Source organism: Apostichopus japonicus, chromosome 1 (assembly GCF_037975245.1).
Source record: "Apostichopus japonicus isolate 1M-3 chromosome 1, ASM3797524v1, whole genome shotgun sequence".
NCBI lineage: Eukaryota > Metazoa > Echinodermata > Holothuroidea > Aspidochirotida > Stichopodidae > Apostichopus > Apostichopus japonicus.
This window is the reverse complement of record NC_092561.1, coordinates 2,902,501-3,140,000: the sequence shown is the minus strand read 5'-3', so window position 1 is coordinate 3,140,000 and position 237,500 is coordinate 2,902,501. Positions and strand designations below refer to the sequence as shown.

At 36.7% G+C, this 237,500-nt stretch overlaps 9 protein-coding genes and 2 long non-coding RNA genes across 19 annotated transcripts; 7 read left to right on the top strand and 4 right to left on the bottom strand.

Moving 5' to 3' along the window:
* The first annotated feature begins 4,962 nt into the window (after positions 1–4,962).
* Positions 4,963–30,488, top strand: LOC139981965 (interferon-induced very large GTPase 1-like). 3 transcript variants are annotated; one of them, XM_071994462.1, is made up of 4 exons: positions 4,963–5,144; positions 20,480–20,589; positions 21,897–22,154; positions 23,178–30,488. In XM_071994462.1, the coding sequence occupies exons 2-4, from the start codon at positions 20,523–20,525 to the stop codon at positions 28,082–28,084; spliced, it is 5,232 nt and encodes a 1,743-aa protein (XP_071850563.1). In that variant the 5' UTR covers positions 4,963–5,144; positions 20,480–20,522; the 3' UTR covers positions 28,085–30,488. The 3 variants fall into 3 exon arrangements, with proteins under 3 accessions (XP_071850563.1, XP_071850630.1, XP_071850704.1); XM_071994529.1 differs by lacking the exon at positions 4,963–5,144 and adding an exon at positions 18,228–18,331; XM_071994603.1 differs by lacking the exon at positions 4,963–5,144 and adding an exon at positions 19,403–19,486.
* A 5,496-nt stretch (positions 30,489–35,984) lies between these two features.
* On the top strand, positions 35,985–43,161 carry LOC139982122 (interferon-induced very large GTPase 1-like). The gene is made up of 3 exons (XM_071994724.1): positions 35,985–36,100; positions 36,777–37,034; positions 38,060–43,161. The coding sequence occupies exons 1-3, from the start codon at positions 36,034–36,036 to the stop codon at positions 42,934–42,936; spliced, it is 5,202 nt and encodes a 1,733-aa protein (XP_071850825.1). The 5' UTR covers positions 35,985–36,033; the 3' UTR covers positions 42,937–43,161.
* Positions 43,162–47,475: 4,314 nt separating this feature from the next.
* On the top strand, positions 47,476–50,095 carry LOC139981429 (uncharacterized). Its single transcript, XR_011797844.1, has 3 exons — positions 47,476–47,859; positions 48,533–48,687; positions 48,959–50,095. It is a non-coding gene; the product is annotated as an uncharacterized lncRNA (long non-coding RNA).
* Positions 50,096–65,081: 14,986 nt separating this feature from the next.
* Positions 65,082–89,541, top strand: LOC139981308 (interferon-induced very large GTPase 1-like). 2 transcript variants are annotated; one of them, XM_071993660.1, is made up of 4 exons: positions 65,082–65,263; positions 79,681–79,790; positions 80,461–80,718; positions 81,735–89,541. In XM_071993660.1, exons 2-4 carry the CDS (start codon positions 79,724–79,726, stop codon positions 86,534–86,536), a joined length of 5,127 nt encoding a protein of 1,708 aa, XP_071849761.1. In that variant the 5' UTR covers positions 65,082–65,263; positions 79,681–79,723; the 3' UTR covers positions 86,537–89,541. The 2 variants fall into 2 exon arrangements, with proteins under 2 accessions (XP_071849761.1, XP_071849840.1); XM_071993739.1 differs by lacking the exon at positions 65,082–65,263 and adding an exon at positions 78,436–78,778.
* A 2,503-nt stretch (positions 89,542–92,044) lies between these two features.
* On the top strand, positions 92,045–98,848 carry LOC139981251 (carbohydrate sulfotransferase 11-like). Its single transcript, XM_071993525.1, has 3 exons — positions 92,045–92,240; positions 94,850–95,073; positions 95,937–98,848. The coding sequence occupies exons 1-3, from the start codon at positions 92,135–92,137 to the stop codon at positions 96,747–96,749; spliced, it is 1,143 nt and encodes a 380-aa protein (XP_071849626.1). The 5' UTR covers positions 92,045–92,134; the 3' UTR covers positions 96,750–98,848.
* A 1,983-nt stretch (positions 98,849–100,831) lies between these two features.
* Positions 100,832–126,817, bottom strand: LOC139980887 (C-Jun-amino-terminal kinase-interacting protein 1-like). 3 transcript variants are annotated; one of them, XM_071993012.1, is made up of 11 exons: positions 126,799–126,817; positions 124,895–124,998; positions 124,237–124,424; positions 123,936–124,029; positions 123,060–123,404; positions 121,827–122,081; positions 121,191–121,300; positions 120,047–120,163; positions 115,877–115,998; positions 115,332–115,436; positions 100,832–105,800 (listed from the first exon to the last, which is right to left on the bottom strand). In XM_071993012.1, exons 3-11 carry the CDS (start codon positions 124,366–124,368, stop codon positions 105,728–105,730), a joined length of 1,353 nt encoding a protein of 450 aa, XP_071849113.1. In that variant the 5' UTR covers positions 124,369–124,424; positions 124,895–124,998; positions 126,799–126,817; the 3' UTR covers positions 100,832–105,727. The 3 variants fall into 3 exon arrangements, with proteins under 3 accessions (XP_071849113.1, XP_071849038.1, XP_071849188.1); XM_071992937.1 differs by lacking the exon at positions 126,799–126,817 and adding an exon at positions 126,365–126,585; XM_071993087.1 differs by lacking the exons at positions 100,832–105,800; positions 115,332–115,436; positions 115,877–115,998; positions 126,799–126,817 and adding exons at positions 117,570–117,613; positions 126,365–126,585.
* A 4,993-nt stretch (positions 126,818–131,810) lies between these two features.
* On the bottom strand, positions 131,811–138,506 carry LOC139981197 (uncharacterized). The gene is made up of 2 exons (XR_011797816.1): positions 137,137–138,506; positions 131,811–132,723 (listed from the first exon to the last, which is right to left on the bottom strand). It is a non-coding gene; the product is annotated as an uncharacterized lncRNA (long non-coding RNA).
* LOC139981113 (ras-related protein R-Ras2-like) lies at positions 132,949–175,546 on the top strand. Its single transcript, XM_071993330.1, has 6 exons — positions 132,949–133,527; positions 138,529–138,616; positions 148,643–148,745; positions 152,179–152,287; positions 160,687–160,805; positions 163,786–175,546. Exons 1-6 carry the CDS (start codon positions 133,423–133,425, stop codon positions 163,865–163,867), a joined length of 606 nt encoding a protein of 201 aa, XP_071849431.1. The 5' UTR covers positions 132,949–133,422; the 3' UTR covers positions 163,868–175,546.
* LOC139980817 (coatomer subunit beta-like) lies at positions 172,918–190,469 on the bottom strand. Its single transcript, XM_071992805.1, has 26 exons — positions 190,301–190,469; positions 188,948–189,073; positions 188,428–188,546; positions 188,087–188,197; positions 187,418–187,587; positions 186,855–186,969; positions 186,342–186,434; positions 185,760–185,897; positions 185,497–185,616; positions 185,096–185,203; positions 184,480–184,557; positions 184,028–184,096; positions 183,681–183,826; positions 182,901–183,049; positions 182,209–182,314; positions 181,894–182,014; positions 181,617–181,688; positions 180,995–181,150; positions 180,602–180,694; positions 180,156–180,245; positions 179,024–179,168; positions 178,180–178,299; positions 177,481–177,626; positions 177,070–177,159; positions 176,251–176,406; positions 172,918–175,796 (listed from the first exon to the last, which is right to left on the bottom strand). The coding sequence occupies exons 2-26, from the start codon at positions 189,039–189,041 to the stop codon at positions 175,731–175,733; spliced, it is 2,871 nt and encodes a 956-aa protein (XP_071848906.1). The 5' UTR covers positions 189,042–189,073; positions 190,301–190,469; the 3' UTR covers positions 172,918–175,730.
* A 2,317-nt stretch (positions 190,470–192,786) lies between these two features.
* LOC139981046 (polyprenol dehydrogenase-like) lies at positions 192,787–199,219 on the bottom strand. The gene is made up of 8 exons (XM_071993211.1): positions 199,025–199,219; positions 198,530–198,615; positions 197,368–197,418; positions 196,963–197,128; positions 195,683–195,906; positions 194,757–194,901; positions 193,932–194,058; positions 192,787–192,995 (listed from the first exon to the last, which is right to left on the bottom strand). Exons 1-8 carry the CDS (start codon positions 199,098–199,100, stop codon positions 192,842–192,844), a joined length of 1,029 nt encoding a protein of 342 aa, XP_071849312.1. The 5' UTR covers positions 199,101–199,219; the 3' UTR covers positions 192,787–192,841.
* A 2,104-nt stretch (positions 199,220–201,323) lies between these two features.
* Positions 201,324–211,714, top strand: LOC139980628 (mitochondrial glutamate carrier 1-like). Of its 4 annotated transcripts, none has more exons than XM_071992691.1 (9): positions 201,324–201,421; positions 203,886–204,032; positions 204,724–204,855; positions 206,311–206,366; positions 206,706–206,796; positions 207,002–207,117; positions 207,857–208,077; positions 208,803–208,902; positions 210,016–211,714. In XM_071992691.1, the coding sequence occupies exons 2-9, from the start codon at positions 204,019–204,021 to the stop codon at positions 210,243–210,245; spliced, it is 960 nt and encodes a 319-aa protein (XP_071848792.1). In that variant the 5' UTR covers positions 201,324–201,421; positions 203,886–204,018; the 3' UTR covers positions 210,246–211,714. The 4 variants fall into 4 exon arrangements, with proteins under 4 accessions (XP_071848792.1, XP_071848632.1, XP_071848555.1 ...); XM_071992531.1 differs by having other exon boundaries at positions 201,327–201,471; XM_071992454.1 differs by having other exon boundaries at positions 201,337–201,570.
* Positions 211,715–237,500: the final 25,786 nt, after the last annotated feature.

Here is a 237,500-nt window from a genome sequence, read left to right as displayed (position 1 = left end):
TTTAATGAGAAAACCACCAATAAATTATCAGAAAGCAATTGATGTTTTCCTTTTTACATATATATTTTTCTTTTATTAGCCCAACCTTGCTGTTATACCTAATTATAGACATACTTGATAGTTTAATATGACTCAGAATGCACAATTCCCATCTAAATGTCTTTTTTCTGAAGGAGGACTCCAAGCAACGGTTTCACCAATCCCAGGCCCTCAAATTCACATTCCATGAAGGTTGAAACTTAAGGTCAGACTGGGAACATTTCAACTGCACCCCCCCCCCCTCATCTGGGTCCCTGTGATATCATGTACACCGCATTGGTTTAAACCTTCCTAATTTCGTTGAAGGAATTGAGCTGACTACAAACAATAGTCTTACCTTGATATGTTGGAGTTTTTATTAATAGCCTACGTCTTTCGATCTCGATGAAAGAAAACCCTTTTGGCGCAGAAATTTGTTTTTTTTTTCTATCAAATTTGTCCGTGTTATTTGATAATAGTCTACACATGCTGGGGTTGGTTTATGGACTATTTGATGTCCAAATCAACGATACTGGACAACACCTACTATAGCTCATAGGCCATTAGGTCTAAAGTCACCTTGAATCATCAGAGTATAATCAACACTACTGGACTATACCTATAGTATAGCTCACAGACCACTAAGTATTAGGCCACTCTTAAAACATCAGATGATATATCAACGATACTAGCCTATACCAAGTATACCAAGTATATCTCACAGACCATTAGGTCTAAAGCCACTCTTTAAAACATCAGATTATATCAACACTACTGAACAATACCTACTTTAACTCACAGACAATAAGGTCTGAAGCCACTCTTGAATCATCAGAGTAGTATCAACACTTACTGGACTATACCTAGAAGGCCTATAGCTCACAAACCATTAAGTCGAAAGCCACTAGTTAATAATCATATGGTAATAACGACACTGGACTATACCAAGTATATCTCACAGACCATTAGGTCTAAATCCACTCGTTAAAACATCAGATTGTACACTACTGAACAATACCCTCTATAGCTCACAGACAATTAGGTCTGAATCCACTCTTGAATCATCAGAGTATAATCAACAACACTGGACTATACCTAGAAGGCCTATAGCTCACACACCATTAAGTCGTAAGCCACTAATTAATAATCATATGGTAATAACGACACTGGACTATACCAAGTATATCTCACAGACCATTAGGTCTAAATCCACTCGTTAAAACATCAGATTGTACACCACTGAACAATACCCACTATAGCTCACAGACAATTAGGTCTAAAGCCACTCTTGAATCATTAGAGTATAATCAACAACACTGGACTATACCTAGAAGGCCTATAGCTCACAGACCATTAAGTCGTAAGCCACTATTTAATCATCAGATGGTAATCAATGACACTGGACTATACCAAGTACGCTCACCGACCATTAGGTCTATAGCCACTCTTTAACCATCAGAGGATAATCAACAACACTGGACTATACCACGCTCATATACCATTAGGTGTAAAGTCACTCTTTAATAAACAGAGGAGCTAATTAACACTGCTGGACTATACCAAGTATAGCTCACAGACCATAAGGTCTAAAGCCACTCTTAATCATCAGAGGATAATCAACACTACTGAACTATACCAACTATAGCTCACAGACCATTAGGTCTAAAGCCACTCTTTAACCATCAGAGGATATATCAACAATACTGGACAATACCTGGTTTAGCTCACACACCATCAAGTCTGATCTTCCGAAGCAAAAGAAAGATCAATATAGTTATATTTATGGACCCAAAATGAAGGTGTGCAATTATTCATTACAAGTGACCGATGGCCATGGTGGATGTCATGCAGGGGTACGTTATTGTTTGTATGCAGTTTTCAGTGCAGTGTAGGCCTATTTAGTAGAACAGTGATTACATAATTCCACTCCTACTTTGATTTAGAGTAGTTGTTTAGAAGCCTGAAGCTGGCAAACACTGAATAGGGTATGAAAGGTCATACAATTACACAGGTAATGCATATCACTGTAGTCACAGAGATTCGTTATTGGGTAAAAGGCTAAGCACAGCTTATCATGTGAAATATGCGGAAAACGTTAGCAGCGCAAACTTTACCATGTCAAGTGAGATGTTTCTGTTATCGAAGGGATAGTAGGAAAATAGCCATATCAGGTTTTATAAAAAAATTTTCTTCCGGAAGATGATTGGAAACATCCTAGGTTGAGCAACATATGTATGGGACATTATTCCGGCCTTCCTTTTAATACACTTTAGAATAATCAAATGATTCTAGATGTCGACAGGCAGGTGTTTTCCCGCAGCGTCCCCATCTTTTCAAAGCAAAAGTACTAAACTAAACTAGAACAACTGTATTTGTAAACAAACACTCGTCATTGTAGTGCGTCGTAGAGGTCAAATGGAGAGGTCTTTGTCACTGTAACCCTTTTGAAGTTATTTCGGTCACAAAGAAGGAAGTTCGGCGTTTGGGCCTTTAACGTAGACCAAAGCTAGGCTATATTGTGTAATGTTTATAAACAGTACTCTATCTAGCCTTTGCCTGCATTGTAAATGAAGAAATGATGACTAAAACGATCAGAACTAAGCTGTCAATCACGAATCGCGTCTGTTTCGGACGTGACAGAGAATACACAGAGTCCTGGACACTAATTGGTCAAATTGAACAACATCTAACTTTCATGGTATTTTCGCCTAGTTAGCGAAATTTGACGAACATACGGAATATCCGAACGCCTAAAGGACGATAATTTTAACGGTAGGTCAATAGTCTATCATTGCAAATGTAACACCCTTCGGTTTATTAAAAACTGCTTGGTCCATTTCCTGGCCCTGGTTTATCATCCAAAACTCGTAATATATGCCATACAAGGCCATAGTATATACTGCAATAACGATAATAACGTTTAAAGTACCTATGTTACAAGAGCTGAATTAGTACAGATAACGCCGAGTCGTTGCGGCTAAATAAGATTAACATTTGTTGCTTGCAGCTTTCTTGCAGGATTTTGTTAACTCAAATGCGTTCAAATGTTACCTGTCTTGTTCAATTCGAGAATAACGAACCAAATTAGAGAATTTTACGTGTTGTTTTGAAGAAGTATATGCTACGCAAGGCGATGTATTTTATTTACGTGTGCAGAATTAACTGTTCGCCGCCACAATTTTATGCAAATGTGAGGCTGGATTATTTTCTGCGTAGCCATCCTGTGAATTTGAGATTGCTATGAAGAGTGTATGTTCCAGCTGGCATTCACCAGCAAGCCATGTAGATGATGGAGGGGGCTAGTAATCCCAGTATTGTAGCGCGCATGCGCACTACAATAACAAGGGAAACGGGTTGGGGGGGGGGGGGGGGGGAATTAACTGCTAAATTAAAACCCCGTGAACAATCATCGAATGTTAGAGAGATTATGTGTTTGATTTAATTACACTTTGATAATCGAAGTGGGTCTAGGCTCAAGTGGCACTGAGGCGTTTCCACACAAGGACCACATCGAATTAATGCAAAAATACTACACTAGACAAGGAAAACTAGAATAAAAAGTGACAACCGCCAATTGCTTAATTTAGCATGTTTAACAATTGTGTGCCATAAAATACAAGTACACGAATTACACAAAGGTTAGAGATTATACTCTATCTTTATAGTTTCTTTATTTAATTATCGAAGTGGTTCTAGAGGCCAGCAAGCAGACGTTATCCACATCGAATCGTCGGATAATTTATATTTTCCCCTTGTTTAGTGTATTATATTTGCATTGATTGAATGAGGATTTTGCGGAAAAACGCCGGTCTGATAGATGGTAAAACCATCTCAACTACCACAAAACAGCTTATATTTATGAACCATTATACCAACTTGCAATTGATCATTGCATGATTCAGGCCGATCTCCACTTAAATTACTCGAGGGAATATTTAAGTTTGTTTACTTATTAGCACATTGTTCCGTCAAGAGCTACCCAAATGGACCTAAGTTATAACCTAAGTATCCCTCAGAGGTAAATTCTTAATGTTTTTTTTTTCTGGTGAAGGGGTGGACACATACGATTCAACTTAGTTGACCCCACGATACTACTTTTCCCAAGTTTACGACATCCTTCATTCGCCTCAGGCCCTTCCACACTCTTCAGCCGCTTACCTAAATCAGAAGGGAAATTTTGATCCCCCCACCAATGTTATATATGGTATTTTCAATCGTTTGCACAAGCAATGCGTTAGCTGTTAACGGGGAGGCTCTTGTAAGTCGCAATGTAATACACTCTGAATTTGCCTCACTCACTCACACAGTTTGTCATGTTAATGTCAAGGTGACACCCTTTATACCTAGTTTGCTTTTAGTATAAATTGGCTGCTACCACTGTCAAGTTGTTTGGATAACCCGATAATGATACTAAAGGTCAACTTCAACCCACCAAGATATGTTTTCCTTTATATTTGTAAGTCGCAATGTAATACACACTGAATTTGCCTCACTCACTCACACAGTTTGTCATGTTAATGTCAAGGTGACACCCTTTATACCTAGTTTGTTTTTAGTATAAATTGGCTGCGACCACTGTCAAGTTGTTTGGATAACCCGATAATAATACTGAAGGTCAACTTCAACCCACCAAAATATGCTGTGCGTTATATCTGAGTGAAGTATAACAGGATTGTAAGAAATATTTTACCCCATACATATAATGGTCTAAATTATTGTTCCCATCAAATATTTTGTAAACTTACTGTCAGTTTAACTCTAAAGCATTGTATTAGAGCGTTTGCTATTCTGGGCATGCATTAACTATAGGAAACCAGTTACAAAACATATCTCACGAGGAACATTAGCTGAATCTCAGCTCGTACCATTCCAAAGTAGGGAATGTTTCCGTTCTTGGCCATTTGATATCATGATGCTTTTTACACATGATCATGACTCACCTGATCTTCAACGCGGCAGTGAGTAATGTCACTGTCATTGTCGCCATTTTATAGAAGTTACATTTTCATAATTTAGTAACCAGATCAAGATGTTACTGGGAATGAAGTGGTTATATTTCGCATATCAGAATATCGCTGGAGATTAAATCAATGATAATTCATTGAGAAGGCAATAATCAGGATACGGTAAGTTCGAATGTTATGACGCAGTTAACAATAAAACAGACGCTGCAATATGGCTAACAATATGGCGCTATCAATACGTGTCTTTTACAGTGTGTTATGAGATTCATTTATTGTATTGTAAGTATAACAACCATCGACATATCCCTCAACCTGAGCTTCCATACATATATTAACGTGATCCTATAGTATGTCATGTCTAAGAATCTACGATTTTTGAGGGGAGGCAAATGCAATGCTCCTCAGGTTTTCATGAACACCTCCAGAACTCCTGCACTCACTCTGTACGCAATGCAGTTTAATAAAAGGCATATATTATAGGCCATGGTACATAGGGCATTTATGTGCTCTGTTTTCAATTTCCGTGCAACTGATCGAGGGAGGGGCTAAATTTATCACAGAATGATGAATTAGGAGTTGCTAATCACAAATTGCTTTATCCCCACGTATGGTTGTGGTTAAGCGAGAAGAAAATTCATGGAAAAGGGTGTTACATTACCATACTTAAAACCCATATATCAGTTCCACTAATACTGTTTTACTGAAGTGAGAAAGTACACTAACACTGCAAGCTTCATGGGAGTTCACTCATTTTTTTTATTTCAGACCTTGCATGAAATTATAAATGAATTATGACTGCTAAAATATGTTAGCTAATTAACCAATTGGTTAATTAGATTAATTAGTTAAAAACATTGTTAACTAGTTAATTATCTTAATGCATTAATTATTAAAAATCCTACTAATTTATTGGCCAGTTAATTAATTAAAGCCATTTTAATCAGTTGGAAGGATTGATTATATATGGTAGAGAACAAAAAGGAAGGAAATTTCAAATAATCTTCAAAACTTCATCCACATCTTTGTTTGTATATAGAGAAGTTGGACTGAGTAGGTTGTAACATGGACTTCCTTTAAATAAAGATTTTCTCAATCGCCTTGAAAGAATGCTATACCCTCCCAAACCAAATTTGACTACAACTCAAACTATGAGCACTTTATTCATTCAAAAGTGAAATACTTTACCAAGCCTGATGACTCAGAAGACAGATGCTTATCCACTCTATTCGAGGTGCAAGAAGATGAGAGATACTACCTCCCCTGAACGACACGATACCATTCCTAGTTTAAGTCCAAGCATTGCTAAAATAAGACTCCCTTTCATCAATTTTCCTGAAAGAATGCTTACATCCTTCCAAATACAATATTGACTATTAAATACAAAACAAAACAACAAAACTACCACACTTCCGGGTGGGGACTGATACAGCACTCCAAGTAAAATACTCAATTTTCCTGAAATATGGCCACATCATCCCAAATACAATTTTTTCTAGTAATTTACAACAACAACAAAATTCCAATCTCTGATCATGAGCATTTCGTTCATTCGGAAAAATTTAATCCTTACCCATTCTGATGACTGCCAAGGCTGATTGTTTACCAGACAAAGTGAAATAATACTCAACAGGAAATTTGCTTGTTCTCTCGTTTATTTCGTTGCTCATCTCTCTATCTCTCTCTTTTTCTCTTTCTCTTTTACTCAGTCTTTTACAAGTTGTGTTTTGTATTATACTCATTTCTCACTCAACCTTTCTCTCTGAAGAACAGTTTACAACTGACCACTGTCTCTAAAAACACACTATTCAGTAACTCAATACAATACATGCTAATTTTACATAAACAAAAACAGAATGGTTGGGCAAACAATAGATGGCAGTTTGAAAGCATTTGCCTATTTTCATAACATAGCAGGTGCAAAATTGTTAGACTACTTTACTCTCTAGAACATTCTCCCCTTCCATTAGGTACTCTACCTCAAGTATAAAAAACAAAACAAAATTAATACATTTTACTCATACATTAACTATCAAGAATCTTTCTTCATTAGTGCAAATCTGTGTGCAGTAAAATATTTTTGGAGTATTTATATCACATAATATTGAACTTATATATAACACTTTCTGTCTACATTCGACACAAACACATGGAAACACTTTTTTAAATTAAACATGTATGCTTATATGGTATGTTGTTATACAAAAATTCACTGATACAAATGCAATAGATCTTGGACTGTGTGCAGTCTGAAGGGAATTCATAACCGCTTCTAAGTAAAATTTACTTTACCACACAAAACTTAACTTAATCTAGGATTTCCACACGACAAATCTTTCTAATGTTTCTCAAATAAACAACTTTAAACTATATAGCCATGCTTATAGCTTTTACAGGAGCCACCTTCGCTTTTGAAGCTACTAGCTGCACTCTGATTCCATTTACCCCTATGGTTGTTAAATAAACCACAGCTGCATATGCATCACTCGAAGCATTACAAAACACATGCATTCTTTGGTCTGCGTTACCCTTTAGGCACAAGCATATTCCAATATCAATTTTGTCTAAATGAACTAAATTTTCCAACCACCTTCTGATTTCAGATTCTAGACCCCCTACATTAAGATCATCCCAATCAAGTCCTTTTTCCCCAATTATTTTGCATTCAAATATTAGCTACTACTATAATAGGCCCAATAATTCCAAGAGGGTTAAACACTGATGATAGCTTGCTTAAAACAATTTGCTTGGTTAAGGTTTCAACATTACTAACCATTACTGGCTTCTTAAGTTGAAATTTGTCTGACTCTGCATGCCAAGTCAATCCTAAGGTCTTTGTTGACTGCAACCTCAGTCTAGTTTTATCAACTGACTTAGCCCTATGTTCCTTTGGAATCCCTTCTAAAAGCGTCTTTGAGTTTGATATCCATTTCATGGGTTTCATGCCCGCTTGGCCCCGTAGAGTAACCAACTGGGTATACAATTCTTATATCCTTTCCACCATTAACAATCTCACACCTCATAAGTGTCACTACCAGTCTTTTCCCTGTGAACTTATAAGGTTTCATTTTGACGGAATGACAAATGAAGCATTCATTCGGAAACATGTGGCGTTCCCTCCACTCTCTTGGACCACTTGTATTGTCGGACCAGTTGGCGCGTTTCCTTGGCGGTTCGTTTTCATATGCGTCATCATTCAGCTTGTTTACATGCGTTTCTATATGAGTAAAATTTAAAAAAAAATAGCTGTTAAATAATGTTTTGCAACAAGAAAGGTAAGTTTTAAAATTTTGAGCAAGGATTATTTGCCTCCAGTTTTTGTTACTTAAGATTCAAAGCATTTCGCCCCCAACTTTCACTCCCTTATCATTAGGATCATTCAATAATCAAAAAGGAAAATAATATTTAGAGTTTAACTTTTATGTTTAAAAATTTGAAGGAAGAATGTATTGCAAATGTTCAGCAACATGCTCTAGCAAAATCTTTGAATTTCTTAAAGGCATTTAAAGTTACCTCGCAATCTGAACACAAGTTGACAGAAAAGGTTATATTTCCAAATTTAAAATGCATATACTCTTGTAAATACTGTTTTAATTTTGTTTACTGTATTTGCCGTACAAAAAAATTAATCTATATATGTCTTCTTCCTATTGAGGACCCATTCCCATAAGTCATAATGAACTAAGAAGTACATGCATACCATCAGTGTATCAGGACTACGTATATTGCTCATGTTTGAACGATGACAAGAAAATTACAACAACAAAATTAAATTTTGCTGATAAAATATGCTCTATGTAGGCTATATGCAGTAGGCTATATGCAGTGTTTTTGGTCAAACCTGTAATTTGCTTTGTCAGCCTGGTGTAACCCACAAGTTGAGACATTTGAAAGAAACATGCTGGTCAATGGTGTTGTTTACATCACATTCAAACTGTTTACTAATAGACCTTATATTGTGTGTGAGCATATCTTTTCTGTCCAGATTGAATTTGAAAAGCCAGATTTGAATTAGGGTAAAATTTACATAGGCCTGGTACTAGTAAATATTATGCCTTGCACCAGCGAGATATTTCTATCGCTATATTACCTTTGCATAGTGGTTATATTGTGAACGTTAAAATTTGCCAAGTTTAGTCAAATTGGCTGAGCTCTACGCCGAACATACATTTCTTTTCCAAGTGGGCAATTTGGAAAAACAGTGGTAGGGCCTAGCCGCCTAGGCCTAACTAAAATTAAGGGGCTGGTTGGAGGGGAAAAAATGGATTAATACAGAATCTTACACATTTTTGACAAAAATACTAGAACATACCTACAGCGCGTTTTTCAGCGAGTTTTGCCTGCCTTTTGACTTTAGTTATGTCGCAAAACCGTTTGTAACATTCAATGTGGTATCATCATATATGTCTCGATGTAGTAAAACTTCCCCAACACATTCTGAAATTGTTAACGTTAGGCCGATCGCCGTCGCGGAATTTCTGGCTATTTCTGCCTCCTTGCAATCAAATTGTGTCCACTCCAAGGCAAATGTCTTAAATCTCTCTTATGAATTACTTGTCAGTTCAATAAATTTTGATTTAGAGCAATCTTTAACGTGTATAATACAGTTTTCTCGAAGCGCCTTTCGTGTAACACCGCCACTACTGAACGCGGCCATTTTTGTTTTCGGAACACTTGTTCTGTCAATATTAACAAACGTTGTGATTGGTTGATTCGCCGAAATTTCGTGTATGCCGCAAGAATGTCTCACGTACGACATTTCTGATTGGTAGAAAATAGCCTCGTACAATAACGTAAAAGGACCCGATTTCTGTTAGGTTTTTACCAATTTTTAAGCATATATACTAGCATCGCAAGTGGGAACAACTGAATATCCATTCAGAATAATATTTTCATATTTATCATTCACATATTTTATCCCCTCCCTCTTTGAGTTGCACGGAATGAAACGAAATCAAGGGATGTACCACGGCCTATTAGTGTGCAACCGTGCGTAGGATATACACATACTGTACGTGACTGGATTGATTTTATCATAGTTGTATATGAATATTGTCTTAATAACAGTATTCTGTTGACAATCGTCTAGTGCTTGTATATGCTGTCTTGGCATCTAGTTACCTTGTCATGAATACTACTACAGTAAGCCTTCTTTAGTCTTTAGTTTAAGGATGAGACAAGGAAATGGCTTAAGCTGTGAAATTGATTTTCTCCAGACATCTTCAAAAAGTGTGTGAATTTCTTTCCACCACATTCCTTGTTACATCTTTTTGGCAGAAAGTTACTTCTTTAGATTATCGAGCTGTGTTACCCAACATCTTGTACCGAGTGATATTTCTATGCGTGACTTTATATTTAGCATTTTTTTCACTGCGCGGACGAGTTTCTCAAACAAGATATTATAGAAAAGCTATCAGCCTGCCAGTTGGCAGTACCTCTAGTTCTCGGAGGGGTCAAAGACAAAAATCCACAACTATTACTTTGGGCATGCCGAAGAATAGTTAAAAAATGGAAAGGTCAGGGAGATGCATTTGCTCTTGAACAACCAATTGTAGCATATCAAACCTACACTGTATCAGTATTGAGAATCGGTAATGTACTGATGTCAAACTCGAAATTACTAAACTATATGTTAGGTTATAGCCAAGGCTATGGGTTACATCCATTCTTTTTAAATAAAGATAATGACAAGTTAGAACCACGTTTTTCGCATGGATCGATCGAAAGTGCTTGGTTCCTTCCACTGGTAGGTACTTTTTTCAACCTACGTGGTGATTGTAGGGATTATCCTGTACAACGTAAATTTGCTTGCATGTCTGCCAATTTAACCATTGCAATAATTGCGACAGAAAAGCGTAGCGAATACGTCAATACAATAAGAGAATTGAAAAAGATTTCTTCTAAGACGCTATTTATTGCAGTCAAAGAGAAAAGAAATACCAATGGATCAGAAAGATCTTCCCCACCTACGAAAAAGGATAACTGGATTTTTGTCAAAACTATGCAGGTCGACACCATCAGCCGAATGGTTTGCGAAATCATAGCGGATTCGTGCAATAGAAATAGACAAATTGAAACTCTGTTGAGTATTGAGCAAATATCAGAGAAATGCAGAACGTACTTAGATGTCGACGATGACAAAAAAGAATGTAATAATGCTCAGACCTCTGTTAAGGACATCTTTGGAAGTGTTGAATACAAGGATGTCTTAGAATTTAAACAAAAGAGTTTTCCGTCGCAAGAATCTTGGCGGGAATGGGATGAGCTGGATAAAGCCCATTTTGAATCAGAAAACGATGATGATGAGTCTTTCGAACTGCAACGAGAAAAAATATTACAGGCCAAAACAAAGCAAAGGAAAATTCAGCTGGAAGCTCAGCTTTCAAACACTATGAAGCTGTATCACAGTACAATCGAGAGAGAAAAGAATAATCATGATTATTTGCAATATTTCCTTGGCTTCCTAAATGACAAAATATACCAAACAGTAAGTGATACGATATTAGATGGCATGAAAACTATTCTAAAACTTGAAGAAGAATTAAGCCAAAAAGAAAGCCTAAACGAAGAATGTTCAGCTGTGTCTGTTGATGATGTGGTTGACAAAGTAAGTGAAAAAGGTCGCTCCGATCGAACGTATGAAAATATGCGGCAAGAACGTAAGTTGCTGTTGAAAAAGTGTCGAGTTAACAACCTTGGATTTGAACACTTCATGAGATAAATTGGGCAATTATTCGAAGCATATGAAGAGCTTTCAGAGAAGAAACACCAATCAAAAAATATTGCTTTGTTCCCATCAATTTCCGCTAGTTTGGTATTGGAGATGCATTCGTTAGAACTAATGGACGGCGACACTGGCCGTGTGCCTCTTACATGGGTCACTGCTGTTTTAGATCAATTGAGTCTCAAACTAAATGATCCGAAGGTTTTGGTAATAAGTGTGGTTGGTGTTCAGAGCAGTGGTAAGTCTACACTCCTCAATAGTATGTTTGGTCTGCGTTTCCCAGTTCGGGCCGGACGATGCACGAGGGGTCTTTTCATAAGATTTCTCTCACTTGAAGAAAAATTAGCGGAAACGCTAGGGTTCAGTTACTTGATCGTTGTCGATACTGAGGGCATACGATCCATTGATCATGACGATCGAAGATAGTTCAACAGCGCGTAGCTGATTTGACCGCTGCAGACAGAAATAAAGTGAGTACCTTTAGAATCAAACAAACCCTCGACGCGGCTACGAAAATTGCTGCGGAAGCGGAAGGATTAGAGGGGAGGTATGAGAAATTCTCGGAAGTTGTAGAACTGAAGCTCGATGAGGACTTGCAGTATATACCCTGTCTTTGGAAGGGAGGAATGTCGCCACCAAATCACATGTATAGCGAAAAAGTGATCAAAATTAAGAACGGGCTCTTCCAGGATATCAAAAATAAGACCATAACACCTGAATTAACAATGGCGACATTCACGGAGCGCGTACGAGATGTTTGGAAAGCAGTTAAGGAAGAGGATTTCGTTTTCAACTTTTCAACTTTCTACCATTTTGAAAAAATGCTTAGAAAAGTACTTTAGAAAAAAGTTTAACGAAGTAGGGGTGTATGATGATTTTCAGTACAGCTGCTCTTCTTTTAAGACCGAAACTGGCTTATCGAATCTGTGTGATGAGGTGTGCCCTATGTGTGGGAGCCCATGCGAAAACATAATGGAGAGCCACTCGGTTCATTCTTCCTTCCTTCATCGCTCCAGGGGGATGAAAGGGGAAGCTTATTCAGAGACATCGAAACTTGTATTGGAGGATTGTAACTCTTCATTACTCTTACGAAATGCCACATTTACAGTCGGCAATGAAAAACTTCCTTGCGCAATGTACAAACGGCGTTTCCCAAATTGGGACATTCGCCCGACGAACGGTGACTTCGGTAAGCGCTTTTGGCAATGGCTATTTGCTACTCAAAACGACTGGATCGCGCTCACTTTTGACTGCAAACCTGCTGATATACCTCAAAGTTGGTTTCACATAAGCGAGCAAGAAGCGCTTGATAGCTTAGAGCAAGACAAAAATCTGAAGACAAAAGGACTGTCAACATTTCATGGAGGAGCTTCATTTAATTAACCATGTTGGGAGTTGAAGAACGCACGATCTTTACTATCATTATAATGTGGAGCTATTATTACGTAGAGTAACACATATTCTGGCGTGCGTTTTTCAATTTGTTTCATTATCAGCCACTCCTAAAGACCTTCAGTATTCGCCCGAAATGTTTACACGCTAAAAAATCGGTAGAATTTTTATAAAATAATTTTCTATAGAAGCTCTGATCCTCGAAATTATTCACACCCTCTGAGTAAAATAGACCGCTAAATATTTCAATGTGGTTAATTACTTTTAATGTGGTAGTAAAATGCTAGTTAAAATTTGAGTATGGGTGACACTTTCTATTGTATAATAAGATAGTATATCGGTACCAAACTGGATTAAAAGGATAAAAATTAAAAACTCGTAATTAATGGACCTTTGAGTAGGTGAAATTATGCTATGCAGTTACCTACAGATACGTTCATATAACCTTAGTTAAAAAGATAAATGTAAAGTTGAGGAAATACTGGCATACGACTTACAATGAAACTGGGGCACACATTGTTATATAATATGCCTACGTGGCCTTTTATAAACACGGTTCAAAATGTTTGGCAGAATTTAATAGGAAGTACTAATTTTTGTAAGTCTTTATCAGGTATGTCAAATAAGGAATATAAGGAATATTAAATGAAGTCCATCATTTGATATTTCGTTCTGTTTTCAGTAAAGAATATATTCATCTTCCAACTATGGTTTGTTTTTGTTCAAATGAACACCCTTTTAGTTTGTGATATAAATCGTACCACACTGGTGTTTTTATTTGAAAGTGATACTAGCTACTCTTCTTTCCCATGTTAATAGTTTCTGTAATGTATGTAATGACACGCATTCGTATCCTACCCGTATACTTGTAATTGTATATCGATTCCACGTTTTAGACTCACTTTTTTGCAACACAGTGTTCGTGTCCAAGCAGCTAAACTCTGGGACTCACTCCCCGATAATGTTATTAAATGTCTCTCAATTATTACTATTAAAGGGCCTTGAGACATAATCTTATTACCAACCAGCTGTGACTAACAGTTTCTTGGTTCTGTTTTAGCCTTTTCATCTTAAATAGTTGTGATCCCCTTTTTTCACCTTCTCTCTCTCTCGTTTTATTGTTTCATATTTTGACACATTTTTATTGGTTCCTTGCTAAAAGCAAAGGAACCTTTGTATTCAGGTATGTGTGTGCGTGTGTGTGTGTGTGTGTGTGTGTGACGCTTCAGCTTGTATGCACGATAACTCAATAAGGGACTTACCAATCACTACCATATTTGGTGGGTGGGTGGCCCATAGTGACTAGATGCACCCTATTGACTTTGGTGCCGGCAAAGGTCACAAAAGGTCAGTTAGATGCAACAAACCAATATATTAAAAACAGCAATAACTCCCATTGACAGGGTCCGACATGGTTGATATTTTGGGAGTAGTTGAGAATGGGGTATGAGATCGTTTCCAAACATAACGGTAATGTGATCGAAGGTCAACAAAGGTCAATTAATGATAAAAAACTAGTATTTTTGCGATAACTTGAGAACGAAATTTCCGTTAGGGTTGGGAGTTGCTTCAATGTAATCCAATTGTCGACCCCCATTTGGTGACCCTTGACCTCAATTTGACCTCTGGTGACCTTTACGTGTTTTGGGGATTTTTACAGTTTTGATGCTATTTTCAGATGTCCAAGGTACTTTCTGATCATAAATGTCAATAGGTTGGTCCCGTGTGACCTTTTTGTGCGAAGTTATATGGGGTCAAAGTTTTTCGGTCGGAGTTAGGATGGCTGTACAGACTTGTCGTTTTGTATTTTGAATCAGGAGATAAAACTACATCTGAAACCAAGGTCAAAGGTCACATTAGAAAAATGTGCTTATTTTGGGAGGAAACGGGCAAAAAAGAAAATGTTTGGTTTTGATGCTAGATTTGGATATCAAAGGTACCTTCCGATCAAAAATGTCAATGGGTTGACACCCGGGTGAGCTTTGTGTGTGAAGTTATACGAGGTCAAAGTTAATTTTCAGACATTTAATGCAATAATTCCCAGTTCCAAGGTGTGACACGCTTGATATTTTTGGACAAGTTGCAAATGGTATAGGGGAATATTTTCAAACTTAACGGTCATGTGATCCGAGGTCACCAAAGGTCAATTGATGATAAAAATTAGTATTTTTGGGGGAGAAAATGGGCAAAGAAAAAAATGTTTGAATTTGTATAGTTTGATGCTAGATTCACGTCTCACCGATCAAAAAATTTCAGTAAGTTGACCCAAGGTGACCTTTGTGTGTTAAGTTATATGAGGTCAAAATTAATCTTCAGACATTTAATGCAATAACTCCCAGTGCCAAAGTGTGACATGGTTGATATTTTGGGGCAAGTTGCGATTGGTATAGGGGAATATTTTCAAACTTAACGGTCATGTGATTCGAGGTCACCAATGATCAATTAATAATAAAAAAAACTAGTATTTTTGCGATAACTTGAGAACGAATTGTCCGTTAGGGTTGGGAGTTGCTTCAATGTAATCAAATTGTCGACCCGCGACTGGGTGACCCTTGACCTCAATTTGACCTCTGGTGACCTTTACGTGTTTTGGGGATTTTTACAGTTTCGATGCTATTTTCAGATGTTAAAGGTACCTTCTGATCATAAATGTCAATAGGTTGACCCCCGTGTGACCTTCGTGTGCGAAGTTATACGAGGTCAAAATTTAAAAATATTAATGAGGTCACGGGGTCAAACGTGAAAAACTCCAAATTGCTTGGCTACTATTAGTTGAAATTTCGTCAAACTTGGTATGATGATATTGGTAGATAGTCTTCACACACTGATGTGTGTTGCAATCGATATCATGCATATTTATGAGGGGTGGGCTTAGCAATATTTCGTTATGAAAAGTTTGTATGCACGATAAATCAACGAGGGAATGACCGATTATTACCATACTTAGTGGGTGGCCCATAGTGAGTAGATGAACCCTATTGATTTTGGTGCTCATATCATAAATATTAATGAGGTCACGGGGTCAAACGTGAAAAAAATCCAAATTGCAATAACTTGGCTACTATTAGTTGGAATTTCGTCAAACTTGGTATGATGATATTGGTAGATAGTCTTCTTACACTGATGTGTGTTGCAATTGATATCAGGGCCTAGCATTACTTTGGCAACAAAATTTTGTGTGCGTAAATTGCTGTTGTTGTATTAGGGCTTTGTTAGAAATTTCCCTATGAATGGAACTAATGAACAGCAGCAAGGAACCATGAAATGTATTCATTCTGGTTTTGTAAAGGGGTGTTCACGTTTATAAGCTTCTTCAAGCTTCTTGTGGGCACATTTCAGTCTCTTTCTCTTTAAAATTTCTATTTTCTATGCATTCCTTTGTTTTTTATTTCAATAGTGACAAAAATAAAGTTTTATGTAATGAAAATGAATAAACAGGTACTTGCTACATAAAATCAATGTTAAAGTTTGAAAAGTATGACTTTTGCTTGTTACCACCTGCAATGCCTTCTTAGCTCTCTAATGGAAAGCTGTTGCCTGAAAATCGATCATTGCGATACGAATTGCGAAATAATCTAATAAAGCCATAGTAAAGATTTTGAAATAATTACGGCCTCAACAAGCATTTTTGGGTTCCCAAGCGAGGCAACGAACTAAAAATTTCACAATTTTCTAACATTTCCAACATAAAGCATCACTCATGCTTGACCATTACAGTATATCCTTTTTAAGACTCATTGATAATGTTTCCATGATACAATTTTACCAAGGATAACAGTTATGAAGTAATATTTATTACATTTTCGAAAACAGCAAATGACCAGTGACGTCACAAGTTTTCATTAGTGCTGGTTAAGTACCGATAGGTTCTCAAAATTTTTAACATGCTGTTTATATTTTCAAAATGTATTTATATGATCTAAAAACTGATACCAGTAAATGTATTGCAATCATTTCAAGCTGCCTTCTCATAATACTGATGTTGCTTCTGTTCATGGACCAATACCAGTTTTATTTCATGGTGTGACCATTATACTTTAGCCTATCCAAATTTGATAGCATTAGGTTAGCTCTTCAAAACAAATTGTAAACGGAGATATGTCTTCGTGCTCTGAAAGCAACACTTTGCAGTAAGAAACCCGTAGTAACGAAGTAGCATCCAAATACAATCCCAAAGTGAGATTGCCGGTGCCGTCATCTAAATTACGAACACTTTACTTAAATCTGTGGATAATTCCTAAATTGTCTGACAACCTGCTACAATACACGAAATGAAGGAACTCGATAACTTTGATTAAAGAAACGGGAAGGTTTCTATCACAATGGGCCAACCAAGTAAATAAGTAATTTGATTGTAACGCCAACGAAGAACAGTTATAATTAACAATAGCAAAAATATCTAATAATAAACATATTTATTTGTTTTAAAAAAAACACAACAATAACATACATTAGAGTAAAGTAATCAAAGTCAAGAAAGGAAAGAAATATCAACCAATAAAATTATTTAAAATAATATAAACAAATTAAAGACCAAAAACTATATCAGTCATTAAATGACGTGATCAAAGATGAGTTTTAAGTTGTGACTTACAACAATCTGACGGTAGTAAAAGAAAAAAGTACCGGCAGGGCATTCCATAGACGTGGTGCACAAATATGAAATGCCCTATCATGATAAACCTCTGATGTATACACATGGTTAGTGCAGTAATGGTGCTTTCGAGCGAAGAATGTGCCCACCATAGCGTCAAGTCCAACAGTTCACCCAAGTGTGGGTCGGCGCATTGCCATGTAGAGTTTAAAAAGAACAAAGCATACCATTTTGAATAGGATTCGCTGTCTTTGATTGGCAGCCTAGTAAGAATGATAAGTGCTGCAGCTTTTGTTACGCAGGCAAAACAAATTCACTGTTTTGTAGAGATGGCCATAACGCATCAAGTACAATTTGGACGATAGTAGACCCATTTTTACAGATTTTTTTCATCCATTAAATTATTTAATAGCTGGTTCGTTGTTCGTTGCAATGTGACAAATAAGATTTGATGAACCGTGTATAACTGCACACACACATAAGTAGGTTACAGCATGGACTGTTCAATATCCCTTGCTATAAGGCGATTTCATGTCAGCATGCTTAATGACTATCAAACCAATGGTGGTATTATAAGGTGTTGCTTACCAAATCCGACGGAAGAAAAATCACTATCCATCGCAAAGGTCTAATAATATCGTGGTGAGTTTAGCAGGATTTTATTTTCTGAAAGTATCGTGTTTAGTTTCAATATCTTTCGATCGTTTAAAAGTGATCCGTTGATATTACTGTAAGGAAGACACGGCTTCTAATAAAACCGAGAAAAGATCCATTAAAATGTTTTCGTTAAATGTGAACTCAGGTTACGGATATATCGCAACATAGAAAACGGAAAATAGAAGCCTTTGAAAGACTTTAACTTGCGTTGTCGTAATTAAACTTCGTGACAAAGAGAAAGATTGCATTTTGATCCCACGTCATGAGACCTCAGATCGCCATTTCGTTTTTGTAATACTTTGAAACGAAGGACTACTTTGCGGGGTATGATGTTTAACTACCAAACATTGCGTACTATTAACGTCCCATTAAAAAAGGGAAGCAACTATTGGTATGTTGGTTTGTTCCTAATGTGAGCGCCTCTGAATAATGCGTCCTTTTTATTGTTCAGTTGTTTGAGCTGTACATCAACAGACTTACATCTGTGAACAAAAAAATGGGGGATTAATGGTTTGTAAATTTGCCAGATCGCCACAACGCCTTTATGTAAGATATGAATTAATATAAAATGTGGAGTCGATTAAAAGAAGAATGCGCCCACTATAACGCAAAGTTAACGGTTAACCAAGTGTGGACCGGTGCATTGCTAATGTAGAGTTTTAAAAACAAAGCATAAACAGTTTTAAATGTATCGCTGCCTCAGATTGGCAGCCAAGCAAGAATGTTCAGTGCTGCAGCTTTTATTATGCAGGCAATATTTTTCACCGTTTTGTAGAGCTTGCAATAATGCATCAAGTGCAATTTATAGTAGACTCATTGTTACAGACTTGTTCATCCATCAAATTATTTAATAACCGGTTCGTTCTAATGTGACAAATAAGATTTGATGAACCGTGTCGATTGTTTACTCTTGCGTTTTGAACTTGCGTTGTATACGTATAACAAATATGTTGAACTTGTATAACTGCACACACATATATGGGCTACACCGTGGACTGTTCGGTGTACCTTGCAATAAGGTGTTGTGTAACTCAGCATGCTTAATGGCTATTGAACCAATGGTGGTAATATAGGGTAGTGCTTACAAAAATCTGACGGAAGAAATATCACTATCCATCGAATATGTCTAAAAAAATCGTGGTGAGTTTAGCTGGATTTTCTTTTCTGGACGTTCCTACATATACGTTTGTTTAATTTTAATAACTTTGATCATTTGAATGATCAGTGCTGACAATTCTTTTCTTTTCTGGAAGTGCCGTGTTTAGTTTTAATATCTTTCGATCATATGAAACTGATCCGTTGATATTACTGTAAGGAAGATATGAATTGTAATCAAACCGAGAAAAGATCCATTAATATGTGGAAGTTTCCATAAACGTGGACGCAGGTTACGAATATTGAAATATCGAAACTTGGAAAGGAAATATTGAAATATTGGTAGTTAAATTTCGGGACAAAGAGAAAATTTCATGTTGGTATCACGTCATGAGACCTCCGATGCGCCATTTTGTTTTCGTAATACTGTGTAACGGATGATTGCTTTGCGGGGTATGATGTTTAGCTGCTATACAGTGCGTATTAGCAACGTCCAATTGAAAAGGAAAACATGTAGGCCTAATTGGATTTTGTTTTGTTCCGAATGTGAGCGTCACTGAATAGTGCGACCTCATTATTTTACGGTTGTTTTAGTTGTACATCACCGGACTTAATTATAGAGTCACATCTGTGGAAAAAAAAAAGTTGTGCAATGATTGTTTTGTCAATTTGCCAGCTCGTCATAACGTTTTTATGTAATACATAAGCTAATAGGAACTGTGGAGTCGACTTAAAGAAATATTGAACACGTAATATGGTTTACTCAAGAGCTATATAAATAGCTATTTGATAAATGAAATGGTGACCATATTCTCTTCCAACTCTTATTGTTCAATCTGTGACAGTTTGGTATAGTTTAATGCTCGTTCATGACTTTTACAAAATGTCAACCAATAAGTGCATAGTTTACAATTTTATTGACGTTAATGATTATTTTGGCACCCAATGCGTTCATGGGTACTAACATTATGTAGTGTTGATATTCGGGTTTGGCAGTGTAATAGCATGTCCTAACATGAAACAATCTTCCCTCTGCAGTTGACGATACACTGGAGTAATCTACACAATCCGTGAAGGGAAGATGGATGCAGAAGAACCGAGTGGAAGTCAACCTGCGAAGCGTCGAAAGACGTTTCACGAAGAGAACAGTATGTTATATAAACATATTTATAATCGGATGCATATTACATTGTGGCTTACCGCTAAGGTTTCAATCACTGTTGTGTTCATATTTCTTTGCTTTATTCCAAGGGCGGCGGAAGCACTTTTAATCTGGGGGGCACCGATATCAAAGGGCACTTTGCAAAAATTCGATTCGACTGATGAAGCCTTCTATTTAGTACCCTTTATAACTCTTATTGCATTATCTTATTTGCGTATACACATCACTCCATGAACGCCCCCCCCCCCCATCCTCAAGGAAAATATGCATACTAGCACTGCAATATCCAATGTGCAAATTGGGAAACAAGGAACAAGTCTTCTTTTGAGACAAAATGAGGTGAATCATGCTAGTTGCTAATGTAGGAATCTTCCTAATTAGAGTTTATTTCTTGTTAATATCTTAACAAAAATTTCCATTCGAAATAGCTTTGAGTTTGACCAACAGAAATTCATTAAAAGTCAGCCAGGATTTGCAAAGTTGTGCGCACGACTATCTGAGCGGAGCGCCACCATCGGTTGGCGCGGAGCGTACAAGAAAATTTTTGGTTTTACAAACCCCTCAGATGACCAGAAACGGCCCTTCCCGAGTGTTCATTCTGGTTCCCTAGAATCCCTGGCCTCTTGCTAACTTGAGACACCTCAATTTTTATGTAGAAAAAAGGGCACATTTTTAACCTGAGGAAAAGTGGGGGGCACGTGCCCCCTGTGCCCCCCCCCCGGTTCCGCCGCCCTTGCTTTATTCCTTTATTAGGGTCCCGTACCAACATATGTCATGAATCTCCTCACTTGTTTTCCACACTGCTTGTTGACGTCAGTTTGCTTTACTAACTACACTATAAAGTATTCGCTCTTGGCTTTTCTAACGTTATTGGATATTTTAGTACTAGAATGTTTCCTAAACTCTGTGATTATCTCTTTCTATGAAGATATGATGATACAATTGGTTTCTGCTAACATATTAATATAGCTTCATCCACTACCCATGATATATTTTTTTTAATAAACCAGGTAAAGTGACGATATTTCTTTTGAAGGTAACAGTCTCGAGTTATCAACCATGAAGAACATAATTTTAAGATCACGAATATTTTCCTGATAGTATAGACTTTACATATACGCAACCAGTCGCTTTTAGTTGCCGGACCTTGCCAAAATTGAGTAATTATCAACTCTGCGATCAACATACTATAACAAATTAATATCTATCGCAGATGAAAATTAAAAATTATTTCATATTTCATCCCTATTTTGAGCTATTTGGCGATTGATAGAACGTTTTTCTTATTAATAGGTTCTCGATATTTGAATATGCTAACTGAAGTTGGAGCTGAACTTAGCACAGAAGATCTGGAGAAATTAGTGGATATAGCAAAACATGAGGATAAGAATTTTAGGTTCGAAGACACGGGTGTACAACCAAAAGTTTTGGCAAACATTGGAAACAACGGGTTATTTACAGAGAATGATCTGTCATGGCTGGAAGCTGCTCTGATGAAGGTCCACAATCGTGATGCAGCTAACATTGTGTGCAATTTTGCATACGGGAAAGGTAACGAAAACATGTTCAGCACATTATCTTTTTGCCTCGAATTGCCCTGAATCACTAATTTCAAAAGTGACTAGAATAAGCTATTATCCTCATAGAAATTAACCGACTCTATTACCACTAAAATATCGCTTCGAATGACATAAAACCCCGCGTAATGGTTCAATATGGTATTGTAATGCGGGGTGAGGATTGGTAACTCGATACAATTTTAGAATCCCGAACGTTTCAATTATTGGATATCACTCTCCGCCGTAACACGAAACTAAAAACAGAATTTAAAGTAAATGCCTTCAGAAATAAACTTTGCATATTCTGACTATTTGAAGAGAACTATCAGTTTACGTGACATTTTAATTTTACGGATACTTAGCTGCAGGGGCGTAGCTATTCTTTGTGGTGTAAGGGGGAAAATCCAAAGTTAGTTCTCAATTTAAAAGTCAGGGAATTAAAGATTGTACTAATACAGCATGTCATAACATGACGACTGTTATGAATTGGGATAAGTGGAGTTGGTTTTCTGACGTCTGTTCTGTGGAGGTTTGTAACAGCAGGTCATCAAGAGGTCCTTAAGAGGGTGTACATGCGAAATGGTACTACCATCTTCGTAAGTTTACCAATATTCTTAATAAGACTTTGCGTGCGTGAGTTGTAAAATGTAAGAAATTTGGCAGAAGTTTGGAAGATGGGAGTAGGCACGTGTCCCAATGCTCTTAGAAGCTACGTCCTTTTACATATTAACGATAAAAACAATTACAACTACCTAATATTACGTGTGGGTATAGGTGTACGCAGCTATCTCATATCTGTCTGTCTTGTATTTATTAATAGCAACAGTCAAGTTGCAACACATTCACCCTCCTCTGACCACTCCCCATCTCTGGTTTCGCTTCTGCTAAAATTAACAGCTCTAAATCCGTAAAATTGAACTGAATTTGAGACTAGCCAATATCTATGTATACGTGCATGATTAAAATATAAATTATTGTTTCATAACTTTTTCGGTCTTTTCAATTGACTATATAGCTGACAGCGACCATGATTTTCCAAGTGAACCAGAATCTTCGAATGATGAAGAGGAAGACGACCTACCAAAAACATTCGAAGATTTACTAGAATGCATCGGTTTTGTTGGTAAACATTATAACAAACTTGCTCTGCAAGAGTTTCTTATTGTACGTGATTGTAGTACTAACACCAGTTTAATTCACACATTCTGGCAGAAAATCACTTCACTAGACCACAGGATTGTTTTATCTCAGAATCTTCTTCCAGAAAATATCAGTATGCGCGATTTCATTTTTAGTCTTCTACATTGTTCTGATGACTTTCTCAGACAAGACATTTTGGAGAAACTATCAGCCTGCCAGTTGGCAGTGCCTTTCCTCCTCCAAGGGGTAAGAGAAAAGAAACCTGAAATACTTGGTTGGGCTTGCCGTAGAATCGTCAAAAAATGGCAAGGACAAGATGATCCATTTTCCCGAGAAAAATCCATTATAACGCACCCAACATTTACTGTGGCCATTTTGCGTATTGGCGATGTGTATATCTCTAAGTCACAAATACTTAATCGCATGTTGTCTTTGTGTCAAGGTTATGATCTACACTATTTTTTCTTAAATCGCGAAAGTGACAAAGTGAAGCCAAAATATTCACTAGGAACTGTTGAGAGCATTTGGTTTCTTCCTCGGAAAGGCACAGAGAAAGAAACAATCAATAATGTAACAACATTTCTAAATTTAAGAGGAGATAGTAGAGCTTTCCCGATCCAAACAAAGTTTTGTTGCAAAACAGCAGACTTGACCATAACATTTGTTTCAGAAGTAAACAAGGTAGATTCAGAAGAGTACGTTAGAAATATTAAAAGCGCGTCAACCAAATCTCTGTTCATCGAAGTAACTGGAAAGGAGACGAATATCCCGGATATGAGACCCCTGTTAAATAGTCAAACAATACTTGTGGGGGAAACACAAATAAACTGCCTTGAACAAAAATTATGTGAATTTGTAAGTCAAAGCTACCAGCGAGGTCAAGCTTGCGGTACACTGGAAAATGTGACTAAAATTTCAGACAGCGATATAGGTTTTGATGACGAGAAAAATGAGAACCAAAATGCAAGGAAGCTCATCAAAGATATATTCCAGAGTATTCCGTTCAAAAGCTGTCTAGAATTCAAGAAGAAATGTTTCCCGTTACAAGAATCGTGGCAGCAGTGGGTCCAATTAGATAGAACTCGATTTGATTCAGATAACATTAGGGAAGATTGGTCTTTTGAAAAACACAGAGAAAAGACCAATATAGGAAAGAAAAACAAAAGACAAACACAACTCCAACATCACTTTTCACAGACGATGAAAATATTTTACAATGGTATAAAGGACACAGAAAACAACTTCGCTCGTTCTCAGTACATATTTTGTTTTCTTCATGACAAGATACAAGAATTAGTAAGTGAAGATACAACCAAAACTATGAGATTAATCTCTGCAGCAGAAAACAAAGACTCTGAGAGCGTAAGTAGGTCAGACCTACAAGAAGCAATTACAAACTGTGAGAATATAGATGCATCTCACTCGAAAGTCAGATGTGAAAATTTTGGAAGTGAACATTTTCTAAGAGAGATGGGTCAACTGTACGAGGCATACATGGATATTTATGACAAACATGCCCTATCAAAGGAAACGGCTGATATACCTTTGTTTCCGTCGATAGCTATGAGTTTAGCTTTACAGATGCATCCATTTGAATTGATGGATGGTGACACTGGGTTTGTACCAATAACGTGGATTACCGCGGTTCTTGACAAAATGACAGAACATTTACACGACCCAAGGGTTCTTGTAATTAGTGTTGTTGGTGTCCAAAGTAGTGGTAAATCTACCCTCCTTAACAGTATGTTTGGTTTACGGTTTCCCGTTCGGGCAGGACGTTGTACACGTGGTCTCTTCGCTCGATTTCTGAAAATTGAAGAAAAACTCGCAAAAGAGTTGGGTTTCAAGTATGTCATTATCGTTGACACTGAAGGAATAAAGTCTATTGACCACGATGACCATAGGTTTGATAATGAACTGGTCACGTTCGCACTGAGTATTGCTAACGTAACGATTTTCAATATAAGTGGCGAAAACATCGGTCCGGATGTGGCCGGTATTTTACAAATAGCTGCACATGCGGTGATGCGGATGAAGGAGGTTGATATAGAATGCAGATGTAAATTAATTCAACAACGAGTATCCGATCTAACAGCAGCAGACAGAAATAAATCCAATACGGACAAGATTAAAGAAACACTCGATGAGGCGACAAAGTTTGCTGCAGAAGAGGAAGGCTTGGAGGGTCGTTATAAGGAGTTTTCCGACGTTGTAGATTTAAAATTTGACGAAGATTTGCAGTACGTGCCAAGCCTATGGACCGGAGGAATGGCGCCCCCAAATCATATGTATGGAGAGAAAGTTGTCAAAATAAAACGAGGACTCTTACGAGATATCAGAAATAAAATAATCACTCCAGATTTAACCTTATCTACATTCACAGATCGCGTGAGAGATGTATGGAGCGCCGTTAAAGAGGAAAACTTTGTCTTTAATTTTAAGGACAGTGTCAGAGCTGTAGATTTCAATCAGTTTTGTCTCCATTATAATGAATGGATAGTGCAAATGAGACAAGCAATAATGGATAAATCTAATGGCTGCCTTGGCCGCGTCAAATCTGCAGTAGAAGAAAGTGACAGTGTTGAGTCATTGATCACACCTTTAGAAGATGAAGTGGAAAGGCAAAGCGAACTACTGAGAGATTTAGTAGAAGAGTACGTTTTAGACCATCCTCGCAAGAGCATGATTTCTAGACATAAACGAGGATTCTTGGAGGATGTTCATATTGCAGTAAAAGATGCAAGACAACAGGCACAACAAAGGATAACGGAAGAATACGAGATTAAGAAACTTGAACATAATTTGCCAAATCTGGGACCAAAATGGTTGGTGAGGATGATTACTGACGTCAAAAAAGCAGCAAGTACAAGGGCAGTTACTGAAAAATTGCCGCATGCAAATGCATTCGATGAACACCTACATAACAACCGTAGCGTGTATATGAATAGCAGATATGAACATGAACTGAATAATTTGTGGAAAAAATGGACGAAAGAAATCAAACAAGAGAGTGGTATCACACAAATCAAAATATCGCCGTCTGATATTAAAACGTTATGTGATAAGTTATTGTTAAGAATGACACGGGATATGGCTATAGGGAGCGACATACACAATTTATTATCAAAGGAAGGAGGAATAGAGAAACACATTGAGTTATCAGATTGTTCAAAGTACATCAACGATAAGCAGGTCAAGGCTTGGGTTAAAAATAAAGCTACTACTCGCAAAGAAGAGAAAGGCCCCAGTGAAAGAGAAAGCGAAACGCCGGAAAATGAAATAATTCAATATGAAAAACAGAAAGCTATCAATACCATGATACTATCTATTGAATCATCGATAGTTGAGCTCAAGGGTCAAAACAGAAAGCATTTTGATACAAATGTTTTTCAATTGCTAGTGCGAAAAACACTACAAAATCTTTCAAAAAAGACAGAAGGTGAAATAAAACTACCAAATAGTTTAATTGCAAAAGGACTTATGCACTTATGTGGTAGGGCAGTTAATGAGGTTTTTCAGTATACAGAGGTTAGTGATGATAATTACAGTATTTATTTCCACCGGGAATATGATATAGTGAGAAAAAACTTGCATAGTTTTATAACGCAAAGTAACGTAGAGTACAGCATATCAGAGGTCCTTTGTTACTACATAAAAGGAGAATTAGGGAAAGCATATGAACATTTGGTAAATAATTTTGATTACAATGAACTTACTGATCGATTGAGTTTACCCTGGGACGTCTTAGAATACGAATGGCGAGTGGGAATGGATCATGCATGGAGACGTGGTTTATTTTATGAACCTATGAGTGACATCATGGCATGGTCTGATGACTACTGCGAGAACTTAATACCAACAGAAAGTTGTTATACAGAAAAGAAAGAATTTGATGAATTTCGTGTAACTGTCCGCGACGATCTGACCAAAATGGAGAATAATTTGAATCAAACTGACTCATATCAAGACTGGATTGGTCGTCTGTTAGAGACATTTGATATCGACTCGTCAGTACAACGTACATACGACATCTATGATAATCCTCGTCCTCTGGAAGTCTCTCGTCATTTAAAAGAGCGTATAAATCAATGGGATCCATGGGAGGAATACAAAATGCCTAGATTAGACCACTCATCCTTGAAAATAGCAGCAGGACTATCGAATGTCTGTAAGGAAACCTGTCCAATGTGTGGTATGTTCTGTGATAATATTATGAATAGTCATACAATACATTCTTCTCATTTACATCGTCCTAGAGGCATGGCAAGAGAAACATACCCTGGTACTAATAGGCTGGTATTAGAGGATTGCTCTTCATCCATCCTACTTCCTGATGCAATGTGTACGATAACTGGTGAAGTATTCCATTGTAAAGATTACAAACAGTGTTACCCAGACTGGGATATTCTTCCTTCTACAAATGATCCTGGTAAACTATTTTGGCAATGGATATTTGTAGATTTTAGTAAGATGTACTCTGATGTCTGTGATATAGAGTTTCCTAACAGCTGGTTAAATATTACAAGAGAAGAAGCTTTACAAAGCTTAATCGATGATAAACAATTAAAGACGGAGATGAGAACCAGTCAAAACCAACACACTAAGGACGATAATGACGAACAGAAGCTTGTTGCAGATGAGGAGGATGATTCAGATTCTGAGGAGAGCAAAGAAGCAGATTCTGCGAGTTCTAATAGTCCCTCAGATGATGAATCTGAAAGCTCGTCAGATGATGAATCTGAGAGCTCGTCAGATGCTGAATCCGAAGTAGTTCAGTCATAAATTATACACAGTAGAAACGGAGTCATAGCTGTAAACTATAATATCAAAATATGGGATCGCGATTATACTTCCGCCATCAAGTGTACATAGTAAAAAAACAATCACAGCTGAAAATTACATATTTTACGGCTCACAAAATTTCAGTTTTGATTAACTTGTTGAGTTACAATATAAAGCAAACATCAGCGTAAATTCCGTTAATTTTCAGCACAACACAGTAACTTCATTGCTTACGAAAATTATTTTCAAAATACATGTTAATTTTATTGATGTTTTCTTGTTCGATTTCAATACAATTATCACCACAAGAACGAACCACAAAAGATATATCTAAACTTTGTTAACCCCAATATAAATATTTACCCTATGTCAACAGTGAGACGAAACACAATTACACTGCTTTAAGAAATGCGATCATAAATACATAAAATGTACTGAAATAATAAGGTATCTTAATTGTGAGTAAACATACTTATGCACTCGGATACTTCAAAAAACAATTAAAGTTTGCCATTTAATTTACAACACACAGGGAGGGGATGGTATAAGTTTATAACTACAAGTTATGAACCAATCGCTACAAAATTCTCAAAATCATTCATTCAATTTTCAGAGTAAAATTTTCATTTATAAGTCATAATCATAGAGAATATTCGTGTATAAATCACGTTTAGGGGCTTCCATTGCGCGGACGGGCCCGGGAACTTGACCCACCGGCCCTCTCTTTGAAGCCTTTATATTTCTTCAAGAATATTATGAAATGCGAATAAATTATTCTTTATCCCATAATTCCCTGGCTTCCTTATTGACCACGGGCCCGGCACTAACCCTCTGTTTCTATTTTCATTTTATGCACAAGAATACCAAGAAAGTTTCGATCGACGGTTGAATATTAACGCATTCTTAAAAAAATATGAATTATATCTATCCGTATGTTGTTCTGTCGATTGTCCGAAGCAGTTCTCTTATATGCTACTGAGTTTTAAGGTCTTCCGTAAATGTTCCTCAATTTGAATCAACGGAAAATTAGTTTCATTTTCTGTATATATTAATTACCGATAAATTCATATGTATGCTAATGCACTGTACTGGGATCATTCAAATAATTTTTTTATCAAATAAAACAACCAACAAATGTACATATTCAATTAAAATTATCCTTTTTATTTTATATTAAAAGTTACACGTTCCAAAACTGTAAGCATATTGTTTAAAACAGTTTTAAAGTTTCCGTAAATTTTTCTCAAATATTGCGTTTGTAATAAATGGAAACTAGTTCATTTTCTGTATATATTTACTACCGATAAATTGATTATTATGCTAATGGACTGTACTGAGATCATGTAAATACCCGACATATAAGTCATAACCATAAAGAATATTCATGTATAGATTACGTTTACGGGCCTCCAGGGCGCGGGAGAGCCCGAGAACGTAACCCGCCGGCCCTCTTTTGAAGCCTGCATATTTCCTCATGTATATAATGTAACGCAAATCATTATTCTTTATCCCGAACTTTCCTGGCCTACTTATTGACCACGTGCCCTTGCCCTCCTTTTTCTATTTTCATTTTATGTACAACAAGTCAAAGAAAGCTTAGATTGTCGGATGATGTTGAAGCATTCTTAACAAAATATCCATTATATCTATTTGACGGTCTGTTGTTCTGTTGTAATGTTAGCTGTTTGGATTCTCGATTGTCCAACAGCTCTCTTATGCTACTGTGTTTTAAGCTTCTCCGTCATTTTTTCTTTAATATTGCATTTGACTAAACGGCAATAACTTCCATTTTCTGTATTTATTTACTATTGATAATTAATTATTATGTTATTTATTGTACTGGGATCATGTAATCATATTTTCATCAAATGAAACTTCAAACAAATGTACATTTCTTAATTCAATTTTTATTAAAAGTTACAAGTTCCAAAACTTTTAACATAACGGTCAAAACAGCTAAGAAGTAATCCATATTTTAATTTTCGTATAATGATAATTTTGTTAAGAGGTACGTTGTGTAATACGTGACATGTTTTCGTGCACGTAACAGAACGACCACAACTGCCACGATACTTGGTAAGTGTTGTACATACGTTGCTTCGTAGAAAGCTAATATTAGGAGAAATATTATAAAAACATACAATCTTTTCCATGTATTAATTACTACGCTTTCATTACCTTGAATTGAGATAAGGTAAATTGACTTGTTTTAATATTCTTCGTGAATGAATTTGAGATCGAAGAAATGTCATCTGGGAATGATCATGAACCCAAACTGGTTGACATTTTGTCACAAAGGGGATGGGATTGTACAGGAGTTACAGGGGTGTGTTTCTACCATCCCCTTCACTCTTGTGACAAACTGAAAAGTCAAATTTTTACCTTTTGGTAAATTACATTTGCCTGTATTTAATCTCAAATGAATAAAATGAAAACTCAAAAACTTGAGTTATCTTGTGTTTATTTCTCTGTGTGCCCGTTTCATTGTGTAAAGCAAAGGAGGACCCAGGCCGACAATACCATGGTACCTATAATATTATCGTGGGAGATATGAAAACAATTTTCATATTGCTACTGGATATATTAATACAACATATTTGGTGCTCCCATGTTCCCCAACGTGTGTTTATTTCCATGCACTACCTTTATCCGCACTACCCAATCCCTCCATCTCCGCCCCTCAAAATTTTAAAGTACCTCAATAATGATAGATGAAGGTGTTCTTATTTAGGGTGAGTTCCTGAACACTCTGGCTGAAAGGGAAAGAAGCAAGTAGCGGGGGGGGGGGGGATGGGGGCGCGGGTCCAATGGTACAGGAATGAGTGAAAGCTCTTGTAAATATTAAATAGGTGTTGGATAGGATTTTCACAAAACCGGAAGAGGGGCACGTTCTGGCAACTTGACATTTATAATAAGCTAATTCTTGGAAGCGTGTTGCCATCAATGAACTGTATTAGCTAATCATTAGCATATAGACAGCAACATGACCCGGGAAAATAATCTTATGTTTTTTTAGGTGGTATCAGGGTGATACATCATTTCTTAAATGTCATTTCTTGTTCGCTCTTTTCTCTCCCTCTCTTCTCTGCCCTTCGCCATAAATACAAAATTGTGGTTTGACCTCACGATACAGAAATTACTAGCAATGTAGTGTGGTAATCGTTTTCAGCCGTGGTATATCCCTTTATTAAAGTTACCACTGTTTATGTCACCAACTATCAACTAGTTTTCCACGAACATAATAATAATAGATGAGTTCCCACTATAGGGCGCATTCCTTTACCCAGGGGCTGGAAACAGATAGAAAGGCACGATCGTAAATGGGCAATTGAAAGAGTGCGAAAGGGCTCTTGCGATTTGTGAAAAGGGCGTTATACGGGGTTTCCACAAAGTTTGAGTTTAATTTATTTCATCATAATATAAATAAAATTGTGAATACCTAAATTTAAAGGTGGTGGAGGAGGACTGAAGAAGCAGAGCTTTTACGAGCAGTCCCCATTTACGAAAACAATAAACGAAAGAATAAATAGGATAAGTAAGAGGAAGAAGAAAAGAGAAAAGAACCAAAAACAAAAACAAAAACAAAAACAAAGAGCAAAGATCAAAGAAAAAGCAAGAAAGCACCACTGCTTAATGACAATAATCGTTAAGTAAAAGCATTGAACACATTGGATGTTTTTATTGTGTTGTCTTATACTATTCCAGATTGTAACTCTAGAATTGATCAAAAAAAAGTGGATGAGTCCTCTCGGATGTGACAAATATCTCTCTTGGAAAGATCACAATATGTATATCTCCATTAACATTTCAAATTGTGTTGGAATTATAAATCGCCTTTTTTACCTGCTACCTAGGAATATTCTTATTGTCCTTTACAAAATTTTTATTCTACTTTGCCTATCGTATTTTAATATTATTTGGGGCAGTACATATGCTTCTAAAATCCAACCTATCTTTATCCTCCAAAAAGAGCCATTCGTTCTGTTTTAAGTAAAAAATATGTTCATCATTCAACTATGGTTTGTTTTTGTTTAAATGAACACCCTTTCAGTATGTGATATTAATCGTTACCACACTGGTGTTTTTATTTAAAACTGTTACAAGCTACTCTTTTTTCCATGTTAATAGTTTCTTTAATGTATGTAATGACAGACACGTATTCGTATCCTACCCGTATACATGTAATTTTATATCGATTCCACGTTTTAGACTCACTTCCTTGCAACACAGTGTTCGTGTCCAAGGACTTATATCTGGAATTCACTCCACGATAATGTTATTAAATGTCTCCCAAATATTACTTTCAAAAGTGCCCTTAGTACCAAAAAGCTGTGTTTAACAATTTCTTGGTTCTGTTTTATAACATTTTACCGCTTAAATAGCTGTGATCCTTTCCTTTGTGTTTTTTTTTCACTCGCTCTTGTTTTATTGTTTCATATTGAGACGTATTTTATTTTGTAAAGGGGTGTTCACGTTTATAAGCTTCTCCAAGCTTCTTGTGGGTACATGTCAGTCTCTTTCTCTTTAAAATCGCTATGTTCTATGCATTCTTATGTTGTTTATTTCAAAAGGGACAGAAATAAAGTTTTATGAATAAAGATGAATGAACAGGTACTTGCTACTAATTCATAAAATCTCCATATCATTGTTAAAGTTTGAAAAATATGAGTTTTGCTTGTCCCCGTCTTCAACGCCTTCTGAGTTCTCTACTGGAAAGCTGTTGCTGGAACATTCGATCTTTGCCATACTAATTGCGAAATAATCTTATAAAGCCATAGAAAAGATTTTGAACTAATTACGGCATCAACAAGCATTTGTTGGTTCACAAACGAGGCATCGAACTAAACATTTCACAATTTTCTAACATTTCCAACATAAAGCATCACTCATGCTTGATCATTAAAGTATATCCTTTTAAGACTCATTCATCATGTTTGCATGATACTCTTTTACCGAGATAAACGTTCGAAAACATCAAATGACCTGTGACGCCACACGTTATCATGAATGACATTCAAGACCGATTGGTTCTCAGAATTTGAATATCCTGTTTACTGTTACAATATCGATCTATATGATCTTAAAATTTATACCAGTAAATCTCATAATACTGTTGTCTCTTCTGTTCATGAACCAATACCAGTTATATTCATGTTGTGACCATTATACTTAAGTCTATCCAAATATGGTAACATGGTTTTAGCTCTCTATAACAAATTGTAAACAGAAATATCTCTTCATGTTGTTAAAAAAAACTTTACAGTAACAAACCCGTAGTGACAAAGTAGCATCCAAATACAATCCCAAAGTGAAAATTACCGGTGTCGTCATCTAAATTAGCCACACTTTATTTAAATCTGTGGATATTTCCTAATAAAAAACTACAAATATACGATGCATAAGATTAAAGTAGTCAAAGCAAAACAGGAAAAATAAGTCAATCAATCATATAAATTAAACTAATATAAACAAGTTAAAGACAAAAAACAAGATCAGTCATGATAAAAAATGAGTCTTTAGTTGGGACGTAAAAATATCAGAAGTTATTAAAATAAGTACCGGCAGCAGGGCGTTCCTATATAACGCCAAAACCGACAAATATGCCGAAACATTATGCAAACCTAAGTTATTATGTGAATCATTTTAATTTACAAATAGGCATGTTAGCCATGTATAAAGGAAGAGAATATATTATTATTATAACAGATTTAAATGTCACAAATTTCTACCTCAAAAGTAATAATTTTTGCCAAATTTTAACCAAATTTAAGACACAACATTGTCATGGTAGATATCTTTAGGTTTCATTTAGTATAGATGGATAGTGGCAACACAATAATAACATTAAATTTGACATGAGGATCACAGTAGCGTGACAAATGCCCTATGAATTATCATAAGTACAAAGTTATTTCCACTTAATGACCAAGAACAATTTAAGTCCTTATGTGGCACTATAATAGCTCCTCCACATACTGTCCAAGAACATTTTATTTATCATAACGACTAACGAACTGCGTAAGTCCTTATGTGGATACTCGCAAATTGCTACATAAGGACTAACGAACTGCGTTAGTCCTTAATGGGGATTTGCATATCGCCACATAAAGAATAACACAGTTCGTTAGTCCTTGTGTGGCGATAAACATAAGGAATTGTGAATATTGTCGGTATTGACGGTCATATGTGGCAGTGTAATGATCGCATGATAAATAAAATGTTCCTGGTCGCTATGTGGAGGAGCTATTAAGGTGCCACATAAGGACTTAAATTGTTCTTGGTCATTATGTGGCGATAACTTTGTATTCACATAGTGACTTAGGTTTACATATTTTTTTTTTCGGTTTTGGCGTTCCATATTGTACAGACGTGGTGCACAAATATGAAATGCCCCATCATGATAAACCTCTGATTTACACATGGCTAGTGCAGTGCTGGGGTTTTCGAGCGAAAAATGCGCCCACTTTAACGGCAAGTTAACAGTTCATCAAGTGTGGGTCGGCGCATTGCCATATAGAGTTTCAAAACAGAGCATAACATTTTTTAAATGATTCGCTGCCTCGGATTGGCAGCCAAGCAAGAATGATCAGTGCTGCAGCTTTTATTGTGCAGGCAAGATTTTCACTGTTTTGTGGAGATGGCAATAATGCATAGAGCACAATTTGGACGATAGTAGACACATTGTTACAGACTTTTTCATCCATTAAATTATTTAATAGCCGGTTCGTTACATTGTGACAAATAAGATTTGATGAACCGTGTCGATTGTTTACTCTTGCGTTTTGAACTTGTGTTGTATACGTATAACAAATATGTTGAACTTGTATAACTGCACACACATATATATATAGGCTACACCGTGGACTGTTCGGTGTACTTTGCAATAAGGTGTTGTTTAACTCAGCATGCTTAATGACTATTGAACCAATGGTGGTATTATAAGGTAGTGCTTACAAATCTGACGGAAGAAATATCACTATCCATCGAATATGTCTAAAAAATCGTGGTGAGTTTAGCTGGATTTTCTTTTCTGGGCGTTCCTACATAGCAACGATTGTTTAATTTGAATAACTCTGATCTTATGATAGTGATCCGTTGATATTACTGTAAGGAAGATATGGCTTGTAATCAAACCGAGAAACGATCCATTAATATGTAGAAGTTTCCATAAACGTGGACGCAGGTTGCGAATATTCCAACTTGGAAAAGAAATTTTGAAGCCTTTAAAATACGTTATGGTAGTTAAACTTCGGGACATAGATTTTTTTGTATCACGTCATGAGACCTCAGATCGCCATTTTGTTTTCGTAATACTGTGTCACGGATGATTGCTTTGCGGGGTATGTTGTTTAGCTGCTATACAGTGCGTATTAGTAACGTCCATTTGAAAAAGGGAAACATGTAATGGGATTTTGTTTCGTTGACAATTTGAGCGCCACTGAATAGTGCGACCTCATTATTTTTCGGTTGTTTTAGTTGTACATCACCGGACTAATGGAGTCACATTTGTAAACAAAGAATTGTTCAATGATTGTTTCGTCGATTTGCCAGTTCGTCATAACGTCTTCATGTAATACATAAGCTAACAGGAACTGCGGATTCGATTAACATAAATATTGAACATATAATCTGGTTTACTACAGAGCTATAGAGTCTAATTAATGAAATGGTGACCATATTCTCTTCCAACTCTTATTGTTCAATCTGTGACAGTTTGGTATAGTTTAATACTCGTTTATGACTTTTACAAAATGTCTACGAATAAATGCATAGTTTAAAAAAAATTAAACGCTAATGATTATTTTGGCACCGAATGCGTTCATGGGTACAAACACTATGTAGTTTTGATAGTCGGGTTTGGTACTGTAATAGCACGTCCTAACATGAAACAATCTTCCCTCTGCAGTTGACGCTACACTGGAGTAATCTACACAATCCGTGAAAGGAAGATGGATGCAGAAGAACCGAGTGGAAGTCAACCTGCGAAGCGTCGAAAGACGTTTCACGAAGAGAACAGTATGTTATATAAACATATTTATAATCGGGTGCATATTACATTGTGGTTTACCGCTAAGGTTTCAATCACTGTTGTGTTTATATTTCTTTTCTTTATTCCTTTATTAAGGTCCCGTACAAACAAATGTCATGAATCTCCTTTCACTTGTTGCTCTCACTGCTTGTTGACGTCAGTTTGCTTTACTTAATACACTATAAAGTATTCGATCTTGCCTTTTCTAACGTTATTGGATATTTTACTACTAGAATGTTTCTTAAACTCTGTGATTATCTCTTTCTATGAAGATATGATGTTGAGTAATTTACAATTGGTTTCTGCTCACAAATAAATATAGCTTAATCCACTACCCATTAAATATTTTTTTAAGTCAACCAGGTAAAGTGACGATATTTCTTTTGAAAGTAATAGTCTCGAGTTATCAACCATTAAGAACATAATTTTTTAGATCACGAATATTTCCCTGATAGTATAGACTTTACACATACGCAACCAGTCGCTTTTAGTTGCCGGACCTTGCCAAAATTGAGTAATTATCAACTCTTCGATCAACATACTATAAAAAATTAATATCTATCGCAGATGAAAATTGAAAATTATATAACGGGGTTGGTAAATCATATTTGATCCCTATTTTGAGCTATTTGGCGATTGATAGAACGTTTTTCTTATTTACAGGTTCTCGATATTTGAATATGCTAACTGAAGTTGAAGCTGAACTTGGCACAGAAGATCTAGAGAAATTAGTTGATATAGCAAAACATGAGGATGAGAATTTCAGGTTTGAAAACACGGGTGTACAAACAAAAGTTTTGGCAAACATTGGAAACAACGGGTTATTTACAGAGAATGATCTGTCATGGCTGGAAGCTGCTCTGATGAAGGTTCACAAACGTGATGCAGCTAACATTGTATGCAATTTTGCATACGAGAAAGGTAACGAAAACATTTTCAGCACATTATCCTTTTGTCGGACAATTTGCCTCGAATCACTAACTTCAAAAGTGACTAGAATAAGCAATTTTCCTCATAGAAATTAACCGCCTCAATTACCATTAACCAATCGCTTCGAAGGCCATAAAACCCCGTGTCATGGTTCAATATGGTATTGTAATGCTGGGGGAGAGGGTAGGGTCACTCGATACATTCATAGAATCACAAACGTTTCAATTATTGGATATCACTCTCCGCCGTTACACGAAACTAAAAACAGAATTTAAAGTAAATGCCGTCACATACTGATTATTTGAAGAGAACTATCAGTTTACAAGACATTTTAATTTTACGGTTACTTAGCTGCAGTGGCGTAGCTATTCTTTGTTGTGTAAGGGGGAAAAGCCAAACTTTGTTCTCAATTTAAAAGTCAGGGGAAAAAATTGTACTAATACGGCATGTCATGACATTACGACTGATACGAGTTGGGATAGGTGGAGGTTGTTTTCTGACGTATGTTCTGTGGAGGTTTGTGACGGGAGTTCATCAAGAGGTCCTTAAGAGGGCGTACATGCAAAATGGTACTATCATCTTCGTAAGTTAACGAATATTCTTAATAAGACTTTGCGTGCGTGTGTTGTAAAATGTAAGCAATTTGGCAGAAGTTGAGGAGATGGGAGTAGGCACGTGTGCCAATGCTCTTAGTAGCTACGTCTTTTTACATATTAACGATATAAAACAATTACAACTACTTAATATTACTTGTGGGTATAGGTGTACGCAGCTAACTCATATCTGAGTGGGCCAAAAGGAGATCTGTGGACTGTTTTATATTTATTAATAGCAACAGTCAAGTTGCAGCACCCCCCCTCTCCCCGTTCCCTCTCTGGTTTCGCTTTTCCTACATTAACAACTCTAAATCCGTAAAATTGAACTGAATTTAAGCCTAGCAAATATCTTTGTAAACTTGCATGATTTGTATAAATTGTTGTTTAATAACTTTTCGTTCTTTTCATTTGCCTATATAGATGACAGCGACCATGATTTTCCAAGTGAACCAGAATCTTCGAATGATGAAGAGGAAGACGACCTACCAAAAACGTTCGAAGATTTACTAGAATGCATCGGTTTAGTTGGTAAACATTATAACAAACTTACTCTGCAAGAGTTTCTTACTGTACGAGATTGTAGTACTAACACCAGTTTAATGCACACATTCTGGCAGAAAATCACTTCACTAGACCACAGGATTGTTTTATCTCAGAATCTTCTTCCAGAAAATATCAGTATGCGCGATTTCATATTTAGTCTTCTCCATTGTTCTGATGATTTTCTCAGACAAGATATTTTAGAGAAACTATCAGCCTGCCAGTTGGCAGTGCCTTTCCTCCTCCAAGGGGTAAGAGAAAAGAAACCTGAAATACTTCGTTGGGCTTGCCGTAGAATCGTCAAAAAATGGCAAGGACAAGATGATCCATTCTCCCTGGAAAAATCCATTATAACGCACCCAACATTTACTGTGGCCATTTTGCGAATTGGCGATGTGTATATCTCTAAGTCACAAATACTTAATCGCATGTTGTCTTTGTGTCAAGGATATGATCTACATCATTTTTTCTTAAATAGCGAAAGTGACAAAGTGAAGCCAAAATATTCACTAGGAACTGTTGAGAGCATTTGGTTTCTTCCTCGGAAGGGAACAGATAAAGAAACAATCAAGAATGTAACAACATTTCTTAATTTAAGAGGAGATTGTAGAGCTTTCCCGATCCAAACAGAGTTTTGTTGCAAAACAGCAGACTTGACCATAACATTTGTTTCAGAAGTAAACAAGGTAGATTATGTAGAGTACGTTAGAAATATTAAAAGCGCATCAACCAAATCTCTATTCATCGAAGTAACTGTAAAGGAGACGAATATCCCGGATATGAGACCCCTGTTAAATAGTCAATCGATACTTGTGGGGGAAACTCAAATAAACTGCCTTGAACAAAAATTATGTGAATTTGTAAGTCAATGCTACCAGCGATATAAAACTTGCGGTACACTGGAAAATGTGACAGACAGCGATATAGATTTTGATGACGAGAAAAATGAGAACCAAAATGCAAGGAAGCTCATCAAAGATATATTCCAGAGTTTTCCGTTCAAAAGCTGTCTAGAATTCAAGAAGAAATGTTTCCCGCTACAAGAATCATGGCAGGAGTGGGTTCAATTAGATAGAACTCGATTTGATTCAGATAATATTAGGGAAGATTGGTCTTTTGAAAAACACAGAGAAAAGACCAATATAGGAAAGAAAAACAAAAGAGAAACACAACTTCAAAATCACTTTTCACAGACGATGAAAATATTTTACAATGGTATAAAGGACACAGATAACAACTTCGCTCGTTCTCAATACATATTTTGTTTTCTTCATGACAAGATACAAGAAGTAGTAAGTGAAGATACAACCAAAACTTTGAGATTAATCTCTACTGCAGAAAACAAAGACTCTGAAGAAGTAAATAGGTCAGACCTACAAGAAGCAGTTACAAGTTGTGAGAATATAGATGCGTCTCATTCGACAACCCAGAATATTGACGTTAAAACTAACGATGTTGTATTGAAGAAAGTCAGATGTGAAAATTTAGGAAGTGAACATTTTCTAAGAGAGATGGGTCAACTGTATGAGGCATACATGGATATTTATGACAAACTTGCCCTATCGAAGGAAACGGCTGATATACCTTTGTTTCCGTCGATAGCTATGAGTTTAGCTTTACAGATGCATCCATTTGAATTGATGGATGGTGACACTGGGTTTGTACCAATAACGTGGATTACCGCGGTACTTGACAAAATGACCGAACATTTACACGACCCAAGGGTTCTTGTAATCAGTGTCGTTGGTGTCCAGAGTAGTGGTAAATCTACCCTCCTTAACAGTATGTTTGGTTTACGGTTTCCTGTTCGCGCAGGACGTTGTACACGTGGTCTCTTCGCTCGATTTCTGAAAATTGAAGAAAACCTAGCAAAAGAGTTGGGTTTCAAGTATTTCATTATCGTTGACACTGAAGGAATAAAGTCTATTGACCACGATGACCATAGGTTTGATAATGAACTGGTCACGTTCGCACTGAGTATTGCTAACGTAACGATTTTTAACATAAGTGGTGAAAATATCGGTCCGGATGTTGCCGGTATTTTACAAATAGCTGCGCATGCGCTGATGCGGATGAAGGAGGTTGATTTAGAATGCAGATGTAAAATAATTCAACAACGAGTATCCGATCTAACAGCAGCAGACAGAAATAAAGCCAATACGGACAAGATTAAAGAAACACTTGATGAGGCGACAAAGTTTGCTGCAGAAGAGGAAGGCTTGGAGGGTCGTTATAAGGAGTTTTCCGACGTTGTAGATTTAAAATTTGACGAAGATTTGCAGTACGTTCCAAGCCTATGGACCGGAGGAATGGCGCCCCCAAATCATATGTATGGAGAGAAAGTTGTCAAAATAAAACGAGGACTCTTACGAGATGTCAGAAATAAAATAATAACTCCAGATTTAACCTTATCTACATTCACAGGTCGCGTGAGAGATGTATGGAGCGCCGTTAAAGAGGAAAACTTTGTCTTTAATTTTAAGGACAGTGTCAGAGCTGTAGATTACAATCAGTTTTGCCTCTGTTATAATGAATGGATAGTGCAAATGAGACAAGCAATAATGGATAAATCTAATGGCTGCCTTGGCGGCGTCAAATCTGCAGTACAAAAAGGTGACCGTGTTGAGTCATTGATAACACCTTTAGAAGACGAAGTGGAATTGCAAAGCGGACGACTGAGAGAAGTAGTAGAAAAGTACGTTTTAGACCATCCTCGCAAGAGCATGATTTCTAGACATAAACGAGGATTCCTGGAGGATGTTCATATTGCAGTGAAAGATGCAAGACAACAGGCACAACAAAGGATAACGGAAGAATACGAGATTGAGAAACTTGAACATAATTTGCCAAATCTGGGACCAAAATGGTTGGTGAGGATGATTACTGACGTCAAAGAAGTAGCAAGTACAACGGCAGTTACTGAAGAATTACCGCATGCAAATATATTCGATGAAGACCAATTTGAACATGAACTGGATGATTTGTGGAAAAAATGGACGAAAGAAATCAGACAAGAGAGTGGTATTAAACAAATCAAAATATCGCCGTCTGATGTTAAAACGTTATGTGATAAGTTATTGTTAAGAATGACACGGGATATGGCTATAGGGAGCGACATTCATAATTTATTATCAAAGGAAGGAGGAATAGAAAAACACATCGAGTTATTAGATTGTTCAAAGTACATCAACGATAAGCAGGTTAAGGCTTGGATTAAAAATAGAGCTGCTACTCTCAAAGAAAAGAAAGGCCCTAGGGAAAGAGAAAGCGAAACGCCGGAAAATGAAATAATTCAAAATGAAAAACAGACAGCTATCAATATCATGACACTATCTATTGAATCATCGATAGATGAGCTCAAGGGTCAAAACAGAAAGCATTTTGATAGAAATTTTTTTCAATTGCTAGTGCGAAAAACACTAAAAAATCTTTCGAAAAAGACAGAAGGTGCCATAAAACTACCAAATAGTTTAATTGCAAAAGGACTTATACACTTATGTGGTAGGGCATTTAATGAGGTTTTTAAGTATACAGAGGTTAGTGATGATAACTACAGTAGTTATTTCCACCAGGAAAATGGTATAGTGAGAAAAACCTTTCGTAGTTTTATAGAGCAAAGAAACTTGGAATACAACCTATCAGAGGTCCTTTATTACTACATAGAAGGAGAGTTACGGAACAAATTTGAACATGTTTTAAAGAATTTTGATTACAGTGAACTTACTAAACGATTGAGTTTACCTTGGGACGTCTTTGAATACGAAAGTCGAGACGTGATTGAGCATGATTGGGTAGGTAGTTTATATCATCCATCTATGTGCGACATCATGGCATGGTCTCGAGACTACTGCGATTACTTACTTACAACAGATACAGAAAAAAGGGAAATTGATCAATTACGTTTAACTGTCTTCTACGATCTGACCAAATTGGAGAATAGTTTAGATCGCAATGACTCATATCAAGACTGGATCGGTGGTCTGTTAGAGACATTTGATATAGACTCGTCAGTGCGACGTACATACGACATCTATGATAATCCTCGTCCTCTGGAAGTCTCTCGTCTTTTAAAAGAGCGTATAAATGAATGGAATCCACGGGAGGAAGACGACTGTCCTGCATTAGACCACTCATCCTTGAAAATAGCAGCAGGACTATCGAATGTTTGTAAGAAAACCTGTCCAATGTGTGGTATGTTCTGTGATAATATTATGAAGAGTCATACAATACATTCTTCTCATTTACATCGTCCCAGAGGCATGGCATGTGAAACATACCCTGATACTAAAAGACTGGTATTAGAGGATTGCTCTTCATCCATCCTACTTCCTGATGCAATGTGTACGAGACGTGGAAAAGTATTCCATTGTAAAGATTACAAACATTATTACCCAGACTGGGATATTCTTCCTTCTACAAATGATCCTGGTAAACTATTCTGGCAATGGATATTTGTACATGATATGGAGGGATACTATGATGACTATGATTTAAAGTTCCCTGAGAGCTGGTTAAACATTACAGAAGAAGAAGCTGTACAAAGCTTAATCGATGATAAAATATTAAAGACGGAGATGAGAACGAATCAAAACCAACACAGTAAGGACGATAATGACGAACAGAAGCTTGTTGCAGATGAAGAGGATGATTCAGATTCTGAGGAGAGCACAGAAGCAGATTCTGCGAGTTCTAATAGTCCCTCGGATGATGAACCTGAAAGTTTGTCAGATGATGAATCCGAAGTAGTTCAGTCATAAATTACACATAGTAGAAACGAAGACATAGCTGTAAAATATAATATCAAAAGCTGGGAACGCGATTAATTTACTTCAGCCATAAAGTGTACATATTATAAATGAAATCACAGCTGGAAATTACATATTGTACGGCTCACACAATTTCAGCTTTGATAAACTTGTTGAGGTTTATGATATATGAAGCAAACATCATCATGAATTCCGTTAACTTCCAGCACAACAATTTTTTTACGATACATTTCGATTTCGATACATTTATCACGACAAGAAAAATCACTGAATGACAAAAGGTATTTCAAAACTTTGTTAACTACATTATAAATAGTTACCCGATGTCAACAGTGAGACGAATCACAAATACACTGCTTCAAGTAAAACGATAATTAATTCATACAATATACTCAAACAATAATTTATCTGGTTTGGGAGTGAAACATACAGGGAGGGGATGAAGTAAGTTTATAGCTAAAATTATGAATCTATCGCTACAAAACTTCATTTCATTCAATGTTCAGAGTTAATTTCAAATTTTCATTTATAAGTCATAATCATAGAAAATGTTCATGTGTAGATCACGTTTACGGGCTTCTAGAGCGCGGACGGGCTCGGGAACTTGACCTGCCGGCCTTTTTTTATGAAGTCTTCATATTTCCACATCTATATTCTGTAACGCAAATCGTTATTCTTTATCCCATATTTTCCTGGCCCCCTTATTGACCACGAACCGAGACCATTGCTGTCATTTTATGCACAAATCCAAGAAAATGTCAATCGGCTGATGACTATTAAAGCATTCTTGAAAAAATATGAACTATATCTATCTATCCGTCGGTTGTTCTGTCGATTGTCCGTCACAGTTCTCTTATGCTAATGAGTTTTAAGGTCTTCCGTAAATGTTCCTCAATTTGAATCAACGTAAATTTAGTTTCATTTTCTGTATATACTAATTACGGATAAATTCATTATTATGCTTATGCACTGTACTGGGATCATGTAAATAACCAAATTTTAACTCATGAAACAACTAACAAATTAACATATTTCTTTCAATTTTCCCTTTTTAGTTTATATTAAAAGTTACACGTTCCAAAACCAATAGCATATTGTTCAAAACAGTTTTAAGGTTTGTTGTAGATTTTTCTCAAATATTGCGTTTAAATAAACGGAAAATAGTTCATTTTCTGTATATATTTACTACCGATCAATTGATTATTATGCTAATAGACTGTACTGGGATCATGTAAAATACCCGACATATTATGTCGTAATCATAAAGAATATTCATGTATAGATCACGTGCTTCCAGGGCGCGGGAGAGCCCGAGAACGTAACCCGTAAGTCCTCTTTTTGAAGATTTCCTCATGTATATTATGTAACGCAAAACATTATTCTTAACCCCAAAACTTTCCTGGCCTCCTTATTAACCACGGCCTAAACCCCCTTTTCTATTTTCATTTTATGTACAAGAAGACAAAGAAAGTTTAAATCGGCGGATGATGTTAAAGCATCCTTAACAAACTATCCATTATATATATATATATATATATATATATATATATATATATATATATATATATATATATATATATATATATATCTGTCGGTCTGTTGTTCTGTTGTGATGTTAGCTGTTTGGATTCTCGATTGTCCGACAGCTCTCTTATGCTACTGAGTTTTAAGCTTTTCCGTCATTTTTTTCTCAAATATTGCATTTGACTAAACGGCAATAACTTTCATTTTCTATATATATTTACTATCGATAATTAATTATTATGTTATGTATTGTATTGGGATGATGTAATCATATTTTCATCAAATGAAACAACAAACAAATGTACATTTCTTAATTCAATTTATATTAAACGTTACAAGTTCCAAAACTTTTAACATAACGTTCAAAACAGCTAAGTGGTTATCCATTTTTTTAATTTTCGTATAATGATAATTATGTTAAGAAGTACGTTGTGTGTAATACGTGACATTTTTTCGTGCACGTAACAGAACGACCACAACCGCCACGATACTTGGTACGTGTTGTACATATGTTGCTTTGTAGAAAGCTAATATTAGGAGAAATATAATGAAGGCCTACAATCTTTTCCATGTATTACTTACTACGCTTTCATTACCTTGAATTGAGATAAGGTAAATTGACTTGTTTTAATGCTCTTTATCTAATGATTTTGAGATCGAAGAAATGTCATTTGCGATTGATCACAAACCCAAACTGTTTGACATTTGGTCACAAAGGGGCAGGGATTGTACCGGGGTTACAGGGGGATGTGTGTTCACCATTCCCTTCACTCTTGTGACAAACTGAAAAGTCATATTTTAACCTTTTGGTAAATTACATGTGCCAGTTTTTATATCGCAAATGAATACGTGTTATGCAGAGAGGGCCGTTTTTTGAAATTTTCAGATGGGGTTTGGGGATTTCGCAAATCAAATTTACAATTCTTCAAATTTGGTTGCCCTCCAGAAAATCTTCTTTCGCCGCTATTGAATGTCAGAGAAAGTCGACTGTGTTTGAGCAGTAGACTTGATAGCCCTCGTGTTGGCTTTTTCGTGTAGAATTTAACTATATAATCCTCAGCAAAGCATTACATTGTCTATTAGAAAAATATATTTAGAGAAGTTTTTCTTATGTATGTGTTCCTTTGATATTCATGTAGTAAGGATATATAGTTAAAGTGCACCTTTTAAAACAAATAACTTTAAGTTTCGTTCGACTTCAGATATAATTTTCGGTTAAACTGTGCATCACTACTGTTTATGATATTTCATTCATAATTCTGAAGTTAAACGGTAATTAGAGAGTGAATCGCAAAAACTTGAGTTATCTTGTGTTTATTTTTCTGTGTACCCGTTTCATTGTGTAAAGCAAAGGAGACCGAGGCCGACAATATCATAGTACCTATGATATATGGTAGAAGATATTTAAAAAAATGTTCATCTTGCTGCTGGACATGTTATAACAACAATGTGGTGCTCCCATGTTCCCAAACCTGTGCTCATGTCCATGCACTATTCAAATCAGCCTTACCGATCCATCCATCTCAGCCCCTGAAAATCTGTCAATTCTTCAATAATGATAGATGGGGGCGTCCTAATATAGGGTGAATTCCTGAACCCTCTGGCTGAAAGGGAAAAAAGCCAGTTGGGGTAGGGGGGGGGTGGTCCAATGGAAAAGGGATAAGTGAAAAGCTCTTGTGGTTATAAAATGGGTGTTGTATAGGATTGTCACAAAACCAGAAGAGAGGCATTGAAATTTATAATTAGCTATTTCTTGGAAGAGTGAATTACGTAACAACCTGTGTTACCATCAGGGGACTGCATGAACCACTCTTTAGCATATAGACAACGAAATAACCCGGGAAAACAATATTATGTTTTTTAGGTGTTCCAAATAAATATTTGTTCATCTTTTATTGTTTTTTCATTACAATATTACACTATGTACTTGATCTTTTACGAAGCACTGTTATGCGTGTTACAGTATAATAATGACTCAGATCGTATCTCGAAAAGTTGGTGGTTCGTGGACAAATCTGACATCCACAGGGGGTTCGTGGGGGGATAAAGTAAAAGAAACCTGATTTATAGGCTTCGTATAACCTGAGTGATGAAAGACTTCGTATCACCTGAGCGATGAGGCGATCATTTAAAGGCTTCGTATAACCTGAGTGATGAGGCGATAATTTAATGGCTTCGTATGACTTAAGTGATGAGGCGATACGTTAAAGGCTTCGTATAACCTGAGTGGTGAGGCGATAATTTCTAGGCATTTCATAACCCGAGGGATGAGGCGATATGTTCTATGGCTTTGTTTAACCAGAGTGATGAGGCGATAATTTAAAGGCTTCGTATAATCTGAGTGATGAGGCGATACTTTAAAGGCTTCGTATAACCTGAGTGATGAGGTGATAATTTCCAGGCTTCGTATAACCTGAATCATGACGCGATACTTTTTAGGCTTCGTATAACCTGAGTGATGAGGCGAAAATTTAAAGGCTTCGTAATTCACTTCAGTTATTTGTTTCTTCACAATTTAAATACAGAGGAGTTAAATAAGTGGCAAAATACATAAACAACAAGGAAAATTGTGAAAGGAAGCATTCCATATAAACCCAAGTAGGCCATCAGCTGAAGGTCGAAATTCGCTTGTTTCGTTCCAGCAACTGCGGGTCTAAAATTTCTCTACAGCATTGAATACATAAATTAACTAAGATTAATGATCCAAAAGTTCTCCATGTACTTGCCTGCAGTTTTTTTGCAATTCCGCTCGAAAGATGGAACTATATTTTTTATTGCGTATGTTAAGAAACCTGCCGTTTTACGTTCAAAAGTTGTGCGCCAGTGAGATATCTGTACCATGTGATATGAATTGTCCAATGAGCCATGAGTTCTGTGTGCAATCTTTGTAGAAAACAACAAACATGGCGGCTCCCACGGGCGCTAGTCAGTCTCCGACACACGGAAATCTACAGTGCTCAGTACACATTGAATCTGTAAAATTTGAAGCAGTCAATGCACTGACGAATAAACGATGGACTAAATTTACTTCCTGCGCTAAAGATTGGCTTAATCTCAGCGGCGGAGACAGTGATATCGCCGTACTACTGATTACTCCATGGCCTACTACGATCAAGCGTGTGTTCAACAGCATAGTATGATGGGGTTCCACGATAAGTGTTACAGGCGGTTCATTGATAGCAAGCACATTGCTGCAAGAAAACGGACAGTTCCAGAGGAGACCCCATATGATTTTAAACGAAGAATTGACGGAAAAGGTCGAGGAAACCAAGCAGAAGCTCTGGTGTATTGCCTGTTCAATTTATTATATGTGGGAAAAGAAACAATACATTACTCGGCGTTGCAAACGGGTGCAGGACAAGCTGCAGCAGGCAGAGACTTTCGATGGAGGTAAGCCTAAGCATACTACACGACTCTACTTGTACTTCTGTGGCATAGTTGAAGTGTTAAGAAAAGTTGCATAATGCAAGATCAGTAGCTCTTGAGGGATAGAATCCAAGTCAAAGGGCACAGTGTTGGACCTGAACATAATATAATTAGTGGCATGGTCATCTGATTTGTTTTGTTATAAGGTGGTAGGAACGGAAATTTGTTTCAAATTCTCCATCTGGGGCACTAGCCTAAGTGTTAAATACAGGCTTCATAGTTTTCTTACTGTGGCCCTTTATTTGAATGATAGAGATATTATATTAGTTAGAAAAATAAGTGTAACAAAGGTGCAATAAGGTTAGGTTTGCAAGGTCTTATGGTCAGCCTGTCTAGCTTTACCAAAATGAACAAGTATCTGTCTCCTTTATTATTAGTAACAGATATAATCTACCATTGTATAATTTAAACCATAACATTAAGAGATAATGTACTGTACTATCAAAAAAAGCCTGTTTTAATTCTTTTTTGCATGACACTGGTTTGCAAAATTTGAATGTGTCTTTGTTTGTCCATAGAAGATGAGCAGATCACATGGTATATAAATAAAATTGTCTTAGTTCTTATTTGTTCAAACTTACATTTTGATCAACAGAAAATGCAAAACAATTTGCTTTTTTATTTCATTTTATTAAAGTATTGCTTCGACAAGCAGCAGAGCGGAAAAACATGAGCCCAGATTTTATGAATATTAGAGGAAAAGACCGTGTTGCCATTGAAGTGAGGTACCACTCTCTATGTTGAAGAAACTAGATACAATTCTTGACAAGGAAGACATACAGATCTTGAAAGGTAAAGTACTCTCTTCAATGTGTGGTTCATTGAGTGTTCAGGGGTGGATCTAGGACTTTTGGAATATGGGGGTCCTCCCCCAAGGAAAATTTAAAAATTCTCTAAACGCTTTGAGATGCAATATCAGGTTAATCTTTCCATTGAAATTATTAAAGTAATTTGCAACATATTTCTAGCTGAATTGTGATTATATTGGTACCCCATCATAAAATGTGAGACTCAAAAATATCCAATTTCATGATACAAGGTGTTCTGTTCATCTCCTCCTCAGAGCAGAGTTTACCACCAACAAAAGATGCTCTGATCCAGCATGTTAAGCGCTGCACCAACCAGGCTGCTATTCACAGTAGGGCATTGCAGCAAAGCATTGATGCACTCTCACCAGAGGGACATGGATGGAAACTTGAAAATGATGACCTTATAATCACTTGGATGACGAAGCCACCTGACCCAGATGTTTTGCTTCAGTGTGTCAGCAGTAGCTGTAGAGTCGGCAAATGTCTTAAAGGAAGATGTTCCTGAATGAATGCACAACTACCGTGTACAGACCTATGTAAATATAGAAATTGCAGCAACTTCCAAGAAGATGTTGAGATTGTTGATGCAGGGGAAGATGATTTGGAGGATGAACTGTGATGGTGTTAAATCTTGATATCTTAGTCTGAAATTTTAATCAAGTTTGAAGTTTGTGAAGAGGGTTAACTTTTTCAAAGTCATGTTGTCATTATTTTGTTCCCCAGAGTTTAAAGGAACCAGAAAACATGATCTTATTCATATATTCATTTTAGCTATTAGTAGTTTTACGTAGATTACCCTACCTACCAGACACCTTATGATAAATATCCACATTTTCTTCAAATCACACTTTTTTTGCTGAGAGGGGAGGGGGGTGGAGGGTGTTATGGGCATGCTTTACCTCTTGCATATTCACAACTACATTTACTAAAGACGATGACGCAAATACCGCGTCCTGAAACCAGTCAGAGGTTTATATACTGTTGTTGGGGAACCATCGCCCCTGACCCTGTTCCAATATCACGGTTCTTTATTGTTTTGCCGTAACATTTCGTTACCTGTTTTGTTCATATTGTTAACACATTTTGTGCATCTGTTCAAGTTTTGACTGAAGGATATTCAAGTCTTTAGTGACTTTTATTTCATCTAATTATCTTCACCTCTACTACGGAATGGACTTTCCCTTTTCCATACCATATCTGACTTCCATGCAGTGAATTGAAGTGGATCCTGTTATAACTAGTACAACTGTCCTTGGATGAACTTTTAATCACTTATTAATTCCTCGCCGCGCCTTTTGATGAAGAACCTGTATCTTGAATCATCGCAAAGGCCCAGCTCCACTACACCATTGAGTGTATCGACCCAGTCTTAATAGATACATTATTTCTTTCTATCTGGGGCTTAAGTTAACTGTCTTCATTATTCACTTATTTGTTCCATTCACCTTTATTATTCATATTATTTGTAGAATATAGAACTATTATTATTCAAAATACCATTCGAAACCTTGTCGATCTTTTCTTTTATACGTTAACTCCCTTGGAAACACTTTTTGCAGGAATACGAATTATAAACATGTCGTTTCCGTAACATGGAGAAAGTACCTAGTTTTGCAGAAGACTGTAGAAAGAGTACTAAGGTAACGGATATATACCGACTAACTTTATTTCACATCTACGATATGCCATGATGTCTTAGTGTGCCAACTTATATATTGATTTATACAAAAGAAATAACTCACTGGTCTTGGGGCATTGGCACATCTCACTGTAACTAGGGATTTAGCTACATGTAAAGTAGAGGGGGAGGGGTTCACATGTGTAAAACAGTTTGGATGGGGAGTGTAACAATTATGGAGAGGAACTTTTCATTATATGTGTATATTTACGCATACATGCACAGACGAAATGCATTCATAACATAGGGGGAAAGTCTAAAAATATTTGATTTATTACAAAGCATTATATCTGAGTTTATTAAAAGTGGTACATTTTTATAATTAAAACCCTTAAGTTATAATGTGCAAAAATTGTATTTCATATTTCAAAGTTGAAAATGTGATTTTTTACCATTTTGGCGAAAATGGAGGGGGAGGGGGGGGGGGGAGGGCACAACTTGTAATGCCTGAAAACAAACCTCACTGACCCTTAGACCAGAATCCTCTTCCACCATTCTTGTAACCCTGACCCAACTATTAAAAGAATATATCAGTCGTAATTAAACATATAAGAAAAGAGTGGTATGTATGCACCACTGTACCAAATCTAACGTTAGCACATGTGCTCCTAATACATAGCATCATAGCACGTAATGTCTACATAACATACCCAATTTCAAGGGTGCGTTACAAAAATACTGCAGGAAATTTTTTGGAGAACTTTTGATATAATGTTTGTGATGCATTAAACTACCCAAAAATGCATTAAAAGTCTAGACCCGGTGTTGCTGGAACGAAACTGATTTTACAGCCACATTTTGAGCTTCAGCTGATGGCCTAAAGGGACTTATCTAGTAGGGCGCTTCCAAAAATAGTCAGAGAAAACAAGACAAGAAAAAAGTAACATTTAGATCCACACTCAAAGCAGCACGTCGTACCCACCCCCCTCCCCACACCCAATATATATATATATATATATATATATATATATAGCAACTCACCTACCTAGTTCATCCCACCCCTACCTCCCCCATCCCATCCCATCCCGCCCCTCAAGCCTTTCGTCTCTGACTCGGCGGCTGACTCATCAGTTGGTACATTTTTGTATATAAGGCTGTAAAATATGAGCATCCCTTCTAGAATTACATATCAATGTATCTTCGATTAACACCACTTCTTGGAAGTATCCGAAAAGGATTATACCCTGCAGGGCCCCGTCAAAAGTGTGTATTAATTGTTCGCTCTTTTCTGTCCCTCTCTTCTCTGCCCTTCGCCCATGAATACAAAATTGTGGTTTGACCTCACGATACAGAAATTACTAGCAATGTAGTGTGGTAATCGTATTCAGCCGTGGGTTATCCCTTTATTAAAGATACCACTGTTTATGTCACCAACTATCAACTAGTTTTCCACGAACATAATAATAATAGATGAGAGTTCCCAATATAGGGTGCATTTCTTTACCCAGGGGCTGGAAGCAGATAGAAGGGCACGATCGTAAATGAGCAATTGAAAGAGTGCGAAAGGGGCTCTTGCGATTTATGAAAAGGGCGTTATACAGGGTTTCCACAAAGTTTGAGTTTAGTTTATTTCCACATAATATAAATAAAATGGTGAATACTTCAAGCACAAAGAAGTGGAGAAGTACTGAAGAAGCAGAGCTTTTACGAGCAGTCCCCCTTTACAAAAACAATAAACGAAAGAATACAAAGGATAAGTAAGAGGAAGAAGAAAGAGAAAAGAACAAAGAACAAAGAAAAAAAACAAGAAAGAAAGAATCACTGCTTAATGATCATAATCGTTAAGTAAAAGCATTGAACACTTTTGGATGTTTTTATTGTGTTGTCTAAACTATTCCAGATTGTAACTCCAGAATTGATAAAAAGTCGATGAGTCCTCTCGGAAGTGATCAAATTTGTAAGGAAGTTTTGACAAAAGCGTGTCGAGAAAAAGAGTGTCTCAGATATAGAATTTCATATATAAATATTGTCAATGTTCTCTTCGTTAGAATTTATTCACCATGCAAATTTTTTCCGAGGAAAATAGTTTTGTTAAACTTCATTTTCCCTTTAAAAAAAAACTTTTCTCATGCTCAGTTGCAATAATGACATCACCAACCCTGCTGCTGTGCTATTAATTCACACAATATTTTAACAATATGTGTCTCCACAATTGCAAAGTAATATAAGTGACGCAAGTCATGACTTGTTACAACACTGTTCGTAAGTAAAAAAGATAGTGTAAATACCTTGGAAATCGAGTAAGCGATGCACTTGACAGTTTCTAAAAAAAATGCATGTGATCAATTAGTAATCATATTCACATCTCTGGCTACTCCATGATAATTCTGATGACAAAGTTAAAACACGGAACACTTAAGTGGAAAGACGTTGCATGGTGTACTGAATATGTTGCTATGTTACTGCAATGCTCAAAATGCTAATCAGTTTACAAATACCGCCATCACAACATTCAGGGAGCGTCAGACTATATCATTCAGATAAAGAAAGCAAAGACAATGCATTAAAGTCTAGACGGAGAGTCACACACTATCATTCAGATAACGAACCCAAAGACAGGTCCGATGACGGAGCCACTCAAACCCGTTTGGAGTTGATGCAAGTATCTACAACAGGAATGGGGATGAAACAAAACATAACATACTAAACCAAAACAATTTTTAATATAAAATAAAGAAAATTTCATCAATCCATTTTATTTACTTCCTGATATAAGAAGGTATTACATAAATATAAAATGTAAAAACAAAAAACAGTAGTATCGTGTGAAAACATAAACATTTTCACCTGCATCATTGGTGCTTTACAAGAAAAAATAATAATTTCCTTATTTATTGAGATATTGATACTGATAAAACTAGATTACATCTTATGGATGTATTATTTTATCATTTTACAGTTTCCACAATGTATAATGAGACCTGTATGCTTTAACATAACACAAAAAGCATTCAGTTTCAGTGATAATTTTGGCAGAAACATACAAAATTGGATTCGTATTTTTAAATCATTGAAATTGTAATTAATTTGTTTTTGTAAATTCCTTGTACCGTGGGTTTCTTTAATATTTGTAGATTATATTCGTACACAACTCATTGTAGTTGTGAGCAACTAGGGAATACTTTTCTTGAAATATATTTATGAAGAAAATTTTCATATAAAACATATCGCTCTATTTTATTTTTTTTTTTTATTATGTTTTTTGTACATATTGTAAGTCAGAGCTATTAAGATATTGGAATGATAAAAAGCGCAATTATTACCATTATACAGACATATAACCAGGCGCGTATCCAGGGGGGCGTTGGGGGCGCGCGCCCCCCGGGTAAGAAAAAGAGGAGAGAAAAAAAGAGAAGAAAAAAGGAAAAAAGAGGGGAAAAGAGGGGAAAAAAGAGGAGGAGGAGGAGAGGAAGGAAGGGAAAAGAAAAAGAAGAAGGAGAGGGAGAGGGAAAAAAAAAGAAAAGGAGGGAGTAGAAGATAAACGCCAAGACACCGGGAAGAGAAAGAGGAACAGTGACATCATTACAGCGCTGAACCCTATTATATACACATGGCCGGGTAGCCAGTAACGGATTTCGGATTTCGGAAGGGGCGTGCGCCTCACCCTACCCCTTACACCGACAACTCCATTTTTGACGTTTCCATTTTTCCTCTCTCACTAACGTATCTATATACTATATATGGTCTATCATAACGCGCGTGTGTGTGTATGGACGCCTTAAACAATTGTGCTATGAAACCAACTGTGGCTGGTCTCGAACTCGACCGAGTCGTCGGGGAACATGACACATTTCGGGAATGGGGCGACCGCCGCCCCCCCCCCCCCCGAGCATATTTTTTTATGATATCGCTAGTAAATTCGAAATAGAAAATGCTTAGATGTAACTTACAAGGCATGGGAAGTGTCATTTCCAGCGATCTGGGAGGCATTTTCGGCCAAAATTTTCTTGTACGCTTCGCGCCAACTCGTGGTGGCGCTACGCTTAGATGGTTTGCCTACAGGCTTCGCCCCTCCCTTGGCAAATTATTCGATACGCGCCTGTTGGAATTTGTAAAGCAAACAGCAGATATCACATCATATCAATGAGCATGAAAATGGCGTTCCAGGATGAACAGCCTCAAAACTGTCTATGTGTGTAGTCAAAGGCGAAGGAGCCCAGTTTGATTTGGGGAGCTGTAACGACTTGCCCGAAAAATATAACCAACATTTTCGCGCGCTCCGCGCGTTAATGTCAATATCATATAAGCAAGCATCGGTTATTACATCGCATGCCATTATGTACCGTACGGTCACTGAAAGTTGCGCAGTATACCGCGGGATGCTCATGAACAACGAATTGTCCTATGTAGATGGAGAAAAGGCATGGAGGTCCAATTATGTCAAAACTCTCTTTTACATTGGTAATGGCGAATTAGTCGGCCAAGCTTGGAACTTTATTTTAATTACCAAGAAGATAAGTTTTAAATTATTCATTTCCTTTAGCTACATCATTGCAATGTATTTTTCTTTCAGTATAGGTGCCCGAAAAATTCTCAGCATATTGCCCGAATTTTCAGAAAGAAATATTTCGTTAGCCCCCCCCCCCCCCCGCCTCCTTGACCTATGAGTGTAGTGTTCGTTTTTCATTTCCTTCAACGAAGTTTTATAATAGCCGTTATAGGAGGTTTCATTATTTGTACACCAATAAATTAACTGTGTCGGAATTTTCGAAAATTTCCTGACCAACATTCTTCATCATACTTCCGTCTACTCGTGCAATATTGACCAGTCTGTTAGGGGTTCAAGGAGGTTTTTCTATATTGGTTGTCCATAGATGATATTTTTTGCAACATTATGGGTATGTTTTGAAGTGAGTTTAATCACGGGAAATGTGAATTTTGAAAATCTGAACAAAAAATGGGCTTAACACCTTCAAAAGTGGGGCTGTCGGATATTGTGGGCCGCGACGTAGAATCACCTACAAAAAGCAATGATCCACAGGAGATGCGATGAGGTCGAACATGATGTGTGACTGGTGACAATCTTCAAAAAGGTTATGGATGGGGAAAAAACTATTGGGAATTACTTAGTTCTCAGCCCCTGTTAATGAACAACAAACAGGGAGGGGCGGTGTAAGTTTATAACTACAAGTTATAGATATACCGCTACAAAATTCTCAATTTCACTTAATTAACTTGTCAGTGTTTATTTAAAATTATTTAAAATGTATAAGTTATAATCATTGATAATATTTATGTCTAGAAAAAGTTTTACGGGCTTTCAGGGCGTAGAGGGGCCCGGGAACGTAACCCACCGGCCCTCTTTTTGAATTCTTCATATTTCCTCATTGATTATTATGTAGCGCTAATACGTTAGTCTTTATCCCATACTTCCCTGGTCCCCTTAATAACCACGGGCCCGAGCCCTGACCCCCTATTTCTATTTTCATTTTATGTACAAGAATACCAAGAAGGTTCCGATCGGCGGATGAATATTGAAGCATTATTTATATATTCAATTCAATTTTTAGTTCATAGTTTTTATTACAACTTGTTCAAAACGGTTTTAAGGTTTTCCGTTAATTTTTATCAATTATTGCTTTTTAAATAAACGAAAAGCTAGTTCACTTTCTGTATATATTTCCTATCGGTAAATTAGTTATTATGCTAATGGACTGTACCGGGATCATGTAAATGACCTTGTCATATATATAAACAACAAGCAAATGTACATATCTTAATTCAGTTTTTAGTTTTTTTGCATTTTATTAAAAGTTCACGTCCCAAAACTTTGAACGTTACATTCAAAACAGCTAAGTTGTAATTCATATTTTCAAATTTTCGTATAATGATAATAATGCAAAGAAGTACGTTGTGCGTAGTACGAAATTGTTCTTTTGTGCATGTAGCAGAACTACCGCAACGATTCTTGCTACGTGTTGTACATACGTTGCTTTGTAGAAAGCTAATACTAAAGTAAATATAGAAAATGCCTACAATCTTCTCCATGTATTACTTACTACGCTTTTATTACCTTGAATTGAGATAATGCAAATTGACTTGTTTTAATTTGCTTTGGTTAATAATTTTGAGATCAATGACATATCATTTGGGAATGATCACAAACCCAAACCGTTGCCTTCTGGACCCGAAGTGGATGGGATGGTATACAGGTGGACGTGGGTCCACCACCCCTTCACTCTTGTGCCAAACTGAAAATCGCTTTTTGTCAACTACATACGCCTGTTTTCAAGCCCAAAAGAATACGTGTTATGTAGAGGGAGCCGTTTCGAGAAGGTTTGAGATGGAGTTTGGGGATTTGGCAAGTCAAATTTACAATCCCTCGAATTTGGTAGCCCTTCAGAAAATCTTCTTTCGCCGCTCTTGAATATCACGAACGTTGGCTGTGGTTGGTCGGTAAACTTGATAGCTCTCGTTTTGACATTTTCATGTAGAATTTAATCCTCAACAAAGTATTTCATTGGCTGGAACAAAAGATTTAGAGATGTTAATCATGAATGTGGTCCTTTGATAGTCATGTAGTAAGCAATTATAGTTTCAAATGCACTTGTTTAAACAAATAACGTTAAGTTCCGTTCAACTTCAGATATAATTTTGGATTAACTTTGCATCAGTGCTTTTCTCTACTGTAGACAATTCATTCATAAGTCCATATCTGAGATAACACGTCAATCAGACAGTATATCACCCACACATGAGTTTGTTATCATTTTTCAGTGTGCAAGTTTCATCGGTCTAAGCAAAGGATGACCGAAAACATCATGGTATCGATAATAGTATGCTGTAAGATAAAACGAAAACGTTCAACTTGCTGCTGGACATGTCATCGAACTTAATTTGGTGTTCTCATGTTTCTCAATCTGCGCGCATATCCAATGCGCTACTTCACCCTCCCCATCCATCTATCTCCGCTCCTGTAATCATCAAATTCATCTTCAATAATAAAATAATAATAATAATGATGATGATGATGATGATGATGATGATGATGATGATGATGATGATGATGATGATGATGATGATGATGATGATGATGATGATGATGATGATGATGATGATGATGATGATGATGATGATGATGATGATGATGATGATGATGATGATGACGATGACGATGACGATGACGACGACGATGACGATGACGATGACGATGACGATGACGATGACGATGACGACGACGACGACGATGACGATGACGGTGACGATGACGATGATGATGATTTTTAAATTTATGAAAAGGGCATTATACAGGGTTTCCAACAAGTTAAGAAAGGGAGAGGCTCAAATAAAAAAATCAAATATAAATTTTGTCAATGTTCTATTCATTAGTCATAACTTGTTACAACTCTGTTCATAAGTAAACAAAGATAATGTAAATACATTTTCGCCTATTTGCTTATTTCATGACATTTCTGATGACAAAGTTAAAACACTGAATACTAAAGTGGACAGACGTTGCATGGTGTACTGAATATTTTGCTATGTTACTGCAATGCTCAAGATACTATTCAGGTCACAAATACCCCACCATTCTTTTTAATCTAGTTAGAAATAAGTCCCAACCAGTCTGTCCAGCACAAACTTCCTACCCCCCTTCCCCACTTATCCATGATAAGTGCATCAGGAAATCTTCACAAGTCTCGAATTCGGTTTTCCTCGTTGCACTCGAAAGACGACAAATGTCGCAGGAATTTTGCTTCCCCTCAATACTGTGACTTATTTTAAAATCCAATTGACAAAGAAATGAATTCAGATGCCTCAATACATCTTAGCAAGATTGGGAGATGAAACATTCTTCATTCTTCCTTCAGATAAAGAACGCAAAGACAAATTATTCAAGTCTAGAGTGAGAGTCAGACAACGTCATCCAGATAACGAAGGCAAATACAAAGTATTAAAGTCTACAATGAGAGTCGTATAATTTCATTCAGATTACGAACACAAAGACAAAGTATTAAAGTCTAGAGGGAGAGTCAGACAATGTCATTCAGATTACGAACCCAAAGACAGGTCCGATGATGGAGCAACTCAAAAAGAAACATAACATAGCAAACCAAATCAACTTGTAATATGATATAAAGAAACTATACTCAATTTACTGAGGCGCAAATAATTTACCCACCAATTTATCTTCTTTTTTACTTGCCTGATATACCGAGGTATTAAATAAATATAAAAACACTAGTATCTTGTTTAAACATAATAATTTTTACAATGAGTGTATTTTGAAGGGTGTTTTCGTCTGCATCAAACCTTGGTACTTTACAAAAAAACAAAATCCTCATTAATTGTGAGATATTGAACTGACAAAACTAGATTGCCACTTTACATTTGGTGTATTATTCCTGTTACAATTACCACAGTGTACATTGAATTCCGTAGTATTTAACATAAAAACATTCAGTTTGGCTTTCACTAAATTTGATTGATAATTTTAGCAGAAACATACAACATTTTCTCTTATTTTTAAATCATTGAAATTGTACTCCAGACATATATATTGTTGATATCTTTATGGTTTCAACTTGTTTTTGTGAACTCTTTACATATGTACACGTACCATGGGCTTATTTAATATGTTTAGGTTGTCTCCGTAAACAACTCTTGGTAGGTGTGATAAACAAGGGAATACATTACTTGAAGTATATTTATGAAAAGAGAACTTTTCACTTATGTATTTATTTCTTACAAAAAGTCTGTGCATTGCTCTATTGTTTTTTATTATGATTATTTTAACATTTATTTGAGCTATTGAGATACAAAAGACATTATTCCTTATACAAGCATATAAACATAAGTTTAAGTCAGTAAGGTAGTACACGATGCCCTCAGTTTTATCCTTGGACGTTACAAAAGACCTTTGATATGGGTTTGAAATTTCACGCAAAGTTTACTTAACAGGAACTCATACTGTAATATATAAGACTGGGTGAAAATCGGTGATTTACCTTTTGCGTAATATTTGATTAGTCATACGATTCCATTCGTTTACACTTTATCCTTTTTATGCATCGTTGCACAGTGATGAAGCTCCATTGTGATAATGCTATTAAGCCTTTACGCTGTATGGATATACAGCGGTTACACACGTAGGTCGATACATCTTCCTCACAAGTCGTTTACCATCCCTCCAAGGGAGATGTATTAACAATGTACTCAACATACGTTCCTACACAGACGAAGAAAACACCACGGTGATAACCAGCAATAAATGAATTCTTGTAAGGTTTAAAAGTGCGTCTCAAGTGAAAATTCAATTCCGTCCCTATGGAAAACATGCTAAAACATCACCTGTGCCTAAAAATCTCTATTCCAACATCTGTAAACGCTTTTAGACCAATTGACATGTCCAGTATTGGTTTTAACTGTATGCAAAACTTAGTATTTTCATACTTGACGCAGGCCATCGTATCATGCGGTGATTAAAATCAGTTTGCCCACAAAAAGGCGTATCTTGCACAGATGCTATAGTCAAACTCGTACATTGTGTTGTTTCTGGTTTAAATAAGAGAGTTATTTTTAGATTTCCAGGTGCTTTTAATACCGTTTAACAAATCGCTTAATCCAAAGTTTGTGTAGTTTTATCGATGAGCCATGGCTTATCCATTTGTTGGCTATTTTTTTACAAGGATGGTCCCGACAAGTCAAGCTACAGAAAGGTTTTTCAGAGGAATCAAAGATTACAGTGGGAATCCCCCAGTGAGGTCCTCTATCTGCGTTACTCTTTACAATATACACAGATGATATACGTTCTTCTATGGCCTGTGTAATGTAATTAATACGCTAATGATACAGAGCTTATCCCGTAACATTTCAAAGCGGACACACCTTGAAAATCAAAATGACTATAAATCATGTAAAGGATTAAAAAGATTCCTAAGTTTCTTGATATACTGTTCAAATATATTTTATCTCGAGTTCTAGACTATGAAAGCCTGGTTGGTACAGTAAACACTGCTGCTAGAAATGAATTCATAAGACTAGCTAAAAATATACATAGTTACATGCAATAGAAACAACAAGTACAATTTACGAATTAATACTATCTCGACAACTTTTAAAATTATGCTTTTTAAGAACTCCTTTATCTACAGAGCAGCCATTTATATTAAAAATGGGTTCTTAGAATCTCTGTTATAATCCTTTTCATCTTTCAAACTTCTAATCCTCCAGTTTGTTTTGTTTTTTAATGAGAAAACCACCAATAAGTTATCCGAAAGCAATTGATGTTTTCCTTTTTACATACAATTTTTCTTTTATTAGCACAACCTTGCTGTTACACCTAATTATATACATTATTGATAGTTTAATATGACTCAGAATGCACAATTCTCATCTAAATGTCTTTTTTTCTGAAGGAGGACTCCAAGCAACGGTCTCACCAATTCCAGGACCTCAAATTCCTCCATTATATAACAATTGTCCATCCCGACATTCCATGAAGGTTGGGTCCCTGTGATATCATGTACGCCGCATTGGTGTAAACCTTCCTAATTTCGTATAAGGAATTGAGCTCACTACAAACAATAGTCTAACCTTGATATGTTGGAGTTTTTATTAATAGCCTTCGTCTTTCGATCTCGATGAAAGAAAAGCCTTTTGGCGCAGAAATTTGATTTTTTTATCTATCAAATTTGTCCGTGATATTCGATAATAGTCTAAACATGCTGGGGTTGGTTTATGGACTATTTGATGTCCAAATCAACGATACTGGACAACACCTACTATAGCTCATAGGCCATTAGGTCTAAAGTCACCCTTGAATCATCAGAGTATAATCAACACCACTGGACTATACCTATAGTATAGCTCACAGACCACTAAGTATTAGGCCACTCTTAAAACATCAGATGATATATCAACGATACTAGCCTATACCAAGTATATCTCACAGACCATTAGGTCTAAAGCCACTCTTTAAAACATCAGATTATATCAACACTACTGAACAATACTTAGTATAACTCACAGACAATTAGGTCTGAAGCCACTCTTGAATCATCAGAGTATTATCAACACTTACTGGACTATACCTAGAAGGCCTATAGCTCACAGACCATTAAGTCGTAAGCCACTAGTTAATAATCATATGGTAATAACGACACTGGACTATACCAAGTATATCTCACAGACCATTAGGTCTAAATCCACTCGTTAAAACATCATATTGTACACTACTGAACAATACCCACTATAGCTCACAGACAATTAGGTCTAAAGCCACTCTTTAACCATCAGAGTATAATCAACAACACTGGACTATACCTAGAAGGCCTATAGCTCACAGAACATTACGTCGTAAGCCACTATTTAATCATCAGATGGTAATCAATGACACTGGACTATACCAAGTACGCTCACCGACCATTAGGTCTATAGCCACTCTTTAACCATCAGAGGATAATCAACAACACTGGACTATACCACGCTCATATACCATTAGGTGTAAAGTCACTCTTTAATAAACAGAGGAGCTAATTAACACTGCTGGACTATACCAAGTATAGCTCACAGACCATAAGGTCTAAAGCCACTCTTAATCATCAGAGGATAATCAACACTACTGAACTATACCAACTATAGCTCACAGACCATTAGGTCTAAAGCCACTCTTTAACCATCAGAGGATATATCAACACTACTGGACAATACCTGGTTTAGCTCACACACCATCAAGTCTGATCTTCCGAAGCAAAAGAAAAATCAATATAGTTATATTTATGGACCCAAAATGAAGGTGTGCAATTGTTCATTACAAGTGACCGATGGCCATGGTGGATGTCATACAGGGGTACGTTATTGTTTGTATGCAGTTTTCAGTGCAGTGTAGGCCTATTTAGTAGAGCAGTGATTACATAATTCCACTCCTACTTTGATTTAGAGTAGTTGTTTAGTAGCCTGAAGCTGGCAAACACTGAACAGGGTAAGAAAGGTCATACAATTACACAGGTAATGCATATCACTGTAGTCGCAGAGATTCGTTATTGGATAAAAGGCTAAGCACAGCTTATCATGTGAAATATTCGGAAAACGTTAGCAGCGCAAACTTTACCATGTCAAGTGAGATGTTTCTGTTATCGAAGGGATAGTAGGAAAATAGCCATATCAGGTTTTATAAATTATTATTTTTTCCGGAAGATGATTGGAAACATCCTAGGTTGAGCAACATATGTATGGGACATTATTCCGGCCTTCGTGTTAATACACTTTAGAATAATCAAATGATTCTAGATGTCGACAGGCAGGTGTTTTCCCGCAGCGCCCCCATCTTTTCAAAGCAAAAGTACTAAACTAAACTAGAACAACTGTATTTGTACAAACACTCGTCATTGTAGTGCGTCGTAGAGGTCAAATGGAGAGGTCTTTGTCACTGTAACCCTTTTGAAGTTATTTCGGTCACAAAGAAGGAAGTTCGGCGTTTGGGCCTTTAACGTAGACCAAAGCTAGGCTATATTGTGTAATGTTTATAAACAGTACTCTATCTAGCCTTTGCCTGCATTGTAAATGAAGAAATGATGACTAAAACGATCAGAACTAAGCTGTCAATCACGAATCGCGTCTGTTTCGGACGTGACAGAGAATACACAGAGTCCTGGACACTAATTGGTCAAATTGAACAACATCTAACTTTCATGGTATTTTCGCCTAGTTAGCGAAATTTGACGAACATACGGAATATCCGAACGCCTAAAGGACGATAATTTTAACGGTAGGTCAAAAGTCTATCATTGCAAATGTAACACCCTTCGGTTTATTAAAAACTGCTTGGTCCATTTCCTGGCCCTGGTTTATCATCCAAAACTCGTAATATATGCCATACAAGGCCATAGTATATTCTACTATAACAATATATATTCTACTATAACAATAATAACGTTTAAAGTACCTATGTTACAAGAGCTGAATTAGTACAGATAACGCCGAGTCGTTGCGGCTAAATAAGATTAACATTTGTTGCTTGCAGCTTTCTTGCAGGATGTTGTTAACTCAAATGCGTTCAAATGTTACCTGTCTTGTTCAATTCGAGAATAACGAACCAAATTAGAGAATTTTACGTATTGTTTTGAAGAAGTATATGCTACGCAAGGCGATGTATTTTATTTACGTGTGCAGAATTAACTGTTCGCCGCCACAATTCTATGTAAATGTGAGGCTGTATTATTTTCTGCGTAGCCATCCTGTGAATTTGAGATTGCTATGAAGAGTGTATGTTCCAGCTGGCATTCACCAGCAAGCCATGTAGATGATGGAGGGGGCCAGTAATCCCAGTATTGTAGCGCGCATGCGCACTACAATAACAAGGGAAACGGGTTGGGGGGGGGGGGAATTAACTGCTAAATTAAAACCCCGTGAACAATCATCGAATGTTAGAGAGATTATGTGTTTGGTTTAATTACACTTTGATAATCGAAGTGGGTATAGGTGCAAGTGGCACTGAGGCGTTTCCACACAAGGACCACATCGAATTAATGCAAAAATACTACACTAGACAAGGAAAACTAGAATAAAAAGTGACAACCGCCAACTTGCTTAATTTGACCTGTTAAACAATTGTGTGCCATAAAATACAATTACACGAATTACACAAAGGTTAGAGATTATACTCTATCTTTATAATTTCTTAATTTAATTATCGAAGTGGTTCTAGAGGCCAGTAAGCAGACGTTATCCACACCGAATCGTCGGATAATTTATATTTTCCCCTTGTTTAGTGTAATATTTTTGCATTGATTGTATGAGGATTTTGCAGAAAAACGCCGGTCTGATAGATGGTAAAACCATCTCAACTACCACAAAACAGCTTATATTTATGAACCATTATACCAACTTGCAATTGATCATTGCATGATTCAGGCCGATCTCTACTTAAATTACTCGAGGGAATATTTAAGTTTGTTTACTTATTAGCACATTGTTCCGTCAAGAGCTACCCAAATGGACCTAAGTTATAACCTAAGTATCCCTCAGAGGTAAATTCTTAATGTTTTTTTTTCTGGTCAAGGGGTGGACACATACGATTCAACTTAGTTGACCCCACGATACTACTTTTCCCAAGTTTACGACATCCTTCATTCGCCTCAGGCCCTTCCACACTCTTCAGCCGCTTACCTAAATCAGACGGGAAATTTTGATCCCCCCCACCAATGTTATATATGGTATTTTCAATCGTTTGCACAAGCAATGCGTTAGCTGTTAACAGGGAGGCTCTTGTAAGTCGCAATGTAATACACTCTGAATTTGCCTCACTCACTCACACAGTTTGTCATGTTAATGTCAAGGTGACACCCTTTATACCTAGTTTGTTTTTAGTATAAATTGGCTGCGACCACTGTCAAGTTGTTTGGATAACCCGATAATAATACTAAAGGTCAACTTCAACCCACCAAAATATGTTGTGCATTATATCTGAGTGAAGTATAACAGGATTGTAAGAAATATTTTACCCCATACATATAATGGTCTAAATTATTGTTCCCATTAAATATTTTGTAAACTTACTGTCAGTTTTAACTCTAAAGCATTGTATTAGAGCGTTTGCTATTCTGGGCATGCATTAACTATAGGAAACCAGTTACAAAACATATCTCACGAGGAACATTAGCTGAATCTCAGCTCGTACCATTCCAAAGTAGGGAATGTTTCCGTTCTTGGCCATTTGATATCATGATGCTGTTTACACATGATTATGACTCACATGATCTTCAACGCAGCAGTGAGTAAAGTCACTGTCATTGTCGCCATTTTGTAGGCGTTACATTTTCATAATTTAGTAACCAGATCAAGATGTTACTGGGAATGAAGTGGTTATATTTCGCATATCAGAATATCGCTGGAGATTAAATCAATAATAATTCATTGAGAAGGCAATAATCAGGATACGGTAAGTTCGAATGTTATGACGCAGTTAACAATAAAACAGACGCTGCAATATGGCTAACAATATGGCGCTATCAATACGTGTCTTTTACAGTGTGTTATGAGATTCATTTATTGTATTGTAAGTATAACAACCATCGACATGTCCCTCAACCTGAGCTTCCATACATATATTAACGTGATCCTATGGTATGTCATGTCTAAGAATCTACGATTTTTGAGGGGAGGCAAATGCAATGCTCCTCAGGTTTTCATGAACACCTCCACCTCACCTACACCTCCTGCACTCACTCTGTACGCAATGCAGTTTAATAAAAGGCATATATTATAGGCCATGGTACATAGGGCATTTATGTGCTCTGTTTTCAATTTCCGTGCAACTGATCGAGGGTGGGGCTAAATTTATCACAGATTGATGAATTAGGAGTTGCTAATCACAAATTGCTTTATCCCCACGTATGGTTGTGGTTAAGCGAGAAGAAAATTCATGGAAAAGGGAGTTACATTACCATACTTAAAACCCATATATCAGTTCCACTACTACTGTTTTACTGAAGTGAGAAAGTACACTAACACTGCAAGTTTCATGGGAGTTCACTCATTTTTTTTATTTCAGGCCTTGCATGAAATCATAAATGAATTATGACTGCTAAAATATGTTAGCTAATTAACCAATTGGTTAATTAGATTAATTAGTTAAAACATTGTTAACTAGTTAATTATCTTAATGCATTAATTATTAAAAATCCTACTAATTTATTGGCCAGTTAATTAATTAAGGTCATTTTAATCAGTTGGAAGGATTGATTATATATGGTAGAGAACAAAAAGGAAGGAAATTTCAAATAATCTTCAAAACTTCATCCACATCTTTGTTTGTATATAGAGAAGTTGGACTGAGTAGGTTGTAACATGGACTTCCTTAAAATAAAGATTTTCTCAATCGCCTTGAAAGAATGCTATACCCTCCCAAACCAAATTTGACTACAACTCAAACTATGAGCACTTTATTCATTCAAAAGTGAAATACTTTACCAAGCCTGATGACTCAAAAGACAGATGCTTATCCACTCTATTCGAGGTGCAAGAAGATGAGAGATACTACCTCCCCTGGACGACACGATACCATTCCTAGTTTAAGTCCAAGCATTGCTAAAATAAGACTCCCTTTCATCAATTTTCCTGAAAGAATGCTTACATCCTTCCAAATACAATATTGACTATTAAATACAAAACAAAACAACAAAACTACCACACTTCCGGGTGGGGACTGATAAAGCACTCCAAGTAAAATACTCAATTTTCCTGAAATATGGCCACATCATCCCAAATACAATTTTTTCTAGTAATTTACAACAACAAAAAACTTCCAATCTCTAATCATGAGCATTTCGTTCATTCGGAAAAATTAAATCCTTACCCATTCTGATGACTGCCAAGGCTGATTGTTTACCAGACAAAGTGAAATAAAACTCAAAAGGTAATTTGCTTGTTCTCTCGTTTATTTCGTTGCTCATCTCTCTATCTCTCTCTTTTTCTCTTTCTCTTTTACTCAGTCTTTTACTAGTTGTGTTTTGTATTATACTCATTTCTCACTCAACCTTTCTCTCTGAAGAACAGTTTACAACTGACCACTGTCTCTAAAAACACACTATTCAGTAACTCAATACAATACATGCTAATTTTACATAAACAAAAACAGAATGGTTGGGCAAACAATAGATGGCATTTTGAAAGCATTTGCCTATTTTCATAACATAGCAGGTGCAAAATTGTTAGACTACTTTACTCTCTAGAACATTCTCCCCTTCCATTAGGTACTCTACCTCAAGTATAAAAAACAAAACAAAATTAATACATTTTACTCATACATTAACTATCAAGAATCTTTCTTCATTAGTGCAAATCTATGTACAGTAAAATATTTTTGGAGTATTTATATCACATAATATTGAACTTATATATAACACTTTCTGTCTACATTCGACACAAACACATGGAAACTCTTTTTTAAATTAAACATGTATGCTTATATGGTATGTTGTTATACCAAAATTCACTGATACAAATGCAATAGATCTTGGACTGTGTGCAGTCTGAAGGGAATTTATAACCGCTTCTAAGTAAAATTTACTTTACCACAAAAACTTAACTTAATCTAGGATTTCCACACGACAAATCTTTCTAATGTTTCTCAAATAAACAACTTTAAACTATATAGCCATGCTTATAGCTTTTACAGGAGCCACCTTCGCTTTTGAAGCTACTAGCTGCACTCTGATTCCATTTACCCCTATGGTTGTTAAATAAACCACAGCTGCATATGCATCACTCGGAGCATTACAAAACACATGCATTCTTTGGTCTGCGTTACCCTTTGGGCACAAGCATATTCCAATATCAATTTTGTCTAAGTTAACTAAATTTTCCAACCACCTTCTGATTTCAGATTCTAGACCCCCTACATTAAGGTCATCCCAATCAAGTCCTTTTTCCCCAATTATTTTGCATTCAAATATTAGCTACTACTATAATAGGCCCAATAATTCCAAGAGGGTTAAACACTGATGATAGCTTGCTTAAAACAATTTGCTTGGTTAAGGTTTCAACATTACTAACCATTACTGGCTTCTTAAGTTGAAATTTGTCTGACTCTGCATGCCAAGTCAATCCTAAGGTCTTTGTTGACTGCAACCTCAGTCTAGTTTTATCAACTGACTTAGCCCTATGTTCCTTTGGAATCCCTTCTAAAAGCGTCTTTGAGTTTGATATCCATTTCATGGGTTTCATGCCCGCTTGGCCCCGTAGAGCAACCAACTGGGTATACAATTCTTATATCCTTTCCACCATTAACAATCTCACACCTCATAAGTGTCACTACCAGTCTTTTCCCTGTGAACTTATAAGGTTTCATTTTGACGGAATGACAAATGAAGCATTCATTCGGAAACATGTGGCGTTCCCTCCACTCTCTTGGACCACTTGTATTGTCGGACCAGTTGGCGCGTTTCCTTGGCGGTTCGTTTTCATATGCGTCATCATTCAGCTTGTTTACATGCGTTTCTATATGAGTAAAATTTAAAAAAAATAGCTGTTAAATAATGTTTTGCAACAAGAAAGGTAAGTTTTAAAATTTTGAGCAAGGATTATTTGCCTCCAGTTTTTGTTACTTAAGATTCAAAGCATTTCGCCCCCAATTTTCACTCCCTTATCATTAGGATCATTCAATAATCAAAAAGGAAAATAATATTTGGAGTTTAACTTTTATGTTTAAAAATTTGAAGGAAGAATATATTGCAAATGTTCAGCAACATGCTCTAGCAAAATCTTTTAATTTCTTAAAGGCATTTAAAGTTACCTCGCAATCTTAACACAAGTTGACAGAAAAAGGTTATATTTCCAAATTCAAAATGCATATACTCTTGTAAATACTGTTTTAATTTTGTTTACTGTATTTGCCGTACAAAAAAATAATCTATATATGGCTTCTTCCTATTGAGGACCCATTCCCATAAGTTATAATGAACTAAGAAGTACATGCATACCATCAAGTGTATCAGGACTACGTATATTGCTCATGTTTGAACGATGACAAGAAAATTACAACAAGAAAATTAAATTTTGCTGATAAAATATGCTCTATGTAGGCTATATGCAGTAGGCTATATGCAGTGTTTTTGGTCAAACCTGTAATTTGCTTTGTCAGCCTGGTGTAACCCACAAGTTGAGACATTTGAAAGAAACATGCTGGTCAATGGTGTTGTTTACATCACATTCAAACTGTTTACTAATAGACCTTATACTGTGTGTGAGCATATCATTTCTGTCCAGATTGAATTTGAAAAGCCAGATTTGAATTAGGGTAAAATTTACATAGGCCTAGTACTAGTAAATATTATGCCTTGCACCAGCGAGATATTTCTATCGCTATATTACCTTTGCATAGTGGTTATATTGTGAACGTTAAAATTTGCCAAGTTTAGTCAAATTGGCTGAGCTCTACGCCGAACATACATTTCTTTTCCAAGTGGGCAATTTGGAAAAACAGTGGTAGGGCCTAGCCGCCTAGGCCTAACTAAAATTAAGAGGCTGGTTGGAGGAAAAAAATGGATTAATACAGAATCTTACACATTTTTGACAAAAATACTAGTACATACCTGCAGCGCGTTTTTCAGCGAGTTTTGCCTGCCTTTTGACTTTAGTTATGTCGCAAAACCGTTTGTAACATTCAATGTGGTATCATCATATATGTCTCGATGTAGTAAAACTTCCCCAACACATTCTGAAATTGTTAACGTTAGGCCGATCGCCGTCGCGGAATTTCTGGCTATTTCTGCCTCCTTGCAATAAAATTGTGTCCACTCCAAGGCAAATGTCTTAAATCTCTCTTATGAATTACTTGTCAGTTCAATAAATTTTGATTTAGAGCAATCTTTAACGTGTATAATACAGTTTTCTCGAAGCGCCTTTCGTGTAACACCGCCACTACTGAACGCGGCCATTTTTGTTTTCGGAACACTTGTTCTGTCAATATTAACAAACGTTGTGATTGGTTGATTCGCCGAAATTTAAGTGTATGCCGCAAGAATGTCTCACGTACGACATTTCTGATTGGTAGAAAATAGCCTCGTACAATAACGTAAAAGGACCCGATTTCTGTTAGATTTTTACCAATTTTTAAGCATATATACCAGCATCGCAAGTGGGAACAACTGAATATCCATTCAGAATAATATTTTCATATTTATCATTTACATATTATCCCCTCCCTCTTTGAGTTGCACGGAATGAAACGAAATCAAGGGATGTACCACGGCCTATTAGTGTGCAACCGTGCGAAGGATATACACATACTGTACGTGACTGGATTGACTTTATCATAGTTGTATATGAATATTGTCTTAATAACAGTATTCTGTTGACAATCGTCTAGTGCTTGTATATGCTGTCTTGGCATCTAGTTACCTTGTCATGAATACTACCACAGTAAGCCTTCTTTAGTCTTTAGTTTAAGGATGAGACAAGGAAATGGCTTAAGCTGTGAAATTGATTTTCTCCAGACATCTTCAAAAAGTGTGTGAATTTCTTCCCACCACATTCCTTGTTACATCTTTTTGGCAGAAATTTACTTCTTTAGATTATCGAGCTGTGTTACCCCAACATCTTGTACCGAGTGATATTTCTATGCGTGACTTCATTTTTAGCATTTTTCACTGTGCGGACGAGTTTCTCAAACAAGATATTATAGAAAAGCTATCAGCCTACCAGTTGGCAGTACCTCTAGTTCTCGGAGGGGTCAAAGACAAAAATCCACAACTATTACTTTGGGCATGCCGAAGAATAGTTAAAAAATGGAAAGTTGAGGGAGATGCATTTGCTCTTGAACAACCAATTGTAGCATATCAAACCTACACTGTATCAGTATTGAGAATCGGTAATGTACTGATGTCAAACTCGAAATTACTAAACTATATGTTAGGTTATAGCCAAGGCTATGGGTTACATCCATTCTTTTTAAATAAAGATAATGACAAGTTAGAACCACGTTTTTCGCATGGATCGATCGAAAGTGCTTGGTTCCTTCCACTGGTAGGTACTTTTTTCAACCTACGTGGTGATTGTAGGGATTAAACTGTACAACGTAAATTTGTTTGCATGTCTACCAATTTAACCATTGCAATAATTGCGACAGAAAAGCGTAGCGAATACGTCAACACAATAAGAGAATTGAAAAAGATTTCTTCCAAGACGCTATTTATTGCAGTCAAAGATAAAAGGAATACCAATGGATCAGAAAGATCTTCTCCACCTACGAAAAAGGATAACTGGATTTTTGTCAAAACTATTCAGGTCGACACCATCAGCCGAATGGTTTGCGAAATCATAGCGGATTCATGCAATAGAAATAGACAAATTGAAACTCTGTTGAGTATTGAGCAAATATCAGAGAAATGCAGAACGTACTTAGATGTCGACGATGACAAAAAAGAATGTAATAATGCTCAGACCTCTGTTAAGGACATCTTTGGAAGTGTTGAATACAAGGATGTCTTAGAATTTAAACAAAAGAGTTTTCCGTCGCAAGAATCTTGGCGGGAATGGGATGAGCTGGATAAAGCCCATTTTGAATCAGAAAACGATGATGATGAGTCTTTCGAACTGCAACGAGAAAAAATATTACAGGTCAAAACAAAGCAAAGGAAAATTCAGCTGGAAGCTCAGCTTTCAAACAGCTGTATCACAGTACAATCGAGAGAGAAAAGAATAATCATGATTATTTGCAATATTTCCTTGGCTTCCTAAATGACAAAATATACCAAACAGTAAGTGACACGATATTAGATGGCATGAAAACCATTCTAAAACTTGAAGAAGAATTAAGCCAAAAAGAAAGCCTAAAGGAAGAATCTTCAGCTGTGTCTGTTGATGATGTGGTTGACAAAGACGGTGAAAAAGGTCGCTCTGTTCGAACGTGTGAAAATATGAGGCAAGAACGTAAGTTGCTGTTGAAAAAGTGTCGAGATAACAATCTTGGATTTGAACACTTCATGAGAGAAATTGGGCAATTATTCGAAGCATATGAAGAGCTTTCTGAGAAGAAACACCAATCAAAAAATATTGCTTTGTTCCCATCAATTGCCGCTAGTTTGGTAATGGAGATGCATTCGTTAGAACTAATGGACGGCGACACCGGCCGTGTGCCTCTTACATGGGTCACTGCTGTTTTAGATCAATTGAGTCTCAAACTAAATGATCCGAAGGTTTTGGTAGTAAGTGTGGTTGGTGTTCAGAGCAGTGGTAAGTCTACACTTCTCAATAGTATGTTTGGTCTGCGTTTCCCAGTTCGAGCCGGACGATGCACGAGGGGTCTTTTCATAAGATTTCTCCCAATTGAAGAAAAATTAGCGGAAACGCTAGGGTTCAGTTACTTGATCGTTGTCGATACTGAGGGCATACGATCCATTGATCATGACGATCGAAGATTCGATAATGAACTTGTCACGTTTGCTTTTAGTATTGCTAACGTAACAATTTTCAATATAGAAGGAGAAAACATTGACAGTGATATGACAGGCATACTCCAAATAGCAGCACATGCTCTGATGCGGATGAAGGAAGTTGATTTAGAATGCAAATGCAAAATAGTTCAACAGCGCGTAGCTGATTTGACCGCTGCAGACAGAAATAAAGTGAGTACCTTCAAAGAAGGAATCAAACAAACACTCGACGCGGCTACGAAAATTGCTGCGGAAGCGGAAGGATTAGAGGGGAGGTATGAGAAATTCTCGGACGTTGTAGAACTGAAGCTAGATGAGGACTTGCAGTATATACCCTGTCTTTGGAAGGGAGGAATGTCGCCACCAAATCACATGTATAGCGAAAAGGTGGTTAAAATAAAGAACGGGCTCTTCCAGGATATCAAAAATAAGATCATAACACCTGAATTAACAATGACAACATTCACGGAGCGCGTACGAGATGTTTGGAAAGCAGTTAAGGAAGAGGATTTCGTTTTCAACTTTCAAGATAGTGTTAGGGCGGTTGACTTTAACAAATTTTGCCTTGAATATAACGGGTGGGTAGTTGACATGAGGAATGCAATAATGGTAAAAACAAAAAGTTGCATTTTAGAAGTTGAATCGAGTTTTGGAAGTGGTGTAGATCCTGATATCGATTCTTTGAAAGATTCCTTAAGCGAAGAAGTTGAAAATGAAAGACAAATTTTAAACCGGAAGGTACGGGAATACATTGAAAACCATCCTCGTAAGAATATCATGATGAAACACAACCAAGGCTTCCGCGACGATATATCGATTGGACTAAAAGATGCAAAAAACCAAGCGGTTATGAGACTTTCAGAAGAATTCGAGATCAGAAAACTTAGATTTAACTTACCAAGCCTTCAAAGGAAGTATCTTCCAAAGATGTTAATGGAAGCTAAAGTAACGGCCACTAAAATGCTACAAGCTACAGTAGATCAGGGTAAAGATAAAGACGCTTTAGAACAGCATTTTAAAGACAATTGGAGATTATGGATTGGCAATCTCATGCAAGAAGGCAGTTTAACTCGGAAACAAAAAACAACATCCTGTTTGAAATCATTGTCCGAAAAGTTACTCCTACGGATGACCAGGGATATGGCAGTTGGAAATGAAATTCAAAACCTAATATCCCAAGAAGGGGGAATAGAGAAGCATGTTGAACTACCTGAATTTGCTGAGTACATTCACGTGAAATATGTAAAGGCGTGGATCCGGCATAAACGTATGAGCGAGCAACATGGAGCCGGTCACAAAGATGAGGAAGGAGAAGATGGCATCATTCGAAATGAAACAGAACAGGCCAGTACATACGTAAAGCAGGTAATCGACCTTCAAATAAGTGAACTTCAAAATCAGAAGGGTAAATATTTTGACACAAATATATTTCAGTTGGTGGTTTGGAAATCTCTAATGGAATTATCGTCTCAACGTGACAGATTTAAACTTCCTCATCTCCTCATCGCAAAAGCACTTTTGCATTTATGCGGACGAGCGTTTGAAGAGGTTTACAGGGACAGTGAGGAAAACGAAGATGAATTGAGTGAAATATTCAGTGAAGAATACTATATGATACAGGATCACTTCATTGATTTCTATGGTCAAACTAATATAAACAACCGTGCTGCAGATTACATCTTCTACTATCTAAGAAAAGACATAGATATGGAAATGGAGCACTTGAAGAAGTATGTGCTGAATAATATTCAGTATGCTAATTACACCAGAAGGCTGCAATTACCTTGGGATTTACTGAAGCAGTCTGTGGTACGTGATCAGGATTGGTCATCACGCGTGGAAAGCCTGTACCATTTCTTGTATGCTGGTGATTGGTATCGACATTCTATGAAGCAGCAGGCTGAGAATTACTTACAACGAGAGTGGGAGAAATGCTGCAAGAGGATAGACAAAGATATCCGTACCAGGCAAAAGGAAATATCAGACACTCGATTACGAAAGATAAAAATTGTCGACCAACGAGTATCTTCAGAGACAACGTTTCAAGAGTGGGTCAACGAATTGCAGAACTGTTTTGACGAACTTGGACCATTTGTAAAAGAAATCGAGTCTATTTATGTTGGAGCAGAATTTTCATTAGTTTCTACCATTTTGAAGAAATGCTTAGAAAAAGTACTTTAGAAAAAAGTTTAACGAAGTAGGGGTGTATGATGATTTTCAGTACAGCTTCTCTTCTTTTAAGACCGAAACTGGCTTATCGAATCTGTGTGATGAGGTGTGCCCTATGTGTGGGAGCCCATGCGATAACATCATGGAGAGCCACTCGGTTCATTCTTCCTTCCTTCATCGTCCCAGGGGGATGAAAGGGGAAGCTTTTTCAGAGACATCGAAACTTGTATTGGAGGATTGTAACTCTTCATTACTTCTACGAAATGCCACATTTACAGTCGGCAATGAAACACTTCCTTGCGCAATGTACAAACGGCGTTTCCCAAATTGGGACATTCGCCCGACGAACGGTGACTTCGGTAAGCGCTTTTGGCAATGGCTGTTTGCTACTCAAAACGACTGGATCGCGCTCACTTTTGACTGTAAACCTGCTGATATACCTCAAAGTTGGTTTCACATAAGCGAGTAAGAAGCGCTTGATAGCTTAGATCAAGACAAAAATCTGAAGACAAAAGGACGGTCAACATTTCATGGAGGAGCTTCATTTAATTAGCCATATGTTGGGAGTTGAAGAACGCACGATCTTTACTATCATTATAATGTAGAGCAATTATTACGTAGAGTAACACATATTCTGGCGTGCGTTTTTCAATTTGTTTCATTATCAGCCACTCCTAAAGACCTTCAGTATTCGCCCGAAATGTTTACACGCTAAAATATCGGTAGAATTTTTCTTAAATAATTTTCTATAGAAGCTCTGATCCTCAAAATTATTCACACACTCTGAGTAAAATAGACCGCTAAATATTTCAATGTGGTTCAGTACTTTTAATGTGGTAGTAAAATGCTAGTTAAAATTTGAGTATGTGTGACACTTTCTATTGTATACTAAGATAGTATATCGGTACTAAACTGGATTAAAAGGATAAAAACTGATATCTCGTAAATACTGGACCTTTGAGTAGGTGAAATTATGCTTTGCGGTTACCTACAGATACGTTCATATGAACTGAGTTAGGAACATAAATGTAAAGTTGAGGAAATACTGACATACAGGTACGACTTACAATTAAAAGTCTTTATCAAGTATGTCAAATAAGAAACATAAGGAATATTAAAATAGTTTGATATTTTGAAGCTTTCCTTTGTTCACTTTCGCCTTTTATTTTAGGCTATGCTAAGTTTTACTTGCTACTATTGAATTAAAGCTCCATATTTGGGAATATTTTTGAATCAGTTATGCCTATGAGGGTTCAATTCTCTGTACAGTACAGTACAGTACAATACAGTATCATGAAACAGATATTATACGTTTCGTAGGGTTGATAAACTACAAGTATCTAACAAGTTCCTTGAAGTTTATATTGACACACATCTCTCTTGGAAAGATCACATTCGGTATATCTCCATTAAAATGGTGTTGGAATTAAAAATCGCCTTACTTACCTGCTACCTGGCAATATTCATATTTTTCTTTACAACACACTTATTCTACCTTGCATATCGTATTTTAGTATTATTTAGGGCAGTACATATGCTTCTTAAATCTTTATCCTCCAAAAAGGCCATTCCGTTCTGTTTTCAGTAATGAATATATTCATCACCCAACTATGGTTTGTTTTTGTTCAAATTAACACCCTTTCAGTTTGTGATATAAATCGTTACACACTGGTGTTTTTATTTACAACTGTTACAGGCTACTTTTTTCTTCCATGTTAATAGTTTCTTTAATGTATTAATGACACGCATTCGTATCCTACCCGTATACATGTAATTGTATATCGATTCCACGTTTTAGACTCACTTGCAACACATTGTTCGTGTCCAAGGACCTAAACTGTTATTAACTCCCCGATAATGTTTTTAAATGTCTCTCAATAATTACTATTAAAGGGCCTTGAGACATAATGTTATTACTAACCTGTGATTAACTGTTTCCTGGTTCTGTTTTAGCCTTTTTTACCTTAAAAAGTTGTGATTCCCTTTCACCCTCTCTCTCTCTCGTTTTATTGTTTCATATTTCCACACATTTTTACTTTGTAAAGGGGTGTTCACGTTTATAAGCTTCTCCAAGCTTCTTGTGGGCACATCTCAGTCTCTTTCTCTTTAAAATTACTATGTTCTGTGCATTCTTATGTTGTTTACTTCAAAAGTGACAGAAATAAAGTTTTTTTTATGAAAATGAATGAACAGGTACTTGCTACTATTTCATTAAATCAATGTTAAAGTTTGAAAAGTATTACATTTGCTTGTAACCATCTTCAATGCCTTCTCAGCTCTCTAATGGAAAGCTGTTGCCTGAAAATCGATCACTACGATACGAATTGAAAAATAATCTAATAAAGCCATAGTAAGGATTTTGAAATAATTACGGCCTCAACAAGCATTTTTTGGTTCCCAAGCGAGGCAACGAACTAAACATTTCACAATTTTCTGACATATCCAACATAAAGCATCACTCATGCTTTACCATTAAAGTATATCCTTTTAAAGACTCATTGATAATGTTTCCATGATACAAGTTTAAGAAGGATAACCGTTGTGAAGTAATATTTATTACACTTTCGAAAACAGCAAATGACCAGTGACGTCACACGTTGTCATTAGTGCTGGTCAAATACCGATAGGGTCTCAGAATTTTTAACAGCTGTTTATTGTTTCAAAATGTATCTATATGATCTTAAAACTGATACCAGTAAATGTATTCCAATCATTCAAGCTGTCTTCTCATAGTACTGCTGTTGCTTATTTCATTTCATTTTTCATTCCATTTCATTTATTTGTTTTTCACAACATGCATTTAAACGTTTACAAATAACAAGTAACAGGAAGTAGTAGTGGATAATACATGAAGTGAAGGAAGCGGAACAAAAAACCCTTGCGGGCTTGACGGGGTGCTTCGCTCCCTAAAATAAGGAGAAAGAGACCAATCAAAGTACAACAAAGCAAACTACACAATTTCAAACAATAGCACAATAAGACCAAAACAAAACAGTAACCCCCCCCCCCGGAAAAAAATTGTCCATGGACCAATACCACTTATATTTCATGGTGTGACCATTATACTTTAGCCTATCCAAATATGATAACATTAATTTAGCTCTCCAAAAACAAATTGTAAACGGAGATATTTCTTCGTGCTCTTAAAGCAACACTTTGCAGTAAGGAACCCGCAATGACACGTAGCATCCAAATACAATCCCAAAGTGAGATTGCCGGTGCCGTCATATAAAATTACGAACACTTTACTTAAATCTGTGGAGAATTCCTAACTTGTCTGACAGCGTGCTACAATGAACGAAATAAAGGAACTTGATAAACTCTGATTAAAGAAACGGGAAGGTTTCTATGACAATGGGCCAACCAAGTAAAAATGTAACTTGATTGAAACGCCAACCAAAAACAGTTATAATTAACAATAATAACAATAACTAATAATTATTTATTTATTTAAAAAATATTAGATACATTAGAGTAAAATATTCAAAGTCAAGAAAGGAAAGAAATATCAACCAATAAAAATATTTAAAATAATATAAACAAATTAAAGACCAAAAACTAGATCAGTCATTAGATTACCTGATGAAAGATGAGTTTTAAGTTGTGACTTACAACAATCTGACAGAAGTAAAAGAGAAAGTACCGGCAGGGCGTTCCATAGACGTGGTGCACAAATATGAAATGCCCTATCATGATAAACCTCTGATTTACACATAATTAGTGCAGTGATGGGGCTTACGAGTGAAGAATGTTCCCACCGTAGCGTCAAGTCAACAGTTCACCCACGTGTGGGTCGGCGCATTGCCTTGTAGATTTTTCAAAAACAAAGCACACCATTTTGAATAGGATTCGCTGCCTTTGATTGTCAGCCTAGTAAGAATGATCAGTGCTGCAGCTTTGATTACGCAGGTCAAAAAAAAAATCGCTGTTTTGTAGAGATGGCCATAAAATACAATTTGGTCGTTAGTAGACCCATTTTTACAGACTTTTTCATCCATTAAACTATTTAATAGCTGGTTCCTTGCAATGTGACAAATACGATTTGATGAACCTTGTCGATGTTTATGTTTACTCTGGCGTTTTGAAATTGCGAAATTTCGCTGGGTAAATATGAACTTTGAACGATAAATTCAAGCTACATTCTACTCACGTATGAAAAACAGCTTACACATGTATTACTGCACACACATAAGTAGGTCAACTCATGGACTGTTCAATATCCTTTGCAATAGGGTGATTTTAAGTGTGCATGCTTAATGACTATCGAACCAATGGTGGTTTTATAAGGTATTGCTTACCAAATCCGACCGAAGAAATATCAATATCCATCGCATAGGTCTAATAATATCGTGGTGAGTTTAGCTGGATTTTCTTTTCTGGTAGTATCGTGTTTAGTTTCAATATCTTTCGATCGTTTAAAAGTGATCCGTTGATATTACTGTAAGGAAGATACGGCTTCTAATCAAACCGAGAAAAGATCCATTAAAATTTCGTTAAATGTGAAGTCAGGTTACGGATATATCGCAACATAGGAAACGAAACATGGAAGCCTTTGAAAGACTAACAATTGCGTTTTGGTAATTAAACTTCGGGACAAAGAGAAAGAGTGCACTTTGATCCCACACCGTGAGACCTCAGATCGCCATTTTGTTTTTGTAATACTGTGCAACCAAGAACTACTTTGCGGGGTATGATGTTAAACTACTAAACAGTGCTTATTATTAAAGTCCCATTAAAAAAAGGAAACAACTATTGGTATGTTGGTTTGTTCCTAATGTGAGCGCCTCTGAATAATGCGTCCTTTTTATTGTTCAGTTGTTTGAGCTGTACATCAACAGACTTACATCTGTAAACAAAAAGTTGTGCAATGATTGGTTATTTGTAACTTTGCCAGTTCGTCACAACGCCTTATGTAAGATTAATGAATTAATATTGTATGTGAATTAATATAAACTGTGAAGTCGATTAAAAGAAATATTGAACATGTAACTAGTTTACTCAAAATCTACATAAATAACTGTTAAATAAATAAATTACTCTCGCAGTTTAATCTAAGACAATTTGCGGGTATTGTTGTTCGTTTATGACTAGTAGAAAGTGTCTACCAATATATGTATATTTTACGATTTGAAAGACATTAATGATTATTTTTGCGACCCTGCCGTGTTCATAGGTACTAACACTATGTAGTGTTGATAGTCGGGTTTGGTAGTGTAATAGCGTGTCCTAACGTGAAGCAATCTTCCCTCTGCAGTTGATGCTACACTTGAGTGATCTACACAATCCGTGAAGGGAAGATGGATGCAGAAGAACCGAGTGGAATTCAACCTGCGAAGCGTCGAAAGACGTTTCACGAAGAGAACAGTATGTTATTGAAACATATTTATAATCGTATGCATATTGCATTGTGGTTTACCGCTAAGGGTTTAATCACTGATTTGTATTCCTTTCTTTTCTTTATACCTGTATTAAGGTCCCGGACCAACACATGTCATGAATCTCCTTTCACTTGTTATTCTCACTGCTTGTTGAAGTCGGTTTGCTTTACTAACTACACTAAAAAGTATTCGATTTTGCCTTCTAACGTTATTGGATATTTTAATACTAGAATGTTTCCTAAACCCAGTGAATCATCTCTTTCTATGAAAATTGGTTTCTGCTTAAAAATTTATATAGCTAAATCCACTACTCATGATATATTTTTTTAAAGTCAACCAGGTTAAATGACGACATTTCTTTTGAAAGTAATAGTCTCGAGCTATCAACCATGAAGAACATAATTTTTTGATCACCGAATAATTCCCTGATGTTATAGACTTTACATATGCGGAACCAGGGCTTTAGCTACCGGACCTTGCCAAAATTGAGTCATTATCAACTCTACGATCAAAATACTAACAAATTAATATATATATATATATATATATATACCGAATATATAAATTAAAAACGGGATTTGGTAAATCATATTTTATCTCTCTTTTGAGCTATTTGGCAATTGATAGAACGTTTTTCTTATTCATAATGTTTACAGGTTCTCGATATTTGAATATGCTAACTGAAGTTGAAGCTGAACTTAGCACAGAAGATCTGGAAAAATTAGTGGATATAGCAAAAGATGAGGATAAGAATTTTAGGTTCAAAGACACGGGTGTACAACCAAAAGTTTTGGCAAACATTGGAAACAACGGGTTATTTACAGAGAATGATCTGTCATGGCTAGAAGCTGCTCTGATGAAGGTCCGCAATCGCGATGCAGCTAACATTGTGTGCAATTTTGCATACGGGAAAGGTAACGAAAACATATTCAGCATATTATCTTTTTGTCGGAAAAATTGCCTCGAATCACTAACTTCAAAAGTGACTAGAATAAGCTATTTCCTCATATAACCGACTTAATTACCGTATTAAATATCGCTTCGAAATTCATAAAACCCCGGGTAATAGTTCAAGGTGGTATTGTAATGCGAGTCGGGGTGGGGGGGGGGGTAACTCGATACATTCATAAAATCCCAAACGCTTCAATTATTGGATATCACTCTCCGCCGTAACACAAAACTATAAACAGAACGTAAAGTGAAAGCCGTCACATACTGAATATTTGAAGAGAACTATCAGTTTACGTGACATTTTAATTTTACGGATACTAAGCTGCAGGGACGAAGCTATTCTTTGTGGTGCTAGGGGGGAAAGCCAAAGTTTGTTCTCAACTTAAAAGTCAGAGAATTAAAGATTGATGACACTACGACTGTTACGAATTGTAATAGGTGGATGTGGTTTTCTGACGTCCGTTCTGGGGAAGTTTGTAACGGGAGGGATATCTCCTTCCGATTTAGAAAATTTAATTTCATGAAGAGGGCGTACATTGCGAAATGGCAGTAGTATTTTCGTAAGTTTACCAATATTCTTAATTCGACTTTGCGTGCGTGTGCTGAAAATTGAAAGCAATTTAATTAAAGGCTTAGAAGAGAGGATTAGGAACGTATCTCTTTACATATTAAAGATAAATTACAACTACCTAATAGTACGTGTGGGTGAAGGTGTATGCAGGTAACTCCTTACCAAGTGACCCAAAAGGAGATCTGTAGACTGTTTTTCATTTATTAATTACAAAAATCAAGTTCGAAACACGTTGCAACCACCCCCTCCCCCTCTCTCTCTCCCTGGTTTCGCTTCTGCTTAAATTAACAGCTCTAACTCCGTGATAATGAACTGGATTTGAGCCTAACCGATATCTATGTAAACCTGCATGATTTGAATATAAAGTATTGTTTCATAACTTTTCGTTCTTTTCAATTGCCTATATAGATGACAGCGAACATGATTTTCCAAGTGAACCAGAATCTTCGAATGATGAAGAGGAAGACGACCTACCAAAAACCTTCGATGATTTACTAGAATGCGTCGGTTTAGTTGGTAAACATTATAACAAACTTACTCTGCAAGAGTTTCTTATTGTACGTGATTGCAGTACTAACACCAGTTTAATGCACACATTCTGGCAGAAAATCACTTCACTAGACCACAGGATTGTTTTATCTCAGAATCTTCTTCCAGAAAATATCAGTATGCGCGATTTCATTTTTAGTCTTCTCCATTGTTCTGATGACTTTCTCAGACAAGATATTTTAGAGAAACTATCAGCCTGCCAGTTGGCAGTGCCTTTCCTCCTCCAAGGGGTAAGAGAAAAGAAACCTGAAATACTTCGTTGGGCTTGCCGTAGAATCGTCAAAAAATGGCAAGGACAAGATGATCCATTCTCCCTAGAAAAATCCATTATAACGCACCCAACGTTTACTGTGGCCATTTTGCGAATTGGCGATGTGTATATCTCTAAGTCACAAATACTTAATCGCATGTTGTCTTTGTGTCAAGGATATGATTTACATCATTTTTTCTTAAATAGCGAAAGTGACAAAGTGAAGCCAAAATATTCACTAGGAACTGTTGAGAGCATTTGGTTTCTTCCTCGGAAAGGCACAGAGAAAGAAACAATCAAGAATGTAACAACATTTCTAAATTTAAGAGGCGATTGTAGAGCTTTCCCGATCCAAACAGAGTTTTGTTGCAAAACAGCAGACTTGACCATAATATTTGTTTCAGAAGTAAACAAGGTAGATTCTGAAGAGTACGTTAGAAATATTAAAAGCGCGTCCACTAAATCTCTGTTCATCGAAGTAACTGGAAAAGAGACGAATATCCCGGATATGAGACCCCTGTTAAATAGTCAATCGATACTTGTAGGGGAAACTCAAATAAACTGCCTAGAACAAAAATTATGTAAATTTGTAAGTCGATGCTACAAGCGAGGTAAAGCTTACGGTACACTGGAAAATGTGACTAAAATTTCAGACAGCGATATAGATTTTGATGACGAGAAAAATGAGAACCAAAATGCAAGGAAGCTTATCAATGATATATTCCAGAGTATTCCGTTCAAAAGCTGTCTAGAATTCAAGAAGAAATGTTTCCCGCTACAAGAATCATGGCAGCAGTGGGTCCAATTAGATAGAACTCGATTTGATTCAGATAATATTAGGGAAGATTGGTCTTTTGAAAAACACAGAGAAAAGACCAATACAGGAAAGAAAAACAAAAGAGAAACACAACTTCAAAATCACTTTTCACAGACGATGAAAATATTTTACAATGGTATAAAGGACACAGAAAACAACTTCGCTCGTTCTCAGTACATATTTTGTTTTCTTCATGACAAGATACAAGAAGTAGTAAGTGAAGATACAATCAAAACTATGAGATTAATCTCTACTGCAGAAAACAAAGACTCTGAAGAAGTAAATAGGTCAGACCTACAAGAAGCAGTTACAAGTTGTGAGAATATAGATGCGTGTCATTCGACAAACCAGAACATTGACGATAACACTAACGTTGTTGTATTGAAGAAGTTCAGATGTGAAAATTTAGGAAGTGAACATTTTCTAAGAGAGATGGGTCAACTGTACGAGGCATACATGGATAGTTATGACAAACATGCCCTATCAAAGGAAACGGCTGATATACCTTTGTTTCCGTCGATAGCTATGAGTTTAGCTTTACAGATGCATCCATTTGAATTGATGGATGGTGACACTGGGTTTGTACCAATAACGTGGATTACCGCGGTTCTTGACAAAATGACAGAACATTTACACGATCCAAGGGTTCTTGTAATTAGTGTGGTTGGTGTTCAGAGTAGTGGTAAATCCACCCTCCTTAACAATATGTTTGGTTTACGGTTTCCTGTTCGCGCAGGACGTTGTACACGTGGTCTCTTTGCTCGATTTCTGAAAATTGAAGAAACCCTCGCAAAAGAGTTGGGTTTCAAGTATTTCATTATCGTTGACACTGAAGGAATAAAGTCTATTGGCCACGATGACCATAGGTTTGATAATGAACTGGTCACGTTCGCACTGAGTATTGCTAACGTAACGATTTTTAACATAAGTGGTGAAAACATCGGTCCGGATGTGGCCGATATATTACAAATAGCCGCGCATGCGCTGATGCGGATGAAAGAGGTTGATTTAGAATGCAGATGTAAAATAATTCAACAACGAGTATCTGATCTAACAGCAGCAGACAGAAATAAAGGCAATACGGACAAGATTAAAGAAACACTTGATGAGGCGACAAAGTTTGCTGCAGAAGAAGAAGGCTTGGAGGGTCGTTACAAGGATTTTTCAGACGTTGTAGATTTAAAATTTGACGAAGATATGCAGTACGTGCCCAGCCTATGGACCGGAGGAATGGCGCCCCCAAATCATATGTATGGAGAGAAAGTTATCAAAATAAAACGAAGACTTTTACGAGATATCAGAAATAAAATAATCACTCCAGATTTAACCTTATCTACATTCACAGATCGCGTGAGAGATGTATGGAGCGCCGTTAAGGAGGAAAACTTTGTCTTTAATTTTAAGGACAGTGTCAAAGCTGTAGATTACAATCAGTTTTGCCTCTATTATAATCAATCGATAGTGCAAATGAGACAAGCAATAATGGATAAATCTAATGACTGCCTTTGCGATGTCAAATCTGCAGTAAAAAAAGGTCACAGTGTTGAGTCATTGATAATAGATTTAAAAGATGAAGTTGAAAGGCAAAGCGAACTACTGAGAGATTTAGTAGAAAAGTACGTTTTAGACCATCCTCGCAAGAGCATGATTTCTAGACATAAACGAGGATTCCTGGAGGATGTTCATATTGCAGTGAAAGATGCAAGACAACAAGCACAACATAGGATAACGGAAGAATACGAGATTAAGAAACTTGAACATAATTTGCCAAATCTGGGACCAAAATGGTTGATGAGGATGATTACTGACGTCAAAGAAGTAGCAAGTACAAGGGCAGTTACTAAAGAATTGCCGCATGCAATTAGATTCGATGAATACCTAATTTATTCACGGCGTCACAATTTACATCCCAGATATAAACATGAACTGGATGAATTGTGGGAAAAATGGACGAAAGAAATCAAACAAGAGAGTGGTATCACAGAAATCCTAATATCGCCGTCTCATATTAAAACGTTATGTGATAAGTTGTTGTTAAGAATGACACGAGGTATGGCTATAGGGAGCGACATTCATAATTTATTATCAAAGGAAGGAGGAATAGAGAAACACATCGAGTTATCAGATTGTTCAAAGTACATCAACGATAAGCAGGTCAACGCTTGGATTAAAAATAGAGTTACTACTCGCAAAGAAGATAAAAGCACTAGTGAAAGGAAAAGCGAAACGCCGGAAAATGAAATAATTCAAAAAGAAAAACAGGAAGCTATCAATACCATGATACAATCTATTGAATCATCGATAGATGAGCTCAAGGGTCAAACTAGAAAGCATTTTGATAGCAATTTTTTTCAATTGCTATTTCGAAAAACACTAAAAAATCTTTCGAAAAAGACAGGTGACATAAAACTACCAAATAGTTTAATTGCAAAAGGACTTATGCACTTATGTGGTAGGGCATTTACTGAGGTTTTTCAGTATACAGAGGTTAGTGATGATAATTACAGTAGTTATTTCTACCGGGAAAATGGTATAGTGAGAGAAACGTTTGGTAGTTTTGTAATGCAAAGTGACTTGGAATACAGCTTATCAGAGGTCCTTTATTACTACATTAGAAGTGAATTAAGGAAAAAATATGAACATTTTGTAAAGAATTTTGATTACAGTGAACTGACTAAACGATTGAGTTTACCTTGGGACGTTTTAGAATACGAGAGCCAACACATGATGGATCATCATTGGGGAGGTGATTTATTGTATAGTATGTGTGACATTATGGCATGGTCTCATGGCTACTGCGAGTACTTACAAACAGACAGTGCTGATACAGAAAAGAAAGAATGTGGTAGAATACTTGTAACGGTCCGCGACGGTCTGACCAAATTGGAGAATAATTTAGATCGCAATGACCCATATCAAGACTGGATCGGTCGTCTGTTAGAGACATTTGATATAGACTCGTCAGTGCGACGTACATACGACATCTATGATAATCCTCGTCCTCTGGAAGTCTCTTGTCATTTAAAAGAGCGAATAAGTCAATGGGATCCATGGGAGGAATACGACTGTCCTGAATTAAACCGCTCATCCTTGAAAATAGCAGCAGGACTATCGAATGTTTGTAAGAAAACCTGTCCAATGTGTGGTATGTTCTGTGATAATATTCTGAAAAGTCACACAATACATTCTTCTCATTTACATCGTCCTAGAGGCATGGCAGGAGAAAGATACCCTGGTACTAATAGGCTGGTATTAGAGGATTGCTCTTCATCCGTCCTTCTTCCTTATACAATGTGTACGATAACTGATAAAGAATTCCATTGTAAAAATTACAAACGGTTTTACCCAGACTGGGAAATTCTTCCTTCTACAAATGATCCTGGTAAACTATTCTGGCAATGGGTGTTTGTAGATATGATGGAGCGTTCCTCTGAGGACTATGATTTAGATTTCCCTGACAGCTGGTTAAATATTACAAAAGAAGAAGCTTTACAAAGCTTAATCGATGATAAACAATTAAAGACGGAGATTAGAACCAGTCAAAACCAACACACTAAGGACGCTAATGACAAACAGAAGCTTGTTGCAGATTAAAAGGATGATTCAGATTCTGAGGAGAGCACAGAAGCAGATTCTGCGAGTTCTAATAGTCCCTCGGATGATGAATCTGAAAGCGCGTCAGATGATGAATCCGAAGTAGTTCAGTCATAAACTATACATAGTAGAAACGAAGTCATAGCTGTAAAATATAATATAAAAAGATGGGAACGCTATTAATTTACTTCAGTCATAAAGTGTACATATTATAAATAAAATTACAGCTGGAAATAACTTGTTGTACGGCTCACAAAATTTCAGTTTTGATAAACTGTGGAGGTTTATGATATAAAGAATACACATCATAAATTCCGTTAACTTTCAGCACAACACAGTATCTTCTTTGCGTACGAAAATTCTTTTCAAGATACCTGCTAATTTTTCTTTCTTTTTTTCGATTTCGATACATTTATCACGACAAGAAAAATCACTGAATGACAAAAGATATTTCAAAACTTTGTTAACTACATTATAAATAGTTACCCTATGTCAACAGTGAGATGAATCACAAATACACTGCTTCAAGTAATACGATAATTAAATCATACAATATGCTCAAACAATAATAATGGTTTGGGAGTGAAACATACAGGGAGGGGATGGTGTAAGTTTATAGCTAAAATTATGAATCTATCGCTACAAAACTTCATTTCATTCAATTTTCAGAGTTAATATCAAATTTGGCATTTACAAGTCATAATCATAGAAAATGTTAATGTGTAGATCACGTTTACGGGCTTCTAGGGTGCGGAAGGGCTCGGGAACGTGAACTTCCGGCCCTCTTTATGAAGTCTTCATATTTCCACATCTATATTCTGTAACGCAAATCGTTCTTCTTTATCACATATTTTCCTGGCCCCCTCATTGACCACGAACCGAGACCATTGCTAGCATTTTATTTACAAGAAGTCCAAGAAAATGTCAATCGGCTGATGAATATTAAAGCATTCTTTAAAAAAAAAGTATAAACTATATCTATCTATCCGTCTGTTGTCGTGTCGATTGTCCGTCACAGTTCTCTTATGCTACTGAATTTTAAGGTATTCCGTAAATGTTCCTCAATTTGAATCAAAATAAAATTTGTTTCATTTTCTGTATATATTAATTACTGATAAACTCATTAGTATGCTAATGCACTGTACTGGGATCATGTAAATAACCAATTTTTTTTCTCAAATGAAACAACTAACAAATTTACGTATTTAATTCAATTTTTCCAATTTTAGTTTATATTAAAAGTTACACGTTCCAAAACTTTTATCATATTTGTTCAAAACAGTTTTAAGGTTTTTCGTAGATTTTTCTCAAATATTGTGTTATTAATAAACGGAAACTAGTTCATTTTCTGTATATATTTACTACCGTTCTCAAATATTGTGTTATTAATAAACGGAAACTAGTTCATTTTCTGTATATATTTACTACCGATAAATTGAATATGATGCTAATGGACTGTACTGGGATCATGTATATACCCGACATATTAGTCGTTATCATAAAGAATATTCATGTATAGATCACGTGTACGGGCTTCCAGGGCAGGGCGCGGGAGAGCCCGAGAACGCAACCCGCCGGCCCTCTCTTTGAAGTGTGCATATTTCCTCATGTATATTATGTAACGCAAATCATTCTTTATCCCAAAATTTCCTGGCCTTCTTATTGACCACGGGCCCTAAACCTCCATTTTCTATTTTCATTTTATGTAAAACAAGTCAAAGAAAGTTTAGATCGGCGGATGATGTTAAAGCATTTTTAACAAAATATCCATTATATCTATCTGTCGGTTTGTTGTTCTCTTGTGATGTTAGCTGTTTGGATTCTCGATTGTCCGACAGTTCTCTTATGCTACTGTGTTTTAGGCTTTTCCGTCATTTTATATCAAATATTGCATTTGACTAAACGGCTATAACTTTCATTTTCTGTATATATTTACTATTGATCATAATTATTATGTTATATATTGTACTGGGATCATGTAATCATATTTTCATCAAATGAAACAAATGTACATTTCTTAATTCGATTTTTATTAAAAGTTACAAGTTCCAAAACTTTTAACATAACGTTCAAAACAGCTAAGTTGTAATCCATATTTTTAATTTTCGTATAATGATAATAATGTTAAGAAGTACGTTGTGTGTATTACGTGATTTTTTCGTGCACGTAACAGAACGACCTTAACTGCCACGATACTTGGTACGTGTTGTACATATATTGCTTTGCAGAAAGCTAATATTAGGAGAAATATTAGTAAAGGCCTACAATCTTTTCCATGTATTAATTACTACGCTTTCATTACCTTGAATTGATATAAGGTAAATTTAGTTGTTTTAATTTTCTTTGTTTAATGATTTTGAGATCGAAGAAATGACATTTGGGAATGATCACAAACCCAAACTGGTTGACATTTTGTCACAAAGGGGATGGGATTGTACAGGAGTTACAGGGGGTGTGTTTCTACCATCCCCTTCACTCTTGTGACAAACTGAAAAGTCAAATTTTTACCTTTTGGTAAATTACATTTGCCTGTTTTTAATCTCAAATGAATACGTGTTATGCAGAGAAGGCCGTTTGTGAAAGTTTTAGATGGAGTTTAGGGATTTGGCAAATTAAATTTACAATCCATCAAATTTTGTAGCCTCCAGAAAATATTCTTTCGCCACTATTGAGTGTCAAAGAACGTCGATTGTGTTTGAGCAGTAAACTTGATAGCCCTCGCGTTGGCTTTTTCGTGTATAATTCAACTTAGTTATAATCTTCAGCGAAGCATTACATAGTCTATTAGAACAATATATTTTGAGATGTATTTCTTATGTTTGCGTTCCTTTTATATTCATGTAGTCAGCTATTATAGTTTCAATGCACTTGTTAAAACAAATAACTTTAAGTTCCGTTCGACTTCAGATATACTTTTTCGGTTAAAATGTGCATCACTACTGTTTATTATTTTTCATTTATAATTCTGAAGTAACACGGTAATTAGAGAGTGAATCACAAAAACTTGAGTTATCTTGTGTTTATTTCTCTGTGTGCCCGTTTCATTGTGTAAAGCAAAGGAGGACCCAGGCCGACAATATCATGGTACATATAATATTATCGTGGGAGATATGAAAACAATTTTCAATAACCCGGGAAAATAATCTTATGTTTTTTTAGGTGGTATCAGGGTGATACATCATTTCTTAAATGTCATTTCATTTATTCAAAGAGTGTAATCGCTTAAAATGCTATTCCGGAAGAGGACATTGTGACAATCACATGTAACAAAACATAACTTGACCCTCCCTCCCCAACCCCCCTCACCCCTCCAGCAACTTCTTGATAATGTTTTCATCTCTGGATATGGTTGTTTTAATGTACCTGTTTTTAACACAAACGGCGTCCCTTATTCCCAGTAGCGATTGCAGATGGTCTTTGAACATAAGGTATTTAATACTGTTACTAAAATTTGTATCATATAATGTGTTCTCAGTGCTCTCGCCATAATGATTTCTTTCGGTGCACATACATACTGCTGCCCGAGTGATGACTTCATGAAATTTGGAAAATCTGTGACCGCCATTATTGTTTCAAATGTTGACATGATGATTCAATAGTACTTCAGGAGAAAAGTGAATAGATCATTACCAAATGAAATTGAACTATTTAATCGTTATTAATAGTGATTAAATTTAAAGGCTTCGTGCAACCTGGTTGATGTGGTGATACTTTAGAGGCTTCGTCTAACCTGAGTGATATGGCGAAAATTAAAGGCTTCGTATAACCAAATGACAAGGCGATAATTAAACCACTTCGTACGACCTGGGTGATGAGGCGATAGTTTCTAGATTTCATATAACCTGAGTGATGTGGCGATAATGTAAAGGCTTAGTATCACCTGAGTGATAAGGCGATAATTTCTAGGCTTCGTATAACCTGAGTGATGGGGCGATAATTTCTAGGCTTCGTATAACCTGATTAATGAGGCGGATATTAGACTTCGTATGACCTAGGCGATAAGTCAAAGGCTTCGTATAACCTGGGTGATAAGGCGATACTGTCTAGGCTTCGTATTACCTGATTAATGAGACGATAATATCTACGGCTCGTGTCACCTGAGTTTTATATATATATATATATATATATATATATATATATATATATATATATATATATATAAACATACATATATATATATATGTATATATATATATATATATATTTATATATATATATATATATTTATATATATATATATAAATATATATACTATGACGTAATGAGAAAATTTAGAACAGTATATATATATATATATATATATATATATATATATATATATATATATATATATATATATATATATATATATATATATATATATATATATATATATATATATATATATATATATAAACATACATATATATATATATGTATATATATATATATATTTATATATATATATATAAATATATATACTATGACGTAATGAGAAAATTTAGAACAGTGAAAACAAATTCCAGCCTCCAACGGGATTCGAACCCGGGCTTCCTGCTTTATATGCGGACACCCTAACCATTAGGCTATGGACGCTGATTGTATGTCCAGAGATTCGAAACCGGTAAGGAATGTCGTTATTCCACTGTAGGCGTTTTTCACCTGTATCGAACAATACTAGTTGTGTTTTGGGTGACATATATGCCTTACTCTAGAGATCAAACATGATCCTAACCAAGTCGAAGTCATTTGTGATTCCTAAAGCCGGATCTCTCAAACATGATTATAATAATATATATATGCTACACCTAACGCAACTGGGGTACGTATCCCATTTTAAACAACTCACCAAGCTAGTCCATCCAACCCCTACCTCCCCCACCCCATTCCACCCAACCCCACCCGCCCCTCACACACACAATCATTTCGACTCTGACTCGGCAGCTGACTAATCAAGGGGTACATTTTTGTTTATAAAGCTTTCAAATATGAGCATCCCTTCTAGAATTCCATATCAACGTTTCTCCGATTCTTCACACCTTTACTTGGAAGTTTCCGAACAGGATTGTACCCTGCAGGGCCCCGTTGAATGTGTATATTAATTGTTCGCTCTTTTCTGTCCCTCTCTTCTCTGCCCTTCGCCATAAATTTATAACTTGATTTGACCTCACGATTCAGAAATTTTCCAGCAATGTTGAGTAAACATGTTCAACCATGGGGATATCCCTTTATGAAAGGTAACACCGCTTAGATTATGTCACTAACTATCAACTATTTTTCCCCGAAAAAAAATGCCAACCAACATTTTTGTCAAATATTTGGCTATATATAAGCAGTAGTAAGATTTCGAACAGATTCACAGCCCCTCGGGAGACAAAATGCTCCCTAAAGTTCGATTTCCACAATTTTGAAAATGTTTTATGTACAACAAGGTTCAAATCACTTACGACGGGATATGTTAATGTGTATGGCACTTACACATTACCGTATTACCTTTGGGGCAGGTTTATACATATTATTAGTTCCATGTGTGTCTTGTTAGACTCCCATGCATGCGGGAATTAATCTGCCAACGTTCGTTTCCGTATGGGCAATTCATAGCCATACAGTAAGGTAAACATGGCGGTCGTCGCCGGGTGTACCTTACACAATTTCCGCATAATTTTGGTTTCGTTAGGCATTGGAACTGTATTTCTCGTTCTAATATCATACGGAGTTACATCTGGTAAGTTGTATTTATATAAGGAAAATAAGAATATTAATAATCAAACAGCATTGTTATCATTGTAATGGCTCCAACGATAGTATTATTACAATATGTATAGCTTCGGAAATTTAATCAAACGCGACTGTGATTCGTTGCACACTAGGAATATGCAGCAGTACTCTACTCAATACACAGTATCATTTCCTCGGGAAATTAAGGGGTATGGGTTTAGCGTACACGAATGTATTGTACGTACCCGCATAGTTTCATATTAAACTTGTTCATAGCGTCCAGTGCGCCGTTAAGAATATCGTTATATCACAACGGTATGTAGACTACAACAGGCTCGTCAATCGTACAATGTCAATAATACTATATATATTCCTTCTATGTGTTATGGATGCTGTCATACAGTAGCATTTTAGTGCTTCCATTCTATAAACTTTATTTTCTGTTTCTCTAAGCCCTTGTTTGTCTGTTTTCTTTTTTTCTTTAGTTGTTCATGCATGAATAATGAGCGAAAATATGTCTCTTTTAATATCTCTGGATTTCCCATCTTGTCACTATGTTCCCCCGTTTCATGAAATCTCCCTGAAATTATAAACACTAAAGGCTATGCATGCTCTTACAACCATGCTGAGATATGTTTCACTCAATAACTTCATCATGGAACAGCCGCTTTTACCAAAGAGCTGCTTTTACTGAAAGAGGTGTTGATATTGTAACAAGGAAAATGGAAAATATTGGTCTTCAATGGACTGTAAATGGCACATATGACCAATGGTATACCCGTATGACAACCATTTATAGGCTAATCGGTGTGGGCCGGGAGGGAGGGGCATGAGGGGTACTTCGATGCTCTCCATTAGCTGTTTTGAAGTTATACGCTGAAAGGGGAGGAAGAGAGTGCCATCTAGAGGCCTCAAATAATTCGAAAAGCAGTGGGATATGTGATTTTAATTTGAGTATGTTAGTTACAAAATCATCTCAAAAAGTCCAAAAGCCAAATAAACCTTTGAGGCATTCTGAACCAGCAATTCCAGTAGTTGAATGTTTGCCAACAAAAGGGCAATTTTTTTTAACATCAAAAGGGCACTTTACTGCGAATCTTCAAGACCCTGATATTCAAGGAGTGGGTCGCGAGTCACGAGTCGCAACCGTTTCTATGGTCACCCATGATTTTTTTGAAGGATCGCCATAGAATGAGAAATAAATTAAGAAGTTGCCAATTTTGTGAGAAACAGAGTGCAACTTCGCAACGTTATTGACAAAAATTATTCTTAAATTAAGGGGGGGGGGGGTTTACTTCTTTCCCGTCTGTACCACACCCCAAATCACCAGCATCACCCCACTGTGGGTCGCCTAAATTATGAAGGTGAACATTGGGGTCACCTAGCAAACAAGTTTGAATATCAGGTTCTCAATACACTTGTGATTTGAATATAGTTCAAAGTAGTTTAACTCTCAGGCCGTGCATGTAAGCCCACGGTGAAACCGCACAGCTTATTATACTGCCCACAGATACACACAATATGGAAAGCGTAAACTGTACTTATGGCACCCTGCTAATGAACCCTGAGGATATAATGCATGATAACGTCGTGGCAATGAATAATCTAATATCGAAAACGCACGTGTGAAAGATCTGAGGTGCAACCCTATGTCATTGGGAATAATTTGATAGTATATGACTATAGGATAGAAGTTCTATTTCAGTTCTCGATGGGTGTTTAATTTAATATATTGTGTCACGTTTATTCAACTGTTAGTATATGAAAATATGATAGGCTACAGTACTGGAAAACCTTCACTTGATAGACGTATGCATATATTGCATTACAGCTTTCATAGGTTTAACCAAATTATACTTAACTTTATGGCCGATTTGTCCTCGGATGGCTAATTGCGGTTTTTCAATATTCAGCATAATAAATATCTGAATTACTACCTTCAGATATGACGGTATCAATATCTTAGTTATTGTCGCAATGTTCATGTTAATCCAATGTTTTTTACCTTTTCATAAATTTACCTTAAACAAGTCTCCCTTTATTTCACATATCAACAACAATGAACGTACATGGATAACATCCAAAATATTTGCCCTTCGCTAATTTAATTTAAAAAAAAACACACATTTGAAACAATAAAAATGGGCATGTCTTGCCATTGATTTCTTGACTTTCTTCTAGAAAGCTGAACTTGTGTTGTGTTCTAGATTAAGAAGTGCAGTCACTTCGATCGACGCGTCTTTGTTGATAAATGGTTCCTCAGTCTTGAAAATAAAGAAGTGGTAAATTATACACGTGGACAAATAGCAATAGTTTATAACGGTCTCCTTTAGTTCTGTGGCATATAAACAACACTGTGTCTATATATAAAGTAAAGTTTGCAGCACATTTCATGAGCACGTGCTACAGACTGTATACCTCTACAAAAACCCAGTGACTGTTGTAACTTCGTATCCAAGTAAGTTATATTATGAATATTCATGTGAGAGATTAAAACAAGTGAATGAAACTAAATATTATTATAATTACTTAGACATAACTGCACATTATATATGCCTATGCCTACTAACAAACAACGTGTCACTGATATATATGTCTTTACATTCTTTTCTTCAGGGATGCCGTATCGATATCACGATTCTCTTGACGTCAAAGCCGAAGACGTTATTCATCATAATTTACATAACAATCGAACTCGACCAATCGAAAACGGCACCAATCTTTTCCTGATGAAGGCTTCCAGTGTGAATCACGTGACCACCAGTGGAAGACGCTTATCACAAGCGCGGACCAAAATACCAGAGGAAATGGATTTAAAAAAGATAGATATGAGTGAAGAGGTAATATTATAAAACATCAACTATATACAAATATATTTTCATTTCACAAATTTGAGATGAGAATTGAGTCGGCTTCGCGTATTTAATACAAATGAAGTCTAAATGATATGTTTATTATTACGAATCATATTTTTCAAGTAAATGCAGCGGGAAAACTCAAATGTCACGCACATGTCTGACTAAAGTTAGGAGGAATATACGTGTCATATACATAATTACCTGTAGCTATTGGTTGAAATAAAAGGTATTTATTGAAGAGAATTTTCCTTTCCGGTTTATTCTATACATCTCTTTTATTTAACATATTTACGTGTTACACTATGGTGATTGTACTCAGATTAGGTTCAAACACCCATTTTGTGTATATATATATGCATGATGACGTCAGAGTACAACTCACCGTTGGGAAGGGGCATTCACGCCCTCCCCGGCTCTCCCTCTACCCCTTCTCCAAGTGACGGCATGCACAATGTGATGATTCAATTTTGTATTTATTTTGGTACACGCTGTGAAGTTCCAATACGACAGTACGTACAGTATTTGCGTGGTAGTAAAGTATGATATACTGAATGACATTACAACGGTGGGAAATGTCTATAAACCACTTTCATCTATTTGAGGAAATATATTACCTGAGGCGTTTGTCGGTTTGTGAACACACATTAATTTGTGAAGGCACGTTGGGAATGTTTGATACTCAACTATACTCACTTCAGTGATTTGGGGCATGGGATAAGATCTAAATGCAGAACCGCTTCACCCACCCCCCCCCCCCCACCTCCCTGCAACCACTTCGTCACACCCTTACCATCCCTACTCCGATGTCCAAGCCACAATTTTTTTACTTTTCCTTTCATCTTCAGTTTGAATGCGACAAACGATGCCAAGAGAAAATACAGGATATTCGACAGCGAGGTGTATCTAACGCATGCGCATTCAGTTCCAAGGTTCGAAAGAGGCCAAACATTTGGGACTCTGAGGGCAACTTGAGAGCGGACCAAATGAAGAGATTGAATCACTTGTTTCCAATCTATAACACCAAGTCAATTTATTGTTCGGTGCCGAAAGATGGCTGCTCTGCTTGGAAACGAGTTCTTCTCGAAGTGGCTGGATACAAGCCAGACCGTTACCCGCATAACATCCATCCATTCTTCCACGCTAAATTCAAAGCGCTAAGTACATACAATGTTACGGAAGCCCAGGAGATACTGAAAACGTATCAAAAATTTATATTCGTTAGAGAACCTTTCCAAAGGATGCTTTCATTATTTATGGACAAATCTCTCAGAAAACACGATTTTCCATTTAATGAAACACAATTCGAATGGTTTTTGAAATTTATTCTTAAGAAGCCGGTGATTGGTAGATCCAGGGGGTACTCAGAGCATTGGACACACGCAACGTTCCTTTGTTTACCGTGTGACGTCAGCTACTCATTTATTGGACGATTGGAAACTTCGAAAAGAGATTACGACTATATATTTGAAAATATCATAAATGTTAAAAATAAAACGATTAAAAAACCTAGTAATTTCCACACCACTCATAGTTCAGATCCAACAGTTAAAGACTATTATATTAAACAGGTAAATAATTCTATTTTAAGGGAAATATATGACAGATATAAGTTAGATTACGTCACGTTTACTTACGATAAACCAGACTTTATGCGATAAAGAACATAGAGGAATAATAGTCTAAGCTATCTGTATAGTCGCTCTTTCTAGATTGGAAGAAAAGAGTAAAATGTCACTCTAATACTGACAGTCGATTGAAAGCTAAAGAAAACAGAGGACTATTCCCCTAGTTTTATCTCGAAGAATTAAATACCAACATCGCCCCTCGAAGTTAAACAGCATATAGTATGCTGTCATTGCTATTGTAGACGTCACACATATTAATGATTGGACTTAAAATATGACAGGTTTTCTTTCAACATGTCAATCAGCGCCCTTAAATTATCCCGTGGCATAAATATTTCAGTCCAGTTAATTTTCCATCTACCATAACAATATTCAGTTACCAGTCAATTAATTTACTCAAATTCCATCTTCTCACAATTGGTGCTGTTTTTTTTTTTGTTTTTTTTTGTTTTTTTTTTATGACGGAACATCGTATTTATAAATGTTGCTACCTCAAGTTTTACTATGTTCGGTTTTTTCTTGAACTATGCACACTTTATGTTGTTCAGGTTGTACAACGATCGATACTTAAGTTACTATCTTTTTTAGGGCGGAGGGGCTGGGGGTCGGGCGAACTATTGTAATTATATACATAGTCTAGTTTGAGTTATGTGGCTATCCCTTTCGTATATCCTTGGTTCTGCAGGGGAGGGGGCAGTGATTGGAGGTTGAACTCAATATGTAAACACGCTTTTATTGAATGTTTCTTTGATGCAGTTGTTAGCTTGGGAAACAATCGCTAGTTTAACATTACTTAATCTACCGATAGTCGGTGCTGTTTTGGGGCTTCAAGTACTTTGTATGCAGATAATTTACATAGTCTATATTAGTTTCATTTCTACAGTTGCAAATTTGTGTGATACGTATTAACGATTGTTCGTTGGTTTTAAAGTACATTGTAACATTTCCATAATTTAATAATCGCAAAGGGATGACGTGCAGTAAAATATATCGTTCGCTATTTCATAATAATTTTTTGAGAAATGATTTCCAACGAAAGTAATAATAAATGTATATTCTAGTTCAATAAAAAGACCCTATATGACATCCATGTAACATCCATGTAATACTGGAAAATATGTCACCATTAAAAATGCATCATGGGAACGAAAAAGCAACGTTATTTTTGTGAAACTGATGCACTCTCAACACAGCCCCTTAACCCCTTACTTCTTTTATCAGCGGGGATAATATGTACTGTCGTCCTGTGGCAGGGGTATATGGATAGCCGTGCACATGGTTCCCCTCCCACATGTAGAGAAACCTTTATATAACGGAGTGCTATATTTTGCAACTTTGAAACGATGTTAAGGAATGTTTGACTGTTAATTCGACCTCAAGAAGGAGTTTACCTAGAGGAGAGGGTCTCAAACTCCCATTGAATAGATAAAATAGTAGTATATTTGGCAATTGTGGAAGCAATGTTGAAGAATATTGAACTATTTAAGTTGCACTGTACATGCTACATATTAATATACAGACTGAGCCCCCATGCTTTTAGACTGAGGGTGGAAGTGCCCCCCTCCCTACTTTCAGTATTTTAGACTGGGGTGGAAGTGCCCTTACAAGTATGTTGCCACTGGACCTCGTGACTGAGATGACACGATTATGGCGAGGGTGCACAGGACAATTGAAACAGACGCTAGTTACGAGGTCACAGCCCATGGGAAGTAAATAGGCCTTTGTGTCATCACTGCCTTACCATGCATGGACAGAGGGACAAATTTACAGGTAAGAAACTTCCTGATGACAATGCATAACAGACGGTGGATAACCACAATTTGAAGCGAATCTTGAAATTCCCTGTGCTAACTATCCTTTTCAAAGTCAGAGGTATTTTAGTCAAACAAGGAAACATGTTTCTGTAGGGCCTACATAATATGGAATCTGTCTCAGTGAAGGGTCAAAAGGGTAGCACTTCGCCCTCTGAGGGTGTTCAGGCTGGCCTTTCTTTGTAAGGAGTGAATTCTCCTGCTTCCAGGGCATGATATACTTCTAATTTAGGTCTATAACAGAGCGAAAATATCCTTCAATTTAGAGTAACTTTTACTTGAAGAATATACTCCCCAGTAATAGTGTAATTCACAACATACTTAAATCTTTTGTATTTATTTCAGACTAGTGTAGGTGTGAATAGAAAAGCTTTAAACAATAACTTTACGATGATTCAATCCATGGTCATAATTACTTATTAGAGACTTAATATGATCGATTTTACTATATGATTAATAACCTCAACAAGGCCACACTCGGATATCCTCTCCATATGGAAGATATTATTGTTAGAGAAAATGATATTTTGTCTGTCCTGAATTTGCAATGGTTTATAATATCGATGATTTGAAGGTGGAGATAGCAATCTTGTTATACAGTAATACATAATTACATCAGTAGCTAAAGTAGGTAGGTGTTACAGTTGTCAATGCAATGAGGGGGGCACTCTTATCTCCTTCCTTTTTCACATTCAGTCGGGGAAAGAATTCGACCACTCCTCCGGGCCAGAACGCCATCAGACGCGTAACTAGGGAGTGTGTGCGTACATTCACCTAATTTAAACCTTCCACACACAATCAAGAGTAATTATTTATAAAATTGCACTATCTACAGGGCTAAATGTGATGGAAAACAACTACATTTTTAAGGGCAGGTGTCCGTCAGTCCACACACTATTTCCCCCTGTCTACCCCCTTCCCGCTTCTGTATCCATTTCTGTATACTATGTTGAATTTTGTACATCTCATATTGAGAAGAGGTGGGTACTATCATACAATGTCGACATTTAGGCCTGTTATATATACATACATATATATATATATATATATATATATATATATATATATATATATATATATATATATATATATATATATATATAACAGGCCTAAATGTAAATTTATTTATTTATATGTTACGTATACCATAACCCAACAATGTAGTTCTGTACGCTTAATGCATGACAGACACAGATTGACAGATGTAAACAAATGGTTTATACTGTTGTATATTGTAGAGTTGAATAACATAATGCTCTCGCAGTACACAGTTTAGTTGCAATAGCCTACTACTTTGTCGTGTCGTCCTACATTGAAGCCTGTACATGCAATGTGTGTATGTTGCTATCCCAGTAGTGTAATATAGGAGTATTATCACCTCACAGTCTGTTGACTATTTCCTTTCTAGTTTATATTGGTCTCTCGTGCTCTTCCCATCTGTTAGTCTAATCATGGAGGTCTGTTTTACCTCCATGGTCTAATCTAGGTTAGAGCAGTTAAACAAGGGGTCATTGTATGATAATGATAAACTTGTCGGTAGAAAAGGGAGATTGGGGACACATATCACAGACAGAGATCGAACTACTGAAGACCACCGGTTAATAATAGGATATGCTACATCTTTACAAACAAAGCTCTGGAAGAGGGGGGGGGGGGGTAGGGTGGAGGTAGAACAAAGTCATAGGTTCCTTTATTCGATACCGTACGGAATTCAGAATAACTTCCATCTTCGTTTTTCACCGAGTCTGTAGCCGCAGGGGGAGGATATAATAATGTTCGTTCTGTCCTGCCTCATTCTTTATCAATATTGTTGTTAGCTTGTATATCCTCCCGTTACAGACCAGCGATGTTAAGCCTACAAAAGTAGGTTCTAACCTACAAAATCCGACATGGAAGCCAACCACGCCTAGAGTGTCTTATTCCATGCTAGGTTCCCCAACATTGTTGTCAGTCACGAACCCTCTTACTCCCCCCCCCCCCCCCATACAGCGGAACACTCGTTTGCCTAATGAAACATGTAACCAGTGGTGAAGCCATACTGCCGAGGGTGCAACAATATACCATGTATGTACGCCATGTACTCGCGTTCATATATGCTCAATAAAGTAGCCATATAGTGTAGAGCCAATCATGTTGAATGATAACGAGAATACTTGTGGTAATATAGGTGGTACGTGATGAGACCATCCCTCATACAACATCGGTATTTGACATCAAACGAGCAATATGTGATACGTTTAAGTTCAGTATAGACCATAGTCAAAGGCTGACAATACACAAAGGACGAAGCAACCACAGGACGACTTTATGGGGATTCCTTAAGTTTATTAATAATTATTTCAAATCTTACATCTTTAATGGAAAATGACAATCCAATGAATTACTTGAAATGATACAGGAATGCTATTACAAACCTTGCCATTAAATTGGGATTCAGCTAAATCGACATCATGTGTGAGAGGAAAGGTTTACAGTTCAACTGCTGCAATGAAATGCGGATATTCCGTTGGCGACGGAAAATATGACACCTGGAGGCATATTTCGATGTGATACAATGTGATAATGTTATAATAAAAATATACAACTAAAAGCAACAGCTTACACTGGGTGAGCTCGTATATAATGTAACTAGAGCATGAAATAAAGTTACGGTCATAGTCGTAGCAATATCGGTTTTAGATGAAGACCTTTAACTCAAAATGTGGATAGTATACGAATGCACTGTAAAATATTGCAAAATTCAAACTTTAACAGCCATCATCTAGTGTGTGCCTAATATTAAAACACATGCGACTAAAGAGCGTCATTAATTACACATTTGCTCTCTATTGCATCATTTTATCATTTGCTGCGGTTAATAGATAAACATTGTTTGCTACTAAAAACAGGTAAGTATACATACGAATAAAATTCTGGCAAGGAACATTAATGATCTATGCATAACTTATTCTTTACTGTTTTACAAGAAGTACACTCGTGATAATCCATGTATCATAAACCACAATATCAATATCACTATATGGTTTCCACATGTATGATTTCCACATGTATGAAATGTGTTTACTTCTATCAAGAAAATTGCCCGGACTTTTTTTGTTTTTCTTCCTTTTCTAAGATGATCAGGTTATAACATAAATAGTAATAATTTACTCGTGAGGGTCCTGCGTAGATCACTGTTGTAAACAGCGAAATTCACAAACATCATGGTACGACTTACTCGGAATGATTTATCTTTAAATAAAAACGATTGAGTCAAAGACCTACTTTTCAGTACGCATGACCCAAATACTTTGATCTCGCGAACAGAATTGACTCCTTAAGGAAACCAACATTGTGACAATCTACAAAGGTGAATTCTCAGTCTGTGAGACAATAAAACATCACCTTACATTAAGCTTGAAACTTTTCCTAAGTCTGCTTGTACAGTTTGTTTAACACAAAGAATCGAGTTACAAAATAGATGAGGAGTGCAATTAACATGTTTTCATTACCCCCCACGGGCCCACCCCCCCCCCTAGTCAGGCCCCTCACCATACACTGCATAGCATATACGTCCTGTTGTGTAAACATATTTTTGCAAGACGCAAAGGCCTAATTTAGATTACTTTGCCTTCACAACTTGCACGGAACAGAACTAAAGAAAACAACGTCCCTTCACTCCCCCATCCCTACCCTTCACTCCCCCATCCCCACCCAGCCGCCAGTCCCCTTCTACTTTACACAGCCACATTTTGTCACTAAAGCAGACTTAATCCGTCTTTCTCTACATCAAACTACATCACCGTATTGTCACCACATTTATAAACTATTTCTACTGAATACAATTTTATTCGATCACACATCTTTATTTGGAGGAAGACAATGAGTGGTTGATTTGAAAATAAACTAACCAGATTAACAAGCACATAGAATATACAGTCATAAATATAAACAATCTTTTATACATAGAAAGCCAACCTGCTTTTAAAGTATCTCTTTACAACTCTCTTTACTATATGAAAACATACATATTTTTATTAAACCAGGGCTGTGTTTCTCCGGCTCCCTGACGGACCAAACCAAATAGGCCTATATCCTAACGCAGTTGATACATACATTTTATGTGAATTAGCGAAGAACTCAGTAATCTGTTATGTAACACGTACTGCTCTATTATGTATACACTAATGTTCAATGAGATGAGAATGTAAAGCTGAAAACAGTAATTATGTCCTTTGAAACAGTAATCATGAAACCGTAACTACAAAATTAGTTAAGTGTTTAGGTCTGGAGAGTTTGAACAGTAACTATGTCCATTGAAACAGCAACTATGTCCATGGAAACAGTAACTTTGTCCATTGAAGTGGTTACCACCAAACAGTGGCTATAAAATAGTAATTATGACCGTTATGTAATGTTAGCTTGTGCTGGTGGGTTTGAACATTAACATGTTTATAACCTACATGTTTAGAGGGTCAGAGTCACAGCATGCATTCACATTGAATCAGTAAAGCTAACAGCAGTAACCATGCCCATTGAAACAGTTACCATGCCCATTGAAACAGTAACCATGCCCATTGAAACAGTAACCATGACCATTGAAACAGTAACCATGCCCATAGAAACAGTTACTCTGCCCATTGAAATGGTAACCATGCCCATTGAAACGGTAACCATGCCCATAGAAACAGTTACTCTGCCCATTGAAATGGTAACCATGGCCATTGAAAAGGTAACCATGCCCATTGAAACAGTAACCATGACCATTGAAACAGTAACCATGCCCATTGAAACAGAAACCATACCCATTGAAACAGTAACCATGCCCATTGAAACAGTAACCATGCCCATTGAAACAGTAACCATGCCCATTGAAACAGTTACTCTGCCCATTGAAATGGTAACCATGCCCATTGAAACAGTAACCATGCTCAATGTAACAGTTACTCTGCCCATTGAAATGGTAACCATGGCCATTGAAAAGGTAACCATGCCCATTGAAACAGAAACCATGCCCATTGAAACAGTAACTATGCCAATTGAAACAGTAACCATGCCCTTTGAAACAGTAACCATGCCCAATGGAACAGTTACTCTGCCCATTTAAATGGTAACTATGGCCATTGAAAAGGTAACCATGCCCATAGAATTGGTAACCACCAAATAGAGGCTTTGAAAGTTATTAAGACCCTTTATATTGTTTCTTTGTTCTGATGCAGTACGACATATAGTGTTACAGCATGCATATATAGTAGCAAATGCATGTTTAAACACAAGCACATGTTTAATCACAAACATGCAAGCTACTTTAAGACACCTAGAAGCACACAATGTCATGGGCATGGAGACCAAAAACGTGTGCACCAATTTCAGCAGTAAACCATATCATGAATAATCATGAATAATGAGTAGAATAATTAATTAAAACTACTACTGAATACTTACCATCTAAGAAACACAGGCTTCAATTTAGAGAAAAAACAGGGGGGGGGCTTGAGGCAAAGGAAACATGCTCCAACATACTAAATTAATGAAACAAATAAATACCAGATACCTCACAACTTTTAAAAATTGTAAGAAGACATGCAAATCAAAACAAAGATCTCAACAGTAGGATTGTGCTAGTACAGTAGTTCTTTATTTCTTATACCAACTATCAAAAACTCATTCATAAACTACAAGTCCAATTTATTTACTTATTTCTCTTTTTGTAGTTTAAGGAAATCAAGGTATGTAAATACTAAACTTTACAAAAAATACCTGCTTACAGAAATTGTGGCAAAGGTTTCATAAACATTTGTTTGTTGTCTGTTACAGTAAAACTGAAATCCTTTAGGATATCTGATTTTCCTTTAGTTATAAAATGACTCCGCTTAATGGCTTAATTCTAGAATACATCAATTAATCAATAGAAACAAAACAATCAGCTGGAAACAGTGGCCTTCCTCTGTTTCATCCTTAGAGTCCGGGAAAAATTCAACAGTTTTCTCTTTGCTCTGTTTCCTTATTTTGTTCTTGCAGGGGGGTAGGGAGGGGGCATGTAGGGGGCAGGTAGAGAGGGGGAGGTAGAGAGGTAGGTGAGGTGTTGGCCAGCGAAATTGTTAATTGAATATAATATACATTTATTTTGGGGTAAATCAGACGTGAACAGTTATTCGGTGTAAACATGTTTGTAGTTGCATTAAGGCTAATCATAATGCATTGCTTTAGTGAAGAATCATATATAATAACAATCAAACATATCAAAAGGAAGCATTCTTAAACATTCAATGCATAACATAAATATTTGCATAATAAATAAAGGTGGTACAATAAGCAACACTACAGTTTAGCACCAAACGTAATGTTATAATCTCAAATCAAGATTAGAGAGAACGGATAATGGAAAACAGAAAGACATATTTATTTATACCAATGGACGGACAGAAAGCGCAGTAACCATAGCAACAGAGAGTTACTGTACATGTAACGCATGAACTCAGGGTGACATTGAATTTCCACAGCAAACTTATTGGTATATTAATTTCCTCTCTTTGTACAGATAAATGTCTAAATATACTTTGCATTCTAAATCTTTGCTATGAGCATAATATGTCACCGTGTGGAATAATTATTTGGTAAAATCAATATGAAAATGAATAAAGGAATGAAGCAGATGTGTGCATGACAAAATGACAGACCCTTGCACTACTCTCAAAGCCACATATATATATATATATTTAAATTTATCCCAAATGGACCCAGAACTCCCTTTGATATTTGATCGTCAAAGAAGCTCTATCATGTGAGCTAATGATGGTTGAATTCTGAGCATCTTAAAAAAGTCAGTTGCCTTCCACAACAACCACCAACACTTTAGCCTAGAACCAACCACACCTTCACAGGGATGAGATGCCCAGCCTAGCCTATCTTAGGCTAATTACATATAAGAATCAGGGCTGAGAGTTATAATAACTGTGGTATTAAAGACCAAAGATTTGATATTGTTAACACCACGTACTGTATGTGGAGGATATTTGAACAGTTTTCCTTCCATTGATTTATTTCACTGTTTACTTTAATCTGAAGGAGGTACCTATCATGGCATATGTACCTAACCTACTTTGCATATAAAATCAGGGCTGTCAGCTGTTAGTCAGCTAATCAAGACTCAGGATGGAATATATATATATATATATATATATATATATATATATATGTCTCAAAATTAATTTCTCTCCATCATTCCATGTAGATATCTTCAGTTGGGTTTGTGTAGTCCAAAAACTCGGAATAGAACCTCCGGAACGCATTTCTGCAATATGAAGAGAATAGAATTGACATTCAATATCAAAGAAAAAAACTTCAAAAAGAGTACAAGTTACAACCCTCAATAGCTATGAACATACCTTTATTAATAATAGCCAAATTCCATGTGATAAATGATAAACAAGAAATATAAAAATGGTAAGAGAGAAACATGAAAACCATAAATCATGAAAAAGGTATTGTCTGACCAGCCTTGGGTCACCTCCTTCAAGGAATTAAATGAATCACACATCAAAAATGTCTTAGGTTCTTTAACTCATAAAAAAACTTTCCCAGCGATCCCTTATGAAAACATCCCACAGGGAGTATGAAAAGGAACAAAACTAACAGAGATATTTCCACTTCCTTATAATAATAATAATAATAAATGAACTTATAAAGCGTTAAAATCTACAAAGTATTCAATAGCGCTGCACAACCCTAATAGAATGCCAACTTGAAAAAATGAGTCTTCAAGCAAGACTTGAACTGACTGAGAGTGGGAGAACTCCGCACAGATATGGGCAGACCATTCCAGAGCTTGGGCCCAATTATGGAAAGGCACGGTCGCCATAGGTTTTCAGTTTAGTTCTGGGAACAGTGAGAGTGAGTGTATTGCTAGCACGCAAGGTATAACGAGTATTGACCTGGAAGGACAGATCGTCTGACAATTAGGCAGACCATTCCATGAATGCACTTATACACCAGGAGCAGTACTTTGAACTTAATTCTGAATTCAACAGGCAACCAGTGCAAAGAATGGAGGATACTCAACGATGGTGTGTTGAAGTCATAGCAGTCTACAACAAGCCTGGCTGCGCTGTTCTGCAGACGTTGCAGTCTCTGAATCAGATACCCTGGAATACCATGGAGCAAACTATTGCAATAATCCAAATGGCTATGAATGAATGAATGAATGGACCAATGTGCTCATAGTTTTAGCAGACATATGTTTCCTAATCTAGGTTCTGTCTACTATAAACATATCACAGATATGCACAAAGTTCTTTCTATTTAACAGATCTATAAATAACATTTGCATTTTAAATTATACAAAGCTTGTCATCTAAAACAACTTGTAGGACAGGAATGTTTACAAAATACTGAGCAGTCTAGTTTAATAGAGAAAGGTTTTCATCACGAAGAGGGGATTAAATTCTCTCAAAGAGAACAGATATGATGGAATTATTCTCAAATTGAAGGCAACAAGATTTCCAGTGACTAAAGATACATGTTTGTATCTTCTTTTCAATCTCTCTTCTTTTTTTCCTGTTACTAACATTGAGACAGAATGACAGAAAGTCTCTAGGGTAACAGAAGAATTCTTACTGAACACACCAGATTGATTTTCCTAGCTTGCAACAGTTCTGCTTAAGCACTTGACCTTTCGCACTATCAAGGGTAACCATGGCAACACTGAATCCAAATTCTTTAGTCCTTCACATTCTAGAGTCGTTGACCCAAAGGTCAGACATTATAAAGCACTTAGACAGATGCTACCCACCTGACCAGCTGCTTCCATAATACAAAAACATTTCAATACCAGTCATTATTTCTCTCTTGATTATTATTTACAGCTCTATGTCATATAAGCATTGCTGTTATTTAATATTTATTTAATATACAGTGACTCGGCATTTATCAAAATAATATTCTCACTCATAAATACAGTAGCACACTTACATTCGATCAGTTAAATTAATAGACAACCAGGATTATTACTTTTCAAAATTATTGTTAATCTCTTCAAATGATGTACCCACTGTATGATTACCAGACAAACTTGAATTTTAAAAGATGTATGAACACAATAACTATATCTTTATGTGATTTATCTGTGAAAATATAGCTTGAACCATAGAAGTACTTCCTTTGTTTCTTAATAGCAAGTTTCGTTTGATTAAATTAGAATTATTAACTGAATGGTTTAGGCAGGGTAAATAAATAAGAATCACCAAATAATAAGGGCTCGACTGCTTGTAAATAAAAAATGGATAATTATGTTTGTATGTGATTATCTATGAAAATATAAAGTAGTTTGAACCACAGAAATAGACAGTCATTTCTCTGTTTGATTTAGAATATACTAAACCAATGATTAGACAGACTAAATAAAGAACCAGCCACAACTAAGGGCTGAATTGCAGACACTTATAATAAGTAAAAGATCAAAAATAAAAACATAAACATTAAAAGTCTATAACTCACTGGTTTGCATTCCATTATACTCAATACCTTCTCTTTGCTTTTTCAGAATTCATCGATTCCCAGATGTAAACTTTTTGTACTTAATTTACAAATTTAAGATGATTATTAAAATAATTTAAATTCTTTGAGTTAACAATTAGGAAACAAATTGTGATCCATAAATTGACCGGCTTTATTTAATTATGATCTAACAACAAAATGGATTTCCTGTAGGCACGTAGGTTGACAAGGATCGTACTACAGTACTGTAGCTTCGTATTTTGCACTTCATTGTACTTTGGGGAACAACACTGTGATCCAGTGACCTCCATTACACCAATGTTATGTTACAACTTTCTTAGTTTTTTTCCCTTCTGTATGTTAAAGGGTGTGAAGACTCGCGCAAAAAGAAATGTCTCATTCCTGTAATTTGACCTAGTTTCGAATGAGGTGTAACAGAAGTGTTAAACACTACCAGAAAATACACACACAGCTTGGTACCTTCGTTAATTAGACACTAGTTTATAGTCAGTACATACAGCTGCGGTCAATACCCACAGCACAGTATACAAACGATACAGCGATGGACATCTCAGATCCAGCTAAAGATAACAATTCAGGTATCAAGTTTCATTACTGTCTGCATTTTGTAGCGACACAAACAAAACGTCACTTGCAAGCAACAGAAAGTTAACTTTTTCAGATGGCCGCACGCAGTTTGGGGCGAGTCTTCAATGCCTTTAAGAGATAGTGTCACTACTATCATCACATTATGTGCTTTTCTCTGAAGTGACAAAACAATCCCCTGAGATCAAATGACCACAATGAAAAACATCAAACCTTTAAATTACAAGAAAACATATCAGCAAGTTATAAACTACTTAAAGGTATTGAAGACTCGGCCCAAACCGCGTGCGGCCATCTGAAAAAGTTAACTTTCCTTTGCTTGCAAGTGACGTTTTGTTCGTGTCGCAACAAAATGCAGACAGTACAGTAATGAAACGTGATACCTTGTTATCTTTAGCTGGACCTGAGATGTCCATCGCTGTATTGTTTGAACACTGTGATGTGAGTATTGCAGCTGTATGTTCTGACTATACACTAGTGTCTAATTACCGATAATAGCAAGCTGTGTGTGTGTATTTTCTGCAATCGATGGTGGTGTCTAACAGTTCTGTTACACCTCATTCGAAACTAGGTCAGATTACTGGCATTAGAAGTTTTTTTTTGCGCGAGTCTTCACACCCTTTAATGTATTATGTTACTTACTGTTTCACATTACGTACAGTTGCTTTCCTATACACTGTAAGATGACACTGAAGATATGCAATATAGCTTTGTTTCTGACATGTCAACAGTTTCAAATTCTATTAGAAAATTCAAAAGTGTAACAAGAGATTAACATCTAGTTGAATCGAAAGGAAATTCCATTTCCTGAAAACGTTCCAAAACGGTGTATCTATATCTGGTATTAGTTGACCTTCATTTTTGCAATTTCTGGTAATATACTATATTAACGTCAACTTCCAATATCTGGTGACATTAGGATTCTGTGTGATGATAGATCCAATAAAAAACATATATATTCATATATATTCTCACCTTACCATATGTTTTCATTTCTTTCTTTCTAACTTTCTTTTGCTTCCTTTTTGTTGTTGTTTTCATTTTAACACAGACTCAAGATTTGCCCTAATTCTTAATACATCTTAAATCTGTTTGATCCTTAAGTATATCCTTCTTAAAACACAAAGATAGACGACCAAATCTCCTGAAAAAAAAATCCTGTTTTGTGAAAAGATTTAGCACTCTTCTAAGTTTTCAAGTGTTTTCTTCCGGAGATTCAGTTGGTTTGGGAAAAGAACTCGCGTGTTTCTTCGACAAATGACACAGTTTCCAATTCCACAGACCATTGGGTCCTGAAAAATGCTTGCAAAGCCTTAGTAAGGCTTGCACGGTAAACGGTAAACGTACACTAATAACACGAGGTAATTTGGTTTTTATCAGGTTTTTAGGTTTAATTTCCTTTGTTTTTTATTCTCTTGTGATATAAGTGTAATTCTTTGTAGGTTTCATGAATTCATCCCTCTTATCATATCTTTCTTGTAATCTGCCTTATCTACTTGCATTCATTCTTATTAATATTGTTTTTATAGTGAGCTGTAATTGCCCATGTTTGCTGCTAAAAGAAGTTCATTTGAATTTGAAGTTTTGAATTTGAATTAATACTTTGTGTCATCAATTCATTTCAAATGTCTGTTCTGACAAAAGATTTTCCTAAGATATAATTCTCTTTTATCTCCACAAATCTCTTTAATCTCAAGAACTTCTTTGGTCATTGACATAACATGAGTTTTGGATAAAAACCAGACAAAACATACACACTTTTCTACACTCTTGGTGGTTGTAAATACAATACATCAAAACCTTTGCAATTGGTTCCTCTACCCATAGCATGCCTGGATACAACAACTCAAAGATTTCCTGCACAAACAGAGCTTTCCCGCAATGGTATGCATATATATGTCCTATACTAACTATTAATCATATGCAATGGTGATACTGTTACTCCCCTATATTTTTGTTGCCCTTGTTCAATCAATTGTTAAATCAAGCTTTCAGGTCAAATGAATTTATTACATCCTGCCATCCTCTAAAGAACCCCAAATAGTTCCATTGTATTAATAAACAAGTTTCCTTTAGTACCTAACAATCTACATTGTCCTATTGTTTTTGGTAATTTTATCATCTAGGTCAGGGGTTGAATTCTCACAGAATTTTCTACCATGCTCAGCAAAAAACATTGGCGAAAGCCAGACAGCACCAAAACCTCACCGTAACAACAAATTTGAGCAATGTAACAGGGTAGGCCAGCCGAGTTCTCAAGTCTCTTAGCTAAAACATTGCACAATATATAATGTACACAAACTCATACTTGAATTCACCGTAATGTTTAAGTTGCCAATTGAAATCTAAGGAAGAACTTTTTGCCCGACCTTCAATTGATCATATGCTCTTCATTAAGTTGTATATTTTCTAGACTATTCATATTTCTCGATGACATCCTGGTAGGATGTGAAGCTCTTCTACTTGATGGCTTCCATTCCCTACTTTTCATTTCATTAGAAACTCTGTCTACTGTGTCTAATTATGAATTTATCCTTTTCAAAATTGCAGACAAACGACAACACTTGAGGCAATAAATATGACATGTATGGATTATTTCACCCCCAAAAATAATTAAATATTTATGATAAGTTTCTGTACAGGGGTTGCATGGCTCTAGGTGTATTTAGCAGTGCATCTTCTACTTTCTAAGTTCCTATTTGTGGGCATGTGTATGAGGTGAGGGTGTAGCTGGGGGGTGGTGGAGTAACTATGGTAACATTTACTTCTGTATACATGTATATTATAATAATGATAATAATAATAATACTTATTCATATAGCGCATTATACTGACGGTCTCGATGCGTTTTACAAGAAACAAAATGAGAACAAAAATACAGCATAGTAGAATATTAACTTAAACATACATGAAGGAATAAAAACAAAATGAGTCCATTGAGGGTAGCATGTGAATAAGTGAGTTTTTAAGACACTATTAAAATCTTCTTTGGTAGTGGCATTCCTAATGTGGATGGGGAGAGTGTTCCAGAGTTTGGGGGCCGCAAATTGACAAGAACGCTCACCGTAAGGTCCTAGTTTTTGGTGGCTTCAGGAGAATAGCACTGTTAGCTCTGAGTGAGGGAGTTGGAATTTTGTATTAAGGTGAGTAAGTTGGAAATAAAGTTTGGTGCAAAATCATGGATGCCTTCTTAAATGAGGGTGGGATCATGTTTGTACTATATTCTTTCAGAAATAGAAAGCCAATGATGTTGGTGGAGAATATGTTTAATGTGGTATATGTTTTCTGTGAGGGTAACTAATCTGGCGGCGGTGTTTTGAATGCACTGAAGCATAGAGATTTAGTAAGCAGCAATTAAGAACAAATAAAAGGCTGTTAAAACAGTCAAGTCTGGATGATATAAAAGCATGGATAAGTGTTTCAGTCAACTTTTGATTAAGATATTTGCAAATTCGGCTTATTTTCCTGATAGCGTGTGAAGCAGAGCGGCAGATACTATGAGCATGAGGCACCAATGTGAGTTTATCATAAAAAATAACACCCAGATCTTTAAAAGAGGGAACAGGAGATATATACAAGAACCGCTAATCTTAACGGAAGTTACAGGGAAGAGGGGGGGGGGGCAGTTACAGGGGTAGCATTACAGAACCCTGACGAAATGTGCATCAGTTCGGCTTTATTGTTGTTGAGAATTAGTCTGTTGTTTACACACCAAGTTTTCATTATGTTTATGCATGATTTAAGATGCATCTATTCATTGACACATAAACTTGTGCATCATCTGCATAAATCATTCCTTGCAGGCCGTGAGATGTGATAATATTTTCAATGTGGGAGGTATAATATGTTAAAACAAGTGGTCCAAGCACTGTATGTTACGAAGGAGTCAAACTAGAAGTGTACACTTTACTTACAAAAGTAATAATCTATTCTTTATTTTACTGTTTTTGCTGTTTACTTATTTTTTTTTCCATTATGTACAGTAGTAGTACCCATTGCATGCAGAAAATAAACTTGAAGCTTGAAGCTCATTAAAAGGTGCCCTAAGGCTTAACAGGAGCAATATATGTTTATGTACTACAAAGCAGCTATCCATCATTGTGGGTTGTTCCATTCTGTAGTGATAATGGAATACTGCTAGTTTTCTGAAGACCCACCGAATACTTGACAACAATCTGGAACCATGAGTCTTTTAATACGCACACACATATATACATAGCACTATTACTATGCACGCAGTAACACACCATTTAACAACCAGTTTGTGTGAGTTTACCACAATACTCCTCTAAATTAAAGCCCTAATTTGCCCAGTGTCAACATCTTAATTTACTCAGTCTACCAGACTACTTCATGATTAAGATGTAGGCTATAACAATACCATTTGTAAACAAGTTACTACCAATTTGCCCTATTTTTTTGATCTCTTGAACTTTGTATTAGAAGCAAGCCATGGTGCTACTCAGTGCTGGTAGCACTGTCTAAGTGTGTATGTATACACCTTTCACAATTAAATTAAGTTGCTTCTAACGCTTCAATGGTTCCTCTGTGCACAAAGATTTTTCTTTCATTCTTTCAGTTCAAAGTCTATGGTCAAGTAGTCATAGTCTATGCAATGAATAGTTTCAAATATACTTTATTAAGTCAAAGTAAAAGTGCTTGCACTGCTTGTTCATCTGATAAATGATTTAGAAATTTGCTCCAAATACTTGATATGTAGAGCAAATTTGCTTGGTTGATAGCATAGAATATTCAAATGAGATACAAATATATCCTTCAAAGTCTTCCATTTCTTGTGAAATTCATGAATTAAAATTCATTAAGTCCGTTATAAGCAAAACAAAAAGTTGGCAAACTATAATTAGAATGGCACCAATGAGCTTCTGTAGTACTATGCATATATTACTGTAAATTACCGTAAAGCATTTATCAAGATTAAAATTTATCAAAATTATTTGTGTAAGCTCCTGTGACTCTCAAATCATTTCTAGGCATCAAGTTGGGAGGGGGTGGGGGAGGGGGAGCGATGGTGAATGGGAGGGGAATAAACCAGACAATTAAAAGATGAGAATACTTGTAATTTAATGTACAAGCTAGTTTATACATGTATACACTAATGTAAACCCACACAGTAAGCATCTTCTTCCACACATTCGTCAACAATTAGAATCTTAAATTGTTTTTGGAGCTATCCATTCAATCGTTACGTATAATGATAACTTTGAGTCTCTGTGCTTTAAGTCAACAAAATTCAACACAATGTCGTACTAGTACTAACTTGTGCTAAATAATGTTGATATAATTTTTGTCACACCATGAAGTGTTATTTGCCCAGACACTTGTAATGACTTACTTGCGCATAAAAAAAAGAGGATTTTCGGGTGGCATTTAACTGTTTGTTGTATTGGAAGGATATTAGGGCGACCATAGTCGGAGTTTCTGTGAGCTACGCTTCAATTTAATGTTCAGTTCAATGCATGGTGAATAGGTACTTCCTCAAACTAATCACCAATTAAAATTATAATCATTCTACAGCAATACATTCCATTGTGATCGCTAATACATCTGTACACACAGTATTATAAAGCAGCTAACCTTTATAACATATTTAACGGAAGTTAATTAATCTTTTTGAAAATAAACAAATGCTCACAGATGGATGCATTTAAGTTCCATTTTCTAGCATTTAGTGATATTACACACACACAAAAAAAGTTGCTAGGTTTCATCACCAGGAAAGAGGAAACATATAAACCAGGGGGAGAAATTGGTCAATAGTCTGTGCGAGTATGATACTTTTATCTTCCTAATTTAACTAGACCAAAGGAGAGGGGATTTAAGAATTGTCTAAAATGGTGCAAATTTGTTATAAAATACTCACTAGCATAGGCAATATCTTTTTAATCTTTCTGTAAGCTATGTGGATTTGCTTTTGAATAACACAAGTAATTACCGAACCAGATGTGTTATGACACAATTGATTTATCATGACACAAAAGGGAAAATGGATTTCAAACACTGCTGAAGTGATATACTTGTTTTTTTTTTCAAACAATTAAACAAATTATATATGTTTCCAATCTGTGCCTGAACAATCTATTGTGATAGTATTATGAGAGAAAGGGTTTTAGCAAGTAATTAGTGAATGTGGGAATTCATATGTCATTCAATGTTTTATAACAAATCCTTGTACTAGATTTGATTTGATATTGTGATAAAACACCAAAGTTACTGGTTATTGGAAAATGACACTTCTTGGCAAGGAAATGAATCTTCACATACATTCACTCAACCAGTGGCTGCATCCCCTTGATCACCCCACCACCCCCCTCCCCTTTCCTCCAATCATTACAAAGCCACTGGAATATGATTGCTATTATGATGGTTGGCTCCACCTCCCTGCCGACAGTTCATCAATCTTGGCTCATCAATCCTGAGATTGGCACTCAGGGCTCTCAGGATCCTCTGACAATACTTTGTGACCAAACATTAAGTCGCGGACCATAATGGTTGCATACCATTGCACTAAATGACCACTCATATATAACATTTCAAAAGTGTTCACACTTAAGGGCAATAAGCACTCATGATGTAATGCTCGGGCAGCTTGAAAACAGCTATAAAGTGCAATGAGGCACAGCAAAGATGGCTGTTTATAAAGGCCACTTGTCTCAGCTGGAGCTAGATGCACTCAAGATATCTATCAATTTTAATTTTAACTTACCCCATAGCTTCAGCAATCGGTCTAGTTTCTGCAGCAGTCTCCGCACTGAAGACATGACAAGCAAATCTCCTATCCATCGGGTGTTTCGTGATGAATCCAAAGTATCTACGAACAAAATATAAATATATATATATCAATATGACAGTTTAACAATGGAGTCATAGAAACAACAAAATATATTGATAGTAAAATAACCTCCTTTACATCCATCAAAATAAGATGCAAGCAATTCCAGAATGGATTGAATATTCTCTTTCCATTTCGTTTTTTGCTTCGTTTTCATTAGAGAATCTAGCAAAGTTTGCAGTAATAAATAAAACTGCTTTTATTGGCAAATAAGTTATTTGACTGTGTCAACAGACCATGCATGCGAACTGTTCCCATCAAATAAAATCTATGTTTCTTACCTGTTACTAGCTGGATGATATCCACAGAAAGAGACATTCTTCCTATTAAATAAAATCTATGTTTCTTACCTGTTACTAGCTGGATGAAATCCACAGAAAGAGACATTCTTCCTATTAAATAAAATCTATGTTTCTTACCTGTTACTAGCTGGATGATATCCACAGAAAGAAACATTCTTCAGTGAGAAGTAATAATCGTTGACATGGACCTGCTTTCCACTCAAAAATCTCTCTACTCTTTTCCTCACAGAGTCCTTTTTCTGGAAGTGGTAGAAGCACAAGAGTTAATTACGACATTCTTAATATTCCAAGTCAAGGTTACAATTCTTTAAAATTATGAAAATTTGAGTTTAAACATTTAATTTTACTATTTCCAGATTATAACCTTTTATGCCAAGGGGAAGCATTCTCCTGGGCTTAGAAGTATGTGATGTTGCGTTATACTGTAATTTTCCTACAGTATCTACCTTTACAGCCAACGTTGCTGAAAACAATAAATACTTATCGAAACAGAAAGCCAGTTAGCTTTGGGGTTCCTTGCCTTACAGTTTGCTCAAAATGTTAATACTGTAACTATTGGACTAATGTAGAGCAAGTGAGCTAAATTTATTCAAGAATTTAGTGAGAACCAGAAAAGATTTGTAGAAATCTGTTGTGGACATCAACCATGTCATTCACTCATAAGGATCTTTAAGTGATATGTAAGAATTTTAAACCAAAATGTTTCAATATCCAGAAAGAAAAGTCTTCCTATGTGAAATGTAGACACATTTGACCAACTTTGAGCTAGCAAATCCCTTTGATAAATGTTGAGAGTTACATGACATTGTCTATATACATTGTGAAATATTTTTGAGCAAATTGCCAATTTTTCCACCATTTGAGATAACCTTTCGTCCCCTTGAGCCAGTTTGTGCCCATTTGAGATAATCTGTTGTCCCCTTGAAGCTCACAGGGTGAAAAATGATAGGAGGTTTAAGTGCATGTTTAAAGCAAGAGTATGAACTCTGAAGCAGATTTCATTAACTGGATGCCAGGTATGTTTCGTTGAAGACCTATAGAGCCCCTTCACAAAAATAACTGAACTGAATTTTACCAAACTATGTTCACAGAAAGAAAATCATAGCATTGGGGAATTCAAAGATTAACTGCAGCTTTTACTTTGAGTTATCATGTTTATAAGGTTTTCAGGCTTTGTTGACCTGATGTGACCTTTAATCTCTTCCAATTTCGATAGAATTCAATGTAAGATAACATTACATTCAAATTAGAAGCATTTGCGTAGAAATATAAAGTATACCAAATAAGCGTGGCACTACATCAAGTGCTACTCAACAGAAACTACTTAAATGTAAGCTGTGACTGCTTACAACTACCACTGTAAAGTGCATTGATGACTCTCACAGATAAAGGCATCCCAGAGCAGAATATTATCCTTGGAAAACATCTCTTTGCACCTCATGATAAATCATGAGACTTCCAGTTACCTCATGTTGTTTGGAACTGGATTTTTGTCATGAACAAACTACTCGTTTATGAATGAGGTGTTGTAAAGTTCGGTATCTCACCATCTCCCTTGAAACACTGAGAGGGCCTCAAAATTCCAACACTCCCCCTTTAAACATACAGATGTCAACTTGAGGGGGTCATGACCAATATCGTGTCTCTGGATATCCTGGAATAAATGTGGCCCTCTAAATTTAAAAATAAAACTTAAATCTGACTTTAATTGAAGGATAAAACTAAATCTGACTGCAATTGGATACGATTCAAAGATGGCGTACAATTTACATGAAATATCTAAGAATGGAATTAAAGATGAACAACTTACAAGTAAAATGGACTGGTATGACATCAAACAGCACATGAGGTGAACTAAAGAAAGGGAGCATGCAGGGTAGATAAAGGAAAAGAATTGGGTGACACAAATAGGACTATTAGTACACTGGATATAATGTGTGCTTCAAGAAAGATAATCAAAACAAGTACAAAAAAATAGATAAAACATTGGGAGAGATTATTGATTATTTTAAACACAGAATTAGGTCATGACGATACTACGAGTGGGAGGAGAGAAGAAGATGATCTGTTACAATTTGTTCTAAATTGACTTTTCAAAAAATGATGCAATTAACTTAAGATGTTGAAGTTGATTTTCATATAGATTTCTGAAGTTTTCCATTCTTTGTTCTCCTAGTTTTGAAACTAGCAGATTTAATATAGGTATGACACTCTCCATTAGATAGGATGAGTCTTTTGCACATAAAGCAAAATGTAATTCCTAATTTGGTCGAAACTATCATTTTTGTACTCACCCAATGTCTTTGGTTTCGTTCAAACTTTAAACAAGTCGTAAATGTCAAATGTCAAACTACATTCGGTTGTTTTTACTTTCACTGGTTGCTACAGTAGTTATCTCATTTGAAAACAGTCTATCAAGTCAGAATTAAAATAACATTTTACCTAGCAAGACCAGTTGTTTTAATCTGCTCCAATATATCCAAATCACTGAGATATCACTGTTTTGATAAATTAACACAGCCTAGTCACAGAAAACTACAAATTGAACAGAAAGATTTCCCTAACATTTCTGAACTAACAAATCGATTGCTCTACGTATGTATAGCACTAAAGAAAAGAAAAAAAAGCTAACAAGATCATCCAAGACCAACCTTTACATTTCATTAATTTTGTAGTTATCATCACAAACTTTTGATTACTTTGTTTATCGCTTCTTTTTCTTCCATTATTTTTGCATCAAAGCTTTTCATGAGGGCGTTGTGGTCAAGTGGTTAAGGCAGTGGACTTGTGATCTAAGGATTACAGGTTCGAGCCCTGGCCAGATCATTACGTTGTGTCTTTGGGCAAGGCGCTTTATCTCCATTGCCTCTCTTCACCCAGGTGTATAAATGGGGACTTGGGAGGTAACTTGTAAATATAGTTGCGTGCGCCGGTTTGTGGCTGCACCCTATGGGAAGTCCCCCGGGGGACACGTGGTTGTGGTGCACTGTGGTGCCCCAGGAGAGATTGTTTGAATTGTGCACACTTTGGTATGTAGGTGTGACAAGTTACCAATGACCAGGGTTAAGTTGTAAAAGTCGTGTCAAAGGGCCTTGGCCCTGTACAAGACTGTAAACCTAAAATAATAATAATAATGATTCTTTTTAAGTTTTTGACAATATTGGTATCAATTAAACTTAAATATTTCCTGGAAACAAGGAGACTAAAGTTAAATGAAACTAGGGGCAGCTGTTGGAGAATACAGATTCAGATTCTATGTCTACTGTATATAGAGTGTATGATTGTACATGAATGAGATGGTCTTAACTTGCTCATGAGTTAGTTTATATCTAAAAAAAACAAATATGTTGTTTGTATGACACACCCATCATACATAAAATTTCTATTTATTCATAGTAATTATCAAATACAAAGATAGAGTATCCTTAATATCAGGTATTCTAGGTCTGCCTTTGTTTGTCACAGGGACAAGGAAAACAGTTATACTAGGCTTGGATATCAGACTATATAAACTACTCAAATTGAACTTGAGATGGATCAAAAGTGGCCTTACTAAATGACAGTAGACTGGGTTTGGCCTTTTAGTGTCAGTAAATGGAATTTTGGCATTAGTCCACAAGACAATAGGGAGATATGTTGGGAAAGCTGAAGGGCACAAAGGCAATTTTAACCAATAGTAGTATGGGGACTGAGGCACTATTACCAATAGTAGTGTGGGCACTGAGGCACTATTACCATGAGTAGTGTGGGCACTGAGGCACTATTACCAACAGTAGTGTGGGCACTATTACCAATAGTAGTGTGGGCAATGAGGCAATATTACCAATAGTAGTGTGGGCACTGAGGCACTATTATCAATAGTAGAGTGGGCACTGAAGCACTATTACCAATAGTAGTTTGGGCACTGAGGCACTTTTGCCGATAGTAGTGTGGACACTGAGGCACTATTACCAACAGTAGTGTGGGCACTGAGACACTTTTGCCGATAGTAGTGTGGGCACTCTTACCAATAGAATGTGATATTACATTTTCATTTCACCACCAACCACACAGGGTAAATTTACAACCCTTACTTATGAGAATGGTTGGACGGAGCCAACAACTGACACATAATTTCAAACATAGACATGCATATCTAACACAAAGACAAATTCCCAAACAAGCAACAGCTTCCATACACAGAGGTAATACAGACAATGAACTTTGTTTGACAAAAAAACAGCTAACAGCCCTTTGGTTACCATAGAAATGGTATGGCTGCATACTTTAATAGCCAGTTTGTTATACCTGAGGGCTTTTGGCCTTCTTGGAGAGATCAATCATTTTGACGCCATGATCACTGATCTCTAGAATACATTCTGACGGTGGGTGACTGCTCTGTGAGATCTTTCTTGCCGTAATTACCTAGAAAGTTCAAGAAAATATTCAATTAATTGATCACTCTTTTTTCTAGACTTTTACTAACTCTAAAATAAAAGACAAAGAAAATTTGCAAGATGAAGATGGATGTTTGTTCCAGGTTTTACAGCTTCATACTCTTCAGGGCAATTCTGGTGATCAAATGCATCCATGTTTAATAAAATAAATTTATTTCTTTTTTGAAATACAATCATTGATGATATTGCATGGATTAGCAGTTAAAAGGAGACAAAACCCCAAACATCAGTATTGATGTGATGGTAGAGATAAATGTCATAAACAACTTCCATACACAACCAAGAAAAATATTATTCCATTTGGGAAATATCACAGATTATATGTTTTTTTTCACATAAAAAGCTGAAGACTTGATCAAGTCTAAAATATGACATCATAGAGCCACATGTACTTCACTTTTTTTTTTGCAATTCTTTGTTTTGCAATATTTCCTTTTCTATAATGCAGATTGGTTTTGAAAAATGCTGAATCTACCATATTGAGGCTTGTCACATGACCAAATAATGACATTGGTTTTGTGGACAAAATTGTCAACATTTCACCTTAAAAATATGAAAAGAAAGGCAATACGGGAAAGTCAAAGTTTTCATATCCTAATGTCATCATGACATCACATATTTATAAAAATGAGAGCTTCCAAGCTAAATTTGTAAGCTTTTAAAATATCTGCCAAATAGAACAAGATTTTTCTTAGCTGTTTGGGTGAGTGGTTCTTCACAAAGATCTCAGTCATTTAATAAACCCAAAGATGACGGTTGGGATTGTGTCCCCCTTTGAGTTTTATATTAGTTATAATAAAACTGCATAAAAACAAAGATTTCTGCATATCATAATACACTGTATGTCGAACTATATAATAAAAGATTTTTATATAAAATCTTTACAATGAAACATACTAATAAGGTGAACTGCACTATAAGATGATCAATACGGTATCTGTATCAAGCATTGATCACAAGGCTTGCTCCCTGAGAATGTTTGCGCGCAGACATACCTTAGAAATAGCTCGACATAAAACTTCATTTCCTTTATGCAGCGGGGTCTCCACCGAACCCAAGAAGGCCAGTTTGAATCGGTTAAGGTGGTACTCTTGTGCTTTTTGACCTAAGAGAAGAAATTACACAAGATGATGGATTAAAGAACCTTTCAAGGGAATATAAGGAACAAATAAACTGTGCAAGTTTTGACCTAGGAGGAGAAATAAAACCATGATGATAGGATATAAAAATTCAAAGGATATAAAAATATGGTGATTAAGTTTCCTTTGTAGCACAGCATGAACTTTACGCAAATGTTCTTCTTACCATCAATGTATCAAAGGACATTTTGCCATTGTTTGGTTGCATACTGATAAGGCATCTTGAGCCTTATGTGACAATGCAAGTAACCCATAGCAACAATCTTTGAAGTGACCAAGGGTCAAAGGTGACATGGTAATGAGCTAACCTGGTTCTGTCTCTGTTTCTTTACTATATATTCTTGCATATCTTTCTGGGTAACACCCGTCCTCTCCTGTCCTAAGGTTGATGCCTTCGCACCATCCGTCTGTCCTTATGTGACAATGCAAGTAACCCATAGCAGCAATCTTTGAAGTGACCAAGGGTCAAAGGTCACATGGTAATGAGCTTACCTGGTTCTGTCTCTGTTTCTTTACTATATATTCTTGCATATCTTTCTGGGTAACACCCATCCTCCCCTGTCCTAAGGTTGATGCCTTCGCACCATCCATCTGATCCTGTCCGTTCAACATAGATAGGATCGTTGACATCCAGGAGAAGCTCATCCTCGTGACGAGGAATGAAACGATGGACCGTCTTGTGAGTCTGAACTCTGACCTCTCCATCTATCACCAGAGTAATAGGTTGGTAATAAGGATGTTTTTTATCTGCAGAGAAGAATTTAATTTATCCATTATCAAAGTGAATTAACTTATAAATTGTTCATATCCAGGGCAGAGAGCTGGTGATGGACAAATGCCTCCATCTTCAGGGGTAATGGAGCCACCAAACTCAAACTAGAACATTACTAAGTCCACCCCCATATTCCACTAATCTATCCATCATGCTCAAGCAACTATGGTATGTATCACAATGTACCTCCACACAACATGTGTGTCTGGATGGGATTTGGATTGCCTGCTTGCCTGGCTTGCTTCAGCTTCAAGCATCTCCAAAGTAGACATGGCCTTTACACATATCTATGGGATATCTGACACCAATTTGGCCTACCACAGGAAATTTTTCCTTTCTTAGAGCAGTTTCATTCCAAACTTTTACAAGTATAATTCCTTCTATTGCTGGGATGGAAAAGAGGGACGACAGTTTTTTGGTTAGCGCAGGACTGAAACCAGTGATTCAGATAACAATAACCACTGCGGAATCTACTCAAACATATCAATAAAATCACATAGTTGAAGAATAATACTAAACTACTGTGCATCATCAAAAAGATGGTCACTACCATCGTCCTCCCAAAGAACATTCATGAACTTAGTATCGTGAAGTTACCATATAACCATCCTACCTTTGTATAACCATCCTACCTTTGTATAACAATCCTACCTTTGTAAAAACCATCCTACCTTTGTATAACCATCCTACCTTCGTATAACCATCCTACCTTTATATAACTATCCTACCTTTGTATAACCATCCTACCTTTGTTTAACCATCCTACCTTGTGTAACCATCCTACCTTTGTATAACCATCCTACCTTTATATAACTATCCTACCTTTGTATAACCATCCTACCTTGTTTAACCATCCTACCTTGTATAACCATCCTACCTTTGTATAACCATCCTACGTTTATATAACTATATTACCTTTGTATAACCATCCTACCTTTGTATAACCATCCTACCTTTGTAAATCTCCTCTTTCTCCAATTTACTGAGTTTTTTCTTCTTCTTTTTCTGCGGACTTCCAGGAAATTCTTCAGGGCTGGAATCTTCCTGCAGAAGCAAGTTTGTGTTGGATAAGAACGGCAGGTATTGTTCACTAGTAGAGTTGAGATTCTCCGGCAGGTGGTCGTGCTGCAGTGCTGGCATTGTGTTACTGTTAAATGGGGATGGTACGTTACTGAGAATTTCGCTGACCGATCTATCGGAGCAAGGAGTGACCTCTAGCGAAAGACTTTGGAGAGTTGGAGACATGTCCACCACCACCGGCGAAAATTCTCCAAATCGATAAGATAGATTCAAGGACTCTACACAGAGGAGGAAAGAGTAATGTCATTGTCGCATGTGAAATAAACTATTCTTGAAGACAAAGTCTGTTTGTAGCAATCAATATCAAGATTGAACAGCTAAGACAATGCATGTTGAAGTAGAGGTGGGATTCAAATCAGCGACAAACCAGGAACAAAGTCTTCTGTTCTACAAAATTATCTTCCCCACACATCCTTTTGGTCTTTAAGAGCAATTAAGCTACAATACTTCTGTCATAGATAGATGTCAGGGAAAAGATTACGCAAATGCAGGTATTTGATGGGCGGTAAGAAACCAGCATAACCTGCCTTCTAAATGAACAAGACATTAGCCGTAAGTTTGCATCGGGAAATACTGATATATTAATTGAATAATTACAGAAATCAGTAATGTCAAAAGCTCAAGTAATCAAATTCCAAAAAATATGTCTCTGTAAGCTTTTAACTCTCAATTAAATACATTCTAAATCCAGTCATATCTAGACCCTTTATCAGGGAATGAACCAATGAACATATATTAAATAAACTTACCAGGTCTTTGAACAGGCATGGGGGGTAACTTACGACCACATCCTCTTCGATTTTTCTTGGCTGGGCTACAACTCTTACTCCTCTCTTTACATCCCTGTTTCAAGAGAAACAAGAACTGTTACAAACCTGATACATTTATGATAAAAGTACTTGAAGGTGTAGGTGTTCAAATGGGGTGTTCAAGGGTAAAGTTGACATGCACAGTTAGTATTATATAATGTAAGAGTGAGGTTGTCATGCACAGTTGGTACTAAATAATGCAAGAACTTGAAAGTGTTTGTATCCAAGTTAAGAAACAAACCTCATCTTTGTTTACAGATTCCTTAAGATCTCCTTTTAGTATATGGAGCAACTTTATAGCTTCATCGTCCAATTCATCTGAGATGATGGATGACTTTTCCTTCATGTCAATTTCGACGTTTAATGTGATCATATCCTCATTGATCCGATCACTGGATCCAAGCTCATTGTTGGGAACATCATCATCATCTGAAATGGGCAAATTAATAAAAGACAATTTCAGAAAAGAAAAATGAAGAATAACTGCTTGCATTTCCATGTATTATTAATTGATACAATAAAAAGTGTACTTGTTTTCTCTCCTGAAACTTGTGCATTGCTTTTAAGCATTCTGGAATATTCTCTTCTAGCCCAAAAATGGTAAAATCCAGTGATAATTGTTGGTCGTATATATATATATATTAGCCTACTGAAAATTGTAAATAACATAGGTTTACCCAGACCAAATTATTAGTTAGCTACAACTGTTTATCTTCTGTAGCAAGATTACGAAACTATACTTTAGTATTCTTCAAAATGACAAAGTAACAAAATATGTGAGCCTTAGGTATTTTGGAGTGTACTGTAGGGAGAAAAAAGAAATGGCTAAGAAATTACCTCAATCCATTCATTAAAATGAAACAACTTTCCCTTTTCCTAGGCACGCAGACTAAACTTACTTGAATCTTTTTCAAACTTCAGTCTGTTTAGGGCACACTCTTCATAGTTGTAAATGTCCCCACTCTGGAAGTCATCCAGACTCAGGTCATGGGTCAACCTATAGCTGTGAAAAGAAGATTTACTTTATATTAATATTAGGACCACTGTTATTCATAATATACATGTCAATGACATTTGTCAAGTGTCAGAATTTGCTGGAACTATTTTGTTCAATGCTAATGATGCCAATATTTTCTTTGAGTTCGACAGAGTCCATAGAATGCATGATATCGTCTATACTGAACTAAATAAATTTGCTAATTGGCTTGCTGCAAATAGGTTATCAATTAAAGGGTGTGAAGACTTGCGCAAAAAGAAAAGTTTAATGCCGGTAATCTGACCTAGTTTCGAATGAGGTGAAACAGAAGTTCTAGACACTACCATCCATCCCAGAAAATACTCACACAGCTTGCTACAGTCGGTAATTAGACACTAGTGTACAGTTAGTACATATAAAGCTGCGGTCAATACCCACAGCATAGTGTACAAACAATACAGCGATGGACATCTCAGGTCCAGCTAAAGATAACAAGGTATCACGTTTCATTACTGCCTGCATTTTGTAGCGACAAGCAGAAAACTTCACTTGCAAGCAAGCAACGGAAAGTTAACTTTTTCAGAGCGCGGCACACGGTTTGGGGCGAGCCTTCAATGCCTTTCATTTTATTTAATGCAGACAACACTAACTATATCGGATTTAATGGCAGAAGAACAATTAATTGGAAAAATGATATAACAATGGACGGTAAAGTAATTAAAGGAGTATCAACTAGCCTATACTCAATTTAAATAAAAAGTGGTGTAGCTATATTAGCAAAGCAAAAACATTTCTTCCCCCAGAATATACTTATAATGCTTTATCAATCTGTAATAGCACCACATCTTTATTACCGCTTGATTATCTGGTCTGGTACAAGCATTTCACAATTAAGCCACCTTAAAATACAAAAGGGTGCAATAGTCATATATCTTGGGGGAGATTAGCACTCTAGCTAACCAGGTTTTACCCTTCTGTCAATAGTTTAATAATAATTGTTGATCTTAATCAGTCTACCTGTACAGCTAGTCTGACCATTACTCCTACTCTAGCCTACCAGCACCAATACGATGCCAAATGTTGATTAGGCATATTAACATCAATCTAGGGCCTAACTACCACTACTCTTTACAGACTACATCAAATGACATGATTATGATAGCTGGATGTTGGCATGGCATGCAGAAATGCCAGAGTTATGACTGACAGTTAGGCTACATTAATTACTAGCCAGATAATAATATGTGGGCCTACTGTAGTATCAATGGAATTTCTAGCCTATCGTATGTGCAGCTTAGGTTAGTAAGTGTGCCTAGGCTAGCAATAATAATGTTGTAGCCAAGGTTTTGTGTAGGCTAGTAATAGTACAGTAGATCAACGGCATATACTGTACCCATAACATTCCATTTAATTTTAAGACAATTCACAATCGTATCAAACTGTTTCACGATAAATTAGAAGAACAAGCGTCGATGATCGTTTGAAAATATGTCCGGTTCACACAGTCTCATATTTAAGAACGTATGAGATTCCTTCGAAGAAACGAAAAGGCCGACATGATTTGATTGTCTTCTTAACCGTACCGTTGACCTGCAACCATATGTCAGGACCATATGTCAGGGCTTAATCGCAGTCCTCATGCATACTGAGTAGATAAGTCAATGAAATGATAAACATATGTAATATATATTTACGACACTAGGGCATCTTAATTGCAAGCATTATTCATATTATTTATGTTGTTGTACTATCTTTCATTACCTACCAATAGATATAGCCTAGGATTAGTAAGGAACTATGCGTCTAATATATGATAACATAACTTACAGAAATTGTTACAATTTATTGTCTACGCTACGATGGGTCTATTGGCGCGACTATACAGTACTAGGCCTATATTTCACTTATTAAGTTTTCATTTTGTAAAGGCCAGGGCATAGAGTCAGGGAGACCCCTCTGCGAATTAATATGAAAGGGAAACTCCCTCGATCGACCGACGGTGCTATATCCGTGATATTGTAAAATAAGGATAACAATGGGTCTATACATATACAGGTGCGTATCCAGGGGGGGGCGTTGGGGGCGCGCGCCCCCCGGTAAGGAAAAGAGAAGAGAAAAAGAGAGAAGAAAAAAGGAAAAAAGAGGGGAAAAAAGAGGAGGAGGAGAGGAAGGAAGGGAAAAGAAAAAGAAGAAAGAGAGAAAAAGGAGAAAAAGAGGGAGTAAAGGCAAAACGCGAAGACAACGGGAAGAGAAAGAAGAACAGTGACATCATTACAGCGCTGAAGGGTAGCCAGTGACGGATCAATGATTTCGTAAAAGTGTGACTCACCCTACCCCTTACACCGACAACTCCATTTTTTGACGTTTCCATTTTCCTCTCTCACTAATGATCTATATATACTATATAAGGTCTATCATAACGCGTGTGTAGAATTGTGCTATGAAACCAACTGTGGCTGGTCTCGAACTCGACCGTGTCGTCGGGGAACATGACTCATTTTGGGATGTGGGCGCCCTCCCGCCCCCCCCCCCCATTCAGCATTTTTTAAATGATATCGCTAAGAAATTTCAAAATAGAAAGTGCTTAAAGGCAACTAACAAGGCCTGGGAAGTGTCATTTCCAGCGATCTGGGAGACATTTTCGGCCAAAATTTGCTTGTACGCTTCGCGCCAACCTATGGTGGCGCTACGCTTAGATAATTTGCCTACAGGCTTCGCCCCTCCCTTGGCAAATTCCTCGCTACGCGCCTGTTCGAATTTGTAACACAAACAGCAGATATCACATCATATCAGTGAGCATGAAAATGGCGTTCCAGGATGAAAAGCCTCAAAACTGTCCGACTTGCCTGAAAAAATAGCCAAAAATTTTCGCGCGCTTCGCGCGAGTTCAACGTGTTCATGTCAATATCATATAAGCAAGCATCGGTTATTACATCGCATGCCATCATGTACCGTACGGTCCGTTCAAATTGCGCAGTATACCGCGGGATGCTAATGTAAACAACGACATGTCTCATGTAGATGTATAAAAAGCAGGGAGGTCCAATTATATCAAAACTCTCTTTTACATTAGTAATGGCGAATTAGGGCCTGCACCCCCGCCGCGCAGTTGCGGAGCGTCTATATGGTCAGGGGGGCGGATGCCCCCCTGACGGACTCAAATGGACTGCTGGCGCCTTTTTCAGCTCTTTACCACTTTTTACTTATTCTAGATTATTGACTTTTTTATTGCGCTCTCATCTACTTATTGACATTTGTCACATTTTGTTGGTGTCATTTGGCGATGACACCTTATTCTTCGTTTATCTGCAAATTAGTAAGGCCCGGAAAGGGTCATTTCCGGCGATCTAGGGAGTATCTTTACTCAAAAATTTTTTGTACGCTACGCGTCAACCTGTGGTGGCGCTCCGCTTAGATAGTGTCGAAAGCGCCCCTCCAGACCATTCTCGCCACTCCTGACAAATACCCCTAGCTCCGCCACTGCCGCCGCGCCTCCTACGCCTATGTGTGTAGTGTTCGGTTTCGGAAATATCTGCTATTTTTTTCATTTCCTTCAACCAAGTTTTATAATAGCCGTTATAACAGGTTGCAATATTTGTACACCAATACATTAAGTGTGTCTGAATTTTCGAAACTTTCTGACCAACATGCTACATCACACTTCCCTCTACTCGTGCAATTTTGACCGGTCTGTTAGGGGTTGAAGGAAGTTTTTTCTATATTGGTTGTCCATAGATGAAATTTTGTACAACATTATGGGTATGTTTTGAAGTGAGTTTATTCACGAGAAATGTGAATTTTCAAATTCTGAACAAATATGGGGCTTAAAACCTTGAAAAGTGGGGCTGACGGGTATTGTGGGCCGCGACGTAGAATCACCTACAAAAGCAAAGACCCACAGGAGATGCGATCAGGTCGAACATGATGTGTGCCGGGTTGACAATCTTCAAAAAGGTTATGGATGGAAAAAAAAAACTATTAGGAAATACTTGGTTCTCAGGCAAAAAGTGTACATCTGGTTGGTCATTTCAAGCCCAAGAAGTGCCGTTTCCGGTGATCTGGGGGGGTTTCAAAACAAGAAATTTTCTTGTACGCTGCGCGCCAACCGATGGTGGCGCTCCGCTTAGATAGTAATTCGCGCCCCCCGGGTTTGAAAATCTTGGATACGCGCCTGATATAGGCTACACAACAAATAATTATGGTAGTAATTAGAACAAGGTCCCATGCATATTATATTTATAGCCTAAATGTGCCAAATAACGACTTATATCAGACTACCATATTCAGAAGACAGAAACGATCGAGTATATAAGGTCACCATGGGGCTTACCAGTCAAAACGTCCTTTTACCAAAACGTCCCCGTACCAAAACGTCCCCGCTTTTGGTCAAATCGTCCCCGTTGGTCAAAACGTCCCCGTTGGTCAAAACGTCCCCGTAAGTCAAAACGTCTATCCCCGTCTATCACATTCATTCACAGTTGTGAATATATATATATTAATTTTAAGTTATAATTTGGCTAAGTTATCGGCATCCAAGTTGGATTACAGTCACTAAATAAAATGATAATGAAGGACTATAGGCCTATATCGTTTAATTATATTTGGTATGAAAAAGGTATACGCTATATGTTTTTCAGTGAATTAACGAATTAAGGAAATCAAAAAATATTATACAAGAGGAATTAAAAAAGAATTTGGATGCGTATACTTTACAATATATATAATATTTTAAATTGAGTGAAATCACTTATCGTTTATTTTTACGAAGTAAAATTTTGTCACGGGTACGTGCCCCTGTTGATATTTGACATTTTGAAGTATAGAATATATCGTTCGATTACCTTTAGTGTGGTAACGTTACATGTTTTACTAAAAAATTATACTCAAAAATGTTTCTGCCCTCATAACAGTCAATTCCCACTCCTAAAACTGTGTTTTCAACCTAAACTATACTTATCCTTACTCTTTGATTTGAACTAATAACATCCATGCACACTTGCATTCCAACTGATTATAAAAGCAGGGACGTTTTGACTCACGGGGACGTTTTGACTGCGGGGACGTTTAGGTAAAAAGCGGGGACGTTTTGGTAAAGGGACGTTTTGACTGGTACTGGATACCACCATGGGACTTGCCAGTCAGAGCCGTATAGGCCCCTATCAGTTGCCAGTGTAAGGAGCTCCCCTCAGTTACCTACACCCCCCCCCCCCCGACCCCCTCCCCTCCCCCAGATAGTGACACTCCCCATGATATTAAATAGCACAATACAAACAATATTAATAAACACAATTTAATATTCTCTCAAGTTTTATTATGGGATCACAATCATGTATTCCGGCTTACATTGCTGGATACATGGGGCACGACTCTGGCAAAAGTATACCATAGTCTGTTTACATTTCTATATAGCGTCCTCTATTAATGGGTGTACTGTTCTTGATCCCGGACTAACAGCTTTAGTCAACATATTGCACACAAATATTTTATTTCATAAAATAACAATAGTCAAATGTTCATCTTTGCGAACTTTATGAAAGTTCCACAACCAATTGTAAAATTCCATGAGGTATTAATCTTATGTTGCTGAAACATTATCGACTGAATAGAGGTCTTAAAAATTTGATCTTTCGGTACTTAACAGTTTTGTAAGTAAATAGGATAACAATTGGAAAACTATAGTGCATGGGCTTGTAATACAACGGTCATTGATTCGTATCCCGTTCTAGTTGTAAAAACATTTTCGTACTGTCTTTCTCAAGATTAACAGTATTGGTCAGAATTTTAACTGTAACTATAAACGTGTTATAATAAAAACTTGACGGTTCCAGAAGATTATCTACCGGCTAAATTTTTCTCAAAACATGAGGATCGTCCGATCGTGTTGTATTTCCCAATTTTTAATCAGTTGTAGCCTATTTTTTTTTTTCCAGAAAATTGCTGATATGGTCATATTAAGTGTGACAAATTCGGACGCGCACCTCAAAGTTTCCAAAATATATTATCATTAAATTGGATTGCTTTAACATTGAAAGCAGGCAATTTTTATTTCATTAATATAAATTTTTTGACGGGTGGGGGTTTGTTCTGAGATAAGGCCTACGTGTAAATAGCAAGTCAAAAGATATAGACAGACGTTTGGTGAAATTTGGTGAAACTATAGGAACATTTCGCACGATAGGCTAGTACTTAACACCAATACGTTTTCATCAGTTTGAACAAAATGAAGACGAAAACTTCTGTTGAATAGACAAGGGCGGCGGAACCGGGGGGGGGGGGGCACAGGGGGCACGTGCCCCCCACTTTTCCTCAGATTAAAAATGTGCCCTTTTTCTACATAAAAATTTCTAAATAAAAAAGAGTTTACAAAGCGAAACCCACGTCGAATGAAATATTTCGGGAAGTTTTAAATGTTTACTACCACAGGCGTAGGAGCCCAATTTGATTTGGGGGGCTGTAACGACTTGCCCGAAAAATATTACCAAAATTTTTCGCGCGCTTCGCGCGCGTTCAACATGTTAATGTGCATATCATATAGGCATGCAAAGGTTATTACATCGCATGCCAATAACATACAATCATTTGCCGTGTTATAACCCTTCTAAATTGGTTAGAATTATTGGCAAAGTCGTTACAATAATAATGATCATAATAATATCAGTTTAACCATTGAAAAACACATAGAAAATTACTTTTCTTTCAGTATTTTGACATATTTCATTTGCTTTCATGCATGTATCGATCGCGTGTGCAGGGACTTGGACTTTATAATGATTTCACCTCATTTTGTCTTTTTCCTTGTTTCCCAATTTGCACATTAGATACTGCAGTGCTAGTATGCATTGTTTCCTTGAGGGGGGGGGGGGGGGCGTTGATGGAGTGATGTGTATACGCAAATAAGATAATACAATAAGAGTTATAAAGGGTACTAAATATCAGGCTGCATCAGTCCAATCGAATTTCTGCAAAGTGCCCTTCGACGTTGGTGCCCCCCCAGATTCAAAGTGCTTCCGCCGCCCTTGTGAATAGACTACAAATTTATCGCACAATATGCTGATATTATAATAACAGGGAATTCATTAGTATCCCAGGACATGTCAAACTTTCTATATATTATTTTACCTAATTCTGCTCAACAAATATTTCGCTAGTACAAAATGAAGGTTTGTTGATTTAGCCAACCACAAGTTACTCCTCACTATCGGAACGAAGCATTATATCACATTTTGCATATATGGTTGACCAACTTAATAACCACTCCAAACACTGTTTACTACATATTGTCGCAATTATACACTTCAATTATAGACTCAACATTCAACGCAGTAGAATTTACCTTTCCTTTTTTTGCAAGTTATCGAATGATAAGATGATCATGATCATTTTGATAACTTTGTATAATTTTTGTTAATGCATACATGAATGTTTTGCAGACAATAAGTTGTTATGTACGTATTCCATCAACCGTTAGGCTACACTGCAAAGTAGACTCTACGCGCATAACAACAGGACTAATTCGAAATTTCCTGAGATGTTCACAACTAATCACTCTGTTGCTATTTAGCCTTTACATAAATTGTGTATTTTCAACATGTGTATATCATGGTATCATATTTTGGTGAACATTTTCAAATTTTGATCGGGCGTGGACGCGTGGTGCAAATTCAAAATCCTCTTTTTTGCAAACCTGTGTGCATGCGTAATTTACATACCTCGAACCCATACATCATATATGACTTCCGGGTTGGCATTTTCCTGTGAATCAATTTGAAAGCACAATTTTACAGACCGTAAGCTCACCTCTGATTAGTTCAAAATAATATGATGAATATTCAGTTATAAATGTGGTTCAACCAAGTTACAAAACTTTTAGCGTACTAGATATCCATATCTTAAGAACCAATTACAATGAACGGCTTACAGCTACTGTTATTAAGTAATTGCTGTACTGTACGATGATCTCAGCCCATCGATGTTAGGCGATGTGGGCATGTTACACACACCTACCAGTCATCACCCATACCACAAGGAATGAATTATTCAAGAAAGATCAAAGACATGAATACGCGCTCACTACGATCATCACCCCCGTTCCAACAATTTCACCAGCCGATGTCGCCATAATTCACGAGGTCGTTTCGGGTTGACATTTAACTTTTCCCGGTTCTGTCACGTCCGAGATTTACAGCTGTGTGTTGCTGTTAGCCTGAACCATTACTAATCCAAAGTTAGGCCTGTCAACTCAGCAGACGGGAGTTGACAACTTGATCTGATTAACGTTATTGATTGGATGTTCTTACTACGGTAGCAAAGTGTATCCTGGTTAACAGTTACATTGAAACAGGTTTTATCTTAACCATTAATGGACCATCGTTGACCAGATTATGTAATTTCCAATGTCTTTTGACGATATAAGCAATCTTAGTTAGCCAAGAAAGACAGTATTATTGTACGATGGCGGGTGGAGTCGCAGCCGTAAACAGTATTCAGACACACAAAATAGTCGTAGTGGGAGGTGGAGGCGTTGGTAAAAGCGCATTGACAATACAGTTTATACAGGTATGTTATGACTATACTGCACAATGTGCTTCTGTTGTGCTAGTTGACGTGTATTTGATCGCCTAACATTATTTATGGCATTAGGCCTACCTAAGTTAGGCCTTGGAGTAGGGCTAGGCTGGTCTGGACTAGATTTGCTCTGTAAGCCTAGGCCTACACTACCAGGCTATGCCTGGCATAGCCAAGGTCCCATTGACTAAACCTATCACCTATGCTACAGTTATCAAGGATGATAGAATTTAATTCAAAAGTTTTAGGCTTTCAGAATCTGACACTTAACAACCTAGGCCAGTACTGTAGCCTTGTATTTGTAGGGGTCTTCATCCCATTTTACTAGATGAATGGCTTCATGGTACCCTGAGACTAGTGAGGGCAACAGTGACGGTTGAATTTCATGAAATCGAAAAACAATCTTTGCTGAAGCAATATCTCTGGTTTGTTCGACAGTCTTTTAATCTTATGTTTCCAACCATTTATTTCCAACCATTGTCATATTGTATCTTGCTACTGTAAATAGTCAATACTTCCAGCTACTCCTAGCCTTAAGTATCTTCTGACAATAGACAGAGGTAGGCCTAAACAGAGGTAAAAATGGTCTCTCGGTTTTGTGAAAAGCACAAATTTATTGCTGCAGTATGTTAGTAATATCTGATATGGTTTAACCGGAGGCCAAAGGAATCTAGGCCTATGCAATGGTGATGGTGTGTGTGTGTTTGCATACATATGACACTTGCTTGTGAAAACAGTAATTCATAATAGTGAATATTGGAATAACTTCATAATTATTATGTGGATCCGTCCTACTGAGTACAAGAACCCTGTTGTTTGCTGTGAAAGTTCAATGGTCATTTGGGGTCAACAAAGGTCAAAGTCTGAAAACTTCGTGTACATGATAACTCAAAAAGTACATCTCTGTTTAACTTAATTCATAACTGGCATCCAGGGAATGAAATCTGCTCCAGAGTTCATACTATCGCTCTCTTACTCTGAGCTTCAAGGGATCAACAGGTTATCTCATACAGACACAAACTGGCTCAAGGGTCAACAGGTAATGTCAAATGGTGGAAAAACATTTTCACAGCATATTAATATAAAAAATGTCATGTAACCTGAACAACTATTGAAAAGGATTGCCAACTCAAAGTTGGTCAAATTTAGATATATTTCACGTATAGGAACGATTGCTTTCTGGATATTGCAAAACGTTTACCATTAAAATTCTATACTGAAAATCCTTATGAGTGAATGACAAGGTTGAGGCCCACAAGGGATTTCTACAAATCTTTTCTGGTTCTTACTTAATTCTTGGACAAATTTAACTCACTTGCTCTACATTAGTCAGATAGTTACAGTGTTACAAATGTTGAGCAAATTGTATGGCAAGGAATCACATAGCTAACTGGCTTTATGGTTCCATATAAGTATTTGATTGATTGTTTTGAGCAACGTTGGCTGAAAAGGTTGATACTGTAGGAAAATTATAACACAACATCACATACTTCTAACCCCAGGAAAATGCAGCACACACACCACCGCATTGTCAGTATTGTGTGCTGTGATTTCCCTTGTAATTTATATTTACAGTAGTTCTACAAAGCCTCAGCTTCCCAGTACTACATTCTGCTCTGACATCGATTCCGCCAAGTTTCACCTTTCGATGGTGCAAATACTTCACAAGTAATATTAAAGAAGCTTCCTTTCACTGTAAAGTTGATTTTCATTTCAGCGATTTCGAAGAACGGTTTATGAACTGTGTTTTGTGTGAGTGTATTATGTGCAATGCTATGTACCTACCAACTGGGGCATGGTAGGCTGTATACATTTGCGATGTGTACGTAATATAGAAGACAATCAACATGTGTACATGTGAGTGTGTATTTGTTGCGGAAATGGGAGTGCTAACTTCAAGTATCTCATTTTGCCCATTTGCCCACATTACGCCATGCACCAAACTGATGCATTCTAACATACAATGCTTTTGGTGAGAAACTGGTGAATTTGAAAACATGATTTCTACAAGAAGAAAATGCCAAATGGGGACAAATTTCAAATGGTTAGAAAGAGAAAAATAAGTACTATGAGGACAATGTTATCAATATCTTCCACTAGACAATTCCTTTCACCACTAATTACAAGCCCAGATATATCATTGAATAATGTGATGTACATTGGTCTCTTTACTTAGACAATTAAATATTTCAAAAAATCGCTGTAGGCCACAAACCTATGTTAGTATGTTCTGTGTTCTTGAAACGAAGGTCGTAGAAACAAAGGAATATTATATCAGAAGATTAGCTTCCTCTACATCAGCAATGTGCAAATTAGCTATCTTGTCTATTCCTAAATTGAACTATAATTAAGGAAAGACTGTAAATTGATCAATCTGTAATGGATTTTGCAGGTATTTTCATGATTTCTAATGCCTATTAGAGTGATTAGTACAATGTTTTTCCTACAGTAGGTGTCAGTACTACCAACGAACTGGTCAAAGGTGGTTATAACTGCATCAGTGACATTGGAAGAGAGATGTTGTCGAGTGAGGTGGGATGGGGGAGGGAGGGGGGGGTGGTGGGGGACATGAGGAAACAGGAGTGTGTGGGTGGGGTGAGCATGTATTTTGTCTGCCTGAGTATGAAGGTGTTTTTCTCCATATAGAAAATTATCACATGGATGTATGTTTGTATTTAATATTAAATGCACACAGTAATGCACTGTAGTCCAAAAATATTCTGTTTTTACTTAGATATTGTCATCTTACAGTACATGATATATGTATCCAATTCTACCAAGGGATGGATAAACTGTGCACCCTTGATATTAAGCTATAGGGCTTGTGTTGTGAGTCATGGGCTTAAGTGTTTCCTGTTTGATCATGTGGTTAAACTATTCAACAGATTGTGGACTGACCGACTGTACAGAAGCAGTTCAATCAACTAAAAGTGAAAGGGTGTATGGTTGGAAGTAACATACTGCAGTAACTTGAATAGATAGAACAAGAAGAATATCACCTTGAGATTGTACACAAATGTACGAGATCTCTTCAATTTGTGTATCTAGATGATCCCAAATGTCTGAGACAACACAGATTAGTTGTTTCTATAAATAGTTTATGGAATCAAAGATCTAATTGTCTTTAGTATCACTTTCAGACCCATTTTAATTGTCCAATTTAACTTGATTTAGATGTTTGTGAACAAATTTTGGAGAACTGTAGGACAACCCTGCGACAAATTGTGCGCTGCTTTTGGAGAAATTGTTATTCATCAATCCAACTGGCAACTGGTCATCGATGTGATATGCAGCACTGTCACATCACAAAATCTGTCATTTTGCCTGAAGTCCTGATGATGTTTGAGTAGACTGTAGTAGACAGTAGTAGACTGTAGTAGATAGTAGAAAGGAGTTCAAATCTTTTTACACAAATTCCATTTTTTGATTGAAATGTAATGCACTGTTGGAGGCCTATAACACGCAATAGAAGCACTGTGCAGTACACATGTACAAGTCTTTCAATACATTATTTAGAGGTGGTAATATACAGTATGAAAAGGGCAAATTCTCAACTTCTGCCAGTAATACATTCATAAACATTTTAAAATCAACCGTTACCTGTTCCATATGATATCTGAAACGGTGTGGCTTGCATGGATGACATTTAATACAGAGTTGTTTGTTGCTCCAGACATCGCTCATATGACCATCAAAAGTGGTGTTTTAGTCACGGTTAACATGTCTGCCACATGCAGAAGTCTCACCTACAATGTTTTCACTAACTGAAAAACACTCGCATGTATGTTATTGTAGTTTGTATGAGCTCTCAATTACGTAGGTAATGTCGTAGTAACAATCGTTATGGAAACAAAATAAGATGTGCACCTTTTTTCAATCCAATGCTTAAATCCATCACATCCTCTTCTTGTCTGTAGAAAGCTGTGCCTCAATGCTTCATGAAGTATAAACTTTTAATTAGTAGTTATTAAAAAAGCTGTAAAGTTATGTTCTCAACAGTGTAGTGTTTGATGCCACTCTTTGTGTCTGCCCCCTCCCCCCAGCCACCTTCAGTCATGTGTGGTCCCATCTACATAACCTTATTGGTGTGCACAAAAGGTGGGCATGGTCCCCTACCTCTGATCAGCAAGTGGGAAAAGGTACAATGGGGGATTTTCCCAATCAGTAGAGACAGATATAGATCAATACTTCTGGTGTACTCCCCTAACCCCCCCCCCACCGCCTTTTTCAACCCCTCACAAAGTACTTATTAGCATAAACTTCTGTTTTGATCTACTGTACATACTATATTGTGTTTACACTTGATTTGTAGTCCTCAGAATGCACCATTTGATCATGTCTAAACTTTTAATTTTCATCTGTGGTTGGACCCCGTCATCCCCTACACATGGGAGTTGACTTCAATGCCCGCCATGTGGCACAGGCCTCCTTTAAAAGATCCTTGGGTCACAGCTGGCCCTTCTATGAAGGTTAATGCCTTACCTAAATAATTGGAAAATTGAATTAGCTCCCCCCCACTTTCCCCACCTTGGAAATATCGTGGTTGCCCCTTCCCACTTGACTGACTCTCCTCACACATTTAGTGATCTTGTTCTAGTACTGTGTGTGTAATCCATTGAATTGAAAGCCTCTACACATTGCCCAACTGACCATGACTTGACTCTAATTGACCACCGTGACCTAGTTTTCAATTGTTGTGAAGACCCATGAAATACAACTGACCTCCTGCCCTCTGACCGACTAATCAGTGCATACGACTGTCTACCGTTAACGACCGGATCTCGTTTAGGTCACATGGAAAATTGATTAAAAAGTGATTAGCTACATTTTTAAAACTGTACATGTCTACATGTGTGTTGTTTATGATTAACAAACTGTATTTTGGTACAATTACTAAACACAACGCGTTGTTATTTTCAAGAGTGATGAATTCAGTACATGTGTTTACCTTTCTTCATTCTTTTCTCCCATTTTTGTCTTCATTCTTGACAGTCTTACTTTGTATCTGATTATGACCCTACCATCGAAGATTCCTATATGAAGCAGTGTGTGATCGACAGTACCGCCTGCAGATTAGACAGTAAGTTCATGTTTTTTTATTATTATTTATTGCCTGCTCACTCTTGCATCTTTTATGTCGATGTCGATAAATTCTATTTGATACCATTCAACTGGAATGCCCTGGGTATAGTTTATTGCATTGATTGTAGTTGTAGGCTTGTAGCCCTGTCAAATTAATGAACCAAAAAGTATGAACATTTGAAAGTAATTAAGTAAAAATATATGAAAAATGTTCTTGCTTGGTTTTTAAAAATATTTGAACTTGATATCAATTGAGGAGCTGTGGAGGCTCTTCATTTATTTGTCTACACTGTATATGTTTAGCGTAGAGAGATTTGCTGGCTGTGTTGCGTCATGTCTAATTCTAGATAGAACGCATTCATGTACAGTACAACTAGGCAAGTGCCCTATTTCTCATGGACAGGAACAGTATGATGCAGTGGTAGTTAGTACTGCTCTAGTAAAAGATTAATTTATGAGCTATGTAACTTTTGGCCAAGTACCAGTGTTGGCAGGCGTCGTCGAGTTCATCGAAGGGAGAAGCTTGAAGATTAAAGAATTTCCGGGAAGTCTGATGATTCAAATGGCGATAGAGGCTCCTACTATAGCTCTCTAAAAGTGGTAACTGAAAGAAAATTTAAAGGAGCAATCAGATCTCAATTTTAAAATTGAAAATATTAGTATTATTATAATTATGATCTTTCTTACTTTGGAATCCCGGTTTTATATTTGAAGCTACGCTTTCTCATCTATGGGTCGTCCTAGTAGACCTTATTATTATTTTTCTTTCTTCGTTCATTTCTGAATCGCTGCTCATTAACACAAATTTATATCATGAGTTACTCTTGAATAACATTACTTTAACTTACCCTGGTCAGTATAAAAACTGTTTCTCAAAAAAAAAAAAAAAAATTGTTAGCAAACTGCTTATATCCACTACAGGTAGTGAGCCTGTGTAAAAGAATGTGTAAAAGAAAGTTGGCCTGACGTTTCGATCCTAGCAGGATCTTCTTCAGCAGCTAAATGGCAATCATTTACAGCTAATAAACATCCAAGCCTGAGTGTGTGTGAGGTCAGTGGCCTTATTCTTGATTAAAGGCCTATTCTGAGCACTGAATTTGTTATATATTCTGCTGGTATTCTCAACACTAGTGTTTATTAAATAGACCAGGTACCTGCATGATGTAATCTGTTACTTTAGTATAATTACTAGAATTATTGCTTACCTGTCTCCTCCTGACCTCAGCACTGTTCACCCTCTGACCATCAGTGACCAGTCCCTCAGTGACTAGTCACAAACGGTTAATGACCCTCCTTCTCAGTGGTGAACTCGTGAGGTGACAAGAATTTTAAAGTTCAATGATACTCATAAATTTTCAAACCCTTTCTAAGGTTTTGGATACATTGAATCACTAATTATGAAATTTAGCGAAATGTTAATTTGCGAAGGAAACATTCAATTTGTTAAATTTGTGGGACACAATATATGGCCTTTATCGGACGAGGTGAAGTATGGATGGTTGTTACCACATCAATATCTCTTCCAATGGTTGGATTGAGGATAAAACCATAGAATTGTAAAATTTAAAAAGGTAGAATAAGAGATACAGTACACGGTTTGGTCAGAATACTACCAGAACAGTTATGAGTGAATGGCAGTGAATAATTTGAGGGATTATAACCTCCAGGAGAACATTTTTGACATCTTTTTGTAGCTTGCTAAAAGGCAGCTAATAATGACCTTTGGTATTGGTTCAACTATAATGACCCTAGATGTGCATTGTGCAACATTAATGTTGACCCTGGTCTGTGTCATTTTCTCAGCTCATTACCACGTAACTCTCTGTTAGAACTTACGAGTGAAAATCATTTTGAAATAACGATACTGGACATCCTGCAGTCTATGAAAGATACTAGTTTCAGGAAGTACGTAACATTTTAGAAAGCAGGAAAGTTGTTTTGATCAATCTGTATAGACTGCAAGAAGCCTGAAAGGAAGGTAATAAGGGAATAAGCTGAAAGTAATTACCTTATAATTAAAGTTATTTGAAATGAACTTTATTTTAAATATCAATGGAGTTCTCAACAGAGGCCACTGTCAGATGGGTCGTGATGTACAGTACTGTATGTCCTATATACTGTAGTACTTAAGAGAAGTTTGCGAGAATCAGTAACCATGAGTTTGTGCAATGGCTAGGTTTAAGTTTGATATCATTCATTCACTAACTGATGTACATGCCCATGCCAAGTATCATTAAAGGGTGTGAAGACTCGCGCAAAAAGAAACGTCTAATGCCGGTAATCTAACCTAGTTTCGGATGAGGTGTAACAGAAGTGTTAGAGACCACTATCGATCCCAGAAAATACACACACAGCTTGCTACCGTCGGTAATTAGACAATAGTGTATACATGGAGTCAGTACATACAGCTGCGGTCAATACGCACAGCACAGTGTACAAAGGAACAGCGTTGGACATCTCAGGTCCAGCTAAAGATAACAAGGTATCACGTTTCATTGCTGTCTGCATTTTGTAGCGACGCGAACAAAACGTCACTTGCAAGCAACGGAAAGTTAACTTTTTCAGATGGCCGCACGCGGTTTGGGGGAGTCTTCAATGCCTTTAAGAACTGAACTAACTGCCTCATCCAATTATCACCTTCTTATGCGCTTCTTTAAGGGAATTCATCATTATTATAACTACCTTTTTTGTTACTACAGGTATGGCCAGTGTCATTGGTTACAAAGTTTTTCTGGAAGAGTGGTAGGAGCTATAAAATTTGCCAGAATTAAAGATCAAGATTTTTATACACATGTACTGTTGCTGCATGAGTATAAATTTGAGAATTCTTCTCAAAAGAACTTGCAAGTTTGTCTAAAATGAGTATTTAAGTCTGTAATATAAATGTTCACCCAGATACTATACAAGAAATGTCTAGCTCTTTCAACACCGCAATTATTATACAGCAATATGTTAATCATGGCTTTAACAATTTCATCCCCCCCCCATTACCAAACCAAATCAAGATCCCTTGTCCCTTGTGCTGGATGTCATTGTTATCTTCACTTCTATTCCTTTAGCCAGAATAGAAATCTTCTTTGGTGATTCTCGTAAACATAGTTATTATTCAGACCAGACAGTTTTACGTTTACTTCAAACTATTGCAAAGCTGACAGGCTTCTATCTGTTCAGCTATGTAGTTTATAAATTGTAGCCTCGTTTACAAGAGTAAGGGTGTAGAAGAAGGGGAGGGGGAGGGTTAAGGTTGAACCAATGTAAGTCAATATTGTTTTCCCTTCATGTTAAAAATGGACTAAGTTTGTTATCAGCATTGGATAAATTACTTATTCAGAAAAAAGCAGCCAACAAAAAAATTGTGAACAAATATTATTGTATAAATTATTCTTCCTACAACTCTCCCCACCTCTACCCAACTCCCATCTCTCCTCCTTATGTGAAAATATTAATATTGGCCCTGTTCTCCTCCCACCCCTCCCATCTACTAGCTCTATATGGGATAAACTGACATTGCAAGTTACATTATAAGTTACTTGATGATGTTACAGACTCTGCATTGTTGTATTCCTACTGTAGTATCTATGCATGCAGTTCCATTTAGTTTCTTGGACTATGATATTCTATCTAGATAATCTATGATTCATCTTGATATGATGGGGACAAATGATTGATTCACATCTTGGTCATTAAGATGCTGCCCTGTGGCATTCCTTTGCGCCTAATAATTGTTCTGATGGCAAATTCTGTGCGACCAATTTAAGACCCCATGCTGGATTTGTGATAGGAGATGAAGTCTGAGTAAACTAGAGGAACTACTGTAGTCTACAGTACATATATTATTTAAGCATTCATGTAGCCTTAGTAACTGATCAGCTGTTTAACTGCTTGATGTGTGAAGGTATGCAGTCTAATGGATGGGACCTATTAACTGCACTGTCTCATGATAAGATACTGTAGTATGGACTGGAATAGCTGTGCAGAGACTAGGAAGCTTTTGTACAGTAGGTATGCAGTATGAGGTCCATGACTGACCTATGGTGGGAGGTAGTATGGATTGGAATGAATGCAGAGCCTATAAGAAGCTTGTGTACAGTAGGTATGCAGTATGAGGTCCATGACTGACCTACAGTATGGTGGGAGGTAGTATGAATTGGAATGAATGCAGAGCCTATAAGAAGCTTGTGTACAGTAGGTATGCAGTATGAGGTCCATGACTGACCTATGGTGGGAGGTAGTTTGGATTGGAATGAATGTAGAACCTAAGAAGCTTTTGTACAGTAGGTATGCAGTATGAGGTCCATAACTGACCTATGGTGGGAGGTAGTATGGATTGGAATGAATGCAGAGACTAGGAAGCTTGTGTACAGTAGGTATACAGTATGAGGTCCATGACTGGCCTATGGTGGGAGGTAGTATAGACTGGAATAGCTGCAGTGACTAGGAAGCTTGTGTACAGTAGGTATACAGTATGAGGTCCATGACTGACCTATGGTGGGAGGTAGTATAGACTGGAATAGCTGCAGTGACTAGGAAGCTTGTGTACAGTAGGTATACAGTATGAGGTCCATGACTGACCTATGGTGGGAGGTAGTATAGACTGGAATAGCTGCAGTGACTAGGAAGCTTGTGTACAGTAGGTATACAGTATGAGGTCCATGACTGGCCTATGGTGGGAGGTAGTATGGACTGGAATAGCTGCAGAGACTAGGAAGCTTGTGTACAGTAGGTATACAGTATGAGGTCCATGACTGACCTATGGTGGGAGGTAGTATAGACTGGAATAGCTGCAGAGACTACCTGTAGGAAGCTTGTGTACAGTAGGTATACAGTATGAGGTCCATGACTGACCTATGGTGGGAGGTAGTATAGACTGGAATAGCTGCAGAGACTAGGAAGCTTGTGTACACTAGGTATACAGTATGAGGTCCATGACTGACCTATGGTGGGAGGTAGTATGAATTGGAATGAATGCAGAGACTAGGAAGCTTTTGTACAGTAGGTATACAGTATGAGGTCCATGACTGACCTACAGTATGGTGGGAGGTAGTATGGACTGGAATAGCTGCAGAGACTAGGAAGCTTGTGTACAGTAGGTATACAGTATGAGGTCCATGACTGACCTATGGTGGGAGGTAGTATGGACTGGAATAGCTGCAGAGACTAGGAAGCTTGTGTACAGTAGGTATGCAGTATGAGGTCCATAACTGACCTATGGTGGGAGGTAGTATAGACTGGAATAGCTGCAGAGACTAGGAAGCTTGTGTACACTAGGTATACAGTATGAGGTCCATGACTGACCTATGGTGGGAGGTAGTATGGACTGGAATAGCTGCAGAGACTAGGAAGCTTGTGTACAGTACTGTAGGTATACAGTATGAGGTCCATGACTGACCTATGGTGGGAGGTAGTATAGACTGGAATAGCTGCAGAGACTAGGAAGCTTGTGTACACTAGGTATACAGTATGAGGTCCATGACTGACCTATGGTGGGAGGTAGTATGGACTGGAATAGCTGCAGAGACTAGGAAGCTTGTGTACAGTACTGTAGGTATACAGTATGAGGTCCATGACTGACCTATGGTGGGAGGTAGTATGGACTGGAATAGCTGCAGTGACTAGGAAGCTTGTGTACAGAAGGTATACAGTATGAGGTCCATGACTGACCTATGGTGGGAGGTAGTATGGATTGGAATAGCTGCAGTGACTAGGAAGCTTGTGTACAGTAGGTATGCAGTATGAGGTCCATAACTGACCTATGGTGGGAGGTAGTATAGACTGGAATAGCTGCAGTGACTAGGAAGCTTGTGTACAGAAGGTATACAGTATGAGGTCCATGACTGACCTATGGTGGGAGGAAGTATTTATGTAGTATATAATCTGTAAGCACCGTTTCACATCAACCTAACCTATGCAGTGTTATTTTACATCGCATAATCAGCATCCCATCGTTAGCATTGCATGGTTAGCATCGAATCCTCTATAGATATCACTTTTAAAACAAGTACCTACTTTTTCTGAGATCCTTCGGGATCTGTACCATTCAGGAGTCTCCCTACTTGTTTTGAGCAGGTCATTATTGCTGCTTGTAAATTTATGTCCAAACTGATAACTTTGCTTTGGAGACTACAATCAGGCACTTTCAAGGACTACAATCAGATACTTTCAAGAGTTTTCTTGGTTGTGTCCTTCAACTTGCTTCAAGTGTTTTCAAATTATTTATTAACTTTGTTTGTGCCATCTATTGTTGAATGAAACAATCTACAGGTTATCACACTAACCTCACCATCTGAAATCGAAAGGCTCGATCCTCTAGAAAGATGAAGCTTTCAACAATAGATCTTGAATATTAACATTCACTAAGTAAAGGCAGCTCTTTAAGTTTTTACGCCAGTTTCCTACAATCTTGATTATTAAGAAGGCTATTCTTACCTTTACAGGAGTATGTGTGACTCAAACAAAATACTTCTATCGAGCAAACTTATCCACATGCCCGTAAGATACTAATTTGGATTAACGAGCATGGTGATTTAACTTGCAAATAGTTTATTAGCCAGCATGTCAGTAAATTAGATCATTATTTAGTTAATTAGATCATAAGTTAATTAATTAGGTAGTTTGTGAGCAACACAATTTTGTTAATTTATTTTATTCTGAAAGTTTTGTCACCCAGGTGCAATTTCAAGTAGTCGACTAATTCATACAAGTCATAGGTCACACAGGTCATATAATGGTCACATATTGTAGGTCACATACATACAAGTCACAAACAAGTCAAATTCAAACAGTTCATAAAATAATTTTAAAAATATTTGACAATTATTCTAGATTAAAGCTTGGTTGGTGATGTTATTATTGGCTTACAGTATTGTGCTATTAAGGAACTGAATTGTGTCACAACTATTTAGCATATATGTATCAATGAAAAGAGAGAGAAAATGATTGTCTCTGGCGAAAGCTGGATTAATTAGTCTATTCAATTGTTGAATTTTTAATCCAGATGTGGCAGGAACAAATAATTTTCTAAGCTAATTAATATACTTAATTTGCGATTAATTTGACAAATTTCTCTTGTATTTGAATTATTTCAACTCGCTTAGAATTCAAACAGGATATGACAATTTATGAATTCTACTGGCAACCCCTCTCCCCCTCTCCCCCTCTATTGTTTGATTAAGATTACAATTATGAAATGGAATACTTTAATTAAAAAGATCACTGTACTTAATTATAAATGAATATATGCAGTAGTATGAGACCTGGATTATCAACCATGTATTGTTTATCAAGCAGTCTCAAATATATATTTAATTAACTTCATTTGAAAATTGTTTTATTTTCTGTTGATTTATGGTGCATTTTTAATCAGGACTGATAATTTACCTTCGTTTTTCTTGCAGTTATTTCTAACCATACAATTTTCCCCGTTCTGTACATACTGTAACAGATATAAAAAGAAAACAAGCAATTATGCACATTGTGTTCTGTGCTAATTTGAAAAGGCAAAATTTGGTATCGAAAGTGGATAAGGATGTCTGTTTCCTGTTGATGAAAGAAAGGGTGGAAACAATACTAGTTTTGTGTTCAAGCTCCTGGAAAAAAAAGAAAAAAAATCCCCAAAACAAAACACCAGAAAACATCGTGTTTTGATGAGTTAGTTATGATGACCTTAGTTATGATGACCTTAAGTTTAGATTTCTTGTTTGAAGTGGAACTAAGTTTGTGTTTGTGTGAATTTTTTTGCTGAAAAGTGCAGATATTGACCTATAAGTGTAAGTCAAGGTCAACAGTAACCTAGATGGGACATGGAGAGCTCACATTATCTGGAGTGGGTTTGAGTGAATTTGTTTTTTTCTTTCCAGCCTACCGCCCAACAAAGTTTCTTATCCCATGTCTTTAAATGAAACAACATGTAGTCCGAAATAAATTATCACATCGCAAAATGCTATATTATATTCAAAACTTGGCTAATTGCTAGATCTACAAGGGGTGTTAGAAGTTGTATAGTAGTTTTTATAGACAGGAAACATAGTATTTTATAAGAGAAAGTCTAAATTTCTGCCTTCAAAACTGCTATACAAAATTTTGAAAGCTAAATTAATCCCTGAACAGTTTATTTTCATTTGTTTCCAAATTGTTTTGCAAAGGGGTAATAAGAGACCAATGTTTTTTTTTTTTTTACTTTTCCTATTTTACAAATAGTTCAGATTTGCCATGAGTGTAAACTAGAGACATCTCTCACTGTATAATGTGGACAAAAACTGCTTTTCCTGTCTTCATTTGTTTGTTTGACTTTAGATCAAAAATAGAATTGTAGAAGGATATTGCACATGTTGTTGCCGGATTTTATTGCACAGTAGTCCCTGGCTATTTTGTTATTCAACAACAAGGAAAACCAACTTCTAGGAAGCAATGCTTTCCAAAATAGTGGCGTGGGATTTTCCCTTGGCTTGGTAAATAAACGGTGAGACAGCAGAGAAAAACAAATTAAGTTACTAAACCTGCCTTTGAGCTGACTTCAGAGGGTGTTTGTGTAGATATCATTTGTAAGGTCATAGAAAATGAACTATGTGAAATGTACGGATTATTAATTAATCAAAAAAAGGAGGATAGGGGATAGGAAAGTGAAAGAAATTTGAGATCAGTAGGAGGGGGATTCAAGCTTGGGAGGAAGGGATTTGGGGATTGTGAGGTGGGGATTTGTAGGATTGGGAGGAGGGCACTTAAGATTGGGATTAGGAGGAGGGGGGGGGTGTTCAAGCTTAGAAGGAGGGGATTTGGGGATTGACAGGAGGGGATGCATAGGATTGGGAGGAGGGGATTAATGATGGAGAGGAAGGGATTTGGAATTAAGAAGGGGGGAATTAGGATTGGGAGATGGGGATTTGGGGTGAGGAAGGGGTGATTAGGTATTGGATGGAATAGATTTAGGATTGGGAGTCCTTACGGGATTTGGGATGGGATTGGAGGGGATTCACAAAGTTTAGTTTGTTGAAAGGAATTCTTTCTACAAAATCTTAAAAAGTATACTGATTTACATGAATTTGGACCAACAGAATGAAGGAAATGAAAATGAGCTTTAACATGTACAGTACATGGATTAATGCAGTTGAGATCAAAGACAATGCCTATAGATCATTTCAAATGTAAGAAGTGCTCATACTGTACAGACTTAGCTGTTTGTAGAACACATACTTTGAAACAATGTGATGCTTACATTTCAAGCATGGACACTTCATCTGAATGCATGTGAACCGTCATGTACAGAACAGTCATAAATGACTCCATAAAGTGCTATTGTGTAATTATTTCCGATCGAGTTGAATACATTTGGCTGAATCAACAAGTGTTATATAGATACATTGTGTATGAGATAGAATATCTGTATTGAAAGGGGTCTCTTGAAAGGCAGTTTGCTTGTATGCATGTCAAAAGCAGTGGGTAGTTTCCTCTTGAACAATTATCCCTGTAGCCCATTATGTCTTTGTACAAATTGTGATCAACCAGGAAGTTGTTTGAGAGCGTAATATAATTACTCATGAAAGACTTTGATTCAAATACATTATTATTGATGTTGATTTTATGATACTTTAGTGCATGATACAAGCCTACAGACTGTATTAATGACAGTGTGTATTTATACTATAATGTAGCAATTGATTTAAGTGAATTTGGATGGGGGTGTGTTAGTGACTTGATTTTGCAACCAGCTGAAACTACAGCCTTTATTCACACACTGAAGAAGATTGTATTCAGATGTTTACCTGTACTTAACTCAACTGTCATCCGCCCCAGTTTTTGATAGTCACATTTAAGATAGTTGATAGGCCCACGGTCCTCAAACTTACCCACGTAAACTGTAATTTTGTGAGCCACATAATTACCCAGCATGCATTGGGAAGTGCCGGCATGCAAGCATTCTTCTGCATGAACATGTTTTATACAGATGTATTTTCCTATTTCGCTAGACATAAACTTACGAAAAAGAGAAAGATATGAATGATTCGTTGCTTTTGTCTCTTTTTTGCAGTATTAGATACAGCTGGGCAGGATGAATTTAGTGCAATGCGTGAGCAGTACATGAGGTCAGGGGAAGGATTCCTGCTAGTATTTTCATTAACCAATAGAACAAGGTGAGTATTTAAAGTTTGGCCCGAATGGGAGAGAAAGAAGAATCCTTAAAAAAAGTAATAATTTATTACCATGTGATGATTCTCAATCCTATTGGAACGGTCATTAGTTTGTGTATTGTATTTAAAATTAATTCTATAGAAAGAAGCTCTTAGTTTGCCTTTCAAAATTAAAAAAAAAGAATTGAAACATTATTTTGGGGTTTCAATTCCTACATGATGTTCTGATAATTACAGAAACGAACAGAAATCATGACGATTGGTTGACTAATGATTGTTAACTGACCAACGGACTTATGTGTTAAATCTTCTTTATTTGTACCAGTTGGCAATAAAATGTGACTTTTTTCCTTCTTCTGGCAAAAAGCAACTTCACTGCGTGGTCTTACGCCCGTTAGTAATTAGAATGAATTTTGAGGAGCCTGGTCATAGATGTGTGCATCTCAATATATATATCTCAAAGTGTTTTTAGGTGTGGAACTTGAGTTACTGTTTTCTTAGTTCTTACTGTGTACAGTAGATACTTTTTGGAAATTGTTTTTAAGATTTTTTACTTGGTACATATAAATGTATGTTCGGGTGTGGATTGATCACAGAATATTGAATGGTTGCAACATCAATCCACTTACTCGTTAGTTTAGCCATGTGCTTTCATAATCACATTCAAATTTATTTAGGTTTTGCATGTTAGTTTTAATATGTCTGATTTGATTTGTGGGGAATTGATAAACTTTCACTTTCTTTTGTATTTTTCCATGTAAAAGGGAAACTATCGGTATTTTTTTTTTTTTAAATATAGCAGATTACTAAAAGCAACATGCTTCAGTGAGGTTTTCAACATTGCACAAATTAAATCTTAAATGCAAGTGATAATAATTTGTAAAATGGTAAAAATTTAAAGATTATCTGTAGTGCACCATTTTCACTTAAACTTGTACTTTGAGCACAGTATCTTAGCAACAATCACCCAGGCTGATGAACACAGCCCTCTAGCTTCTCTTGATGTACCTTAACTTAAAACCAACTTGCTTCTTGTTGTTTGAGCAATATTCTGTATATAAATAATACCCAAGGTTATAATATTTAAACACTCCCCAGTCAGATAAGAGAGGATGGGGAGGGGTCAGTTGAAGCTAAAGTCTGGAACCCGGGTCAAGTTAGGTTGCCTGATATGGGATGAATGAGAATCGATTCTTGTCCTCATAATACACTTTTATGGAAAAATGAAGACTTCCAAGAGGGGCCCTGGGGACATAATCTTTCCCAAGGCCAGACCTAGCTGTCCATGCTGCTGAATTTACCAATGGTGTTCCTTCAACCATTCTCATAGTTCGTTTTATAGCTCAGGGCTCTATCTTACCTTACACTATCCTAATATTCAAGTACAACCTTCATACTTCTACAGGACGTACCAATGGTGTACATTTAACATATTCAATGAAACCCTGTCAACTTTGACATCATGTTTCTCACTTTTCAGTTAAAAAGATTCAAAGTTACCCAAGTATCGATGTGGTATGTACAGTAGAGTGTGCACTAGTTACTAATAAATATAAATATTAGCAAACTTGACAAACCTACAGGCAGTACAGCCATCTATCTGTTTTGTGGCCATGTTGGTTAAATATGGCACACAGACCCCAAACTCATGTCTTTCCTTAAAGATCAGCTATAGTTTAGTTAATCATACAGCATTCACACAAAGACCCTCATACAAGATAAAATATGTGGCAGGGTGTTGCAGACTAATTGATAAAAAGAGGTCATTTTATCACCAAGGCAGGTCGATTACTGTACATAATCTCAAGAAACTTTACCATGATAGCGTGCTATGGTTGGGGTCTATACAGAAAAGCTTTAATGTAGCAACATCGAAAACAAAATATTTCAAAGCTATAGGTACAGTAAGTTTCGGTGCCTGAGTTTTGGAATGATGTTACTTCATTTTTGCAAAGAATTTCTTTTAAATGTTTATAATATTCTTATTATGTAGTCCTGTGTGATAGCTGCAGTATTGTTTTTCAGCATTGCTAATCAGGTTGTTCAGACATAACAGTAAGTTGTGCAATATGTTAAGAATAATACTTTCAGTATGTTAATATGTCAACACACAATCCTTTCATACACCATGGAAGAGATCTGAATTAACTCATATCAGTTTTACATGTATAGTTCAAAGGAGTAATTGCTTAAATATTAAGAGTAAAACAATGTTACGTTCTGAACAGGATCTTCTTTTAACCTTAAAGTGAAACCCTATATAGTCTCCATGTGCTGTACTTTAAAAATATATATAGATTTATATAGATAGATATATATTGTATCAGACAGTATTTTGCAGATGTTTTAATCAGTTTTAATCACGATGCGTTTATCAAAGCCTTAGAACCATTGTATATTTCTTTTCTAGGAAAAAAAATAACTTTAAATTAAACAAGTCCTGCTCTGATTCTGTTCTTCTACCAAACTGCTGACCTTCACATGTGACATTTGTCATAAAATGGAAAAGAGAACAGTGTTTTCAAAAGTACAGTACCTATTTTGATGGTGCAAATTTATGTTTCGGTTTCGTGTCACACAGTCTTTAATAGTACAGTAGGCTTGTTACTGGGTGTTCATTAAAGTGGTATTCAGTAGATTTATAAACTTGCAAAAGTGGTGCCCAAATCCTGATGTATTAATTTGAACTACTCACTAATTAGTTATGATTGTGTAGCCCCCCTCCCCCCCCCCCCCCAAAGAAAGAAAGAAGAAAACACCATAATGAATGAATTATTTAGTATTCGATCAAATTAAATTAAATCATCTACAAATTATTAATGTACATCCGGTGGTCAGAGACGAACACATTAGATAATCTTCAAGGTTTGGACTACCAAAGACGGCTTTGGAGGTGTTTACATACAGTATATATTAACTTCAGGTCATGTATTGTACAGTAACGAAGTATCCCCAATTAATAAACTGTTTTCACTCTCCAGCACCTTGGAGATACTGAAATTCCCATGATCCACATGGAGGGAGAGTTTTACCGGCCCATAGCTGGTGTTCTATACAACAAACTACAGATTTCTCCTAGATATATGTGTTTAAGTGTACTGTCATATTAGTTATTTGGTGATTCTTGGTTATTTTGCTACATTTTTACGGACAAATCTGCTGTTGATGTCAACAAAGACTTGATTGTCCCAATGGACAACCAGAGAAAATCCGTAAAAAATTAGTCAAATTTGCTTCGGAATGAGTTGTAAATCATGCTGCTTTAACAAAGCACAGTAGTAATGGTTCTTTTTATAGTTTCATTAAGTGGAAATGCTGCAAATTGAAAACGAAACAGTTTTGGTGCTGAACGTAACAGTCCAATTATTCAGCTCGATATTCGGATGGTGTTAAATCCGTGGAGTAAGTAGTGACGATATCGTTTGATCTCTTTCAGTTTTGATGAAATCTTTAAGTACCACAGACAAATACTACGGGTGAAGGACAGAGATGAATTTCCAATGATCCTCGTGGGCAACAAGTGTGATTTACAACAGCAGAGAGAGGTGAGTTCTAATGATATATAAATGACATTTGTCCACTGGTTTCCTCCCAGTGGCGGAGCGTCCATACAGTCAGGGGGGGGGGCGGATGTCCCCCCTGACGGACTCAAATGGACTGCTGGTGCCCTTTTCAGCTTTTTACTTATTCGCGATTATTGACTTTTTTATTGCGCTCTCATCTACCTATTGACATTTGTCACATTTTGTTGGTGTAATTTTCTGACAAAATGCTCTAACATCTATTTATTCTTCGTTTATCTGCAAATTAGCAAGGCCCAGAAAGGGTCATTTCCGGCGATCTAGGGAGTATCTTTACTCCAAAATTTTCTGTATGCTCCGCGCCAACCTGTGGTGGCGCTCCGCTTAGATAGTGTCGAAAGCGCCCCTACAGAACATTCTCGCCCCCCCTGACCAATACCCCTAGCTCCGCCACTGGTTTCCTCCTCCCTGTTTCCATAACTTAACATGAAAGGAAGGTCAGCAATCAGTTGATGAGAGTATAGTCACCATTCATGTTTCAATTCCTGTCAGGAACTGAGTGGGTTGCAAAATGTAAGTCATTAATAACATCTCAATTAATCACCGATGTAAATAGTTATTCCATTTTTTTTTACAGTATTGCTTTTGGTTAGGATAGTACACACATCATGTTGCAGTACAGGCCCCTCCCCCTCCCCCACCCACCACCCCTTGTCACACTGTTTCACAAGTTATAAACTGTAACTGTATGTGTTTGCCTGAGACACATGATCACATTATTAGGTACTGCGCCACAATTAATTACTCCCATTGACTTAAACACTAAACTGGTCACTTTCCAAGGCCGATTGAGCATAGATAGACGTTTTCAACTGACATATCCTACCCACCATATGATAGCTGATGGCTATCATAAAATATTCAACTTTTGCCACCATGACCGTTTAGATTTTGAGCTAGAAGAGCTCAAAGTTTATCATGTAGTTGCTTGCTAACCAATCTGCTAGCTCTCACTGCGGAATATTCTCGTTTCACCCAAGATTTTCTAAAATACCTTAAATCACCTTCAATCCTCCGGATTTTTAGACCATCAGTAGTTTATTTCATCCGCTTCAACATCCAGGCATCAAAAAGAATGGTGATGACTCAGAAAATGCCACACAAATCAACACAGTAGGGCACTTTAAGGCTATTTTCCGATGGTTAACCTCTCAGGCGGACATGCACTACTCTAATTGTGGTGTGATACCATTATGTGATACTGCTCTCCTCTCTTACCTGTGCTGAACACACTTTGACATCTATGCAACCATCCACCCCTCCCCCCCCCCCCCCTTGTGTATAACTTGAATGTGCAACAAAAGGAAAATGAGATAATTTAGACCATAAAGGATGCCACTATTAGGTTAGGTTTCCTCAATTGAGGAGTGGGTAGGGGGAGGGAGGGGTTGGGAGAAAGGTTGAAGGGATTGGAAGGTTTGGTGTTCTTTGCATGTACCCTTTACACGGGTATCTCAAGATCTGTGATTTGATGTTTTGATTCTACCTTAATACTTTAATATTAATACTTTGTATGCGTGAAATTATGAAGGTGAAATCTGATATATACAAAAAGAAAAATTCTTCTTGTAAAACTTTTTGCAGTTTAACATTTCTCAGCTTTGTAGCTCGTTAACATGTTGACATGAAATTTATTGCAATTTTTTGAGTTTGACAACAAATGTCAATGCTAACTTTGTTATGGCCGATTACAACCTCTTTTAGATCTACTTTTATACTGTATTTGCAGTAACAAAACAGTTCAACTATCAATATCAATCTTTCTTAAGTGTTTTTTTATAGCATTTCTTTTTAATTGCTGTGTAATATATAACTTTCTATTATAGATATATATACCTTTAAACTGGATTATATTTCCGTGTGATATTTGGATTTGATTCAGAGTCTGTTATTATGACTGCTTGTAAAAACAATTATTTTCAAGCAGTACACATGGGCATCCTGGTTAGGAAAGGATTTGTTGTTGTTGTTGATTTTAAGGCAGGATCGAGAAACCCAAACTGTATCTCAGTGAAGTGAAAGTTACTGATCAAGTGGTAAGCAAGTTCGAATGGAGGAAGTCCTAAGATAACATGATCGTTGCCACTATGTAAAAATATGTATGTCCTGGAAACATACAAGGATATGTTTTTCTAGTAGTGTGTGTTAAAATTCTAAGATATAACATGTTGATACTGAGTGTAATTAGTGTCATAGCGTTCACAACTGATAACCACAGATACAGGGTGATGGCACATGTACAGTACTTTATATAGAATGAAGAAAGTGACGAAGATTGGGATGAAGAAAGGGACCAAGAATCGGACGAAGAAAGGGAGGACGGAGAGTGGGACAGGAATGGGATGGAGAAAGGGCCAAAGAATGAGATGAAGAATGGGATGAAGAAAGGGATGGAGAATGGTACTGTATGTAGAAAAGGAGGAAGAATGGGACAGAGAGTGGGACGGGAATGGGACCGAGAAAGGGGCAAAGAATGGGATGAAGAAAGGGATGGACAATGTGATGTAGAAAGTGGCCAAGAATGGGACTGACAATGGGACAGAGGTTGGGGCGGAGAGTGGGACAGAGGTTGGGACGGAGAGTGGACAGTTTACAGAAGCTACTGTACCCTGAAGTTGACTATTTTCTTCTTTTTTGAGGGGGTGGGGAGAGGGGAGGAGATGAGGGGCAGGGGTAAATTAGTAGGACGTTAATTAACTGGTTGAAGATAAAACTGCAGTACTGTACTTTTGGAGTGAAGCAAATTGGATATGGCCTTTTGAGCAGATAGTCAGCCAGCAATGACGGAACGTCTTTTGGGTAATTTTGGTATCATTTGATGTTATTTTCAGCTTGGGATATATTTACTGTACATGTACTGTACCTACATATTCTGTATAACTTATTAACTTGAGGTACTGGGACTTGTAATATTACTGTATATATACAGCCTGTGAAATTTAGCAGCAGGATGTCTTCCTAGAGCTGTGAATCAACTCTGTAGGGAAGATTAAATCAAGAGTCGTCTTTGTGACATGATAACTTTGAGAAACTTCCTAGAAATAATAATAAATGCCAACCTCTTTGTTCTCTCATAAAGGAGACGCATTGTTTACCGATTGAAGTATTATCACTGTTTTCATGAATCACTGAACGTACAGAATGTCCTTGAGTTAATTTGATAGTACACTGAATGAAAATCTTTGACTACATTTCAAGAAATGATGAGGCAACAGAATAATTGTAAATATTGAGAAAGGTGGTCTAGGGAGGAGAAGGAATAGATCATGGAAATTTAGTCACATATATGTGAGTCATAACTGAGTGATATTTGAAGGATGTGTTCTAGCTTAATTAAAGGCATTGAAGACTAGCCCCAAACCGTGTGCGGCCATCTGAAAAAGTTAACTTTCTGTTGCTTGCAAGTGACGCTTTGTTTGTTTCGCTACAAAATATAATATGATACCTTGTTATCTTTAGCTGGACCTGAGATGTCCATTGCTGTATCCTTTATACACTGTGCTGTGGGTATTGACCGCAGCTGTACAGTATACATACAGTACTGACTGTACACTGGTGTCTAATTACCAAGGATAGCAAGCTGTGTGTGTATTTTCTGGGATCGATGGTGGTGTCTTACACTTCTGTTACACCTCATTCAAAACTAGGTCAGATTACCGGCATGAGACGTTTCATTTTACGCGAGTCTTCACACCTTAAAATAGACATGTGTGTACAGTACTATCTCCACATATATGCTTTTACATTATAGTGTGTGTATCATAGCACAGTACATGCACGTTACATGAGTGTACATATGATTTGATGTCTGCAATGTCAAGTGTTGTATATAAATTAATCTTAGGACAGAATTATGTCCTTTTTCAAGTAACTAAAATGTTTGACAATTTAATGACTTCTATTGGATTGTGTAGAATTGTGCTATTAAATCTGCATAAAATACATACAGTATTTAGAAAATATGCAGGTCTTTATATGGAATTGGACTTGGGATTTAATTTTAAATTTAAAGCATGTGAAATGTCACCACTAATGCCCCCAAATATGCCATAAAGTCAGATTATGGTCACCCAGAGAATCTAACATTTCAACAAGAGCACATTTTTATGCTTTCCCTCCAAAAGCAATTCTCCACATCAAGCTATTTATTAAAGCAGTCTAATTTAATGACATTCAAAGGCTGCTAGTAATAATATGGAGGATCATATCAAATCATATATCAGTCTTTGAATACTTTTAGCATTTTTTACCGGCCCTAGCTTTTGCAATTTGGGGCCAGTACAGATAAATGATCTTTAGTACACTATACCATCGACCAAATCTGAATTTAGAATTAGGAATTGCAATAACAGTTACACTGATTTACAAGCGTGTGTCGCATACATAATTCTTGAGATAGGCCAAGTTTAATGGAAATTAGAGGAACCCTTTAATAATTTTTAGAAGCAGCCAAGATTTGGATAATTTAGTAGTGTACTGATTGGTACATTTATAATTGGGATATCCTATCTACCCTAAAGGGGTCTGACAGTAATGGTCTTGATGAAGGATAAGATGCAGAAAATTAATATATTAAAGGTATATATCAAGGGATATGTTAAAGGGATACACATGTAAGGGATATATCAAGGGGTATGTTAAAGGCATATTAAAGGGATACATGTGTAAGGGATTGTTAAAGGGAAACGTGTTAAGTTTGATCATACCTCCCAACACAACATTATGATCATGCACACAGTACTTAGTTTTATATCAAACGTTTTAGTTTTATTTTGCTATTTAATTAACTATTCATGAAAAATAAGTAAGGTGTTAAAGATACATCCAAATGGGAGGAGAAAAGTTAGTGCTAAGCTAAAAGAGGTTTTCATACTCAAGAGGAAGCATTCAGTATTCCGGTGATCCTAATCCAATTACGATTAGCAATGTTGGATTTGTTGTATCTTTTGAAGCTTCCATCAGACGTAAACTTTCAACATCAAACATGGAAAAATATGTCTCTTGAGATGAGATGACGGAAAGCTTCATGGCATTATTAAAGTGGTCGATGGAGCTCAGAGTCTTATAGCTGAGAAGTAGCTGGTTGATTATCCTCCAAGAAAGGGTAATTAGGGTGCTGTGTTTAATTGAAGTTTTACCAGTTTTCCAGCTACAGACTGTGCATGAATACTGTACTATAGGAACATGTATCCCATTGATAGTCTGAGACAAATAAGTGTTGCCATTTGTAAATATTAAAGAAGTGAGTCTTGGAGTTTCTGAAACATTTTTGCAAATTGCAAGTGGTAGTAGTTGTCACTGAGACCTCTCTCCCACACCCCACCCCATCCCCACCCCCAAGAAAATAACGATAAAACATAATAAACTACAAAACAACAAACTTCACAGAAAAAAAAGCGGAACAAGAAAAATGATATGAACAACAAAGCAACTACAACAAAAACAGAGAGAAAACTGTCAAAATTCATATCTCAATTAAATTTAATTGGCCAATTCTGACTCCCTATGGTATTGGCAGCTGTTTTTATGTCTGTTTTGTTGTCAATTCAACACTTAAAGGAAATTAGACATTGATGTTTAATTTGCATTATATATTAGTTAATTATGTAAATTCTCATTCTGCCTAAGTTGCAATTGTTAGCAGCGAGTGGGCAGTTTGTTGACCATTATATTTACTTCACTTGACCCTCACCCCCACAACTCCTTGAGACTGTTTATTGAACATGCAGTGTCCATGGCAACCAGGGATGTAATGCTTGATTGTCATTTAATCTTTACAGTAGAGATCTCTTCTGAAATTGGATGGAAAAAGGTTGGCAAATTGACTAGGAGATCTTGTGTGTCATTCACTTAAGGAACAATATGTAACAGTTTGTAGCATTTACAGTGTGTGTATAAGTTTAACATATATCATGACTTGTACCTAAAGTTACAAATAGTAGGATGTGGCATCAATCCTGGGGGAAGAAGGTTTGTCTAAAACAGGGGTGGGCAATCTACGGCCCGGGGGCCACATGCGGCCCGCCAGATGTCTCAAGAAAAAGGAAAAAGAATCAATCAATTTTACATCACCACAAAAAATGAGCTAGCTGCTTATAATTTATCGGCACTAACGATGCTGTCAGGTAGGCCTTATTATCCCCATTAATTATCAACTGTACTGTATTGTCATAATGTTTTTGTGAATACAGACATAGGCGTAGGAGCCTAATTTGATTTGGGGGGGGGGGGCTGTAACGACTTGCCCGAAAAATATAACCAAATTTTTGTGCGCTCTGCGCGCATTCAACATGTTAATGTGCATATATCATATAGGCTTTCATCGGTTATTACATCACATGCCACTAACCGATGAAAGCCTATATGATATGTACGTAAAGACGTTGAATGCACGCGGAGCGCGCGAAAAATGTTGGTTATATTTTCCGTGTTATTACCCTTCCATATTGGTTTTAATTATTGGGGAAGTTGTTACAATAATAATGATAATAACAATATCAGTTTAACTATTGAAAAACACATTGCAAATTACTCTTCTTTCAGTAGGTGCCCAAAAAAATCCCAGCATATTGCCCATTTTCACAAAAAAAAATTGAAAACACACTGCAAATTTTTCTTCTTTCAGTAGGTGCCTGAAAAATTCTCAGCATATTGCCCAAATTTCCACACAAAAAATTGAAAAACACAACTGCAAATTTTTCTTCTTTCAGTAGGTGCCCGAAAAATTCTCAGCATATTGCCCGAATTTTCACCAAAAATCTTGGTTGTGGGGGCTGCAGCCCCCCTAGCCCCCCCCACTCCCGCCTCCTACGCCTATGAATACAGATTAAGTACACACAACTACAGTATTGCTTGAAAGTCCTCGGAATCAAAGGTTTGAAATCAACAGCAGGTCGTTGGTTAGGCGTAGCCCAGTCACATTTTCATCCCTTATATCTAGCCCATTCATTCAAAAAGTTTGCCCACCCCTGGTCTAAAATGATGTCATCTTTGTCTAATCTGTATTGTAAGCTCAGATCAGACCCTGCAATTTGGGCCTAGCAATAGATTTACCTAGAGGAAAGAGGGAGTGATCGTGCTTGTTGTATTTGTGATGCAAACACCATTTAGGATTGACCCCAGTATCCAGCGCTGACCTTTACTTGTTCAAGTTGCTTCTTACCTGTGTCATTTGACAATATACATGAACAGCAGTAATAGACTGCAGTAATAGAAGCACTGCCTGTGACACAACTTCCTGTTCGCTGATCAAGAGAACCGAGTCTGAAATAGTACTTACTGAGCATGGGATGTAGAAAAGTGCAGAGGTTCAAACTTGTTTGATATAATTGTTTTAATTCTGAACATCAAGCTTGGTAACTGATGTGGATAATGTGAATCAGTTAATGACATTATGCAGTTGAATTCCCAAAACAAAGGCTGTTAAATTTATTAATATTTCTACAATGTAATTATATGTATACAATACTATCTTAACAACCTTATCTATCTTATTGTAGCTAGTACACAAGACTCGATTTGGTACTTTATCCTTGTTAGCAATAGGACATTTAAAGTACTGTGTCAAAGGAAAAGCTGCAGCAGCTCCCAAATGCCCTGCAGCAAGGCTGCATCAACATCAAACAATAGAGATTATCTTTTTGGACCAGCAGTGCCTATTGTGTGATACTGCAGTGCCTATTGTATGTACTGCATATAAAACAATAGATTTCATCTTTAGCTGCAGCCTAGATGCAGCTCCCTCCAGCAGTGTCCAACTGTACTCTTGACACAAAGCTAGCTAACATTCTAAGTAATCATGCTGCTGTAGGTCACACACATACATTACTATACCTTTTCTTTGAAGCGTGCTTCATAGCTGCATACTAAATATTTCAGTGGTGCTTATACTGGCAACCGAATACCATAAAATTTGATATCTTTTCATATGCTTTAAATTGTGGAAATATTTCGTGGAAAGGTACGGATGAATTCTTAAAGTGTTCGTCCATGCGGGGGTTCTGTTCCTCAGGATCTGTCTGACACATTTGAGAAGGGTATCATATATTAGACTGCGGCTTCAAATAGTCTGACAAAGATAATTAAAGAAGTCAAACTTTGGGCTTAGCTGAAATTGTTTGGATTGGTAGCATATGCAGGCCCAAGAGACATAACTGAATTTTATGTGTTCCTTTGGAATGTTTTATACTCAATATGAATTTTGCAGACATTGGAGCTCCAGTTCTTTTAATACATGGAGGTTTTTTTTATACTCAGGTATTAATCACACAGATTTTGTTAAGGTTTTACCCATGTCATGGCATCATTTGCCCTGTTCAAAAAGTTCTTGATTTGAATGTTTTTTTTCCATCTGTCACCACCAGGTAACACCAGAGGAAGGTAACCACCTGGCACAAACATTGAAGATAGGATATGTGGAGGCCAGCGCTAAAACCAGAACAAATGTTGATCAGTCTTTCCATAAACTAGTCCGCTTAATAAGGTCAGTATCGCTTGCCAGCTCCCATTTTTCTGCTTTCAATACCCTTTCCTGACACATCCTACCCTGCCTGATCCATCCTACCCTCCCTGACCCTTCCTACCCTTCTAGACCCATCCTACCCTCCATGATCCATCCTATCCTCCCTGACCCATCCTATCCTCCCTGATCCATCCTACCTATCCCTGACCCATCCTAACCTCTGTGATCCATCCTACCCCTCCCTGATCCATCCTATCCCTCCGTGATCCATCCTACCCTCCGTGATCCATCCTACCTATCCCTGACCCATCCTATCCTCCCTGACCCATCCTACCCCTCCCTGACCCATCCTACCCTCCCTAATCCATCCTACCTACAGTATCCCTGACCATCCTTCCCTCCTAGGTCCTAGGTAGGAACATTCATGAGTCTTTTTCAATTAACATATACAACTGTGTAGGGTAAACATCAACCTCCCTCACAGTTAACGTTCTATAATAATTATAATATTATAAAAATAAATATAAAATCAAACTGTTAGCAAACTGCTTATCCACTAGAGAGACTGTGTAAGAGAATGGTGTAAAAGTAAGTTGGCCTGACGTTTCAATCCTAGGAGGATCATCTTCAAAGGCTAAAATTATGAATACTTATCCTATGCTGTTTGATACTAGCTCTGTTGTTACAGTAGTCATCACTATTTTCTATGCACCTCAATGGGTACTTACAGTACTACTCATTAATGACTGTAAGCAAAACCGTCTAGTATTGTCTTTCGATTTCTTATTTTCACTTTTAGTCTCCAATTAATCTAATTAGCAGTTCACATCGTTTGTGATATATATATCAATCCAAAATGATCCAGTTTGTTTATCACTGAGAATTTATTTTAATGACAAACAGGAAACTGAAGGGCTCTACTGTTATATACATGTACTATGTATTGCATTCTATCCCAGATTAAATACACCCAGGGTATCATGAGCCATAAATTAATACCAGGGCATCTACAGACTTAGTATTTAAGAGGGTTCACTAAATGTACTAGTGCGCAGTTCCCCATTGCAAAGTCTGTTGCAACCTAAACTGGAATTAACGATGGGAATAACGATTCACTATAAGCTCATCGTTAATCCAGCATGGCACGATTATTGCTTTACTGTTTCCCAAACCCAAGATGTTTGACTTTTAATCCTAAAGTCCAAGGTTTGTTTCCTGTTCTGGAACTAATTTTTTCTGTACAAAACAGTTCTCTGCTCTTAATTTGGCCCTAAGAAACTAATTTTGATCAATGGTACTACTGTACAGGTACATTACTTTAATAAATGAATGAATGCGCCCGGTTCCCAACTTGGGATAAATAATTATCCCACAGGATTAATAATTATCCCATGGGATTAATAATTACCCGGTAGGGTAGTGAGATGGTATTTGAGGTGGAATAACTGCTGACAGACAGACAGACAGACAGAAAAAAATTATTGTAACAATAGTAGAGCATGCATGGCTTAATGTTTACCATCGTCATGGGAATGGAAATCAAGAAAAGAAATCAGTTGGAGGATACAAAAGATGCGAAAATTGCTCTCAGTTGAATTAACGTACATTCTATACCAAACCGAGATGTGAACTGTTTGGAACTTAGGGAAATAAAAGTACAAGCACAACCATTGCATTTGATTTGCTTACAAGTTCCAAGAACAGGCTGTGAGGTACTGTACTATATACACCAAAGGAAACAAACTTTTTCCTAACCATCTCTGATGACTGATAACATACATAGTTAAGACACAGGGGAGGGGGGGGTATGGGAATTAGCCAGGGAGGAGAGGGGGCTTAGGGTAGTCCTGAGTGCCATAAAGAGTGGGAACCATTGAAAGCGATGGAAGACAGTCTGAGACAAGCCAGCTGAACATGAGATCTTGCTAAATATGGTACAGTACAGTACTTACCACATTCTTCATTTTAGCTTTTGAAAAAGAATTTCAAGTAAAGAAATATTGTGTACTGTCTGCTAACTTCCAATCAGGGTTATCCAGTCTATATACTGTACATGTATGCTGTAATGTAATTACAGTTTGCGACTAATGGCTTGTGGGAACCTGTTTTGTTACGCTTTTCATAAAACTGTGTGTCGAAAATTAAAATTCATTTTTCAACTTTTCATATTCATACCCAATAATACTACAATATGAATTTTCAAAGTAAAAGTACATGGTGTGTATTGCCAAATGTTGCTAATTGATATAAAGAAAAGGCTGTACTCCATAGGGGTTGTTTTTGTCCTAATTGCATTGTTGTCAAACAGTTCACAATAAAGTTCAAGTTTACCCTTCAGATCAATTGATGTTGGCCCCTTCCAGATCGGTCAAGTAAGACTGTTTCTTATCAAGTTCTCTATTCAGAATTGTATCATGCACACAATATTGAATGCACCAGGATTGGTTAATACCCAGCTTGTTGCATACGTATAATAAATTAAATGTGTCAGGGCACGAGTATTCCGAGGTCTTTTTCGAGTAAAGCCATCTCGAATTGAAAATGATTTTGACATACATAGCATTGTATAGTTTCATACACAATATTACTTTCATACTTTCATGGACATTTGAGTAATATCAGTGTTCTCATGTAAGTGGAACCTGAAGTGTGTGTGCGTGTGTGTGTTTGTATATGCTGATGGATATGAAGTACTGTGATTACAACTCATACAGTACTTGGTTTTAGTGTTTGACTCAAATCACTTTATTTTCAAGAGTTGTTATTCACATTTGATGCGTTCACACTAATCCAAATGTGAAAGTATAGTTTATGCCCAAAGTTCATTGAGGACGCAGTGAGTGAATGTTAACGTTTGTTGTAGGCTGTGATAGATTGCAGTGGGTATGTTAAGCAGGAAATGCAGTTATGTATGTTGTTATTGTCTGCATTTTGTCTCATACATGTTGCAAAATCTTTACCTTGTTCTGACATTCTTTTCTTTTTCTGTTTTTCCTCACAGAGTTTTTCAAGAAGAGGAGAATCCTCCGATTGCACAGAATACCAAAGGTTCTAAAAATTCTAGCTGTTGTGTATTATTGTAGCTACAGTTTTGGCTTATTTTGGCTTTTAAATTTTTTTTTATTGCATTTAAGAGCTAAGTGATTGATGCTGAGCAGAAAGCTGTGAGGGTTTGTGATCTGGGACTGATTCGAGAATATGAAAGGGGCCGTTAAAACTAAATCTGAATCAAAGATAGAGCTGCAAATTAAATCCCTGTTATTAATTCCATCTGATCAGGATCACAGTGTAGTAAACCTTTGACCTTTGACCTAGTAGAGAAACGGGTTGCACATGTAGCTCTGGTTCAGCTATGCTCTCTGAATCAAAAGTGATTGCGAATCAAAAATGTTCCTTGCAACAAAGTGACAATGGAGCATATTAGTGAAAGGCAATGTGTCGTGAGAAACAGTATTGAGTACCAATGGCTGTGAGAAACAATATTGAGTACCAATGGCTGTGAGAAACAATATTGAGTACCAATGGCTGAGAGAAACAGTATTGAGTACAACTGGCTGAGAGAAACAGTATTGAGTACCAATGGCTGTGAGAAACAGTATTGAGTACAACTGGCTGAGAGAAACAGTATTGAGTACCAATGGCTGTGAGAAACAGTATTGAGTACCAATGGCTGAGAGAAACAGTATTGAGTACCAATGGCTGTGAGAAACAGTATTGAGTACAACTGGCTGAGAGAAACAGTATTGAGTACCAATGGCTGTGAGAAACAGTATTGAGTACAACTGGCTGAGAGAAACAGTATTGAGTACCAATGGCTGTGAGAAACAGTATTGAGTACAACTGGCTGAGAGAAACAGTATTGAGTACCAATGGCTGTGAGAAACAGTATTGAGTACAACTGGCTGAGAGAAACAGTATTGAGTACCAATGGCTGTGAGAAACAATATTGAGTACCAATGGCTGAGAGAAACAGTATTGAGTACCAATGGCTGTGAGAAACAATATTGAGTACCAATGGCTGAGAGAAACAGTATTGAGTACCAATGGCTGTGAGAGACAGTATTGAGTACAACTGGCTGAGAGAAACAGTATTGAATACCAATGGCTGTGAGAAACTGTATTGAGTACCAATGGCTGTGAGAAATGGTATTGAGTACCAATGGCTGTGAGAAACAATATTGAGTACCAATGGCTGTGAGAAACAGTATTGAGTACCAATGGCTGAGAGACACAGTATTGAGTACCAATGGCTGTGAGAAACAGTATTGAGTACCAATGGCTGTGAGAGACAGTATTGAGTACCAATGGCTGAGAGACACAGTATTGAGTATCAATGGCTGGGAGAGACAGTATTGAGTACCAATGGCTGTTTCTTTGATATGAATCAGATGAGGATGTGTTAATGTGCAGCCTATAAAGGTCTGCAAAGTCCTAATACTAAAGACATCCCTTGTATTAAAAGTGAAAGAGATTAAAGTATTTTAATGAATGCAATATATTGCCAGGTCTTGATAATCAGGCTATTTACTAGCTATATGCCAGTAGAGAAAAATTAAAAAAAATTAAGCCATTGGCACTTCTCTGCACTAGCATAAACAGATGTTGCTTGTACTGTGCATGAACTAATCCAATTCGTTGAAAGATGTAATTTGTTCCATTCAACTCGGCTGTGCCTCGTTGAATGGAACATTCCATCTTTCAACTCATGAAATATTTTCACTATTGCACTCATCACCATTCATTATTTGTATAATAACTCATATCTATGACGGTACACTGTTAACACATACTTTAGCCCCTAGCTCACAGGGCGTGTCATGTCCATGATGTCTTTGTGTAATCATTGGGAATACAGTGTAGTCGAGATTGACAACACAAGACATTACAATAGGAAGCAAAGAACAGAGAGAGGAGCTATACGTCATTTTTAAGGAAAATATATTTACATTCTATATATACCTGCATGATACAGCTGTATGAAATGATGAAAATGGCTTACCAGCCTTTTGAGAACAATAAATCAGAATGGTAGGCTATTGTTGTACAATAATGATATTAAGAAGCTACTGTTCATGTATGAGTAAGGAAAAGTCAAAATGAAGAAGCCTTGTAACAAACTTCACATAACTTCACATCGGGTTGGTGCCTATCAAAATCACACTTCTAGATCATTTTGGACTTTTGTCGATTTGGAAATACATTTCAGATGTGATAACTGGGGACCACTCCTGAAAAACAAACCTGTTTTGTTTTAGCTGGCCATGGCAAAAAACCAATCACCTCACAGATGCTAGCTTTGATTGCCTATAACGCCAACGACATCTTTATCCACTTGATAAGAACATTGGTATTGAAAAGTCAGTTTTGTTTCTGGATAAAATGACTTCCATACTCCATACTTCCCACTCCACCCTTGTTCCACCCACCCCAGGTATCTTGATGTACATCCTCTGTACAATTCCATAAAGTATCTATTTACCTGTCTCTACTTTGGTTACAACTCTCTGATGCTTGCTTTAGACAGATTTTTATTTTTACAGATCTTCTAAAACCATGCAGTGAGCTGCATACTGTAGCAGCTCCCTGTTATAACAATTGCCAGTTGTTAATATTCCATTACACTGTGATATGCGAGCTCTGGTAATATTGAATGTTGACACTTACCAGCCATCACATCACACCTCTGTTTCTATACACTGCACAATCTATTTCCAGAGTTACCATGGAAACGCTGGCTTGTATTTAGATACCTATAAAATTGGTAATATCCTCAAGTTTTGATGTAACATTTTGATAAACAGGAAGTTTTTGCTCTTTTCTTTAAGGTAAACTGAAATTGACCCTTCGTAACCTACCTCTGAAATTGTCTGTCTTTGCAGCATACAGAGTATGTACTGCCAATAGAAATAGTACACCAAGACATATATATATGTATGAGAGTGCTTATGTAGAACAAGAATGATAATGATGTCAAAGGTCACCTGTATTGCTTCCAAATGGTGCTAAATTTGCTTAACATTGCAAAATTATATGAAGGACTGTACTTTGCTGAAGGTTTTAGGCTACATTTCAAATGATAAACTTTGACAATTAATGGACAGTTTATATTAGGAGATATTTCAGAAAAGAACATTATATGGAGAAAAAACAATATCCTACTTGCAGATACATTGAATATGACTGACAATTACTGGACATATTACCATTGGGAGCCAGGTTGAGGGTGGTTGGGGGGGGGGCTGGTGGGGGGTGAGAGAAGAAACGATGACTAACAATGTTAAATTGATGAAACTTGCAACATTTTTGGCTTTCTGATTAAACTCAGGACATTTGTATTATTCCTAATGAAAGTTTATAGTGGCAGCAGGCATAATTTGGTGGTGGGGGTTTTGTGGTGTTGGTGATTCCAGAGTAGTGGGGGAGGGAGGGTGGGGATGCTTCAGTCTAGCAAAATAGTGATGCTACCTCTAGATAATTAACTGAAGTGGATTTGGTCACTTTCTGCCAGAAACAATTTTTTCCCCAAAATTGTTGTTTACTTCAAGACAGTGAACTGTTTATTACTGGAGTATTTAGTCAAACTTGTAATATGTATGAAAGATATTTTAAAACTACTTTTAGAGAAAAATACTCTCATTAAACCTGAAAGTGATACCATTTGGTATAAATTATCGATTGGTGGTGAATCAGCTTTAAAATAGCAAGGCTATAGAAATTTTGTATAATAATAATAAGGATGTTAATGAGGATACAGGCCATGTAGACTAGTTGACTAATAGATAATGAATACTGAGAACAAGAGTAAAGGCCCGGTCACACTATACCGATTTTTTATCGGAATACTATTCGATTTTCCCGGAGGAATCGAAACAGCCAGTTTTTCGTTCGGGTCTTCTAGCCACAGTGATAAAGGACATGATTTGCTATCTGTTAGGCCATTCCGATGTGGAATAGCCCTCTCCTAACTTTTGATTATTGACTCCGTTTCCTTTTATAGGATAGCTATCCGATTTCTCTTCCGATTTTTATCGTTTTTCGATGTGACATCACTTCAGAATGTAGTCTGTTCCAGAACCCCTCAGATTTGGAGTAGGTATTCGAATATTCCACTGCATTCATTACATTCACCACCACAAACCTCACTCATCGGCCTAAAATCGGAAAAATCGGACCGTATTCCGATAAAATATCGCTGTAGTGTGACCGGGCCTTAACATATGTTCTGTCTGTTTGACTTAAGCTTAGGTTATCTTTAGGTCAAGCTGGATACTGGAAAATAATTGATGTTGCTTAATGCTTGATTTGATGATAATCCATATCAATCAATATGACAGACAAACAAGATATTGGATACCAGTTTCCTGGTAGGTTGTTAAAACAATACAAATCAAGGTTAAGTTACAAGGAAGAACTTGTAGAAGAGGAGTACACTTGATACTAAAAAGAACAACTTTAAAAAAGTACCAGTGTGGACATCTCTGCCCAGTAAACATTGTAAATTCATCTTGTCAACAATCCAGTTGGTAAGAAGATCTGATTGTTTTTGTTTTTAGTATGTGTGGTATTATCAAATGTATAGAAACATTACATTAAGCCACAAAGTAACACATGCAACCTGATACAAAATTAAATGCATTTCGTTTTAGAATGAAATGAGCAAGGAAAGTGGAATGAAACGATAGGCTAGAAATGGAGTTTCGACAGTGGCATTGTTCCCTTAGGATTGAATGCATTGACTACAGTACTGGGCTGAAGTATTAAACAAAATGGTAACAGAAATCAACCACGACCTGGCACTGGTTGAGCCAAGCCTAATTTAAAATTGGTTGAGCTCATTCCCAATCTAGAAGTGGTTGAGCTCAGCCCCTAAATAGGACTGGTTGAGCTCAACCCCAAACTAGAAATCAAGCCCAGTCTACATCAAGCAAGAGCTCAGCCCCATCCTAGAATTGCTAAAAGCTCAGCCCTAGGCTATATCTGGCTAGAGCCCAGTCCCAAACTAAGAGTTCAGTCGTAGCTTATACCTGGTAAGAACTCACCCCCAGCTTATACCTGGTTAGGTCCCAGCCCTAGCCTATACCTGGTTAGGTCTCAGCCCTAGCCTATGCCTAGTGAGAGGTCAGCCCTAGTCTATACCTGGTTAGAGGTCAGCCCTGACCTATATCTGGTTAGAGGTCAGCCCTAAATTATATCTTGTTAGAGGTCAGCCTTAATATACATCTGGCTAGAGCTCAGCCCTAAGCTATATCTGACTAGAACTCAGCCCTAAGCTATATCTGACTAGAACTCGGCCCTGACCTATATCTGGTTAGAGGTCAGCCCTAAACTGTATTTTGTTAGAGGTCAGCCCTAACATACATCTGGCTCTAGAGAAAAGTTTGTTGTATGCATTGGTTTGAATATTATTTGTTACTTCATTGTTGTTTCAAGAGTAATTTATAACTACTGATTTGTGCCAGTTTTGCTTGGTCAGTAATTTGGAGACATGTGTTATAATATTAATCAGTTTGTTGTTTTGTAGTTTTCTTATGGATAAGACAACTGTTGTTTCTTTACCTATTATGCATGTACTGTAAGTGATTATCTAAAATTTCATCCAGAGTTATTCTAAGAATCATATACATTAAGTAGAGGTGGTCATAGTTTTCTTGGTCAACTCATTGAATTATTATAGTTATTTTTTTGGATTCTTTTTCAATGTGTAAGGCTTTGTGCATTAGTCTGAAATTGTCACAGTATATTTCTTATGTTTGTATTGTTATTGCTTTGTTATTATTAATGCATTATATACTTTGTTACTTTTGTCTTCCGAATTATATTTTTCTTTTGTCATTTACATGTAGCATTTTTTCACCATTTCATGAGAATAGGTCACGCCTTAGAACATTATCAGTTTTCTTGCTCATATATTTGAAAACTCACTGTGTATTTCATATATTTAAATATAAAAATTAAATTGTATCGTGGTGTTGCTCTATTTTTAGTCAAAGAAAGTGTTAAGTATTATTATGGATTTACAAATGACTTATTATTAAAGCCAGCTGGTAAAGATGCAACTCTGTCATGAAGAGTAACTTCATGAATATTGACATAAATATAAATATTAATGTGACTTATGAATATTACTGTGACTAATGAATATTAATATGACTATTAATAAAATGACTATATATACATATTAATGTCAATAATATGAAGTAAACATCTTTACATTTTATTTATAGTAATAACAGTATGAATACAATGGCACATATTTTATAAAAGTTAAAATAATTGATCTTTACTTTCATGAATTGGATCTCTTTCTGGAAGTTATATTTAATATATTTCATGCAGCTAGGTCGAGTATGATAGCTACTGCATGGAGTCAATGGGGTGCTCCAGCCACACCCAAAATATATAGAGGGCGCTTTCATATCGGTTCTATCTAGTTACGTGAAAACTTGATCAGGTGCAGTCTATGACTGCAGAGCATAAGCATACCATGAGCTGTTCATTAGTGATATATATATACAAAGCTAGTCAGTGATCTGTATAGAGTTCAGATTGATTCAGTGATCTGTATAGAGTTCAGATTGATTCAGTGATCTGTATAGAGTTCAGATTGAATCAGTCAGTGATGTGTTAAGAGTTCATATTGATTCAGCGATCTGTAAAGAGTTCAGATTGATTCAGTGATCTGTATAGAGTTCAGATTGATTCAGTCAGTGATCTGTATAGAGTTCAGATTGATTCAGTCAGTGATCTGTAGAGAGTTCAGATTGATTCAGTGATCTGTAGAGAGTTCAGATTGATGATCTGTATAGAGTTCAGATTGTTTCAGTGATCTGTATAGAGTTCAGATTGATTCAGTGATCTGTATAGAGTTCCTATTGATTCAGTGATCTGTATAGAGTTCAGATTGATTCAGTGATCTGTATAGAGTTCAGATTGATTCAGTGATCTGTATAGAGTTCAGATTGATTCAGTCAGTGATCTGTAGAGAGTTCAGATTGATTCAGTGATCTGTAGAGAGTTCAGATTGATTCAGTGATCTGTAGAGAGTTCAGATTGATGATCTGTATAGAGTTCAGATTGTTTCAGTGATCTGTATAGAGTTCAGATTGATTCAGTGATCTGTATAGAGTTCAGATTGATTCAGTGATCTGTATAGAGTTCCTATTGATTCAGTGATCTGTATAGAGTTCAGATTGATTCAGTGATCTGTAGAGAGTTCAGATTGATGATCTGTATAGAGTTCAGATTGTTTCAGTGATCTGTATAGAGTTCAGATTGATTCAGTGATCTGTATAGAGTTCAGATTGATTCAGTGATCTGTATAGAGTTCCTATTGATTCAGTGATCTGTAAAGAGTTCAGATTGATTCAGTGATCTGTATAGAATTCAGATTGATTCAGTGATCTGTAAAGAGTTCAGATTGATTCAGTGATCTGTATAGAGTTCAGATTGAGTCAGTGATCTGTTAAGAGTTCAGATTGATTCACTGATCTGTATAGAGTTCAGATTGATTCAGTGATCTGTAGAGAGTTCAGATTGATGATCTGTATAGAGTTCAGATTGATTCAGTGATCTGTATAGAGTTCCTATTGATTCAGTGATCTGTAAAGAGTTCAGATTGATTCACTGATCTGTATAGAATTCAGATTGATTCAGTGATCTGTAAAGAGTTCAGATTGATTCAGTGATCTGTATAGAGTTCAGATTGAGTCAGTGATCTGTTAAGAGTTCAGATTGATTCACTGATCTGTATAGAGTTCAGATTGATTCAGTGATCTGTAAAGAGTTCAGATTGTTTCAGTGATCTGTATAGAGTTCAGATTGATTCAGTGATCTGTATAGAGTTCCTATTGATTCAGTGATCTGTAAAGAGTTCAGATTGATTCAGTGATCTGTATAGAATTCAGATTGATTCAGTGATCTGTAAAGAGTTCAGATTGATTCAGTGATCTGTATAGAGTTCAGATTGAGTCAGTGATCTGTTAAGAGTTCAGATTGATTCACTGATCTGTAAAGAGTTCAGATTGATTCAGTGATCTGTAGAGAGTTCAGATTGGTCCAGTGATCAGTAAAGAGTTCAGATTATACCCTTTGCAGTGACGTTGAAGAGTCCGATTAAATTGCAAACTGTTTATTGGTTTTAACTAAATGTTGATATTTTGGATTGCTGTATTGAGCCCAACAAGAGACATTTTCATTAATGTATCATAAACTAATTGCCTACTAACTTTGTGGATCCTTTTTACTTTTGTATTATTGCTATTTTGCTTTTTCAAAAGTTTCTCCAATGAAAATAGCTTGAAAGAAAAATGATTGCCATATTCTTCAGGACATAATTATCTTGGCAAGTTTAGTTGGTAGGTAAGATATAAGTATACTCAAAGAAGCAAATTTTTATTATATAAAACTTAATTATCAAATCATTTTGGAACTTAACTACCCTAATGAATATACATGTGACTTAAATTTTCTTCCTTGTTAAATGAAGATGCCTTTGGTAATCAATATATTTGTAATTGACTTTGTAAACATTTCAATGTCTTAATTTATTCTCTTCGAATGCCATACCGTGTAATAATGCCAATTACTGTTGGTCAACAGAGGGCAGCAAATAGTTTTGTGTATATCTTTGGTGACTGATAAATGCTTTTTTAACATTGATACCAAAGTTGGCAAACAAATAATGGGAGAAAAAAATTCAGAAAACTAAGGCCTAGTTCGTCGCTTAGTAAAAATGGTTGTATAAATTAACAAGGTTGATAGTTAGATAGAGATATCATATATAAGGTTATTAACCTTAGAATTGACAATCTTTGCTTATCATGATAGCTGGAACTGGTTAAGGACTGGTTTACGACTGTCTGGTCTTATCATAAAAAACTAACACAAATTTTACTGTCTTGTTGGTAGCTCAAAACTTGACAACAACGAAAAATGCCCAAAGTTTTCCTGCCAATGGAATCATAAATGTTTGACCTGAGGGTGCTGAAATACTGAAAACAAATGGAAGAAGGGGTCTAATTAATTAAAGCCTTCAATTCAGAGTTACAAAAGACAAGACAACTGGTGTCTAAGTAACATTTCTTCATTCTTAATTCCAGGCTCTATAATAATTAGTCAACTAGTATTTTAAGCCGCCTCTTGTAATATTCCATCCATAGCAAGAGCTGAATTGACTTGATGAATAGTAGGACTGGTCAGTTTGGATGGCTACTTGAGATGATTTTGAGATGTGCTAGGTCCAATGGCTGTTTTAAAGAGTTCAAAACATTGACAGCCGGTTCCATTACATTAATAAGGTGAACTTAATTTGGCATAAATTTACAGCAGATTTTACTTATTTAACTCAAAAAAAATTGGCATCTTCCATACACACAATAAAATTATTTCTATGAATTTGAATTTGGTGCAATAACCCTCTGATTAAATGCAACCACTTCATGAAGACGATTTCTTTAGATGGTTTTGTATTAAATTTGTCTCAGCTTAACAACAGCTAGGTAAGAGCAGAGGGATAGAGGTTAAGGACATAGTTTAAGTTCAGTTTATACAATTTTTTTAAAAGTGTAACTTTTCTCACGGTATGAAAAGGTTTGACTCTTGATGCTATAAAATAAGTGTACTCAGTGGTGATGCATTTCATTGTCAAGGTAGATAATGTTGTCTACAACTACTACATGCTTTACTAATCTGTCTTTTCACTGGTTAAATTGCCTTTATCTCACTATATCTTTTTATGTCTGAAGGTATGCCTATCAAATGTACATATATACAAACACTTTCTCATGAAATATGTTTTTTTTTTTTTTTTATAACACATGCAACTCTCCGCTTTGGCTTAATTTTCGGGTGGCTTTCATTTCCTCTTATGTTTTTTAGCTATTTTGCTTTTTCAAAATTTTCTCCAAATGAAATAGCTTGAAAAAATAAAAGAAAGATTGCCAGATTCTTCAGGACATAAATTTATCTTGGCAAGTTTTGTTGGAAGGGAAGATATAAGTATACTCCAAGAAGCAAACTTTTATTATATATAAAACTTAATTATCAAAACATTTTGGAAATTAACTACCCTAATGATTATTCATGTGACTTACATTTTCTTCCTTGTTAATTGAAGATGCCTTTGGTAATCAATATATTTGTAATTGATATTGTAAACTCTTTGATGTTTTTATTTATCTCTTCAAATGTCATACCATCTGAATGAAGAACAAAATGTGGAAAGAAAAGTTGGACTTGGGAATACAGTGTAGCACTCACAACAGTGTAGTACAAGTGTAGTACATCAGTATAGTACAACAGTGTAGTACAAGTGTAGTACTCTAACAAGATAAGAATAGAGATTGTCTTGAAGTTTGACAGGAAATACCCTTGCTTACAAGCTTCTTGCATTGGTCAACAAGTTGACCAAACCTACCAAAGTATCACTAAAAGTAAGAGGGCAATTGATCCAAGAAGGGTCCCCAACCTCCATATGGGGGGGGTGGGGTATGGTTCCCCACCTCCCTAGCAAGTCGGGCATTGGTCTGTCACCCTCCATAGTATGTCGGGTCTTCCCACCTCCATTGATTTTCGTTTTTTTCGTTGATTTTCGAGTTTCTACATTAATCAAATTAGCTGGAAATCTCAGAGAAGCAAATACAAATGAACAAAGAATACCTCAAGACAGACAACTGGTTTTTAAAGCATCAACTTTATTGATGTTATTTGCATCTTTCTTAAAACTCAACAGAATCTTGATAAATACGTTTGAGTAGAAGTCATTAATATCTATAAGAACCAATTATTATTTTGAAAGAGATAAGAACAAAATTGTGGAAACCGCCTTCCCTCACCTCCATCCCCCTCCCCTTCCTGTTTCCTTATCACTCTCAGTACTGAATTTCTCCTCATGCATGACTGATCAAACCACAACCAACGCAAACATCCAGAATCACATGAACGTCATGATAGGTCACTGCTTAATGAATATTCATGTCTGTAATCTATTACACAACACCAACTGAAAGAAACCTCCATTATAAAAATTGTGGATATTATATACCAACCCCCCCTTGAATCATCCACCTACCCAACCCTACAAGCAGTAGCCTTCATACTTCAGGAAATGGCTCAAAGAAAATAACCACAACTTGTTATTCCACAAGTTCTTGGCATCATTATTCAAGTCAAGTAGATAATTTCAGTTGGCAGAAGACTGTTGACAATGCAAGGTAGTTTCCCATTTCTTGTTATATATGCTGCCACCCTCCCTCCTCCCTTCCCCCTCTTCCCACACAAACTCACTTACTGAGGGTATTTACTGTGAAATGCAGAACAGAAAATGTTGTGCCACACAAACAAATAATGAAAAGCTTAACTTTTCATTTTCTTTCATGTATTTTCTTTGCAGGACTAAACTAATATGTATGCGCTTTCATGGGCCTTCTTTCCTTGAAAGAATTAATTTTGTGACAAATTTCTACTCAAAATGCAGCACTAGATATAACATACTAACAACAATGGAAGTAAAAAAATTCACTAAATCCTGGCCATTTCACAGTAGTAGTTGAAGAGTTTAAGTGCATTTGTTTTTAGCCAATCAGATACTGTCTTGAATTCAAATGATACTTAAAACTGCGCTTTTCCCTCTTTTTGTCTTTTTGATAAATGCTATAACTGTAACCCTCGGTTATATTTCTATAATATTTAAATTTTCAATATTGTTTTCCATCATCCTTCCGTTTGTTACATTTCAAACTCATGATGACAAAATCTCTCCAAAAGAGAGAAAAGAAAGGAAGATTTACTTTATGAGGAATGTTCTGTCAACCTTAGTGAAAATCAGAAAAAATTAGTAATTTGTAAGATTTAGGAGAAATGTTTTACTCATTTCTGAACAGTTATTATACAGAAGAATACTTCTGTCAAAATGTAAATGTAAGCCTCAGGGCATCTGTCCGAGACTAGTTAGTTGGTCGCCTGGTCCTTCTTCTGTGACAAGTTTATTTTGTCTCCGAGACTCAAGGCCATTCCCTGAAAATTGAACGAAGAAATAAGATCACATTGAAGAAATAAGATCACATTGAACCACGATTTCATTTTTGTTACAATTTGTTGAAGATTTTTCCAACATTTAATACATATTCATGCTTCTTTATTCCAACTGTTTTGATTTTCTTACATCCACACAACATTTCCAGTTGCTGGAAAATATTCCCCCACCACCACTTCCTTAGAGACGTCTCACAAATTTAACCGACGATCATCGCCGGCCCAGCCGGCAGCACACCACTGATCTATATATCTATTACCTCATTTCTGATCTCTTCATCCTTTATCACCTTTTATCTAGTTACTAATAATATACCCCTGCCTATCAACCACCAACATCCCTGCATTGTATCTTGTTGCTTAGGAAGTTGTTATTACTTAGTTTAACTGCATACTTTTCAAGTTGCTGACTACAAATATCATCTGTTTATCTCACCTGGCTCTTGGCCCTAATCCTGACATGGCCACAGACTGGGGTTCCAGGGGAGGAATCTGAAGGCACCTCGATGCTGACATTAGCGAGGGCATCTTCACCAAAGATGGAACGAGCATACAGGTTGGCAGCCAGGAACCCACACTCACCAGAGATGGCCTGCAAACAAAGATATAATAATAATAATAATAAGCAAATATTTATAGAGCGCTTTATGCAAAGGCCTCAAAGCGCTTAAACAAGTACACAAATATGCAAGTCAAATCACTGTAAATTTTTGGAATAAATGAGTTTTTAAGAGACGCTTAAAACAGTCAACCGATGGTGCATTGCGAATTGAAGATGGTAGATTGTTCCAGAGATGAGGTGCAGCAGAGATGAAGGCTCTTTCTCCATAAAACTTTGTGTTTGGGATATGGCTGGTGGCAAGAAGACACTTTGTAGACGAGCGAAGACACTTTGTATAAGATTCTTACAGTCAATTTCTGAAGATCTTAAATAAGGCATGACAAAACTGATATAGATCTTACAATGGTACAGGGCAATGTTTATCAGAATTATCCACATGATTGCATTGAATTACACTCAGGCAGGACATCGTAATATTACTATCTGTTTATATGAATTATCCACATGCTTGCATTAAATTACACTCCAGCATGACATATTAATATTACTATCCGTTAATATGAATTATCCACATGATTGCATTAAATTACAGTCCAGCATAACATCCTAATATTACTATCCTTTTATAAGAATTATCCACATGATTGCATTAAATCACACTGAGGCATGACATATTAATATTACTATTCTTACCTTCTCTGGGGTCAGACATCTCATGTTAGTACAACCCAACAGATGCTTCAAGTATTCTCTTAAATCTCCAATGTTTGTGTTGACAGTCACCTGTAGAACAATGGGAATAGACAGAGAAATTATTGACAATAAACAGATAGATATAACAAAATGGCAGAAAGACGATGCAGACATTTTATGCAATAATGCAACTGAATAAGTATCATCTGATGATAATCACATGGGCAAAAAACTTCACAAAAGCCATCTAAAATGAAACCGATGTGCCTGTACACATTACTGTAGTCTTCTCATGCTAATTATTACTTCAAGGTACCATAACCACAGAGAAACTGTCTAGATTCATCTAAAATCTAGACATGGACACCAAAAAGCTGTCCCACAATGAACTTTGACCGAGCAATGTTTTACCTTGTTCTCCCACTCAAACTCTGCCCACATTGTTCGGAACTCTGCGTCAGTACAGACAGCTGGTACGATATAGTCCATTATATCTATGTGTATGTCATTGAGTACCACCACGTTACGATCACTCACTGCCCCGGAAACATCGTAAACTGTGGATTGAACAAGCAGACATAGATATATTGGACAAACGTTGAAGCCATCATTCCTCTTTCTGAGTAAACAAAGGAAATGCCTTGGTAACAATTTTTAAATGTCTGCATAAAACCATTTTCCTATATCCTAAGGGTAGGATTCAATTATACAATTCATGTTACCGTCAGACTACTTAAGTTCTATAATGACAATGAGAAGGAAGTATTTAGAAGGAAACTATTGGCTCCCTGAAATCCATTCCTGTGACTGCCTTGGAACTCTTAAAGTTTGTTAGGAATCTTGTCCATTGTCCATCAATGGGAGTCGTTGCTTGCTAGTGCCCTGACTTCAACTCCATGATGACTGATATTCCTTCATGTCTACAGCTGTACAGCCTCTTCTCCACAGTGAACTGTCCATCCAGTGCCCTAGAGCACAGACTGTATTCATAAAGTATGATCTTGCTGACATTAATTTAACGGGTCTGTCTACACACACTACTAGTTGATTCGCTGACATTAATTTAACCAGTCAGTCTTCAACCACTTCTGGTCACTTTTCTTGACCTACCAATGTTGCCGAAGATGATTCCATTCTCAGTAGAGGCCACTTTAATGTTTGCCTTGATGTTACAGAAGTCATGAGCTGCTAGGGTCATTGGCTGTGGTTTCTCAACCAACTTTAGATCACCTAAATAAACAAAGGGAAATAAACAACGATTCAACAATCAACAATCTTCCTTAAACAATAACAAAAAACAACACAAAAACAAGCAACAAAAAACAAACAACAATAAACAAACAATAAAATATAAGAAAATCAAACTGGTAATAAGATATGTTTAAAATACATGCCATGAATGTCAATGATTACTGGTGCATACTGCATAGTAGAAAATGATTTGATTCAACCATCTCTTAACCAAGATGCAGTTTAGTGGTTTCAATTGCCTCACTCCTTTGTAACATTATCTATATACCAGCAAACCTCTTATTAAAGAGCTATACTTCTGACTGTTTCATATCTGAATGTATCAACTAAACTAAGCAAGATTTCTTGCCCACATTTGTTAAGGAACTTCCTGGGGAACATAAACAGAAGTTGATACTGCTCAATTCTATTGTATTAGATGAAAAAAGGTTTTTAATTTATTCAATACATTTTGATTGAACTCTCACCTAAGGTCGCTAACTCCAAGGAACATTATCTATATACCACTAAACCTCTTATTTAAGAGATATACTTCTGACTGTTTCCTATCTGAATGTATCAACTCGACTAAGCAAGATTTCTTGCCCACATTTGTAAAGAAACTCCCTGATGAACATAAACAGAAGTTGATACTGCTCAATTTTATTGTTTTAGATGAAAAAAGGTTTTAAATTTATTCAATACGTGTTGATTGAACTCTCACCTAAGGTCGCTAACTCCAAGGAACAGTTCTGAAGTACATCTGATGTTTGGTTTACAATCAACACATCCAGGACAATGTCATACTGGTTGATGTTGATGTAGGCTTCAGCATACACCGGATCTGAGAAACCAGTCAACTGGGTCACCTGTAAAACAATTTCATCAAACATTAAAGTCTAGAAAGACTAGGACATTATGTTAATTACAGTCAATTAGTTTAATAAATCAACACAGAACACAGACCTACGTGTGTATATTATACATAATTGCAGATTCTACAAAAGCCTAGTGAAGCTTGTTAGAGGTGTTTGGAGGTTAAAGGGTAATTTGTCCAGCAATGCATAGCTACATTCTACACAGGTTATTTGATAGGGATGCAGACCAGTCACACACATATCAGCGGTACTTGACTGTTTCATGTTACTGCACTAATCCACACTGACAAATGAGAAGACACAGCAAACAAGATGTCTCTCTCCCAAAGGTCTTTCTCCCTGGATCTGCCCATTTCCCTCCCTAAGGCCTTTTTCCCCGAGCATGATCCTCTCTCCCAAAAGGCTTCTTCTCCCCTTCCCGCTGAGGACTCTCCCCCAGGCCAACTAGTACCTCCCTAAGACCTTCCACCCCCCAGGGCCTGCTCATTTTTCACCAAGGCCTTCTCCCCCTGGGCCTCTCCCCCAGGCCAACTCCTACCTCCCCAGGGCCTTCCATTCCCCAGGGCCTGCTCCTCTTTCACCAAGGCTTCCTCCCCCTTCCCCCTGGGCCCTCTCCACCAGGCCAACTCCAATCTCCCTGAGGCCTTCCACCCCCCAGGGCCTGCTCCTCTTTCACCAAGACCTCCCCCTTCTCCCTGGGCACTCTACCCAGGCCAACTCCTATCTCCCAAAGGCCTTCCACCCCCTAGGGCCTACTCATTTTCACCAAGGCCTTCTCCCCCTGGGCCCTCTCTCCCAGGCCAACTCCTATCTCCACAAGGACTTCCACCTCTCAGGGCCTGCTCCTCACTCACCCAATGAGATTTGATTCTGGCCAGAGCAGCTTCATATTCTTTTACTTGAAATGGGTATGAGATATTAATATGTTGCAATTAACAGAAATTAACTGGGGGGTCCTCCTCAATTAAGGGATCTTACCTTACTAAGCTTAGACTGTGTAAGAGAAGTGGTGTCCTTCTTTGCTGGTGTTCCCATCGTAGCCAATGTAAGACTTAGAGTAAGTTGATCCTGTAAGAGAAAACCCCAAAACACATCCCGTAAACTTGAAACATTTAAAGCAGAAAACAGTTGTAAAAACCAACAAAACATTACAATTGGCAAACTTAGCAAAACAAAATTTACGGAACAAAATGATAGGGTTCTTATATTTTAGGCCGATTTCTTCATCAATTTAATAAGTATACAGGCAATAATCATAATGATATTGAACAAACTTGTTCGCTCTATTGGTCAGTTTGATGCTAAAGTCATCAAGTTGAAATACAACTTTGTGGAAAACTTCAAACTGCTTGTAGAATCCATTGAGTACTAGGAGTGGAGATATTTGTCAATAGAGAGTTCAATTACTTCCTAAGCTCACTCACCTCTGAGTTTCCAGAATCAGCCTTGGCCAATAGTTGCATGAAGTTTATCGGGTCATCTGCTTGAACTTTGACCACTTTCTTCTCAAAGCCATCCTAGCAAAATAAAACAAATTGAGTAAAAAATAAAAACCAGAAATTGTTTATGGATTTGAAAGAGAATTCCTTATGTAAGCCATAGTACTTATTATGTTTGATATATATTTCTTCCAATTGCACATAATAAGCTCTCATCATGTGAATGAATATTTGCAAATGACCAGCCACCAGCCCTCCCCCCCCCCAGGCCCATGCGGCCCCCTTCTTTGTTAATACACTGCCTAAATTGCTCCAGATTGTTTGTTGAACATCTCATCAGATTGCAGAGCCTAAGTAACATGCTGGTCTGTCATTTACCTTCTCTGTGTTTTTGGTTTCCTCTTGTTTAGCCAACAACATAGCATCTAAGGATCCGCGACACTTCTCACCAAATATCTCGCTCATGACAGGGTGGCGCTCTGCCAGAACTTTTAAGCAGAGAGCAATACGATCTAAATCATCGTTGGTGATGTTCTGTAATAAAGCAAAGAAGAATCTTAGCAATATGAAATTGCACAAAAAACAGTTTTCTTCTCAAAATTGCAATTTATACAAGCATATCTTATCTACTAGCCATGTCCTACTAACAGCCAATTGGAATACTGCATTTATTCCTGAACAGACTCTGCTTCATTGAAGCTACCAAACAATACTGATATTCAATAGCCATGGTACCCATTATGTTATGGACATATTTCCCCAAAAAGATGGAAATAGCTGAGCAGATCACCAAGTTAATACTTTCATGCCAATCTGTTTCTATTTCCATTGCTCTAAGCTGTTACATCTAATTCCAACCTTGATCCATACTTTCTACACAGCTATACACAAGATGAAAGAGGGAATTGGTCTTGTTGCAGGACTGTATAACATTGATATAGGCAGTGGGAGTTACTCCAGTTAAACCTGTCAATATTTATTTGTTTTTTTCCTTTCTCACCTTCTTTGCCAAGCCTGATCGACCCAGATGTAGGATTGTACTCATGATAAGCATAGACTCTGCCAAAAATGTCTGTAAATAAAAAAAAAAAGAGGAAATTATATTCATCATAAAAACAACTCAAAATGTATAACTTGTAATAGGAAGAAACAAATGAGAATAGCTTCATCATTCATGAAATTTGAAATGAATTATGAAATAGATTTAATAAATTTTTAAATTATCAAAATCTTGTACAAGTAAGGTTTATGTAAAAGTCATATCCATAGGTGCTCACGTTTTGTTTTGTGATGTCCTTCCTCAGAGCGATGTATCTGAGAGCCAGCTTGGTGAGTACCGTTGAGAGGCAAGATCCGAGGAAGAAATTACCATCCATCAAGAATCCTCTCAGAGGAGGTCTGAACAAAAGGAAACAAAAGAAGAACTAAAGTAACAAAAAACGTTCATGTGTTTTAACAAGCAAATTTTGAGAGAACTTTCGGTTTATAGAGAGCACATCATAATAACTGGAGAGATGGGAACCATTAATGTTGATGTAATAAGATATCATCTGGCGAACCTAAATGGTTTCATCAAAATAACTAGTACCAACCTTGATTCTTCAGATTTCTTGGCAGGTGCAGAGCTCAGAGCACTCTGAGTGGCATAGGTACCCATGTCTGTGACCAAACGCTGGCCTGTCACTGCTACACTCTCCTCTGTGCAAACAGGTCGAGTTTAAAGAATTGATTTAAAAGAAGAGAAAAGTGATACATAATTTACATTGAATGAACTTGAAAAGGTTGTTTTCTAGCTTTAGTGATGAACAGATCTTACATAGAGGGTAAAAGTATGTGTAAAAGTAAGTTGGCCTGACGTTTCGATCCTAGCAGGATCTTCTTCAGAGGCTAAATAGAGGGTAAAAGAACAGCTGAATGCAAAAGGGAGGTGGAACGGCAGGGAGATCATAGGCAGTAATATATATATGATAGTGTCACCTCCTTGATTGGTGATTAAGAAAATATTTAAGCAAAAGGCTTTTCTAATCTCTTACACAAAATATCTATCTAGCATCTACTGATAGGAAATTTCAGTCTTGATATTAACATAAGAACATTAGGGTGTTTCAACTGGCAGAGCAACCACATGACTTAAACAACTTAATACACCATATTTTTCTTGGAAAATTCAGTTAAGCAAAGTTAGAAACTTATAACAATATGATTGCAAGGAGGGGTGGGGGGGGGGGGGTTAGGAGAGTATCACACCAGTTTGCTTGGATATGAAAAAGAAAAGTGATTTTACCCTCTGTGTCTTCTCCAGCTGCTTTCTTCATCTCATCGTCGACGATTGGTATCTCCCCGAGGGAGTTCCTTATCTCATTCATCAGGCTCTGGATGTCCTCCACAGAGGTGCAGTATTCTCCGAGGATCCACAGAGCAGCACGGTGAATCCTAGCAGAAGAAAGTCATCAGGAAGATAAACGTAGGCAAGGGGACCAGAGAATGATCACATCAGGTGTGCAAATGATTCGTTTCTGGGTACAGTACAATAACTTATACTGGATAAATACAGGAAGACACCTACAAAATAGGGGTGGGGAGAGGGGTGGGGGGGTTGGGGGCCAGAATGCCCAAGGGAGGTAACTGCTGTAACTTTTCAAACCTTGCTACTAATTACATTAATGCCCAGAAGGCACCAGTATGTAAAGACCATTAGTTGATTTGGTCAACACTGACCAGCACATCACCTGTGCATACCTGCTGTATATTTGTACTCATTTTGTTTCTTGTATAATGCACTATATTAATAAGTATCTTTATTATTAATATTATTATACCTTTCACACTCCCACATGTTACATCATAACAGCCAGCCACCAAATGCATTTCAATGGGACCACATCATCATCTCAGTGTAAACATGGAAAATTACTTTTGTTTGCAATATATCAAAACACTTCATCTAAAGCATCTAAAACTACAAAACTGTAACAAAGTTTCAAGCTTGACTAAAGTTTGCAGTCTTGTTAGAAATTTCTGACAATTAATCTTGACAGATAGGGAGGGTGACAGGATGACTCACTCCATGGACTTAATGGCAGGAAAGACCTCCAGCAGTTTGGAGATGATCAGAGGCTTCAACTGCTCAAATCTCTGGATGGCCTCTCGGACGAAGACCAGAACATCAGCAGCTGCGAGTTCATTAGTGTCACTCAGGAACTCCATCAGCTGTGAGGAGATATTAATAAGGATGATAATTTAGTCATAGGGAACAGCGTTAGGGGTGGTAGGGACACTTTAATCCTTGAAAGAAGATCTCTTGTAACAGGGAGGTATTTAGATGTTACAATGCTCAATTTAGTCAACCACAATGATAACTGATGAAATTATTAATTTTTAAAGTTATCAAAAGAAAACTTGCGACCCTACCAGTGGGATGACTTGAGCTGCCACATCTGGGAATTTGACACTGCAGGAATGAAGGGTTCGCACGAGAAGCTGCGAACCAGAAGTAAAAAGAAAGATACATGTGTTAAAGGTCATGAATATCAAACGGCAAAAAAAAACAGCAATCACCATCTAACGGGACCGGTTATAGTTTATTTTACGATTCATTCTCTAGTATAAAAGTGATTCTGAAATATATGCATATTCATGACATTGTATGGATTTTAAATAGCTAGAGAGGGGCATAGGTCAAGAACAAGTGGCACAATGCTGATCCTTTCCATACCAAGATGGAAAATACCCAAAAAACAAAGGATAAACAAAAAACCCCGTCAAAGTGACTTCAAATCCTCTTAAATGATACCAGCAGTCATATTTTGATTTGGGTTCATTTTATATTATTATATTTTGTTTATTTTCATGATTTTTCTCACCTGTCTGTACTTCCCAGTGTCCTCATGCTCACTCACACTCTCTGTCTTACTGACTTCTTTCTTTAAAACCAGTACCATCTGGAAAAAGAAAAAAACAGAAAATGGTTAGAAAAATAACTTTCTCAAGCTTAGAACAATTATTTTAAGCTGTGCAACAAATCCATCTTATTGACCAACAATCTATGACTTCCAATTCAGTGTTATGTTTCTGCTATAATAGCAATGTGATGATAGCAAGCTAATCATCATGGTACCTACAACTTAAACTAAGCTAAAGCTTATCTTTAAACTAAAATGTTTACATACTCTCACTTGAATGTTGAATCAAATTTCAAAGGGATACACAATGACATGGCACATGCCATATTGTGACAATAAAGGCACAGCAGCTCAACACATAAATATTGTTTATTTTTTTAATTTTGTACTGCTCATCCTAAAATACTGAAAATGTTGTGGTTTTGCACCAAACTGATATAATACTTATCAAATTTACAACAAATTGTAGTATTTCACTTTATGATAACAGATAAATCATGTCCTTCTGTTTCATGATTGTACATTTGCAATGAGAAGGTGTGGTTAAGGCTTCACTTTAACTTGACGGTAGGCTCACCTCTCCTACATTCCTTGAGGTGACAAGGTCCAAAGCTAACTCCAGAGTCTTACGTCTGACCTCGATGTCTGGAGCAGACAGGACTCGCAGAATATCCATCAGCAGATCCTAAAAAACAAGCGGGGAAAATCACATCAAAATTTACTAAAGATTAAAGGACAGAAAAATCTATCATGAAGGTTTCCTGTGAGAAATGGGGAAGTATTGAAATGACTTCATTTACAGGTTCATAAATACTTTGATCCAAAAATTGATTTTTTTTTTCTTTCTATAAAGGTTCTTAACTTCCTCTGTTCTCCCTGTGATGAACATTATAAACCGACAGCTCTCCTCAGTTTGTTAATTTGTACCAAAAACAGAAGAAAAAGATGAATTATTAACAGAACAAGAATGATACAGACCTGCAAGACTTTCTCATGTCTGGGATCCTCTCTGAGAGCGATGAGTCTGTCCAGAACGATAAGCTTGACATTATTGTCACTCTCCTTGATGATGAGGTCGATGTAGCAAGATGCAGCAGCCTTTGAACGAAAGAGACGGAAAAACAAGAAGATAAAATATGATTGCAAGTTTCCTTATCACATGATACTAATGAAGTGAGAGTGAGAGTTACACAACTATCTGAACTACAATACTCGCAGACGTCGGATACACTACACTTTACCTTCACAGCTGTGGGGGCGCTAGACAGTGTGATGAGAGTACCGGCTGCTTCGTAGCGGACCGCAGCGCTGGACGACTGCAGTAGGTTGTAGATGCACCTGATGAAGCGCCCTCGTTCAGATGGATTGGTATGACAGACCTGAAAGAAAGCAGGCGATCACTTTCGGTAAGGTTTTGAAAGACAAACACAAGCTAGCGAGCACAGATGATGAGACACATTTGCAAACTTGAAAATGTTTCTATATTGAGAATTGATATCTTGAAAATGAATAATGGCAAACTTTGAAACTAAGAAAATAATTTATTAGCAAAATATGGGAAACCTTTTTGACACTGTTGCAGTTATTTCAGTATTCGTATAACTAGTATAACAAGCTATTGAGATGGAGTAACGGAGACAGCGGAAAAAATAAAGATGTATGTTCTGTTTCAATCCTTAGATAATTAAGATTGTAATATTCCTGAGTGTCCCTTTTGTCTCCAATACTTATTGTCCCTTGTTCATACTTGTCCCTTACACTAAGACTCTGACTTCTGATAAAGTTTTAACAATTCTTACGACTACCAATAGATATTTCTTCACCTTGTAAACCAGTTCCACGATGACCAGTTGAAGGATGTCGTTGAATGTGTTGATCTGGTCAATGCAGGTGGACAGATAATCTAGAGCTCGTTCCTGATAACAAAGAATAAAATACACAGAAATAAAACAACAGACCTCCTTAAAACACTCTCCAAACACTCTTCCAAACATACTGCCAATGCTGTGCCAGCTGATCACAGCAGCAATTTATTTCTCACAAGCTCTCTGAAAATATATGGACCTAATCAATATCTATTAATATAAAAATATCTCATTTATTTTTGCACGCAACATTTAAAATGGCCACTTGCTGAGTGTTTTCAAAGATATTTATCTATACTAATAATAACATACACAATTATAAGACAAGACACACCAATTATGTCCATTGCTATCTCTAACATACAAGATTTTGGTTTCTCAAGCTTATGAAACCATGGCTACAATTGTTTGGAATTCTCACCCCAGCAGAATTCAGTCCTTTATCATGCAGAACAAGTTAACATGTCATACCTGGTCAACATGAATCAACATCATGAAAGCATTCCTCTTACACGAGGCATCTCCTTCTTGCTCCAGGAAGTTGTGGATGAGTTCAGGAGCATCAGGAATCAAAAAATCAAAGTTCCTGAAATACAAAAATGGAGATAACATTGTTATTGTTCCTTCCACTACCTTATCAACACATTGCTTAAACCTAAATGTCATATAACCATTTTGTAGAATTTTGTCTCTTCTAAAATACTACGATCCAGTTCCTACAAAACCACTGCATACATCTTTGGGCTGGTATAGCAATTGGAATATTTTGCATTGCATTTTGCTATCTTATTTCCAGGTAAACTTATCCCGGCTCGTGCTGTCTCTTCTCCAGGACACTGAATGAACAACCCAGCAAAATGACTACAGCCAAGTATCTTTCACAGGTGATGTTTGCTATTATAAGCCATGATGGAGTCTACTGCAGGCTACTACTGTAGCTATCTGAGACTAAGAAAATGTGATACAACATAATGAAAGGATGCACAAGGTAGCATTCATCTGTAGACTTCTCAAATCCAACCATAACTCCTTACTTGTAGATAGTGAATATAGCAAGGACTGCATTTCGTCTGACATAGCTGTGACGGTGCTCCAGGCATCCTCGGATAGAGGGCATCAGGGGTTCCAGTAATTCAGGCTGCTTCAACTTGCAGAGAAAACGGAGGGTCGATCCACGGATGAATTCGTTGGGATGTTGTAAGTCCTAATAACGAAGCAAGCAAAAGATCAAAATGAGCCCTGATGAAAGAACTTATAAGTTAGTTTGCAGAAATATAGGCAGTAGGCTGCAGGTAGCTCAGATAATAAAATGAAAGCACTGGTACCATGGACATACTGTACTATAAGATAGCATAGATAATGAAGGTAAAGCACTGGTACATCGATAGCATGGACTAAGCTGTACATTTAATTGAAACTCATCATCTTGATTGATTAAGGTAATTGAGCTGTGATATTTTGCCCTGGTCAGCTTTAATTAAATGATCCTTGAAGTATATATGTTACCCTTTTGGTCAGCTTTAATTAATGATCCTTGAAGTATATATGCTCACCCTTCTGGTCAGTTTTAATTAAATGATCCTTGAAGTATATATATGCTCACCCTTCTGGTCAGTTTTAATTAAATGATCCTTGAAGTATATATATGCTCACCCTTCTGGTCAGTTTTAATTAAATGATCCTTGAAGTATATATATGCTCACCCTTCTGTAGTTATCACAGACCAGAATCATCTCACTGAGTAGTTTACCATCTGGGTGTGTCTTTGGTACAATTTCCCAGAAAATCAGCAGCAACTTCTTGATAGCATGGTCCTGAAAAATCAAATTCAAAAGTATGATTTTGAAGCTGAAATGTTTAATACTGAAATTTATCTTTGGTGGTGGTCAAACCAAACAATCTGTTCATCAGAGATATTTGTTTGTGAATCAGATTTAGCTAGCAGTGAAACATAAGGATAGAACAGTTATATCTCTACTACTGTAGTTCTTTTAGAGCTGTAGGATGTGAGCAATTTATAAAGACTGCAAGATTTGCTAATTACCTTCATTGGTAGGAGATATCTGATAACAGAAATCAACAGGCTTGGCATCTTCTCTCCATTCAAGATGAGGTACATCAGTTTCTTAAGTGCCTCCCTCTTTGCATTGGCGTCCCCATTTTCTGTTGAAATTTTGTAAAACATTTACATGTCTTAAAAGTTAAAAATTTATCTAATGATGAATGTAAAGTCAGCACAGCTGAAGTTTATCATGGAGCAGGCCATGCATCCATCATACAACATAACAAGGCTGACCCACTCTCAAACTTCTGTCTCTTTAGAATACAAAACAAAGATTTGCCAAAGAGTTCTGTTAGCTTATATTAAGTTTAATAGCCTTCAAAGTACTTATAACTGGAAAAGGATTCCACATATTCATGATCATAAGTGTAAATATTGTCTGTTTTTGTCTGTTCCACTTGCAAACAGCACTATTCTGTAACCTCTAAATTATCAAAAAAGATTTAATAAAATAACTATCAAGATGTTAATAGATGACAAAATGTTGCTACAGTAGGCTCACCAATGTCATTCTTTAACTGCATCTCATTTGGTGGCTCAGAGTCCATGGAGATATTGATAAGAGTATAACATGGTTGTTCAGAGGTAGTTGTCATCTTGAATAATATGTTGATGATCAGTCCAAGTTCTGCAAAAGAATCATGCACAAATTACAGATTGAAATATTTCTATCAGGATAGGATGTCTTCATCAAAAAAATGGGCAATCTTTATTTTAAACATAACCCTCAAACTTTAACCTCAAATATCAATTATAAAACACTGAACTATAACACATATAGGAACCGTTTGTGGGGAAACACTTCAAATAGTTCATCCAGGTTTCCTTAATCAAAATATGTTTAAACCATTGTTATAGATGCATGTTGCTAACACACTGAGGAAGTTAGTCATGAGAGGAATTTATTCAACATTATGGGCAGATTGTGAGTTTGAAGTTTTAGTGTGCCCTTCCTCGGCTTTCACAATGGGATCTAATTATAGTTCTAAGATAAATAATAGCTGGAGGAAGGATTTTGATGATTCAAATGACCAGCTTAAATGCCACATCTTGCACCCACCATGTGTCCATGTCAATGATTTTTTTATATTTTTACATACCTAAAATGTCAAAACATACTCTCCGAACTAAGATCTAAAAACGATATCAAAGATTCCAAAAAGCCATTTCAAAGATTCCAGTCGTTTAGTTAATCCGATTAACTAATTTTCGATTTATTTTAAACCAGTATAAATATAAAATATTTATAAATAGGCGTACATAAAAAAAAACAGTTCTTATTAAGATTAAACAAATGATATGGTAAATGGTAAGTGAAAGAAATAAGATAATAAGATTAGGGGGCCTAGTCCCAAATTTTTTCCACCTTTGACTGAGGTCTAGTCTGACATTAGTCTACTCTAGGTTAGGCTACTGCCTCACAATCATGGCTGGCAATCTAACTCAGGCATCTAGACAGACTATAGCAAGGCTAGTCTGTGTGGTTCGCATTATGATTGTAGCCTACCGTAGGCCTACTTGTATCTCTGAGTTTGCATGGTTCAGTATACATGTTACTTCGTTAATTAATGTTTTAGGCTAGCAATACCTTACATGGAAATGTCTTCCTTATTCGCCCAAGGCTAGGCTTATGGACCTAGTGTTAGTTTGAGCCTACATTAAGTTAGGCCGGGTACAGTTAGGCCTAGCCTACATCATTCATAGTAATTCATACGGGCATACGTTTCCCTACTTGTAACTGTGTTACTGTAGTGTAACTGTTGTGTTAGTGCTGCTGTTACTGTTAGTGTTACGCTATCTTTTGTGTACGTCAGCCTAATACGCCTTGTCAAAGACAAATTAAATCACCACTTACCTAAAAAATACTGCAGCCAGTCTTTTATTTAATACTTTTGAAGGGCGTGATTTCGATAAAGTATTGAGAGCAGTGGTCTTGTTGGAATAGAATATCAATTAAATTCCGAATCTTTGGCACCAATTGCTTTAGTTGACGTGGAGTAAGGCTTGCTCAAGTCGTTTTTTTTTATGTATTGGATCGAGAATCAGAAACCAACTTGCCAAAACCCCGCTTCTGTAATCTGCTATGACATTAGACTAGGGTTCTGAGATGCAGCTACCAAAGTATGATGACGAATGTGCAGAGTAAACATAGCAGCCCTACTCATGAACTGGAAAATTAAAAAGTAAAGAACTGAGCAATATCAATATCTTGCATGTGGTTAAAGAACGAATCTTGCTTGCTTGTAGCAAGGAATTTTCCTCTAATATTGTGTGTAAATTGTCAGTTAGCCAGCAATGGGCCAGGGCTCAAACATAGACAAATTAATTTTTCCTCAAAGAGAGGACAGGAAAGTGTAGAGAAAAGGGTGGAAGAGAACTAGGAGAAGAGGGTGACAAAGGGGGAACAAGGGGAGATGGAGAAGCAGAAGAAAGGTTAGTCACTTCCTTAATGAATGTTGAGCCCATGAAGTTGAATGGTGCGAAGTCGTTGCATCCACAGTCTCTCTCTGCTGAGTCGTACTACAGTAGGTCAGGACAGCTACCTAAGGATTCAATCCCCTGTAGGGACATGTCATTAATGGTATGGTTGGGAAGGTTGAAGTGTTCTCCAACCAGGGTCATGGTGTTGACTGTGGATCTGTGACAATTGAGCTCAGTTAAATTAATAAAAGACGGCTCTCTCTCCACTGACTTATACACCACAGACACACAACAGTATCTACATTCTTCTAGCTGCCATCCCCACCACTGCAAGTCAGGCCCACTTACTTTTACACTGTCTCTTACTCAGGCTCTTTAGTGGATAAGCAGTTTGCTAACAGTATTTGTTTTATTTTTAAATTAGTCAACAAACAAGTATAAAAATTACAGTAACAGTAGATCAAGGTTGCCGAGCAAATTAAAGAACAATATATTTCATACAGTATAATCACAAACATTTCTACTACCATTTACAAGTCACCCAAGGCAATCACACCCATACTTAATAAAACCAGAAAGCTTTAGAAACTTTTTCTTAGCTTCTTTTCATAGAATACTTTTCAGATTGTAATAAACAATTAGTATATCTACAGGTAATACTATCAAGTCTTAGTAGATATTTCACAATCATATTAATCCAATCTGTGGCCAAGTTTTTACAGAAATTTGGTCTTTTTACTTAAAAGTTTCCTTGTTCTCCCTTCTTGGGATGAATTTTGCTGCTAAGAAGGTCATCGGGCACAACTTTTTGAGATATTTTCTTCTTACAAATGTTCAATAAATAAATCATCTTGGAATCATTTGTGCCAAAATAACATTAATGCTTTTGATGTACTCCGCTAAAAATTGTGAGCAGTCATCATATTGAAGTGGAGGGATAGGGAGGGTGAAGGGGTAAGGGGTAAGGGGGAGAGAAGGGAGAGGGATGGATACTGGTAATTTATGCTACTGTATGTCTATTATTATTATTAAATTCATCATAATTATTATTATATCCCAACAATACTGATTCTATCTGAAAAATAAAAAAATATATTTCATAAATTTATACAAAAAGTATACATTTTTTGGTATTATACTGTTTATTATCATTATTTTATTTATTATTATTATATTCCAACAATAACTGATTCTATCTGAAAAATGAAAATAGATGTCACAAATATATACATAAAATATACATATTTTGGTGGTATTATACTGTGTTTATTTTTATTATTATATTTATTATTATTACTATATTCCTACAAAAACTGATTATATCTGAAAAATGAAAATGTATTTCATAAATCTAATTGTAAAATATATATTTTTGGTATACTTTTTGTAGAAGATTAGTAAGTTCTACTGACTGAACGGCTGTTCGGCAGAGTCTAGGTCAGTAGCGCTGACCCTATATATATTGTTTATATATTAAAGCTCGACAGGGATTTAGTACACTTTCTATGAACCTTGTACATTTTTTTCAAAACTTTTACTTTCATTATACTAAACTAATAACAATCGGCTACCTACAAATACTGGCTACACCAAACAATGTTCTTTGGTCTAAATTTATTTCTCATTTCTCAGCCCCCCCCCCCCCACCTAAATCTACAGACTCCACCAACCACAAAGTAGAAGAGACTTATTTTGAGCCCTGATAATCCATGTGCAGCTATTGCAGTTTTACTAAACTCATAACAATCGGCTACCTACAAATAATAGTTACACCAGACAATGTTCTTTTGTCTAAATTTATTTCTCACCCCCCCCCCCCCACCTTAATCTACAGACTCCACCAACCACAAAGTAGCAGAGACTTATTTTGAGCCCTGATAATGCATGTGCAGCTATTGCAGATATTTCAGGGGTAGCAAATTGGTCATTTGCATCTGCTCGACTTTGCTTTTCACCCAAATCACCCTTTGACGCCTCATATCTCGGAACCAATGGCTGGATCTGTGGCTTCTTCCAAAGTCTGGATGTCTTCCAGTTTTAATCCTATTTCTTCCAAGACGTCATCGTTGAGGTAACCTTTCAAGCACTGCAGGCTGTAAGTCCAAATTATATCTTGCTTAGCCTCGTCCCTGGAATGAAATGAGGGAAATAGTTTGAGAACACCAGCAGTATAAATTACTTGTTTATCAATAACACAGGCTGCACTACAAATTATTGACTAAAACTTGGGATTTATTGTTCATATTGATCAATTACTATGTTGGGAGAGAACAGATCTATTTTTGGATTAGACACCAGAATGCAGATAACAATGCAACTTATCACTGATCAAACTGAAAAATTAAAGATTTGAAGATCAGTATTAAAGGATTTCATGTGGACCAGTGACCTGTTACTGATCTACACAGAAGATCGCTGATCAGACCACAGATTACTGTTACAGATTATCACTCAACATTGCAGGTCAACAGATGAACTAATCGATTTTGTGAAACTAATCTATACAGTGTCATTGATTTACACTGCACATCAGCATGACACAGTTAATTGATTTATAAAACTGCCACATACAGATAGATTAATGAACCAGAACCAAACTACGAAACAGATTAATTAAATGGGCCAGAATTCAACTGCATAACAGATCTATTAATGGAGCAAACCTTACCACAGAAGAGATCAATTAATGTACCAGAATCCAAACATATATATATCATTGATTTCAGATCAGTGATTGTTTTTAATAAGCTGATCATTGATAAAATTGAAGGAAAACAGACTGCCCCTGAACCGATCAACTTATGAATCTGAAACCAACCTACAGAGTGAATCCTTGGTCACAGATTCAGATTATACTGCTAGTTGGCCACTTAAACTAGACTGTCACAGAACCGATCAACTATTATCGATCTGAAACCAACATACACAACAGAACATTGATCAGACAGATATAATATTGATCAGTATACAGCCTACCAAAAAAGGAAAACCATTACGGATCCCAAAACAGTAGAAAGAATGACTTCTTTGGAGCTTACAAACACCTTTTAATCATGTTTATGTACCTTGCTATGTCAAAAGGAGGTTTCTGCTTCTCTTCAGAGAAATATAAAGCCGTCTCTCCATTCAGGGAAGGATGTAGAGCAGCAATCAGAGGTCCTACTGCCCCCGATACTGGCTTCCTTGCCATCCCTTCATACAAAACAAGGGAGAAAAATAGAGAACAAAAACATGACTTCAATCATGTATTCAAACAAGCAATAACATTTGTTATTAAATCAAACAAGAAGTGAAAACCAAGACAAGAATAATAATGACTGACCAATAGGAAAAAGCAATGCTTAATACAATTACAAACAAGATAAGAATGCCCTTCATACGAAATGAGAATAGAAGAGCCCAGAAGAAACACCAAATATGTATTAAAGTTACAAGAACTCCACTTTTGGCGTTCAGGTATAACTGTCGGGATGGGTAAAGTCTCTAATAATATTCTTCTTTCTTGTGTTTCCTACACAGACATCCTGCAAACTAAACGTTTTGGTTGCTCAAGGAATTTTACCAAAATATTGAATATTGATTTGTGATAAAGGAATCATAAAAAAATTAATATCATATTTAGATTTTCTCAAGTCTTGAACCTTTTGAGTCTGGGAACGTTACACCTGTGATGTCTCCTAAGAAGAATTTATAAGACTTTTCTAATTGTAAAAGTTGTACATCATAGTTCATTGCTACCACACAGACCGATGATGACCGTTAGGTTAGTTTCTCCTTTACACCCGACCTCCTCCCCCCCTTCCCCACCCCAATTAGAGGGTGAGTCACTTGAAAATTCTTAATTGCTGATTATGAGAGAATGAGTACTTCAGTAAAGTAGCAAAACTTACCAAACCGTACTGCCAGATCTATTGTAAGTTGTAAAAACCCCGTTCCAAACTTGAGGATGTTTGTGTCCACGAATCCTGGGTGAACTGAAAATACCGATACCGTTTCTTTATCCAACCGCTTTGACAACTGATACATGCTCATTATCTACGTGAAATCAATTTGGATAACAAAAGAACATTTTCAGTTAATGAATGTCAGTCTCAAAAACAGGTCAGAGAAGCATGTTTATGTATATTTGCATAACCATCTTCCCTGCCAATAGCAAGTACCTTCTGTGTCCCGTTTTGTGCCAAAATCAGGGGAGATTGAATATCTACCCGAGTTGATAATGCTAGCCATACTGAATGCTCCTCTGCACAAATTTATGATTAAACACACAGTGTACTTTACACACTTGGTCAAGCTAAATTTGTCTCCACAGGAAAGTAACACTGGCCATTAGAGCAATACCCTGGCTGGTCAACTAATTAGGTGCGATCAAGGTTGAATCCTAATGGCAGTACTTTATTTTTTTTCATTTTTATTGCCCAAGTGCATTTTAGGAGGACTGTTTTTCTATAGGCAGGCTTGACTGTCATGTGTGTACATTTTAGCAAAATCAGTTGTACAACACATAACCTTTGACCCAGCTGGAAAAAATATATGCAAAATTGTGGTAACTTTAGAACAGTTTACCGAATATTCACCCATAAAGGTCACAGCTTATAGATTGAATTCCCTAAAGATTAACAAAAGATATATTTACTTGCTTGATATCTTTATGTTATATATATATATATATATATATATATATAGGCCTGTGGTTCGAATCCCGGTGGAGGCTGAAAGTTTATTCACTTTTCTTGATTTTCCAACTCATTACTATTTTCATTTATATATACAAATATATATATATATATATAGTGTATATTTGTTACCTCATTACCTGGAACAATTTTGAGTTTCCATAAAATGTGTTGACATGAAAAGATTTCTGTGCTTGGATATTCTCCAGGTTGAACTCTGCGAACCAGTGCCCTTTTGAAGAAACGTTGACGATGCGGCTGTTTGGGCCACTTCGTTTGATGAGAGGCAACAGATGCAGAGTCAAGAGGAAATGAGAGAGGTAGTTCACCTGGAAGTGTTTCTCAAAACCATCTGACGTCAGCTCTGAACAGAAAAGAAACAAATACTGATTGAAAAAATAAAAATACAGAAAATGACAGCAGCAAAACCAAAACAGTTAGGATAGGAAATCACCACTTTGCAGGAAATGTGAATGGAAATTTAATTTAAATGATTAAGAATGCTGTGAGTTTAGGTAGATGTTGATTAGTTATACAGTACTGTAGTCTCGACAGGAAAGAAAAAGTTGAAGACAGACATAATTTTGCACACAGTTTTCATCATACTGTCACTCCTTTTCGAAGGATGCTCAATGTCTCACACATGAAATCAATACTATGATGCCCCTCCTTATAATCCAATGTAAGTGTTCGTTATTTTATTATATGCTCAGTGGTGGCAGCAGCAATAATATGGATACTTGTGTGATAAAACTAATAAAAGGCAGTGAAAAGCAGTCATGATGCAAACAGTATGTAGGCAGACTGTTGAAATAATAATGAATAATTCAAATTACATAGGGTCAAAGGTCAAACTCTTACCTTTGTCTGTTAAAATGACTCCAGCAGCATTACATCATGAATTAATTTATGGCAGATGCAAGCCTAGCATACAAGGTGACAGCAGCAACTATGGATAGGAGTGATACATAGTAATGGATAGCAGATATGCTGTAGGCACAAAACTGACAAGACTCACACAGACTAATGAAAGTTACAGGTTTACATTCTTGCCCCCTCATACAGCTTTATAACTTAACCCCTGATGATTGGTAACTTGTCATACCCACACACCAAAAATGTACAATTCAAACAATCCCTCCTGGGACACTAGTACACTGCACCACATCTCTGTGTCCCCTGGAGGACTTCCCATAGAGTGCAGCCACAAACTGGTGCATGTAAATTAATTTACAAGTTACCTCACAAGTCCCTATTTATACACCTGGGTGAAGACAGGTAATGGAGATAAAGTGCCAAGCCCAAGGACACAACATAATATTCAGGTCAGGACTCGAACCTGCAAACCTTAGATCACAAGTCCACTGCCTTACCCACTTGATCACAACCCTCTCACTAAATGGCAGGGTCAAACTCTTACCTTTGTCAGCGACAAAGACTCCAGCATTGCAAATGAGGACGTGAAGAGGAAGTCCGCTCTCCTTGTACTTCTTTACAAAGTCGATCACTGACTTTAAAGACGATAAATCCAGATGCATGTACTGAACATTAATAGAGGGAGCTGCTACCTCATCCGTCTTATCTACCTGTATCAAATAATAAAACTTGTCGTGTACTTGTCACCTTTTCCAAGAAACCCCACTCAGTTTCTTTGTTATGCATGAAAAGAGGGGGTGGGAAAGGCCCGGATGAAAAAAGATAATTATTATTTCTCATTTTTTGTAATATATGTCAAGAAAAAATTCGACTTCATACAATATACTGTTCTTGTGGGCCCATCCTGGCTCTAAATCCTTCTGCTTTTCATCAAGAAAAGTAAAGTTACCTGTTTTTGGTCAAACTCTTCTTGTATTTCTTTTTTCATTTTCTCAATGGCCTGCAAGAAAATAATAAAAACAAGGAGGGAGCTGAAAAGTTTCTAGCTCTTAAAAATGTACTCTCCTGGAAAAGAAAGTCTACTCACATTTGTCCTTATGATGCAAGGAACTTAAATAAAGTTGTCCATCCATGACAGTTTGGTAAATGTTTGACTGGTACTTTACAGATAAAGATTTAGGATTTGCAAACAGCTCTCATATGCATGATCCCTCCAACACCAAACACAGAACTTTCATTTGATTATTATTACTGTTTTGTGGACTATAATAAAGGTTTAAAGATGGGCAGACTAATCAAAACTCAACAGTGGGCACTTTCTCACCCTCATAGAATGACCTTTAAAACTAAAGTAAGATTTTTTTTAATCTGTGGTCAAGTTACAGTTTAGCTGGAGTAGGTACTTTTTGAATTATTACATGGTCTCCTTAATGCCAAAGATTGTGTTGACATTACATTAGAAGACCTTTCATTATCCTGAATGATTCTCACCAAATGATGACTCACAGTTGTTCAGTACCTCAGCTGTGCACGAAGGCTTTGCTACTGTTTAGCATACCATAGGTCTTTTATTTATATATCCAGACAATTGGAGTGGTAGTTTTACAAGAGTTTATGACGTTTTTACTTTGAAAGTAAATATGGATTAAAGGGCGTGAAGACTCGGGGCCCAAAAAAAACGTCTAATGCCGGAAATCTGACCTAGTTTCGAATGAGGTGTAACAGAAGTGTTAGACACCACGATCGATCCCAGAAAATACACACACAGCTTGTTACCATCGTATTTAGACACTAGTGTACAGTCAGTACAAACAGCTGGGTCAATACCCACAGCACATTACACACGATATAGCGATGGACATCTCCCACTAGAGAAAACAGGGTTTCACGTTTCATTACTGTCTGCATTTTGTAGCGACAAGAGAAAAACTGCACTTGCAAGCACTGGAAAGTTAACTTTTTCAGAGCACGGCACACCGTTTGGGGCGAGTCTTCAATACCTTTAATTAGGTAATAACTTCTGTAGTATAGCCAAGGTATGTTACTATATATATTGTAAATAACTTCAGCATGTAGTTTTGATCCACAACATACTTCTACCCATTCGTTACCTCTTTCGCTTTATTTTCAGATCTGCAGGCAATGATCACACTGCCTCCGCATCTGGCGATCCATTTGGCAATCTCATATCCAATGCCTGATGAAAGAATATGCATAAAAACAAAATGAGGTTAATTCAGTCATATAGGCCAAGTCCTGGCTAAGTAAAAGTATAACATATACAGTAGTACAGTTAGGGCATGTTGCCAAGGAGAGTGCTTTCTTAAGAACAGGGAAATGCCAATTATTGCAGCTAGTGGTCCTGGCATGTTCACAGCAGAATTTTCGGGATGTGGATAGGGAGAAAAAAGAGGGAAGGGATCATGACATATAGTAGGCCAACGTTTAATGAAAAGAGCCCTGTGATTTGGCCAAAGTTAGGCTAGGCCCTAGCCTAACTCAACTTTGTATTTATAGTGGAGGAAAACGTTCCAAGTGTTTTGGAGCATGCGTTGACCAATGACCATACATTTTATATCTGGTCTACGCCTAGCTATATACTGTACCTGTATTCGCTCCAGTGATAAGAAATGTCCTATCTTTTGACAGAGTAACATCAGGGGCTGAGACGCTTCCACCCATTCTGACACACAGGTTGTCACGGGTACCTTTGACTATGATCGAAGTTAATAAGAGCGTTGTCTTTGCATATCGCAAAAGTAGTACTCGAAGTCGAAATGTATTAGTTCTATCATATAATAACAGACGCATACCACAGAAATGCATACCACAGTGGCCGTAAATGACTGTGATGTTTCGTAATAACTTGTTTTAATCTATTTATTTTAATTTTAAGCTTACACAAATCCAATAACCATATTTGGCTTATATCATAAATATCTTAATGAAGACTAGCTTCTTCAAACAGTGAGTTAACATACATACTGTATACAGCTTGCTCGTTTGTTGTCCCTATGACAACTGTTTACGTTATTTTGGTCTTCTTTTCATATTTTCAATGTAGAATGTAAACACTGAAATTAATACTACCATCCTGAAAACAGCAAACCCATTCCCATCCGACTAAAATATCAACATTTTATAATAAATATTGAAAGGAAACGTAAGAGTGAAGCACAAGGGAAGCGCGCGCAAACGAAGCGCAAGTGTATATAGTTTGTCGTGTGGCTAAGCGGTTCAGAGACTTGGAAATATTGACGATCTCGATGATGATTTCAGTGTAATTTTCGACATGCTATTAAATTTAAAGGATGAAGTTAGAAGTCTTCAAAGTCATTGCATCTATAGTTGTTTCATATATGATCATTGGTTTATATTTATCACGGATATTTTAGTCGGGTTTTGGGGAACCCTTGCCGCGTTTGGCAAAAAAACTCAAGTGGCGCAGTGGTGGGTGGGGGAGGGGGGGGGGGAAGGGGGATATATACTTTTAAGTTGTCGGAAAAATCGTGTAACATCTCATCTGCCAGTGGTTGATCCATCTATTCAGGCCTGAAACAGCCGGCTGATAGCCTAGATCAATGATCTACGTACCAGCTTGTTATTCACAAAATGACTATAGCTGAGTACATGGTTCAGGCCGAAAGTAAAATATACACTGACAGATATGATTTAACACAGTGATATCTTAACATAATTATACGAACATTTCTGCCAATCATCATTTCCTGCTATCATAAGATCCTGCTAGGATCGAAATGTCAGGCCAACTTACTTTTACGTACACAATCATAATTTTTCGAAATGTACATCTGGAAATTTTGACGCGATATTTCGAAATTGTCAAAATTTTGACATCTTTTCAAGATATCTGGAAGTTTAATCTCGAACATTCTTAACGAATTCTCAAACTTTATTAGATAATGTAATGATGACCAGACGTTATGTGCCATTATTAATAATTTACTTCCAAGAAAATAGTATATTGTCCTGTGAGGAACACCGTAGTGTCTACAATAGCAGCACTAGCATATTCCAGACTTTGAAGTATTTAGACAGCTGTATCTGTGCACCTGTTTGAACGTAGCAGCCACTAACAGTAGCCAATAGTGTATACATCAACGTTGCGCGCCGTTGGCCACTGATGTCTGTACACTGTGACGAGCGCTGGGTACGCTGGTGCGGAAAAGTGGACACCAAAAGTGGACACCAAAAGTTTTATCCTCGATGATTTTGAGGAAAAAAAAATTCTTGGATCGCTACACATTACACGTTGGCCACTGATGTTTGTACACTTTGACGAGCACTGGGTATGCTGTGGCGGAAAAGTGGACACCAAAAGTGGACACGTGACCAAAAGTTTTATTCTAGATGATTTTGAAAAATCGGGGTTAATACTTTAAGGCCACTTTTGGTCAAGAAATTATTCCAGATGATTTTGAAAAATCGGGGTTAATACTTTAAGGCCACTTTTGGTCAAGAAATCGGTTCTGTTACCGATATAGAGGTACACCACGTGAAAGAAGAACTTTTCTACTTTAGTGTGCTATCTGGACAACTCATTAGGTCGATTACAGAAATTAATCGATTTTGAAGGAAAAAATACCTCTCCTATTTATGCTCTTCTTGAACAACACACTCGACCGCAGAGTCAGTTATAACATGGAGGTAAAACAGACCTCCATCTTAACCTTAACCATGGAGGTAAAAACAGTGTTATAACTAACACACACGACCGCAGTGGTAGTACTTGTGTCATGTCTTACTGTCCCTTTTCTCTTAGTGGCTGCTGTTAGTGTCTGCTCTTAGTGGCTGCTACCTTCAATGAGGCTATTTGTGCTGTACGTATTGGTAGACACGTGGGTTCGGGCATATGTATTGCAGTACAGTACTGTCATTACATTACACATATGGTAAATCATCAGCTGTGCAAAAAGCTGGTTAGCTGTTCTTGTAGTGCATAGGTCTCAGCGCGCCTAGGTTAGAAGTTGAGGAATCTCAAGGTAATGGAAAGAGACATGGAAAGAATGTATCTAACGGTATTAATGTAACGGTACGCATATTACGGTATGTTGTTTATAGCGGTATGTAATGAATAAAGAGCCGGATAGTTACGTCATCATTTCAGGTTATTACGCGATATATATTGGAGGTAAGTAAAGGATAAATCGTTAATAGGACTGAAGTCAGTCAGGCCTAACCATGCCACACTGGCTCTCCCAAATACAAAGTAATTACTAATACATTTCTGTGTAGCAATCGTTAGGAGCGCCCGTTGTAGCCTAGCGTGATGTTAACGTTTGACAAACTTGTTTAGCTGTTTCATATTTTGTAAGTTAACTTTTTGGTGATATAGGCCCTGGGCTAGAACACAGTCTAACTATAACAATGTTACAATTTTACATGTGGCTGCAGTGGGCCTTACTATTTTTCATCCCTTCACTTTTCATCATTTCAATATTCAATTTATTTAGATCAAGAAAAAGGTGAACTTGAATGATTCCAAAATCCCACTTTTATAGTAATCTAATCTAAATTAGCAATATATTGTCCAAGAGTTGTTGTCGGTAGATGCTCTTCTGGTAGACGCAGATGTGTAACATTGATACCCTAGTATCGGTATGTTAGATTTATGCACAAATTTCCCAATGTGATGATATTATTTTTATCATTCTAAAAGTGATTGCTAAATTAGTTCCCTGCTGAACAGATCCAACTTTTGTGTACTAAATATTCCTACAGTAAGGCAATGAGCATGAAAGTTTTAAATTTGCATCTGGATATTTTTCAAAAAGCATCAGGCTTATTTTGCGTTTTCATTACTGTATTTGTGATTTGTTGCTGCTGTAAGTTACTGAACTTACACCATGATTTAATTGCAATCTACAGGTACATATGTATGTAGTTAACTGCTAGTGAAGATCAAAAGCTTGTTGGCGGTATGCTGCATGTATGCTATGTACTGTAATAAGTGCGTAATTAAACCCTTTTACCGCTGTTTGATGATTTGAAACTTGAATTTTTTTTATGGAGTGCCTGTTTTATGTAAATAATAATATTTTATTATGATAATGAAATTTTTAGGTGGGAGGTTTTTGGAGCATGCAGGCAATGGAAGCAAATCTAAAACTTTCATTCTGATTGCCTAATATTATCATAAAGTACATGGTAATCCTTGTAATATTTGTAATAGTTTTTTTAGCAATAAATATATGCTCATTGAAATTTTTGTTCTTTTTGTTCACACATGTCACATCTGAAGTGGTTTTATGACAATTAACACTATGAGAACATGTAGACCGGGCAACAAAACAACAGCCAGGATTGGCCTTTCAATAGTGTACACATAGAGTACAGTGAAATGAAACTCAGTCTATCCAATATAATTTTTCTTGCATTTTAAAACAAAGAAATATCTTGTATCTGACCAGTATGTCAAATGAAGGCAAAAAAAAGAAAGACAAAGAGGAGAAATTGCTGAAAAAATGTGATCTGGCCAAGACGCGAACCTGTAATCCTTAGATCACAAGTCCACTACCTTAACCGCTTGACCACAACGCTCTCTTCAGTGCTGTTACAGCTTCATACACTTCAAATACTACTAACAAAGTGTGAACTCTGAGTTATTTACCAGAAACTTCCAAATAATATGTTGTATAAAGTAACCTGCATGGTCTGCAGTTCTAGGGTTTGTTGTGCCACTGAATGTGCAGACTTGATATCAATGGAACTTATCAAGGTTCTGTGGGTGTCTGCGTATCTGTGTGTGTTTGTCTGTGTGTTTATAGTAGTACAGTAGGTCTGTGTATCTGTTTGTAACACAGTTTTTGTACATCAATACTCAACAGGAATTGTGTAATGCATTCATGTTTGTTTATCTGTGTGCACGATGATTTTTTTTTCTTTAACACCATATAATCTCAGCATTATTTGTTTAAACTATCATATCAGGATCGATCCATTCTCTTGTCTTGTCTTTAAATAACCTGTTATGATCTAACGATCGGCCATAAATTTGTCAGAATGACCAATTAGGTTTCAATGTGAACATACTCCACTGTAAACACACTATATTATAAAGTACATATCAGCACCATTGTCTAATCTCAATTTGTTTGTTTCCAGTGATCTGTTAAATGGAAATCATTGTTGGTTAGTTCAGACTGTCTTATTGTTCACAAGTCTTTTCAGGTCCATAGTTCAGGATAAATTAAATATTAATAAGGTTAATCAGAAGAATGAAAACTTATTTTAATTGTGACTGAGCAACGTGCAAAAGCCATCCATTTCACTTGTCATGTATCAGAGCAGTACATGGCACAGCCTTTGCTATCTGTCGTATACAGTATACTTTGCATTTAAAAGCTGTATCAACAGTTTTTCCACACCAAACTCAAATGTATAGTACAGAATAGTTGACTCTGTTTAAATTGTTGTCACCGTTATCTCTCTTGTTGTTTTATTTAGATTTGAAGATTACGTCAGTACTGTGCCTTCCTTCGGAGTGTTGATAACTTCTACCTGTACGTGATTGAGACGTTAAATAATTAACCAAAGACACTTATGAGAGGTTCCTGACAGGGTACAGAGGAATGCCAAGATGAGTGAAATAAGGTAAATAAGACTTAGACCCACATCCCAACCCATCAAATTCCATCTCTGTTACTGCACCCAACCTCCTCTCACTCCACCCCAAACCCCCTTCCCCCCCACCCACCCTCACAATAAGAAATGAGAAATGTTTATATTGGAAACAATTAAAATGAAGAAATTATCAAACAGTGATTTTATTTATCATTAATATTGTTGTGAATTCTATGTTAGGTTTGATTCTTAGTGGCTACAGTACTGTAGCTGACGTGTACCGTACCTGTTTTGTACATCACGCTGTCCGATACTATGTAATAATGTAAAGAGAGAATATGTACAACATGACAACACAAAGTACTGTATGTCTCAAGTAAACAAGTAAATTTGGTTGAAATGTTGATTGTTTATTCTTCAAACAATGATTTTATAAGCAGCAAGTTGCAATTTCATGTATACAGCTGACACTTTATAGCTCAAGACACTGCCTATGCACTTAGGCTTATGAACTGCATAGCAATAAAATAAGTGAAGTAACATGTTAAGTTGCCTTTCAGTTTGTATGTGTTTACTTGCTGATCTTATCTACTAAGTAAATAATGTTACATTCATATATATATATATATATATATATATATATATATATATATATATATATATAGTAAATATAGCTAAAGTTTAGTCTAATTTGAAATAATAATTGTTGTTTATTTTCCAGCTTACCATCCAAGGTTATAAATGGGGCAGTTGCTGGTATTGCAGGAGTCACCTGTGTGTTTCCCATTGATCTGGTCAAAACGAGGCTGCAGAACCAACAGATCATTGATGGCAAACCCATGTACAAGAACATGTGAGTGTAGTAGGACATGTATTTAAAGGAAAAGCTTCCATTCCTAGAATATCAAATCATTGTTTTTTTTGGTCTGTATCAATGAATTACAGATTTTAAGTTGCAAACATATAATGACACTGGGCTCCAGTTTCAATGAGAAGTGGTGAGTTTCAAGACGCAAGTATTTTGTTAAAAATGTTTAATATTTGGAGTAAATTCTAGTTTTTACTTCAGATTGGACTTGTTTGGTAATGTCTGATAATCTTCCCAGGGCTGTATATTTTGGGGGAAAACAAATTAATTTCAAAATGCTCAGAAATTGCAGATGGTCGGGGCAAAAAACGTGGAAAATATTGTTGTACTGTAATTTTAATATGCATGATTTTGATCAGGATAAATTGAGTTGTCACATATAATGTTATGTGTTTTCGACCTGATGTATCTTATATCTAATCAAGATTTCTGCTTGCATAAGGGTTCCTTCCCTTTATGGGTTGCACAGTGAAAAGATGCTGTGACTTAAATTTTATGGCATCCCTAGCAAATTAAAGTTTTCTAGGGATCCCAACCAACTCAGAGATGGAAAGCTTCATTGTAAGGCACAGTATTTGTAGATACTGCATTGAAATAAAGTCAGTCACATTTTTGCGGTCTTTCAGGAAAGTAAGAACAATAGTAAAATAGATCAAATAGGTAAACAGTGATCCAGGAGAGGATTTGAACTTTTATCCTTTAGGTGGTCAGGTGTTGTTAAAAGCTTTTGTTCCAAAGGAATATTTCCTGTTTGGCAAGAGTGAGAGAGGATGTAACATGAAAACAGTGACACCCTGTAGAGGAAGCAAGGAAGATAAGGTATCTTTTATTTGTCAGGAAGTCAGCCTGTCGGACACATGTGATGTGTGTGTACATTGCACACTGTGTAAATCAGCTGCTCGTTCGTCCCATTGTCCTGCCAATGTGATCAGTTTTTGTTTTGTTCAATAATTAAGTTACAAAAGCAGACTTTTGTTTCTGTAACTTTGTCCACATAAAGTTACATGTTGGGTAGGAGATGTGGTGCCAAAATATATCGAAATAATTATGTGTTTGTCCAAATTAAAAAAAGTAAAAAATTGACTGTAAACACAAAATAATACTGTGATGTGTAATAAACTGATGGGCATCCTTTAAAGGGTCTTGCCCAGTAGCTTTTACCAGGTAAGGGTAGCTTTTACGAGGTGAGGGTTGCTTTTACGAGTACAGTAAGGGTACGCTTTTACGAGGGAATTGTAAATACATTTGCAGTACACTGCAGTTTATCGAAAGTTTTATTGACTGTACTCAACCAGACAACCTTTGAGATTGTAATGATACAAGGAGAACATTTGACACTAGTCCGTCTATTCCTACTCACTTTTTTGTCGGACACAAATTTACTTTGCTTGACCTTTATGACTGCCCTTTGACATTCTGTTTCCATATCTTTGTTACCAGATTGGACTGCTTCATAAAAACTGCAAGGTCCGAAGGTTTCTTTGGTTTATATAAAGGTTTGTGTGAGGTTTAATATTTCAAGTTTCCGGCTGAAAGTACTCATTTCTGATCTATTTATTTGTTTCTCACTAGGCAATGATCATGCAGGAAAACACGAAGCAAGAAGAGTGATTTGCTTTTGAATATAACTTTGGAAAAACTTCCAGGAACTTCAATATAGGCAAAGTAAATGCTGCTTTGAAAGAATGGGATAGAAGTATTCAAGTTTAGTCAAGTTCATGTGTTTATTTTTTTGATTAGTTCGGTACAAGCATGTAGAATTTGTAATTTTCAAGATACAAGTTTTTTAATTAATTTATTATTATTGTTATTTTTTTTTTCATGTTTCCTGGTAGGTTATGGAGTTAACGTTACACTAATCACTCCTGAGAAAGCTCTCAAATTAGTCGGAAACGACTTTTTCCGATACATGCTTCGTACCGATGGGTGAGTAAAATACCTTACATGGCTCTGTCTTGACGTTCCCACTCCCTCCGCCTCCCCCCTTCTCCTTCCTCCTCTATCACACAAAAAAAGTATCAGTGGTTGTATAAAACTCAAATTTTATCTGAATTATTCCAAAATATTTGTAAGGCCTATTTACACAACTCACCTAAGCTTAAAGTTATAGTTTTCTTCATTCTTTCTGCAGTAAACTACCTTTCTATCGAGAGCTACTTGCCGGTGCAGGAGCTGGACTTTGTCAAGTTATTGCCACTACTCCTATGGAATTACTAAAAATTCAACTACAGGATGCTGGTAGGAAAGGTACATAAAGACTGCCCTCGATTCTCACGTTGATCAATCCTTGATTACGGTACATAATATATACCATAGGGTATGATTGATTGTAGGCTATTGCGATGCAACGTGAAATCACATCACACAACATCACGTACATTCACTTCACATTTGATGTGCTTCCATGAAATATCAATATTAATATTATTATATCTTAAATGTATTATAAGTGGTTGATAAACAGATTTTTCTGAGATTCGACATTTCATGAATTTCTGCTGGTGAGCTGTCCCAAAACTGGCATTTGCTGACCTCAGTCTTCCTCAGGCTTCACAATTATAGTCTTAGGCTGATATCATATTGGCAGATTTATGATTTTATGAAGGAGAGGTGTGGCCCTCGGTGTGATTCAATCCAACTCCCCTTCAAGGTATCTGGGGATATTTTTCCACCCCTCCCTCCCCCTCTTCAAAAACTATCAAATCAATTTTATACCTCAGAAGGAGAATCTGAGGCACATTTTGGAGACATGTTATTTATACAATTGTGCTCAGGTCCAAATAGAATGTTCTTTTTTTATAACTATCTTTGAATATTTGTGTCAGGTTGAAAAAAAAGGGGAGTTCCCTTCCCTGAAAACCTCGTACCCGGTGGATATTGTCAAATTATGACCAAAGTTGACAATTTTTACAATCATGCATGTTGCGATATTTTTGCTCCAAGATATCCTTGTAAATACAATCTGTTTCTTGCTACTTTTTCTCAGTTCACAAGAAAACACAGCTGACAGCGGAAGGTGTGGAAGCGGCCGTGAGTGGAGTCGTCAAAGGGGCCGCTTCTGGCTCGTTAACAGCGATGGACTTAACAAGGGACCTGATCAGGACCAGAGGCTTTTTTGGATTGTATAAAGGTTTAGGAGCAACCTTAGCAAGAGATATCCCATTCTCAGTCATCTATTTTCCTTTGTTTGCTCATATAAATGCACTTGTAAGTTTATACATTTTGCTTTATTGCCAGCAAGGGGGGGGGGGTGGGGTGGGCAGGGAGAGCGGTCAGAAGGGGTGGTGTTATATATAACTTATTTTAGCGAGAGATATCCCATTCTCAGTCATCTATTTTCCTTTGTTTGCACATATAAATGCACTTGTTAGTTTATACAGTTTGCTTTATTGCCAGCAGGGGGGGGGGGGGTGGGGTGGGCAGGGAGAGCGGTCAGAAGGGGTAGTGTTGTCTACAATTTATTTTAGCGAGAGATATCCCGTTCTCAGTCATCTATTTTCCTTTGTTTTTGCACATATAAATGCACTTGTTTGTTTATACATATTGCTATATTGCCAGCAGGGGGGGGGGGGTAGGCAGGGGAGAGGTGTTGGAAGGGGTGGTGTTGTCTACAATTTATATTAGCTAGAGGTATTCCATTCTCAGTCATCTATTTTTTACTTTGTTTGCACGTATACAGTAAATTCACTTGTAAGTTTTACATTTTGTTTTATTGCCAGCAGGGGTGGGGTGGGGGCAGGGGCAAGGTTGGGAAGGGGTGGCATTGTCCACAATTTGTTTTAGCTTGGATCTAATAGGTCTTTTCTTGTTTTTGTGTTTTACAAAACTCCAGTAAACTAATTTAGCATTTTTGCCTGTGTCACTCATTTCAAAATATTCTGTTGGATGTTTCTGAAGATATTTTGCTGTTTTTTGTTGTTGTCTCCCTGTAGGGCTATGCAGAAGGAACAGAGAAGGCTACTTTCCAACATTCGTTTGTAGCTGGTTGTGTCGCAGCCTGTGTTGCTTCTGTGGCTGTAAATCCTGTTGATGGTGAGTCCAATATTTAATAATACTGATTTATAATATTTGAAAACATTTAGGAAAAATGATCAACGGAAGGATACTCAAGCTTATAATGTTTATAAATAATGATTTGAGTCTAGAAATCCTTTCCTGCAATCACTTAATTATATCACTATGGAATTAATCTCCAATTGCATCAGAAGGATTTTACTGTAAATTATCTGAAACTGAACTGGCCAAACTGGATGTTTAAGTGGCCTGTATTTTGGTGTTGAAAATCCACTTGTTCGTGGAAAGCTATTTTAACTTGCTTCATGGAATTTGAGGCAAGTAAGCATTTAAAGTGTGGGTTTGGTGGGGGAGGGGGTTGGGTGGGGGATGGGGTTGGGTGGGGGGATGGGGTTGGGGGGTGGGAGGAGGTCAGGGTATAAAATATTGTGAAGCCTTGAAAATAAAAAACAAAATATCTAAAATTGCTTTCGTTAGCCTCCGTTTGTCCGATTATTGGAAAGTTTAGTGTTAAACCCATATATTAATTTAAATAAGAGAAATAAAGACAATATAATATCTTATGAAGTTTTAAACGATGCTCTAACTTCTCATGTTGTTCTCCTGTTAGAATATTAATTTCATGAAAAGCAGATGGAATAGTTTGTTTAGAATTGACTACACTAAACATAAGATTTGATGTTACCAATAAAACAAGGGTGACAACAGCTATTCTTAATTTTTATAATTACCAGCTTGATAGTTACCACAGTCGGCTTGAAATTCTAAATTTTTGTAGTTACCAGCTTGATAGTTACCACAGTCGGTTTTAAATTTGTATAATTTCCAGCTTGATAGTTACCACAGTCGGTTTTAAATTCTAAATATTTGTAATTACCAACTTGGTAGTTACCACAGTTGGTTTTAAATTCTAAATTTGTGTAACAACCAGCTTGGTAGCTACCACAGTCGGTTTTAACCACAAGAATGCAATATACTGACAGTTGTTACTTCTCAGTTTATTCATCTCCGGAGTAAACATTTTCGCATGAACGCTGTACCTACTACCGGTGGGTTGATCTCTTAATAGATTTATCGATTCAACTTGGGAATCCACATTTAGTTTGATTGATAATTATTACCTCCTTCCAGTGGTGAAGACCAGAATACAGACCTTACAACAAGCCGAAGGAGACCAGACCTACACCGGCGTCAAGGATTGCTTCGTGAAGATCTGGAAACTGGAAGGCCCAATGGCATTTTTGAAAGGTGCCATGGCACGTGTGTTTGTCATCGCTCCTCTGTTCGGTATCGCTCAAGGAGTCTATTTCATCGGTGTCGGAGAATTTGTTATTGACAGGACAAGCAGGTTATTAAACTAAATACTATCGAACATCCTCTTCTGTAACCCTGGACAAGTCAAGCAAGCTACAAAATTCCCTCCAAGATAGTTTCCTATTCAGGTGATAAAAATTGACATAATATATATCGGTGGAGGTAGAAATAGATGTATCTATGGATGTTTGGAAGGTTAGGTTCTTCTGTTGTCAACCATCCACCCTCTGCAGAAGTGTTCTCAGGTGATTTTATCAAGTTTCTCTCAACTGTTTCTTTCCATATTTGACATATTGCCCTCTTTGCTGTTGGACTCTATCATGCTTCTATGTATATGTTTATTTTTTTTATTTCAGCAACAGGGCTCGAATTAAGGCCCATGGATATTTTCATTGATATTACAGGTCACCCCTGCAATTTTTCAGCTCTAAACTTTTAAAGTCACTTATGCATCTTATTCTTTTCCAATCTATTAGAGAAAACACAAATATGAAAATGACAGCAAATGTTTATCATAAAACGATTCGTCAAACTTTTAAAAGTTCCAGTAGCTGCAAAACAGCTTTTTTTCTGTTGAAAAATATTGGCAAAGTTACTGGCAACCTTGAGCGCTAATTTAGTTTGATAATGAAGTTCAGTAAACGATATAATTATCAGGACACCCACTGCAACTTGATTTATAAAGGGGCACAGCAGTTGTTCTTGTAAGTAAAATGATTATAAATTGAGTGCAGTATGGCAAGTGGTATGGACAACTGAAGCCAATTTACCGTTACTACCTTCGATTAATTAAAGCTCTTAATTCTCTGCAACTTCCATGAATATCAGTCCATCCTATGCTTATTTACCAAATTACTCTCAGTTGATCTTATTCATATTTGAATTAAATGCCAAAAATTGTTTTAAGTTTGATTGTATTCTAATAATACATATGTTAAATGCTCAAGTTGTTTGCAAGTGAGCCTTATAATGACTAAATTTAAGAAGTCACCAGTAGAGGTTGAGCAAAGCTTAATTGTGATATGCAAATCTAAGAATTTGGAAAGTGAGACTTAAGTATTTTAGAGACTAGGATAAAAACCTAACAGGAAAGAAGTCCAAATAGAACTGGTGACTGGTGAAAAGGGTGTTAAGGGTGTTAGGTAGGATGACTGGCAAAGAGGGTGTTCAGGGTCTTAGGTAGGAACTTTATGCAATAAAATGTGTGAGTAACATAAAACCAAAGGTAGGATGGAACACCTCTGTATACGGTCCGGCTCAAATGGACCTAATTATGCCAAACGTTGATAAGTTTTGAGCAGACATAAGTGTTGTATTATTTAGACCAGTAACATGAGACAATCTGGAGCAATGTTTGGGTAATTTTAGCAAAGGTACACAAGTAGCTGATGTAAGGCTCAATGTGTAATAATAAGCTTCATTACTTATTTGTTAGCTTTGATTGTTTTCTTTTAAATTAAAATAAGATGCAGTTGTAAAAAGTTATGAAGTAAACTCTGTTTTATCTATAGAAAAACAAATGTCCCACTCATAGGTCAAAACTGTTATATTTTAAAACCATTAGTATAACATTTTAATGCATTCTAATATGTTTTATGGAATGTGTAACTATTAAGTTATCTAATAGCTATAGAATACACAGCATAAAAGTTTGTTATGAATTTGCTTGTTGATTATTGTGTAAATTATCATAATGTTTGTGAAATGCCTCTCATTTTGGAATGCATACATATATGAACATTATTAGATTTTTTTTTAAGTGTTTATCTTGCAATAGATATAATTAATGTTTGCAAGACATTCATGAATGTAGGGACCGAGTGACCGAGAAACAAATAAAAAGTGTCAGTTCTTGCCAAAAAAAAAATCATGACTCTTTGTATGCAATCAAAAAGTTAGTTGGTTGGGTACTGGGTGAAGAAGTATGAGGGATATGTACTAGTGAAGTAATGGGTCTGGTGGTTCTGTAATATATATATATATATATATATATATATATATATATATATATATATATATACACACACACACACACACACAGACATTCTGTGTCAAATAATGGATGGCTGTTGCTGGACTCTTTCCAAAAGTTAACACCCTCATTGCATCATTAGAGCACCATAAAATAAGCATATGTCAGTTGCATGCAATGCAAAACTGTGCATCTTTTAATGTCATATAAACAAATTATATTTGCAATGTTCTCTGCTTCTGGTCGATTTTACTTAAAAGACTACACTATAAAATGAATGTCAATCAATGCATACATTACAGTGTATTAGTGCTAGGCACTCTTAGACACTCTTTTACCAAACAGCTACCTTGGTTACCGTGGTTACCTTGGTTGTATTTTGGTAACTGCTGTGTATGACAATCATCAGGTTTAAAGATTATTGAGCTCCGTGTTCATTCTCCTATGTTTTTCTTCCATGGCATTCATTGGTATTCCTTGTGTCCATCTTGCTCAGAATGCGCTATTACTTAAGTCATTCTTACAGTTAGTTTAAAAGGATATTCTGGTGGCTGCGTTGATGGTTTAGCAAAATTGCTGAAAAGTTCCTGCATATCTAGGCAAGAACCTCATAGGATGTTGTATGGCAAACATTTGAATTTTTCAAATTTTGTGATACTTTGTTAATGCATCTGGCAACAGCAGAATGGATGATGTCATCTGGGCAATTCAGCTGAACATGTGTATGTTTTTCTTTATAATTTGTATATAAACAGAAGGAAAGATCATTTCTACAAGAAAGATAGATTTTAATGAAATCTAATATGGACTTTGACAGCTTTGGAAATATTCCAAATGTTTCAGGTTTTTATAATAAATCAACAGAAGATTATAATAGCCAAAGTTAAGCTTTTGAATACTATTTGCCCAGGTGACATCACAGACCCTGTACTGTGATCCAATTTTCTGGAGTATTTGAAGGTTTTGCCAGTCAAAATGTGTTACATTCAATCAACCGTATCTCGAGTAAGTGGCAAGATGTCAAATTGGGGTTTTCAACTAGCACTAGCAGTGTGAACTATTTTTCTCTTCCATAAAAGTTTCATATTATTTGTCACCAGAAAAATCCTTTTAAATGATAAAAATGAGCCAAGTTATTAGAATAGCTAGTACATTAATGTTTTATTGCATGTCTACTATATTATAATGTTCAATTTTGTATTTTGCATTCCATGTTCAATAAGGTCAGTAGCTGTTTGCTGTTATTGCTAACTGTAGCTCGAAGTTTATTGTTTGTTAGAATAGAATTTGGCATTACTTAAAATAGTGCTTAATGTATTAATTTCTTTTTGCTGCATATTCTCAAAATTCCGTGTCGACTCTGGTTATTTTAAACCTTTTTGAATTTGAGAAAATCACGAAGCAATTTATATCATAAGTGTTACTTTTGATCAAGATTTGATCTGACTGTATTGTTTAACTTGCTAGCACAGTACTAGCTGTAGAGTGGTGTTAATATGAGTGCAGAAGTATGGAGTGGGGGGGGGGGGTGGGGGAGGGAGGGGCTAGGCTTTTGTTGCTCAGTTGAGAATATTGAAGGTCTTTGGAAAAAGAAAAGTGTGTTTCAGTATGATACCTTACCTTACATGAGTTTAAAACATATTTAAAAAGAGTACTTGCATTTTGTCAGATATATTGATAACATTTGAATTGTTTATATGTTTATCGTTTGCATAATTATATGAACTCATTAGTTTTACATCTCATGGGCCATGTGTGTACCTTAATGCTATATATATATATATATATATATAGAGTTGGTTGGCGTCTATCTTGGCGCAGAGTGCTCTATGTCCATTGGACAGAGCGGAATATATGTTGATACTAGTTGAGACTAGTGGAACACTAGTAGTTGTAACTCGGAGTTTCACGCGTTATAGCGATCGTCAGACAACTCTGAGTTGAGTTGTCTGACGATCGCTTTAACGCGTGAAACTCCGAGTTACAACTACTAGTGTTCCACTAGTCTCAACTAGTATCAACATATATATATATATATATATATATATATATCAACATATATATATCAACATATATATATATATATATACACATATATACACATATATAACTAACGCTTATTCAGTCTGAACAAAATTCAAGCTCCATTTTCCCAAATATTGAATATACTTGCTTTGCTGTCAATGTTTTCTGTATTTAGAATTTCATCACAACGAAACTTTTTACTACACTTTTTTTTTTTTTGTCTGTGTGCTCACTCTATTGTTGCCAGATACATTCACAAACTGCATTTCATTGTATAATTCATATCTTCACTAACCATAACCTATGAGGCTGTGGTTTGATCTAAAAATGCTGGGCAAAACAAAATTGATCATAAGCAGCTACAAATTAATCGTAAAATGCAGTGTCATTTGTCATTAACGCTCTCTGCCATTAACAACCAAATTGATGTTGAAAACTGTAAATGCAGTATTTCTTAATTTTCTGATAAACAACTTAAATTTGCATCATACATACCTCTCCCTGTGTGCTTTGTTTCATCTTGGTATAAACCATCATACAGGATGTCTAACAGTTAATGGTTTTTTCAATATTGCTTAGACACCTTCGCTGTGTTGGTGCTCATTTTATTCCAAAAAGTAAGCTTGATACTGTTAATATTGTGTTGTGGCTATCAATCACTGGCTTGTATTTTCTTTAATTGTTTGAGCCGAATGCAATAAATTTATTTTATGGAAAGGTAAAAGGTTTAAACGGGAAGAAGTTAAGTTTTAGTTGGCCATGACCAGCCTTGATTTTAACCTACTGCTTAAGCAGTATCCGATAAGTAACAATATACAGTAAATAGCTCTTACCTCAATCTTCACCATTTTATGTAATTATTGGACAATAGACAGAATCTCGTGAGTAGTGGTCAAGTCAGAGACATGTGAATGAAGATGAGGTTCAATATAACTCAGGCTGTTGTGTTCTCCCCCATGTTAAGAAACAGTTAATTCATTTAAATATTGCATTTCATCCCTCCATTTTCGACTGTTAACACTGTTTTATTTGGAGGTAAAAGGTCAGTTAATTCAACTTTTAATATATACCATCTATATTCGTCTGTAAATGTAATCTGATGGAATAAATAAAACAGTTCAAGCTCAACATATTTCGTTGCTTCTTCCCTTTCTTTAATCCTCATCTTGAGTAAAGGATTTTTGGAAATGTGTTTTAAAGAAAATGGAAGTTTTGTGAAGTAGAAAATTGTACTTTGGAGCATGTAGTCGCATGGCATAGTAACTAAATGAGATCCAAAGCGGCCGGTATAACCATTTCTGTTCACCGATATATTTTCAGAATATTTGTCTTTAATTCCACCTGAAGTATGAAAAGCTTGCTCTCTAAGATTAAGAGAAAATTTTATATAATATTTTGTATATATCTTAATAAGAATATTTCGTTTATTCAAATAACGGTAATGGTGTGACCAGCTTTAAAGTGGTTAAGTGGTGTTCATGGTTGTTGAATCATCTTTTCCTCTCCTACCCCATCACCGGCCCTCACGTCCATCCAATCCTACATAATAAGCAACACTGTTTTACCCCATTGGAGGGAGGGACCCGGAATGTTATAATTGAGAGGGTGTGACCCTGGGTGCGATGAAAACAGGGAGCCCTCAGAACTACTCCCCAATGTATCCGACGCCCATGTAGGTCCGAAAAACATGTTAAGCTTAGACGTATAAAATGGAATTACGTGACATGGAAGGTTGTAGTGATTAATACTTTGGTATTTGAATGTAAAGGGGTGGGGTTGTAATCCCTACACCCCTGAATCCGCGCATGAATGATGGGTGGGCTGTAACATATGTCTTACGGTTCAATAAACGATTACGAAGAAAAAACTCCAGGACTTGTTTATGAACAGTCTACGAGAACCAGTCTTTCTTCTGCAGGTTATAGTCGCCAGACACCCTGCAAAATTGTCCACGAGATTATTTTCTGTTACTATTTGTGATAAATTCGCAAAAAAAGTGTGATTTAAGTCAGAAAAGTAAATGTGAAGAATTCAGCCAAATTAAAGCGTTGTTATCAAATATCTTTGAAATGAGAGAAACAGAACGTTTCATGAGAACATTAGTTAAACAGTACGACTAGCTCATCGTGAGGATCCTTATGCAATCCCTCTCAATTGGTGAATGGCAGTCTGACGCTAACACCAGCTAGGAAGTCTCGGGCAACTTTTGAGCCATGATTCATATTTGATAATAAACTTTAAATTTGGATCGAGAAAAGAATGAGGTCAAATGGTGTACGATAGTCGCTACCGTCGTTACCGCATAATGTTTGACTTCATTACGTGGACGTATAGAGTATAGACAGTCCCGTCGCCGTCTGTTAATTCGAGACCAGGTCCTTGTCAACGCACCACAGTGACAAACATATCTCACTCTCCAATTTGAGAAAACAAATGACGTCATGAATGAAAAACTTGTGCAGGTACTACCATTGTCTAGCCGTCCCAGTGTTTCTCAAAAGAATGCTTGGAGTAGCTCGCACAGTAGTTTTCCATATATGCAAATTATACCTCGCACCATCACATTCAAAGAAATGAGCAGATGAAAGTTTTCTTGAACGGATAAGGAAATTCTTCTCATGCAAGAATGTGAAAGCCCCTTTACCTGTTTAAGTAATACTCCATTATTAAGACCGGGAAATGGCCGTCCCCCTTGGTAACCTAAAACCATGCTGTTAGGTTATTCGGCGTCATCTTTGAAATACAGCAAAATTTGCAAGGAAACATTTGAGATGAGGACTCAACTTTGGTTCAGCTATCTGTAACCTACGGAACTGAAGTAAGTGCTAGCATTGTTACGTACGTCGGAAATGCATGCTTTCGCTATCATTTTCAGATGAAGAATGAATGGGAAATTTAGGTCCAATACGTAGGCTTCACCTTGGCTAGGCTTCACCTTCTAGGATATAAACATAGGATTTACACGGGTCTGAAATGGGGAGTTTTAATTTGGAGCTATGACAAATGAAATCAATGTAGTGAATAAGACCAGTTTATGCGAATGATAATCGACAGGACGTGTTGAAATGAACTACATTCGTTTATTATATTTCATGATGCAGCTACAAAGTGAATTACTAAATACAGTACAAATGAAATAAGGTTATGCATATAAGCGACGTTACATAAACAAGCTGGGTCTAAAGTTCATTTAATTTTTAAAAAGGGATTAATTATTAGAAGGCAAAATAAGTGCAAAATTACAATTCATTGTAAAAAAGCTAAAAAAGAAATTAAAAAATATATCAAAAATACGGCGTGTTGCCTCCATACGTGGTTAAATTGTCAAATACTAAACAACTAACGAAACTACTTCTATCACAAGCATAATATACAACAAATGTAATTGGCTAAAATATTTCTATCATTTGGTCTAGGTCTACTACTCGACCTCTTTATATTGACATTAATTAGACAAATTCAAACTAACAGAGCAAAAGATTTCTTAATTGAGATGAAAGGAAAGATTGACTACATTCATAATTCCAAACGATGGATGCAGAAGAAAACTTGTCCGGAATTTGACCCTTTTACAAATGTACATGTTTTTTTTATGTATTTTCTGCATAATCATTAGTACTTTTCATCATAACTTTAGCCGATTGAACAACATCACATTGTTCTAATTACGTTGCTCTTTATTGCCTCCATACGTGGTTTAATTGCCCGAGTCAAATACTAAACTACTAACGAAACTACTTCTATCACAGGTATAAAATACAACAAAACTAATTTGGCTGAAAAATTTCTATCATTGGTCTAGGTCTACTACTCGACCACTTATTCAAACTAATAGAGCCAAAGACTGCTTCATGGAGATGAATGATAAGATTGACTACATTCATAATTCAAAAGTATGGAATGTATCTCTATAGTAAACGTATATGTAGGCATATTACGTTAGATATTGTACTAAATTGTATCTATCTAATTGCTTTTTGCATATTGAGAGTGATTTAATATTTAAGTATAGGTGGCGTGGTCGGATCTTTTTTGAAAGACGTGGTCGTATATTGTCTCATATTAATGCACACCAGCTTATGAATGCAAGGTATATTTGTTTTTCTGTTACTGATTAGTTTACGTGTTTAACAGTAGTCATAAGCTGTATTACTATCTTATACATATAATACGAAATTAATAAACACCAAAACCAGCGATGTTTTACACATCGCTGCTAGGACTACCAATCGTACTTAACATGTGCACCCTCACTGTTCAGCAAGGTCAATGAATTAAATAACATTTAACTAAACGTATTACTCTGGAAGTGTAACCTCATGTGGTATTACATTGATCTCATCAATGGTTGACGGCGTCAACATGACGCAGAAGGTAACAAACTTTAATTTTGGAATTAAAGAAGAATGTTTTGCTAAATTTTACGTCCGTGTATATGTGACATTAATGACAATATGATTTATTAATTAGAAATAATACAAGTTGAAAAATATAATGTTAAGTACTTTTCAAGTTCTAGTCAATTAAGAAAGGAAAAGAGGGACTTTGGTGTGAAAGAAAAGTAATATCAATTTTTGCTACAAAACGAGAATAAAGAGTTAAGAAAAGAAAAGAAATGGTGAAGTGTAAATACAAATACAAACCTTCCTGTATTAACTACTACGGTAATACATCGAATAATTAATAATTACGTAAAAATAAACAACTGTGACATCGCGTAATCGCACTCAAGACATTAGAAGTGTTTGTAAAACAAACAAAGAAGATGGTATTGTAAGGTTTACTTCTTTTGTACAGGCTGGAAGACTATAAACAATTATAAATGACACTTAACAAACTTGATTTTCTCAAGTTCTTGGACTTGTGTGTTTTCTCATATACTTGCTTTTACACACCTCTTAATCAGACTGTCTGCTGCTACAAATATTAAGCGAGTCAAAACATTTGTTTGCTAATGTCAAAGGAAATGCAATTGACAAGCAACTGTTGTGTAAATTCCACTTTTCTCCACAAAAACGAAGAAAGTGGTGACGCAATATTATCAAGGAATTGTTACGGCCCTAGCAGTTCGTTTCAACACTTATACGCTTTTGCTTAGGTTATCATTCCTTGTAAACAATGAACGCCATCTGATGACGATCGAACGGCATTTTAGGAGCAGCACCGGCATCCCTTCCTCAGTATCATATGGAAGTAATCGATTAAAGAGAGGCAGAGGTAAATAACTGAAGAGGAGTCTTATGGGAGAAAGCAAAGCGTGAGCAAGAGGAGATGGGAAGAAAGTTGTATAACAGGATGCTGCTACGCCATTGACAACAATAGTCCCATGCATTGTCATTGGACAATACGCTCCTCGACATAGCTCGTAAGTTACTGAGGTAACTTTGTCAGGCACCATCACACCATCTTGTAATGTAAATATGACGTTACCAAGGGACACGTTCTTAGCGGCGACGTTACTACCAAGACTACCAACGGGCAACAAATGACCTGGTGAAATACGTAGGTATTTATCTGAAGATGTTTTCAACCGGATGAATGTAATACTTTCATCTTTTATTGCATGAGAAATGAGATAAACCTTATCATAGAATAGATGACCGTTCTCGTCAAAAACTAGAATTTCGTCACTTACTTTCACATTAGATATTTTAGCGATGCCTTTATATTTGATTTTAACTACAGAGGAACCCGCAAAGCATCTCCTAGCCGCCTTCTTACATTCCTCAATAACCTTGCTTTGGCCCTTGATTTGTTTCAGTATTTCATCTTCTTTTTCTTTGGTACTCAAAGACTGCTGCTGTGCACTTGTAAGCTTTTCATTCACTTTATCAAAGACATCTATAGGAACCTCATTTTTACCTATCTGTTCCTCCAATTCTGCTAATTGGCTGGTAGTCTTATCTGTTAAGTAAGACTCAAGATTTTCTTTAATTTCTTTTGAAATTAAACTGAAGGCACTGTTCCTTAACTCTTCCCTATCCTGCAAAAGTTTTGCCTCTATTTGTTGTTGCCTTTTTTCTAACTGGATTCCCAAGGTACTCTGAATCCAATTATTTTTCTGCTTTAAGAACAAGTTGGTTATTTCTATGATACTTATATCAGAGCCTATGATTTTACTTCCTACAAGTTCAGTCAATATTGATTCCCAATTACCTAGAACAGGGTGTTCTATGTCTTTTAAGTCATTCATTAGTTCCTCTAACTCTTTGATAGGCTTACCTTTCAAGTTTTCATTAAGGTCTTTTTTTAAAGTTTCCATGATTTCGTTTAATTTCTGTTCTCTTTGGACCCTTTGCAGTTGTTTCGACTTTTCTTCAAGTTTTTCTATGAAAACTTTCTCATCAATGTACCCTTGGATTATCTTTGGATTTGCAAAGTTTGTTTCCTGAATATAACGTTTAGTTAGTTTCAAGTCAACATGCACAATGTTAGATTCAAGATTCGCAATTATTTGATCAGTCAAAGCATCAGGCAGACGCTTGCGTTGAACTATCTGTTCTAACTCTTGTTTTGACTGTTGTTTTAAGTTCTCACTTACCAAAGGTAGTACAATGCTTTGCACTTTATTAATCTCCTCCTCATCTTTTAGCCGCTTTCTAGTATCTTCGTATTCTTTTTGTTGTATCGCATCTTGAATTCTCATGTCTTTTAACTTTGCAATGAGGACTTCATTTTCCCGAATTACGGTTTCTGCGTATGTCTTGACATCTTCCCTTGTGATGAATTTTAACTGCCCCACCCCAGAATTCTTCATGATGTGTAGTGTCTCATTCCTAACCTTCGTATGAATGTTGTCGAGTTCTTCCTCTGTTAAATGATTCATATACTTATGCACAAGAAACTTTCGCAATATGGTTTTCATATGGGTCAATTCTTTTTCCCTGGCGACTCTATTCTTTCGTTCTTCCTCTTGTTGCTCGACTTTTGCCTTGGCTTGTCCAAACGCCTTGTTGGAATACACAGACCCTTTGTTGTCGTGTATCATTTGAGCTAAACAACAAAGGAGTTTTTGACGATGTTTCTTTGTCAAAAAGTCATCGTCAAAGCAATTCTCAACGGCTATTATTCGATTGCTGACATGGTTAAGTAGATCCGAAAACTGGCCCCTTTCTTTCCTTTCCGATTCGACGTACTGTTGCAACGAACTCTTTTCCTCAGAACAAAATTTTGAACGAGCGTTGGTCAGAACTAAGAGGCAATTCCTGAAAACATTCTTGCCAAGGAATTCCTGGTTGGGCGCAAGATAAAATATTCAAATAATTTAATATACTCAGTGAGCACTCATTTATTATAGGACACTACGTATTGGGAAATTTGTATATAGGAAACTGAGCGGTTTTCTGAAAGTTGCAAACTTAAATACTTCATGACGATCAAACTTACCTCGATTACTTTAATAGTTTGTTGTTCCTCCTTCGTGAATCTCGATGAAGAACTCAAAACCAGCAGAAATATATGGATTCCTCCCTTAAAATTGATCATCGTTTTCGCTATTTCAAGCAGCGTATCTTCATTTTTAATAACTGTGTTTGTGTCAAATAGACCAGGTGTGTCAATGACGGTAATTTGAAATCCACCCTCTTTCATGCTTTTCATGCTAATTGTCTTAGTCACCGACTTACTGGTGCCACTTTCTTCGAAGGAAGCTTTCCCGATAATTGTGTTTCCAGTGGCGCTTTTACCGGACCCAGTTTTTCCAATCAAAAGTATATTAATTTCTTTCGGAACATCTGTGTATTTTCCTATGTTGTCATGTATGCAGCTGAAGCAATAACATTTCTCTTCTAAGGCTTTCCATATTTCATTCTGTCTTTTTTCTTCTGCTTGTATCTACGATAAAATTGTTGTAGAAACGTATCAATCAGTCAGTGTGAATAAATCCAAATTCCTTTCACGTACTACTTTTTTCCTTCGAATAATAGGTGAGATAATTTTAATCCTAACAAACACGCCCAGGATACATCTAGGTGAATACAAAATTAAATGTTAAGGTTTACCCCTTCTCTCCACAACCGAATTTCGAAAAGTGCCAAGGGCACGCAGAGGATTGTATCATCTGATAACATCATTTTGATGTAGCTAATGAGTTTGCTTCTCACCAGTATAGACCCCCAGCCATTAAGTGTCTTCACAGGATACGTTTCACAAATTACCTGATAACTTTGTGATTGACACCCATTGGCTCAATATCTACAGATCTTTATTACGCTTGTTATCCTTGGTCGTTTTAATTGAAGAGTCTGCAGTACTATATCCTCTATACTTTCCTCATTGGTCCCAAATGACCCAATTATATTTTCTTGAATGTTCAAATTATAAAAAAAGGGAAAGGAAATAGGTACATATGTATCTTAACATAACAAATACCGTTAAACCCTGCCATTCTGCTTCAACAATCTGTATATTCTTGTATAATTCTGCTGCTAAACTTTACGAAACTTCCTAATTACTTTTTGAAAACTCGGTAAGCATTTTTCTCCCCTTTTAATTTTTTTTTTCAATTCTGTGACTTACTCTTTCTCTGTAACTTTGTCGATGATTTCTCTTTAACTATGTTTGAAGAATTTCTTTACTTTTGAGAAGAATAATTGCAGGCGTGACATCTAGTGGCGGAGCTAGGGGTATTGGTCAGATGGGGCGAGAATGGACTTTAGGGGCGCTTTCGACACTATCTAAGGGGAGCGCCACCACAGGTTTGCGGGGAGCGTACAGAATTTTTTGAGTAAAGATACTCCCTAGATCGCCGGAAATGACCCTTTCCGGGCCTTTCTAATTTGCAGATAAACGAAGAATAAATAGCCGTTAGAGCATTTTGACAGAAAATTACACCAACAAAATGTGACAAATGTCAATAGGTAGATGAGAGCGCAATAAAAAAGTCAATAATCGCGAATAAGTAAAAAGTGGTAAAAAGCTGAAAGAAACAGTCCATTTGAGGCAGCCAGGGGGGGGGGGGCATTCGCCCCCTGACTATATGGACGCTCCGCCACTGGTGACATCAGGGTACTCAACCAAAACCTCTAGCGTCCTGTTTAGTCTGCCTTTTGGCTGTAGGCATATCCATCTTTGAATATTACTTCAGAAATACTCAAGAAAGGATTTAAAAACAAAAGTAGCTGAACATTATTTGCAATTAATTATAAAGAGTTCACTTAGCACCTAACTAATTACTGCTTAAAAATACTGTGGAAATATATATATCGATCTATATATTGCATCACTAGGCCTGGGCATAACGTTACCTTTTGACAGAGCTCATTTTTCACGTTGGATATCTCGTTTTCGTTTTCTTTGATGAACAATCTCATATATTGCATTGCATCTCCTTCAGTGATGTTTGGGCAAAGATCCAAAACGTGGGAAGCCTGCATGATGTCCTTTACATTGTCATTAAGCGTAGTTTGTATGTTGTCGAGTTGCCGCTGCGATAACGTTTTCAAATACGTCTGGAGAAGATATTCATGCAGACGTCCTTTCATGTTCTTCAAAGCCTCATCTTGTTTAATCCTAGTCTTGGCATTTTGGAACGATTTCTTGGAATAAACCAACCCTTTGTTATCCTTTATCACCTGAGCAAGACAACAGAGAAGTTTTTGGCGTTGTTGATCTATCATTGTGTCGTCGTCCTCATCAAAGCAATTTTCAACTGCTATTACTCTTTGTTGGACTAGCTGGAAGAGATCCGCCAGAGGCTCTCCACGGTCCTTTTCTCGTTCGATGTAATCTCGCAGTATCATCTTTTTTTTACCAACGAATCGTGCACGTGCATTTGTTAATATAACAACACATTGGTCACAGGCAGTCTCGGCAAGTATTCTCTGATTAAAAATAAAACATTGTGAAGAAGAATGGTCTATAAGTGTGCATGAACATCAACTTTTTTTCAGATACCCTATCGATAATTTAAAGAAAAGAAAAGATTTATACGTTGAAGGGCTCTTTCTTAATAGGAATTGACAAGTGTGAGGACTTGAAATTCTTTATATCCGAGTGCTTCACATGTTATTGTGCCACCCTTTACTACCAGTGCATTCTCACCAATTCACTTAATTCAATTCAGTGCCAAAAGTGGTGTGAGAGGTGGAAAGAAGTGATTACATCACATCAAAGAATGATATGGAATGTAATAGAAATTGTGAGATAATCGTTAAGATTTCCAACGTGCAGTTGGACGAATGTAGTATATACAAACTAAAATTCTGTTGTCGATCCTGTGCCACTGCTCTCCCATATTTGACCGAAGGTCGTGACTAGACCATTTAAAACTAAGCAAGAAAGTATGGAGGTTCACTTTTAGCAGTGTAGTCCGAAGCAGTTCTAAAAATGCTTACACAAAGTCTCTGAATTAACTTCATCTAATTTATCAGATTTTCTTATTCTGCGATATGAGGTATTGGTCAGTGTATTTGTATATGTGGTACCATGTTGGTGTCAATGGTTTAGTACACTGCGCAGCATATAACCAAATGCGTCACTAACGAGAGGTGTACGGTAGGCAGTGTAAGCCCTTACAATTATTTTCCGGAGTGCCATAGACGCCGTTATGAAAACAATCTTTGAGGTTTGTCATGGAACTCGGGCAAGCAATTGTTGTACACTTCTAATATCAGGGGCGATGATCCACCCAGACTGAAGTAGAGTGGTAGTCGCCCGGTGTGTCGGAAAGGAATTGGTACTCTCTGCGTACATGTACAAACATGTGTACGAGGGTACTTTCTGCAATTTCAGCACTCAAGATTTTAAATATGAGGTCTAATCATATAATTTCTGCGATCTCAGATCAACATCCACCAGTGGTTCATAAGCAAAACATTTGCATATTGAGCGTTTCTACTTGCTACTTCTTGGCATATTGTCCTCAGTCTACCACACTGGACATGTTGTACACATTGTATCAGTGGCGTAGGAAGTTACTTTTGAGTGGGGGGGCTGAAGACTGATGGCCGGCCTGGGGGAGGGGTCTAAGGGGAGGGGGTGTCCCCTCCCCTTTTGGATTTTTTTGCATTTGCAGGTGGCCTCAGATGCAATTTGGTGCAATATAGCACACTTCAACACCCACTCCATTTTGTAAACTAAATTTTGTATTTTCACCTGGCCTTAGATGCAATTTGGTGCTCCAAATGAGATTTTTTTCTCATTTGGAAATGAAAAAGGGGTTTTTTGACTTGCGAAGTGGGGGGGCGGAATGATACTTCCGCCCCTCCACATTTTTCACTGGGGGGGCTGGCGCCCCCCAGCCCCCCCGGTTCCTACGCCCTTGCATTGTATAGTGCTGTATTGTATTTCCAGTATCTAGTTATAAACACACGCATCAATCAGAAATAGAAGTGACCCAGCACAAGCTTTCAAGAAGGTGATAAGCTCAGCAGTTAGGGCCGTATGACAGAAGTTGTTTTTTGTTGTTGTTGTAAATGCTCCGCTAATCGTTTCATCTAGGACTTGTGACGTTTCATATCGGAATTTTAACGTTTTCACAATATTTTTATTCGAAGTGCACTCCACCTTACACTTTTGTATGACTTTTTATGATATTTTATTCAATATTTTGACGTTTTATTTCAGATTGTTGAAGTTATAAATCGGTACTTCGACAAGCTATATCGCAGTGTCGGAAATTAATGATTTAGTGTTGTGATTTATCTTAACATTCTTACTGTCTACATCCCACCACGAAATTTTAACGCTCATTTAAATCATCAACTTTATGTCAAATATTCCATATTCTAAGTATATTTTAGTCACAAATTTCATATTTTACCGCTAAGGTATGATGTGTTATCTCATAATTTTGACGTTTGAAATGATCAGTTTTATTTTCAACTTAAAGTAACAATTCAAACCTCAACGGTATTAGAAAGTAACAACGGTTGATTCGATTGGTTATGTTGCGGTGTCAGCATCCATGAAGCTTTTATTTAGGAGAATGGGTTATGGGATACTGGAAACTGTTTGATGGACAAACAAATATAATAAGGGATATGTCCGAAGATTTCTAGATTTTCACAAGTACAAAAACATTGTGTAAAATATGATACATAAACATTGACGTAGTTTTTGGTTTGCAGAATTATCAAAGACATTACATCTTTCTCTCATCGAACATTTTAACGGTCACGTGGTATCACGAGACATATTTCCCATTCAGGATTGGTAGAATAAAATCACTCTGACGTAGCTTTTTACTGTACTACAGTAATCACAAGTTAATATTCTGCCCTGGCAAACAATGTCAGGAACAACAACCTTATCAATAACCAATGTGTCAACTGAAAACACAAACGTTCGTGATCTTATGATGACCGTTATACACTCTATACTGCTCTGCAAAAGGCAAAAGAATTGTACAATTATCGGGTTGACGACATATACGATTCATCAATTATCATCCTTTTGTCATTTTTTAGACATTGATTTTTTTTAGCATGGGAATTATAAGCGACATAAAGCTAGGTCACAGGCAAAAGATTAAAAAAGTTTATGCATAAAGACTTCAATACTAACCGAAATCACCTTAATGATTTCTTGATCTGCCTTCTCTTCGCAAATCAAGAGAAAAAGATGGATGCCTCCTTCAAAATCAATCATCTTTTCTACAACATTAAGTAATAATTCCTCATTTTGAATCCCGGGTGTGTCGACTACCGTTATATTAAATGTACCCTCCTGGATAGTCTCAAACTTTACTGACTTTGTTTCCGGTGCATCGGTGTCACTTTCTTCAAAGATGTCTTTTCCGAGGAGAGTGTTGCCAGTGGCGCTCTTTCCAGCTCCACATTGGCCGATCAAAAGTACATTGATATCTCTAGAGATACCTTGATATTGATGGATTCTGTCATGCTCACAGGGAAAACTTGGAAGGTGGAATTTCTCTTCAAGTTTTTTCCATTTTCCTGTTTCTCTTGCTTTCTCTCTTTCTTGCTGCAATAAAGAAACATTGAATAAATTATGATAGATATAACTTCTTACTTTCTCTAATGAATCTCTCATGCTTTCATCATAGGTCGAATTCTAAAGGAAACCACAAGTACAATTGAATGGACGACGTTAGGTTTATTAATCTAGTTATATGTGATGTAAATAAGACAACTGCTTTATTTCAGGTTCTTTCAAGATTTTTTCCAGTACAATAACTGTCATTAATATAATCTTTTTATAACTTTATTCAATAGGTAACGCCTTCCCATAACAATAGTTGTTCTTTATAGCGCGTAATCAGCTTTCGTGGTGAGGGGGAAAAGCGAAACTTGTGTCCCCATTTTAAATTCAGAGAGTTAATGTTTAGTTAACCTATGTATTGAAAACTTTTCATGTCACGGTAAAGGTTGCACCTTAGGGGCGGAACCATTGGTTAAAGCAACGGCGAATTTAATATGATTGTCGCCCAGCCTGAGAAGGGTTTAATGGAAAGTGTACTCTCTCCCGTATAATATACTTTGTATAAATGAAGGGTGCGTAGATGCAAATGTGCTATAGTCTGCCACTGCTTCGACATTAAAGACAATATGTTTTACATCCGTTCTAGGGAAGGTCTCATTTATGTATGCTTCGGTAAGAGTCTATTAATGTAAAGCTGTGTTATCAGTTCCATCATTTGACCTACATTGGTGTTCTTTATGTCTTGCCAATATGTACGAATTTACATGTTACTATTTAACCAACCGTGAAAACCTTTCACTACCAAATTTTCGTGCCTTAAGCTGGTACTTTATTTGATATTTTATGCTCTATTGTGGATGCAACCTTCGTCAGAAGCTAACGAGCATTTGTTGTGCTTGAATATTTATATTTGATGGGTCCATTACTTGCTCATTTTCTGTCATAAATCCAGCAGTGGTTTTTGGTTTGTGTTTACGCTGAAATATTTGCAACTTTGCATAGGACTTGTAGTCGCATCCCAAACATTCCTTCCGTGCGCTAAACCTATTCATCATACTTGCCAGTGCGCGTGTCATAAGTTTTCCGTTTTCTCTTTTTCTGGTATCTTATCATATTATCTATACTCAGTCCAACATTGCAACATTTTCAACAACTTTTGAACGAACTGACCTGCATCAATTTAGATATAAAGACAAGCGGGAGATTGTGATAGATTTATGGTAAACGGTTTCTGAAAGTGGGAAGTAAAACTAGTAGTATTGCTAACGGTACTACAATCACTGGAAGAGGTAAGAATAAGTCCGGAGCTAGGGATAGAAACATCGAGGGTTAGGGGATCTGCCAAAGACAGGGCAGGAGGAAATCAAATTACGTCAAAACTGACAAGATGAACTATTTGCATTAATTGTGTTCTAGTGTTTGAATGTTTCTTCAAATACTGGCGTGACGTTATACACGATAACTAAAAGACGTCAACATAGGGATTTTAAGTTTGAAAACAACAATTTACGTTTCATAAAAAAACAGAATGCAAAAATGCATTGGTTTTGATGATGTGACATGAGCAGGTTTATGACGTAATGTATAGTGTAGGTGTACAACATACCTGACCTTAGTAATACAGTGAAAAGCAGTGTGATGTGACAAACAATAAATTCACAATGACACAGGCTGTCCTGAAATGACCATTGACCTCAATAACCGGATTCTTGTACTAAATGTAATACATCAACATACTAAATATGACATTTGTTCTTGTTGAAATATTGTGTAAAACATGGTTTTCACAATTTGACCCCTGGTGAACTCAAATGAATATTGCATCCGCCCACAACATTAGTCTTCTTGTACTCAATGTGATACAATTACATACTAAATATGCGATCTGTCCAAGCTTCCCTTCGGATATTACTGTATGTTTAAGAAGGTGCGTTAGTGTTGAGAGACAAGTAAGAGGGGAGTCAAGTACATGTTTGGCGGTTGTTGAATTCAAATGACCTTTGACCTCAATGTAGTTCATATACATATTAAATATGAGATCTGCCCAAGCTTACCTTCTTGAAATATCGTGTTTACAAGGTTATCACAATTTGACCCCTGGTGACCCCAAATGACCTTGACCTCCACAACAAAATAGGCTTCTTGTACTCATTGTTATACACCTTCCTACAAAGTTTGAGATTTGCCCAAGCTTCTAATATTGAGACATCATGTTTACAAGGTTTTCACAATTTGACATCTGATGACCACAAATGACCTTTGAACTCCACTTAAAACAATAGGCTTCTTGTACTGAATGTGTTACTACTACACATCAAATACGAGTTCTGCCCAAGCTTCTCTTCTTGATATATATCGTGTTTACAAGGTTTACACAATTTGACCCCTTGTAATCCCAAATGACCCTTTACCTCCACAAAAACAATAGCTTGTATTACTTCTACACATCAAATATGAAATTGGTCCGACCTTCCCTTCTTCAAATATTGTGTTTACAAGCTGAACGTCACGAACGCACACACAAACGCACACGTCGTCATGAATGCAAAAGGTTACGATTATCATCGAAACCAGAAAGGTACATCAGCACCACTAGATTATACAAAAAAGGGCGAACTTTCCAGTCAATAACAGAAAAGGGGCCACGCGCCCCTGAGCCTCCCTCTTCTCCGCTGCACATGTGTTTAAAGTATCTCTCAAAAGTTGTTGTATCAGTAGGCTACAGTGCCTTTCATGTCATTGCAGAATAATTGACTTTCAGTTTTGGTTAACAATGATCTCATTTAAAATATTTACCGTCACATTTGCCAGTGTTTCTTCGACTTCCTTCAAATTTTTGTCCAGTTCTTTAGCGATATGTTCAGATCCTGGAGTTTCTTCCAAGAATTTCTTGAGCGTCAAGTACGAGTTATCCCCTTTCCGTTTGATGCGTTTTACAAGTTCTGTAACTTTCTTTTCTCTCGTAGTAGTTGGTTTTTCAATTTCTTCCACGTCGTTTTCCGTAAGAATTCCTTCGCTTTGTAGGTAAACTAAAGACTCATCGACCCCCAAGTAATTCGTCAAACACACCAAAGTCTTATCTAATGCGTCCCTGTGTTCCTTAGTCATACCTGCCATCTTTGGAGTTAATTCAGAAATGGTACCTGGCAATGACGAAAATATTGAAAAGTCGTGTAACATAGTTATAAACAAGTGGGCAATCCATATAGTTGCAGATCCTGTTTTGGATCAAATTGGCACCATGGACTATACAAAATGTTCAAGGCTATGGAACTTACGGCTTTCCTTTAGGCGTCATATCACAGTTAGGGTAGTGTACATCCGCCGGAAATGTTAACTCTCATCAAAAGATCATCAATTCAATTTAATTTTCTCCTATTATCTTACAGAAGAACATTACACACAGTACAGCAGAAAAATAACATAGGCCTGATATGAAGGTCATTAAAAGCAGTCTTAATCAATCCGCCATGCACAAGTGTTCACCTTCAGGAAAAGTGCCCCCCCCCCAAAAAAAAACAAACAAAAAAACAGGAGATCATCTTGTGTGATATTTTACAGTATCAACAAGGATATTTTTTTTGTGACTATGATGTTGCAGAGTATGAGTGGAAGTTACATGTGGTGCAAATCTTGGGTCAATAAGACCATTTCGAACTTCAGAGAGAGAGAGGGGCTCTGATAGAAAATGTGCATGGTCATGAAACATAAATTTGATGGTACCATGAAAGGCCAACTTGTAGGCTATCCAGCGAGACATTTGATCTAATATTGGACACCACAGTACTTGATGATTGACATGTGAAGATACATCACGCGCAGTCACCTGACAAGGCGGGCGAATACATAAATACCAACTATTGAGACAACATTTTTTGGGGGATTTTCCATTAATTTGGGAGTTCACATACCCATAATCAACATGTGTAAAAAAAATCTTCGAAAATCTACTATAACCCATCAAAAAACGACCACGAAAATGGACATTTTTGGTAGTCACGTGATATGTACCTCTAGAATGTCTGAAAACAGAGATTGACCCAAAGGAGCCTCTGGTCACCCTGTGACGTCAGAAAAAAGTATCCTGTCAATAAACCAAATTTAGCAGTGAATATCCAAATCCACGTTTCTCGTTCAATCCTGGGCGAAATACTACCGTGACTCTGTGTAATTCCATAGAGTTAGGTCTAGTTGAAACAGGCCTTGACCAGTAACATTCCACAATCACAAGACAGTCACTAACGAAATAAAACGTCCGATCGCTATATAGTAGTGGTTTTATTCCACTCCTTGGACCATGCAGATGCCGGAACAAACATAACACTTGACAATATGACACTTGTATCACTAACTCACGATACTGGAACACAACAAATGAAATGGATAAATGCGATGAAATCCTAACATGACTATTTACACATGCTGTGAGCAGGGAGTTGTTATGGAACAACTCCCTGCTGTGAGCCAACCCCGGCGAGAGTTGTAACTCACTACATGTACTAACAATAGTACTCTATAGGCACGGTCTATACAAGGTCTACATACAGTCATCTCAAACAGTAAATAGTATACTATCAATTGCGTGATATAATGTTACATACATGTAAGGACGTCCAGGGCGTGTTTACGAGGAGACTTGAAAGGGTCAATTTCACATTAGCTATGTCCGCCACAGCTGTCGGTTCAGTTTCGCAGAATGAGATATTTGCGGCATACACAGAGGCAGGGTCATGCATGTGGACTCATGGGCATGAGATACTCCGGGTGGCGATTTTTTTTCCCTGCGCAGTAAAGGCCAAGATTAGTATACCTCTCTCCCATTGGCTGAGGTCCGTATACATAAGCTTCATTACAATATCAACTAGCAGCTGCTGCACTGAATCGCTCATCACATACCACATTTCACAAGGCCACTTTGCCTAGTACACTAAAAAGAGAAAACAGTCTAGCAGCAGAATGTACAATGGTACGCGTTTGAGTATCTAGCTAATTTATTCGTCGGTGTGTTATGCCACGGGTGTAGAGGGTCTGTGGTTATGTATCGCACAACTCTGTTGCTGTAAATTTAAAGAAGTTAAATCAAACCGAAACAGTTTGAAAGAGATACAAAAAATCACCATTTAATATAACGTTAGACAATTTCTGTGTTCAATAACTATAATCCACAGTTGCAGTGGTACTACTAACATGAATGACTAAATTTTAGGCATATATCTTTCGTATTATTTTATCTGAAAACCCTGCCAAAGGGTCAAAATAAACTGTTTCAAAGGGTCATAATTTTGAAAATCAAATCAATGTCTATGCTCAAAATTAAAAGTCTATGAGTTTAAAGTTTTAAAGCATCTCAAGTAAAACAGTCAACCAGAAACGGTCAAGCTGTCCAATGTTTTTAAGCAGTTTGAAGCAAGCAAACGACTGATACGTACTTATCTGCGTACATTGCCATCGCAGTACTCTGTACAGCAAGTTCCAACATCACTTCGAAGCTTCACCCTTGTCAAAACTAAACTTATTCGATTTATTGGCTTTTCAGTTTTGGATCAGTCCATGGTCGCAGTATTGTTTTACGAACTTATGGATGTAAATTAAGACAAACAAGTCCGCGCAAAAGCAAAGAAAAAAACATTTTAACATATTTTTTAACAAAGTTGTCTCAAGACAGTCGCCAGTTCATACAGTACCTGTATGCGAATCACGATCCACTGCGTGCACGTGTATGTTCATGTACATACATACACGCATAACGTAAGCAAGAACTTCCTAATTCAGCATCCGAGTGCTGAAAAATCTTTCCACGTGGATCTCACAAACTTGATCCAAAGTCTACGGCGTTTTACGTCAGTTCTTCTACTCAGAAAGCTAAAAGGTGATGCTTTTGTTGGCTGAGGTATAACTGCAACCTCCAAAAACACAGAATTGAGGCATTTCGTGCAAAAAGGAGACATATCGTTGATGTTTTTGGAAGCTCAAGTATACAACTTTACACACTAAGAGTATTGTTGTGATTGCGTATACCAAAGATGACGTCACATGGTCACCTGATGACTTAGGAATTTTTCAGGACTGTCTGAAATAGGTTTCCTAAAAAGCTGACTTTTCTCCCCATTTTTCACGTTTTCAACGTCCGAAATTGGCAAAGTTAAATACAGCAATGTAATTGGAGTGAGTTAGGGATTACATACATGAAAAATGGTGGGATTTTATGTTCATCGAAAAGTCTCCATAGTTGACCTTTAAATAGTTCCAAAATTACCAAGCTAGCAAGGGTGTTCATCATGATTACGTCAATGCTAATTTTGGATAATTACTTGCAAAAAGATTTCGGTGTAATAAGAAGGCTTAAAAACTGATATGTCAATGACGTGCAATTATCTCAATGCAAACTGGGCTTGTCTAGTAAAACACTTGGAGCTATAGTATAGGAATACTTTTAGCCAAATACACATAGGCCTACATAGATGGCAATTACCTACTCCAGTTACACCATAAACAAAGATGATATTGTTCTGCAGTGAGGCCTACTGTTAGGTTATGTTTTACTGTAGCAATATTTATACCCAGGGGGATTTAGACTGGGAGCCCAGAGGGTTTGGTTAGCTGGAAAGGTAACCAACTGCCTTGTGCATCACAATGTTCACAGTGCATTCCTGTATATGAAAACAGACGACTGGCAACCCTGCTGTGGTGGGTGTGGCTGGGAGGGCAATTTTAAATTCACCTAAAAGCAAAACTAGATCAGCTTTCATTGGTAACCCCATCAAAGTAAGTACAATGTGTCAGGTATGGCCCCAAGAGCAACAAATGGCCATCGCCAGTGATTATTTTTTGTTTGGTTAGCTTCGCCAGTCATCAATACTTGACCCCTCACGGATGGACTAGGTCAGCTCATGAGGTAACCACTTGAAACCTACTGTTAGGACTTCAGATACAAGGGATGAGCAAACCAGTAATTTTTATTGGTAGGTATCCCTGCCAGTGGACCACCAAAATGCCCCTACCCTCATTGACTTATGTCAGCTCATGAGGTAACAGGTTGAAAACTAGTGGAAACTGATAGGCAGAACTCTATATTTTTAAAAATAGGCATTTCCAGTAATTTCTATTAGTGGGGTAACCCTGCCAGTGGACCCCCAAAATGCCCCTCCCCCTCATTGACCTGAGGTCAGCTCATGGGTAACCAGTTAAAAACTACTGGAAAATGATTGGCAGGACTCTATATGTAAGGGATGGGCATTTCCAGTAATTTTTATTAGTGGGGTACCCCTGCCAGTGGACCCCCAAAATGCCCATCCCCTTATTGACCTAGGTCAGCTCATTCGACTGGAATAAAAACAAATCCCAGCTGACTGAATGCAATTGATACTAACAGTTTATATACTACGGTGCATTTGCAAACCAGCACAAATATATTTCATTGGATTTCTTGAAAGAGTACGGTGCATACATGTGTAAACTGTAATGTATTCCACCTGTTGTTAGGTAATGGATGTACAACCCACTATAATATGAAAGTTTCTCAAACCCATTACCTGCAGTGTTTCTAGCTCTGTACAATGAAAGGAGCTGCACATGGCAATATAACGGCTGAAATATATATGTGCTGGACATTAACCGGCATGAGAACTATGAGTAGTAAGAAACAACAAAACACTATAATGGTCTTCAATACAACTGTACTCGTGTTCAGTGTGCATTTGAAAGGGCATTCGGTAATCAAGCCATGCGCTATTTTGATACACATAACGTAACCCTCGCCTTTCCGCTGTTCTTTGGTTACAAACTTTGAACTCTTAAAAAACCATGTAAACTTTCTTAGCAATGGTTGTGACTTTTGCAATGCAAAACACTCTGTAAACACATACAACTGGGATGCCTTACTACATTTTAAACAATGAGCCCTTTTTTTGGTCTGATGAGTTTGTTATATATTTCTACTAGGCTTACACCTTTAGAAGTCAGCAAGACTGTTCATTTTTTTGGCAATACATGTACCAGATGTACATGTTTGTATGAATGATTATGAATCAAGTAAAGAAAATTAAAGAAAAATGCAAACCTGTTGTCTAAGTTATATAACTGCCACATCTTCCAAGTAATTCTGATTTGTTTTACCTCTTTTTTTCCCTTTTTTTTGGTTACGTTCTTTTCTTAAAGTTAGAAACTGTAAAAGAGGGAATACTGAAAAAGCTGATACAGTTGTGCAGTTGATAAAACTGAACATTATTTCAAGAGACAAACTCACTATGGTATAGCTTTCATGCAGTTAAACAGTATATACACCAAGGACTTTTATCCAAGAAACTTATATGAAATTGTATTCAAGTGGTCAAAAAGAGATAGGGTTAAGAGGCTTTGTGTGTGTACTGTTGGACTTTGGGTTCCCTCCCACTGGACTTCTGAAACCACAAAATACGCAAAGTACGCAAAATACAGGAGGATGGTTACTGGCGGTCAACATACACAGTGATCTTGAAAGCTCTATGGGGTACAACTAGACGCTTTGGGTGGAAGAATGAGGAGGTAAAGGGAGTGGAGTTAACCGGTCACCACGGAAGGTCGGTGTCAAAGGTTACCAGATTACTCTAGACATGGTAGAGCGAGTGTGCAGATATTGTGAAGAGACAGGAAAGTAACGAGCAAAGCAAATTTACCATACTGTAGGTTGTTGCCATGTTTGAACACTTTGCAGCATGCAAATGGTGAGATACCCTCTATCTTGCTCTATCACTCCCATCTGCAACCCACTCCTGCCACCCACCCCCCCCCCCTCATCCACCCCAATTAAACTCATGATATAGAGAAAAAGCAATGAATCTTCTATTAACCAATTTAATATCCAGTCCGACTTTAATGACATATTTTCAATTTATGAATCTCTTGACTAGCACTTTATTTCCCGGAATGGCTTTTCACAACTTTGACACAGGTCTTGACAGCCATTTCCCCTAAGATCCCAGGAAATTCAAAACCGGCGGGAATCACCATTAATAGAATAGCACTAACTGACATCAACCATAACTGACATCAACCATTGGGTGTATCCAACTATAATAGCACTCTATTGAAACTTTGTCAACTCATTTGACAAACCATTATAAGACAAAAGTAGACAATAAACTATCACATAACACACAATAACCATAGACATCGATTTGTAATGTAGACCCGGATCAGGTACAATATGATCTAAGGTTTGTTACGTGTGTAACTTGACGCAATGAATGGTAGGTATATAGAGCCACTTCTGGTTTTGTGCCCTTATTTCTAGGAAAGACAATTGGTGATCCCGAGAACAGGGTCTGATATTGAGCAGTGTCTAATATAATCGCCAAGAGCTTGGAAATCAAAGGCATCCTGTTCGATTGACCGAGCATGCATGGACTTTGGATCCCTAATGTAAACACAGCCTATGACACAAGTGTTATAAAAACAAGGGTTCTCCAAGAAATAGGCACTTCAAGGTACTGAGGTATTCCCCTCTAAAATCATTTCCATCAACTTACAATAGGTACAATAAACTGTACAGTAGCCAATACTAAAATTGTCTTGCCAAGTTGATACTAGTGTTTTTGGCACGTTTCACTCTTGTTTCCTTTATATCGATCCTTAAGGTAATGGCAAAGCGACACACCTTTTGTGCAGAATTTTCAATAATTTGTACCGACAATATGCAACGCTGAAAGGCTCACCACACAACTAAGGTCAATACATCTGTTCGTAAAATGGAATTTCATTCCGGTAAATCAGCTGATATATTTCCTGCATGATACTATAGGTTCAGAAAACAAGGACAAGGTGGTAATCGATCAGGCACCATGTGTTAATGAATTGTAAATTACCAGTGGCAGTCATACAGTATATGCAAATATGGCTCATACATACAGACATGCTTGATGACTGATGAGTATATTTGAAATTCAGGGCGAATCCATATCTACTACCAGGATATTGCATAGGATATTGTACAGGAAATCGTATGGTAGGAGCAATGATATCATGGGGAATGTTTTATCTGAAAATGCTGGATGCAATGTGCATGCATAGATGCATACCAGTTTGTTATTGTTTTCTTGTACACAGAAACACAAATTTTGGAGTAGTTCTGAACAACAATATTCACAAATCTGCTACGAAAATCTGAACACTAAATCATCCCCTGCATTAAGGCTGATGCATCCGATGAAATGTTCTGAAAAAATGTTTGTCAGTTAATTTCAACAATCAAGCTTCAATTTAATACATAGATAAAAGGCAGTACCAAAATAACACCCTCTCTATAGGGCCTATGCTTATGCCTGACCCCCCTCCCCCTCAAACCATATCCCCCATACCCAACAATCCCCGTCTGATTCAGTGCTGCATGTCGCAACAATAAAACTTGGAAGTTGATGTCATGCTTGGAAGTATTCACTGTGGCTCCTTG

Coding starts and splice junctions, on each gene's coding strand:
- LOC139981965 (XM_071994462.1), top strand. CDS start 20,523: ATGGATGCAGAAGAACCGAGTGGAAGTCAACCTGCGAAGCGTCGAAAG. Junction 20,590..21,896: donor GACGTTTCACGAAGAGAACA/GTATGTTATATA, acceptor TCTTATTAATAG/GTTCTCGATATTTGAATATG. Junction 22,155..23,177: donor CAATTTTGCATACGGGAAAG/GTAACGAAAACA, acceptor TTGACTATATAG/CTGACAGCGACCATGATTTT.
- LOC139982122 (XM_071994724.1), top strand. CDS start 36,034: ATGGATGCAGAAGAACCGAGTGGAAGTCAACCTGCGAAGCGTCGAAAG. Junction 36,101..36,776: donor GACGTTTCACGAAGAGAACA/GTATGTTATATA, acceptor TCTTATTTACAG/GTTCTCGATATTTGAATATG. Junction 37,035..38,059: donor CAATTTTGCATACGAGAAAG/GTAACGAAAACA, acceptor TTGCCTATATAG/ATGACAGCGACCATGATTTT.
- LOC139981308 (XM_071993660.1), top strand. CDS start 79,724: ATGGATGCAGAAGAACCGAGTGGAATTCAACCTGCGAAGCGTCGAAAG. Junction 79,791..80,460: donor GACGTTTCACGAAGAGAACA/GTATGTTATTGA, acceptor TAATGTTTACAG/GTTCTCGATATTTGAATATG. Junction 80,719..81,734: donor CAATTTTGCATACGGGAAAG/GTAACGAAAACA, acceptor TTGCCTATATAG/ATGACAGCGAACATGATTTT.
- LOC139981251 (XM_071993525.1), top strand. CDS start 92,135: ATGGCGGTCGTCGCCGGGTGTACCTTACACAATTTCCGCATAATTTTG. Junction 92,241..94,849: donor ATCATACGGAGTTACATCTG/GTAAGTTGTATT, acceptor TCTTTTCTTCAG/GGATGCCGTATCGATATCAC. Junction 95,074..95,936: donor AGATAGATATGAGTGAAGAG/GTAATATTATAA, acceptor TTTCATCTTCAG/TTTGAATGCGACAAACGATG.
- LOC139980887 (XM_071992937.1), bottom strand. Junction 123,405..123,935: donor CATGCCTGTTCAAAGACCTG/GTAAGTTTATTT, acceptor TCCTCTGTGTAG/AGTCCTTGAATCTATCTTAT. Junction 122,082..123,059: donor GAAAGAGGAGATTTACAAAG/GTAGGATGGTTA, acceptor TCTTCTCTGCAG/ATAAAAAACATCCTTATTAC.
- LOC139981113 (XM_071993330.1), top strand. CDS start 133,423: ATGGCGGGTGGAGTCGCAGCCGTAAACAGTATTCAGACACACAAAATA. Junction 138,617..148,642: donor TACCGCCTGCAGATTAGACA/GTAAGTTCATGT, acceptor TCTTTTTTGCAG/TATTAGATACAGCTGGGCAG. Junction 148,746..152,178: donor TCATTAACCAATAGAACAAG/GTGAGTATTTAA, acceptor GATCTCTTTCAG/TTTTGATGAAATCTTTAAGT.
- LOC139980817 (XM_071992805.1), bottom strand. CDS start 189,041: ATGACAACTACCTCTGAACAACCATGTTATACTCTTATCAATATCTCC. Junction 180,246..180,601: donor CTGATTCTGGAAACTCAGAG/GTGAGTGAGCTT, acceptor TTTCTCTTACAG/GATCAACTTACTCTAAGTCT. Junction 177,627..178,179: donor AATCATCTTCGGCAACATTG/GTAGGTCAAGAA, acceptor TTCAATCCACAG/TTTACGATGTTTCCGGGGCA.
- LOC139981046 (XM_071993211.1), bottom strand. CDS start 199,100: ATGGGTGGAAGCGTCTCAGCCCCTGATGTTACTCTGTCAAAAGATAGG. Junction 198,616..199,024: donor TATCACTGGAGCGAATACAG/GTACAGTATATA, acceptor TTCTTTCATCAG/GCATTGGATATGAGATTGCC. Junction 197,419..198,529: donor CTGAAAATAAAGCGAAAGAG/GTAACGAATGGG, acceptor ATTTTCTTGCAG/GCCATTGAGAAAATGAAAAA.
- LOC139980628 (XM_071992691.1), top strand. Junction 206,367..206,705: donor TTTCTTTGGTTTATATAAAG/GTTTGTGTGAGG, acceptor GTTTCCTGGTAG/GTTATGGAGTTAACGTTACA. Junction 208,903..210,015: donor GGCTGTAAATCCTGTTGATG/GTGAGTCCAATA, acceptor ACCTCCTTCCAG/TGGTGAAGACCAGAATACAG.